This window comes from Catharus ustulatus, chromosome 18, assembly GCF_009819885.2.
Source record: "Catharus ustulatus isolate bCatUst1 chromosome 18, bCatUst1.pri.v2, whole genome shotgun sequence".
Lineage (NCBI taxonomy): Eukaryota > Metazoa > Chordata > Aves > Passeriformes > Turdidae > Catharus > Catharus ustulatus.
In genome coordinates this window covers 12,278,777-12,549,331 of record NC_046238.1, presented here as the reverse complement: position 1 = coordinate 12,549,331, position 270,555 = coordinate 12,278,777, and the positions used below count along the sequence as shown (strand labels likewise).

General features: G+C 56.7%; 14 protein-coding genes, 1 non-coding gene and 1 pseudogene across 39 annotated transcripts in view; 8 read left to right on the top strand and 8 right to left on the bottom strand.

Annotated features, from left to right (window-relative positions):
* CABP7 (calcium binding protein 7) overlaps positions 1–3,127 on the bottom strand; it is a 7,849-nt gene extending 4,722 nt beyond the window's left edge. Inside the window, exon 1 of the mRNA XM_033076030.2 lies at positions 2,859–3,127. Within this exon, the coding sequence (XP_032931921.1) occupies positions 2,859–2,967 (109 nt within the window). The 5' untranslated portion in view covers positions 2,968–3,127. The remainder of the gene's footprint in view (positions 1–2,858) is intronic.
* Positions 3,128–11,004: 7,877 nt separating this feature from the next.
* Positions 11,005–58,333, bottom strand: NF2 (neurofibromin 2). 5 transcript variants are annotated; one of them, XM_033075665.2, is made up of 17 exons: positions 58,157–58,305; positions 46,375–46,500; positions 45,292–45,414; positions 43,091–43,174; positions 38,676–38,744; positions 38,448–38,530; positions 37,765–37,840; positions 37,420–37,554; positions 34,866–34,940; positions 33,273–33,386; positions 30,263–30,385; positions 29,688–29,905; positions 28,958–29,063; positions 23,822–23,952; positions 21,473–21,632; positions 19,767–19,826; positions 11,005–12,351 (listed from the first exon to the last, which is right to left on the bottom strand). In XM_033075665.2, the coding sequence occupies exons 1-16, from the start codon at positions 58,268–58,270 to the stop codon at positions 19,791–19,793; spliced, it is 1,773 nt and encodes a 590-aa protein (XP_032931556.1). In that variant the 5' UTR covers positions 58,271–58,305; the 3' UTR covers positions 11,005–12,351; positions 19,767–19,790. The 5 variants fall into 5 exon arrangements, with proteins under 5 accessions (XP_032931556.1, XP_032931555.1, XP_042635760.1 ...); XM_033075664.2 differs by having other exon boundaries at positions 19,782–19,826; XM_042779826.1 differs by having other exon boundaries at positions 19,782–19,826; positions 23,822–23,949.
* Positions 58,334–59,179: 846 nt separating this feature from the next.
* Positions 59,180–62,915, top strand: LOC117004864 (pleckstrin homology domain-containing family A member 4-like). The gene is made up of 9 exons (XM_033075986.1): positions 59,180–59,259; positions 59,892–59,959; positions 60,288–60,392; positions 60,852–60,924; positions 61,446–61,552; positions 61,642–61,745; positions 61,952–62,108; positions 62,481–62,580; positions 62,653–62,915. The coding sequence occupies exons 2-9, from the start codon at positions 59,900–59,902 to the stop codon at positions 62,913–62,915; spliced, it is 969 nt and encodes a 322-aa protein (XP_032931877.1). The 5' UTR covers positions 59,180–59,259; positions 59,892–59,899.
* Positions 62,916–62,988: 73 nt separating this feature from the next.
* Positions 62,989–66,433, top strand: NIPSNAP1 (nipsnap homolog 1). Of its 2 annotated transcripts, XM_033075598.2 has the most exons (10): positions 62,989–63,071; positions 64,420–64,547; positions 64,665–64,710; positions 64,968–65,062; positions 65,167–65,237; positions 65,329–65,469; positions 65,620–65,651; positions 65,754–65,848; positions 65,933–66,016; positions 66,102–66,425. In XM_033075598.2, the coding sequence occupies exons 1-10, from the start codon at positions 62,989–62,991 to the stop codon at positions 66,164–66,166; spliced, it is 840 nt and encodes a 279-aa protein (XP_032931489.2). In that variant the 3' UTR covers positions 66,167–66,425. The 2 variants fall into 2 exon arrangements, with proteins under 2 accessions (XP_032931489.2, XP_042635758.1); XM_042779824.1 differs by lacking the exons at positions 62,989–63,071; positions 64,665–64,710 and having other exon boundaries at positions 63,796–64,547; positions 66,102–66,433.
* Positions 66,434–66,517: 84 nt separating this feature from the next.
* Positions 66,518–80,468, top strand: THOC5 (THO complex 5). Of its 6 annotated transcripts, none has more exons than XM_033075593.2 (21): positions 66,518–67,507; positions 68,233–68,284; positions 68,650–68,730; positions 69,107–69,250; positions 70,006–70,119; positions 70,648–70,745; positions 71,359–71,505; positions 73,159–73,273; positions 73,705–73,837; positions 74,723–74,800; positions 74,966–75,006; positions 76,221–76,320; positions 76,438–76,546; positions 77,834–77,935; positions 78,032–78,128; positions 78,396–78,510; positions 79,205–79,308; positions 79,398–79,485; positions 79,605–79,720; positions 79,880–80,070; positions 80,241–80,468. In XM_033075593.2, exons 1-21 carry the CDS (start codon positions 67,077–67,079, stop codon positions 80,302–80,304), a joined length of 2,520 nt encoding a protein of 839 aa, XP_032931484.1. In that variant the 5' UTR covers positions 66,518–67,076; the 3' UTR covers positions 80,305–80,468. The 6 variants fall into 6 exon arrangements, with proteins under 6 accessions (XP_032931484.1, XP_032931483.1, XP_032931486.1 ...); XM_033075592.2 differs by having other exon boundaries at positions 68,233–68,344; XM_033075596.2 differs by lacking the exon at positions 66,518–67,507 and adding an exon at positions 67,543–67,610 and having other exon boundaries at positions 68,233–68,344.
* Positions 80,469–81,273: 805 nt separating this feature from the next.
* NEFH (neurofilament heavy chain) lies at positions 81,274–86,769 on the bottom strand. Its single transcript, XM_033075591.2, has 4 exons — positions 85,955–86,769; positions 84,548–84,747; positions 83,692–83,816; positions 81,274–83,376 (listed from the first exon to the last, which is right to left on the bottom strand). Exons 1-4 carry the CDS (start codon positions 86,745–86,747, stop codon positions 81,762–81,764), a joined length of 2,733 nt encoding a protein of 910 aa, XP_032931482.1. The 5' UTR covers positions 86,748–86,769; the 3' UTR covers positions 81,274–81,761.
* Positions 86,770–89,115: 2,346 nt separating this feature from the next.
* On the top strand, positions 89,116–112,668 carry AP1B1 (adaptor related protein complex 1 subunit beta 1). 5 transcript variants are annotated; one of them, XM_033076018.1, is made up of 25 exons: positions 89,116–89,165; positions 93,551–93,660; positions 94,784–94,846; positions 95,628–95,733; positions 98,202–98,337; positions 99,636–99,881; positions 100,603–100,793; positions 101,241–101,462; positions 102,413–102,533; positions 102,705–102,800; positions 103,548–103,663; positions 104,294–104,459; positions 105,273–105,371; positions 106,045–106,304; positions 106,686–106,887; positions 107,722–107,742; positions 108,005–108,034; positions 108,148–108,294; positions 108,410–108,555; positions 109,628–109,757; positions 109,944–110,028; positions 110,281–110,367; positions 110,640–110,794; positions 111,162–111,170; positions 111,772–112,668. In XM_033076018.1, the coding sequence occupies exons 3-25, from the start codon at positions 94,810–94,812 to the stop codon at positions 111,844–111,846; spliced, it is 2,883 nt and encodes a 960-aa protein (XP_032931909.1). In that variant the 5' UTR covers positions 89,116–89,165; positions 93,551–93,660; positions 94,784–94,809; the 3' UTR covers positions 111,847–112,668. The 5 variants fall into 5 exon arrangements, with proteins under 5 accessions (XP_032931909.1, XP_032931910.1, XP_032931911.1 ...); XM_033076019.1 differs by having other exon boundaries at positions 94,718–94,846; XM_033076020.1 differs by lacking the exon at positions 111,162–111,170.
* Positions 108,627–108,731, top strand: LOC117005005. Its single transcript, XR_004419736.1, has one exon. It is a non-coding gene; the product is annotated as a small nucleolar RNA SNORD125 (small nucleolar RNA).
* Positions 112,669–113,549: 881 nt separating the features above from the next.
* GAS2L1 (growth arrest specific 2 like 1) lies at positions 113,550–122,226 on the bottom strand. The gene is made up of 6 exons (XM_033075985.2): positions 122,058–122,226; positions 120,419–121,073; positions 117,873–117,980; positions 117,577–117,673; positions 116,439–116,700; positions 113,550–115,260 (listed from the first exon to the last, which is right to left on the bottom strand). The coding sequence occupies exons 1-6, from the start codon at positions 122,129–122,131 to the stop codon at positions 114,249–114,251; spliced, it is 2,208 nt and encodes a 735-aa protein (XP_032931876.1). The 5' UTR covers positions 122,132–122,226; the 3' UTR covers positions 113,550–114,248.
* An 881-nt stretch (positions 122,227–123,107) lies between these two features.
* Positions 123,108–143,869, bottom strand: EWSR1 (EWS RNA binding protein 1). Of its 5 annotated transcripts, none has more exons than XM_033076024.2 (18): positions 143,804–143,869; positions 140,850–140,886; positions 140,555–140,606; positions 140,013–140,066; positions 138,667–138,790; positions 133,178–133,364; positions 131,284–131,451; positions 130,437–130,651; positions 129,668–129,848; positions 126,944–126,981; positions 126,242–126,274; positions 125,552–125,670; positions 125,117–125,246; positions 124,894–125,016; positions 124,642–124,819; positions 124,264–124,361; positions 123,616–123,889; positions 123,108–123,353 (listed from the first exon to the last, which is right to left on the bottom strand). In XM_033076024.2, exons 1-18 carry the CDS (start codon positions 143,814–143,816, stop codon positions 123,314–123,316), a joined length of 2,064 nt encoding a protein of 687 aa, XP_032931915.1. In that variant the 5' UTR covers positions 143,817–143,869; the 3' UTR covers positions 123,108–123,313. The 5 variants fall into 5 exon arrangements, with proteins under 5 accessions (XP_032931915.1, XP_032931916.1, XP_032931917.1 ...); XM_033076025.2 differs by having other exon boundaries at positions 126,944–126,978; XM_033076026.2 differs by lacking the exon at positions 140,013–140,066.
* An 896-nt stretch (positions 143,870–144,765) lies between these two features.
* On the bottom strand, positions 144,766–155,752 carry EMID1 (EMI domain containing 1). 3 transcript variants are annotated; one of them, XM_033075741.1, is made up of 15 exons: positions 155,619–155,752; positions 153,298–153,411; positions 153,107–153,210; positions 150,506–150,592; positions 150,354–150,415; positions 150,112–150,238; positions 149,750–149,848; positions 149,471–149,608; positions 148,887–148,973; positions 148,748–148,800; positions 148,611–148,664; positions 147,933–147,977; positions 147,809–147,853; positions 147,264–147,348; positions 144,766–145,259 (listed from the first exon to the last, which is right to left on the bottom strand). In XM_033075741.1, exons 1-15 carry the CDS (start codon positions 155,750–155,752, stop codon positions 145,129–145,131), a joined length of 1,365 nt encoding a protein of 454 aa, XP_032931632.1. In that variant the 3' UTR covers positions 144,766–145,128. The 3 variants fall into 3 exon arrangements, 2 of the variants coding, with proteins under 2 accessions (XP_032931632.1, XP_032931631.1); XR_004419671.1 differs by lacking the exon at positions 155,619–155,752 and adding an exon at positions 146,292–146,382 and having other exon boundaries at positions 145,174–145,259; positions 150,506–150,646; positions 153,298–154,755; XM_033075740.2 differs by lacking the exon at positions 155,619–155,752 and having other exon boundaries at positions 153,298–154,757.
* Positions 155,753–158,747: 2,995 nt separating this feature from the next.
* DTX1 (deltex E3 ubiquitin ligase 1) lies at positions 158,748–169,276 on the top strand. The gene is made up of 10 exons (XM_033075739.2): positions 158,748–158,807; positions 160,077–160,839; positions 164,364–165,024; positions 166,764–166,825; positions 166,949–167,110; positions 167,321–167,382; positions 167,486–167,644; positions 167,978–168,139; positions 168,216–168,305; positions 168,731–169,276. Exons 2-10 carry the CDS (start codon positions 160,581–160,583, stop codon positions 168,953–168,955), a joined length of 1,842 nt encoding a protein of 613 aa, XP_032931630.1. The 5' UTR covers positions 158,748–158,807; positions 160,077–160,580; the 3' UTR covers positions 168,956–169,276.
* Positions 169,212–175,172, bottom strand: LOC117004860 (annotated as a pseudogene).
* A 2,576-nt stretch (positions 175,173–177,748) lies between these two features.
* On the top strand, positions 177,749–181,784 carry WSB2 (WD repeat and SOCS box containing 2). Of its 2 annotated transcripts, none has more exons than XM_033076057.1 (9): positions 177,749–177,811; positions 177,908–178,079; positions 178,844–179,076; positions 179,194–179,325; positions 179,605–179,705; positions 179,895–180,067; positions 180,399–180,512; positions 180,841–180,948; positions 181,153–181,784. In XM_033076057.1, the coding sequence occupies exons 1-9, from the start codon at positions 177,796–177,798 to the stop codon at positions 181,313–181,315; spliced, it is 1,212 nt and encodes a 403-aa protein (XP_032931948.1). In that variant the 5' UTR covers positions 177,749–177,795; the 3' UTR covers positions 181,316–181,784. The 2 variants fall into 2 exon arrangements, with proteins under 2 accessions (XP_032931948.1, XP_032931947.1); XM_033076056.1 differs by having other exon boundaries at positions 178,841–179,076.
* Positions 181,785–182,185: 401 nt separating this feature from the next.
* On the bottom strand, positions 182,186–184,685 carry RFC5 (replication factor C subunit 5). 2 transcript variants are annotated; one of them, XM_033076059.1, is made up of 11 exons: positions 184,595–184,684; positions 184,426–184,490; positions 184,161–184,297; positions 183,962–184,041; positions 183,679–183,752; positions 183,383–183,542; positions 183,212–183,293; positions 183,003–183,132; positions 182,742–182,819; positions 182,603–182,657; positions 182,186–182,465 (listed from the first exon to the last, which is right to left on the bottom strand). In XM_033076059.1, exons 1-11 carry the CDS (start codon positions 184,624–184,626, stop codon positions 182,369–182,371), a joined length of 990 nt encoding a protein of 329 aa, XP_032931950.1. In that variant the 5' UTR covers positions 184,627–184,684; the 3' UTR covers positions 182,186–182,368. The 2 variants fall into 2 exon arrangements, with proteins under 2 accessions (XP_032931950.1, XP_032931949.1); XM_033076058.1 differs by having other exon boundaries at positions 182,603–182,819; positions 184,595–184,685.
* A 4,050-nt stretch (positions 184,686–188,735) lies between these two features.
* KSR2 (kinase suppressor of ras 2) lies at positions 188,736–267,621 on the top strand. 3 transcript variants are annotated; one of them, XM_033075747.1, is made up of 21 exons: positions 188,736–188,923; positions 195,147–195,287; positions 195,755–195,905; positions 202,970–203,468; positions 217,520–217,701; positions 225,795–225,864; positions 226,416–226,499; positions 228,864–228,931; positions 229,111–229,209; positions 230,292–230,410; positions 232,448–232,616; positions 235,092–235,133; positions 235,366–235,432; positions 236,874–236,922; positions 237,664–238,031; positions 253,101–253,197; positions 256,714–256,847; positions 260,920–261,051; positions 263,522–263,651; positions 265,003–265,136; positions 266,378–267,621. In XM_033075747.1, the coding sequence occupies exons 1-21, from the start codon at positions 188,747–188,749 to the stop codon at positions 266,382–266,384; spliced, it is 2,919 nt and encodes a 972-aa protein (XP_032931638.1). In that variant the 5' UTR covers positions 188,736–188,746; the 3' UTR covers positions 266,385–267,621. The 3 variants fall into 3 exon arrangements, with proteins under 3 accessions (XP_032931638.1, XP_032931640.1, XP_032931639.1); XM_033075749.1 differs by lacking the exon at positions 229,111–229,209; XM_033075748.1 differs by lacking the exon at positions 266,378–267,621 and having other exon boundaries at positions 265,003–265,140.
* Positions 267,622–270,555: the final 2,934 nt, after the last annotated feature.

Sequence of the window (270,555 nt, the reverse complement as noted above, 5' to 3'; positions counted from 1 at the left end):
GTGTCCTGACAGTGGCCAGAGTGGGGTGCTGGCTCCCCATTGAGCACCCCCTGCCCCAGCTGAGCCCTGAGTCTGCTCAGCCCCAGTGTGGAGCTGTGTCAGGCTGTCACTGGTGTCCCCCAAACCAGGGAGACAGGAGGAGGGAGGAGCCCGTGGCACCTTGTGGGGTCCCCCTGGAGCTCCCAGCACTGCCATCGATCCCTGCTGCTGCAGGTGGGGAAGGAGGGAGCAGGGACACAGCACTGGGAGCCCAGGGACTGGGTGAGCTGGGACAACAGCCAGTGCAGGGACACGGGGAGGGGACAGGGACACCATGGAGGGGTGTGAGCACACACAGTCACACGGACACACACACACAGACACAGAAACACACACAGAATACCGACAGACACACACTTGGACGCACAGACAGATGCAGACACACAGACACACAGACACACAAATAGACGGACACACAGCCGGACACATGGACAGACACACACACATGCAGACAGACAGACACACACCCTTGTGACACCCTGGAAGTGACACTGGAGCTGTGCACACACACACACACACCTTGCAGGGTTGTGCAAACACACACATAAACACACACAGACACACAGACACACACAGACACACAGACAGACACAGACACACACACAGACACACACACAGACACAGGACACACACAGACGGACACAGACACACACAGAGACACCCATAAACACACACACAGACACACAGACATAAACAGACACACACGTACAGACACACACACAGACACAAGACACACACAGACGGACACAGACACACACACACCCCCCTTGCACTGACCCTGCACACACACAGGACACAGCCAGCACCACGGCACAGTGACGCTGCACCTGTGTGGGCACACACAGACCCTGCAGTGATGCTGTGAGTGTGCAAACACACCCCAGCACCTTGGAGCCATGCACACACACACTCAGTCCCCTTGCAGCGATGCATGTGCATGGATGCAGCGCACACCAACACCTTGCAGTGATGCTGTACCTGTGTGCACACTGCACCTTGCACAGATGCACCTGTGCATGTGCACACACACCCCAACACCTTGCACTGGGGTACTGGTGCATGTAGACATGCACTTTCCCCGAGTGACGCTGCACTTGTGCACACGCATAAACACATACAACCACAATGCAGTGGTGCTGCTCCTGTGTGCACACACCAAAATCAGCACAGCTGCATTTCTGTGTGCACACACACAGATGCACACTCAGCCCCGCTGCAGTGACATCCCTGTGCCTGCACACCCACACCCCTGCGCTTGTGTGTGCACACACACGGACACAACCACGTCACAGCAATGCTGCGCTTGTGCTCGCAGACACACGAACACTGCACACAGCTGCACTTGTGCATGCACACAGACACAGCCCCATTGCAGCACAGCTGTGCTTGTATTGCACACACACCCCACCATTGCAGCGGTGCTGCACTTGTGCACAGGCACACAAACCCTCTGCAGCAGGGCTGTGCGTACGAGCCCGTCCTGCTGTGACGTTGTGCATGTGCACACTCACACAAACACCTCCTGCAGCCAGGCTGTGCATGGGCACACACACGTGCTGCAGTGACATAAACACTGGCACAGCACAGGGACTGGCACAGCCACACACACAGTGACACTGGCACTGGCACAGCCATACACACAGTGACACTGGCACAGCCATACAAACAGTGACACTGGCACAGCCATACAAACAGTGACACTGGCACACTCACAGTGACACTGACACTGACACACACAGACACACACAGCCACCCTGCGCCAAGGCCGTGCATGTGCACACAGATGTGTGGCCATACAGATGTGTGGCCATACAGATGTGTAAGCACACCTGCAGCACGGTGTGAAGGGGGTGTGCCATGCCTGTGCACACACACACAGCCCCTGCAGTGAGGCTGTGACAGGCACGTCAGCGCACACCCTGCAGAGCTGCACACACACACTCACAAAACCCTTGCACACTGATGTGAGCGCCTGCTCGGGGCTCCCAAATGGATTTTGGGGTACCCCTCACCCCGTGTCCTGTGGCTCCCTGCCTCAGTTTCCCCAGCGGGATGCCGAGGGCTCCAGGTTTGGTGCTGGGCCAAGGGTGCTGTCCCCAGGCAGAGTGGGGACGTGTGTGGGGTCACCTCGCCGTGGCTCAGTTTCCCCCCCGGTGCCAGGTCTGGTGCCGAGGGTGCTGCACCCCTTTCCCCCAGGGACACCACAAACCCTGGCTCCGCCAGTGCCCGTCCCGCTGCCCCGGCAAACTTTTGGGGTGGAAAAAGCCATTCTGGTGGCAGCGAGCTGAGCTCGGCCCCTCTCATGGCACGGGTGGGCAGAGCCCCGCCGGCCGCTCCTCCCGGCCGGAGTCCGGTGACACCGGGACTGCGTGGAGCTGCCGTGAGCCGGGGGGTGACACGGGTGGTAGCCACCCCTCGGGTCCCCCGCGCCACCAGCCAATGTCATATTATGACAGCGGGGAGGGGATGACCCCGCCGCGCCGCGGAGGGGAAAGCGGCCCCCCGCCACTACCGCCGGTCCCTGCTGTGTCATATCGCCACAGTCGGGGGCCCGGGACCCCCGCACGCCTCCCCGCTTCAGCTTTCCTCCTTCCCCTCCTCCTTCTCCTCCTCCTCCTCCTTCTCCATCCATCCGCATCCCGCTCGCCCTCAGCTTCCCCACGGCGCCGGAGGAACGCGCACCCCGACTCCCCCACAGCCGCATCCCGCGGGATGGACTTCCCAGTGCCCCAAACCTCCTCACCCCACAATCCCATGGGATGCCCCTCTCATCCCCCCTGATCCCCAGCCAGCCCCCGCAGCCCCCCGAACCCGCTCACCCTCCAGCTCATCCTCGGGGATCTCCACGGGGCGCTGCTCGGCGAGGATGTTGGGGACGGTGTAGATCCCCCGGTACATCAACGCCGCCGTCACCGGGTGGAAAGGCATCTTCGGGGCTCCCCAAAACCCAAAGTTTAAACCCAAATCTCGTCGGGTAGAGGGGGGGTTCCCCCCGGTCGCTACCGCCGGACGCTAAACACAAGTTGCCGGTGCCCGCCGCCCCCCGCCCGGTACCCACCGGCCAGGGGGGGCCGGGCCGGGCGGGCGCTCCCCGTCCTCCGGGGCCGGCGGCGGGACGGGGCTGGCGGCCGAGCCCCTCACCGTGCAGTCAGGGCGCAGGGGGGGCTCCGCTGGGGGTGGCCCGCTTCCCCCGCGCACATGCCCTCCCGAAGTAGAAACGGGAGGTGAAAGCATGCAAACCCCGGTTAAATCCCGGTGGAAGCGACGGCGGTGGGGGGGACGGGGCTGGCCATGCCGCTCGGGGCCCCCCCTCCGCCCGGAGCCCCCCCCCAGCTCCGCCCGGGGCCCCCCTTCCGCCGGCCCCGGGCCGCTCACAGCCCCCGGGGAGCCGCTGCCACCGGGCCACGCTCCCAGGTGGGGCCCGGCATGGCGGGGCCGAGGCTGAAAGCGGCCTCTTCGTCTTCCTCCTCCCTCCTCCTCCTCCTCTTCTTCCTCCCCGCCAAGTGTCCCGGGCAGGCCGGGGCTCGCTGCCGCCGCGGTTCAGCCCCCGCCGCGCACCCGCCGCCCCCCCGCCGCCGCCGGCAGCCCGAGCATCCTCGGCCCCGGCCCCGGGAAGCGGCGGCGGAATCCGGGGAGCGGCGGCGCCGGGCGGGTTTTGAACGGTCCCGCCCGGGAAATGGGGCTGGGGGCGGGGGGGAGGTGGGGCCTCCCCCGGGGGGGCCTCGAGGGGGGGCAGTGCGGCAGCGAGGGGGGAGCGTCCCGGGCCGCAGGGAGGGGGAGTGGGAGATGCTGGTGCCGTGGGGGGTGCTCGGGGGGGACTGAGGATCCGCAGGTAGGGCTGGGGGGCCCTGTGACACCCCCTGTCCCGGCAGGTGTCACCCCGGGGTCCTCACACGCAGCACCCCATGCCCAGGGAGTTGTCGCCCCCCAGACTCCTGCACGCAGCATCCCAGGCTGCCACCACCTCCAGGTCCCTGCGCATGGCACCCTGCTCATGGGGCAGTCACCGTCCCAGGTGCCTGCAGGTTTCTGGGACTGTCACCATTGCAAGAGGGCGTCACCGGCATGTGGCACCCCAAACCCAGACAGTCGTCACCCCCAGGTCCCCGCCCATGGCACCCCGGGCTGTCACCGCCCCCAGGTCCCTGCACATGGCATCCCATACCTGGGCAGTTGTCGCCCCTGTGTCCCCACACTTGGCTCCCCAGGTTGCCAGCACCCCAAAGCCCCTGCACGTGCCACCCTGGGCCAGCCATCGCCCCGAGGTCCCCGGGGTGCTGCGGGGTGACAGGGACCCCACGGACAGACCTCCTGCTCCTACACCAGGGGAAAAATGAGCAGTGGAAAAGGCAGGAAGTGGGGCCAGGAGCGAAACCCTCCATCCCTGTCACCTTTTCCAGCCATCTCCTGTTTGCCCCCAACCTTGGGCACAATTTTCATATTTCTCACTTGAGGGTTAATTGAATCACAGCTGGGCTCCTGCGCCAGGGTAGGTCTCCACCGTGTCCCCACAGCACCCTGTGACATCCCTACACTCAGGCAAGGAATGCTCCCGGGACCGGACACATCTTCCCTTCCAAATCCCGCTGTCCACCTTCCCTGGGTTGGGCTGTCCCAGCAGACCCACTGGGACATGGGGGATCACAGTGTCCCCTGTGCCTGGGTGGCATCTCCGGAGGTGGGGACAGTGGCACAGGGAGGCTGCCAAGGCTCCGGCTCCGCACGTCTGGAGGTGCCCTGGCGAGAGGGAAGGGTCTGGGGGCCGGAGGGACGCGGTTCCCAGAGCTGGAAAAGGGTGGAGAGAAAAAAGGGGTACAGTTGGCACCACCTTGATATTCTCACCAAATACCAAGGATGCGTCAGAGCGATGGGGAAACTGAGGCACGGCTGGACAGGATCCAGATGTGCTTGTCATCTTGACACTGTCACAAGAGCCCCAAAAATCTTGGAACAGGATTCCTGCTGCTCCAACCAACTGCTTCACTAAGCCCACCCTCGCCTCCTGCAGTCGCCGCGGACACGTGCTCAGCCTCATCCAATTCACCGCTGCCGGGAATTTTCGGGCTGCTGCAAGCTCCCGTTTGCTGAAGTCTCCATCTCCCCCCGGAGCATCAGCCAGGACCCGGCTCCGGGGCTTGCCAGAGCCCAGAGCTGCTTCCCGAGCGCTGCCGCTGCAGCCGCCGTTGGGTTTAACCAGCTGGGGTCCCCTTTAAGCTATTTTTTAGTTGGGAGAAAATTCCCTCTCCGGCAGCAGAAAACCACCACGGCCGCACTCCGGAGAGGGGATTTCAGGGATGAGCAATTCCCGATGCTGTGGGGTCTCAGCTCCCAGGGCAGGGTGGTTCCTCCCGGGTAATCGTGGCTTGGGGGTGGGTTTTCCCAACTCAGCTGAAATTGCCTCCTCTTCTGGAGCTCGGGATGGGGCTGGGGCACAGGGACACACTCCCTGCCCCACAGGGAGTGTCCAGCGTCTGATACTGCGGTTGAGATCCCAGCACTCGAAGGGGAAAGTGTTGATAATAACAAGTGGCTTTTTGGGAGAAACAATCCCCCCAAAAGCAAAGCCTGATTAAAAATTTCCTCCCTTTATTATTATCTTTTTTTTAACAGATCAATTTGCTCCTCGATGTTAACGAAGTTCCCTCCCAATTAATTCTCCAGAGGTCCTGGGGTGGAAAATCATTAATTTGTCACCACCCAAATCCCAGCAGGAATAACAGGGCCAATTTCTGGGTTTTTCCCCTCCAATCCCCAGCAGAGCTCCCTGTGCAGCCGCAGGGATGTGTTGGAGCCTCCTTCCCCAGGGATGGGGCTGCCGGTGATCCCGGCTCCTGCTCCCGGGGATGGGGGTGGGCAGGCAGCACAGGGCAGGGGGAGGAAAATTAAGTGGCTTAATTTCATTTGAAGCCCTGCCTGGGTTTTTGTGCATCGGGGATCCCCCTGGAGCACTCCCCGTGATTTCCTGGAGCCCAGCTCAGCCGTAGCGCTCTCTGCCTCACGGGATGAAGGCTGGGACGAGCCGTGCCGGCTCCCTCTGCTCTGCCCCACCCTCCCGGTGCTGAATTCCCTGCTGGTTTTGTGGGGACAAGCTCTGGGATTTCCTCGGAGCTCAGCCCTAAAACGCTGAGGAGGAGGCAGCAGCGTCCCAGGGATTTCAGATAAAATCCCAGCCGCAGCTGCTGGGATGTTGGGAATGTTCCTCGCCACAATTCCCCCTTTATCTCACCCGGGGCTCGGGCCAGCCTTGCCAGTAGGTCAGTGCCACCTCTCCCTCCTGTCCCTTTGTCCCTCTGGACATCACTTTCCCAACAGTCCCAGGTGTTTTCCTAGTTAGCTGATCCCACTAATGAGGCTGGAGAAGCCCAATCCAGGCCTGGTGCTCTCTGGTTTATTTGCAGCTTCAGAGCAATCTCCCTGTTAAGGGCCCTCACTCTGGGTTCACATCCCAACATCAACATCCTTATTTCTTCCAAGAATTTGAGGGAATGGAAAGGAAAAGGACTGAAGTGACTCTGGCACAGGGATGGGACTGACTGAGCTTTAATCAATCTGCTCCTTGTTTATCCTCTCCACGGCAGCGCTGAGGGGCCCTTCTGGCTCCTGAGCTCCGAGACTCCTGAGCTCCTTCCTGCCCTGAGGGATGGGGTGGGATGGGGATGGAAGGGAGAGAAATGGGGATGAGAAGGGGTATAAAATGAGGATGAGGATTGGGATGGGGATGACATAGGGACAGGGTTGGAAATGGGACGGGATGAAATGGGGATGAGGATGGGATAGGGATCTCTCACAAGAGTGAGGAGGGATGAGATCGATGTGGGATTGGCGATGGGATGGGGATGGGATGGGGATGTCCCAGAGGCATGGGAAAGCTGACAGAGATGAGGACTCCTTATGGCTGGGGATGGTCCAAACCTGTGCTGGGTGCTCTCAAACCCCTCAGGACAACCGCAGGGACCTCCTGGCAACCCGAGGGGGCTGGGATGGGGATTGGCACCACAGCATCCTCCGGACACTCCCATCACTCCCCCGGCACCGGGAGGGGCCGTGAGCGCCCCGGGGGTGTCGTTGTGACATTTTAAAGTCGCTGGCATGGAGCCCTCCTAGGCGCTGGAGGCATCAATCTCCCGGGGCCGTGCTGTCAGGTGGGTATTTAGTGAAATGTTTCCTAAATGAACGCTTGATGGGAGAAGAGGGATGGCTGCAATGTTCCGAGCCACAAGGTTATCCCGGCTGCCAGCTCCCAGTGCCCGCTGGAAGCCGGGAAGGGCAGCGGAGAGAGCCCCTGGGGAGGGGGCAGGAGCCTCCTCCAGGCGTGGCCGGGACTGTTCCCGCACTTGGGAGCAAATCCCACCCGTAATGGGCAAACACCGGGCACAGCTCCAGGCACTGGTGCGGGAGGAGAGGGAAAGGGGAATGGGAAAAGCTGGGAGAGCTCTGCTCAATCTGGATTCAGAAGTGGGGAAATAGCCCTGCCAGGGAGGAGGCAAGAATTCTGCCTTGGGGGAATTTTTCTTTACGGAAAAATGGCAAAAATGGAGATGAGCTGGTTCTTAGCACCCCTCCAAGCGGATGCAGGCCGGGGTGCTGAGGGCAGCGATGGCTCTGCTTGCTCGTGCCAGGAGATGGAGCAGGACACAACTCCCAGAGATCTCAGTCAGAGCCTCAAGCTCATTAACAACATCAGAACCAAGGTTTGGGACAGCAAAGCCTGCCCAGGGAGGAGTGCTGGAGCACAGGAAGGGATCTGGCATTTTCAAAAGGAAAGGAGGTGGTTCCTGGAGGGAGTTTTGCCTCTGGGACACCGGGCCTGGCTCTGCTCCCATCCTGCTGCTGGTGCACATCAACATCAGCTCTATCTCTCCAGCACACTGCGACCTGTTGCAGTGGGATGCCCTGTGATACCAGATTCTGGTGGTACTCAGTGCCAGGATGCCAAAATCTGGTGGTGTCTGGTGTCAGGATTCCAGGGATGTGCCTGCTACCCTGTGCCAGGCCCCAGTGGTACCCAGTGCCAGGATGCCAGAAAGGGGCAGCAGGCACATCCCTGCAGGGCTGTGACAATCCCCAGTGTCCCTGAGGCCAAGCAGAAGGTGATGGCAGTGGGACTCCAACATTCCTGCTTGGGATCTGACCCCAGGGCAGGGATGGCAGCACCCCCCTACCTGGTCCTGAACCCCACCACGATCCCACACCCATCACACCTCACCCAAAAACCCCACACTCTGCTCCAGAGATTCACCCCCTGCTCCCTGGGAGCTGGAGCTCCACATCCATTTGATTCCACAACATCCATACCCCATCCCTTCCTGGGGCTGAGGGGGCAGCTCTGGTCCCAGCCAGGGCTTCCAGCTCAGCAGCTGTGGCTTTCCTGCACAATAAATCCCTGATTAAACCCAGCAAAACACGTGGGGTTTGCCAGGTCTCTGTAGGGAGCAGAGTGGCCCTGGGTGCCCATCCCCATCGTGGCTGCCTCTCCCCTCCCTTCTCCCTGTCCAATTCATTTCCCTCCCCTTTTTTCTCCCTGGAAGACAAAGGTGGAAGGGTGCAGCCAGCGGCACTGTGCCAGGAATCAGCAGGGATGGATGGGGATGGATGGGGATGGATGGATGGATGGATGGATGGATGGATGGATGGATGGATGGATGGATGGATGGGGATGAATGGGGATGGATGGATGGATGGGGATGGATGGGATGGATGGGAATGGATGGGATGGATGGGGATGGATGGGGATGGATGGGGATGGAGGGGACAGCACCAGGCTGGCAGCTGTCAGTCAAGGGGGAATGAGGTCCCCATGTCCTCAAGGAGCCATCCAAAAGGAGCAGGATCCAGCTGGCTGTGACCCCTGGGAACAGTGTTTTACCTCCTCACCCTACCCGGGCCAGTGGGTGTTCTGAGCACCCTGGGGTGCTTGTGGGTAGGGCTGGGGTGTCCCATGGGCTGCTCCCTCCGTCCTCACCCCAATGTGGGTGGGCAGAGGATGACCCCACAGTGCCACCCATGACCCAGGGGTGCCCTGGTCCTCCCAGCTCCAGCCCGACCTTGTGGTGGTCCCTGGCCAGGTGCCACTGTGCCACGCTGTGCTCGCACCCTTCCCTCATGCACACACCCCCCAACACGTGCAGGAGCCCTCCAGCTCTGCCCCCTGTCCCCAGAGTGACCCCCAGGGCTGGGCAGCACCCCAGGATGAAGGGGGACAGGGGATGGAGCAGCAGCCCCTGGGCTGCACAGCCAGGCCAGAGCCACCCCTGCCTCGGTTTCCCCATCTATCCCCATTCCAAGCTCTTTTCCTGGAGGAGTTGCTGGCCAAGGCTGTGCACATTTTGGGTGGGTTCTGAACCAGCAGCCTGACCCCTCTCCAGGGCTGCTGCCCCCAGACTTGCCACCCACAGGCCACCCCATGTCCCCTCTGTCCCTTTCATCCCCAGCTCTCAACACTTTATTCTATTTTTTAGAGTATATGATGGTTTGGAAGTGAAATAATGTGAGATGAGGAGACCTTGGGAACTCCAAAGTGAAGAACTGCTGCCAAAGCACTCAGCTACTGCCTGGGATTGGTCAAATCCCCAATTTCTTTCCTCAGGAACCTATGGCTGGGGAAGGGGATGGGAGAAGCTTTTTGAAGGTTTTTTTTCCTCGGGCAAAGGCAAATCACACAGACCCACACCCGCAGCTCCTGTAGAGTTCAGTTTGCTAAAAAGGGAAAAAATAAGGGTAAAATTTCCTTTGACAGGAGAGAAAGAGACGGGGATGTGCCAAGAAGGGTGGGCAGGGAGGTGGCACTGGGCTGGGATTGTGAGAGGCAACAATGGGGGTGTGCAAAACCCTGAGAGTGCAAGGCTGGGAGTGTGCAGAGCTTTGTGCAGAGCCCTCGAGCAACAGGGACCCTGTGCCAGAGGTGGATCCATACTGGATCCATTCCTTGCTTTACCTGTTGCATCCTCAGTGCTTCCATCCCTGCACATCCCACCCCTGCACATCCACCCCTGTACATCCCATGCCATCCCATCCCATCCCATCCCATCCCATCCCATCCCATGCCATCCCATCCCATCCCATCCCATCCCATCCCATCCCATCCCATCCCATCCCATCCCATCCCATCCCATCCCATCCCATCCCATCCCATCCCATCCCATCCCTTCACATCCCTGCACATCCATCCCTGAACATCCAATCCCTGCACATCCATCCCCTGTGCATTCCCAGTTTATCCCCCTTCCCTGCTGCTCTGCTCTGTGCTGGAAAAAGCTTTTCTGGATTGTTTTCAGGATACAGGCGGTGCAGGTAACACACCAGTTGAATTCCTGTCACTGGAGGCCATGTGGGAAATCAGGTCACCCTCCACATCCCTCAGCAGCTTCCTTCAGCCTCCCCAGAAATTCCGTGGGTATCCCACTGGCATCCCTCTGCCAAAAGAAACCCCCTTCCACCCCGCTCAGCCCTGCTTAAAACAACCGGAAAAAATTTCTCAGCCCACCCGCGGGGATGAGCTCTGGTGAGAAGCTCTGGTGAATCTCCCGGGATTTTGCTGCCGGAGCGCGGATGAAAAGCACATCCATCGTCGATCCCAGCGGGGCCCGGGGGCCGGGAACAGCCCCGGGGGTCGGGGCTCGCTGGGCTGGACCGGTTTCATCCGTGATTAATTATAAAATTGAGGTCAATGCAGCACACCCTTTGTTTATTCCAGGAAGGATGCGATTAGGAAACACAAGGGATGGCAAACGCCGGGCTCAGCCCCTCTGGGCACCCCAAACCCCTTTTCCCTCAAGGAGGGATGGAAAGAGCCCCGAGGGAGCGGGGCAGCAGGAGCCTGGAGCCCTCCGGATCCCGCAGGAACTGCCGGAGGGATCCCAGCGCTGCAGCTGCGCTTCCCATTAATCCCGGCACCGCTAACTGCGGCAGCCGGGCTCCGAGCAGATTTTCCCAAAGAAAAAAGAAGCAAAGAAGCCTCAGCTCCCCTCCTAGTGCTGTGAATTTTTATTAAAACAGGAGAAAACAGTTATTCCTTCGGAGTACAACAGTCCAGGGAATGGGAAAGCGGCTGTGCCAGGCCACAGCCATCTGAACTGCAGCCACGTGCGGGGAATCGATCCCAGCGTTTAAATAAACAGGATTGGGATGGGATTTACTCCCCGCCAAGCCCCGGGCTGAGCCTCCGGTGGGGCTGTGGGCCAGGAGAGCTTGTGGAAAGGAGGAATTGGGGATCCTGAGGGGATGTGAGGGATCCCCGGGGCAGCACTGGCTCTGCTGGAGGGTAAACGCAGCTGGAAGAGGATTCCACCCGAGAGGGGCACAGGATTTGGGACGGAGACAGGAAGGGAAGGTCAGGACATCCCTGTTCCCCCCCGGGGAGGGGGGGTCAGAGCAAAGGCACCCACGATGGGACAGGCAGGAGCAGGGAGCCCCGGGCCAAGCCCGGGATAGCGCCATTCCCAGGGGGCTCCGAGGGGCTGGGATGCTCTGGGACCCAGGGAAAGCGCAGCCCAGAACCCCTGAATCGCCCCAGCCTGAAGCTGCCCAGGTTTGTCACAGTTTGCAGGAACAATAAGATTTCATTTGGTTGGCACTAGCTGTTCTCCCGCTCCCTGTTCCCAGCAGGGAGGAGGAGGAGGAGCCCTTCCTCCCACCTCTCCCCAGGGAAGCAGCCCAGGATCCCCCCAGCCCAGGTCCCTGTCCTCCCGCTCTCTGCTCCCCTCCCACCCCAGCGGGCGCTGGGAGAGCCAGCGCGACGTTCCTGATTTACAGCACTCCACTGGAACATGCTCGGGATCCTAATGGAGCTCCCGGCACCGCCGCCCGCACGGGGCTCCGGGAGTGGAGCGGCGCTCCAGGCTCGGCACGTGGAATTCCAGACCGGCACAAGGGGCTCCAGAGCCGGCAGGAGAAGGCAACCCAGAGGGTGGGGGAGACCCTCGGGATCACTCCTCTGCTGGCTGCCAGCGTGGCAAGGCACGGCCACAGCCCCGACCCCGGCTCCAGGGAAAAGCCTGGAGGGCCGAGCCTGGAAGCAATACTAGAAAAATAAGGAAAAAAAGCTGGAAAACCCAGGAAAACAAAGTGTCAGGAGGAAGATGACAGGCTGCTAAGCTAGAGAACATCACACAGTCCGTGGGCAGCCGGCCCCGAGCCTGTGGGTGTGCAGAGGCTGGAGCAGCCAGCGGGGTCCGGGTGATCCCTCTGGGAGCCCCCGGCTCCGGGCAGGCTCCGGCTGGGCGGAGCCGTGGGGAAGCAGCAGCGGTGCGGAGCACTTGTTCCCTAGAGCTCCTCGAAGAAGGCCACACGGGACTTGGTGCTCTGTAGGGTGAGCTGGAAGAGAGCAGAGCGGGATCAGGAGGCATCCCAACCTCCCACAGGGCACCCCCAGGAGGGAGCTGCTGCCTGTATCCCTCTGAAAACACCAGGGAATGTCGGAGCCCAGCGGGTGCGGAAGCCGGGGGTCATGCAGCCCTCACCACAGCAAGCACAGCCCGAGGGAAAGTGGGGGCAGAGACTCCATCGAGGTCATTGGTATGGCTCAGGCTTCCAGGATGTGGAATACATGGGAGACTGGATCCAAGGAGCCAGTCCTGGGGCCCCTGACAAGCAGGATGTACAGGGGGTCTTGGGAAGCTGGAGGAGAAAACCCTCAATGAGCTGAGGGGAGAGCCCACAACTCTGACAGCCACTGGACACGGGTCCCCTCTGTCACCTAACGGGGCCCATCCTCTCCATGCTCACATCCAACCCCATCCCACCACGTGTGATCTGTGCAGCCACCCTGGGATCTCATCTCACCCCAGCCCACTCCAGCTGCTCTGCCAGAGGACAGAGCTGGAGAGCCCTCACTCCCAGGCTGTCCTTGCAGGCTCTGCAGGACTCAGAAACCCTCGGAAAGCTTTCCACAACCATCCCAAAAATAATACCCCACGGAGCAGCCATGAGCCCATTTGCTAACGGGCCAAAGAAGATAAAAGAAATCCCAGGATTTACAGACAAGCACCCAGTGGAGTGCAGCAGCAGAAGTGCCACCTTCCAGGCAGCTGCTGGATCACCAGGAGTTTGCCAAAGCAAGCGGCTAATTGCCAGGGCTTGGTTTCAGCTGGATTAAGCACGGTGCCTTCCGCCGGGAATGCCGCTTTTGCTGAAACAGGAATCCTGGGATCACCTTACAGTGAGTTAAGCCCCTCCACGGAGCCGTCAGGCGCTTCCCCCCCTCCCTGCTTCTCCCCCCTGGCTTTTCCTCGGTAATTCCTTCACAGCTCTAATGCCCGTCGGAAAAAAAATCTGTATTGCAGAGGAAATTTCTGCAAGGGTTTAATAATCTTTCTTGGCAGCAGCTCCCAGGCCAGGGCTGGCTCTCCTCCTCCTCAGTATCCCCTGGCTGCTCCAGTATCCCCTCCAGAGCTGGTGAAGGTGGGTGAGGTGGGACAGGGATTCTGTGTGCTACAGACAGCGTTTTTCCTCTGTAAGATTGGTGAGGGAAAAAAGAAAGGAGCAGAGAGCCTCAGGCTGCTGCCAGACCACTGCTGGGGCCATCTGACAGGAAGCCCCATTCCTAGAAGTGTTCCAGTGCCTAAAGGGGTCCAGAACAGCTGCAGAAGAACTTGGGACAAGTCTTTGGGAGCAATAGGATAAGGGAGAAGGGTTTCCCACTGCCAGAGGGCAGGGATGGATGGGATATTGGGAAGGAATTGTTCCCTGGGAGGGTGGGCAGGCCCTGGCACAGGGTGCCCAGAGAAGCTGTGGCTGCCCCTGGATCCCTGGCAGTGTCCAAGGCCAGGTTGGACATTGGGGTTGGAGCACCCTGGGATAGTGGAAGGTGTCCCTGCCCATGGCAGCAGGTGGAATGAGATGAGCTTCAAGGGCCTTCCCAATGCAAACCATTCCATGAGTCCATGATCTACCTGCCATCCATCTCCTTCCCAAGGCTGTGCCTCCAAATCCATCCCTTCTGCAGTGTGGTTGGGGAACCAGAGCTTCCCATCCCTCCCAGCCCACAGGAGCTCACTCCTTCAAGCACAGGGAGGGGAGATGCCCTTTGCAGGATCCCCCTGGCAAAGCCAGCGCTTGCTGGCACGAGGAGCAGAGCTGGCTGCAGCTGCTGACAGAGCACAGGGAAGATGTTTCCCTCAGGCTTTTCAAGGAATCTGCCTGTTTCAAGCCTGGCTCTCTGCCTGTAGCTACATACAGCTCTCCATTAACCCCCGACGTGTTTTGGGGGTCCTGGGGTACCCCGAGGGCAGCCTGAGCCCAAAGTTGTGCCTGCCTCAGCCCACAGATTCGGGAAGCAGGCAGAGGCAGAGCTCCAGACCATCCAGCACAGACACAGGGAGAAAGGAGATGCAGCCCTGCCCCTTTGCTGGATGCCTTCATCCACAACATCCCAAGGCTCCTAGAGAGGCTCAGTGGTACATATTTTACCTATCTAGGAAATCTGAGGCACAGGAAGGGCAGCCATCCAGAGTCAGAACAAAGGCAGGTCTCGAGGAGATGGGATCCCATGAGAGGAGTGATCACAGACTTCCCAAGAGGACCATGCCCTGTGGGTCACTGGCTACCAGCAGTGGCCAGATTTTGCCACCTGAAAGGCCAAGGCCACCGGGATTCCCCTCTGGGAGGGTGGGCAGGCCCTGGCACAGGGGCCCAGAGAAGCTGTGGCTGTCCTTGGATCCCTGAAGTGTCCATGGTTGGACATTGGGGCTTGGAGCAGCCTGGGACAGTGGAAGGTGTCCCTGCCATGGCAGGGGGTGACACTGGACGGGTTTAAGGTGACTTCCAATGGGGACCAGGACCAGGATCAGGGCTGCCCAGCAGCTCCAGGCAGCTGCCTCCTGACACCCAACTGCAGCCAGGCACCTGAGAGGAAATCAGGGCTGCTACTCACTGCACCCTGACTCTCCACTCACTGTCTCTGCCAGGTGGGGAAACTCCCCTCTGCCCTTTTTCCTTCTTTTATTGCTGTTTTCCTCACTGTGGAGTGCAGGCAGGGCTATCATGGCTCCCACTGGGCACACCACACAGACCAGTCCCGAGGGACAGGCTGGGGGAAGATGGGAAGAGCCGGGGGGAGCTCCGGGGCCATCCTGACTCATCCCCATCACTCATCCCAGTCAGTGCCTTGGGGGATGCAGGAGCCGGTGAGCACAGGGAGCTCTGCAGGGAAATCCCATTCCCTCAACTGGTTCTCCTTTCTTTTCTGCAGTGGGGAGGAGAGCACCACCCTGTGCTGGCCTCCCATCATCTCTTGGGGGAAAGCCTCCAACACCTCCAAAAACTCTCCACAGTCTCCACACTCCCTTTTCCTGGCCAGGCGAGGAGAAATAAATATCCCTCGCCATAGCGTAACGCTGTGCAGGGTGATTAAGAGGGAGTTATATCTTCGTCAGTGCAGAGAAAAGGAAAAAAAATTGATTTACAAGCAGTATTATGATAATCTCCTTCCTGCAGGAGGGAGGGTGGGCTCCCGATGCTCTACCAGAGCCATCAAGGAAAATTTAGAGGCAGAGAGAGGCAGTGCAATTAAGGGGCCTGAGCTCAGATGAATCAAGATCTGAGGAAGGAAGAGAGGGAAGAGTCCTGCTCCCTGCATTCCTGCACCGGGGCTCCTCCGAGCCTGCTGCTACCCAGGGCTGCCGGACTGATTTGATTTAGGAAACAAAACAAACCAAAGCAACCCAGTAAGTGCGTGGCAGGCACAGGCAGTTTGGAGCAGGTAACCCAATAACTGCAGGCACAGCACTGCTGGGGCTGGACAAACTCAATCCAGGGAAACCCCCCAAGACTCCTGTGAGCCCCCTGAGCCAGGGCCATCCCCATGCACCAGGGATCACACCAACCTGCCCCCAAGCCTCCCCCAGCAGAAGAGGTTTAAGATCTCTCATTTCCTTGCTGTTTCCTCGTTTATCCTGCAGTATGGCCAGGCTGCAGGAGGGACCTGTGCCACCCTCACCCCATGTGATGCCAAGATGTTTTCCTGCTGCTGGGAAGATCTGCAGTCCTTGCTAATCATCACTGAGTGCTCCACACACTAAATCCTCTTTACTCCCCACTCGCTGCCCTGGTGCTATTCCATATCCCTGCTCACTCCCCAGTCCCACCGGTCAGGTGGACATTTCAATCCCCACTGTTACTTTTGAACCCAAACCCTATTTTCCTGTGATTCCTCCCATTTCCCTCCCTGCTCCTCTCTCACTCCCACGCTGCCGTTTATTCTCTCCAGAGCACAACTGTCCCCCAGCCCCCGACGCTTTGATGAGCCCATTTGAAAGGAGAAGATGACGCTCCATGTGAAGGAAACGCTTTTCAAAGGCTGCCACAGAAATAGCTGATAGGCCTGACGTTTCCTACTTTCCTCTTGTTCCTTGTAAACAAGGAAAAGAAGCTGCTGCGTCCCAGTTTAACTGCCTGGGAGTTTCACTTCCCAGCTCCGAGGAGAACCGGGGAGAAAATGAAGCTGGAAGGGATGTGGTCTCTCCCACGGGGGGGTGTGTGGGTAAGATCCACGTGGGAAGAGCTTCCCTCTACTCCTGCACTTGGAAAATGTGTTCCCAGAGCTGCTCTGCCCACTGGGTATCTCCTGGCTCCCATCTGCACCCCAGCCAGGTGCCAGGCTGAGTGAGAAGCTGGCAGCCTCACTCACCTTTTCCAACCTCACAGCTTCCAAGAAAACAAGAAACTCCAGTGCTGCTGCTGCTGCTGCTGGGAAGTCCCTTGCTAGTGGTGTGCCTGTTCTGCCTTCCCTTTCCAGCTGGGGCTGGGTTGCACAGCCCTGCAGCAGACTGAAGAGCACCTCACCCCTGTCCCAAGATCCACAGGGAAGGATGGCAGCTTAGCCTGCTCTGTCCCAGCCAGGCTCCCTCCTTTTGTCCTTCCCAGAGGATTCCTTTTGCTGCTCCCTTCTCTCTGCAAGGGGCACATCCTCCTTCTCCCAGCAAACCACTAGAGCAAAACAGACCTATTCCAGGGAATCTTCCAGAAGGGGAGATGAGGAAGGGAGTCCCCAGGAGGTGACAGGGACCCCAGAGGAATTGTGAAGTCCTCAAGGGACATTTTTCAGTGATCCCTATCATACTGCTTGCCTGATGCAGGTGGAAAACAGACAAAGTGCTTGCCCCAGTGCCAGCCTCCCAAAATCCTTCCACCTGTCCAGATGATGAAGGAGCTTTGTGACATTTGGGGGTGGCACATCCTGCCTGCATAATGAGACACTCAGGCAGCAGTGCCATCACCAGGCACCAGTGTCCTCACAAGGACAGATCACAGCTTATCCCAAAGGTGGCAGGAGGGAAGACAAGGCTGCAGAAGTCCCCCCTGGGCCTGCCACACTCACCCTTCTGTGCTTCCAGCTGGAACTGTACATTGGCTAAAGCTAAAGGGGAACTTAAAACTCACCCAGACCCACTCCATGTGTGTGAGGGACACCTTCCACTGCCCCAGGCTGCTCCAAGCCCCAATGTCCAACCCGGCCTTGGACACTTCCAGGGATTCAGGGGCAGCCACAGCTTCTCTGGGCACCCTGTACCAGGGCCTGCCCACCCTCCCAGGGAACAATTCCTTCCCAATATCCCATCCATCCCTGCCCTCTGGCTGTGGGAAGCCATTCCCTGTGTCCTGTCCTTCCATCCTTTGTCCCAAGTCCCTCTCCAGCTCTCCTTTATGCACTGTGAGGGGCTCTAAGGTCTCCCCGGGGCCTTCTCTTCTCCAGCCTGAACACCCCAGCTCAAACCTCAAAGCATCTCCACAAGGATCATTATCCAAGCCAAGGGCAAAACTGCACCACGTGCAGGATCAGAGCCAGAAGAGGAGCCAGCAGGATCTGCATGATCTCCATGGGCCCCAAAAGTGATCCCCTGGGATTGAGCTCAAGGCCTGGAGAAGCTGCTCTCAGCCACGTGAGAGCCTGGCAGGAGAGGCCAAGGCTGCCTGTGTAAGGACCAGAGGCTCAACGACAAAGCTGCTTGTCTGGGAACAGGCGTGGAGATTTGCTCCTTGCCTGGATACTTCAAAGGGCTTAAATCCCAGTAAATAAGCATGACTGTGCAAGAAGAAAGCAACTGGAATCAAAGACCTGATTGTGTTTTAGCAGCCTGTCCTGGGAGCTTTCCTGCAGCGGAGGAGATGAGGAAGAAGTGGGTTTTTCACTCTCTACCACAGCCTAAGTGACAAACCCTCCTGAATTGGAGCCAGCTGGAGCCACAGCACCAGCCCACGGCAGGGAGCTACAGAGAAGGGAGTGCAACTTCCAGATGAGGTGTCTGTGCTGTGCCCACAGAGCTCATAAAAAGGGATTAGCATGTTAACCACGTAATTAAACATGAAAAACTTAGCAGGCGCCTTCAAAGGCAGGCACCAAACCCCAGAGGTCACACTGCAGCACTCACTGTGCAGCTGCTTTAATTATGGGGGCTCCTCCTGGGCACTGGAGTGCTCCCAGCTGCTGCAAGAGTCTTCCCACAAACTGCCAGGGCTTCCTTTCACCTCCTTGTGCTGTGGATTTCACCCCAAATTTACCTGACTTGGAGCTCTTCCAGGTGGGATGGGATAATGAGTTTCATCCACAGCCAGTCTAGAGGTATCCAACACCTCCCCCAAGGTGGCCCAAACCTGCAGGGTCACCCCTTTTAGCCTCCTGCCCATGGAAGTGCTTAACAATGAGAGCAGCCTGTTTTGGGGAACACCTGCAGCTCCCCAGAGCTGCCACAAACCCCACACTCAGGGATTTACAGCCCCTGGAATGGCTGGTGCAGTGAAGAACAGCACAGCCTTGTGCTGAGTTCTCCTGAGTAAAACAACCTCCTGCCTCTGCTCCTGAGCTCCAGAGGTGGTGGGGAATTGATCTCTCTTTTCCAAAAGCATTTCCCACTAGCTCTGCCACCTGTGAGTGTGGTATCCCAGCACCTCCCTGAGTGCCACCAACTCCAAGCTCCTGTGGCTGTGCAAGAACCTCACCCCAGGGCAGAGCAGGTAAGTCTCCCCACATCATCCTCCCAAAGGAGGGAGAGTATGCTCAGCACACACAGCCTGTGGACCGAGGGCAAATCCTTGGAGCAAAGCAGCCTCCAGGAATAAGAGATGTGGCATTAATGGAGCAGGACCCCCAGATGGGAGGATGTGAGGGACAGACAGAGGCAGTGCAGGGAGAAGGACAACTCCTGTCCTCAGGTGTGCTGGTGACCTTTCCCTGGCACAGGAGCCACCTGCAGACACCAGTTGTCCTCAATCCTCTGCTTTACCTCCCTGGGATGCTTCTCAAACAGGCAGAGCATCCTTGTGCCGCTCCGCTCCAAGACAGGGATGCGCATTTATAGCCTGTTTTGACAGTGTTGGCAGCAGAGTTGATGGCGTTTGGCTGTTTGTTTGGGATATTTTTTTCTACATCCTGAATTTCTTTCTGCAACAAACAAGGGGGGGAAGGTGCTGGTTTACTTCATTAAAGGAATCTTCAAAGGCTGCCCTGCACCTCTGATAGACTCCCCACCACCGGTGCAAAAAACAGGCTGAATTATTTAAGTGCCTCTACCTGCACTCCCTCTCCGAGGTTGCCAACTCAACTTCTGCCAAGAAAGAAGCTTCCCAGCGTGGAGGATCAGGTGTAGGAACAAATGCAGAGAGGCTGGGAGTGCTCCTGAGGGAGGGAAAGCCAGGCTGGATGGGTGACTGCAGGCATGGATCCCGCTGGAGCGCAGGCAAGCTCATGCACGGGTTAGTGCCACAGGCAGATCCCAGCACCCCACGCAGAGTACCTTGGAATAACCTACTTGGAATTCTCAAATGCAGATAGGTCTTCTGCCCTGGGCTTGAGGCTAAACCAGCAAAATAAAATGAACAACAAACAATAATAATAACCCTCGTGTGTGGTACAAGGGCAGGTGATTTGTGGGATCTTAGGGCTTGCCTGGAGCAATCAGCAGCTTCCAGGTGAGGCAGAGGGTTGGTGCCATTGAAGTGTTGCTGGACTGTTATCCCATTCCCAGTGCCCTGTGTTTCCTTGCCTTCACCACAGCGAAGACAAAAGCCCTGCTGACCTCCCTGAGCAGAGCAGGCTGTAATTTCCCTCTGATGTCTCCTAATAGTCTATTATTTGGGAACCTTTGCTCCTTGCTGAGATGCAGCAAGCCAGGCATCCCCCTCTCTCTCCAGAAGGGAAGGGACAGGACAAGACTCCATCTTCAAAGGGAGGCAAAGTGATGGCACCGTGACAAGCCCTGACAGACAAGGAAATGATGGCCCAGCCGCCCTCTTTAAGGGAGACAAATGGGACCATCAGCTCTCTCTGAACTCCTCTCTGTCAGAAGTGAAAATTTTGCAGTTTCTGTTTAAACCAAGGACTTGGAACACAGAGACAAATCCTACCAAAACCTACTGGGAGCAGAAACGCCTCCAGATTCTACAATGACAAAAGGAGTTGTGAAGATTTTTATTTTCTCTGCTCTAGTGTGACAGGAACCTGAATAGCTGCAGGCCAGCACGGGGAGTGAGCCCCGCTAGATTCATTGTCCTGCCCCAATTCAGTGATCACAAACTCCTAACCATGAAAGTCGGCAAGAACTGATATTTCCAAAGCCTTTCAGACATTACTCTAGGCTGGGAGTAGTAAAGAGAGCAGGATTTGTTTTTCAAGCCTGCAGTTGTTACCACAGCCTGCATCCCGTGCCGCACGGATTTCCCAATCCTTCCCGAGGACAGCTGCTAGCAAAAAGCCAGCCAGGAAAAAGCCTTTGCAGGGAAAAAAGCCTTTGCAGGTGAGTGGGGCTGACCACCACCATCCAAATCCATTGTGGATGTGCCCCCAGCCCCTTGTTACAGAGCCCAGCACCGAGGCAAAGGACAAAGATGGGATGTAGAAATAAAGGAGGGGTTTTGCTGGGAGTTCTCAGGTGACCCTCGGGTCAGCAGACCCAGGCAGACCCAATTTTTGGCTGAAGTTCCTCATGTCAGCCCCATTTTGGGAGGCAGGTGGCTCCAGGGAGCAGAGGTCTCACACCCTCTGCCAGCAAAGGCTTTGCTGTTAGTGACTGAAGCTGCACTACAGGTTTCTCTAGAGAGATTAAAAGAGAGGAAGAGCTTTTGGCTTTTTCCATTGAGAGCTCCTAAGCCAGGAGTATTTCTGCCCTCATTATTCACCAGTCAAGCTCAGTGCTCACAGGGAATGGCTGCAATCGGCAGGGAGGGCTTTGCCTGTTCACTAGGGATGCAGAGCCCTTCCAACATCCTTGTATAGCTTGCAAGGTACAGCAAAACCTTCAGCCCTGGACACCTTCACACCCTTTCCCCCAGCATTGGAGAGACCAGGCTGGGTCAGGACACCAGGACCACCAAAAGCTGGAACTCTCTGATCACAGCTAAGCAGCTGGGGAAGAAAGCCTAGATCCAACAATTTTATTATCAAAAGCAGGGTGATTTTTAAAGGGTTTCATCAGGGGAGATACAAGCTGGGGCCCTCTGATACCTTTTTAATAGTGTTGTGCTTGCTGTTGCCCCGGCTGGAGTTCTCGTTGTGCAAAATATCCAGAGCTGTCTCTCTCTCCTTGAGCTTCAGTGCCTCAATTTCTGTCTTCAGCTCGTTCAGCTGCTCCTGCAGGTGCTTGCTTTTCTCCATGTACTCCACCCTAACACACAGAGAACAGCCCTGGGTTAGCCCTGACCAACTGCATGTGCTGATGTGACACCTGATAATAGAATTATAACAGAAACAGCTTTCCTTCATTATTTTTAGCGTGTGGAACTGATAACACCAGTTTATAGCACACAGTGAGCTACACACAGCAATTATTTGTTCCTTATTAAAGGGGACCCAGACAGCCAAGCCAGCAATAAAAATGTAAGTTACATTATTATACACAATTAAACCCAAGCTGGGTGGTATTTTAAGTCTCCCAATTTGCAAGTGAAGCTGACAGAGGTTTACACCACTTTTAAGCAGCTACTCAGGAGAGCTCTGTACCCCTGCATCCCTTCCCAAACCTGCTCCACAACCCAAATCCAAAAATCTTTCCATGAGGAAGGATCTTGATGTACTGACTTGTTGTGTTTTAGAGGGATTTAGCTTGTAAACTGTGTGGGAGCAAGTGCTGTCCCCAAAATATCAGGTATCTTGTAGACACAGAACATCCCTGGCAGAGAGAATGTCTCTCAAAGGAAAAGAAAGAAAGGGAAAAAACCACCCCCAAAGCCAGCCATTCCCAGAACTCATCCTGAACTGCCTTCCACAATGAAAAATCAACTGGAAAAATCACCCCATGAGTTCTGTACCTGTGATTAATCCCCTGAGCCAGGTCAGAGGGCCAGCAGGGTAATAGGAACCCTTTCCAGTGCCAAAATTTGTAGAGAGTTTTATTCCAGCACCCGAGGAAAGAGAACAGCCCCAGAGAAGACAGAAAAAGCATCCTATTGCTTTCAGCATTTGGCAGAGGCAGCTCTCCCTGCTCAGGAGAGCAGCATGACCTAGATAGCAACCTGGGTACAGAACCAGGAATTATCCTGTTATTTTCAGCTTCTATCTTTTTCCTTCTGGCTTTGGGAAAAGTTTTTAAAAGTTCTTAATCTCCTGTTTCTAGGATGGTGATTTCATACACGGGAGAGGGCCCTGAGCAGAGGCAAACCAAAGCACCCTGTGGGATCCAGGGGTGTGCCATTCCAGCCTCGGGAAGTTTTGGCCGGAGCGGGCTGTCAGAGCCATTGTGGCTTTGATCTCCGACCAAATCGATGAACAAAGCACATCATTACTACAGAGATTAAAATCTGATCTGCTTTGATTTTTGCTCAATTGGTAATTTCGAAGGCTACACTAACACCCTCAGGAAAACACGAGATCAAAGCTCATAATCACATCCAAACTTGCTGGCGAACACTTTTTTATCCAGGAGCTGACACAAATTCCAAGGAAAAGGGGTTAAAGCCCTAGGGCAGGACCTTAACACACCCCAGCTATCACCACATTCCCTGCACACCTCAAGCTCAGCCTCCAGCACTCAGCCTGCTGTTAACCCTTTCCACCACCATGGGCAATTCCAGCCTGGGCAGGAGCCACAATTCCTACACAGAGAGGAACTGCCTGGAGCAGGGCCCTGAGCTCACCTGTGAGCAGGTGGCAGGGACAGGTCTGTGACACCAGGTCCCCACCAGGAAAAGACTCAGCCAGGAAAAGCACAGAATTGTTCAGGTGGGAAAAGCTCTCTGAGGTTACCAAGTCCAATCATTCCCCAGCACTGCCAAGGCCACCACTGTCCCATGTCCCCAATGCCACATTCACATGGCCTTTACATCCCTTCAGGGATGGGGACTCCAGCACTGCCCTGGGCAGCTGTGCCAGGGCTGGACAATCCTTTCCATGAAGAAATGTTCCCTAATATCAACCCCGAGCCTCCCCTGGCCCAGCCTGAGGCGATTCCCTCTCCTCCTGTCCCTGTTCCCTGGGAGCAGAGCCCGACCCCCTAGGCTGTCCCCTCCTGTCAGGGAGTTGTGCAGAGCCACAAGGTCCCCCCTGAGCCTCCTTTTCTCCAGGCTGAGCCCCTTTCCAGCTCCCTCAGCCTCTCCTGGGGCTGCAGCCCCTTCCCCAGCTCTGTTCCCTTCCCTGGACACGCTCCAGCCCCTCCAGGTCTCTCCTGTCATGAGGGTCCCAGAGCTGCCCCAGCACTGGAGGTGCCCCAGCAGGGCCAGCATAGGGGACAGGCACTGCCCTGCTCCTGCTGCCACCTCAAGGTTGGCACAGCCCAGGTGCTCTTGACCTTCCTGGCCACAGCTGGCTCATGTCCAGCACAAATCCCAGCCCATCCCAGACTGGATTCATGCCACGTACTTCTCCTTCTCGATCTCCATGGACAGCCTCTTCATGTCCGTGTCCTTGAAGTCAAAAGAGAGGCTCTCACTGATGAGGTTGAAGCTTGGCAGGTCAGTGGGCAGTGCTGTGGTACTTGAGTTCATGGACTGCTGAAGAGAGAGCACAAGTTAATCACTCTGGGCCACACAAGTGTCACTACAGAGAATGTTCTGAAACACTGACGTGAAATCAGAGCAACACTTGAGCCCAGAGTCCTGAGTACAAGATCAGCCTGGCCATCCCCTTGTTCCATTCCCAATTTGCTCCTCAATTCAAAGCCATTGCTCCTCCAGGACTCTTTGCAGCACTAAAGAGGAGACAAAATACCACCTGCCTTCAAAATCTATTGACAAAACTTGGCAAAATCAAGGCTTTATCACTGCTGTGTCACTTCAAGTTGGACAGAAGCTGCCTCTTGGGAGTCATCTATCTGCTATTTAACATTCAATCAGGTTTATAAAGTTCAAGCTGTGAGCAGGGACAATGTAAGACCAAGTGTGACAGCAGAGTCCTGCACTCCACAGCTCCCCAAAGCCTGAGCAAAGACCAATGTGACCCCAAGGATGCCATTCCAGCAAGGTCCATGGAGATGCACAGACCCATTTTTATCTCCTCAGTAATTTACAGCTCCAAAGGTTTAGAAACCACTTCCAGATTCAGCTGGAAATGGAGATAACACAGTAAATTACTCCTGGAACACCTGAGCAAGGATTTGGGACTTTCTTCCTCCTGCAAAAAGCTTTGCTATCCCCCAGTGACACACACTGCCAGGCCCTCAGATTTTATCTTCTCCTAAAAAATGACCCTTCTTCCTCTCAGTCAAGAATTCTGTCACACCTCTAACAAATGGGCTCATTAGGAGGAGAGGAAAAGTCTGCTGGAGTCATGGCTCTGCTCCTGCAGCACGCTGGATGAGGTGGCAAACAGGGCACACGTCAAGGGTGGCACAGCAGCATCAGATGGGGCTGAGTCACAACTGCTGCCAGCCTGTTCAGCTCTGCACTGGGATTTGAGAAATCCAGCCCAGCATCCCAAAGATCCCCCACCTCCCTCCTGGATGCTCCTTCTTGCTTTAAGGGATTCCTGTAAGGAAAACAACGTGCCCAAACATGAAATGGCACTGCTGGGTACCTGCTCTAACAAACGAGGGTTTGAGCTTCCACTGGCTCTTTCTTCCCCTCATTTCTCCTATTTGGGATACTCCAGGCACTGTTTCCAGTTAGCTCCTCTTCAGCAAGACCTGCAAGCACTGGGGTGACAGATTTACTCTGCACAATAACCTGCCTCTTCCCTCAGCACCAGCCTGGAATGCACAAACAGCCAGGGCTCGTTCCCAGCTCGGACAAATCTGAGAGGGACAACATTTCATCGACCGGCGAAGCCGGAACACAAACACCTCGTACAAGCATAAACAAGGGGGTGCCTCAAACTGCACTTGGCCTGGCTGGAGCCTTCCAGGTGAGTTAAGACCCACATGACAAAGAAACCCAACTCCTTCCTCCCCCTTTGCTGCCAGCACAGAACAAAGCCACATTAATTCTGGAGCAGGCGCTGGAAGGGACAGCTCAGTACCTAAATTCCAGTCTCGAAGGAAAGGGGACAGGTCTGCCAAAGCACTTAACTGATTTAAATACTTGCATCCCATTGACATTCAAGTCCCTTCCCTGTAAGGAACACAGGCGTTCCCAAAGCCCTTCCCACGTGAGGTTCTCCCGTCCCTGCAGCACAGGGAAGTCAGGAGCATCCAAGCCAGCCTGCTGGCCTTCAAACAACCTTTAGCTTGTTTTTTTTTCAGTATGAGCTTTGTTGGGTTTTGTTTTTAAAAACTCCCAACAGCAGCAGTAACAGTTGAGCAGGAATTTCAGTTGCTGCAGCCATTAAGGACTGAGCCAATTTATCAGGGTTGCTACAGCCACTACTTCCTTCTCTTCCCTTGGCACTGCTCTGCCATGGAGCAAGGAAAAAAATGGTGGAGGAGTCAGAGAGCAGCAGGAGTGAGGAAGAATATGGAAAAAGCAAAGAGTGAGTAGGTTCAAGGCTCTCAAAGGCACAGGGTTGATATCTGGAGCAAAGCATTTAACAGAATCATGGAATGGTTTGGGTGTGATGAGACCTTAAAACTCATCCTGTTCCACCCATGCCCTGGGCAGGGACATCTCCCACTGTCCCAGGTTGCTCCAATCCCAATGTCCAGCCTGGCCTTGGACACTGCCAGGGATCCAGGTGCAGCCACAGCTTCTCTGGGCACCCTGTGCCAGGACCTGCCCACCCTCCCAGGGAACAATTCCTTCCCAATATCCCATCCATCCCTGCCCTCTGGCAGTGGGAAGCCATTCCCTGTGTCCTGTCCCTCCATCCCTTGTCCCCAGTATCTCTCCAGCTCTCCTGGAGCCCCTTTAGACCCTGAAAGGGGCTCTGAGGTGTCTCTGGATGCTTCTCCTCTCCAGGTGAACACCCCCAGCTCTCCCAGCCTGGCTCCAGAGCAGAGGGGCTCCAGTCCTTGGAGCAGCTCCATGACCTCCTCTGGACTTTCTCCAGCAGTTCCAGGTCCTTCCTGTGCTGGAACCCCAGATCTGGAGGCAGCTCTGCAGGTGGGGTCTCACCTCAGTGGGACAGAATTCCTGTTGCAGATTCCCTGCCATCTGCAACAATCCTGGGCAGCTCTTGCAGCAGGTGCTGTTATTTCTAATCCGGGGCCATGGGGTGATAGAAGGGACAGGGAACTTTTCCCATATGTGTTTCCTCACCTGGAACAAACTGCAGAGCCCTGTTCCTGCATTACAGCAATTTCCTGCCGCTAACAGAGCAAGCACCATGCTGGCAGCGGTCATGCCTTGGATCCCTCTGGAATACAGAGCGAGGAGGAGGATCCAGAGGGAGCACACAGCGGGTCAGGAGGTTTCCCCTGCAGGGAAAGCTCCTCCTGGTGCTGCCACTGCCTTTATTTTGCTGCTCAGGAATTTGGGCAAGCCCAAACCAGCCACTTACAGCTCCCACAGGATCAGAGAGAAGGTGATTGCCTTTATCTGGCACCTGAAGGGCACCGGGGGAGGCAAAGAGCTGCAGCCAAGTCCATAAGGAATGAGCTGTTCTCCAAGCCCTGACGGCCTGAGACTCAGATGCACATCTCACTTCTCATGCATCACCTACCAGTGACATTATAAAAGCAGCCTGGGCTTCAAGGACTAAAAAGACACTGAAACAAGCTTTAAAGAAGCAGGATTGGAGACTGGAAAGTTGAAAAATATATATATTTAACTGTTTCTTTTGCCTTTACTGCAGCACCGAGTTAGGTCAGGGATTCGACTTGATCTCTTAAGGGTCTTTTCCAACCTAAATGTTTCTACATTCACCCACTCCCTCCTTCCTCTCTTACTCTTGTGAAGTCCTGTGAGCTCTCAGTGTCAGGGGACGACACAGCACAAGTCTGGGACCATGGAAAAGAACAAGCCCAATGTTACACCCTCATCCATGAAGAGAAAAGTTGGAATCCTGAGGAACTCAAGTCTCCCAAAAACAGCTTTCAAACCAGGGTCCCTCCATGTGCTGGCAATCCAGGGAAGTGTAACAGAGGATGTAAGAGCCCAGCAAAGTGTTTTCACCTGGATATGGACATGCTGGTCACACTAGCCTCCTCCTGACCTTGGAAAACAACAGCCATGGAGTCTGCACAGCACAGCCCTCATTCCAGGGCAGGCAGAGGGGCAGGAGAAGCAGCAGCTGCATGAGAGGACTCAGACATTGAAATGGGAAGGAAAAAAGCATTTCCCTTCCCAGCAGGCACTGGCAGCCGTGTCTGGAAGGCCAGGGCTCTTTAGGGAAGGCAGAGGACACAGCCCCATGTGTCTAGAACTGGCAGCTCTGCCTCCAGGCAGATGCAGCTGGAGGGGTGGAGCTGAGCTCCATGCAATCCCACAACATTCCCCTAATGAGACTCTAATTCCAAAGGAACAGAGAGCACAGCCACCCAGCTGCTCCCCTGCACCAGGATTTTGGCACAAGGGCTTCGAGCTGGGGCTCTGCTGGTTTCATCAAGGATGGATATGGCAACATGAGGGAACATGGATGTGGAAGAGCTGCCCAAATTTCACCCTGGCTGGTGTAGTCATGAGGACAAGTGTCTCCCTGTGCACAAGTTAAAGCCAGAATGAATCCCAGAATTCTAGTGACTTGTAGAAGGAGGAGCACTCCAAAGCTGGGCTTTATCCAGCACTCACTTGACTGAGTGTCCCAGAACTGAGAGCACCTGATTATTTTCCATCACTGTTATTTTTAACAGCTTCCAAATATTCTTGCACTGAACTCCAGGGAATTGGGATGAGAAGTTGCTTCATCTCAACCCCTCTCCAATCTGCTCCTATAAAGTTTCCAGTGAAAGGAGGAAGGAGCCTGCAGGTACAAATTCAACCCTCAGTGCTGGCGTGTCCGTGACTCCCATGTCAAGCCTATTCCTGATGCTCTTCCCCTTCCCCCAGGCCAGCAAGGAACAGGTGTGAGCTGCAGGGATGGGGTTTGCAGGCACAATTAGGGAAGCAGAGGAGAACTGCCAGACAAATCAGAGAAATGGCCATCTTGTCTGGCTTTTTGGTGCCCAACAGGAACCGGGACCAGATGCTTCAGAAGAAGGTGTGAAATCCTCTTAATGGACAATTATGGAATAATCTCCCTTCAAGTAAGTTTTTTTTTTCCAGCACATAAAGGTCCAGTTTATGACCAAAAAAAGAATGTACAGGTTCTGAGCCATGTTTATCCCACCTAACAAGAATAAGGACATGTTTAACCCTATTTTAAAGGTTACTGCTAAGCTGGTGCACTCCACACGTGCTGGTAAAATGGCTCTGACACAGCTGCTAAATTGGCTTAAAATTTGCTGCTTTAATTTCACCAGCAGCTCCTTTGCTCTCATAGCAAGAGGTGGGTGGAAAAAAAAAAGAGCATAGTAAAGTTCTGCTGGATGAGATGCAGGGATGAAAAGGGCAAGCAGGATTTCTGCTCAGGATTTCTGAGCAGCAATGAGACAGCTCAGCCCCCTCCATGGCTGGGATGGAGAAGGAGGCTCCTCCAGGACACACAGGAAGGCAGGGAACTGGGAATCACAACACAGATCTCTCTTACTGTGTAGGAAGACTTGCTGGTGATCTCCAAGAGCTTCTGCTTCGCTCTGCGCTCCGACTCACGAGCCTCCTGCAGGTCCTGCTTGAGCTGATCAGCCTCCTTTGCCCTGCAAAGACCAACAGCAAACAGCAAATATCAGCCAGGAGGAACGAGAGGATGGAGGAGCAGGATCACAGTGTGGAATAGGCAAGAAGAGATGGAGAAGGGCTGAGTTCACCAGAGTAGAAGGGCTGACACTCAGCAGGCTCTCACACAGAGAGGAGTAATCAGCTGGAAAGAAACAAGGCTGATCTTTTACTTGCTCACTGCCACATTCACCGTGGGACCTGAGCTCAGCTATCAGGAGGGTGGAAACACCAGCTTCAACAAGAAGCAAAGTCTCTGCTCAAGGCTTTGAACTTATGAACTCAGAACTCATGCTGGAAAGGAGAACTAAACAACTGAGAGGTAAGTAGATGAGTAAGGAGAGAATAGGGAACGTAGATCTACCACTCAGAGGAAAAGCAACCCCCTAATGTTATTATTAACATCGTTAAATACTTTGGGGAATGCAGGGGAGGGCTGCAGAAAGCACCCAAAAGCAGAGCTGGCTTTAGAAGAGGGAAACCAGCTGGGCCAAAGGGCCATTTGCTGTTGGACATGTGAGAAACTGATGGAGGACAACTCAGAGGGGTAACTTGAAGAGGGTGGGAAGCAAAGCAGAATCAGCTGCAAGGTTGTACCCTCTGACCTCCTCTCCGACTCCTCGGCCATTTTCAGTGCCAACATCTCTGCCTCCAGCACCTTCTGCTCCATCAGCCGCTTCTCCTCCTCAGTGCGGATGGCCGTGGCCTTGATGCGCTGCATCTCCTGCTCGGCCTCAGCCGCCTTCTGAGCCAGCAGCTTGGCCTCCTCCTCCGTGATCTGCGCCTTCTCCGCCAGCAAATCTGCCGTCTCCTCCGACCTCATCTGACAATTGCGGGACATGAAGCCATTAAGCACAGCCAATGTCTCCCCAAATGTGCCCACAGCCCCTGGAGCAGGGCCCCGAGCTGCTCGCTCCGACACGCTCCATAGAATCCCTCCCTTCCATGAAAGCCTGAAGCCGTCTGCCGCCAAGGCTGGGATGTGCCCAGGCTCTGTCCCAAATCATCCTCTCTGTGCTCCTCCCAAGCAGCCCAGCAGGATGAAATAGCTCCATCCAGCCACTGGCAGCAGTTGGGGAGCAGTCTTTGGGCAGACATAGAGCACTTCCAAAAACGCTTCTGCAGTGGAAAGAGCGAGGAGCAGCTGCAGTGCTCGGGAAATGGCCTCCCAGGGACCTACCAGAGCCTCGTTGGCCATGGTTGCCTCCTCCTTTAGCTGCATCAGCCTCCTCTCCAGCTCATCCCTGGTCCTCTCAGCCTCTTCTCTCATTTGCTTCTCTCGTGCCAGGCACTGTCGTTCCATCTGGGAAAAAGGGATTGAGGAAAGCAAGGAGAAAAACACACATGAGGAAGGTTTTCCATGGGTGAGAGAGTCACAGGTGAGGTCAGAGCACTGCTGCCTCCTCTCTGCTTAGTGACAACAGGCATGTCCCTGGACTGGGGTGACCTGATCAAAGAACAGAATCAGGTTGGAAAAGAGCTCCAAGGTCATCAAGTCCAACCGTTCCCCCAGCACCGCCAAGGCCACCCCTAACCCATGTCCCAAGGTGCTACATCCACATGTTTTTTAAACCCTTGCAGATATGGTGATTTCACCACTGCCCTGGGCAGCCTGTTTGATGATCCCTTCAAAAGTGCCAGTTCTGAGACAATTCCCATCCTCTGCTCAGGCTGTCACTCACAGCATGGCTACAGCAGCTGCCTGCAGGTGATAATGTCCCCAGACATTGTCCTAGGCTGAGGCACAGGGCAGACCAGGACAAGTGGGTCTCAAGGTCTCCAGCTTAACTCTCTGGAGTTTCTTACAGTAGGACTGGGCTTAAGGACAGTCTGAGGGCATCTCCCAAACAACAGCACGTGGCAGGAGGCTGAAGGACAAGTATAGCTGCTCCTTTTGATCAGATATCCAATCCAGCATCCTGGAACTTTCACTTCCATTCGTTCAGAAGGAGGTCACACAGAGTGCAATCACCTCTGGCAATTCCTGGATACAACAAACCCTCTCTATCTGCAGGGAACATCAATGCTTCTCCAGGAAGGGAAGATCCAAGTCACCAGGATCTGCCAGCTCTTCCCAGAAGATGCTGGGAGGGTTGTTGTGTGCAGGGACTGCCTCTTCACTAGCCAAGAGCCCGAGGGAGCCATTGGGCTAATTAACACACTGAGTTTAATCCTTCCAGCCCCACAGGGATGGGGCATTATAAATTTCCATGCTGCAGCAGGACAGGAGACCTGCTGGGTTTAATAAGGGAAGGAAGTGAGACAAGCCACATTTCTCTGCTCCTTGGACACCAGCTGTGCTCTGAAAGCGGGACGCCCACTGTTCCAACCGTTCTGCTTCCTTCCATTAAAGGTTCCCCTCATTAATTATCATTATGATCTGCATCCCGCTCAGGACTTCCATTAACAAGAACTCCTGATCTAATAGGTCTATTTGAAACCAGTTAACGATTGTGGATGCTGGGAGGGAGCAGGGCAGGCTCCCTCAGGACAGGGCAGTAGCTCACACAGGAACTTGACCTTTCCCATGAAGCCCAAGTGCTCTGGATTTGGGAGCTTAAGTGAAGCCATAAGCTGCTGCTCCCTCCCAGTGCCCTGACCTCTTCCAGCAGCCCAAATAAGCACAGGACCTTGGGTATGGTGTTATCCAAACACCTCAAAAACTCACAGATTGTAAAACTTCAAGATTCTTGGAATTGTTAAAGTTGGAAAAGTCCCCTAAGCCCAAGCTCAATCATTATCCCAGCACCACTGCGTACACCACAAAACCATACCCTTACATGCACATCCACTTTTGAACTCTTCCAGGGATGGTGACTTCACCACTTCCCTGGGCAGCCCATTCCAGTGCCTGAGGCTGTCAGCACTTGGACACTTCACTGCTCCTTCCAAGGACCTTTGGATCCACTAAGGACACAGCTTAGTGAGCATGGTGGTGGAGGGCTGATGGTTGGAGGCCTCAGAATGCTTTTCCAACCTCAATGGTTTTATAGTACCCACTCTACTGACCAGAGGAATCCCTGTGGGAAGCACAAAGTCCCTCTTCCCCAGTAGAGCTTGTAGTGACTCAAGTCCAGACCTCTCCTGCCACTCCATGAGCTACCCGAGGGAAAACTGTCTCAGGAAGTGCCTGAAGGACAAGTCACATCCCACCTCCAGCCCAGCTGAGCACCTCAGTACCACACAAGCACCTTGGGAGGTGAATGAAGGATAAGACACATCCCATTTCCAGGCCAGCTGAGCACCTCAATACCACACAAGCACCTTGGAAGATGCCTGAAGAACAAGCCATGTCCCATTTCCAGGCCAGCTGAGCACCTCAGCACCACACAAAAACCAAGAAGTGCCTGAAGAACAAGTAATATCCTGCCTTCAGCCCAGCTGAGCACCTCAGCACCACACAAGGATTGAGAGAGCATCCTGAAGGACAAGCCATGTCCCATTTCCAGGCCAGCTGAGCACCTGCACCCCACACAAGCACTTCTGTGGCCATGCTCAAACCCAGGAACACCCGGACCTGTGAGCACAAGCCCCTGCTGGGTGCAGCAACTGCTTTGGCTTCTCCTGCTCCTCTCTAGTGGCTCCCCTGCCAAAGGGACCATTTATATTCTGAGCACCAGTGCTCAGATTAGCTGTGTGGGTTTCAGTGAGTAGAAAAGGTCTACAAGCAGAAAACAATGATTCATACAATTCAATTTGCTGATCTGTGCTCGTGGGCTCCACGCCGCTGCCTGCGCCGCGCCGCGCCGGCCGCCCGGGCTGACCCGGGGCACAGAGAGAGGCCAGCATGGAATCAGCTGGAATTAGCATTCCAGGCTGCACAGCCTGGAACAGCAGTGTGCATTCCATCACCCTGCAATTAGAAATGAGGAAAAGAGCCACAGCAGAGCACAGCTCCCCCTCACAGCCTCTGATTTATCAACTGTCCCGACACAGGTCTTGTCATGCACTTGTAGACACCCAGGGCAGCTCTTCCCTCCTGCCCTCTCAGTTTTATTCCCAAATTGGGACTGGACTCAGGCTGCTATCAACCTGCAGAGCCAAGATGAGAGATCTGGGAGCAGGGTACTAAAAAATGTTCAGCTGGACCTTCCCTCAAAGCTGCTTTGATGTCATTCCAGAGACCTGCCCTTCCCAAGCCCACCTGCATTTCTGATTTTGGCTCACTGGTTATGGGACATGTGGCTCACCTGCTTCCTGGCCTTCTCTTCCCTGGCCTGTGCTTTCATCTGCTGCACCTCCAACGAGTCTGCCTTCCTCCTCCTCATGAAGAGGTCGTGGTTCCCAATGCACAGCTGAAGAATCTGTTCCAGTCAGGGGAGAAGAGCAGAGAGAAACAGCTGTACACATGATGGCAATGAGGTGGTTTGTATTCTTGACACACAAAAACACTAGAATTGCTTTGATTTGGTGCTTGTTAGTGCTTCCACCCACTGAGCTCCAACCCTGCAGGCTTTCACAGCTGTAGGAGGGGCAGGGAGCCAGGTCCCACACCAAACACCAACTCCTGGGTATGGCAGCACTTCGCAGAGACCAATTTTCTGTGTGTCCAGCACACCATGGGTGTTGTTTTATACCCACTCTAAAAAGGCAAGAGGCCAAATAATGAAATAAAAATTTCTGCCCAGTTCCTCAGTTCTCACTACCCCCTTATTTTAGGCTCAAGATGAACTTGCACCTTCTCCCCAGTATACATTTAAGGCACTGAGATTAAAAAATAAATTAAAAGAAGAAAAAAAAAAAGAAAGGAAAACCACTTTCCACTTGGAGAAACGGAAGTGTTATCAAAAACTTCCATCTCCATCTTGCATCTTCAGATAATTTTGCTGAAGGGATTTGAGCCCCAGTGTGGTTCTCTCTCTGGTAAGGACCAGGGAGGTGGCAGTGCTAAAGGAGGGTTAGCACAAGGTGGGCACACAGAGGAGTGAAAAAAAATTTTTGGCAATAAAAGCAGGATTCTAAATTTGGATTCTTTTCTAAAGGACTGATTTGCATACTCTCTTTCCATTTCACAAAATCATAGAATCATGGAATGGTTTGAATTGGAAGACACCTGAAGGATCATCCAGTGCCACCTGTTGCCATGGGCAGGGACACCTTCCACTATCCCAGGTTACTCCAAGCCCCATCCAACCTGGCTTGGGACACTTGCAGGGATGGGGCAGCCACAACCCAGGTCACAAATGACTTCTCTGAAGATTTCAGCACTATGAACCTGATGATGCAGGGAATGAGGAAGCCCCATTTCCTCTGGAACACATAGCACGGCCAACAACCAGGAGTGCAAAGGTCCCTGTGTGACCTAACCATGGATCCAAACCCAGAACATCAGCTAAAGCTGGTCTCCAACATGGACAGCTCAATGCAGCCCATCCTTGTCCAAGGAGAGTGTCCTCAGAGGGGGAAAAGCTAGGATTCAAGTAAAGGTGCCTCCCAAAATAGGGAACACTACAACACAGGGCAGAGTGGGAAAGATCCACGTGGGAAGAAAGGAACTGAGGAAAGCTGGGAGTTGGATTTACTAAGTGCTTCCATTATTTAGGTCAGCTGAAAGCCAAGAGCTCCAAAAGGGAGCACAAAAACAGGGGAGGGGAGAGGTTCTGTGGAGCAGCTTGTCTTGAGTCTCCTGCTTCCCTCCTTCTGTGAGCAGTAACTGCTGCTCCCCATCACAAGCACACAGCAGCAGCTCCCTCTCAAAGGAAAAGCCCCAAAAGCTCGTTGTCTCATACTCTCTGCAGAACCCACTGCTGCAGGCAGTAAAAAAAGACTGTCTGTGCACTTACCAGCTTATTCACACGCAGCTTTGATGAATTGAATTTAAAAACATCAATCTTTTTGTCCAATGGCTTAATCGTAAACTGAAAAGGAAAAAATAAAGAGGGAGAGAGTTATCAGAGAGTGGTGCATTTAATAAAAACGCAGCTATAAAATTCCTCCTGAAAGCTCTGGCTCAGAGCAGGTCAGCAGGGTCAGACACACGGCTCAGAGCTGTCCCCATGGCTCTGAGCCAAGCAAGAGGACTGGCATCAAAAGCAGCCAAGGAGACAACTGTTCCTCCAGTCAGGAAAACATGGGGGCCACAGGAGCTGGTGTCCTCTGCAGAGAGCCCTGCAGGGGGTGGTTCAGCTCAGCACCTCCCCAGGCAAGGTGCTGCTCTCCTGGCAGCTGCAGGGAACACAGAAACCACAGCAGGAACTCAGGATGCTTCCAAAGGGAGGAAGAAACAGCTCAGCTGCCTGATGGAACCACAGAATCATTAAGGTTGGAAAAGCCCTCCAAGATCATAAAATTCAAACGTCAACCTGACCATGCTCACCCTCAAACCATGTCCCCAGGTGCCACGTCCACAAGTGTTCTGAACACTTTCCTTGGCAGTGTGGGCCAGGGTTTGACAGCCCTTTAATGAAGAAATTTTCCCTAATATCCAACACAAACCTTCCCTGGCACAACTTGAGGCTGTTTCATCTCATCCTGTCACTTGTTACCCAGGAGAAGAGCCCAGCTCCCACATGGCTGCACTCTCCTGTCAGGGAGTTAAAAGGGCAGGAGAGCTGCATCAGGACCACAGCAAGGAGCTGCAGCCCTTCCCACTGACACCTCCACTCACAAGAGCTCCCCAGGAGAATTTTCCATGTATTTTCTTCTCCAGAATTCAGCCTTGTCCCAAGACTTCCCCTCAATTCAAACTGTTATTCCCTGGCTCTAACTTGTATTTACACTCCATGTGCCAACCAACCAGCTCTACCCATGGCCTGGCTTCACCCTCTCCAAAGCTCTCCCACAGCGGCTCTCCTGACAGGCCAGTGGTGGCACAAATCCCTCAAGGGCTTTGGTAATGCAGCCCTTGGATGGAGAGAAGCCTGTGCACTATCATAAAGGGTACTTGAAGAGATGGAGTGCTCTGCAAGACGGCATTTTTTAGGAGACATGCACATATTCCATCACTCCCCCACACACTACAGAAATAACGGGCTGAGGAGCTGGAGCAGACAGAGTGTGTCCATTAGAGTGGGAGATCTGTCAATACATGGCCCTGCCTGCAAAGGGCCCTGCCCTGGCACTGCCTCGCTCTGGCACTTTAAGAGCCAATCTTAAACTCAGACTTTCACAAAAGCTAATGTGCTGAATGTCCCTGGATCCAGGCTCCAGCAGAGCCCCCAGTAGTCTCTGAGAATAGCAGCAGGAATGTGCTGGGAGAGGAGTTTCAGCTCCCTGTGAACAGTCAATCTTTGTTAGGAGGGATAACCCCCAGTGTGGTGTCAGCAGAGCTGCTGTTCCCAGCTTTTGGCCCTGTTTGTATCAGGTCAGGCCTGCTCGTGGGCACCTGATTACAGACATGATTGAGCTGGTGGAAGGGATCCATCTTTTCCCTGGAGAGAGCTCTGCTACAGTCCTGTGGCAAGGCCTGCTTATGGAGGGGTCAGTCCCTGCTCTCTGGGGAGCTCCCACTGCACTGTCACAGGCAGGGAAGCTTTGGAGTCACTCAGTGCTGGGCTTTTTTGCAGAGTCGTGAAGCTCTTTAAGGAGTAAAGCAAGTGAAGACAATCCCAGCACAGATTTACTGCTTATGAAACTTCACAAGACATGCAATAAACGCAGCTGATGAGAAACCTTTAGCTGCTCCCCCGATCAATATCATGTTTAGATTAGAAAACCATTTTTAATTAAGAAGTTAATTCTCTTCCTTACCATGAAGGCAGCTGGTTTCATTGAGCAGTTCTCTCAGACTTACAAGGGAGTTACTCAGTCCCCCCTCCTCAGCCACTTGCACTTCTGTTCTCAACTATGTTTTGGGGCCAACAATCCCAAAGACCCACATTTAGACTCTGGATTTAATAAATAACTATCCAACAGTGGGTTTAAATTGCTCAACTTCCTAAAAAGATTCCAGCTGCTATGCCAAGCCCAGCAGCCTGAAACCCAAGATGATGTAATGAGATGGCAAGAGCTCTTCTCCCCAGGAATACATCACCCTGTATTCCATAATACAGGATATATCCACAGTAATATACCATAATATATGCAGTAAAGAAGAGATTTTAACTTCTGAACTCTGGTATTTGGGCTAAGCACATCAACAGCAATTTTGGGTTTTTGAAAAGATTATTACATAGAAGGTTTGAAGCCAAAGAGAACCAGCTCCCCAGTGACCCCTTGCACGCCCACTCCTCCTCAGTTTCAGGAAGGCTTGGATTAAAGTTTCAACTGGAGGAGTTGAGCTGCCCTTAGCTAAGCTGGTGAGAGCAAGCACAGCAGACAGAGAAGCCAAGAGAAATCATTTTAAATCCCAGTTGTGTTTTTCACTGCTCTCAGGGAGGAGGTGAGACACATCCATACCTCTTTATCACTGTAGGAGATATTCCGGATCTCGTTCCATGGGAAGGAGATTTTAGGAGTCAACCTGTTGTCTGGGTCATAAATGTGAAGACCCAAGGCATCAACTCCAAGGAGCAGCTCTGTACCCTTTTTATTCTGCAGGAGGAAAGGAAAGAGCAGAAATCACTGGGAGAGTCAGACATGAACCACTGTTCCCAAGCAGTGACCCAGCACTGGGGACCAGGAACTGCTGCCTCCCCTCAGCACAGGGGGAGTCCCCAAATGCCACCTGCCAGCTCTCCTGGCTCTCTAGGACATGCTGCTTACCCTGGCAGGAAAACAGAACCCCCAATCCACCCAACTCACCCTGATGGCGAAGTAATTCACGCCATACATCTCCAGGTCCTGGGCTATCTTCAGATATTCCATTTCAGCTTCATCTCTGTCAGGCAGAACAGTGTTTGGGAGGATCAGAGAGGGGCATGGCTGCTCGTGCTGATCCTAAGCACTCACCAGGCTTTAAAGCCTGGACTGTCTCTATCACACAGGTCAATCCTGTCTTTGCTGGCAGGATCAATAAAGTCCAAGAGCAAATCCCACTCTGCAGCTGCCAGCATCTGAGTGGCTGCTGAGATGCAGCACTCCAGGCTTGGCTTTGTTCTCCTCCCAGTCCCTTCAGCTCAAATAGGAAATCCCTGGTTGGAATGCCACTGTTTCAGATCCATGGTTTATCCCCCAAAAGCAGTGTTTCGCCACCTGAGGCAGCCATATAGTTTGAAGCCCTATTTCTTCTCCCAGATCCCTGATGCAGGTGAGTCCTTCCTTTGCATCATTCCTAAATTCTCCTGAGGGCCCCAACAGTGACCAGGGGACAGCAGGCCACAAGAGCCATCAACAAAAGCTTTGAGCTCTTCCTGAGGCTGCTGCAGAGATGTTCTGGGATTAACCTGTTGGCAGAGCTCATCCAGCACCTGCCCAAGCTCCCCAAAGCCTGGTGAGTCTCCAGAGCAGGGGACTGGCCCTGACCCAGCCCAGCAGCACAGGCTCACCTGGCTCTGCCCCGGTGCTCTGCGTACCAGGCTGTTATCCTCTCCTCCCACATCTCTGGAGTCATCTGGTACAGGTTTATTACCTGGGATAGGTGGGAGACAGAGACCAGGTCACACTGCTGCTCCTGCCTCAGCAGGAGAGCCAGAAGCACCAAGACAGGTCCCAGCAGCACATCCAACCTCAGGACAGCCTGGACACCAACTCCCCAACTGTGCTGAGCTCCTTACCCGCTTGGGAAGCAATTCCTCCTGTGCCAGGAAGCCTCTCTTGTGGACATTGGGATCGTAGTCACCGTACTGGGGAGAAGCACAGACACAGTACCCATCCCCCATTAACAACAAGAGCAAGTCAAACTCTTCACCCCCTCACACTCTGCCCTGTGAGACAGTAAGCATGGCCTGTTCACCCCTTCACCTCACAGCACAGCGCCTGCTGCCCTCTAAGGTGAATAACCTGCATTTCTTTGTCATTTCATTGCTAATAGACACAAAGAGCTTCCTTCTACTCTTGCAGCAGAGCTGGGAGCAGAACAAAACCTCCCACCATCACAGAATCATTAAGGTTGGAAAAGGTCTCCAAGATCAAGTCCAGCCTGTGACTGAACACCCCTAAGGTCCCCAAGAGCCACATCTACTCAGGTTTTGAACACTTCCAGGGATGATGACTCCACCACTTCCCACAACTTCAGTTGACGACCATCACCAGTTGATGTCCTCCATCAGTCCAGCTCGACTAGATGATGGTTGTCTACACTATTCTCATCACCATGCCCTAATTAACATTTCCCCCACTGTAGGGCAAGACTCTATAGCTGAGAAGCCCTTGCTTCTCAGAAGCCCTAGCGGAACAAGGAAATAAGACACGGAGAAAGACTTGTCCCCAAAAATTGATTGATAGCAGTGATCCAGGTTAGGCAGATGGCAGTTCCTCTATTGCTGCTCATCACCCTAAAGAATAAGTATCAAAAAAAATGAGAGGAGTTTGACAAATTCCTCTCAGGCAGGTGGTGGTGGTGGTGGCTTTTCTGTCAGAGGGTCTGTTGCTCAACTGGGTCATGGAATCCAATTCAGATTTGTTAAGCATATCCACTAATTACTAGTATTTGTTTAGATTTACATCTCTTTGAGCAGCATATAAAGTGACTGAGAAAGAAAACTGCTTATTAACAGATTGAAGAGCCGCGTGTCCCTGCGGTGCATGCGAAAATGAATTTACCTCCTGCACAGCCTCAGAGGGCAGGAAAATGCTGAAAATGTCTCCTCCAACAATCCAGCAAGTTCAGGGGGGAGGAACAATGCATGTGAGGCATGTACAAGGAGTACCTGCCTCACCTCCACTCACCTGGCAGCCAGGACTTCTGCAGTGACAGAGGTGACAGTCCCCAGCTGCACGAGACACAGCGCCAGTTGCTCAAGCCACTAATTTTGCAAGCTAGGCAGTCCTTCCCTCCCTGCTTTTCTGAGCAACCTTAGCTCAGGAAGTGCAAAATGGTGACAATTTTTAAACACAAGAGGCACCTGGTGGTCATGCAACAAGTCAGGAGGCTTTTCCCCTCAGCCTCCTTTTCGTGCCAGGACTGTCACACCGTGCACCAAAACCAGAGCTCAGCATCAAAAGTCTACACACATCCCACCTCTGCGCTTGGGAGACAACACGTGGGGATTAAAGACACAAATATTGATTTGGAGCCAATGCAGATGCAAAGGGAGCATGTAACAACAACCAACACTGACTCAGACTGCAATTAATAGAACAAAACCAGCCCGGACTTCATCCAAGAGCGGCGGCAACTCTCTGTCTTCCAAGGTCTTGGAGCTCCTCAGGATGCAGCACTTTGCAGGAACACGGCCCCTGAGCCCCTCTCAAAAGGAAGCAGCACTAAAAATGTGGCACTGGTGAAGGAAGCAACTCCAGTAACTTTGGACAGGCAGCAAGTAAATCATTTTTAGGTGATGAAAATAATAGCAAATAGGATTAACATGATTAGTTTCTGTTGTCCCATCTTCTGTGGAGGTCTGAGACTAAGTATGGATTATGTGACTTTTCATGTGCTAAAAAATACTGTCATGTCCCAGAGGAATATTTGTACTGAGAGGGGAGACTGGATGAGAACATTAATTATTCACAAGCCAAAAATCAACAAATGGCTTAAGTATTGCAGAATCTGTTGGCTCAAATGATTTTGCAAACATACTTTCTAAAGGCCTTTTCAATTAAATCATTACTTTCAAACTGTCATGGAATTTCAGCTCTTGTTAATTGAACTGTATGATTAATATTCATGATTGGACATGGAATTGCCTTTACCACATTCATACGCCTGGCTTAGATTGTTGGATAAACACAGGCACACTCAGCTACAAATTAACACCAAGTATTGCTTGTTTGGGGGAAAAACAATAATAATTAAAGAGCTGTTTGCTGTGCTACAAGATCTGAAGTGCTGAGAGAGCTGCAGCACAACAGTGACCTGCATTTAAGGGGCAAAAAATAGAAAAATCTCCTGGATGTTCCCTTTTTTTTTTTCCCAGTGGATCCCACGTCTTTCCCAGCTATTTAAAACCTGAACCACCTCCAACCTCTGAAAGCCACGTGGGTGGTTTGAACAGGGCTGGAGGGGAAAGCACATAGTAATTCCCCAAATGAACACAATGAGAGAGAAATAAATAAGCTGTTATTTTTATGATCCCCCTGTTTCCTTTGCTGTCTCAGGTTGGTGTGGATGGACCAGCAGCACCTGGCTGTCAGTAAGTGGCTGCTGGATGCACACACACTGCTGTGTCAGGCTATTATGCCCCTAATCATGCAAATCAGCACATTATTAGTGAAATTACTGTGCTCTCTGCCTGCTTTCTTGTCCAGGAAGGACATCATTATCCTATTTAACTGCAAGGAGATGACCTGCAACATCTTTCGTCCCACTTCCCTACCAAAGATGTGCTTTCAGCTTTCACCTGTGCTGGGAGTGAAAGCAGAAGGGGAATCCCAGGCTGGAGGGGTAGCAAGGAAAGGAATATCTGAAGAAAAGCCCCTCAGTGAAGAGCAGAAAAGCCATCCCTGCTCCACCTGCTCTTGATCTAAGCACTGCTCTGACTCCATGTGACCTCCTCCCAACCTCCAGGACTTTCAAGGTGCCAAGGGGACAAAGGGGATGGCACAACCAACCTGCAAGTCACAGCCTGTTCCTGAGCACGTCAGCAGGAGCTGTCCTGGCCACGAGGTAAGAGAGCTCAATATTTACCCAATGTTTATTCATTTTGGCAGCCAGAAAAGTCATTCCCTGGTATCCTCAGCTCAGGTCAACGGAAAGAAAGCCAAGGAAGTGTTTACTCATGCACTCTAATAAGAGTGATGAATGTTTCACACAAACAGAAACATTTCTAAAAGCAACTTTTCTCTGCCCAGCTGATGAGTCCCTTGAACATGGTTTCATCAATACTCTGATGATGAGGAGAAAACACCAATTTCTTGTAAATTCAAACACCATCAAAGAACATGGCACCCAGGGCTCTACTCAGAGTGTGGACTGAAGGGTTATGAAGAAAATAACATGGCCTTAGGGAAAAAAACAACCTGGATCAGGCCCCCTCTTCTGGCAACAGGGCCAAACCCCCTCTCCTGCACTGCCAGCAAAGACAGTCCCACAGAGCTGCTCCTCCTAACCCCCTCCACAGCCACGCTCCTCAAGGACAGCTGGACTTGCCAGAGCCAGGGCACTGCCACCTGCCTGCAGACCCTCCCAAAATCACACCCAGAATCAGAACCAACAGGAGCTGCAGAGACAACGTGGCTGGGCTGGGCTCAGACTGCAGTGGCTCCTCTCCCTCCTAAAGCAGGATCATTGCACACACAAACTGGAGCTGAGCTCCAGGAGTTGGTAATTGAGCAGCAGCACATGTTGTGCATACACAGGGAGAAATTACATCCCTGACTGCAAGAATGTTCCTGCCACTGAACCCTGGGCTGCTCCCTCCATCCCAGTAGTCTCTGCCCTGGGCTATCCAAGGCTGTACACCCCAAACTAGAAAACAGTGTCTTCTGGAATAAATCCTCAGCAAAACACACCCAACTCTGGGCCCAGAGCAGAATGCACCAGAGGAACAAGAGGAACTCAATGAACACTGACTTCTTCCCTCTGTCTGGTGAGGCCAAACACCCAAGATCAAACCCAAGGATAAAGGGAAAAGCCAAAAAGCTCTTTCACAGGGTAATAAAATGGATGTGGCAGTGCTAGCACTGAAAAAAAAAAGTCATTATCAAGACAAGTATTCTGGGGGAGCAGTGGAGCTGGGAGTCCCATGGCTGGCTTGCCTCTGGCTACACTGGCAAAAGCAGGAAGGAGATCCAAAAAAACTCAGGCTCAGGGAATTCACCTGCTCCAGCAGTACTCAAGCAGGCTCTGCAGCTCATGAGCTGAGCATTTGCTAAAGAGTCCTGGAAAGAGAAAGCAAAAACCCATCCAATGCCTGGAGGTAGCCAGGAACCAGCCATGTGGAGAAGGCAGCAGTGCTGGGATACTCCCCTCACTTGCCAAGCTCTCACAGCTTCCCCTGCCTTCCCTTTCCCCAGGAAGTGGCTCCACCACAAAGCAGCTGGATCAGCACTACCCCAGCAGGCCCTTGGAGCATCCTTTGGTGCCTACCTTGGCTTGGACAGCGTAAGAGGCCAGCAGGACAGAGGCTTCAGGAGGACAGAAGATCTTCTCATCCAAAATCTGCTTCTTCACCTGCACACAGAGCAGCAAAGGACAGATAACACACATTTAGTGGAGCACAGCAGAGCATGACTGTCACAGCAGATGGCTGCAGTTTGTTTTAACTTGAGCTGTCAACCTCACAGAGTTAACAATTTTCTTAACACTAATCACAGTCCAGGCCCAGGAAGTCTCTGGCAGCTTGGAATGGCTCAGGCTTTCACAGACCACCTTTCTCAGACAGGTTGGTGAGAAGAGCTAAATTTATATGTGGAAAATGACAGCACCTCTATTCTGTTGCTAAAGGCAAGGGAGGGGAAAACCTTGCATGTAAACACAGCAATAAAACCTCTTAAGGCACGAGCTATGGACTGATAGGACATCCAGCCACGCTGCTAAACAAAAGAGCAGCTTGCAGCCGAGTCTCTGAGCACTGCAGGCTTTGCTCTGGGACATTCAGGCCTCATTGTGAGTCAGTGCTCACCTGTGCTGGAGGCCAATTCCTTGGATCCCAGCAGGGAGAGCTGTGGGTCACCTCTGTGGCACAGCTTTTAGCAGCAGGCAGAGCCCGTGGCGCTCCCGGGAGAGCCAACGTGCAGCTCCCCGAAGGCACAGCTTTACTTCCCTGCTTTCTGTGCATTAAAAAATTAAACCTGTCATGTTCGATATTTTTTGGGTTGGCACACTTAATTTTCCTGATTAAAGATAGGAGGAAAAAAAATTTAAAAGCCTACGATTTCCTGGGAGGCTTAAATGGATTGTCAGAGATGCAGGAACATCAATTTGAATTTATAACGTGCTTTGAGTCCTCAAAGTTGGGTACAACATAATCACAGCAGATATTCTGCTGCATCAAGATAAAAAACAGGAGAGTTTACAAGCTTTCTTCTGTTTCCCAAATGCATTCAGGAGCCCAGGCTCCTCAGCACAGAAATCCCAGCAGCAAAGTCATGGTCTGCATTTAGAAAATGCAGCCTGAATGGTTTTTCCTCTCTGATTTTCCTCCTCAAAGATGCCAACAGCATTTTTCCTCACCGTGGATAAAGCTCCTGGCAAATGAGGCATTCACAAATAGCCCTACAGAGACACCAGTGCACGAGACAGAGCTTGGAAATTAAGAGGAATACTCTGCATTTAGAACACTCTGGCTCTGGAGAAAGAAGATGGACTTGGGGAGAGTGAGGAGCCTCAAGAGGCTGGTGAGCTCACTTGGGAAGGGCAGGACACCCTGCAGGCTACAGAGGCATTCTCAAATCCAGGCTGTGCTGAGTGTGGTTAAGTAATGGAAGAATGAGTGACTTTTAAAAATTTTTGTAATTTATCTTCAAATGAACAGCCAGAGAGCAGCTGAAACATCCCAGTGAGTAGCCAGGGGTCTCACTAGGAGGGCTCTATTCCCTGTAACCACGCTTGACACAACTCTTCCAAGGAAAAAGTGTTAGAAAATGGATTTTGTGGCAGAAAATTGATCATGTCTCTGAAGGAGAGCTCCTGTGATAGCAGCTCCTTGTTACTAGCCACACAACATCATCAGCTGAACTGATTTCCCAGGACACAAAGTTCTGTAGAGTAATTTAAATTAGAAAACCCAACCAAAATGTGTTCACCACAGTTTCCAAATGCTGAACTGAAGGGCAGGAGTTCCTGGGGCAGGTGAGACTCTGAGGTTTCCCCTTCTCCCCTGTTTTTCCATCAGAGAGCTGAGCTGCTGGGAAGTCCCTCTGCTCCAGCTACCTGAAGGGTGTTTGGTGAGGAGGGGAGCTCTGCTGTACAGCCTGGGAGCAGGCTGGCTGCTCTCTGCTCTCCAGGATGAAGCTCCCCTGCTCCACAACGATGCCATCACATCCAAAGGCAGCTGCCACCCCTCAGCACAGCTCATCCCACACCCTGCAGAGGGACATGAGCCCTTGGCTGACAGACCCACCACCCATGGATATTATGGATGACCTCATCATTCTTGACTGCCAGTTCAGAGGTCTGCCAGTCTGGGCAGACTGCTTCCTCCACAAAAACCATCCTTCACCTATTTTAGGAAGTTTTTGTTGCTGAAGACAAGTCCCTTTGGAGACATGTGAACATAAGGATGTGGAGCATCCTCTGCTGACCAGCTCCCTGACCCTCAGGTTAGATAGCAGTGTATTGACTCCTACCTGCAGGAAGAACAAGTGCTGGGTGATTTCCTGGACCAATTCCTCCTCTGCATTCTCAGGATAAAATTTGGCCAGGAAATGAAAGGTTTTGGGCTCCTCTGTGGGGACATCATGATCCAGGACCTGTGGGATACAAAAGCCATTTGGTTTCTTCAAGACAAGACCCAGCTCCCTTCTGTTCAGATCAGCACATCTTCTGTCAGACACTTTAAGACATCTAGAACAGACCTAAATAGTTCAGACACCGCAGTTAAAAAAAGAAAACAAACATTTCTGACACTCCTAATGATGCAAGGGAACAAAAAAAGGCAGAAACAAACAGCATGAGAAATGAGACAGTGATCTGCCACATGCTCCTTGCCTCTCCTGATACTTGAGGAGTGATGTTGGATCCTGTTGCGCCACCATCCGACCTTCTCCTTGTTTCCCTGCACTGAATTTATTTCAGTAGTGTTTCTTACCACCTTGCTCTGGTACTGCCCAGTTAAATGTAGGTTTAAAACCTCAGCCTGAGAGGTGACACCTCCCTCAGTGTCCATGACCATTTGGTTGTAGATGTGAAAAGAGCCACATCTGACACCTCCAAAACCCAACCCTCACAGATTTGGGAAGCATTTCCTCCCTTATCCTCATCTTCTTTTCACTCTGGTTTTCCTCCTCCCAAGCTCTCTGTATTTCTCAACAAAAAAACAAGAGGCCACTCCACTTTTCTGCTGATGGTTTTGTGTCCAGGGGCACAGAAGAGAGAGTTTTAGGTTTCATTTGCTTTGCAGTCACCCTGAAATGCAGCACCCCAGCATGGCTGTGTCCCAAAATGTCTCCAGGAGATTCAGTGTGCACAGATGCTGGGATGGGGCATCTCTGCCAGTTTTTACCAGTCTGACACCCCCAGATGCCACGGAGATGGGATCCAGTTCACCCATCACACAACGTCAGGCTATCAAAGAAAGAAGAAAGGACATTCTCCTTTGCATCCCACTCAAGAGAATTATCCCTGTCCGTGGCAAGGGCTTGGAACAATGGGAGCTTTAGGGTCCCTTCCAACCCAAACCATTCTGGGATTTTGTGAACTTTGGTTCCAACCTTCTTGTCCATTTTGAGCCAAGCCACGGTGTCCTTGATGGTGTACTGCAGCCCGAAGAACCAGGTTTCCCGCAGTCCCAGTGTCCTGCACACCAGATCAAACAGGTCCTTCCCTTTCCACTTCACCTGCCAGACAGCAAACAGGAAGCAGAGTCATAAAGATGGATTTCAGAACTTCTCTCTGTTCAACCAAAAGCACTGTTTTCACCTCCCAAGGTCAACTTTAACCCCCTATGAATGCACCTGGTACAGACATGAAAACACCCAAACGAGGCACACGTTATCTCCTTCCATCTGATCCCATCTGCACATCACCAGCTCCTCCCTCAGCAGGAACTGAAATGTGATTTCCCCCCTTCTCCAAAAAACAGCAATGTAAAGCCCCTGTTTCTTGCCTTGGGAAGCTAAGGGTTCATTGAGGCTCCTGTTGAGCTCATGTTTAGGCTCCTGATGTGTTTAGGTTCCTGCCTGCTGCCAGCAGGGAATAAAAATCCCTTTGAACTGCCCCTTGGGGGCTTTAATGAGTCTCCCTACAGGCCCAGGAAGCCCTGCACAAGCACCACAGCTCAGAGAGAGGAGCCACAAAATCAGCAGTGACACAACCCCTGCAAAAAGTGTGTGCATCCAGAGCCACCGACCCTGCACAGAGAGAAGGGAAAAAGAGCTCCAAAATCCCCATCATTAGCACTGAAGTCAGCGGTTCTCTGGGAGTGCATTTTGATAGAATCAAAAACTGCATTTTCTGCTGAAAATGTTGGCAAAAACAGCCAAGGAGCAGAGAAAATTGCTTGTTCGAGGACTGTGTCCTTCGAGTAATCCTTCAGCTGCATCCATGATTCTACTGAAGTTTGCTCATAAAACCAGGAGGTGTTGGGAGGCAGAGAGGCGAAGAGGGACATAAACCACATGAATCTAACACGCCAAAGCCACTTTGGTCTTCCATCTGCACGCTGAAAACAATTGCTGGACCGAGACATATGGCAATGACTCCAAAGCCCTCTCGCAAACAGATCCCGTGCACTCTCCTGTCACTACAACTCAATCCCGGTGCCACCTGCACACATCGGTACCAGCCGCTCCGCTGTCCCCCACTGCCGCCTTGTGGGCACAGCCAGCCCCAGCTCAGCCAAGCTGTGCCTTTCAGCGATGCCTCCTCACTGCTCTCCCCCTTCGCAGAGAGCACAGACACACCCGCTCAGAGTCCCGGAATAGGACAAAGCCGACACCACCCTCCCCAAAAACACCACCCCCGGCGCGCTCGCCGCGATTCGGATCGGGCGCTGTCAACACCTCGGGGTCAAAACGCCAGGAGCAGCAAGTTTGGCAGTGCTGTAATTATAACCCCCCTAATTTCACACATTTCACTACCCTCCAGCCCCCGGGATGGGCTCCAGCTCGGCACAGGATGGCTCAGACTGCAGAAGATCTTTTCCTGACTATGATTTTAAGTGGGAGGTTAATTCAAGGGCTCAGACAAAACAGAGTGAGGCCCATTAAAAGAGCTATTTGGTACGTTTTTGCAGGCACATAAAAGCAGGCTGCCAGCAAAAGGCCATTTCTTCACTAAACTGCTTTGTATAAAGCATGATGGGCTGTTTTTCCTTCCCTAAAACCAAAGAGGAGGTCTTGTGGTTCAGTCTCGGCACAGCAGTGCCTGCACCAAACCCTCCCAGGACAGGCTCCTGCTTTGGCAGCGCCGGGACACCGCTCCACATCCCATGGGATCAGTGCCTTGAACCTGGAATTTCCACCGGCTCTGACTCCTCACCAAACCACCTCAGGTACCCAAACCGTGCTCAAGAACTGACAGGACCCAAAGGTTTCCTCTCAAAACACAAACCACCAATTTGTTTTGAAGAGCAGCACTGAGGATTAAAGCAGCTTTGTGCAGTTTTCACCCCTGCGTTTTTAACTTGGTAATGGGAATTTGGAACGGCTGGGTAGGAAGGGACCTTAAAGATCCTCTCATCCCACCCCATTCCATGTGCAGGGACACCTTCCACTATCCCAGGCTGCTCCAAGCCCTGTCCAGCCTGGCCTTGGACACTTCCAGGGATCCAGGGACAGCCACAGCTTCTCTGGGCACCCTGTGCCAGGGCCTCACAGCTGGGTTTCTTCCTGACAATAACCTAAATCTCTCCCCTCTTAGTTTAAAACCATTCCCCCTTCCCATATCATTAAAAACCTGCCTGCATTAAAAACCCTCTCTCCTTTTTTACAAGCCCCCCTTTAAGGGACTGTATTTTAATTGAGGCTTCTGCTGCTGCATTTTACACCAGCGCTTTGTCACCACGCGTTTCTGTGGTGGCAGGAATAGACATTTAACATTCCTGCACAATGCTCAAGACTCCAGCCATAACAGAGCATAGATCCTCCCCAACTGCGCTGAATTACCTTCATTAAATTTATCAATGATCAACAGCCACCTTTATTCCAACAGACATGATTTCCCTCCACACCTCGGTACTTAAAATAACGATCTGCATTCAAGTGGCATCTTTTGACAGCTGAACTCCAACCACTTTACAGACATCCAGGACCTCAGCCCTCCTCACCCATACTTTACACTTCACTTGTATCATTAACTGCCACATTCTGTGGTTGTAAACTACTAAAATAAAAGCCCTTCCAGGGCATGAGGGGATGGACAGAGCTGCTGTGCAGAGAGCCTGGAGGACAGCCAGGACAGGCTGGCCATTCCCATCCACCCTGTGTTTGTCACGCCATCCCCTGCACGGCACTCAAGTGACACCTGAAGCACAAAGATGATTTTAAAAGCCATTCTGAGCTCCTGAAAACAACACTAAGAAGCTCAGAGCAGAAAAATACCTTCTGAGCCGTATGCTGGGGTGGGGCATGATGCTGTAACAGAGCTCCATCTCCCAGCAAAAAGCCACATCATGAGAACCTCAATGTGACCGTCAGGACGGAGCAGATGCGTCACTCCAGCACCCTCCCGGTGCTGCAGGCATCACCTCTGACATTTGCAGCTCCTTTCCCATTAGCAGGAGCACAGCACGGGTGGCTGCAGGAATCCAGAAGTCGTGGAAGGGACATGGGAATGAGGTGCTTTATAAACAGGCTGTTACTCCACCGAGCTATTTGTTGTTCTTTACTAAGTACAGAGCAGTTACAATCTATCAGCAAAGCATTTTAAATTAACAGCACTAAACACTTACAACTCTGCAGCCAGTGGCTAGAACAGAGTATTTCCAGTCCAGATTATTGGCATCATCTTTTTCTCTGGCTGAGACGGCACATTTGGCATCTATTAACAGGGTTTGCATTATTTATTAACCTGCACCGGGAGTCATTTCCAACTCACAGTCAAATGCACGATTTATTTCGGAGCATAACCTCTCTGTCAGGTTTCACAACTGCTCCTCAGCTCCCGACTCGATAAAGCAGCTCCAGAAATGAGCAGAAGGGTTGTCTGGTCACCTCATCAGGGGATGACAAGGAGGGGGGGCAAGCCAGGGAATGGAGCTGTCAGGAGCTTTAGGTGGAGCTCAGGGAAAGGTTCTTCCCTCCCCCAGAGGGTGCTGGCACTGCCCAGGCTCAGGCTGGAGCTCAGGGAAAGGTTCTTCCCTCCCCCAGAGGGTGCTGGCACTGCCCAGGCTCAGGCTGGAGCTCAGGGAAAGGTTCTTCCCTCCCCCAGAGGGTGCTGGCACTGCCCAGGCTCCCCAGGGAATGGGCACGGCCCCGAGGCTGCCAGAGCTCCAGGAGCGTTTGGACAGCGCTGCCAGGGATGGGCAGGGTGGGATTGTTGGGGGGTCTGGGCAGGGACAGGGGCTGGATCCAGGATCCCTGGGGTCACTTCCAACTCAGGACATTCCACAGTTCTAAAAAATAGGCAGCAAGGGACAAGGGGGTACCACCATTCTGCACGGAGAGGGTGGAGCAAAGGGTCTGCATAGAAAAGAGATTCCCAAAACATTGTCAGGCTGATGCTTCTCTTCCAACAATGTCAAATGTGGTAAAGGGGAGGAAATAGAGATTGGTGTAATTTAGTATTTTGGTTCCTCGCCTAAGAGGCTCTGCTGGGACAAAAGGGAGGTGCCCAAACTCCAGGGGACAGAACCTGGCTCTGCTCAGGGGCCACAGAAGAAGATCTCACCTTCTCCTCATCACAAACACAAACCCCTGGAGCTTCAGCTCTTCCTGGGATCAGGGCGGGTAATAAGGGCAGAATAAAATTACCAGAGGACACCAAGGCTCAGCTCCTTCCCAGGGAAGCCCACGGCAGGGGTCCCTGCACACCCCACCCACAGCACCAGGTTAACGCACGACCTTGCAGAAATGACTCACATTTACAGAGTATCTTACTGCACCAATTTACCCGTAAATAACACAGAACATGGCTTTTTGCTTTGCAGATAATTTTATTAGGTGTTAGATCTGTGCTAGGATTGCAAAGAGAGGCAAGAGCCCCTGCTGTGACACGTCAGCCAAAGGACTGCTGGGAAAGAGGGACCAAGCACCAGGAAAAAGTGCTCTGAGTAAAGTTATTCCCGTTTAGAATCAAATTTTAACAAGAGAACACAATAGCACTGAAACAGGGGTGGAGAGGGCAGAAGGGAGAGAGCTGGGCCTGAGCAGAGCATCCTTCCACTAACCACCTGGGAATGAGAAACTGGATGTAGCCTGTAGCTATTGCAAACCCCCATCCCACAGGAGATGCCCAAACCACCCAGCCACGACAGCTTACAACTGAAATGGAGATGATTTTGAGACTGCAGACCACACTTATTTCTCCTTCTGGACTTGAATGATAACCACAGTTCCACAGACAACAATTTATTTAGATTTAAAGCCCATTTGGAGCAAACAGGGAATCAAAAATGTAATATTCGTCAATTTGGTTTTAAATAACGTGATGTCAAATATTTCCAATTGCCACTTACTGAGTCACAAGGCAGGGCTGTAAAAGTTATTTTTATTTACTAATGCTACATGACAACTCGATAATGAGCTTTTAATTAAAACCTATTTCTGTTAACCACCGAGGAGGCCAAAGAGGCGCCCAGGCGTGAGGATACAGATGGTGCAGCCAAGCACGTTCCGTGGTGTCTGCCCGAGACAGAGACGGAGCAGGAACGCTCAGAACAGGCGGCTGTGACCAGACAGAGCTTGGGGACAGGCAGGGGACAACAACTGGTGACAATGTGCCCTCTGCCCTGCTCAGGTGACACCCCTGCAGAGCTGCCCCAGCCCTGGGGCACAGCATAGGAAGGACCTGGAGCTGCTGCAGAGAGTCCAGAGGAGCCCATGGAGCTGCTCCCAGGGCTGGAGCCCCTCTGCTCTGGAGCCAGGCTGGGAGAGCTGGGGGGGCTCACCTGGAGAGGAGAAGGATCCAGGAGAGCTGCAGAGGGACTGGGGACAAGGGATGGAGGGACAGGACACAGGGAATGGCTTCTCATTGCCAGAGGGCAGGGATGGATGGGATATTGGGAAGGAATTGTTCCCTGTAAGCACAGATTGAAGCTGTGGCTGCCCCTGGAAGTGTCCAAGGCTGGATGAGGCTTGGAGCAGCCTGGGACAGTGGAAGGTGTCCCTGCCCATGGTAGAAGATGGAACTGGATGAGCTTTAAGGTCCCTTCCAACCCAAACCATTCCATGATTCCATGGCCCAAAGCCTCACCTCACCCTGTAAGTTGGGCTCACACAGAAGAGGAGTTACAGGGTAAAGCATCAGCTCAGTGCAGAGCAAGAAGCTCCAAGAGGATGAGAGGAGGATTTGGATCCTGCAGGGAGTTCTGCCAAGGATTCACAGAACTGAAACATTGGCCAGAGCTGGCTCTGTGCTGCACTTACACATCTGCAGTACAACACTGCTCCCTGCCCTGGGAAGGGACAGCCCCAGGCAGGGACAGCCCCGGGCCTTCCCTGCATGCAGGAGCTGATTGCTGATGGGCACAGGGTGTTTCAGCCCAGCCTGACCTGCTCTGATGAGCCCTGGACACTGCTGAGCCCTGAACACTGCTGAGCCCTGAACAGACAGCTCAGCCAGGCTGCAGAGGGCAGCAAGCAGCTCACCTCGGGGTGATGCCAGGTTAAATGCCTCTCTTCCCATTTCCAGGGCTCTGGGATTCCCTGATAGTGGTTTACTTTTTTTCTTCTGCCTTCACTCAGAGTCAGGATTGAATACTTGAGAGACAGATTTCTTGTTGGGACTTGGCTGTTTATTAAATCTTAGCTAAAGTAGAGAGAGTTCTTCAGGACTTGTAGCTATCAAGCCAAAAGTGAGAAAATGGGGGTGAATCTAGCTAGTTACAAGGTCTTTTAGAAGCCTAACTATTCAATTAAAAGCTAATCTATATTATTTATCCTTTTGACCCAATAACCAAACACCTGTGACCCACAGTGCAGCACTATCCAACCAAAAACTACTGCCTGAAATCACGAAGAAGGAACAAGAAGGAAGAAAGATAGAACGCCCAAGAACATCCATCTTGTCCCATACCTATTACTATATTCTACAATCCCAAATTCAAAACCCTTCACCATGTGAAATTACACACCTCTATTCTAATTGCACACCAGTGATTCTAACTCCATCACTCAAATTTGGAAACCTTCTCCAAGGCCTCAAGTCAAAAGCAGTGTTCTTTTGAGGGTCAGTGTCAGAAAGCACAGAAAGTTTAAAACTCCCAGGCTTCAGGGTTCCAGCAATTCCCTACCAGTGTTGCCTCCCAGCTTCAAGGAGATTATTCCCAGGGCTGCTTCCCTGTTCAAGTACCTTTAATTTCAAAAACCACCTACTTGAAAGACACTGCCTGTGCCTGTACAAAGAAGAAGAAAAAAAAAAGTATTAAAGAGCATCAAAACTGGAGCCTACACACCAAAAGAGAAACATTTACTGTCCCAAATGCCCTCCCTCCTTCCCCTCTGCATCAACAGATCTCTGGATTAATTAACAGAGTCTGGGGATTGACAGCAGTTTTGAATAGTCTTTGGGGAGAAGTAACAGGAGTTTCCAACTGGCTTGGAAGAGGCTGTGATGGGAGCAGGGGATCCAGAGGACTTTTCAGGTGCAGGGTGAGGCACCCAAGCCAAAGAGGATCCATGCCCATAAGTCACAAGCACAACTTAGGGGAATGAACTGCACCAAGCAAGACACCTCTAAGATACCAACTCCCAAATGTCACTGGTGTGAATCAGAAATTCTGAGGTTTTGGGGCATAAACTCCTCCAAGACATGAAAGAGGAAACAGCCCTTACCTGGTGTGTCTCACAAAGAGAGCAGCACATGCTCCTGAGTGCTGGCACAAGAACAAGACACATGGGCACATGGAGGAAGCAAACATCGACTTGACAGCTGCTATCCCAACAATTTATTTGGGATCACTTTGTAGCTGAGGGGGATTATTTCTCTCAGCTTTTTTAAACAGCTCTTCCTGCACACAGACTGATCTTTTCCTGTTAAGCTTGTGTCCACTCACAGCAGCTCTGCAGCATCAAGAGGTCACTGTCCCTACCAGCATCCTGCTGCCTGAAACTGGGAATGTATGGATCTTTATAAACCCTGTTCAAGTATCCTGCAATGCAGAAGGAAGCCAAGCATGTTCCGCTCCCTGATTTCCTCCTCCTGCCTTTTTATTTTGGTGCAGTGACTGGACACAGCTCAAAACTCAGCTCGGATTTACTGCATCAGCCCTTCCTCAAAAACTCATTTCCACCCAGATTTCCACCACCAAATCCTCGGTTGTTCCTGTTCCAGAGGATGAGCTTTGCAGCTCAGCTACACAAGTCCCTCTGTGTGGTGACAAAGGGACAGCACTCAGCCGCATGTGGCCAAAATCAGCACTCTCCTACTTACAAGGGCTTTACAGCCAACCTCATCAAACTGGCTCTGCACTGAGTGGGGCACTGGGCTAAAATAAAGATCCCTTCCAACCAGGATAATCCTCTGGACAGAGAGGAACAGCTTAAGCACTGAAGCAATAACAGAATGCATGTTTAGAGTAGCAAATACACCAGCACGAACCTGCCTCTTCTCGCTGCCTGAACACTTGAGCTGTTTCTCCAGGCTGGCTGTAAAGCTTTCCCACCCCTTTGTAAGATGTCAAAGGACTAAGGATGGGAAGCAGCTGGGCAGTGATCTGCACCTTGATGGAGTGACCATCCCTGCAGGATTCAGGGAAAACATACCCTTGGGAAAGCAAGCTGTGGCTCTGAGATGGAGAGACACTAACAGGGCAGAGCACTGCAAGAGAGAAAAATTGGCAGAGACACCACGAGGCCAAAGGAAAGATGGAGGGGTTCTCCCATCAGCCAGGGAACTTGGGTCTGAAAGGGAAAAATCTACACATGGGAGAGGGTGAGACCAACCTGAACCAGCTGCACCACACCTTTGCCATCCCAGCAGAGATGTGGGATAAACAGTGCTTTGGATGTGCACTCAAAAATACCATGGGGCTTTCATTATTGAATAACTCATGGAATGCTTTGGGTTGGAAGGGACCTTAAAGTCTATCTTGTTCTCCCTCCCTGCCATAGACAGGGATATCTTCCTGTATTCCAGGTGGCTCCAAGCCCCATCCAACCTGGCCTTGGACACTTCAGGGATCCAGGGACAGCCACAGCTTCTCTGGGCACTCTGTGCCAGGGCCTGCCCACCCTCCCAGGGAAGGGGCTCCCACATGGCCACCCAAGGCTCTCAGGAAGGTGAGGCAGCTGGGGTTGCTTTATCACAGGGATTCAAGAGCTATGCAAATGTCTCCCCTTCCTCCAGATGTTATCAATTAATTAAGTACAGCTCAAACCTCCGAGACAGAAGTAACAAAAGGAAGACACTTCATGCCTCCAAGATTTCCCCCCCAAAAAATTAAATCTTTAAATTGAAACCCCAACCATGATTATTAATCTCCATCACTGTGTTAGAAAGATTAAGATTTCATTTCTAGGAATTATTTTAGACTTAGGCTCAATTTAGAGACATCAACTGCAGAATAAACAGATGTAAAGCAGGTTTAATCCCTTAAAATGCACAGCTGGGGATTTCTGGGAGCAGACTGAAAAATTAGCACTGAGAAAGAAGGCAAGTCTCCAGCAGCTACGGCTGGGTCATGGAATATCCTGGGAGGAACCCCTAGGGATCATGGAAGATCAGCTCCAGACATCCAACAGATCAGCAGCTCTCTGTCCCTGTCAGCATGAGGTGTCACTCACAGGCCACAAAACACATCTCAAGAGCCCCCAAACCACAGAATTCCCACTGCACCTCCTTCCACTGATCCTCCCAAGTGTTTGTGAGGCAGATTTCCCTCTCCCAGCCACCTGCTGGGGTCAGCAGCTCTGCTTCCTGGCCAAAGACACCTCAAAGCACACAGAGAGCAGGGTAAACAGTGCTGCTTCCTCTTCTCCTGGCAAACCTTGGGATAGGGGCTGGATTCCTTCAAGAACAAGCAGTCTTTCCAAAAAAATCAACTCTCAGGAGGGCACAAAGTCCACACCTGGCTCCAGGTCTTGCTGTGGGTGTAGAGTAAGCCAAGCCCTTCTCTGGGCCACCTTCCCAACCCCAGCAACTCCAGGCGTGTCTGATCCCTCTGTCCCACAGATGTTCCTGCAGAGTCAGCAAAACAAGGAGCTTTTCCCAGAGACTCCCAAGTGTGACACAAAAACAGGGGCAGAGATCCAGCCAGGGACCTGGACTGCTCAGATGGAGCTGGGATAAAACACACACCTCAAGCTGGGCTGCCCTGGGCTTGGAGCAAGTCCAGGAGGTCACAGAGATGCTCCAAGGGCTGGAGCCCCTCTGCTCTGGAGAAGAGAAGGCTCCAGGGAGAGCTCAGAGCCCCTGCCAGGGCATAAAGGGGTTTCAGGAGAGCTGGAGAGGGACTGGGGACAAAGGATGAAGGGACAGGACACAGGGAATGGCTTCCCACTGCCAGAGGGCAGGGCTGGATGGGACATTGGGAAGGAATTGTTCCCTGGGAGGGTGGGCAGGCCCTGGCACAGGGTGCTCAGAGAAGCTGTGGCTGTCCCTGGATCCCTGGAAGTGTCCAAGGCCAGGCTGGACATCGGAGCTTGGAGCAGCCTGGGATAGTGGAAGGTGTCCCTGCACAGGATGAGGTTTAAGGTCCTTTCCCACACAAACCATTCCACGACTCCATGAAAACTCACTCCACACCTGCAAGGTGTGAAACAGCCCCATCACCCACCTGCATCCATCCATCCATCCATCCATCCATGCATGCATGCATGCCCTCTCCTGCTCCAACAGTCCATGCTGAAGGATGAGGCCTGAATTCCCTCTGCATCCCCCCAGCACCAGCTCCAACACGACCCAGGATCCCTCAGCAGGGCCACACTCACAGCCCCTGAGCTCCTTCCAGCTGCACAAGCCTCTCTGCAGCAACAAGTTCTTTTGGCAGGAACCTCCCAGAAAAGTCAGCTGGAGATGCATCAGTTCCACAGCCAAACCCCACGGGAGCACTGCCTCACCACTGCACAAACACCCCCTCCCCACCCCGATCCCAGAGGGAAATGACACCCGACCACACCACGGAAATGAACAATTATTTACTTTCCATCATCAGTCATTGCTGCAGCCTCGGGAAACCAGGAAAAACAGAGCCAGGACATTCACACTCTGATGGAAGTGGGAAGCTCACACAGCTGCCTAGAGCAAATCCTTAATCCCTAGGAAAAGCAAGAAGTTCTTCAGGGCTGAGAGGAGATTTCCAGAACAAGGAAATCTTGCTGGCAAGCATCACTTGGCTGATGGGCACTGGGGATTCCATCAGGGTTTGGGTCAGGCTAATGAAATAAAAACTATTAAATGAGGAGTTTGGAGTGAGATTTCAATGTTTGTGTGACCAACCCCTCTGGCTCAGCTAAAAAAGCAGAGCAGATCCCAGGGTTTGGCAGCAATGCCCTGGGAGAACGTTTTACAAGTTCCAAGGGCCCCCAAAAGGGAAATTATCATAGAAAAGCCAGACCCAACCCCCTGGAGCACCCCTCATCCTCATGGTGAGCTAAGAGCTCAAGAAAATGCCAAAATTCTGTCCTTGGATGTTTGTGGAGCACTTGGGAGTTGGATTGCTATGGATTCAAGCCTTGACACTGAGACTCCTTGTGACAGCCACAGTGTAGTGGTGGCTTGGGCTGGGATGGCAGGATAGCACTGGATTGGAGCCCAAATGAAGCTGGATTGTAATGAGAATAAAGCTGAATTATAACCAGGATAAAAGTGAATTATACCCAGAATGAAGCTGAATTGTAGCCAAAGTATAGGATGAATTATAACCACAATAATGCCAAATTGTACCCAGAATGAGACCGACTTATACCGGAATGAAGCCAAATTATAACCCAAATAAAGCTAAATCACACCTGGAGTGAAGATGAACTACTGCCAGAATAAAACTGAATTATAACTAAAGTATAAACTGAATTAAAACCAGAGTAATGCCAAATTATACCGAGAATACAACTGAATTAGATACACAATAACACTGAATTACAACCAAAGCAAAGCCAAGTTATGACCAAAGTAAAGCCAAATTACACCGATTCATAACCAAAGTAAAGGTGAATTACAACCAAAGAAAAGCCAAGTTATAATCAGAATAATGTGCTATTATAATAACCAAAATCACACCGAAGCACACCAGATAAGGCTGATTTATAACCAAAACAAGGCTGTGCCGCTGCTGGCCCAGCGCAGGCCCCAGGAACCGGCGGGCCCGGGAGGGGGGTCCGGGCCCCTCAGGGCTGTGGGGGGTTTGGGGGCCCGTCCCCCCTCAGCGGGACCCCCGTGCCCCGCGCCCGCGGTCACCTCGCAGCTGAACTCCATCTCGGCGTCCATGGTGGCGATGCGCACGGTGAAGGTCTTGGGCTGCTTGCGCTTGAGGGAGCTGAAGCTCATACGGGACGCGATGGCCCCGGCCATGGCGGCGCGGCGCGGTCAGCGCGGCGGCGGCGCCATGGCGGCCTGGCCCCGCCCCCCCGCCGCGCCATTGGCCGCGCCGCGCGGTGCGCCCGTCCCCGCCGCGCCTCGCAGCCAATAGAAAGGGCCGTGCTAGAGAGGCGGGAGCAGACGCGGCTGTGATTGGGTACAGAGGACGTCACTCAAAAGGAAGGGGCGGGGTGGGGTGGGGCCATTGTGCGAAGAGTGAGGAAGCGATGGGGCGTGGTGGTGTCGCCCCCTGGCGGCGGGCGGAGCGCGCTGCAGGGGGGAGCGTGGCAGGGGGCGGGCACCGGTGTGGGGGACACGGGCACACGGGGACATGGAGACACGGGAGCGTGTCAGGGGTCACTGGCGTGTCCGGGGTCCGTGAGGTATCCGGGATCCAGGGATGTCCGGCGTCTCTGGGCGGTGCGTGGGGAGTCCGGGCTCTCTGGAGGGTCGGTGGGGTGTTCGGGGTCTGTGGGGAGCCCGAGCTCCCCGGGAGGTCTGGGATCCATAAAGTGTCAGGAGTCCGTGAGGTGTCAGAGATCTGGGGGTGTCCGTGGGGTGTAAGGGTCCTTGGGGTGACAGAGATCCCTGACATGTATGGGGTTTGTGAGTGAGGTGTGCCCGCTGCCGTGGGGTGACCTCGTGTCACGGGTGTCCCCAGTGCCGTGGGTGTCCCCGCAGGACGGGGTTCCCGGTGTGACACGGGACACGGGTGCCACCCCGTCGGTGGCTGCCGGGGCGAGGGGACCCACTCAGTCCCGGGGGGGCCCGGCTGTCCGGGCTCGTGGGTGGGGGCAGAGACTGGGATCAGCGCCCGGGGCGGGCGGGGACACGGGGCAGGACTGGGACTGGGTCTGGGACCGGGACTGGGACTGGGACTGGGACCGAGACCGGGAGTGCGGCTGGGACCAGCGCAGGGCAGCGGAACGGGACTGGCACCGATACCGGGACACCGGACGGGGCTGGGAGCAGAACCAGCAGCGGTAATGGAACTGGGACCGTCACTGGGATAGCGGGACAGTGGCTGGGACGCGTCACCAGGGCAAGGGGACGGGACCGCGACCTCGATCGGGGTGGGATAACGGGCCGGGAACTGGAACGAGCACGGGTGAACGAAACAGAAACTGGGACCCGCTCAGAGTTACTGGGACGGAAACTGTCCGGCACGGGGTAACGGGAGGGACTGGGGTCAGTTCGGGGTTACTGCAACGGGAACTGGGACCAGCACGGGCATTACGGGGTGGGAATTAGGACGGAGGGGTTGAGGCATACTGGGACGGAAACTGGGACGTTCACGGGGGTAACAAGACGAGAAGTGGGATCAGCACGGAGTAACGGGACCAGTTCGGGGTTACTGGGATGGGAACTGAGACCAGTTCAGGGTTACTGGGACAGAAACTGGGACCGGCACAGGGGGACGGGCCGGACCTGAATCCGGCAGGAGCAGGAGGGGGAAGGGACCAGCGGGAGCCGAGAAACCCCCCCGACACCCCCGGGGGGACCCAGGCGTCCGGGAGCGGCCCCCGCCCCCGCAGCGGGAAGAACGGGGCCTCTGTCCTCGCGGGGACAATGGGGACATTGATGGGGTCCCCCCGGCTCCCCGCTGCCCCCGCAGGACCCCCCATGGCAGAAAGCGACGACCCCGCCCGCCGGGACCCCGCCCCCGCTGGCCCCGGTACCCAGGTGGGCGAAGGGGGTGGGGAACGTGGGGGGGGGAACTGGGGAACCACGGCGGGGGGAAGGGGGGTTCTAGTGTTTGGGGGGTGTTTGGGGCCCTCTGTGCACCCGACGGAGCTCGAAGGGGACATGTGGAGCATTGGGGTGTACGGGAGAGCCCAAGACTCCATGGGGCCTTATGGGGCACAAGAAGGGAGCTCTGGGCAGCTGGGAGGGCATTGTGGGGTATGAAGATAAATTGGGGTAGGAGGGCTGGTAGGCACCCTAGAGGGCTGTAAGGGTGCTGAGGGGGCTCTTCCTTGGCCCCTCGCCATGGGTGACACCCCCTGCCCAGCCCTGCCGGCCCGTGCCGAGGGTCCATGCCTTTGGAAAGGGGAAGCAGGCGCTGCGGAGGGACCCCCGCACACCCCCCGCCATGCAGGGCTGGTTGCACAAGCAGGTGAGGGCTGGAGAGGGTGTTCAGGGGCTGTATGGGGTTTGAGGTGCGGGATTCTGGTTGGTTTGTGGGTTTGGGGGGACCTAGGGCAGTGGGGAGGAGGTGGAGGGTGCACAGGATTGGGAGGGTCTGCAGTGTCAGGGGGTCACGGGGATGGATATGGTGCTGGGGGGGGAAATCAGAGGGAGTTGGGGGGTATCAATGAGTGGTGAGGGAGGGTTATGGGGTTTGGGGAGATCAGAGACACTTGGTCGGAGCGGGCAGTATGGGATGGCTATGGGGTCTGGGATGGAAGAGAGTGCAGGGGCGTTATGGGGTTTGGGGGTCTGGCATGGCAGGGAGCCCTTGGGGGTGATGAGGTTGGAGGGATCGGAAGGGATTGAGGGGTCTGGGGCAGCAGAGGGTCCCATATGGGAATGGGCTGCGGGAGCTCAGCCCCCTTCCTCCCCCTCCGCTTCTCAGGACAGCTCGGGACTGCGGCTCTGGAAGCGCCGCTGGTTTGTACTGGTGGATCTCTGCCTCTACTACTACCGGGGTGAGGGGGGCAGGGGGCTGGAGACACCCGGAGGGCGCGGGGACCTGGGGATAAGGGGGCTGGGTGACCTGACATCCCCCGGGGTGTCCCTGGGTCATTGAGGGTTCCCTGGGGACTCAGGGGTCCTGAGGTGAGGGGCAGTCCTTGGAGGACCAAGAATCCTGGCAGATTGGGGGGGTCCCTGGGATGCTGGAGGTCCCTGGGGCGGTCAGGGAACCAAGTGGGATCAAGGATCCCTGAGGCATTTGAGTGCTACTGGGGTAGTCAAGGTTCCCCCAGGGATTGGGAATTCTCTGGATGAATCAGGGATTCTGGCAGGATTGGGGGGCTTTGGGGCACTGAAGGTCCCTGGGGGCTTGAAGAGATCCTTGGTGGGGTTTTGAGATCTGGGAGGGCCCGGGAGGTTTGGGGGCATCGGTAGGACTCAGAGGAGGACTCGCATCCCTCCGATGGTACTGGAGATCTCGGGGTGCAGATGAGAGCTCTGGTGTCCCCCATTGTGACCTTCCTTTGCCCCCCAGACAGCAGCGAGCAGCAAGTGCGGGGCGGCCTCCCCCTGCCCGGCTACGAGATCCGCATCCTGCCCCCCGCCCCCCGCACCTCCGGAGCCCCCCAGTTCCTCTTCACGGTCAGCCCTGGCTCCCCGGGGGTGCTCTGGGTGGGGGGGACGGGACTCGGACACCTGAGCCCCGCCTACCAAGGATCCCCCATTCCCAGGCTGAACATCCCGGGATGCGAACGTACTGTCTGGGGGCTGAGACCCCCGAGGAGCTGCACGCCTGGGTCTGTGCCCTACGCCGGGGGGCATCGCCCCTTCCCGGGTGAGTTGAGTACGTGGGGCACCGGGGGTCCATGGGGGGCACAGAGAAGCGCTGGGTTTCGAGGGGTTTGGGGAATCCGAAGCAGCAGAAGGAGGTTGGAGATTTTGGGGAGGGAGTCACAGAGGGTTTGTGGGGGGTTACAGAGCGTTTGGCGGGGTCTTGGGGGAAGTTAACCCTTTAACTCCTGTTTTCTTCTCCCTTCTCAGCTCCCCCCGTTCCCTCTCCCAGCAGACACTCCAGGAACCCCGGGGTGCGGATCCTCCCTCTCCCCCATTGCCCACGCACTCCCCAGGTGAGGGGCTCGGGGGCCCACCCGTGCCCGCTCCATGCTGCCCCCGAGTCCCTCCAGTGCCCCACAGCGAGGTGAGATCTGGTGGGGGGGCGAGGGGGGAGGAATTGGAACTACTACTAGATAGGGGGAAATATGGAGGGGGCAAGTACTGGGGTGATTGTGGCGCAGATCTGTGCCGTGAGGGGGGTTATGGGGCAGAGCGGGGGGCTGAGAGGTGGGGGCGGGTTATGGGGCAAATGAAGGGGCTATGGGGCAGGAGGAGCTATGGGGCAGAGGAGGGACTATGGCCTAGTGGGAGAGCTCTGGTGCAGAGAGAAGGGGCAATGGGGCAGAGAGGGGCTGTGAGCAGAAGGGGGCTGTGGGCAGAGGGGGGTCTGGGGCAGGAGCGGCTCCGGGAACGCCGCGGGTCCGGCCGGAGCAGCGCTCCTTGTGCCCTCCCTCAGGTTCCCCAAGCCAAGGAGGAGCCCCTGGCGCGGGGATGTTCCCCCAGGGCCGGGGACACGCCGGGGGGACCGCGGGGACCCCCCGAGCCCGCGCCTGCAGGTGAGACCCGGCCACGCCCCGGCCACGCCCCCGGCCCGAGCTGCCCCGCCCACTCTGACCCCGCCTCCCCAGGGCAGAGCCCGAGGAAGCCCCGCCTCCCTGGAGCTGCGCCGCAGCCACCGCCGGAGCGAGACATCGGAACCAATCAGCTACCGGCCTCTCCAACTGCCTCTTCTGATTGGTTGCCGAGCGCCGCCGGGCCCGAGGGCACCGCCTCCGCGCCGACATCCAATGAGGCGTCGCGGCGGCGGGCGGGGGCGGGTGGGCGTGGCTGGGCGCGCGAAGGTGCGGCCGGGCGGCCAATCAGAATCACGCTGCTGCAAGCCAGCTTCTGAGGGGGCGGGGCCGGGCCGAGGGGGCGGGGCCCGGTGGGCACGCGCCGCGCGCGGCCCCGCCCCGGTGCGGAAGATGGCGGCGGGAGCGCGCAGCGGGAGCACGGCGCTGCGGCGGCTGCGGGGCGGGGGCGCGGGCGCGGCCCCGCGGGGCGCGCGGTGAGTGGGGATGCCCGGGCGGGGACCCCTGATTTGGGGGGGTCTCATTCCCTCCTGAGAGCCCCCGCGACATCCCTGCATCCTTCATCCTCCTCCGGGCTCTGCGTCCACCCCGCTCCCCGCATCCTTCCCCCTGGACCCTACAGCTTCCATGGGCCCCGCATCCCTCCTGCTCCCTGCATCCCCCCGGGTGGAGTCCTCACCTCTGAGCCCTTGAGGCCCAGATCTCCCCCTCTCTTGGCATCACCCGCACCCCGCTCCCCTGAGCCTTCCATTTGCCCCTCGAACCCCGCATTAACCCCGGACCGGGACATTCGTATCCCCTCTTCTGAGACCCCTGATCCCCACCCTTGACCCCGCATCCCCCCGCTCCCCGCATCGCCCTGGGAGGGCTCCCCCGCTACCCTGGGCTTACTGATCCTCCCCCCTGGACCTCGCATCCTCCCCTGACTCCGGTCTCTGCATCTTCCCGTTGGGGACACCCACACCCCGCTACCCTGATCCTCCCCTGGACCACGCATCCCCTCCGGACCCCACATCCCCCCCGCTCCCCGTATTCCCTCGGGCGGGTACCCCGCACCCCCCGTCCCCGAGCGTCCCCCCAGACCCCGCACCCCCAGTCCCTGAGCCGCTCGAGCCCACCCCGGACCCCGCAACCCCGCACCCCGCCCCCCGAGCCCCCTGATCCCTCCCCGGACCCGGCGGGCGGCCCCCGCAGTGGCCCCACGGTCGTTGCCTCGCTGGGGACAAAGGTCTGGCCGCAGCTCGGACCCGGGGCCGAGAGGCCCCGTTCCCCACCCCCGCCACTGCCCTGCAGTAGAACCCGACCTTCTCCGGCCACCGGAGCTGGGGCTGATGGGGAACCCCGGCGGACAGGCTCGGGGGCTGCACCCATCGCTCCATGTCCCTTTGCCTGTGGAAGGGTCACCAGCACTGGAGCAGCCCCTGGGTAAAGAGGATCCGGTGGGAGATGCCCCCGTTGCTCCATGTGCCCTTTCCCCTGCCATGGAGGGGTCACTGTCCCTCCAGTGGCCGTCGGGGCTGAGTGGGCTCTCATGGGGTCTGCCCCCCTTGTCCCACACCCCTACACCAGTGTGTTTGCTCTGTTGGGCCAACAGCATGGCCAAAACCCCTCTGGATTCAGAGGGACAGACTGGAACTGGGGACAGAGCCCAGGTCTGGGACAGGGCTCCCAGTATGAACTGAGCAGAAGCCGATGCAGCCCTGGGGCTCTCTGGAAGCCGGCCAACGGAGGCAGCTGCCCGCAGGACTGGCAGTGAGACCTCTGGATCCCGATTCGCCATCCAGCCGGTCATTCCCGGTGTATTCCTGCCCTGCTGTCCTGCAGGGGCTACTCCAGGGATGCCGAGGGCAGCTGGTTCCGCTCCCTCTTCGTGCACAAGGTGGATCCACGCAAGGATGCACATTCCAACCTCCTCTCCAAGAAGGAGACCAGCAACCTCTACAAGATCCAGTGTGAGTGCTCCTGCCGGGAAGAAGGCGGGCACAGATGGGGTGCACCCCTCACTCACTGGGACCCCCATTCCCGGATCCTTCCCCTTCCTTCCCAGCTCCTCTCTCCTGTCCCTGCAGTTCACAATGTGAAGCCAGAATGCCTGGAAGCCTACAACAAGCTGACGTGAGCACACTGAGGAGGCTTCCCAGCATCCCAGCGGGATGTTGGGGTGCTGTTCTGGAGTGAGAGGGGTGGGAGGGCTTGTGCAGAGCTCCTGGGTGGATCTGTGTCCCTGTTCTGTGCCTCAGTTTCCTTCCCTGTGAAATGGATGCCTCTCCCAGGCTGCACCAGATCCTGTTTGGGCAAACCCTGGGAGGGCAGAGAGGGGCACTGGGCGGGTGCTGCCCCCCACCCCACTGCCCCACTCTGTGCCTCCACAGAGAGGAGGTACTGCCCAAGCTCCACTCAGACCCTGACTACCCCTGTGACCTGGTGGGCAACTGGAACACGTGGTACGGCGAGCAGGACCAGGCAGGTGAGGGCAGGTGGTTTCTCCTGGTGCCTCTGCTGCCAAAGGCGGAGATTTTGGTGGGATTTTGGGCTGCTTCTCCTCTTCCCACCCCAAAACTCTCTTTGCAGTGCACCTGTGGCGCTTCTCGGGCGGGTACCCGGCACTCATGGACTGCATGAGCAAGCTCAGGCAGAACAAGGTATCTGCAGGATGGGGGTGAGACCCCTGCACCCCACACCCCCGGCCCACATGGCCCCCACCTCGAACCCCCCGGCTGGGGCTGTCCCCAGGAGTACCTGGACTTCCGCAAGGAGAGGAGCCGGATGCTGCTGTCCCGCAGGAACCAGCTGCTCCTGGAATTCAGCTTCTGGAATGAGCCTCAGCCACGCCAGGGACCTAACATCTACGAGCTGAGGACCTACAAGCTGAAGGTGAGATTCAGCCTGTGCCTTGGGGGGGGTCTTCAGGCTGGTATACCCCAGTTTTGGGAGGCAGCCCCCCAGAATCCTCCTCCCTGGATGAGGAGATCCCAAGCTGAGCGAGCAGGGGTGTTCTGACTGATTTTCTTCTCCTGTTTCCAGCCAGGGACCATGATTGAGTGGGGCAACAACTGGTAAGCCACTGGTTTCCAAGCATGGAGGGATGCAAGGTGGGAAAAGCTCCCTCTGGAGGAGACCCCTGAGGCAGGCCCTCCATGCATCCCCTGCTCCTGCAGGGCTCGGGCTATCAAGTACCGCCAGGAGAACCAGGAGGCAGTCGGGGGGTTCTTCTCCCAGATCGGGGAGCTCTACGTGGTGCATCACCTCTGGGGTAAGGGGTGGCACCTCTGGGGGACCCCTGGCCTAGGGGCTGGGCTGGGGGGCTCAGGGTGCCAGCTGTGTCCTCTCCCCACAGCCTACAGGGATCTGCAGTCCCGGGAGGAGACGAGGAATGCGGCCTGGAGGAAGAGGGGCTGGGATGAGAATGTTTATTACACTGGTGAGGGGACCCCCACCTACTTTGGTGACCCCCTACCCATGCTGGGAGCCCCCTGCCCTGACCTGTCTCTCCTTTCCTTCCCCAGTCCCGCTGATCCGGACCATGGAATCACGGATAATGATTCCCCTGAAGATCTCCCCCCTGCAGTGATTTGGGGGGACCGTGCCAGGGGGGTCTCCCTGCACCCCCAGGGGCTCCCTGCCTGTGCCCTGGCCTTGCTGGGGAAGGGCTGGGGGTTTCTGCTCCTCCCAGCTCCCAGCTCTCTCCCCCACCCCATTTTGGGGTGCCCTGTAGGGGTTGAGAACAGGGAGGGGAAGGTGGGAGCCCCCCATCCTGTGGAGGTCCCCAGGATGGTGCTGCTGGGGTGGCTGAGCAGGCTGTGGAGGTGGGGGGGGGCTTAATTGCTCCTGATGAGCCCAGCGGGTGCCTTTGCTGCCAATTAAATATTTAATATGCTAAAACCTGGGCCCCTCTCAGGGTGGGGAGGGCAGTACTGGGATTGCTTGGTGTGACCCCCTAAGCTGGTGTCATCCAAGAGGCTGGCCTGCCCCACGTCGTGGATGCTTCCTGCACCAAAGGACCTCCACCCATGGGTGCTGTGATACACTGAGGAACCCCCCAAAACTCCAGTGTGCGCCCAGTGCCACTGGGGATCCCTTGCCAAACCCATGGATACCCCCAAGCACCATTGGGGACCCTATCCCATGTTCCCCTCAAGCTCAGGGATACACCCAGTACCACTGGACACCTCAAGCCAAGGCTCAGCCCAGCCCATGGATACCCCCCATGGCCATTGGGAACCTCATCCCAAGCCCCTGAAACCCCCTAATCTAAAGTGGACACCATCCCATGACCCTTCAGCCTATGGATGCTCCCAGTACCACTGGGGACCTCCTCCCATGCCTTTTTGAGCCCATGGATCTCCCCAGTGCCATTGGGGACCCCGTCCCAAGGCCCCAAAGCCCATGGATCCTCCCTCCATCATTAATGACTCCACCCTGTGCCCCTCCCAAGCCCCTGTGTGCCCCCCCCATCCCATTGGAGATCCCATCCCAAGCCCATGGGTACCCCCAGTGCCACCAGGGACCCAATGTCATGCCCCACCCCCCACCCCAGTGCCACTGGGGACCCCATCCCAAGCCCACAGACACTCATCATTGTTTCTGGGACCCCTATCCAAGCTCCCTGTAAGTGCCCTTCTGCACCAAGAATCACCGCAGTGTGGAGGTCTCACCCCCGAGCTCCTCTTTCCTCCACCCCCGGTTTTTTTTGTGAATTGGGCGGTGACCACGCCCCTTGGATAAACCACGCCCCGGTACCTGGAGCCACGCCCACCCGCCGAAGCCACGCCCCCAGCGCGCCTTGCGGGTCCTCCAGGCTGCCAGGTCCTCTAGGGGGCGCCTGTAGCAGTCGCAGCCTCTCGCCGTCGCTCCGCGCCGTCCTCTGCTGTTCCGTGACGTCACTTCCGGGAGGCGCGGAGGCGAGAGTGCAGTGAGTGAGGGGAGCGAAGCGGGACCCCGGCAGGGGGATGGAGGGGGCGGCCCTGGGCCCCTTGGACTGGGGAGGCTCTGGAGGACGGAAAGTCCATGGCCCGGTGTGCTAGGGGCTCTGTGGAAGTGGAGGGTGCTGGAGGGCTAGCGGAGCTCTGAGGCCTCGGGCCCGGTGTGCTTGGGTCTGGGAGGCTCTGAAGGAGCAGAGAGTCTCCAGCGTGAGGGTCTGGGGGGCTCTGAAGGAATGAAAGGTTCTGGGTCCGATGTGCTGGGTTCTGGGGGCTCTGGAGAGGTGGAGGGTCTCGGCTCTAGGGGAGCTCGGAGGAGCGGACACGGGGTGCGGAGCTGCGCGGATCTGGGGTGCTTTGGAGGAGAGAGGGCCCCGGATCTGTGGGTCTGGGGAGCTCTGGTGGGGCAGAAGCCACAATTCGGTGTGCTGGAGTCTGGGGGCTCGGGGGCAGTGGAGCCCCCGAGGGATTGAGCGCTCGGGCCCGGAGTCCCAAGGGAGCTCAGTGGCAGTGGGGGGTCCGGGGGGGCTCTGGTGGGGCAGAGATCCCGGGCCCGCTGTGCTGGTGGGGCTCACAGCCGGGCTGGGGGGCAGGTATGGGATGGAGGGAGGCACAGGGGACACTGCAGATCCCAGGCGAGGCTGGCGGGGATAACCCGGGAGAACTCCAGTCCAGTCAGGTTTGGCCCCCACAGACTCTCCCTGTGCCCCCTCCCCAGCCCTGCTGGCAGCGCCATGTCCTCCGAGTCCAGCAAGAAGAGGAAGCCCAAGGTGATCCGCACGGACGGGGTCCCAGCCGAGGGCAAACGGGGCAAGGGCGACACGGACCAGGTACAGACCTGCCCAGGGACCCTCCCACACCCCTCTGTGCTGGCCTGGCTTTCCCTGCTGGAAAACAATGCCCAGAGAAGCTGTGGCTGCCCCATCCTGACAGTGTCCAAGACCAGGTTGGATGGGGCTTGCAGAAAACTGGGATAGTGGAAGATGTCCCTGCCCATGGTACTGGATGGGCTTCAAAGTCCCTTCCCACCCAAACCATTCTGGAATTCCATGAATTGTGAGACCCAGTTCCCCCAGCTTCCAATGCCTCTTAAAATCCTGCTGTGAATTCCTAAACCTGCTTCCATCTCTTTCAGGAGACACAAACACTCCTCTGGAGAGTGAGCACAAAGCTGGAAGATCCCTCAGGGATTTGCATGGTGCCTTCAAACCCTCCCGTGAGCAGCAGGATAGTGTAGGATCAGCCAGAGTGGGAAGTGGGGTGGAGGAGGAAGAGGAATCACCTTTCTGGTCTATCCTCTGTGGTCATGTAGATCATGGAATATCCTGAGTTGGAAGAGATCCACAAGGATCCTCCAGTCCAACTTCTGGCCCTGCACAGGACACCCCAACGGTGTCTATTCAAATTTATAGCAATAAAAGCCTGAACTTGCCAAGTGTTTTAGTGACTGGTGGGTTTGGGATTGTTGGAACTGAATCCTCTCCCTGTGTAAAGCCATGGGATTCATGGACAGAGCCAGAAACGGCAGCTTGTTCCCCAGAGTCCTTTCCTGAGGGAGGGGTGAGCCATGGGAGGTGTTTTTGCCTTGGCAGGATGTCAGGTACTACAGCGAGGAGAGCGAGGTGGATCTGCGCGACCCCATCAAGGACTACGAGCTCTACAGGGAGACCTGCCAGGAGCTCCAGAGGCTCATGGCAGAGATCCAGGAGCTGAAGAGCCGGGGCATCAAGGAAAATGTGAGGAGGGGCCTTCATGTATGGTGTAACATGTCTGTCATTTGGTGTTTCCCCATTAATCCCAGAGGAAAGACAGAAAGAGCTGTGATGTGTCCTGGGCAGAGTCAGGGAAATGGAGCAGCCTCCTTTTCCCAGGCTGCTGGGGCAGGAATTGAGCCCCTGGAAATGGAACAGCTTCCCTTGTCCAAGGCTTATGAGGCAGGAATTGAGCTCTGGAAATGGAACAGCTTCCCTTGTCCTGGGCTGCTGGGGCAGGGAATTGAGCTCTGGAAGTAGAACAGCTTCCCTTGTCCTGGGCTGCTGGGGCAGGGAATTGAGATCTGGAAATGGAACAGCTTCCCTTGTCCCAGGCTCCTGAGGCAGGAATTGAGCTCTGGAAATGGAACAGCTTCCCTTGTCCCGGGCTGCTGAGGCAGGAATTGAGACCCTGGAATTGGAACAGCTTTCCTTGTCTTTGGCTCCTGAGACAGGGATTTAGCTCTAGAAATAGAATAGCCTCCCTTTGTCCTAGGCTCCTGTCCATCAGGTGCTTCAGGCTGAGCCATCTCTGTTCCTACTGCTGAGGAAAATGACTGGAGTAATTCTTTGAGGAGTCTGGATCCCCTCCCAGTTACTCCCAGCAGTGCCCTCAGAAGCCCCAGTGACATAAATGTAGCTTCATAGCAAAGTGTGGAGCCCCTTTCATGGCATGAATTACCTGCAAAGATGGTGCCAGCCATCCTTCCTGCTTCCAAACCCTCTCTTCCGCTCCTCAGGCCTCAGAGATCGACGAGCGGCGCGTCCAGAGCTGTGTCCACTTCATGACCCTGAAGAAGCTGAACCGCCTGGCTCACATCCGCCTGAAGAAGGGCAGGGACCAGACCCACGAGGTACCAGGAGGGGCTGGGAGTGAGGAATGCAGCTTGGGATTTAGAGGGGTCACAGATGGGGCAGGTCCTGCCTGTTCTGTGTGCGTGGTGTGAGGAGTTAGAGCTCAGCCAGGTTGTGGGGTTAGAGTTGAGGGTTTTTGGGAGGCTCTGATCCTGATGAACTCCTGCTGGGTGTGAAGGAGGAGGAACCATCTCTGCTTTTGTCTCAAGTCTAATGGGAGGTCAGAAACTCTGTTTCAAGGGTCTAGTGTTGTGCAGTTTTGTAAATGGGTGGGCAATTGGCCTGGAAGCTTCATATCCAGAGTTCTCAGAGAGGGGAAAATGAGCCCTGTCCTGTGCCTTGGCTTTGAAATGTGCAGGAAGGAGCAGGATCAGTCTCATGCCACAATCCTTTGCTTTTCCAGTCCTTAAAAATATCATTCTTTCCCCAAGAAATTGTTGCATACCCTAAAATCTGCTGTCCCAGTCTGCTGCAGTGACAGGGTGTTGGTGACTCAGGGTGTCGTTCCTTTTCTGGCCGTGTTTCAGGCAAAGCAGAAGGTCGATGCTTATCACCTGCAACTCCAGAACCTGCTCTATGAGGTGATGCACCTGCAGAAAGAGATCACCAAGTGCCTGGAGTTCAAGTGAGTGTGGCCAGGGAGCAGAGGAATCAGTGGTGTGTCTGGGATGGGTGGATGATTCCTGTGTGGATGTTCCTGTGGGAACTCTTCCCATGTTTCCTGAGTTCACTGGGGGAGTAGAGTGGGTGCTCCAGGTGCTGTGTAATCATGGAATGGTTCAGGTGGGAAAGGACCTTTAAAGCTCATCCACTGCCACCCCCTGCCATGGGCAGGGACACCTCCCACTGTCCCAGGCTGCTCCAAGCCCTGTCCAACCTGACCTTGGACACATTCAGGGATCCAGGGGCAGCCACAGCTTCTTTGGCACTCTATGCCTGGGCCTCCCCACCCTCCCAGGGAACAATTCCTTCCCAATATCCCATATAATCCTGCCATCTGTCCATTGGAAGCCATTCCTCTTGTCCTATCACTCCAAGCTTTTGTCCAAAGTAACTTTCCAGCTCTCCTGGAGCCCCTTTAGACACAGACAGTGGAGGAAAAAACAAGTTGACCTCACTGATTGTGGTGGCTTGGTAGCAGAGGGGAGTTGGGGCAGGGAGCACCAGTGGGGCACTCTCCTGTGGGACACGTTGAGCACTTCACATTTTTCCCTGGTCTGATCCATGTGTCCTGGCAGATCCAAACATGAGGAGATTGAGCTGGTGAGCCTGGAGGAGTTCTACAAAGAGGCCCCCCCTGAAATCAGCCGCCCTGCCATCACCCTGACAGAGCCCCACCAGCAGACCCTGGCCCGCCTGGACTGGGAGCTGGAGCAGCGCAAGAGGTGGGTCCGTGGTGTTCCCATTCCCTGGGCAGACATCTGCAGTTCTGGGTGTCCCCACTCCATCTTCCAGCTCCAGGAATCTGGGCAGACACCCAGAGCTGCTGGAAAGCAGATGTAGGGATGAAGGTTTTCACACCCTCTTGGATCAGTGTGGAACAGGCATTTATTGTGTGGCTGGGAGATTCCCTCTCTGCAGAGTTGGGCTTGCTGGGATCCTTGTTCCATAGGTCAGGGAATTCTCTGTCACTGCCTGATGATCCAAGGAGCAAAGGGAGCCCATCCTGGCAGGAGCTGCTGCCATTCCATGCCATGGTGTGGAGCTGGGACAGCCCCATGTCCTGCTGCTGGCGTCACTGCTGTCCCAGGGGTCAGTTTGCCCCATGGGAAAAGCAAACATGGCACAGCATTCCTGTGTTTGGGTAACAGTCAGGCAGTGTCCAAGAACACCTTCTGGAAAGATCAGTTGGAACATGCTGGTTAGTGCTGCCTGAGGGCAGAGCAGACAGTGAGAGGTACTGGGTGCCTCCAACCCTTCATTCTTCCCTTTTCCCAGATCCTTCCCCTAAAACCTGGCTGCTTTTGCCTGGTGGAAGGCACAGCCAGGATCCTCCAGCTGACTCTGCCTGTGGCGTAAGCAGAGGAGTGTTCAGTCTGCAGATCTCTGAGGGTTGTGCTTAAAAATGATGATTGCAAACCTCATGGAGACCTTCAGCTCACGTTAAATTGCTGAGAAGCCTTGGAGTTCCCAGTCTTCACTCTGTGGTGTCTGGATCCCTGTCCATCTCCCATCACTGCTGAGGTGGGATAGGGCCTTTTCAGCTGCTCAAGAGCAAATGCCAATAGTGCTTTGGGCATTTTCTGATGTTGTTTGGGCTGTTGACAGCCATCCATAATTTGTGTTGGTGTTTTTAGCTGTGCAACCCCATTGGATTGCCTTTGGATTCTTCCCCACCTTGTGTGAGATGCCTCTGGAGTGGTGTGCAGGGATTTCAGTAGCTCTCTTTTGGGAAGGTGTGTGAACAGTGGAGGCCAAAACTTGTGGAGGAACCTGCTGGGATGTGCATTGACCCCCACAAATGCAGTTTTGCTTGGAAACAGAATCCAGGTTCTGCCATGTCAGGCCTGTTGCCTCTTGGAGAACCCTTGTCCTGAGCAGGTCACTTCCATATCCTGCTTCCCTGCTCCTGCTTGGAAAGGGCTTGCAGCAATGAGATTTGGTGTGTTCTCCCTAAACACGAGTGGATCCAGGGCTTGGAGCATTGTGGTGGGCTTGCATTTTCTCTATTAACCCTTGACAGTGATGTGAAGTGACTCTGGGGGTATGAGGTACCAATCCTCTTAGGGAGCTTGGAGGGGTCCTGCTGGCAGCAGAGCCTGGTGTGGGAGCACATCTCCTGAGGGAACATCCAGTTGCTGCCCCTCCAGGGGGCACAGCACAAGGCTGAGCTTGCCCTTTTCCTTGTTTGTTTTCCATCTCCAATCAGTTCCTTCCTGCCTCCCCTTGTCCTTTGTGTTAGGAGTTCTGTGTTTGCCCCATATCTGAGCTCTTCTGGTTCCTTATGTCAGGGCAGGAATTCTGGGGCTCATCTTCCAGGTGGACCCCAGCAGATTTAGAACTGTGGTGCATGGCAGTGACAGAATTCCCACCCCTAGGCTGGCAGAGAAGTACAAAGAGTGTCTGACCAGCAAGGAGAAGATCCTGAAGGAGATTGAGGTGAAGAAGGAATATCTGAGCAGCCTCCAGCCTCGACTCAACAGCATCATGCAGGTACCTGAGCCCTGCAGGGGGTCACAGTCTGAGGGCAGCTCCTGGGCTGGTTTGGCTTTGGAGATGTTTCATTCCCACTCAGGGAGGGCAAGGGGAAGATCTGAGACCGCTCTGGAGTCTCCTTTTTTATTTATGCGGCAATTCCTGCAGAACTGCAGCTGCAGGAGCTGCTAAATGGGCCTTTCCCTGGAGAGCCCCACACAGTTCCAGCCCCCTGTGACTGCCTTGGGAGGGAAGAACAGGAGAAGGAACTGGGTTATTTCCAGATCCAAAACTTTCCCAGCAGAGGCAGCTGCCAGCCCTTCCCTGGGGCTCTCCATGTTTAACCCTGCACCACCACTGCTGTGCCAGCTTCATCTCCCGCTCTCTCGGGGCGAGGAGGACAAGCTGTTCCCTTCCTAGTGATGAAGGATCCCCCTGTCATTCCCCAGGCCTCCCTGCCTGTCCAGGAGTACCTGTTCATGCCCTTTGACCAGGCTCACAAGCAGTACGAGACCGCCCGGCACCTCCCGCCACCTCTCTACGTCCTCTTCGTCCAAGCCAGTGCCTACGGACAGGCCTGTGGTGAGCACTGGGGGATCGATGCCCCCACGGGTCAGATTTCACTCCTGCCTGCAGAAATCACCCCTTTTTGGGGGTCTTTCCCCGCTGTCTGCTCTGCTGTCAGATTCTGCTGAGCACAGAGCAGCGGGGTGGCCCCACGGCACAGTGAGGCAGCAGCATTTGAAACCTTGTTTGCTCAGCTTCCTCACTGGAAGAAGTGCTTGGGAAGCTCCCTTTCCACCCCTTCCCCCCTTCCCAAGGTCAGCAGGAATGTCCTTGCAGTCTGTGAGCTGGCTCAGTGCTGTCACAGCTTCCCCAGAGCTGTCACCCCCTGCCTTGTGCCACCTGTGGGTGGTGCAGACCCCAAGCTTCCCACAGCTCCCCTGGAAACCTTCATCCCCTCAGGCAGCTGTGTATTTTGAGGGGATTTCTGGAGCCTCCCTGAGTTGGGAGGGATTTCCTGGAAGAGATCAGGAATCCCACTGGCCTGTGCACACCTCCTGTGTGGTCAGGGCTGTAGTGTCACCTGTTCCTCTCAGTGCCAGAGGAGCATGGAAGGACACGGTGGCCACACCAGGTCCCTGCTGCATCTGCTGCCACTCCTCAGTCCCTGCTTGTCCCAACCAGACCCCAACCTCTCTTTGCTCTTAATAAAGATTTGGCCCTTATGGTTTCCAGGGAGAGTCCCTCAAAACCCAGTGTTTTCCATCCTCTGACTCCATCCTGCCCAGGAGATCCAGCCCAGTGATGGCCTCCCAGAACCTTCCAGACAGCTGTTCTTCCCACTGGCCTTTTGCTGGATCTTCCTTCACCATGAACCAGGAGCTTTTGGGGCAGGGCTGCTCCGCCTACTGCCTTTGCAGCAGGAGTGGGATTCCTAACTCAGTTTTCCTGTCTCCTCTGCAGATAAAAAGCTGGTGGTGGCCATTGAAGGGAGCGTGGAGGAAGCCAAAGCCCTTTATAAGCCACCTGAGGACTCGCAGGGTGAGTTGTGGTGTTGCCTGGGGACTTGTTCCTGTGTGTCTGCAGCTCCTGGAATCCTGCTTTTGTTGGGAGAGGGGTGTCAGGGGGAGCCACAGGCTTGGAAAAAGCTGGTGAGAGCTGAGCCCTGGGTGGTCCCTGCTGACTGACACCCCTCTCTCTGCACAGATGATGAGAGCGATTCCGATGCAGAGGAGGAGCAAACCACGGTAAGGGACAGCGCTGTCCCCCTCTGAGTCCTCTCCCAGCACTGCATTGGGGGAGGTACTGGGAGAGCTGGGGCTGGGAACTGCCTGTGCATGCTGTGAGTGTGTGTGGAAGTGCAGTGATGTCAAATCCTGACCTTTTTTGGGAGGAGGGAGTTGCCATTTCCAGTTGGTGTCCCAAATGCAGGAGCAAGCAGGGTACAACGCTGCTCCTCTCGTGTCCCATCCCGCCCTGCAGCTCTCCAGCTGGAGCTGCTCCACTTTGTATAAATAGCCTGAGGGCAGGGAACTGATGTCCAACAGGGAGGGATCTGTGTCCATCCTGTGCCAAAAGCATTCTCTGCACCAGGGCTGGTTCAGCACTCCTTGGAGGAAGTGTTTGTCCTACAGATAACTCCTGCTATATGCTGAGGAGAGGCTGGAGGTGCTGGTTGCTCCCAGAGCAAAGCCTAAAGGGACTCTGGGCCTCCACTCCCACCACCCAGCAGCAGAGCCAGGTGTATGGGGCTTTTCTGTGGGGAAGGGTAAAGGGAAGGGCCTCAGATGTCCAGTGAAGGGAACAGAGCTGGGGAAGGGGCTGGAGCCCCAGGAGAGGCTGAGGGAGCTGGAAAGGGACTCAGCCTGGAGAAAAGGAGGCTCAAGGGGAAAATTCTGGCTCTGCACAACTCCCTGACAGGAGGGGGGTCGGGCTCTGCTCCCAGGGAACAGGGACAGGAGGAGAGGAAAGAAGAGTTTGCCAGAGGAGGATATTGGGAAAATCCCTTCACAGAAAGGGCTGTCCAGCCCTGGCACAGCTGCCCAGGGCAGTGGGGGAGTCCCCATCCCTGGAGGGATGTAACAGCTGTGTGGTTGTGGCACTTGGGGACATGGGGCAGTAGTGACCTTGGCAGTACTGCAGGAGTGGTAGGACCTGATGCTCTCAGAGAGCTTTTCCAACCTAAAGGATTCACTGATTCTAGGTTCTGCCTCTTGCAGTGGGAAAGCTTTTGGACCAGCAGGTCCTTGGCTTTGTCTCCCAGGAGTGGAAACATTCCTTGGAGCTGAAGGAATGACAGGAACTGGAGCTGAGTTAGGGTTTCCTGCTCCTCTCCCTCTCCAGGGCAGCTGTGTGTTGGGGAATTGTGGAACTGGACTGGAGGGGAAGAGCTGTGGGCTGGGATGGTGTATGGGCTGCTGAGGAGCAGGAGAAGGCTCTGAGAGCTGTTTTGCCCCCCCAGAAGCGGCGCAGGCCCACCCTGGGCGTGCAGCTGGACGACAAGCGCAAGGAGATGCTGAAGCGACACCCCCTGTCCGTCACCCTCGACCTGAAGTGTAAAGGTGAGGGGCTCTGGGGTGTGACAGCAGCTCAGGGACTGACCTTGGGGGGAACTGGAAGTGTGGAAGCATTTCTCTGAGCTGGAGCAGGCACCAATGTCTCCTCTTCTGTGTGGGCAGATGACAACATGCTTCACCTGACCTTCCACTACCTGATGAACCTCAATGTCATGACAGTGAAAGCCAAGGTGACCACTGCTGTGGAGATGACCACGGCCATCAGTGCTGGGTAAGGAGAGCCTTGTGGGCAGCAAGCCTGTAGGTCATTGGACAGTGGCTCCCTGGGGTTTGGGAACCCTGCAGAGCCTGGAGGTCATTGGGCAGTGGCTCCCTGGGGTTTGGGAACCCTGCAGAGCCTGGAGGTCATTGGACAGTGGCTCCCTGGGGTTTGGGAACCCTGCAAGCCTGGAGATCATTGGGCAGTGACTCCCTGGGGTTTGGGAATCCTGCAGAGCCTGTAGGTCATTGGGCAGTGACTCCCTGGGGTTTGGGAGCTCTGAAGAGCCTGGAGCTCATCACACACTGATCCCATAGGATCCATGCAGCCTGGAGATCGTTGGGCAGTCACCCCTCTGCCCTGTGGGGTTTGGGAACCCTGCAGAGCCTGGAGCTCATCAGGCAGTGACTCCTTTGCCCCCATGGGTCCAGGAGCCCTGCACAGCCCAAGCACCTTCCTCCCCCTCACCTCTGCCATGACAAACCAGAGTCAGGGAGTTTGGGAACCTCTCAGCAGTGCCAGAGCTGTCAGGAACTGGGGGAAAGCCTCTCCTGCTGACACATTCAGCCTCCCTCTCACAGACAGAGCCTGGCAGCTCCCTCACCTGACTGCTCCTGAGGTCACCTTGTTCTGAGCTCCAGAGATGCAGCTGCCTCTCCCTGTGCTCCCCAGAGCCTGCTGGAGCCTGATTGGTGTGAGGAAAAGCTGAAGTGGCAGCTTTGGGAGCCTGCCCAGGGAGCTCCCAGCAGCTGCCAGGTCTCTGGTGGCTCTCCCTTGGGACAAGAGGTGCCTGAGGAAGAGGGAGGTGGGAGAGGCTGGTCTGGGCTTGCCTGGGAGCAAGTGCTGCCTCTCAGCCTGTCTCATCTGCAGCTTCCTCATCCTGTTGGGGTTCTCTTGTGCAGACACCCCAAACCCTCTGTGGCAGCAGCTGGAGATCCTGTGCAGGATGTTCCCTCCCTCCCTTGGCTGTGTTACTCCAAAGCAGGGAGGCTGTGCCTTGAACCAGACCCCAAATCCTACAGTTCATTGTGCTTGGTCAGTCGTGTGAGTACAGTCAGACATGAGGAATTTTCTGGCCCTGGAGGAAATAGCTTCCTGGAAGAGCAGGAGCTGGTGCCCTGTGTTCTCCTGCTTCCAGGCAGGGAGGAGACAGCTCTCCTTTTGGAGTGGAATTGGGGGAAAGTAATTCTGGTCTTGAACTCATGAAGCTCTTACTCCCCTTTCTCTGGGCTTGAAGCCTGTTCATGAATGAATGAAGAGCCCAGACTGCTGCTGACTGACCTCTCCTCTTTCTGCCAGGGACCTGCTCTCCCCAGACTCCCTCCTCAACTGCCTCTATCCAGGGGACCACGGCAGGAAAACGCCCAACCCGGCCAACCAGTTCCAGTTTGATAAAGTGGGGTGAGTGTCACCCACTCCATTACCATTAGTTCCTTGCTCCAAAGGCACAGCAAATCCTCCCTGGCTTGATATGACCCTTCCTCATTGTCCCCACAGCATCCTGACCCTGAGTGACTACGTGACAGAGCTGGGTCACCCCTACGTGTGGGTGCAGAAGCTTGGCGGCCTGCATTTCCCCAAGGATCAGCCTCAGGCATGGCACAAATCCCTCCCCTCTCCCCCACAACATTGTGCTGAGGTTTGAGGTTCTGTCCTGTCCCCCTGCTGGCACCAGCTGCTCCCAAACCATGGCTGGGACAGGCTGAACTGGGCTGGATCTGTGTGTGGGGTCACGCTGATGAATTTCATGTCACACACATGATAGTCTGAGCCCTTTTAGTGACACTGAATGATGAGTGCCTGTCCCTGTGGGCATGTAGCTCCTGGCCTGACATCCCTCCTGCCCCACATCCCTCCACAGCACACGGTGGCTGCTGACAATTCCCTGAGTGCCAGCCACATGGAGCTGACAGTGAAGCTGCTCCGGAGCCGCCTGCAGTCCCGCCTGGCCCTGCACAAGCAGTTTGCATCCCTCGGTGAGTGCTGAGCTCCCCACCCTTCCCTGGGAACAGGGGTGCAGTGGCAGGGTCCTCCCAACCTCCCTTCCCTTCCCTGGGGACAGGGGTGCAGTGGCAGGGTCCTGCCAACCTCCCTGCCCTTCTCTGGGGACAGGGGTGCAGTGGCAGGGTCCTCATGCAGGGAAGCATCTCTTCCCTGCTCAACCAAGCTCTGGGTGGCCATGGTCCTGAATCCCAGTTATTCCAAGCTGCTGCCCGTCTTCAGCCAGTGCCTGAACTGAGAGGGAGAGTGGAGCAGCAGCAATCACAGGAGAGGAGACATCAGCTAGCTGACTCACCTTTGATGGGTGGCAGTGCCACCTTCAGCCTTCTCAGTTGTTCCCTCAGCCCTTGGGAGTTGTAGGAATGAAGGAACTACCCTGTTTTGGGTGGCAGAGGAAGGTTCTGCCCCTTCCAGTGCCCAGCACCTCTTTGGGAATGGCCATGCCAGTGATGGGAAGTGATTTGGGATGTGGTGGGAGGTGAACTATGCACCATGCATGTTGTGTGCCTGTCAAGCAGCTCAGTGGGGCTGCAGGCCAAGGATCCTGTGGGATCACAGCCCAGGCCTCTACTGGGCACCTGATGGAGCTGCTGAAGGGAGCTCATCATCCCCAGTCCCACTTTGGTGTCCCCAGCTCTGCCCTGCTCAGGGCCCTGTCCTTGCTTTCAGAGCACGGTGTTGTGCCCGTGTCCAGCGAGTGCCAGCAACTCTTCCCGACCAAAATCGTCTCCCGCCTGGTGAAGTGGACTGCCATTCCCTATGAGGATTATGCTGTAAGTGCTGAGCACGAGGCTGATCCCTCCCTTCCAGCTCCCTTCTAGCTCCCACATGCTACTGGAGCCATCATTCCTCCTTCTCTCAGGAGCTGCCCTACACTAAGGATGTGATAGAGGCTGGCTTGGCTGAAGACACTCACCTCTACTACATGGCCCTGATAGAGAGGGGAACAGGTAGGCGCCTTTCTTTCCCTTGAGAATTCCCAATCCCCATCCCAGGGCAGCTTCTGGGAGTTTTCATGGATAATCCACCTGGCTGGATGCCCTGTGAGTGACACCTTTTCTCTGCTCAGCCAAGCTCCAGGCAGCAGTGGTGCTGAATCCTGGTTATTCCACACTGCCTCCTGTCTTCAGCCTGTGCCTGAACTGGAAGGGAGAGCGGAACAGCAGCAACGACGACAACATTCGGGTACTGTGGGGTGGGGACAGAGGGGACTGGATTTTTGGGGATGTCCCCAGCAGTTCTGTGTCTGTAACAAGGGAATGTTGGGGTGAGCTGGTGGCTGGACACTCCTGGGAATGCAGAGTAGAGGTCCAAGCCTGTGCCAACCTCATTGCTGTTTTCCAGGCCATGGAGAGTGAGGTCAATGTCTACTACAAGGAGCTGTGGGGACCCAAACCTGGCTACCAGCTCCTCACCAACCAGCTACAGCGCCTGTGCATGGTCCTGGACGTGTACCTGGAGACAGAGCCCCATGATCCCAGCGTGGAGGGGCCCAAGGAGTTCCCCCAGGAGAAGATGTGTCTGCGCCTGGTCAGGTGGGAGCTGGCTGGGACTCTCATGGCATTGCTGTTCCATGGAGCCAGCCTGGAAACCTGTCCTAGAGGGATCTGCCCCCACAGCTGGGCAGTAGCCCAGGAACTGGACAGTTTCTTGGGATGCTCCTGATCCCTCTGGGTCACAGCCTCTCCCTCTTCTCCTCTTCCAGGGGTCCCCTGCGCCTGAAACCCTTCAAGTTCAACTACCCCCAGGGGTTCTTCAGCCATCGCTGAGCAGCCCTGGGCATCATTCTGGGATGGGACTTGTTCACTCTGTGAGAGGAGTGACCCCATCCTGACATTTCTGCTAGTTTTACAATATTATATGTTTTGTTTGAAGGTTTTGTAGTCAAAGGGATTAAACTGAGCTAAAGAAAAAATGTGTGGGTGCTTTGTCTGTGCAGAGGGCTGGCATAGGGAACCTGTGAGGGCTGCAGCAAGCACTGTGTCCCATCCCTGGGCTTTTCCAGGGATGCTCCCTGCCTCCTGACTTCCCTCCCCACTGCAGGGTCTGGGGAGCTGAGATGGCTAAAAACTGAGGTGGTTAAAAATAGCCATTTTGCAGAGCCCGCACTGCAGCCCAGCCTGTCCTTGGTGGCTGGCTGCTATCCCACTTGGCACAATCCCTGCATCCTGGGGGGCTTCTCTGCTCCCTAGGCTTGGAGGGAAGCAGAGCAGGGTCCTGGGAGAAGCAGGATGAAGGTTGGGACATCCCAGCTTGGCATCAGAGAGTTGGGATGTGCCCCCTCCCTGGCAGCACTCTGTGTGGGGGTCCTAGACTGAGAGAGCTGGGGTTCCATGTCCTCTTCCAAGGTCACTGTCCCTCCTTCACCCCAGCCTCTCTGGGATGTGATTCTCCCCCAGGAGAGCTGACAGCCTCTCTCCTGCTCCCCCCAGCCCCTGCCCTCGGTGCAGTGCTGCAGTGTCAGGCTGTGCCGCAGCCCTTGGGTTAAACCAGGCTCTCCTAGTCCCTTGGCAGCCACACTTCAAAAAAAGAAGGAAGGGAAAAAACTGGAAACACTGAAATCCTTTGGAAATCATGGCAGGGCTGGCCCTGTTTTCATCCTGTCTGCCTGCTGTGGAGTGTTTCCCCTCTGGAAAGTCCCATGTCACCCACCCCAGCCCTGGGTGACAAATGCCAGCCCCGTGTTCCCACCTTCCTTCCCTGTCTTCTCCCCAGGACAAGGCAGCAGAGCCAAGGTGTCTCTGTAAGCACTTTTATTTGGTTATTGCACAGAAAGCAAAGATCAGTGGGCTGAGGTTCCTGGTGCACCGTGTGTGTCTGTGAGCATTCCAGCAGCTCCCAGCTTCTCCCACCTCTGCCCAGAGGGACTGTCACCCCCCAGGGCAGGGCAGGACCCCGCCAGCCCCCCCAAGCAGCTACAGCTCTGCATTGCACTCATCCATCCATTGCACATACATTAAATAAATGCACTTAGAGGAGAAGGGCAGTGGGGTTCCCCTGAGGGTCCCCCCTCTTCTCCTGGGTTATTCAAGTGTTTAAATGTGGCGCTCGGTAAATATCACGTTCTGCAAGGGAAGCAATTGCCCACCCGAGGGGCTCTCACGGGCCTATTGCTAAGGGAAAGCCTGGCCTGGGGGTCCCTGGGGTCCCACCCCGGGCCCAGCCGTCGGAGGGAGCGGAGCAGCTCCCGAGCCCGGAGCTGCCTTTGGCGCCCGGGACTCTCCCATCACTTCTTCCCTGGCTCTGGGGCTGTGCCCTCCTTGCTGGAGGGAGCCTCGACTTTGGGGGGTTCCTTACTGGCTTTGGGCTCATCTTTGGGTTTTGCTTTAGCTTTGGGTTCCTCCACTTTCTTGGGCTCCTCTGCCTTCTCCTTCTTGGGTTCCTCCACCTTTTCTTTCTTTGGCTCCTCTGGTTTTTCTTTCTTGGGCTCCTCTGCCTTTTCCTTCTTGGGCTCTTCCACCTTTTCCTTCTTGGGCTCCTCTGCTTTCTCCTTCTTGGGCTCTTCCGCCTTTTCCTTCTTGGGCTCCCCTGCCTTCTCCTCAGCCTTTGGCTTCTCAGCCTCTTTGGTGGCCGCTTTGCTGACCTCCTGAGGTTTTGCTGGAGCTTCCTCAGCTTTTCCTTCTTCAGCAGGTTTGGGGCTTGGCTTGGTCTCTTTGGCCTGTGGAGCTGGAGGCTCTGGCACAGCAACCACCTTCTCTTTGGGCTTCTCCTCTGTCTTGGCTGGGACATCCTTCTTGGGAGCTTCCTCCTTCTTACCCTCCTCAGGCTTGGAGGGAGCCTTCACCTCCTTGGGCTGCTCCTCCTTGGCCTTTGGCTCTTTGGCTGGGGCCACTTCTTTCTGTGGAGACTTGGCCTCCTCCTTCACGGGAGATTTCACTTTCTCTGGGGACTTCACAACTGGGGGCTTGGCCTCCTCCTTTGAGGGGCTTGGGGGCTTCTCTGGGGATTTGACAGATGGGGGTTTGGCTTCCTCCTTTGAGGGAGTTGCAGGTGGCTCTGGGGACTTCACAGCTGGGCTCTTGGCCTCTTTAGAGGGGGCTGGGGGTTTCTCCGGGGACTTGACAGTCGGGGTCTTGGCCTCCTCTTTTGGGGGGGCTGTGGGTTTCTCTGGGGATTTCACTGTTGGGGTCTTGGCCTCATCCTTTGAGGGAGGTGTGGGTTTCTCTGGGGATTTTACTGTCGGGGTCTTGGCCTCCTCTTTTGAGGGTGTTGGTGGCTTTTCAGGGGATTTGACAGCTGGAGTCTTGGCTTCCTCCTTAGAGGGCGTTGGGGCTTTCTCTGGGGACTTCACAGCTGGGCTCTTGGCCTCCTCCTTTGAGGGGGTTGCAGGTTTTTCTGGGGATTTCACAACTGGGGTCTTGGCCCCCTCCTTTGAGGGGGTCGGGGACTTTTCAGGGGACTTGACTGCTGGGCTCTTGGCCTCCTCCTTGGAGGGGGACTCAGGTTTCTCTGGGGACTTGGCCTCCTCCTTGGAGGGGGACTCAGGTTTCTCTGGGGACTTGGCTTCCTCCTTTGCAGGAGACTTGGCCTTTTCTTCACCCTCTTCTTCAGCTTTCTCCTCTTCTTTTTCCTCCCCCTCCTCTTCCTTCTCTTCAACTTTTTCCTCTTCTGTCTCTTTCTCAGCCTCCTCCTCTTCTGTGACCTCCTCGGTCACCTGGATTTCCTCCGTCTGCTCCTCCACAATCACTGTCTCCTTCTCTGATTTTTCCACCACCTTGATCTTCTCCTCACTCTTCACCTTGATGCTGGTGCTGATGCTGGGAGGCTTGGGGACCACCTCGGGGTAGGAGAGCATCCCAATGCCAGTCTCGAGCCGATATTCCTCCCCTTCCAGGAGCTTTCTGCCAGGGAGAGACCAGAGCATTGCTCAGTGATGTCTTCTCATCTCCTCCTGTCACCAGGAGCTTACAGCAATGTTCTGCAGCTCCACCTCCCTCCCTGCCCCATCCTGGATGATCCTCCTGCTCCTGTGGCCTGGCATGAGCAGGTTTCCTTGCCCTTCCCTCCATACACCACTGGGTCACCCAGCTGGACATTGCCCACCATGGCTTTGGAGGATGGATGATTTGCTCACCAAAAAGAGCCCAGGTGTTAGCAAGGGACCTTGAACAGACCTGGCTGAGACCCCCCCACACCTTCCCCTGCTCCCCCTGTACCTGTAGGCAGCAATTTCGATGTCCAAGGCCATTTTGACATTGAGCAGATCCTGGTACTCCCGGAGCTGAGCTGCCATCTCCCATTTGGTGTTCCTCAGCTCACTGTCAAGCTGCTGGATGGTTTCCTGTCGGCAGACAGAGCAATAATAGTGGGGGGACACATGGAACAGTCCCCAGGAGCAGGGGGACACAAAAGTACCCCTAAACTGTCCCTTGTTCTCCAGCACCAGGGTGTCCTCAGAGGAGTCTGCAGCCACCTCCTCCTGCAGACACACAGGGAAGGGGACACAGCCAGGGCTGGTCCCAGGGTGTCCAGTTGCCTTGGGGGCCCTGACAGGAGCCCTGCTTGCCCTGAGCAAGGACCTGTACTCCAGCTGAGCCCCTGGCCAGCTCCCAGCACTCTCTCCAGCAGGGATAAGCTGTGGGAATGCTTCTAGGACTTGGATGAGTCTAATGGCAACTGAACTCCAGCTGGAGGCTGATGGGGCACCATCCTGGGGACAGCACTTCATTCCAAGGCCACCAAGGCAGTCCTCACTTCTCAGATCTGGGGATCAGGATGTGCCCCAAACCCTGGACACATTTCCATGGTGTTTGTGACCATCCTCACAGCCAGCTCAGTGGCAGGCAGAGCCATGGGGCAGCTCCAGGGGTGCTGAGGGACACAACAGCCCGGACACCACCTCAGACTCTGGCTTCCTGATCCTTGTGGGCTCAGGAAGGCCAGTTCTGACTCAGCCCCGAGCATTTGCCACAACTCCTTCACATCCCTGAAGCCAAAATGCCAGTGCTGCTCCTCCCCAGCAGCTGGATGGTCCCTCCCCAGCCTGGGCCGCTGCCCACTGCACCACGGTACCTGGTAGGACAGGACATCTGCATGATGGCGCTCCTCCGAGTCCTGCCTCTGCCTCTCCAGCGACTCCTGGGTCCCTTTGAGGGCTTCCAGCTCGGTGGTCTTGGCCTGGAGCTGCCGGCGGTACTCGGAGATCTCCTCCTGGGCCAAGCGCATGGCATCCGTGTTCACCTTGGCCACCTCCGAGAGCTTGTCCAGCCTCACTGCAAAGGAAAAGGGAAGCTGCAGGGCGGGAGCGAAGGAGGCTGCAGCCTCCCCTCCTTGGGGAAACTCAAACTTGTCCATGCCACACATCCCTGTCCTCTGCAGAGGACATCCCAGGCTCCCTGAGCACTCTGCCTTCCCCACCCTTCGCTCCATCTCTGCCGGGAAGTGAAGGAGGACGGGCAAGAGCTCGGGGATGTTTCTGCCATCCTGGACATCCCAGTGCAGATCCTCGCTGCAGCCCCCGCTTCCCCTTCAGCTACGGCGCTGCCCCACGGCGCTGCCCCTCCCGCCGCATCCCAGACACGCCAACCCTGCCCCAAGGCGGGGGGGTTTTGCCGCAGCGCCCTGCGGACACCCCAGCGGACGAGGGGGGCTCAGAATGAGGGGACAGGAATGGAGAACAGCGATGCTGCGGCTCCCGGGGCAGCCCCCGCCCCGCGGGACGGGCTCTCCTGGGTCGGCGCTGCTGCTGCCCGCGGTGCTGAACCGCCGCTGTCCGCGGTGCTGGACCCGCCCTGGGCGCTCGGGGTGCTCAGTCTGGGGTGCGACCCCACCCCGCGTCCCTCCGGACTGTAATATCCCCCCTCATCCCCAAGAAGGGCCACTCCCTGTCCTCCCCCCCCGCGTCAGGGATGCGGTCCCGCCCCCCTCCCCCCAGTACTGCAAACACCCCTGGCCTCGCCCCGGCTGAGGGGACCAGCACAACGCCCTGGAACATCGACCCCAAAAACTCGCGGGGTGCCGGGACAGCGATCCCGGAACCCTCCTCGAAACTCACTGCGGGGCAGAGGGGGGGTCGGGCAGCTCACCTCCAGGCACTGGAGGTCTGGTGGCAGGGACAGGGTCACCCTGAAGCCTTCCCAGGACACTGGGTATACGAGAGGTCCCTGCACACTCCTAGGGTGGGGTGACACCTATAGATCTATACATATATTTATATACATGTTGGGGGGCTCCCTGCACCCTCCTGGGATGGCGGTATCCCAACACCCTCCACAAGTACAGCAGGGGTGGGTTGGGTCTTTGCATCTCCCGGGCTGGGGTCACCCTAACATGATATAGAGAGTGGGGGGTCCTCGCATCCCTCGGAACTCCCTCGCTCCCTCTGCTCCAGCCCCCTCCCGGAGCGCGGCAGCCCAGGGTGTCCCCGGGGAGATCCGGGGATGCTGCCGGCGCGTTTGGCGGCCACACCCTCACACTCACCGCGGAACCACTCCTCGGCCTGCAGGGTGCTGCGGGCCGCCGTGCCCTCCAGCTGCGCGCGCAGGTCGCGCAGCGCGGCGGTGACGCCGGGGCGCAGGGACGCGGGGGGCTCCACGGGCAGCTCGGGGCGCGCCCCGCGCAGCAGCGCTCCCACCTCGGCGCGGTGCTGCCTCCGCAGCTGCTCCGCCTCCTCCCGCAGCGCCCGGGCTCGCTCCTCCAGCGGCGCCCGCGCCCGCTCCTCCTGCGCCGAGCGCTGCGCCAGCCCGCGGGCCGCCGCCTCCAGCTCCGAGCGCTGCCGAGCCTCGTCCTCCAGCCTTCCCCGCAGCGCTGCCACGTCCTCGGCCAGGCGCGCCCGCTCCAGCCGCAGCTGCCCCTTCTCGGCGCCCAGGCGCAGCACGGTGCCCCGCATGTCCCGCAGCTCCCGCGCGTACAGCTCGCCCATGGCCGAGCGCCCCGCCTGCTGCTGCCGCAGCGCCGCCGCCTCGGCCGCCAGCGCCCGGTTCTGCTGCTCCAGCGCCCGCACCCGCTCGATGTAGCCGGCGAAGCGGTCGTTCAGCACCTGCAGCAGCTCCTTCTCGTTGCGAGCCCGCGGTTCGCCGTTCAGCGAGTCCAGGCTCTCGGTGGAGGACGCGGCAGCGCTGCCGCCGCCGCCCCCCGCGCCCCGTGCCCGTCCGACCACCGGGGCTGGCCACGAGTAGAAGCCGCTGGAGGCGGCGGAGCGCGGGGGAGCGCGGCCCGGTTCCTTGCGGAGCCCCCCCGGGGGGCCCAGCAGCGTCTCCAGCATCAGGCTCATGGTGACCCCCGCCCTCGCTGCGGCACCGGCGCGGCCGCTCGCTTTATAGCGCTCGGGGCGGCCGCTCCGCCCCGCCACCGGCAGCGGGGGTGGGCACCGGCACCGGCACCTGCACCGCCCCGCGCCGCCGCCGCAGCCCCGCGGGTGGGGGGACCCCGGTGCCACGCCCTGAGGAGCGGGAGCCGCACCAGAAAGGAGCGGATTCCCCCTGGCAGGAGAACAGGACTCCGGGGCACCGCGGGACCCCGGGAGGGGAGTGGAGAGCTCCCGAGGGGAGCACGGACAGATAACGGGACCCCCGGGAACAGACACTGGGACCCCCGGGAAGGGAGGACCGTGCTCCTCAAGGGAGAACACATCCCCCGGGCAGGGAGCAGGACCTCTGGGAACACAGAATTGGAGCCCCGGGAAAGGAGCGAGGACGTCCCAGGACAAAGGGAGGACCCCGTGGGAAACGGAGAGCCCCTGAAACGAGTATGGACCCTCCGAGCAGAGAGGGGGGCAAGAGGAATAGAGGGTGGGACCCTCAGAAATGAGGATGGGACCCCCGAGGACAGGGCGAGGAAAGGGTGTGGGGAGCCCCCTGATGTGATCGTGAATCCCCTGGGCAGAGAGAGGAACACCTGGGAAGAGAGTAGGAATCCCCAAGAGTACAGAGGGGGACCCTGGGAAGGGAGCTGGGACCACCCAGTAGAGAGCAGGTCTCCACCCCGGTGTGAAGGAGAAAGGGGAGACCCTCGGGTGGCACAGACTCCCCCTCCAAGGGTGGGATGTCAGGACAGCGACCCTCGGGTGGGGCCCTCACTTCATGTCCTCCCGGAGCCTGGCAGTGAGTGGGGCTGGGGGGTGGGTGCCAAGAGCGTCCCCTGGGGGGTCCCCTGCGGGATGCTGGGGGGCTCCAGGCACGGAGGGGATGGGAGGGCCAGGTCTGCCATCCCAACTGGAGACAGGGATGGAGTGGGGAGATGTGACCCCCCCAAAACCTGCCCTTGGGACCTGGGCATGCACGGACCACCCAGCCAATCAGCACTCGGGAACCATCCGACCAATCAGCCCTGCCAGTCAGCCCATATAGATCAGTGGCCAATCAGCAGTCACAACCACCCAGCCAATCAGCACACACAGAGCGCAACATGTGGGCAGGTCCTGACAGCCTAGCCAATCAACAGTCAGGTCCAGAGAGTCCAGCCAATCAACACACAGGTCCCTAAATCCTAGCCAATCAGCAGGCAGGGGCATAGGCATCCTTCCAGCCAATCAGAAGGCAGGAGCACAGATTCCCAGCCAATCAGCACACAGGTCTGTAGATCCCAGCCAATCAGCACACAGGTCCGTACATTCCCAGGGGCAGCCCTGGTGTCCCTGCTGTCCCCCACAGCTGTCCCGTGTGGGAGCAGGGTCCCACCCCATCCCTCATTCCACAGAAGTCATGGAAGCAGCTCCGGGAGCAGCCAGGATGCACCGGGGGGAGAGGGAGGCTGAGCACGCCCAGCCTCTGCCAGGCCGCTGCTGACACATCCTTGGGAGGGGGTGGGGACATGGGGACAGCAGGCACTGGCCACTCCTGAGCAGCTCTGTGCCCACCCTGCTCCCGCTGGCCACCACCGGTGACCCTCTCCTGGCCATTTGCCACCAGCCGGGGGCCATAGGGGGACCCGTGAGTTGGGGACAGGCCATGCCCCAGAGGGTCCTTCCCGCCCTACAGGAGTGGGAACACCCAGTCGAGAAAGGGGGACACATGGAGGGTGTGACCCTGTCCCCCACACCCTGTGACCCCTGTCCCAAGCCTTGTCCTCTCCTCTGTCTCCAAGCACTTTTCCCTGTTTCCATCCCAATCCCTGGGGTGTCCCCTGTCCCCATATCTCTCTGCTCCATCCCATGGTCCCATCCCACGTCTCCATCCCCGGGCTTTGTCCTGTGTTCTCATCCCTGTTGCTACCCCTGTCGCTATCCTATGTCCTCATCCCATGTCCCCATCTCCTATCCCCATTCCCTGTGCCCATACTAGGCCCTATCCCCTTCCCCATCCCTATCCCAGTCCCCATCCCATGTCCCTATCCCCTGACCTTCTCCCTGTCCCTATCCCCACCCCACTTCCCTGTCCCCACCCTCTATCCCCATTCCCTGTCCCCATACCATCCCCCTATCCCTATCCCTATCCCCATCCCTATCCCTATCCTTATCCCTGTCCCTATCCCTGTCCCATGTCCCTATCCCCTGTTCCCCTCCCCTAACCCTATCCCATTCCCATCCCGTGTCCCCCTTCCCTCTCCCCGTTCCTCTCCCGCCCCGCTCCCGTTCCCAGCCCCGCCCCTCCCACCGTGGCCCCGCCCCTGGCCCCGCCCCTCACGGAGGCCCCGCCCCGCCCCGGAAGCGCTCCCCGCTCCTCAGTTCCGGTGGCGGCGGCGGCGGCGGCAGGTACGGACCGGGCCGGGCAGGGACAGACCGGGCCGGGCCGGGGGCTGAGCCGGGACCCGCAGCTGCTCCTGCCCCAGGCACCTTCCCCGAGCTCCGCCCGTGCGCACCTGGGACAGGCCCCCGCCGGGGTTCGGGCCGCGCCGCGTCCTTCTGGGCCGGGCCCCTCCCGCCCCCCGGCCGGAGCTGTGGCTCCTCTCTGCCCCTCTGGGACCGGCCGTGTCCCCGCCGTGACCCCCGGCCCGGCCTGGCCTCCGCCTCGCCTCGGGCCCGGGCTGTGTCCTCCTGCCCCGGGCTGTGTCCCTGGGCTGTGTCCACGTTCTGATCCCGTGTCCCTGGCTATGTCCCCATCCTCCCCTCCTCAGTCCGGGCTGCATCCCCTTCCCCCGCCCGGCTGGGGCTCACGGGGATCCCCGCACCCCGCAGCCTCCCCCGGGCCAGAGTCGTGTCCCGCCTGTCCCCGCGGCAGTTCCGTGTCCCAGCTCCGTGTCCCGTCCGGGATCCATCCCGCAGGGATCGCCCCGGGATCTGCTTCCCTCCCCAGCACCCCGGGCACTGTGTCCTGGCCACAGCAGAGCCCTGACCGGCACTGCACCGGGGGCAGGACCCTCTGGGGGGGCTGGGGGACGCGGGGTGACTGCTTCACCTGCCTCAGGGCATGGCACATCCCTGGGGAAAGGTCTTGGCTCTGCGTGGAATAACCTGGGAACTGGGGTGATACCCTGTGCTCGCTGCCTCCTTCATGGAGATTTTTTGGGGAAAAGCCCCAAAGTGGATAAAAAGGAGCTGTGAGACAGCTCCACCCTGAAGGAGCCGTGTTGGAGGTGTTGCTGTTGTTCTTGCAGGTGTTTTATGTGGAGTTTCCCAGAGTTGTAACACCTGTCGGGGTCCCATCCCCAGCAGCAGTGGGGGTTCAGGTGGGGGTTTGTGTCTGCTCTCTCCTGGGGTGACAGAACATGGATAAGCCTGGGATGAGCAGTTGGAATGATGTCGTTTGTGGCTCCCACACCCATTTGTGGGGTCAGACTGCCAGGCTGAACAGGCTTTGGGACTCCAAGGGGCTTTCCAGAGGTGTTGGGCCTTGCTTGGATCAAACCAGGCTGGGAATTCCATGGCTGGAGGTGTCCACCTTGTAGAACCTGGCTCTCCCAGGAGGAGAACATCCCTTCTGCCGTGGGAACCTGATGCTGTGTCCAGGCCAAGATCCTTGGTATCCCTGAGGATGCTCAGCTGGAGTTTGGGGGGAGCCCCTGTGGGTGCCATCCCTGTTTCAGGTGATTAAACCTCCCCCAGCTCTCAGAGCTTTGGGCTCTGTGGCAGTGGGATCCTGGCAGTGTGTGCTGCAGGGGGCACCTCAGGATTGTCCCTTTTCCTTGAGTTTATTCCCCAGTTATTGGTTGATGGGATGTATTGGTTGCAGCTCATTTGCTGGTGCTGCTGCTTTGGATGTGCCACGATTTTGGGCACCTTGCTGATAGCACAGTGAGTGTGACTTTTACCCCTGAGTTACCCGAGGGGCCCCTTGTGTGATGGAGATGGAGCCTTTTGGGATGCCCCTGGATTGGTCAGTAACAGATTTATAAGAGGATGTAGATGATCCTGGTTGGGATGCAGTGGAATCACAGCCCCTCAGCGCTGCTGCAGGGCCGAGTTGGAGCAAGGACTGGCTTCCAGTTAGACCAGATAGAGGAAAAACACCTTACTGGGAATGTGTGTGGGGCTGGTGTGAGCCCCTGGGGGTTTGTTTGGCCTGGCAGAGGTGGATGAGCACAAGGATGGGAGCTGTGCCCATGGCTGTAGGATGGGAAACACTGGTGTGAGTAAGGAGGGAAAGAGCTGGGGCCAGCACAAGGCTCTTTGGCTGTTGGGTTGTGTATCCTCAGCCTCTGATTCTCTTCTCCCACCCTGGTGTGCTCCTGTCCCTTTGCTGGTGCTTGTGGCAGCTCCTGGCGTTTGTCCCTAGGGCAGGGATGTGCTCAGAGCTGTGGGAGCCATCCCCACCTTCCCTTGCCTGGCCTCTGCAGTGCCCTGGAGCTGCCTCACACCAGCAGGGAACAGATATGTGATTCCCCATGGCTCCAGTTACCCATTAATTTTTTAGAGTCTTCCCTAATTTCCCTAATTATACCACCTTGGCCCTCAAGTGCTTCATTTCCAGCTGAGGTGTTTGCTTGTGGGAGTTGCCTTTCCCCACTAACCTCCAGCTGCCCCTCTGTTTTCCAGGTGAGCCCTTTCCTAGGTGCCTGCCCTTTGAGTTCCTGCTCCTTTCTCCCTAGCTTTAGGTGCCAGCCTGTCCTCCCTGAACAGCAGGAAGTGTGTTCTGCCTTTGGTCCTTTCCTTTCTTCCTTCCTGAGACCTGGCTCAGGCTGAGCAGATCAGAGCTCTGGCAGAGACCTCCTGGGCTGGGCTGTCAGAAGGTCTGGAAAGACCTGGGAGCTGTGGTGAGCTGGGATAAGCAGGGATTTGGGATGTCTTGGGCACAGGTTAAAGAATACATCCTGGCCCTGGCAGGGGGTGTGTCTTGGTGGAAGCTGAAAGTGAGTCCAGAGGAGGCCATGGAGCTGCTCCCAGGGCTGGAGCCCCTCTGCTCTGGAGCCAGGCTGGGAGAGCTGGGGGGGCTCACCTGGAGAAGAGAAGGCTTCAGGGAGAGCTCAGAGCCCCTTCCAGGGCCTAAAGGGGCTCCAGGAGAGCTGGAGAGGGACTGGGGACAAGGGGTGGAGGGACAGGACACAGGGAATGGCTTCCCACTGCCAGAGGGCAGGGATGGATGGGTTATTGGGAAGGAATTGTTCCCTGGGAGGGTGGGCAGGCCCTGGCACAGGGTGCCCAGAGAAGCTGTGGCTGCCCCTGGATCCCTGGCAGTGTCCAAGGCCAGGTTGGACATTGGGGCTTGGAGCAGCCTGGGACAGTGGAAGGTGTCCCTGCCCATGGCAGGGGTGGCACTGGACGAGCTTTAAGGTCCCTTCTCACCCAAATCATTCCATGGTGAAAGTCTCTGGTCAGCAGCATCTTGGCCTGGATGGAGGAATTATCCTAAAACAGGGTGATAAAAGTAGCAGAAGAAATCAGTTTTCCTCCACTCTCCATAAGAGGCAATGAGAGGGACCAGCAATGGCTCATTTGGCATTGGTGTCATTGCCAGGAACCCATTGGCAGCACCCACCTCCATGGGAAGCCTAGAGATGTTGGATTTAAGAGTCTCTTATTTTCCCAGGATAGCTGAATTTGGGAGGTGCTGGCATGGCAGTGGGAAAAATCAAGTGGCTGGGCTCTGCCATGTCCCTGACCTGGGGGCTTAAGAGGCTCAGGAGAGCAGCATTGCTCTGGTTTGTGTGGAGCTGTGGAATTTAGTCCCCTGGAGTGAATAAAATCAGGGATAAAAGGCTTTGGGTTTGTGCCACTGCCTAAACCTGTCCTGAAACCAGACCTGAGGAGCCCAAACTGGGTGTGGAGGAGCTCTGGGTGCTCCTCTTCAGCCGCTTCCAGTTCCTTAGGGACACTTAACTCCTTGGATCCTGGTTGCCAGGCCAGTTTAAAACAAGTTTGGTGTGAAGATGAGGTAAAATCTGAGCCACCACAAGGTCAGGGGTGCTCGGTTTCCTTTGTTTGGTTGCTTGCATCCTGCTTTTTGTGAGTGAGGAGCTGCTCCACTCAGCCTCTCACCAGGAGATCAGCATGGAAAGGAGCTGGGAGTTGCTGGAGCTGAGGGAGCAAACACCTTCTCTCAGCTCCCAGCTCTGCACCACACAATTGCATCCTTGAAACCAGAGCCAGGCAGCAGCACTGGCCCCTGCCCAAAGGCTGAGCTCTGGGAATTCACCTGTGGCCATTGTGTCCTGGGCTGGCAGCCAGCCCTGCCTTGTCACCCTGGCACAGTCTGGGGAACACACAGGGGGCAGGGTGCTGAGCTCTGGGGTTTGGCAGGTGTTTGAGTCCCCTCATCACCCTGCTCCAGGCCTGGGGGGCTCCTGCTGGGAAGGTTGTGTCGGTGTGAGCAGTGAGGGCTGTGCCTTCGTTCCCAAGCAGGAGGAGCCACTGCCCTTCTTGGAGCTACTGCAGGGCTTAAAGGAGAGGGGGGAATGGGTGGTTGTCTCAGCCTCTGAAATCAGTGGTCAGATGCTTTTGAGTGGCTGAAGCACACGTTGGTGGGGTTGTGGATGGGAAAACTACAGGCTGTGCTTTCCATGGCTCAGGGAAAGCTGGAAGCTGCAGGGAAGTGGCCAGCGTGATTCATGTCTCCGAGCTGCCTGCAGATATTCCCTGCTCAGCCTCAAGTTTGCTTTCCAGGCACTTCTGCTGAGCAGGGCTGAGTGTGAGCCAGGTCCTGGAATCAGAGGGACTGCAGTGAATCTCTTTCTTTCCTTCCTTCCTTCCTCCCTGTCTGGCAGGACGGGATCTGCAGTGAGGTGCAGAGAGCTGCAGCGCAGCCCGGAGCTCCCGCTGTTCCCTGGAGAGCCATCGACTTAGTGGGATAAAAAAGGCTCTGAATCAATCCCAGGTAACTGAGACAGGGAGGAGTGTCCTGTCCTACGAGGGGCAGGGCTGTGGGGGTGTGGTGGAATAGCACCAGGATCATTCTGCCAGCCCCCAGAGCAGCCCCAAACTCATGCAAACTCCTTCCCTCTTCCTCCCTGCCAAGCTGTGTGCTCTGCCCAGTGTGCTCAACCCCCAGATTTCATCCAGATTTTCTTTTTATCCCTGCTGGGGTTCCCTCTCCAGCTTGGACAGGGAACAGAGGACACAGTTCCTCTGTGCTCCTGCTGCGTTTGGCTTTCAAGATGCTCATTTGCATTTTAAACCCATCCGCAAGCTCTTTTTTTTAATCTATTTTTTTTCCACTTGGCTTTGCTTCCCATATTCCTGCTCCTCCAAAATAGCAAGGCCACTGCAGGCTTTCAAGGACAAGCCTCTGGTTCCTTCCTTGTTGAAGGAAAGATGGGAAGACCAGCCCTAAAAGCCAAATCCCTGCTGACCTTTCCGAAGGGCTGCACATCTCCTTCCTCAGCCTGCCAAGCCCTAAATCTGCTCTAAACTGCCTGAATTATATAATGGAGCCTCAAGTGCTGGGCGGAAACCTCACACCCTTGGAATTTAAAGCGACCCTGCTGGAGCAGGGCTGGTTTGTGGAAGAGGCTGCCTTTGATCTGGCAGATCCGTGCCCCTCGGCTGCGCTGTCCCGTTGAGCTGAGCCTCAGGTTTGGCTCAGTTCCTCTCCCCAGCCCAGAGCTGTTCCCTGTGTAGGTGTGAGGGAGGGCTGAGCATGACTTTTTCTTAAGAAAGCATTTTTTGGGTGAGGAGAGGCACGTCCAGTGGGGCTCACTGAGTCCCTGCTGCCCAGCTCTGTGCAGGATGGGATGAGCAAAACCAGGTGGCAGCCCTGGAATCTTCAGTGATTCCCTTCCCCCTCCACATCCTCTTTGGAGAACCAGCTGATTCCCCATCATCACAGAGCTGCAAGGTGCTCACCCTCCCTTAAGGATTTGGCTTCTCCTTGTGACTCTTCCCATGAGATCCCAAACTCTTTCCCTTTCCTGTTTTTTTTTTTCTTCCTGGAGCTCTCCATAACAATCCCTGCAAGGAAATTATCAACCCTGAACCTCTGTGCACTGCCTCTCCTCCAGGGCCGTGCTGCTGGCTGGAGACCACCATGACGGACTCCAAGTACTTCACCACCACCAAGAAAGGTAAGGGAAGGAGCAGGAGTAGCAGCATGCATCCCAAAATCTCCAGCTGCTTCTTACACCTGTATAAACCAGGTGGGCAGGCTTGGGAAGCTCCCATGGGGATGCCCTGAGTCCCTGTGGAATGCTGTCCCAGCCCACCCTGCTCCTTGCAGCTCCTGGGCTGCTGTGGGGTCAGGACACCTTGTCCCCAGCCCCCTGAGACTGGCCAGGGCTGGTGGCAGCTGGTGATCGGCTTTAGCGGCTCAGGAGCTCCCCTGGGCAGCGCTCGGGGCCTTAAGCGCTCTGCAGACCAAGGAATTAATGTGGAGAGAAACCATGTGGCATCTTCCTCTTAAATCTGCCAGCCCAGGAGGGAGTAAGGAGCTCAGTGTGGCTTCAGGAGGGCAGGGGATGGTGCCCTGGCCTGGGGGGTTGCTGCCACAGGCAGGGAGGGATTTGGGAGCCACCCTTCCTCGTGTGGGCTTGTGGAGCAGTGCCCAAAATCCATTCTCTGTCATCTCATGGGACTGAGATAACCATCCCACAGCCAAAAATACCCTCTGGATAACCCCAGCCAGTGCCTGGGGGGTGCTCCTGGCTCCTGCAGTATCTCCCATCCCTGTGGCTTGTCTCCACTCCCATGGGTGAGAGCTGAGTCCCCAGAGCAGCCCCAGCCCTCAGTGAGGTGTTGGGGAAGTTAAATCTCTCTTTTCAGGGGTGGCAAATGAGCCCTGTCACACAGCAGAGGGGTGGGGTACCCCTTCCACTTATCCCTGAGCTCCCACCTTTTCCATTTTTGCAGGGGAGATATTTGAGCTGAAAGCTGAGCTGAACAGTGACAAGAAGGAGAAGAAGAAGGAGGCTGTGAAGAAGGTGATTGCATCCATGACTGTCGGCAAGGACGTCAGGTGTGTGGGGGGCTGCATCATGGAATATCCTGAGTGGGAAGGGACCCACAGGATCATCCAGTTCAACTCCTGGCCCTGCACAGACACCCCAACTATCCCTGTCCCTGCAGCACTGTCCAAAACTCTCCTGGAGCTCTGGCAGCCTCAGTGCTGTGCCCATTCCCTGGGGAGCCTGGGCAGTGCCAGCACCCTCTGGGGGAGGGAAGAACCTTTCCTGAAATTTATCCTAAACCTCTCCTTCATGCTGTTCTCCCATGTGCCCAAGCCAAACCCTTTTGGCTTTTGGGTTCCCTTTTTCCCCTGTTGCTTCCAAAGGAGTTTCCATGCTGCTTTTCCCCTCAGCATTCACCCAGGTATGCTCCTGCCTGCAGCTCTACCTCCTGGAGTGCAGTTGTGCCCACGTGGCCACCTGGCAGGTGGGGGCTCTCCTGGCTTTTGTTGTAATCTGGCTAAAAGAGGATTGGTCTGGCTGCCAGATCAGTTTGTTGGGATTATTCCCACTTCCTTTGTATGTTACTAAAAACAAGCAGGACCCCCTCGGAGCCTCTGTGGCGGTGCCTGGATGCTGATAAACCCTTTGCACCCTCCCCAGTCCAAAAGGTCAGGCAGCTGCTGTTCCTGCTTTCCTTTTTCCATCTGGCTGAGCTGCACGTGGCTCCTTCCATGCCTTTTCCTGCATGGACCTGTCCCAGCACAGGCAGCATCAGCAATTTGGTTTTCACGGTGCATTTGAGAGTAAATGGAGAGAAAACACACTCAGAGCTGGGAGGACTGGAGCAGCGTGGCTCCCAGAGCAGCAGCAGGGAGTGTCCATCTTGGGACCACTGTGGAAATCACATGGAAATGGCAGGAGCTTGAAGGGGCTTAAAAAAAAAAAGAACAGCTTTTTACATGGACAGATAGCGACAGCCAAAGGAGAATGGCTTTAAACAAAAAGAGATTTAGATGGAAGGAATTGTTCCCTGTGAGGGTGGGCAGGCCCTGGCACAGGGTGCCCAGAGAAGCTGTGGCTGCCCCTGGATCCCTGGAAGTGTCCCAGGCCAGGTTGGACAGGGATTGGAGCAGCCTGGGACAGTGGAAGGTGTCCCTGCCCGTGGCAGGGGGTAAAACTTGATAAGCTTAAAGATTCCACGATTCCCCACCTGTTCCACGATCCTGGGGCTGTGTCAGCCCATTTGTTTGGTGTGTGCCTGTTTCAGGCTGCAGGGAAGCAGTTTGCTGAGTTCACTACTCCCCAGGAGGTGCCAGCAAAGCCTGATTTAGCCCAGGGTGAGACCAGCCCAGGTAGGTAGCAGCTTTGCAAAGCCCAGTTCCCTGGATTTAGGAGGGCCCTGGGTTTGATCCTGTCAGGGCTGGCTGGGTTTGAGGGGGTGGAGAAGTTTCCAGGAGCCTTGGGACATATGTCAGGGTGGAGTAATCCCTGTGTTAGCCCTGGGATCTTGATTGCCTCCTCTGAGGTGGTTTGATTGTCTAATTGGTCTGTCTTTGGATGAAACAGCATCTCTGGTATCCCACAGCTCCAGGATGTTTGGGAAGAGAAAGCCCCAGCTCTGTGCAGGCACCTGATCCACTCCATTCCCCTCCATCCCAGCAGAGTATCCTGGTGCTCAGGACTCACCCAGGGGAGTGGGGCTCTTCCTTTTGGCACCATCCTGTGATGATGCATAAAATCCTGGAATATCCTGAGTTGGAAGGGATCCCCAAGAGTCATCCAGTGCAGCTCTTGGCCCTGCACAGGACACCCCAACAACCCCACCCTGAGACAACTGTCCAGCACCTTCTCTAGAGGCAGTGGATGTGCCTTGGAGCAGGAATGCTTCCTCATGTGGAAAAGCTCAGTTTTGGTCCTTCAAGGGCTGATTTTGGTACAGATCCATAAAAAAAAAATCCACTGGGGATGGGCATTTCAGCCATGTCTGCTGCAGGGTGGACTCAGGTCATGGAATCATTAAATCATGGAATAGTTTGGGTGGGAAAGGATCCTTAAAGCCCATCTAATCCAACCTGCCATGGGCAGGGACACTTTCCTCTGTCCCAGGCTGCTCCAAGCCCCAATGTCCAGCCTGGCCTTGGACACTTCCAGGGATCCAGGAGCAGCCACAGCTTCTCTGGGCACCCTGTGCCAGGGCCTGCCCACCCTCACAGGGAACAATTCCTTCCCAATTTCTCCCAATATTCCATCTCTCCCTGCCCTCTGGCAGTGGGAAGCCATCCCCCCTTGTCCTGGAGTGCCAGATCCTTGTCCCAAATTCCACTCCAGCTCTCCTGGAGCCCCTTTATGCCCTGGCAGGGGCTCTGAGCTCTCCCTAGATCCTTCTCTTCTCCAGGTGAACACCCTTGTCTCTCCCAGCCTATTTCTCAGGAGAGAGCTGGGCTCTCCTGCCTTTAGGAGTGGGTTATCCATGGGAAGGGGGGTCCTGTGGGCAGCATGGCCATGTCCTGCCCTCACAGAGCTCTCTGTGTTCCAGTGCTCTCTTCCCAGACGTGGTGAACTGCATGCAGACAGACAACCTGGAGCTGAAGAAGCTGGTCTACCTCTACCTGATGAACTATGCCAAGAGCCAGCCAGACATGGCCATCATGGCAGTGAACACCTTTGTGAAGGTGAGGGGACAGAGCTACGTGTCCCAGGGCTGCAGGGGACACCATGTGCCAGTTTACTGTGCCAAGCTGCAAATCAGGGAGCGTGGGCAGCTTTCCAAAGCCTCTCCCTTCTGGAGGAGGGGCTCTCCAAGCTCTAAAAAACTGATTGAATTTGTCCAGTAATGCAGAAAACCAGTTTTTGGCAGCCATCCTGTGCCACTCACTCTGTCAGGGTGGGGGCAGCTCCTGTGATCGAGAGTCATCATGTGAATTTATGTGCTGAGAAATCCCTCGTGATCTTCCTGCTGGAGTTGGGAACTGAAGAGTGTGTTAGGAACCAGAATATTGCCAAATCATGCAGTTAAAAGGCCTGGTGGGCTTTAGAGGGAGTTCAGGATTTTTAGGGGGGATAAACTCCACATAATAATCCAAATACGTGTTTCCAACATCAGGTTGGGTTAAGGTACCTGGTGTAGGTGATGAGGACATGGGATTCCTGGATGGATTGAGGAGCTCTGGGAGTGAGGATTGGTGGTGTTGGAACTCAGTGTGTGCAGAACAGGAGAGAAACTTCTCTTGGATGACTTATTCTGGAGAGCAGATACATGAAAACCTTGGGATTTGAACCCAAATCCTCCAGTAGGAGGAGCCCACCAGAGATACCTGTGATTGAGAAGCCCAGGGTATCCAGCCTAACAGGGATGTAAGACTCCAGCCTGGCTCTTTAAAATGCTGTTGATTGTATCCAGATGATTCAGCAATTCACAGGTCGTGGGTGACGGAGCTCAGCCCGCAGCCTGTCAGCCTCAGCTGTGGGCTGAAAGCCGCTCTGGTTCTGGTTACAATCCATTAAATACTTTGCTGAACATTCTAATACATGAGGACCAATCAACACCTTTACTATTACCTAGAGCGTATGGTAGCTAATAACATTACCGTGTTCATGTAACCATTTTCCAGTAACAAAAAGTTAGTATGTTACAGTTGAAGTTAGAAGTTGGTTTTCAGTTTTGGGACCTTTCTTTCTCCTTGCAACATTGGCTTTCTTGTTTGTGAAATCTTTTTACTTGGTAAAACATTTTCTGTTGAGGTGAATTTATCCTTTGCTCTGAGCCATGAAAACCCCTTCCAACTTACTTTACCCTTTGGCTTCTTAGTTACCCAGTAAGACTGGCTCAGCAATTCTTTTCTTCCATATCAAAACTCGCTATCATTTGTATTCCTTCTTCATATTCTACATTCAAAAACCTTTCTGTTATACACACACATCTGTGAGACTTTCCTGTCACTCTTTCATCTCCCAACGCTGCTCCCTGCAGGACTGTGAGGACCCCAACCCGCTGATCCGGGCCCTGGCTGTGAGGACCATGGGCTGCATCCGTGTGGACAAGATCACGGAGTATCTGTGCGAGCCCCTGCGGAAATGCCTCAAGGACGAGGACCCCTACGTGCGCAAGACCGCCGCCGTCTGCGTGGCCAAGCTCCACGACATCAACGCCCAGCTGGTGGAGGACCAGGGCTTCCTGGACACCCTCAAGGATCTCATCTCAGACTCCAACCCCATGGTGATGGTTTTTTGCCTTCTCCACCTCCTCTTCATCCCAATGGCAGTCACTGCTCTCCCGTCGTGTTCACATCCAGCGCCCTTCCTCTCAGAGTTTCTTTTTGGTGTCAACAAACCGCTTTTAGGGGATTTTTGCTTCTCAGGACTGCAGGCTGTCTTCCCTGCCCTGTAACCCTGTGTCCTAGATGGGTTTACCCATCCCTTGGCAGTGTGTCTCTGTTCCCAGAGGGAAGGAGGCTGCTCCAGCTGCCTCAAGGCAGAGGGAAGCTGGTGCTTGGTTGGGATACCACAGAGCCAGTGGCTTTTGTTTTTGGTTTTCCTGGCAGCTGGGCTTTGGCTTCCTTCCTTTTCCCCAGGTATGGGGAACTCAAAAGCCATCTTTCCCCAGGGTTTCTCTACAGTGTTTCTTGCTTTTCCAGTCTTGCCCTGAGTGTAGTGTTGAGCCCACAAGCTGTGTGCAGAGCTCTGGGGCTCCTGGGAGCTGCCTGGGGAAGGGAACTGGGCACCAAGCCAAGCCTGACTCCCGTGGAACACGTGGGAGCCATTGGAGATGGGGTGTGGGTGGTGGGAGCATGCTGGTGGGGATGGCACAGATCTGCTGTGGGGAGGGAGAAGCTGGAGCCCAGATGTAGGTAGTATGTGAGGAGTTCACAGAGAGGAGGCAGCTCATCCCCTCACACCACCTTTGGTGTCACCAATCCGTGTCCTGTCCCCTCTGGCAGGTGGTTGCCAATGCGGTGGCGGCGCTGTCGGAAATAGCAGAGTCTCATCCCAGCAGCAACCTCCTGGACCTCAACCCCCAGTCCATCAACAAGCTGCTCACAGCCCTCAACGAGTGCACTGAGTGGGGCCAGATCTTCATCCTGGACTGCCTGGCAAACTACATGCCCAAGGATGACCGGGAAGCGCAGAGGTGAGGGGACACTGGGCTGGAGAGGGGGTGGGACTGGCAGGGCTTGGCACTGCCCCTTCTCCTGTGGGGAGAGTCTTCATCCTCCTGACCCTGCTGCAGGAGGATACAGCAGGCATCTGCTGGACCTGTGCCTTGGGCATGGCCATCTGGAACCTGCCCTGGTCCCGTAGTGAGCCCTGGCATTGAAATTGTGCTCCTTGAGCTGCTTGAAATGTGGCTGCAGAGGACAGTGGGCACCGGGGAGCCCCGAAACGGGGTCACTGCCAGAGGGCTCTGCATGGCCTGGGGAATAACCTTCACTGGGGCATTCAGGAACCACTTCAGCCTCTTTGGGGGGTCCCAAATGCTGCTCAGCTTTCCTGCAAGTCCTTCCTCCACACTGGCAGGAGTTTTTCAGCAGGAGGAAGGACTGGGATCAATTCCTTTCTCTCCTCCTCGCTCCGGCAGCATCTGCGAGCGTGTGACACCACGCCTGTCCCATGCCAACTCTGCCGTGGTGCTGTCAGCTGTCAAGGTGCTGATGAAGTTCATGGAGATGCTGTCCAAGGACCTGGATTACTATGGCACTCTCCTGAAGAAGCTGGCCCCACCACTGGTCACTCTGCTGTCCGCAGAGCCCGAGCTGCAGTACGTGGCCCTCCGCAACATCAACCTCATCGTGCAGAAAAGGTGAGTGTCCAGGTGGCCCCTCTTAGCCACAGGTGCTTCAGTCCCTCTCACAACACATCCTGTAAGGTGTTTTCTTCTCTGTTATTTAAAATTCAAGGGGAGTGATGGAATCATGGAATGGTTTGATTGGGAGGGATCTTAAAGCTCATCTCATCCCAAGCCTCCCCCATGGGACGCCTTCCACTAGAACAGGTTGCTCCAAGCCTTGTCTTGAGTCAGGTGAAGGAATGAGCAGGGAGCTAACCTGGGATCTCCAGTTTACTCTATCCTTTAGTTTAATTAATTCTTTATTTGGGGCAGCAAAACCAAAAGCTGTGAGACTTTAGAGTAGTCACTCCATGTGTAGGGAGGGATTTTTGTGCTGCCAGCTGCTTTCTCCACAGTTGTCCTCTTTGAATAAGTGCTCAGAGTCCTTTTGTCCCTTTGCTGGTCTAAAATCCTGGTGGGCAGGAGGTGGCTGAGGCCCCACACGTGTGCCTGGAGCAGGAGTGGCAGCTGGAGAGCCCCAGCCCAGTCAGATGATTTGTTCTCCTCCCAGCCAGCTCCGTGGTCGTCTCTTAAAAATAGCAGCAATTTCTGGGAGAAGTGGAAAGCAATTAGTGTCCCTGGGAGTGGGAATGTGGAAGGCAGCTTGGAACTGGAGCTGGGCTAGCTCTTTCCCAGCTTAGAGAGAAGGTGAGCTGGTCAGAAAGGTCCAACCTAGCCCTGGGGTCTGGATTTGTGTCCCTGCTCCCACTAAAACATCCCTTCCAGCCTTGGCAGGACAAACCGTTGCCTCGTGTCTGGCCCGTGTTTGTGACAAGGTTGTGCCAGCAAAGGGGAGCCAAGGGTATAATCCTGGGGTATAATCACGGTGACTTGGATTCCTTGGCACTGAGTAGGCCCCCAAAACCTTGGGATTATGGTGGAAGTGAGTGTGTGTCCCCCTAACATTGCCTTGCTACCCCCAGGCCCGAGATCCTGAAGCATGAGATGAAGGTGTTCTTTGTCAAGTACAATGACCCCATCTACGTCAAACTGGAGAAACTGGACATCATGATCCGCCTGGCCTCCCAGGCCAACATAGCTCAGGTCAGGAGCTGGGGCTGGAGCACCCAGGGGTATCCAAATCCCAGCCCCAGCCCTGTGGGACGTGGCCAGGAGCAGCTGTCCCACCCAACCTGTGCATGCTGGGTCACTGCCCCGCTCTCCTGGAGCCTTGGCCTTGCTGCCAGGCTCTCACTGTGCTGTGCCATCCCTCAGGTGCTGGCAGAGCTGAAGGAATATGCCACAGAGGTGGATGTGGATTTTGTCAGGAAGGCGGTGAGAGCCATCGGCCGCTGTGCCATCAAGGTGGAGGTGAGGGCTGGGACACGCTGGGGCCTTGTGGCACCTGTGGTTGGGCACTTCCCAGCACATGGTGGGCATCTCATCCCAGGAATTTGTGAGTTGGAGCCTTCCCAGGCATGGGGATGTTCCACAGGGATCAGTGGGGTACCAGGAGGGTATTCCATCCCCTAATCCTTTGCCAGGAGCTGCTTTAGGATCCCTGCCTAAAACAGGGCCAGGAGTTCTGAATGCAGCGGCTTGTTGGGGACCAGGGTGGGACTGCAAGGGAGCTGATCCCTTCCTGAGAGGGAACTGATCCCTTCCTGAGGGGCTTGGGGCAAGCTGATCCCTTCCCAGGGGCCTGGGAGGGAGCTGATCCTTTCCTGAGGGGCTGGGAAGATCCCAGTTGTTTTGCAGGAGGCTGGCAAGGAGCCAGTCCCTTCCTAAGGGGCTTCGAGGGAATCCATCCCTTCCTGAGGGGCTGCTCAGAGGCTTTGCTTCCCTGTGGGGATAATTTTCCAAAGGGGATTATTGAAAACCTCCCTGGAAAGGTGGCTCTGCATGGCTGGAATGCTTCCCATGGGGAGAGAGGAACCTGTGGGAATGTGCAGAGAGGATGAGGAGGAGCCACACCAGGATGTGATGGGGACAGCACAGTCAGTGTCTCTCATTCTGCTGCGCATTTGGAGGGGGATAAGGGGGAGTGGGAGGTTTGGGATGGGGATGTGAGGGGTCACTGCCCAGGACTGTCCCTGTGTGACCGAGTCCCTCTGGCAGCAATCGGCCGAGCGCTGTGTCAGCACCCTGCTGGACCTCATCCAGACCAAGGTCAACTACGTGGTGCAGGAGGCCATCGTGGTCATCAAGGACATCTTCCGCAAGTACCCCAACAAGTGCGTGGGCTTCCCTGGGCTTCTCGGGGTCCTTCATCAGCTCTTCCCTCCCCTCTGTGCTCGGTGGACCACAAACTCTTGGTGGGATGAAGCCCCTAGAGCCCTAGCACAGGTGGCTTTGGGTTTTTTTGTCCCCAGCCCCAGGATCAGTCCCAGATCCAGGCACTCAAATAGAGAGGAGCTGCCAGGGATGTGCAGGTCCCTTGCATCAGCAGAAACTGTCCCTGGCTCTCAATCCAGCTCCTGATGCTGGAACAAGGGCAGCAGGAGGAGAGGGGAGGGAATGTTCCAGCTGAGCCAGGATGAATAGGCAACTCTAATCAGGAAGTCGGGACTAATAGTGGTAATAAATACTAATGAACTGAATTGGTAACGAGCAGAGCTCTGCAGGAATGGCTCTGGGCTGCTCCAGAGAGGAGCGGATCAGACAAGCAGGGTTAATTCAGGAGTAGGGAATGTTCTCTGGGATCACTGTGGGCACTGCCCATGGGGTGAGGGGCCAGCCCCAGGCAGGGTGCCCTTGGCCACAGTTCTGCTGTGGGCGATGGGATGTGGTTTGGAGTTTGGGTGGATCAGGATTCTCCTGCTCTTTGTGAGCTTTCTCCTGCTTTTTGTCCTGTCCTCGGGCAGGTATGAGAGCGTGATCGCCACGCTCTGCGAGAACCTGGATTCCCTGGATGAGCCCGAGGCCAGGGCTGCCATGATCTGGATCGTGGGGGAATACGCCGAGCGCATCGACAACGCCGATGAGCTGCTGGAGAGCTTCCTGGAGGGCTTCCATGATGAGAGCACCCAGGTGTGCCAGGGGACCTGCTGCCTCAGGGTGACACTGTGACACAGCTCCTGCTAAGTGGGGGACATTTTCTCTGAAGGGATTGTGTGGATGCTTGGAGCAGCTGTGTCCCGTGGCAGGTTTGGGTGTAGGTTGTGGTCCAGGCTTGGAGTAACCAGAGATAGTGGGAGGTGTTCATGCCCATGGCAGGAGGGAGAATGAGATGGGATTTGAGGTCCCTTGCAGCCCAAGCTGTTCCGTGGTTCTGTGAAGTGCCACCATAGCGTTGTCCCAAGTGCTTTCCCTACTCCATGGTTAGAAGTCACTTGGTTATCCTGCTGTGCCAGCACAGGATCCCTTTGGAGCTGGAAAACAAGCAGAGGGAGCAGTGCCTGCCCTGTCTCCCAGGGCAACTGAGGCCAATGGGTTTGCTGTGGAATTTTGGAGGGTTTCCATCTCTGGGAAAATATGCAAAACACCCTGTAACCTAGTGACAGGGAGCAGGGCAGAGTCTACAAATGCTAAGTAGCAAAGCCAGAGATCCAGGCTCCCTGAGAGGTTGGGAGGGACCCTCACAGGGGAATTCCTGCTGCTCATCCATGTGGAAGTGAAAGGATGCTCTGTGGGACCGTGTAACCTGCTCTGGAGATCCTGCCCCATGGCACTGGGGTCAACCTGTGCATGAGGGTGTGGAAATGGGCTGGAAAGGGGCCCTGACATGTCACTGCCACTGACATTGTCACCAAGCCTTTGGTCCCTTGAAAGGCAGGCTGGGGTTAGGTCCATGTTTTCCTGCACAAACCCAGTGTGACTTGTCTGTCTGTCTGTCCCCCACAGGTCCAGCTGCAGCTGCTGACTGCCATTGTGAAGCTGTTCCTGAAGAAGCCCACAGAGACACAGGAGTTGGTGCAGCAGGTGCTGAGCTTGGCCACACAGGTGGGTAACACCTGGGAGAGCTTCCCAGGGCTTCCCAGCCCCTGGGGACTTGGAATGGATTGTGGCAGCAGGCAGGTAATTGGAGTTCAATTCAGAATGGTTTGGCTTGGGAAGGATCCTCTTGTTCCAGCCTGCAGGGACACATTCCAATATCCCAGGTTGCTCCAAGCCCCATCCAGCCTGGCCTTGGACACTTCCAGGGATCCAGGGGCAGCCACAACTGCTCTGGGCACCCTGTGCTGGGTCCTCCCCACCCTCCCAGGGAACAATTCCTTCCCAATATCCCATCCATCCCTGCCCTCTGGCAGTGGAAGTCATTCCCTGTGTCCTTGTCCCAGATCCCTCTGGGAATGCTGACAGTTGAAAACCTGGAGAGTGTGGACACTCTCCTTGTGGCCTCTGATCTCTGTCATCCCTCCCAGCAAGGCTTAGATGGGAACAGCAGCTCTGAGTAGCTCAGTAGGAGCTGCAGTTGCTCTGAGTAGCTCAGTAGGAGCTGCAGTTGCTCCGAGTAGCTCTGTAGGAGCTGCAGTTGCTCTGAGTAGCTCTGTAGGAGCTGCAGTTGCTCCGAGTAGCTCTGTAGGAGCTGCAGTTGCTCTGAGTAGCTCAGTAGGAGCTGCAGTTGCTCTGAGTAGCTCAGTAGGAACTGCAGCTTCCCAATGGCTTCCCAAAGGACTCGGACAACCCCGACCTGCGGGATCGTGGCTACATCTACTGGCGCCTGCTCTCCACGGACCCTGTGGCCGCCAAGGAGGTGGTGCTGGCGGAGAAGCCGCTGATCTCGGAGGAGACAGATCTGATCGAGCCCACACTGCTGGACGAGCTCATCTGCTACATCGGGACCCTGGCCTCGGTGTACCACAAACCGCCCAGCGCCTTCGTGGAGGGCAGCAGGGGCGTCGTGCACAAGGGTCTGCCCCCGCGGACAGGCTCGTGAGTGTTGCTGTGTCCCCACCCCGTGTTGGGACATCCAGGGCTGTGGATGGAGGGGTTGGATCTGGAGCTGAGCAGTTATGGGGTTACTGTGGGGCTCAGAGCTGAGCCCCCATCCCTAAGGGAGGTTCTGTAGGAGCAGGACTGTGTGGTTCAACCCTGTCCTTAAAAAGGTGAAGGAGTGATTCCAGTGGAAGGTGATGTCTGTGAGAATGTGTTGGGAGGCAGGATGGCATAGGGGAGATCTTGTTTGCCACTGAAGTGTTGGGAGCTAGGATGGGGTGGAGGGTCCAGCTGGGCCAGCTCCTGTCTGCAGTGGGACATCCTGTCCTGGCTGGAGCTCCTCACACTCTCCCATCTTTCCTGTGCCGTTCCCTTTAGGATTGAGAGTCCTGAGAGCCCGGACACAGCCCCGGCAGGGGGGCCGGCAGCGGATCAGCCCGCTGTGATCCCCACCCAGGGGGACCTGCTGGGGGACCTGCTCAACCTGGACCTGGGCCCCCCAGTCAGTGGGCCACCCATGGCCACATCCACTGTGCAGATGGGTGCCGTGGACCTCCTTGGGGGTGGCTTGGACACCCTGGTACGTCCCAGCTTCTTGTGCTCCTTCTCTGGTTCCAGGCTATGCCATTGGCATTGTACTGGGCTTGGTGCTGGCTCTGGTCTGGACTGTCCTGGGATAGAGCAGATTGTCAGCCTGGGGACATCTGGGCTGGTCCTTTCCTGCAGTGGGTGAGGACAGAGGCCTCTGCACCCTAATTTATCCATTATCCAATGGAGGGATCCCACCCACCTCTTCCCAGTGCCTTTTGTCTCAGTTGGTGTGGATGTTCCCACTCCATGTGCTGTGCTGCGCTGCAAGAGTGGCTGTTCTTGGGGGCCCCTCTCTGACCCCCAAACTACTGCAGGGCTGGGCCAGGATGTGCTCACTCCCAGTGAGGTGTCCCCTGTGCCAGGAGATCCAGAGGTGACAGCGTGTCCTCCTGGGAATGCAGCCCAAGCAGTGGTTTGGCCTTGGGGTGGGGCAGGATGGAAACCTCTCCCTGTGTGGGAACACCTGCCCTGTGGGTGCTGGAGATGGGCCAGACTCTCTGAAGGAGCAGTTTGGAGTTTCCTCCATGACTCATGAAATCCAGCAGATTTATCCCACGGGGAGGGAGCGTCGCTGCCTTTCCTGTTCTGTAACCCTGCTAGTGCTGCCCTGGCGCCTTGTGGCTCACAGGGATTGATGATGGGCTGGCACTGAGGTCTGGCTCTGTCCTTTGGCTCCAGGACAGCCATGGACATACAGACAGATGTCAGGACTAACCTCTGTCCCCTCTTTCCTTTCTCTTCTCTCTCTTTTTGTCTCTTCTCTCCTGGCTTCTCTCTGCATGTGGCTGGCTCTTCTCTCCACCTTGCCTGCTTCTGCTTGGAGATGGGGGACGAGTCTGAAGGGGTATGGATCACCCTGTGCCCAGCCCTCCTGCCCCGTGCCCAGCCCTGGCTGCCCCTGCTCCCCCCAAGCCCCAGTGACACCTCACTTCCCTCTGGGGACAGCCATGGCCCCTCAGCTTCGTCTCTGGGACCACTGGAGCATCCTGACTCCAGGCCCTTGCTGCCCCACACTGCTACTTCCAGAGAGTGTCCAGAGGGGACACTTTGGGGACCCTTGTGCCCTCAGCCCTGCCCCTGCTGATGCCTCTTTCCTTCTCTTGCAGCTGCGCAGTGATGTGGGAGGCAGCCCTGCTGTGAGTGTGCCCTCACACCCAAATCCTCTCATTCTCTGCATCCTCATCCTCCTCTTCCTCCTCCTGTCCCCATCCCTGTGGTGCCCCCTGTAACCCCTCTCTTGTCCCTACAGATTGGTGGCAGTGGCAGCTTCACAGCAGCTCCCAGCACCACGGCAGCCACAAACGTGGGGGCAGCCCTTGGCAGCGGCCTGGGGGATCTCTTCGACCTCACTGGTGGGGTGGGGACCCTCTCAGGATCCTACGTGGCCCCCAAAACGGTGAGAGGGGCAGCCAAGCTCGGGGTTAATGGGGCACCACAGCAGAGGAGGTGGGGAAGCACCAGAGGGTCTCTTTTGGGTGACACCCCAAGGGTTTCTTGTCTCCCTGCCTCAGGTCTGGCTCCCTGCCATGAAAGCCAAGGGGCTGGAGATCTCTGGCACCTTCAGCCGCCAGGTGGGCTCCATCTCCATGGACCTTGTGCTGACCAACAAAGCCCTGCAGGTCATGTCTGACTTTGCCATCCAGTTCAACCGCAACAGGTGAGTCCCAGCTGGCCTGGGGTCTCCTGGGAGCTGTGGAGAGCTGCCTGCAGCAGTTTGGTGTGGAAAGGGCTGGGAGCAGCCTCTGCTGATGACCCTTCTCTCTCTGATGGCTGTGGTGGTGATGAGCATCCAACCAAAGCCTCTAAGAAGTTGGCTGAAGAGGCTGTTCCTCAGGGCTCTGACCCTTGTCCTCGTTTATCCTGGGGAACTGGTGCTTCCTTTTCCCCCAGAGGCACAGAGGAAATGCTAAAATTGGGTGTAGGAGGAAGATTTTGGGGGTCAGGGCAGGAACCAGCCCTGACCTGAACAGTGCAGGGGCAGCAAGGTGATTGTGGGATGCCAGTGGAGGAAGGCAGGGAGTGCCAGGGTTGGAAAGTTATTTGTTGGTAGCTGGTTGTATGGTGGGTTTTTTTAGTATGCGTTATTTGGTTTTGGTTTTTTGGGTTTTTTTTTGTTAGTGAGATTAAAGTTTTTATTTTGGGTTAATTTGTAATTATTTTTAAAATTTTAGGATGATTTAGTTTTTTAATATAAGAGTGTTGTGTGATGAGGATAATTTGTTTTATGTGGTGGTGGTGTGGTGGGTGGAGGGAATTTTTGTTTTGAATATTTATTTTAGTATTGGTGGTTGGGGTGTTAAGAGGAGTTGTCTTAGTGTTGCTTATTTTTGAGATGGTTTCAATTTTTTATAGGTGGCTAAGTTATTTTTCTTTATGGGAATGTAGTTGGTTTTAGATTTTTTATAATTTCGATTTTTAAATTTTAGTGGTTGATTTTGAGTTTTATTAGGTATTTTTTTAAAGGTTTTGGGATATATTATGGGTTTTGATGGTAGAGTAGAGTATATTTTTTATATTTGGTTTTGTTTTGATTGGGTTAAGGGTTATTGTATGAGTGATTTTTGTTTGATTTGGGTAAAGGTTTGTTATTGTTTGGGTGGAAATTGGTTTTTTTGGTTGGTAATTAGGTAGAGAGTGTTTATGATTTGGTTGTATGTAGGAATGTGTATTGTTATCCTGTCACCTGCTGTCCCCACCGTGACCCCCTGCCCTCCCTGGTGTCCCCCCAGCTTTGGCCTGGCCCCAGCAGCTCCTCTGCAGGTGCATGCACCTCTGGCTCCCAACCAGTCCGTGGAGATCTCCCTGCCCCTGAACACCGTGGGCTCTGTCATGAAGATGGATCCCCTGAACAATCTCCAGGTGGGGAATGTGGGGTGTCCCCTCCTGGGCAGCTGGGCATGGGCAGGAGAAATCCAGAGGGGGAGGTGTGACATCAGGAGCTGCAGTGACACCTGGCTCCAGAGGGATGGGGAGGATGGGGATGGGACATTTTGGGAACGTGCTGTGGGTCAGAGGTGTTGAAATCCCCATGTCCTTCCACCCCAGGTGGCAGTGAAGAACAACATTGATGTCTTCTACTTCAGCACCCTGTACCCCCTGCACATCTTGTTTGTGGAGGATGGCAAGATGGGTGAGTTGGGTGACCAAGGCTCCAGGTGTGCTCTGTCACCTGTCCCTGGATGCCATCCCAGCCCCTGGAACCTTCTTTATCACACTGGGTGAGCCCCCAAAAGCAGATGGCTGGCCTGAGCCTGGCCTTGGGGAGCTGCTGGAGGGGTTGGTGGGGTGACACACCTTTGCTGCCTTGTCACCTGTATTGTGGCACCTTTGGGGGTGGCCAGTCTGGCAGCTCCCTCAGTGCTGGTGTCTTCCCTCCATGCAGAGAGGCAGATGTTCCTGGCCACCTGGAAGGACATTCCCAATGAGAACGAGACCCAGTTCCAGATCAAAGACTGTTCCCTCAGTGCAGGTGGGTGCCACCCCCTCAGACGGACCTGGCTCGACTTATGCTTAACTAACCCTGTCCCTAAATGCCACATCCAGTGTTAAATCCTTCCAGGGATGGGGACTCCAGCACTGCCTGGGCAGTTGTGCCATCCTGAGCACCCTTTCCATGGAGAAATTTCCCCTAATACCCAATCGAAACCTCTCCATGACAAGGAGGGGAGGAGATGGGACAGGAGCAGCTCCAAGGGGAGCAGGGTCTCAGCCCAGCCCCTCGGCCTCTCTCTGCTATCCCAGATGCTGTGAGCAGCAAACTCCAAGGCAGCAACATCTTCACCATTGCCAAGAGGAACGTGGAGGGCCAGGACATGCTCTACCAGTCCCTGAAGCTCACCAACGGCATCTGGGTGCTGGCAGAGCTGCGGATCCAGCCCAGCAATCCCAGCTTCATGGTACATGCCATCCCCTCCCTGCTCCCATCCCCTAGCCTTCCCTGCCCCCAGCTGGGGGCACATCCCTGGTGGTGCTGGTGCCAGCCCTGCTGTTCCTGTCCCATGGGGAGGGACACACTGCTCCTCTGGGGACAGCTGAAGGACACACAGGGGTCCCAAGCAATGCAGCTCCATTAAACCATGTCCTCCAGCGTTCCCTGAGCAGGGATCTATCCACACCTCATCCATGAGCCATCCCAATGTCCTGCTTTCCCTGTGCCCTCCCCACTCCCTGCAGCCTGTTCTCTCTGGGGCTGTGCCACCCTGACTCCTCTCTCTGTGTCTCTGTCCCTGCCGCCCGCCCTCGCCGGCCTGCCCGCTCTTGCAGGATTTGGAGGTTAGACACTGGTGTTTCCCTGGCTTTGGGCTCTCCCTGGCTGCTACCTGGATATTCCTTCCTCCCCCGATGTTTTTCCCTGTCCTTCCAGTCTCCTGGTGCCTCCTGCCTCTCCTGCCCAGCAGGGCTGGCACAAGGAGGATGGGGTGTTTCCGAGGGTTGGCATGTCCCCACCGCCCTCCTGGTTTCACTGGGGATGAGGATAACTGCAAATCCTTATCCCAGAGGATTCTCCATTAATTTTCCCTGCTTGAGGAGCTCTGATTTTTGAATGATTTAATATTTAAGCAAACATCTGAAGGGGCTCATTTCTCTTTGGAGAGGAGGATGTTTTTGGGGAACTCTTCACCCTGGAGTGCCAGGCACTGAATCCAATCCCAAAAGCTGGAGTGTTGCCCTTGCCTGTTCCTGCCTGTGCTGCATGTGGATGGCTCTGCCCTGGGAGGGCTTGCAGGGGTTTAATAACCTTTTTCCAGCTGAAATGAGGAGCTGGACTGCCCCGTGGGAAGGTGCTGCAGCATGGAGGGTTCTGCTTTGGGGCTGGTGGCTCTCCAGTGTGGGATGGGATTCCATGACTCTGCTCTTCCCTCTGTCCCCACAGTTATCCCTGAAATGCCGAGCACCAGAGGTGTCCCAGTACATCTACCAAGCCTATGAGACCATCCTGAAGAACTGAGGTGCTGCTGCAGCCCCTCCTCCTCCTCCTCCTCTCCTCCCTTTCCCGCCCGAGGAAGCAGGGCCGGATCCATGTGCATGTCCCCTTTCCTTCCTGCCCAGGAACCAGCCCCTGGGATTCTCCCTCTCCTGGCAGGGCTGGGGGGAGTGGAGGGGGTGGGGGGCTGTCCCCAGTCCCTGCATCCCTGGAGCCATCCCTGTGTGAGTGGTGCTGTGTCCTCCTCGCTGGTGTCGCTCCCTGAGCTGTGGGGGGCTGCTCTCCCACCTCCCAAAAACCCCAGCTCCTGGTCCTGGCTCTCCTGGAGTGGTGTCTGGTGGTGGGTTCAGCATTCCAAACCCTGGGAATAGCAGCTGTGGGGCCCAAAGTGCTGTGGGATTAGGTGGCCTTGGCTGCAGATCCCCCTGGAGCCCTGGGATTTGGGGCTGGAGAAGGTGGGAAACAGCTTTGGCTTCCTCCCCCTCTCTCTGCCTCTCCCTGATTTTGTGCCCTGGTTCAGCAGAGCCGTGGGTGAGCCCTTCACAGGGGGGGTCTCCTTCACAGGGAGCCCTTCCCAAAGCTCCCAGAAGGGCTCAAGGATCCCAAATTTGAGGCTGTACTGAACCTGCAGGTTAAAAAGGGCTTGTCCAGCCCCTGCCCCAGGGCTGGGCGGGCTCTGAGTGTCCCCTGTCCCCCTGCCCAGCCCCACAGCTCCCTCTGCTCCTCCCCCAGCACCCCTGGGTGCTCCCCACTGCTCCTTTCCCCTCCAAATCAAGCCATGGGTCCCCCCCTCCCTCGAAGCAGGAAATCTCTAATATATGAAAGATAAATATATTGTAATGTTCACTGGTTTAAAGGGAATGTTGAATAAAGGTGACACCAGCTCATGGGGACACTGCCAGGGTGACCATGGCCTGGTGACCCTGAAGGAAGCAGGATCCTGGGAGCTTCCTGCCGCACTGCAGGGGCAGATAAGCCTTCATTGGGGCCAGTGGCCCCATGGCCTCTGGCACAGCAAGGCCTGACACAGCAGATGGTCAGGGCTGGGCCTGTGGGCCAGGGACACTGGGCAGGTCACCTCTTGGGGACAGGATGGGCCTGGAGAGCTCCTGGCTCTGCTCCTGGAGCCTCTCAGGAATCCACCAAGGCTAAGGTAGCCATGCACCCCTACATGGTGTCCAGTCTGTGTGCCATGAGCCCCTCCTGGGGCAGGGGACAAGCATGGGATCCCCAGGATGTGCTCCTGTCCCTGTGGGGTGAGTGACAATCCCTGGCAAGGATGGACAGCACCACCAAGTCCTGCTCTGGGATACCCCACAGGGCACTGGTGCTGCTCTGGGATAACCCACAAATCTCTGGTGCTGCTCTGGGACACCCCGTGGGCCACCAGCCCCACCCCCAGAGGAGAGGCAGGACAGGTATCCTGGGACCACAGAGAACCCCCAGAGTCACAGCAGGGTGGTCACCACCAGCAGGTCTGGATGCTCCCAGTGCCCCAGAACCTGCCCAGCCCTCAGACTGTGGCCATGGCCCCCTGGTCCAGCAGCCCTGAGGTGAAGGGCCCTGGCCATGGGGCACTTTGGGTCCCAGTGGCTGTAATGGGGTACAGGACACTGGGACTCAGCCTCACCCCAGCTCTCTGCTCCCACCCCTCCTGGGACCCCTGGAACCTTCCTTTGGGCCTGGGATTCTGAATCCCCCTGGACAGATGAGCAGACATGGTGGGCTCAGCTCCGTTGGTCTTTACTGGCTGGAGAGGACATGCAGGGCTGCAGGGGTGGGGGCCACGGTGGCCTGGGCTGGGGGCACAGCCCTGTCCCACCCCAGGGACATCAACACGAGCTGGGGGCAGTGCTGTGGCTGGCTGAGGGCTGGAGAGGGAGGAGTGACCCCTGCCCTCTGCCCTGAAATGGGGGCTGTGGTGACAACTGAATGGAGAGGAGAGGGAGGGGAGAGGAGAGGTCAAGAAGTGAAGATGATGAGGGAAAAGGACATGAAGGCCAAGAGAAGACAAGGAGAAGGCAGACCAAAAGGAGAGAGGAGGTGAGGAGGAGGATGACAAGAATAACAAGAAGAGAAGACAAAAAGAGGAGGAGAAGATGAGAAGGTCAAGATGAGGAGAAGAATGAGGAGAGATGAAGAGACCAAGAACTGGGTGCTCTCCAGCCCCATTCCCAGGTGCCAGCTCTGCTCTACCACTGCCCTGACCTCTGCCCCGTGGAGCCGCTCCCCATGGCATGGGGACACCCCGGCACCTCTGGGCCTGGCTGGGGGCCCACCCCAATGCCAGCTGTCACCAAGTGAAGAGTCCTGGCCACACCAGCTCTGTGGCCATCTCCTGGCCGCGCGTCTCCACTCAGGAGCCACCTCCACACTCCCGCCGCAGCTCGGGGATGTCCCCAGGGGCTGCCATGGCCACGGAGCTCTCACGGCCACGCGTTCTCCTCCAGCCCCTGGCGCTCCCGCGGGGCCCAGGCGGGCTCCAGGAGAGAGGAGGGGATGCTCTGCAGAGCCCCCCAGGCCTTGGGGCTGCCGTTCGGGGCCCGCTGGGCGCCTGCCCCGTAGCCCCGGGGCGTGGGGATCCGGGAGGGCGCCTTGTGGGGCTGCGTGTCCAGCCGGGGCTTGGCCCAGGGCCGCGGGGGGGGCGCGGGGACCCGCGGCCCGGGGCTCTCCTCCATCTCCATCAGCTCGTCCTCGCCGGTCGCCCAGTCGGTGTCGGAGCCGGGGTTCCCCGGTGTCTCCCGGTTGTCCCAGGAGGCCGGGAAGCAGCAGCTCTCGTCGGAGGAGCTGGAGAAGGTGGAGCGGCGCCGGGTATCTGCCAAGGTGGGGTTGGAGGGCAGCGGGGCGCAGCCGCCGTTGTTCCCGTTACTGTTCCCGTTGTTGTTCCCGTCGCTGTTCCCGCCCCGCCGCCCGTCCTCGGCGGGCAGTCCGTGCTTGGCGAACACGTTCAGCGAGGAAGACGAGGAGGACGAGGAGCAATAGGCCGAGTCAGCGGTGGCGGGGGTCGCGGGGGGAGCGCTCTCCGTGTCCCCCAGCTGCTCCAGCAGCCGCGTGTTGGCCAGGAATTCCTCCTCCAGCCGCTGGAACAGCCGCTGCTCCTGCCCCGGCTCCAGCCAGCGAGGGGCCCGCAGCCTCCGCGCCAGCTCCTCGGGATCCCCGGGGCTGGGCCGGGGGTCGCGCCGTGCCCCGGGGGTCCCCGCGGGGCCGGGCCCGGCCGTGGAGGGCTCCGCCCGTGCCCACGAGTGCTGCCCGTCGGGCCGGCGGCGGATGAGCAGCAGCGGCCCGGGGCTGCGGGAGGCGCGGGGGGAGCCCGGCGCGGGCGGCTCCGCGGGGTCCCGCCGGGGTGCCGGGGGGCGGCGGGGGCCGCTCTGCGCCGAGGGGAGCGAGGAGGAGTCGCTGTCGCCCGAGCAGCGCCGGGAGCGCGCGGGGGCGCGCGGCCTGGGGGCACAGGGGGCACAGGGGGTGATGAGTACCCCGGGGCACCCCCCAATGCACAGCCCCCATGAACCCCCCCGCTGGTACCCCCACTGCACCCCTCCTCATGGACCCCCAACTGGGGTTGCACCCCTCCCCATTCTCCCCGATGTCCCCCCCACATTCCCTCCATTGCACCCCACTTCTCTCCCCATTGCTTCCATTCATTCTTCCCCCTTTACCCCCGTTTCTCCTCATTCCTCCCCCACTGCACCCCACATTCCACCCCTTTAAACCCCATTTCCATCCTCATTGCTCCCACACTGAACCCCACATTCCCACTGTTGAACCCCATTTCCCTTCCCCTTGCCCCATCAACCCCCCAGTGAACGCCCCCATTCTCCCCCTTCACTGCCCGTTCCTCCTCACTGCACCCCCAAAACCCCATTTCCCCCATCCATTCCACCCCCATTCTCCCTCCTTCTCCCCCTCAGCCCCCACCCACTGCACCCCACATTCCCTCCATTGCACCCCATTTCCCCACACTGCACACACAGTCTCCCTCCTCTGAACTCCCCCACAGCACCCCACACTGCCCCCACTGCCAATCCCATTTCCCTCCATTTCACACCCCCCTGTATCCCCATTTCCTCTATTGCCTCCTCATTTCCCCCCATTCCCTCTTGTTCCCCAACTGCACCCCACAAAATCCCACATCCTCCCATTGCACACCCCATTTCCCTCCACTGTAGCCCCCCTTCCCTCCCCGTTTCCCCCCTATTCCCTGCACCCCCATCCTTTCCCACTGCACCATTTCACCCCAATTTGCCCCCACTTCCCCCTCACTGCATCCCTCCATTGACCCCTCAGTACTGCTCATTGTCCCCCCATCTTCCCCCAATGATTTCCCCACTGCAGCCCCCACTGAGCCCCTTTACCTGCACTGCACCCCCCAGTGCACCCCCATTTCACCCTCTAGTACATCCCACCGCCCCCCACGATTTCCCCAGTGTTCCCCAATTCATCCCAGTGACCCTCATTCCACCCCCATTCCACCCCAGAGCCTCCCCTTGCCTCCCACTGCCCCCCAGTGCTTTCCCCATTGACGCCCCCATTCCCCCATCCCCTCCGAGGGCTGAGCCCTTGCCGTGGGGTCTCGGCGCAGTTTTGGGGTGCCCCCAGCCCCCGGGGGGGGGCCGTACCTGAGCGCTCCCCGCGGCTCCGCGGGGCTCCTGGAGGGGCTGCCGGAGCAGGAGCGGGGGGCTGCACCCCCTCGGGGGGGCAAACCCTCCTGCTTGAGGGGTTTCGAGGGGTCCCCCCGGGGCTGGGGACCCCGATCCGCTCCCCCCGGGGGGGGCCGGGGGCGCCGAGGGGTGCTGGGGCTGGAAGCGCGGGACGAGGAGGTGCCGGGAGCTGCTTTTTGGGGGGACATGCCCGGGGTGCGGGGCTGGGGCAGGCGGTGAGCTGGAAGGAAAGGGAGGGGGAGGTCAGCGGGAGCAGCGCTCATCACCCCCCCTCCCTCACAGCATCCCGATTTTCTGGCTGGGGTATTCCCGGACCTCGGGAATTTAGGGAAAAAAATCGACTTTTCTCACTCCCCTTTTCCCTTTCAGCCAGATGGGGGCCTGAGGAGCCCAGCCCCAAGGAGGGGAAATCAGGGAATGGAACCCTATAGAGAGGATGGAGCCCCATGGGGAACCAGGGAATGGAACCCACGGGGAAACAGGGAACAGAATCACACAGAAAATCAGGGAATGGAACCCACAGGGAACAGAGCCCCACAGAAAATCAGGGAATGGAACCAACAGGGAACAGAGCCTCACAGAAAATCAGGGAATGGAACCCACAGGGAAACAGGGAACAGAAACCCACAGAAAATCAAGGAATGGAACCTATGGGGAAACAGGGAACAGAACCCCACAGAAAATCAGGGAATGGAACCCATAGGGAAAGAGGGAACAGAACCTCACAGAAAATCAGGGAATGGAACCCACAGGGAAACAGGGACTAGAACCCCACAGAAAATCAGGGAATGGAACCCACAGGGAACAGAACCCCAGAGAAAATCAGGGAATGGAACCCTACAGAACAGAGCCCTGTGGAGAACCAGGGAATGGAGCCCCATCGAAAACCAGCAACAGAGTCCCAAGGAGAGGCACGGAATGGAACCCCACAGAAGATCAGGGAACAAAACCCCACAGAGAACCAGAGAAAGGGGCCTCACAGAGAACCAGAGAATGGAGCCCTAAGGAACGGAACCTATGGAGATGCAGGGAATGGAACCCCACAGAAATCCGGGAGCCAGGGCCGTGCCGAGGTGGGTGTCCCGCAGACACTCACAGAGAGCAGCACAGCGACACGGGTCGTGCTTGTCCAGGTAATGTTCCAGTGTGTCCCAGCCGCCGCCCACGCGCACCATGACGTGGCTCCTGAGCACCTGCGGGCAGCGCGGTCACCCGGCCTGGCCCCAAACACCCACCCAGAGCCCCCCAGCACCCCGGCGTGGGCACCAAGTCCAGCTCTGGACCCACCCACCCTGCCCGGGAGCGGGGGAAGGAGGAGGATGGAGGGTCCCGGGGGACAGTGGGGTGGGAAGGGGACAATGAATGGGGTAAGGGGGCGGAGGCGGCTCTTACTCGGACGAAGATGAGCGTGTTGGAATCGCCCACTTTGTACTTCCCTTCCGACACCTTGACCATGGGGAATTGCGAGGGGCAGGAGCAGCAGCCCAGGATCTCCCGCACCTGCAGGCACGGAGGGGAGGGGTCAGTGGGGCATGCACGCCCTGCTGTAGGGTCGGTGGGGTCCAGAACCCCAATACAGGGCCGGTGGGGCAGAGACCCCCCCGTTACAGAGCTGGTGGGCCCCATTATGGGGCCAGCAGGGCACAGACTCCCCACTGTAGGGACGCTGGGCACAGACCCCCTGCTATAGGATCGGTGGGGCACAGAGCCCCTGTTATAGGATCCATAGGTACAGACCCCCTGCTGTAGGGCCGGTGGGGTGCAGACCCCACAGTTAAAGGGCACAGAACCCCCCTCTATGGTCAATGGGGCACAGACCTGCCATTATAGGGCAAGTGGGCACAGAAAGCCCTGCTATAGGGCTGGTGGGTCATGGACCCTCCACTATAGGATTGGTGGGGCACAAACCCCCCTGTAGGGTCAGTGTGGATCCCCATGACAGGGGCAGCCCCTCAGACTGGCACACACGGAGGGGCTCTGTGTGCCCGATGCTGACACTCCCTTCCTCCCTGGGAAGCAGGTGGGTGGGCTCGGGTGCTGCAGGGCTGGGGTCTCTTCCCATGGCTGAGAATGGGCACAGCTCTTTCATTTGGGGTCCACCCACTCCGGGACCCCCGGGTGTGGGCAAAAAAACATCCCCGACCCCACTAATCCTGAACCACGGGGGATCCGCCCCTAAATCCCCACCATGGGGCAGGACCTACATACATCAACAGAACTGGGGTAAACTCCGGGGGGTTTTGCCTCCCTCTAAGCTTGAAGGTCTGGCACAGGGAGAAGAGGAGCGGGAGGATTTGGGGGGCCGGGCAGGGGACCCGCAGGGCTGTGGGGTGGCCGGGCAGTGCCGTGGTGCCGCTGGCTGCCAGCTGCCGGCTCTGTCTGCCGGGCTGACGTCAGGGATTAAACCAGGAGCCACGGGAGGGGACGCGGGGACGCGGCTGCATCCTGCCCCGGCCCGGGGCTGGGGGGGACACAGCGCCGCCTCACCCCGAGATTTGGGGTTTCTTTAGTCATTCTGAGATTTTGGGGGGAATTCCTGCAGCACAGGGCTGAGAGGAAGGAAGGATGTGGCCGCTGCGGTTCCCATCCGGGTGACACGGACAACCCAGCTGGGGAAACTGAGTCACGGAGGGAGGGTGGGGGCTGCAGTGAGGGGGGGTCGTGACCCTGCTGCCACCCCGGGGGGGCACCTGGGGACGACGGGGGCCGGATCCTGCTCCGCCAGGCTCCTCCCCGCCTCCGGTGCTGCCCATAAAAGCCGATGGCAAAGAATTACGCAGCCCGGAAAAATGCAGCCGGGGCTGGCAGCGCCCGGCCAGGGGGGCTTGGGGGTGCAGCAGCCACGGGGGGGCCCCCCTGAAGCGGCACTGGGCGGAGGGGGAGGGCAGGATGCTCTTTAATGAGGGACTTAATGAGGAATTTGGGTTTCAATTAAAAAAAGGCTTAGGGAGTCAGGGGAGGGCAGAGCCCCCCTGTCCCCCCCGTGTCCCCCCCGTCCCAGATTAATCCGCTGCCTCGCCTGCGGGACGGATCCCGCACCCGGCTTTAATCCGTCCTGAGCTCCCCGCCTGGGGGGGTTCGTCCCTGCTCCCCCCCCCTTCTGACACCCCAAATTGTGACTGTGAGCAGCCCGGATGTCCCCATGTCCGTCCCTGGGGACAGCAGCCCCGAGACGGTGGGAGGAGGAGAAATCCTGGGGTGGGGACCACTGCGAGTCACCCCCTCACGGGGAGCAGGTGGCAGGGCACAGGTGACACGTGTGTGCCCACTGCCACCAAAATAACCCCTCCTGGAGTCAGGAGGGAGTCTGGGTGGAGAGGAGCTCCCGTAGCCATGGAGAGCTGGGATGGGTGGGTGGAGCACATGCTACGGACCACAGGGGTGGGCAGAAGGGCCTCCCGGGGGTCACAGGGACACGAGGGACCTCCCCTGGGCCACAGAGTGCCCTGGGTGGGCAGAAAGGACTTCCCGGGGGGTCACAGGGACAGTGGGACCTGCCAGGCACCAGAGAATGCCCTGCTGGGGGAACAGGTGAGAGCTCCCAGGGATCAGGGAGCACCTCAGGGGCACAGTACAGCACCTCCCAGGGGCCACGGAGACAGAGAGGGGCCATAGAAATGGGTGGGACCCCCACGGACATCGGGGGGTGGACAGAGAGTTTCTCCCACAGGCCACAAACAGGGGGGACCTCCTAGTGACCACAGAGTGACCACTGGGTGCACAGAGAGGACCTCCCAGGAGACAGAGGGCACCCTGTTGGGTACACAGAGAGGACCTCCCATAACCACAGAGCTCCCCGGTGGGTGGATGGACAGGACCTCCCACAGGCCACCGAGCGCCCGCTGCGCGGCCAGCGAGGCTCTCATGGTGCCCAGGGTGCTGGTGGCCGGCCAGGCCCTCACCCAGGCACAGGGCTCCCAGGGGAGCGCGTGTCTCACCAGCTCGTCCAGGTTCTTGAGGTCGCAGAGCGTGATGGGCCGGGCCCGGCTGGGGTAGGCGCCCGCCTGGGGGTCCCGGCTCTCCCGGCCCGTGCCCAGCGTGCCGTCGGCCATTTGGTCCCTCATCTCCTCCTCAATCTCCTCCTCCATTTGGATCAGCATGGGGGCCAGCATCCCAAACTTGGAGCCCCTCCTGGCCACCTCCAGCAGGCACAGGACAAAGTTCTTCTCATTCTTCTTCAGCACCAAGTCATTGGTCTCGAACATGAGCACGTCCTGGATGCCCAGGTCCTGGCGGCACCACTGGATGAAGTTGGAGACGTTGTCCCGGGCGATGAAGGAGCCGGGCACCACGTTCTTGGCCTGGAACACCACCTCGTTCTGGGGCACGCGCATGCGGGCGGCCGCCTCGGGGTGCCGCTCCTGGAAGTCCAGGGCGGTGCGGTTGACGTTGTTGGCGTGGCGGCAGAGGTGACATCCTGTCTCCAGGCTCTCCAGGAAGGTGTCCACTTGGATGTCCAGGTCGTAGAGGGTGTTGAACCACTCGGCCAGGTCCTCCTTCATGGCCTCCAGGTACTCCTCGCTGGAGCGGAAGGGGCGGATGCTCTTGGAGGCGGCTGACTGGATGTGGCTGGGGTCGGCCATGGCAAACCTCCTGCGGGGGGACAACAGGGGATGTTATGGGCAGGAACCCCCCAGAGCCCCCAAACCACCCACCAACCTCGGTGACCCCTCTGTGCCTCAGTTTCCCCCACACATTACCTACAGGCAGAAGAGTCACCACTGCCACCACCCCCCTGCCAGGACCTGCAGCACCCCCACTCCACATCCCTCCATCCCATGTGTCCCCCCACAGCTTTGTCCCCCATGTCCCCCTCACTCATGTCCCTCCACCATGTGTGACCCCATTCTCCATGTCCCCTCGTCCTGTGCCCCCTCTGCCCCCCAGGTTAAAGAGTCCCTTGCCACCCGTGCCACCCCCCGGTGGGGCTGTGGCAGAGCAGGGACATCCCTACCCAACCCCGCCCTAAAAGCTGCCCAGTCATGGTGGGTGTCCTCAGCCCGGTGTCCCCACGCTGGCAGCAGGTGACACCCCGAGGGATGGCAGTGCCAGGGGCCCTGCCCCTTCACCCTGGAGCTTCAACCCCGAGGGGCTGCACCGGGTGGGAGGGTTGGGGGATTGTTCCCCAACACTCAGCCATGGGGGGGCTGCACCGCGGGGAGGAGGGGAGGGGGCTGCACCTGGGGGAGGCCCCCTGGCTGCCCCTGACCTGAGGTGGGGACACAGCGATGTCTCAGCACAGGGGTCACTCCCTCCGGGGGGCCCAGTGACCTCCAGTGCCACCCCCCAGCCCAGCCCATAACCTGTGAGGGGGGTCCTTCCCCGGGGGTGTCCCCACCCTCGGAGGGGGTGTCCCCGTTGGGGAGGGTCCCCTCACCTCGGGGGAAGCTGGGGAGGGGGGATTCTGAAGAGGATGGTCCCCATCCCTCGAGAGTGGAGGGATTCTGTAGGGGAGTGTCCTTCCCTCGGGGAGGGGGTGTCCCTGTCGGGGGGTGTCCTTCCCTCGGGGAGGGGGGGGCCACTGTTTGGAGGATCCCTTTCCCTCGGGGGGTTGTCTCTGCTGGGGGGGGGCCCTACCCTCGGAGGGGGTGTCTGTACTGAGGGGTGTCCGTGTCGGGGGTGCCCCTTTCCCTTGGGGGGTGGGTGTCCATCTCTGGGGGTGTCTCTCTCTCGGGGCGGGGGGGTCCCTTTCGGCGGTGGGCTCCCGATTCCGGGGCGATCCACCGGGGGCGGCGGGAGGGGATCCGCACCTGCGGGGACACGGGAGGGGACACAGGGCCCAGGGCCACCCCCGCCCTCCCCGGCCGCACTCACCGCCGCCGCTCCGCGCTCCGCTATGGCCGGGCCGGGCCCGCTCCCCGCTCCGGGCCGGGCCGCGGCTCCCAGCGCCGGGAGGGCCCCGCCGCGGCCCCCGCCGCCATCGGCCAGGGCAGCGGCCTGGGGGGCGGCCGGGGGGGCCCGGGGGGCTCCCAGCGAGGCTCGGCCGCCACAGCCCCGCGGAGCCGCCGCCGCCGCCGCCGCGCCCCGGCCGGGAAGTTGGAGGCGGCCCAGAAAGGGCCGGGACGGGGGCGGCGGCGGCGGCGGGCGGGGACAGGCACGGGGGGGACACGGGCACGGGAGGGGACAGCGGCATGGCGCGGATTGGGGGGGGACACAGACACGATCGGGGCGGGAAAAGGGGGAGGAGCACGGACAGGGCCGGGGGGCACGGACACGGGGGCACGGACGTGGTGGGGCGGGGGGGCACACGGACACGGGGGTGACACACAGCCACACTGGGTAACACCCCCCACCCCCGCCCGGGTATGGCTCCCCGCTTCCATTGATCTCCTCCTCCCCCCACCCTCCCTTTCCCGGAACTCTCACCCACCCGCTGGGGAAACTGAGGCACAGCGGATGCACCGGGCAGCTCCGTTCCCCCTCCCCGTCCCATCCTACCCCGGCCCGGGCCCGGGGTCGCTCCCCCCGGCTCCCAGGGATGCTTTCAAGAAAGGCCAGCAATGGTGCGGTTACAAACAGCGGGAATTTTATTTAAAAAAACAACCGTCACAACCGTTCACAGCGTTACAGGCAGGGAGGGGGGGGCGGGGGCGCGTTAAACAACCGGTTTTATTTTGGGGGGGGGGGGGGGGGGGGGAAGAAAGAATTCAGCACGCTACCGTTGAACTTGGTTTTAATGTTTCTCCACAAACGGTGAAAAATACTAAAGTACAGACAAGGAGGACTCATAATGTTGTGGCCAACATTATAAATATGGAATTATAAATTTAAAACATTTTTTTTCTGGTTTAAAAAATAAATCTGGTAGTAAATGCGGCTCTGGGGGGGCGGCGTTAGTAGGGCCGGTCTCGGCGATCCTGGCGGTGTTCGCCCCTGTGGGCCGGGGGGGGACAGGGGTCAGTCGTGGGGTCCAGGAGCCCCCCCAGCCCGGGGAGGGTCCTTAACCCCCCACCCAGACACCCTGCACCCCTTCACCCACCGCCCCCTCACCCTGCCAACCCCCCCATTCACCGCCTTGCTCCTCTACCCATTTGTCCCACCCCACTCACCCCCACCCTTTCCCCATCAGGGTCTCCTCCTCCCCAGTGTCCCCTTGTCCCCTCCCATCACTCTCTGCCCCGCCCTCCATCCATACTTGTCCATCTTTCCCGGCCCTCCGCGCCGTCCTCTGCCTCCTCCTCCCATCTGCTCCATGAGGGGTCCCGGGGGTCCCCCGGGGCCGCCTCCTCCTCCTCCTCTCCGGCCGCCTCCTCCGTAGCCACCTCGGTCCATGCCCCGGCCACCTCGGAATCCCCCTCGGTCTCCGCCGCGGCCGCCTCGGAACATCCCGCCGGGCCCCCCTCGGTCCATGAGGCCCCCGCCGCGCCCGCCTCGCATCCCCCCGGGGCCGCCCCGGCCGCGGTCACCGCCTGGGGAGGAGGAGGAGAGACCCTGGGAGTGACCCAAGAGAGCGCGTCCCGCTCCGGTGGCCCCCACCCCGCCATCCCAGCACATCCAGCTCTGGCAGGAGCAGCAGCACAAGGGCTGGGAGCTGCTGGGTACCCGAGGGGATTCAGGACTCATTAAGGTTGAAGCACTGCCCTGGGTAGTCGGGGGTGCTGCTGACAGTCCCCCCAAATCCAGGAAGCACAGCAGAAATGGTGATCCCACTCTCCACGTTGTGGCTCATGGAGGGATAAAGGCCTGGCAGCTCCTGGAGCTGGCCCAGCCATTCCCCAAGGAGACAGAGGCCAGGCTGAGGCGTCCCGTTGGGAAGTGGGGGCTGTGACCCCCCCAGACGTACCTGGAGGAGGGAAGGGGGGCGGGAGGAACCCCTCCGGTTTGGGTGCCTTGCACTGGTTGCACTCCGTTCTCCAGGCAAAGTTCTGGTTTCCACAGCCCCTGGGTACAAATTCCAGTTAGGCCAGAGTGGGACAGCATTCCAGCCAGGTGACATTGGGAAGCACAAGCACGAGCGGAGGGGACAAAAGGGCAGGAGCAAGGGCACAGCTCCCACAGGGGGTGGGTGTCTGGCTGCCCGCTCACCCACAGCCCCCAGCAGAGACCCCATCCCTCCCTCGGTGCCAGGTGGAAGCTGCCTCCTGGGAAGTGACTTTGGGGAAGGCCTGGTTACCCTGGCCAGCTGCTGGGATGCTGCCCCTTGGCACAGAGGGGTACTCACGGGTTGGGGCACTGCCAGTCCCCGGCGCGGTGCTGGACGCTCCCTCCGGACGGGTTTCCCCGGGATCCCCGCGGTCCCCTCGAGGAGAAGCCGCCCCTGTCTCCACCTCTTCCCCCCATCCGGCCCATGGGGCCGCTGGGCCCGCTGGGGCCCCCTGGGCCACCGGGTCCCCCTGGACCTGTGGGAAGGAGCCAGTTAGTGCTGGGAGCCACGGGAAGGGTGGGAAGCAGCTCAGGAGGGGCTGCACGGTACCTCCACGGAGGGGTGGGGGCATTCCCCGCTGCTCCCGGGGGGCAAGCCCGCCCCTCAGGCTGTTCATCGGGCCCTTCTTCCTTGCCAGGGTCACCTTCAGCTTGCTCCCCTGGAAATCCTTCCCTGGGAGGGACACAATGCCAGGAGCATCAGTGAATCAAGGTCCTGCTTCCCACACCTGGAATTTTAGGAATTCCACCCCCAAAGGTCCCCCAGCACTCACCATCAAACCATTCCACGGCTGTTTTGGCAGTGGACGGGTCATCGTAGGACACAGTAGCATCGCCCTTGGGCTTGCCCGTTTCCTTGTCGATGTAGAGGTTTATCATGGGCTGCCCCGTCCTCTTGTTCATCTAAGGGACAGTGGAATGTCACCCCAGTCCCGTGTCCCCACAGCCCAGCAGGGATTTACTCTGTTCTGCATTCCAGGAACTCCAGGACAGAAGAAAGGGGCCACAGGCCTACCATGGACAACAGCAACAGCCCAGACACCCCAAAAATGAAGGGACAGGCCCAAAACAGCACTGCCAGGACTCTCCCAGAGCCTGGACATGATGGGCCAGAAGGATGTGAGCAATGGGCAGGGAGGAGGAGGAGGAACAGGAGGAGGAAGAGGTGGGTGACCCTTTTCAGTGAGGTGTCACTGGTGTCCCCTCACCTTGACAACACCGCACTGTTTGAAGAAATCTGCCAGATCCTCCAGGGTCACATTATCATTGAGTCCCTGCACATAGACTGCAGTGCTGTCCGAGTCCTCCTCTGGGTCCATAGGGGGGCCTAGGAGACAATTCCCAGAGTCAGAGCAGGCAGAGGAAGGGCAGGGACACCCCAGGGCCGAGTTCTTTCCATCCTGTCATCCCCTCCACAGCTGCAGCTTCGCTCTGGCAGTGACAGGAAACCCCAGGCCCCCCTCCTCTCCCATCCCAGTGCCATGGCCAGACAGAGCCCACACCCACCCACGTGGGAAGAATCCCCAGGTTATTTCAGGACACATCCCAGAGGAAGGATGAGAAAGACCTTGGTGCCCCCTGGGCTCCCACACAAGGACATCCACCCCCCTTTTCCGATGCTGGAAGGCTGATGGAGAACTTCCAGACAAGCCTCTGTGACAGGAAGGGACAAGGCTCTGGGGGTGCTGCAGGCTCCCTGGAAGAGCTCCAGAGCAGCTCCCAATCCCCCTAATTCCTGCAGAGAAGGAACCACGTGTGGTTTTCCAGCTGTTTGGGAATGAAGAAATGATGGGAACAGGCGGAACAGCTGGAAGTGGCGCTGGGGTGACACTGCAGCCCTTGGAACAAGGACACAAACGTCTGCTCCACAACCCTGGGAGGGAATTTGGTGGAATTACCTAAATCCAGGTCGGGTCCTTCCTCCATGTGTCCTGCCAGGCGGGAGAGAAGCATAGGGAAGGCTGTTAGTGGGGGCCCTGCGGGCTGGAGAACCGACACACACAACACTAGCTACAACCTGCGCCGCACAAGCAGCGCCACTGCACCTTACTGGGCCATCAGGTGGCTCTTTTAGCACTTCTTCCAACCAAAAACCACTATTACACTGGTTTTAAGCATTTTTTTCCAACCAATAACCACTATTACACTGATTTTTTTTTTAGTAGCTTTCAAACCATTAACCACTATTACACTGATTTTTTTTCTTAGCAGGTTTCAAACCACTATTAACACTGATTTTTTAAAAGGTTTTACCAAGCCAATCAGTTTTTAAGTTCATTAATCAAAGTTACTTAATATATCTATATATATATTAAAAAAAAAAAGATTTATTACATCCAAAGCATTTCTTTTCCCCAAAATTACAGGAGTAGTTGCTCAACTCTTCCACTGTGTCCACACACCCCTGGGCATCGCCGGCAGTACCCATTACAGTCTGGTTGCACATTGTCATTTTTTTACAGTCTGGTTGCACATTGTCATTTTTTTAAACCACTTAAACGAATAAAAAAATTACACTTCGTGCTAAAAAAAAAAAACTGACTGCAATTTTTTTTTTTTTTTTTTTTTAACACTATCCATTGTAATGCTCAAAAACTTACCACCAGGCTTATTGAAGCCACCTCGCTCTCCAGCGCTGCTGGGGGGATAAACGAAGAAATGAAGGCCTTTCCCTTTACAAAGCCAGCACCGCTCTGAGCCTCTGCGGCTCACAGGGGAGAAGGGCACTGGCTAAACATCTCCAAACATCTCTCTGTCTCTGTCTCATCTCAGCACTAGGCCTTTCTTCAGGGCAGCTCGCTCAAATTTTCTTTACATATAAAGCAACCTTGGTGTGGTTTGAGGCACCGCTTTGCTGTCGGTGCCCTGGCATTACTCGGGTATCATCAGTGCAATACTTGGCTGAGAAATGGGGATGCTTGTAATCAAAGTGGGGTTTTTTTGTTGCTGTTGAAGAGCAATTTGGGGGTGTTTCGGTGGTCAACTCCCTCCCCTCGGTGTGTCCACCAAGGTGCACCCTCAGCCTGTGGCAGAGCGGGCCCGCGGGTCCCTGACATTTAACAGCGTAAAAGGAGACAAACCACACGCGAGACCTACAACACAAAGTTCAGCTGACATCACCCCTGAAACCCTCAGAATAAAGCCATACATTCAGGTCACTACTGAATTTAACAACTCTCTGGAGGGAGAACTTACAGAGTACAGCGGGGGCTCCAAGGCCAGGGGTGCAGCTTTGTGGACACACACACTTTTGGGCAGGTGCCAATGCAAACAGGGCCGCAGCTTTCACCAAAAGCTTTGGCTGAAGCATTCACAGCTAAAACTGCTTTGGAGCGTGGTGGTGAAGTAGGAAAATACCACCTTGAGAAAGGATTTGGGCTGCTTCTTGCTCTTTTTTTGGGTGAGCCAGCAAGCTGTTTGGAAGGAGCCGAGCGGAGGAGGGAGAGCACCGTGAATTTTTCTAGCAAGTATTGCACCTCTAATACTGGGAAAAAAAAAGTCAATACAGAATTTCGAGCTGTTGCATGCAGCTTTGCCTCCTCTCGTTAAAGTACACACCATTTACGTAATGTCTCTCTTTTTAAACATAAGATTTTTACACTTTTTTTTTTTCTTTAACGTTACACAATTCTAAAGTAGTAGTATACCCTCCTCTGGTTTTATTACCAAACAACAAGTATGCAGTTACCAAAGTTACAGAAGGATTCCGTTTATACAATCAATACATTGGGTTAAAAATATTCTATGTATTTTTTTCCTCTCCATATGGACACCGTGTCTAGTCCCACTTTTCATTATGCTGCCGGCTGAGTACTGAGTACGGGTACTTTTTAAGTATTGAGGTGTTTACAAGGCTCTCACTTTGTAACCTGTAGCATATAAATGCGACAAAGCATGTTAAAAAGTTTTCCATTTTCATAAAAATATCAAATCATCGAGGCAATGAAAAAGGGCACGTTAATAACATCGAGCTCCTTACCTGCTGGAGACACTGAAATCCATCACCACAGCATGCTAAGGTGGGCCGAGTTCCCCTACCTGCCCTGGGTGTCCCCTGAAGCCACCTGTTCTATGGACATCACAAACTCTACGTCCATAAGGCGGGGGGGGACCCTTTGTAAGGGTCTGGCCAGGTGGGAAATCGCTTGGGAGGCAAATTTGAGCTGGGATTAAGGTGTGAGATCAGAGACAGGTGACAAATCTTTGGCAATGAGAAGCTCGGAAGGGACTAGAAATTTGAAGATGTGATGATAGACATTTCAGGTGTCTACATCTACTTTCATCGTTAAGAGATCAATACAGCACGGCTGAAATCTTTATGCAGATCCCTGGAACTCTGTTCCACCCGAGCCAATTCCAAGCTGGATGTGTTCCCACACAAAACCAGCCTCTTCCATTCTTTCCTGGATTTCTCTGATAAAGATTTCATGCCACGTCAATGGGCTGCAACAGAGCTATGCAGAATGGGGCCATCCACTGCCAAACTGGGAGTGTCACCAGGCTGTGCCACGCGGGAGGAAGTGGCCTCTGGAGGACAGCTGCCATCACAGCCACCCTGCCAGCACCAGGGCAGGCACAGCATGTCCTGTGCCACACCTGGGGACACTCTGCATAGCTCTGAGCAACGGGCTGAGGGGATGGAACACACACAAAGCTGTGAATTCCCTCTCGGAGGAGCCTTTGGGATTAGTTCTCCTCCCCTGCCTCTATCAGAACCATCTCCACGGATGGGGACACACCTGAAGGCACAGGTGGCACCAAACCAGGCTGTGCCACCAGATGAAATGGCCAAACTGATTCAGAGCACCTGAATGCTCCAAGGGGGAGCAGGCCTGGGAGCCAAAGCACTTCCTGCTCTCTGTTCTCGGGCTCCTTCGTGCGCTCCAAGTGTTCCAGGCACTCTGAGCTCGCAGGCTCTGCGGGAGGAGGCTGACACAGGGCTCCTGCCCTGCCAAAATCCCTGCTCCTGAGGCCCAGGGAGCATCCCCTGGAGCTGGTGGAAGGTTTGTGTGTGTTCCACCCAGAGTTAAACCCCACAGAGGATTCCACCTCTGGGCGACCATGAAGGGAGCTGAAAGTGCCAGGGCCAGCATTACCCCAAATCTCCCCCTCCCTGGGGGCCCAACCAGCTGCAGGACAAAGCAACCATCCTGCTCCTATTTCCCTTAGGATAATGTTTCCATGGATGACAAGCAATGCTGCTACACAGAGATGTCCTCCATGGAAACACAGCTGGGAACGTCAACCTTTCAGTCCCTTCTTTTGAGTTTCAAATCCTATGGGTAAACCAGAATTAGAGAAAAGGAGAAAAGCTTTGCTCTTACCCCATTCCACCGCGTCCTCCTCCCCGCCCACCTCTGCTCATGCCTCCACGCTCATATCCCCCTCGTCCCCTGCCCCGGCTATCGGGGCCGCTCAGATTCCGGCTCTCTCCGGGGCCGGAGAAGCCTCCGGATTCCTGCCCGTACATGTTCATGCTGCTGGGATGGTCCTGGCGGAACGAGCCTGGGGAAGGGTGGAAACAGCTTAGGGAGAGGCAGCCCCTTCACCTGCCCTCAGCTCCAGCCACAACAGCAGCACTGGGGTGGTTTAGTTTGGGGAAATTGCTCTGGGAGCATTGATGGTAGCTGTTCCCCCAGCCATGTCCCCAAGTACCACATCCACATGTCCTTTACATCCCTTCAGGGATGGGGACTCCACCACTGCCCAGGGCCTGACCAACATGAAGAAATGTTCCCAATATCCAGCCTGACCCTCCCCTGGCACAGCCTGAGGCCATTTCCTCTTGTCCCATCTACTCCTGGGAGCAGAGCCAAACCCCTGTGGCTGACCCCTCCTGTCAAGGAGTTGTGCAGAGCCAGAAATTCCCCCTTTCCCCCTTTTCTCCAGGCTCAACTCCTCCCCACAAATATTTTGTGCCTCTGTGTTCCTATCCTTTGCCTGAGGAGATAATCCCAACCTACCACTGCCTCCAGAAATGACATTTTTCATCAAGGAAGGCCAAATCCCAGCTCTAACCCTCTCTCCTTTCAACCCAGCTTCGAGTTTAGATCCAAACTAAAGCCAGGGCTCCTTCCCAGGGGTCCCACTCACTCTGCTGGCCGTAGCTGCTGCTCTGCTGGCTGTACTGGCTGGGGGCCTGGCTGTAGGATCCAGTGGGAGGTGGGTAACTGGTGGGAGGCGGCTGCTGCCCGTAGCTGCTTTGCTGGCCATAACTGGTCTGCTGGCCATAGGAGCTCTGCTGCCCATAGCTGCTCTGCTGGGAGTAAGTGCTCTGATCGTAGCTGCTTGGCTGTGTGGAGGAATAGCTGGAAGAGAAAAGCGTTGGGAAAGGTGGGATGATGAGGCAATTCGCTGGCAGTGTGCATGGAGTGGCTCATGTTGGAAGGCAATGCAATTAGAGGCTGTATTTAGTGCTGTAAATCACTTTAAAAGCTGAAGTCATCCTATGGAGGCCAGTCTGAAGGGCTGTGAAAACAAAAACCATGTGGCTAATTCCCAGTTTATTCACACCTCTAGGAAAAGGCACAAGTGCCAGGGCAAAACTCAGTGGTAATGGAGATAACAGGCCCTGGATAAAAGAAGCTCCCATCATGCAGCTGAGGCTTTGAGAATTTCAAAGTGTGCATTTTAGAAGCCACATTAGACACCTGAGGGGAGAAGAGAGCTCCTGGCCAAGCTGAATGTGGAAGGAGGCAGTAAAAGGTCACCCAAGGAAAAGTCTTAAAATTAAAAAAAAAAAAAAAAAAGGCTTAACCCCACTTGTCATCATTTTCCTTCTCAGGTGTGCACATGCAGAAACACATCTACACTCTGAAACAGCCTCCCCATCCCCACCACAACAACTACAACAAGCACAGCTCCTCCTCCCAGGTCCCAAAGCTCCTTTTCAGTAACCACCCCCCAGGACAGGCCCTAACTGAGCAGTGCCAAGCATTACCTGGTGGGAGGGTAGGAGGGCGGAGCGGTGACAGGCTGCATGGGGTAGCTGGCAGGCACCTGGGGGTAGCTGTAGTTGCTCTGCCCGTAGCCCAGGCTGGGCTGGCTGTAGCCTGTCGTGCTGGACTGGGGCTGGCTGGTCTCTGCTGGTTTGCTGCCATCCTGGGGTCTGGGGAGAAATGTGGAACAACATTGGTGCCCAGCAGCAAGGGACTCAGATCCCCCCAGGATTGATGGTTGTGATCTCTTTTTTGGGGTAGCATTAAAGCTGGCCTTGATTGGTGACAGTAACTCTGGCAGTAGCCAATAAATACGTAATAAACACTTTCAGCACTCACTGCCTGGGTATTTGCACACTCCAAGAAAGGCCCAGGCAGTGCCCTGAACAGAGAGCACAGAACACCACAGCTCCTGTTCATCCTACAGCCATGGGGCTCAGACTTTGGAGCCAGCAAGGCTGCTCCTGCAGAGCCCTGGGAAAGCAGGAGCTGAAGCAGCCAGCAAGGCAGGCAGTGAAATCTCCTACTGTTTGGTTCAGAATCCAGCAGAGGATTGCCTCATGTACATTATCCCAATTACCCCATGGAAGAGAAAGGATGCTGGGACTGGGTGACCTTTAAAGGTCCCCTCCAACACAAACCACTCTGTGATTTTGTGTTTAGAATTAACTCTCAAGGCCTGAAAATTGAGAACCCCTTGCACATGATTCACACACCCCCTTCTGTTTGTCCCAAATTTTAAAAGCTGTGTGGATGTGGCACTTGGGGACAGGGCTAGTGGTAGCCCCAATGATCTCAGAGGGCTTTTCCAACTCAAAGGATTCTATGAGTCTTTAATTTCTATGTGTTTCTCAGAGTGAAGCAAAAAGAATGAAGTTGCTTTTGCTGTGGAAGCTGGGAAAAATGATTCACATCAGGATTCATCCTGCAAATTTACATTCCTTTAAAGTGTAACCTGTCAGAGCTGTGCCAGGCTCTGCCTTTCCTTCCCACAGTGCTTGCTACAGACACCAGGTATAGGAATAAATCAGCTTTCACTCACTTCCAAACAAGTTTCCATTATGTATTCTAAATTTTTCATATCCTCTGAGCAAACAATTCGACTCAATAGATGACAGGCAGCGCCCAGAGGGGTGAGATTTAGAGGAAATGTTTTGCAGCCTGTGCATCCACCCCAGCATCCTGCCTGACCCCGTGACTGGGGAGCAGACAGGACTCAGTTCTGTGCTGTACCCTAAGAGCTGAGAGCCTGATTTGGCTCCCTGGTCCCGCAGGAACCGCGCTGACTCACCGTGCTGGAGCACAGCCCTCCCACAGCCGCGGCAGGGCAGCGGGGGCACGGCAACAGGAGGGGAGGAGGGGCTGCCACAGCCCTGGGAAACGGGGGCGCTGGGGGAGAAAGGGGAGGAGGAGGAGGAACTAGAGATGAAGGAGAAGGAGGAACAAGAGGGGGAGGAGAATGAGAGAAGGAGGAGGAAGAGGAGGAGAAGGAGGAAAAAGAGGAGTAATGGGAGATGGAGAAGGAAGAGAGGGATGAGGAGGAGTAGGAGGAACAAGAGGGGGAGGAAAAGGAGAACAAGCAGGAGGAAGAGAAGGAGAAAGAGGAGGAGGATGAGGAGGGGTGGAGGAGAAGGATGAGGAGGAGGAAGAACAGACAGAGGAGAAGGAGGAAGAGACAGGGGAAAAGAAGGCAAGGAAGGAGAAGGAGGAAGGAGGAGAAGGAAGAAGAGGAGAGGGAGGAGGAGGATAATGATGGTGATGAGGAGGAGGAGGATGGTGATGGTGATGAGGAGGATGATGGTGATGAGGAGGAGGATGGTGATGAGGAGGAGGAGGATGGTGATGAGGAGGATGATGGTGATGATGAGGATGATGGTGATGAGGAGGAGGCAGTACCTGGCGGGAGCGGACGGGGCCGGCTGCTGCCCGTAGGCCGGGTACGCGGGCTGGGTGCCGTACGCGGACGGGGCTGCGTACGAGGTCTGGCTGCTGGTCACCGTGGCCGTGCTGCTGTCGTAGGCGGCCGTGCCATAGCCCTGCACGGGCTGGCTGTAGGCAGGGGGGGCAGTCGGGGCACTGTAACCTGCAACACAGCACAGCTCAGCCTCACAGCTCCACCCTACAGCCCAGCCCCACAGCACCACCCCACAGCTCAAGCCCACAACAGCTCCACAGCCCAGTCCCACAACTCCACTGGAACCACAGAATTCCAGGATGGGTTGGGCTGGAAGAGAGCTTAAGGCTCATGTCTCTCCACTCCCCTGCCATGGGACACCTTCCAGTGTCACAGGTTGCTCCAAGCCCTGTTCAACCTGGCCTTGGACACTTCCAGGCATGCAGGGGCAGCCACAGGTTCTCTGTGTCACCTCCCTCACCTCAGTTTCCCAGTATCCCATCTAACCCTGCTCTCTGTCCATATGAAGCCATTCCCCCTCACTCATCCTGTCCCTCCAGACCCTTGTCCCAAGTCCCTCTCCAGCTTTCCCAAGCTCTGGTCCTTGTGGTGTTCCTGGGACTCAACACAAAGACACACAAAGTTTTAATCATCAATTACCTCACCCTGCCCCTTTGCATTTTCACAGAACCCTCTCACCTTGGGAAGCCTCAGCCTCCAGTCCCTCAGCATCCCAAAATCCCATTCCCAGGAGCTTTCTGGAAGCCACCCTTGGACCAGCACCCAGGATTGTTTACAGCAACCAGAGCTCAGGCAGGGCAAGCTGAGACATGGAGCATCTCCTCAACAAAGGCAGGGTAACAAACCCCCCTGAGCTCCAAAGTAAAAGAAATCCAACTGATTTAGCAAGTACAGTCCCACCCTTTTAGCTTTTCTGAAAAATAAAAGCAAGAAACCTGGCCTGGGAAGTCTTTCAGAGGCATTTCTGAAGGCTTATTTTAAATCAGTAAAGCTGGAAACAAAAGAAAAGCACTTTCCATTTGCTTTCACATGAGAAAAAGGTCAAAAGAGACACATCAGGCAGCTCCTGATGTTTTATGTACCTTCCCTTTTTCTCAGAATTTCAGCATGGTTTAGGGGAAAAGCTGAAAGCTCAGAGAGTTCCTTTTCAACAGTTTTACAATATCCAAGACCCCAGAACAGGTCCTGTATAATTTAGTGGCATTTGCCTAGTCACAAAAGTGAACTGGTATTAACACACTGGGTTTTTGCTCCTAACAACCTTTCTAGCAAGTTTTCAAATTGAGAATATGAGACCTAGATGGAAAAACAGCAATAAAAATGTTGCTAAGCAAATCTGATTTAAAAAAATAAAAAATAAAAAAGGGCAAATAGAGCAGCCAGATGCTCTCACGGCTGGGATCAGTGAAGGCAACAGCTTCTCCATCATTTCTGATTCTTAATAAACATGGGAGGCTTGTGACACACTTTTCCTTTAGGCAAATTGAGCTGCAGCATTTTATTCCAATTCCCTCATTTGCAAAGCAAACAGCACTTCCAGCAGAACACTGTGTGCCTCCACAGGCACTGCCACAGCTCCTGCTGCTGCCACCACACCAGGGCCCTTCCCAGTGGGCAGGAAAAGGGAATGGGAGCAGGGCAGGAGGTCTGCACACCAAATTCTCTAAAAACACCCCCAATGTTCAGCTTTCTAGTGACCCTCAGGATCCTGATGAACACACAAGGCCAGCCTGGACTCACTGCCCACTCCTCCCTCTTCCTCCCTGCCCCCCAGCCCATCCCCATCCCAGGGCTGCCAACCTGGGAATGGAAATTGGAAACACTTGTAGGAATCACTAGAAAATCACTTTTCATGGTCAATATTCCTGTCTGCTGTTCTCTGAAAAGTGTGGCTGAGAAGGGTGAAGGAGATGATGCCCAATGGGAGGATTTTTGGACAAATTTGAGCAGCCCAAACATTTAAATGTGAGGCTAGACAGCAATTCCACAGGGAGCACCAATCCCAGGAGTTAAATAAACCCTTATTTTAACTGGCCCAAGCCTGACCACACACTAAAAAAGGCTAAGTACAGGCTGCAGCCCCTGTGCTGCAGCCACAGCCCTGCCCTGGGCTGTTCCCCTTGGATTTGGAGCCCCAGGGTGCTCCTCCCACAGCTGAGCCCCCTTCCCCAGTGCTGTTACTGGGAGCAAAAAGCTTTGCTGGCTCTGCACAGGCAGCAGGATAAAAGGGAGGAGAGGAAAAAAAAATAGAAAAAAGATGCTGAATTTTAAAGCTTCAGCTCTAGATGGAGCATTTCCCTCGTGAAAGAGTGTGCACAGCAGGAAGGGTTTGTCCCAAAGGAAAGGCAGTGATTTCCCATCCCACTGGTCTAAATCACAAATCAAGCCCAGATCAGACACTCTGGGAACCCTCAAGAGCTGTTTTGAGGGTGGCATTCGTGTTACATCACTTCTCTCTCCTCCCCTCCCAGCTAGGAAAAGTTGACAGCAGAAAAGCTGGTGAAAGAAAAAGATAACAGAAGGAATAAGAACCTGCCTAAAGTGCCTAAATTACCCCAGAAGGCTCCAAACAAACCCCTCACTGAAGCCCAGGTATCCTCCAGGTGCTGGAGAAGCTTGCAGGATTTGATCATCAGAGGATATCAACTGGAGAAGGCTGGATTCAGAGAGATTTCTTCTTTCCAGAGAGATTTATTCAGGAAGAGAGCTGATTGCTGCTTGGCTTGTGTATATCCCACCAGTGAGGGGCTGCAGAAGGGGTGCAGAACTGCCCCTCTGTTTGGGGATATTTTGGGGTTGTTATGGCAGCTGTGAGTGTGTTCATTAATTCCAAACCATGAGAAATATCAATATCCACACCCCAAATTTCCCAGGTAAAGGGAAGCAGGGGCTGGCTGGTTTTAGAGAGCAATTCCCACTTCCAAGAGAGCCACACCTGGACACAGAAATGCTCTTTATTTACTCCAGTAATTCCTGCTAACACCCTGCAGTGATTAACGAGCCACAGGTCTGAGGGTGCCCAGTGAACCTGAAACTGAGGCAGCTGCTCCCAAATCCTTTTTTTCTCTGGAACAAAGTGACTGGGTGGCTCCAAGACACCTTTTCCTACAGCCCCAGGGAGGGAAGTGGGGTGGGAACTCTTTCCTGGGGTGTCCTGGAGCCAGGGTAAGGTGGGAAAACAGAGTGCTAGGAATGAAAAATCCATCCCTGCCATTCCCACCCATCCTGAGAGGCTGCATCCACACAGACCTTGGATTTCCTTGACCTCAACAACACCTTACCCAAACCCCAGGCTGCTGAGGCAAAAAAAAAAAAAAATCATTTTGCTTTAAGGAACTGCAGTACAAAAAGGTGATTCTTAGGAAAACAGGATTCAACTGTAAGAACTGCACGTCTCTCAGGGCATGACAGTGTCTGGCCCAGGGGTTTATTGAGCATGAAAGGCAGGGAGGAGGAGGAGGAGGAGGAGGAGGAGAGAAAGGGGCTGCAGTCTCCTTTCCGCAGCTCTGCCTCCTCAAGGAGAGGCAGGTGGAGGAAGGATAAATCCAAGCTGGCTCCATGCCCAGAGCTGCCACAGCCCTGCTCTGTGGGCTGATAGGATCTTTTGCTTGACCACTTTTTAAGTTGGTGGCTTGTTCATGGATGAAAAGAAAATGAAGCCTACAAAAAAAAATAAAAGTGCAGCTGTGCAGAAAAAAACCCTGATATTATTATTATTATTATTCCTTCAGCAAATCTCCTCTTAAGGGAGAAGGAAACACATAAACAGAGCAGTTTCCTGTGACCCCTGCAGGACTGGAGTCCACAGGAGTCACAGGGACATAAATATTTCTCAGAAAGGAATTTTGGAAGTTCACAAATCCTTTTTTGCTGCCAACTTTTGTCTAGGTAGTCTTAAAAGAAAGGAAAAGCCTTTTAGATAACCCCCACTGACACTGGCAAATGGAAATGGATCTCATGAGCAGGAATTTTCCTGATCCACAGTAAATATTTTAGTTTTGGTTAATATTTTCTCTCCAACTCCTCCCCTGAAAAATTCCTCCACAGGCAGATATCCCAGTGCCCTGGTATTCCCTTGCTTTGGGAAGTGTTTAACTCCAACTACAAAATGTTTATAATGTCTCTCCCAGGAATCTGCAGGACACGGCACCCAAGGAATCACAGGGAGGAAAATCTGATTTCTAAACTTCCTGAATATTCAGCCCAAACACACATTAAATAAACATGAATACACATGAATTAAACATTGTCTCAACAGTTTCAAACATTAAGACACTCGTCTGGAGGAAATTCCAGCTCCAAGAACACGCTGGGAGAGTTTATGGAGCATTAATGACAAAGTATCTGCTCTGGAAATCCAAAACCACCACGGGGCATGCAAAGGTGGAGGGCAGGATGTTGCTTATCCTTTAGGAAATGGGGGCACAACGGGGTTGGAGTCACCTAGAAGGTCTTTTAGGATGGTCAGGATTTTTTTATCCATGCAGATGGCACTTAGGAGAGTTTGGCAAAGAGCACTGCAGCCTTGCAAATCCCTGCTCACTGCCTGTGTGAGCTCTGCCACTTGAGAGTTTTGGCACTAAAACCAAGTGACACCTCAAGGGTTCCTACCTAAAGGGGACCTCAAGTTCTGACAGGTTGAGACAGAATTTTCCATGCAAGAATGAGCAGGATAGTCCAACCTGGACTGGCTCCTTCCACTGTGGGAAGCACAAGATGAGGAGAAGGCACAGGATCAGAACAGGCACATGTCACTGCCAGTGACAGGACTGGCAGGGAAGGAAAGGGCTCAGGAGCAGCTTGGTTCCTTTTCTCTGAGCACAGAACGTCCTCCTTGGTCCCACAGCACCCAAAGCCTGCCCTGAAAACTCAACAGTGCATTTATTCCTGGTTATGCATGGCTGTCACAGCCCTGGAGGTGTCCAAGGCCAGGCTGGATGAGGCTTGGAGCAATAGTGGATAGGGACAGTGGAAGGTGTCCCTGCCCACGGCAGGGGGGAATGGGATGAGCTTCAAGGTCTCTCCCAGCCAAAACCATTCCATGAAGGACCTGGAGCTGCTGGAGCCAGACCAGAGGAGGCCATGGAGGGCTGGGCCCCTCTGCTCTGGAGCCAGGCTGGGAGAGCTGGGGGTGCTCACCTGGAGAAGAGAAGGCTCCAGGGAGAGCTCAGAGCTCCTTTCAGGACCTAAAGGGGCTCCAGGAGAGCTGGAGAGGGACTGGGGACAAGGGATGGAGGGACAGGACACAGGGAATGGCTTCACTGCCAGAGGGCAGGGCTGGATGGGATATTGGGAAGGAATTGTTCCCTGGGAGCGAGGTCACACGTGTCACCCAGAGCTGCGGCTGCCCCATCCCTGCAAGTGTCCGAGTTTGCCCAGGGTTTGCAGCAACCTGCAAGGTGTCCCTGCCCATGCCAGGGGCTGGCCTAGGTGATGTGAAGGCCTTTCCCCAGCCCAGCAGGGCCCTCACCTGTGGGGGGCTGCCCGTAGGATGTGGCGTAGGCCGTCTGCCCGTACGTGGCCGTGGTCTGCGGCTGTGTGTAGCTGACGTCAGTGGGCTGCCCGTAGGTCCCGTAGCTCTGCTGCCCGTAGGTCTGCTCCAAAAGGACACAGATTCAATCCATGAGCACAAGTGACCCCCAGGAATTGCAGCTGCTGAGCACTCTCAAAGCCAAGGCTGCTGTGAAAGTTTAGGTGCCGCGGGAAATTCCGGGTCAGCTCTGCAAGGAGGTTATGGAGTGGTTTTTCCCTGCCAAGACTGAAGGAACAGGCTCTTGACATTGTCACCACACACCTCTGCTCTGTGGAAAGCAAACAGGAAAGCTCCCAGCTCCTCACAGCTACCAGCAGCACTCACAGGCACCATCCCAGGGTTAACCTGGAATATGGGAATGGGAGTGCTCCCAGGGCAGAACTGCATGAAGGAAAAGTCACTTCAGTGTCAAACTGCTTTGGTGTTGGCTAAAAGAAACGTGTGGAAGATTTCAATTCAATTATTTGGAGTATTTGTCATGCCCATCAGCCATTAATTTGAAAAATGGGAGTTGGTGCAGGCATGAAAGATGGGATCCATGGGGACACCCAAAGTATCCCAGCGGTGCTGCTCCCATTCCGGTGCCTATGTGTTCAGTGAGGGATCAGCTCTCACCTCACCCATTCCCTGATTTTGTTTCCAAATCCAGCTGGAAAATCACTGAGGAAAGGAGAGGAGCAGCTGTGCCCAGCAGTGTCACCAGCTGCCCAAGCCATGCCCTACCAGCTCATGCTCCAGGCACCAGCAAGCTTCCAACAGCTCCTGGCTCAGGATAAAACTCTGGATACAGCTCAAGGAGTGACATGGAGACAGCTTTGACATCCAGATTCTGAAAGAATTCAGATTTCTGGAGAGCCTGGACTTTTTTGGATATTCAGCCTTCCTGAACCAGGAGCAGGAAAGCTTTGACCATGTGAACACATCCCTGTCCCTGGAAGTTCCCTCCACAAGAGGCAGGGAATGCTGCAAACTTACCATGGGCACATGCCTACAGCTGAGTTTAGCTGGTTAGGGGTTTAATTAGCTGGTTAGGTATTTAATTAGCTGGTTAGGTGTTTAATTAGCTGGTTTTAGTTGCTGAGGCCTCCTGTTCCTACCCTTGTCATCCTGCTCCCACCTTTCACCTCACCTACAACTGGGAGCAGCTCTCCCAGTCGTTGTCTCCAAAGACTTTTATTTTAAATAAGTCACCATCACCTTCCTTTCAGCCCACACTGAGCCTGTCTTCCTCCTCTTGGGAAGGAAAATTAAGCCTACAGCACTTTTTGAGGACAAGAATTTACCTTTGGAAACATACTTGGAGTTTGCAGACAAATGTGGTTGTAGTAACTTGGATTCTAAAGGTTAAAAATAAGCATTAAGTTAATCTCTTATTCTCATCATTATTTTGCAGTCCAGCCAACTGAGAGTATGAACAGTTATAGCAATAAAAACTGATTCCCTCCTCCTCCTCTGTCCAATTCTGCCATGTCCCAAAGGCAGATTTGGGAATTCTGGCATCTCCCCAAAATCCCCCCCATTTTCCCCCAGTTTTTTTCTCTCCTACACCTCTGATTACAACACCCGCCAACACAGCAGTGTCAACATACACACAGAATTTGGTTTTTATGGGATCAGCATTGAATAAATTAACAAAAAAAGGGGGATTCTTGAGGTTATTTCCACTTTTAAAAAGCACTTTGGGCTGGGGGAGGAAGCTCCAAGACAACTTTTAACCGCGGATTTTGCCGCTGCCGCTCGGAGTTTGTCCCGGCTGCGTGTTTTCCTGGAAACTGAGCAATTCCTGGTGATTGAGCAGGAATTCCACCCCCTCCCCACGTTTTACCTGGGTGGTCTGTGCATATCCTTGGGCTGGCTGAGGTGCATAGGCGCTGTAGCTGTGGAATGAATGTAAAGACATTTATAATCTTGCCCCAAATCTGCATCACCAGACAAATTTTCAAGCAGCCCACTGGTGCAATTCTATGAGAATTCTGAAATGAAATGAGTTGAAATTCTATGGGAATACAAAGCTGCAGGAAAACCCTCAGGATTTCCAAACATACCTGAGTTAAGCCCAAACCATAATTATGATTTACTTTCATTACATCTTTTTAAAACAGGGAGGATAAGCTACTTACCCCTGCTGAGCTGCAGCTTGGCTATAGGTACTGTAGTCTAAAAGAAAAGGAGAAAAAGAACAAAAACATTGATAAAGACTTAACAAAATTAAAGAATCCAAGAGCACAGCAGCTGGAATTTCCTCCTGCAGCTCACTATAAACCACTGGAATTCCAGTTTCCCAAGGGTGGAAGGTAAATGCACATTTTCAGTCCTTTTTTTTGAGGGGAACAAAACCTCTCTTCCCCTCATTGTTCCTGCTGTTTGCAGCAGCCACTTTGATCTCAAATGACCCCGCTTCAATTTAACTGCCACCTTGGATGGATCCCAGGGGGCTGGCAGGGGGGGATTTGGGTTGGAACAAAGGAAAAACAAGGATTTGAGCCTTACAAACCCCCCAGCCTGCTTTGAAGGGGCTGGGCTGGAAGGTTTCACCACCTTCACTCTTTCCCTTCCAAGGGCACAAATGGATGGCTGGAAAGCCACTTGTCCCCCTGAAGGGCTGGAGCTGGGAAGCTGGAAGTGATTCCCTCCCCAAATCCTCAATCCATGGCAGCACACTGACTGGGAGGAGAACCAAAATCTTGAAAATCCAAGCAGCAAAGCCTGTGCTGAACTGATTTGCTGGCAGAGATGGAAAATGAATCCACATGGCAATTAGGAGGCTAAATTTGAAACTACTGCAGCTCCCAGTTCCCTCACAGCTCTAGCTGCCATCCCAGGGTCTGGAGCAGGGATGAATTCATCATTCCCAGCAGACCTGGCCAGAGATCCCAGCTCTCCCAGAACCACAGAAGTCCTGAGATCAGCAATGAGCCCAGAACTTCCTGGTTGAGACCACAGCACTGGAGCCAGAGGCAGGAGATGGATCAGTGGAGCTGTTCCCAGACATCCCTGTGTGGGAAGAGCTTCCAGTGCTCCCATCACCATCACACCTCGGTAGAAATTCATGTTTATCCCAGAATCATGGAATACCATGAGGTAGGAGAGACCCACATGGATCAAGTTCAACTCCTGCACTGGAGAATTTGAGGAAGAAATTGCCCAGCTTTAATGTCATCATCCCACCATTCCCAAGGTGATGGAGCCCCAGGAACTACTTGGAAAACATCCACTACAACCTCATGCTCCTCAGCCTGTGCATCCATCCCTGCCAAGCCTTTCCTCCTCACCCTCCAGGTGCACTCCCAGCTCCCTGAGCAGGAGCAGAGCCCCTGGATCCGTGCTGAAGGCAGGAATTCCTGGGAGTTATTAATTCCTTTGACCTTGCCCAGAGCACATCACACTGAGAAAGAAGAGCTCTTCAAACACTTCCCCACTCCTGGGACACAAGGCACATGTTGTTAAAACTCCTCTGGCATCATTCCCACTTCCCTCTCAGGTTGGCACATGAAATATTGGAACATTTTCCTTGTCCAGTTCAGGGTTCTGTTTTGGTTTTTTTTTTTAAATTCACTTTACACGTGGTTCTGCTAAATCCTGAGTGTTAATTAATGCCTTGTCCCCCTCATCCAGCTTCCCTTTCCTATCACCTCCTCATCCCACTGCACTCTTTTCCCTGCTCACCCTCCAGCCACCAAAAGCTCATTTAATTTTCCATTTTCAGCCTCCTTTTGGCCTCGAGCTCCACACAGGGGCACCAATTAACCCCTCTCCTCACAGCCCTCCCCCAGTCCCACCTAAACCCAACATTTCTCCCTTTGTAGGACTGAATTCCAGGTGTGGAATTTGCAGTTTGCCTGTGGTGATGCCTCTCTTTTAATTTGCTGGGATTTAGAGGCATATAGAACATTAATAAAAAATAATATTATGGTTCATTTAGTTAAACCCATCTCCTGGCTTTTATTTCCAGGGGGAAATTAATCTTCATCCTTTTATTTCACGAGGCTCAGGAGCACACCAGAGGCTGAAAATAGCAGCTCCCAGGAGGAACAATTCCATGAATTAAGGGAAAACACAGCTGTGGTTTTAACCCCCATTTTGACAATTCCGTTGGCAGATGTGCCTTTACTGACTTTTCTTTTTCAAGCTCTCCAAGGTGCTCTTGGTGATATTCCCTCACACTCCACTGCCTGGGACATTTTCCTTTCTGGAAAAAAAGGAAAATCCTCCTTCTTCAAGGAGAGTCAGATCTTGGGCTGCTGGGCTTTGAAGTACTTTGAAGGTGATGTTGCCACAGTTGGGAACTCTGAGTTTCCAATTATTTGTATCAAGCTGGCGCCCACGTGGAAAAACATTTCATTCAAATAAATCTGGAGCCACGGGGATGATGGAACAGCTTACTTCCCTGCGGGGAAAAGCTGGGAGAGAAGGCTCCAAGGAGACCCCTTCCAGGGCCCAAAGGGGCTCAGGAGAGCTGGAGAGGGACTGGGGACAAGGGCTGGAGGGACAGGACACAGGGAATGGCTTCCCACTGCCAGAGGGCAGGGCTGGATGGGATATGGGGAAGGAATTCTGGCTGTGAGGCGCTAAAGAATATCCCAGAGGATGCTCCATCCCTGGAAGCGTCCAGGGCCAGGCTGGAGGGGCTTGGAGCACCCGGGAAAGGGGCAGGTGTCCCTGGCTAAGGGATGAGCTTTACGGTCCCTTCCCACCGAAAGCATTCCACGATCCCGAATCTGCACCAAAACCCGCCCTTAGGAGCTCCGGGAGGGCCGAAAGCGCGGAGAGAGCCCAGGCTCGGTGCTTCGCTCCTGGGAGAGCGAAGTTCCGAGAATCCCGCGGGGCCGCAGCCCCGAGGGCCGCAGTTGAAGCGCAGACACTGAGGGGAAACACCCGCGGCCGCAGCGGGCGGCGCGGGGGCACACGGGCGAGACGGGCCCTGCACGGCCCGACCCCAGCGGCCCCCGGGCGCGGCGCTACGGGCCGGCGCCTCCGTCCCGCCGCCTCTCCGGCCATCCCGTGGCGGGGACGGTGGCGCTGCCGGGGGTCCGGTCCCGTCCCGTCTCGCACCCCGCCCCGCGGCCCCGCTCACCCGTCGACGCCATTTTCTCGCCTTCCTCCTCCGCGCTGCCCGCCCGGCCCCGCCCCGCGCCGCGCATGCGCCGCCGGGCCGCGCCGCGCGCACCACCCCAAGGCCGGGGGGGACCGGCGGGAAAACGCGCTCCGGGAGCTCGGCCTGTCCCGCTCCTCCGCTCGCCTGCCGGTTTCACCGTCCGCGGAGAACCGGGACGGCCCCGCGGGCAGCGGCCGCCTCTCCGGAGCGCGTTTCTGCGGCCTCGCTGGGCGCTTTGCCCCCCCGCCGGGTGGTGGAATGGTACGGCCCGCGGCCGTTAGGGACCGTCGCGCAAGAGGCGCTGGGGCCGCGAGGCGGAGCGGTGGGCGCGGCGGGGGCGTGACGTCATGACCGGCGTAGTGATGTCATTGCGGCGTAACGGACGGTGCGGGGCCGATGTGACGTCACACACCGTGCCCGGCGGCACGCGGCGTGCCCTGGGTGTCACGCGGTCGCCCGATGGCGCCTCCTGGCACATGAGGTCACTAGCTAGCAAGTGACCATGGGCTGTATGTGACGTCAGCAGGTGTCACAGGTCACGTGCCAAGAAGTGTCGCCGCCGGTGCTGGCTGGGTTCCCGTGCTGTGCCTGGCACTACACGCTGTCCCCGTGGTGAGCACGGCGGCGTGACCGTGCCGTGTCGCTGTGACGTCAACCACCACGCTGCCGGCGGCGCGTGCCGTGAGGGCACGGGAGGGGGGGTAGGGACAGCGTGTCCTGCCTGTCCCAGGGGTGACACTGCATGGAATGGTGTCACATCCTGGGTGGGTGTCCCATGGCACAGCCATGTGTCCCCTGGGTGTCCCTGAATGTCATCCCATCCCATCCCCATCTCATCCCATCCCATCCCCATCTCATCCCATCCCATCCCATCCCCCTGCCCCCATAGGTGCCCGCGTCCCCTGGGAGGTCCCTGGTACACCAAGCGACACCACAGGACACGGATTTGGGGACATTTAATGACCTCGCGGGTCCCAAAGCAGCGAAGCGTGTGGCGCAGCGGGGTCCCCACCCGGGGGGGGTCCCCTCCTCCAGCCCCCCCAATCCCCCACCCCCAGCCTGGGGTGCCCGATGGGGATGGGACGAGCCAAAATCCATCCCCTCGGAGCTGCACCTTGGAGAGGGAGGGGACAGCAATGGGGTTGGGGACACCCCTCGCCCTGCCGGGGGCTCAAGCAGCGGCGATGGGGGCGAAGCGGGGGGGGCGGTGCCACCAGTAGCACCAAGAGGGGGACGGGGGGTGACCCCATCCTGCTCCCCAGGGTGGCACGGCGGGGGTGACCCGGGTGACGCCCCCGGTTCTGTCACGGCTCTGGGCGGGCCCGGCGGGGCGCGGTGACGATGCGGTAGGGGGGCTGGCCACTGCCACGCTTGCCACGGGGCACCCCGGGGGTCGCCGTGCTGGTGGCACCGCTGCCCGAGCCGGGCTCTGGCTCTGCGGGAAGAGAGGAAAAGCGATGTCAGGATATCATCCTCCCCCTCCAAAATCCCCGAATCAGCGTTGGGGGCTGTGGGTGTTCTGCCCCACAGAATGGGGGTCGTTGCCCCCCTGTGGCTCTGGGTGTCCCCAAGGGTTGGAGGAGCCGAGGACCCCCCAGCTGGCACCCCTGCCTGGCACCCCCGGTTGGAACCCTGTGGAAAAGCACAGCTGGAATGGGGAGGGGGAGGGGGAATGAGGGTTGGGGCACCCCCTATGCCCCGTTGGGCATCCTGGCACAGGGGGATTGGCACTGCAGAATCCCTTGGGACAACGAGAGCTCTGGGAGCTGCTTCAGTCTGAGAGGGTCCCCATGGTCTCCCTTGGCTTGAGGGGTTTCCATGGTCTCCCTTCTCCAAGGATTTCCCTGAGCCCTGGGGAGCTCCAGGGCTCCCCTTGGCCCAAGAGAGGCTCTGTGGTTGCCTCTTGCAATCCAAAAGGGGCTCCATGGTCTACCCTGGTTCCAGAGGGGCTTTGGAATTTCCCTTGGCCTTGGGGGGCCTCCACGGGTCCCCTTGATCCAAGAGGGGTCTCCATGGGCTCCTTTGGAGTGAGGGTCTCTCCATGGTCTCCCTTAAACCTTGGGGAACCCCAGAGCTTCCCTTGGCCCACAACGATCTCCATGGTCGCTTCTCAATCCTGGAGGATTTCCATGGTTGCCCCTTTCAATTCAAGAGGTTCTCCATGGTTGTGTGGCCAAATCCACGAGGATTTCCATGGTTGCCCCTCTCAACTCAAGAGGTTCTCCATGGTTGTGTGGCCAAATCCACGAGGATTTCCATGGTTGCTCCTCTCAATCCAAGAGGTTCTCCATGGTTGTGTGGCTAAATCATGGTTGCCCCTCTCAATCCAAACAGGTCTCCAGGCTGTGTCATGGCCCCGGAGCTCTGCAGTGCCCGTTCCCGGGGCTCTGTTCCCCGTGCTCCAGGCCCGCTCCCGGGGGTGCCGCGGCGCTCCAGGCTCATGCGGGGCGGGATGGAGGGCGGTTACCTGGCCAGATGATGGCTTCCAGCAAGGTGACCCTTCTAGCCAGGACCTCCAGCCGGGCCTGCTGCCGCAGGAGGGTTTGGAAGCTACTGGCCTGGGGGAGAGGGAGAGAGCAGAGCAGAGCAGAGCGCGTTGGCCCTGCGGCGGGCACGGCACGGGGACACGGGGTGGGGACATGAGGTGGGGACACAGCATGGCAGGGGTGGCACAGCATGGCAGGGGTGCAGCCCCAGCGGGATGGGGGTGCCGGGGCACGAGGAGGGGGTGCCAGGTCTCCTAGGAGGGTCTCAGAGGGGTGCCAGGGGCTCCCCCATCCCTGCGGGTCCATGGGGACAGGGGGGTCCCTTGTGCTGGCCCTGTGGCTTGATGTCCCTGACCTGGGGGTGCTCCCTCTGCCACCCCCCAGCACGCTGAGCCCCCTGACATTTGGGGGGACATGCCCACAATCTGTCTGGGGAACACTGGTGTCCCCAGCTGGGAGTGCTCCTTCTGCCACCCCCAGCACACTGAGCTCTCCAAAACGTGGGGCGACATGTCCCCAACCTTCTCAGAGGGCCACTAGCTTGTCCTCAACACCGAGATTGTCACAGGTGTTCCTGCCCGAGGTGGGCAGTGCCTCAGGGGGCTCTGGGATGCTCAGCTGGGGGTGAGGATGGGGGGACCCTGGTGGCCCTTCCTTTTAGTGGCCCCCAGTGCTGGCCACGATGCCACCATGTGGGTGATGACATCGTGCACGGCTGATGTCATGATGGCCGAGAGCCACCGTGATGTCATGGGGGCCTGGTGACCTCCCAGCATGTCACCTGGAGGGGGTCACCCTGCTGTCCCTGTCCCCCCATGGCATGAGGAGGGGCTGCCAAGGGTCCCCTCCCTGCAGCTCCATGACATCAGTGACCCAAGAGCCACCGTGACATCATGGGGACCTGGTGACCTGCTGCTGGGGGTCACCCCGGGGGTCCCCGTCCCCCTACTCACCGTAGAGCCCAATCATTGTTTCCAAGATTAAAACCCTCTCCGCTAAAATCTTCAGCGCCTCGCGGAGCTGGTGCAAACCCTCCCCCTGGGGAAGAGAGGGACGGGGTCAGGGGGAGCTGCACCCCAAATGGCCCCAGGCCACCCCCGTGGGGGGGACACGGAGGGGACAGGAGGACCCCCCGACTCACCAGGACGGCAGGGGAAGGAGTGGGGGTACCCCGGGGGGTCTGAGCCCACTCTGTGCCCCACCACCCTGTTCAGGTGACATTGGCACTGGGCACAGCCAGGGACTCCCAGTGCCACTGCTGGGGCGCTGGGCAGAGCTGGGGACACCCAGGACATCACTGGGGGGACATGGATGAGGTGTGGGGCACATTGGGCATTACTGGGCACCCTCTGCCATCATCGGGGTCCCAGGGACGAGATGCACAGGACAGCAGGGAGGGTGTCGGGGTCCTCCGGTGCCCATCACCCCCAGCCAGCCCCTGTTAGTTCTGTGTTCCCCTCCCGTCCCCGGTGTCCCCGGTGTCCCCGGTGCCACTTACCCACGTGCCCCTCTCGCCCGGCTCACCCCGGGGGCCCGGCTCGCCCTGAAACACAGAGAGGAGAGGGCCTGGCAGCGGGGGGCACGGGGGGCTGTGCCCGGGGGGGGCCGCCCCACCCACGTACCTGAGCCCCGTCCTGCCCGCGGCTGCCCGGGTGGCCCTGGGGACCCTGCGGGGGGACAGAGGCCATCAGCACCCTGGGGGCACGGCCAGAGCCCCGCCAAGGGAGGTGCTGGCACACCCCATGGCTGAGACCCCACAGACCCCCCAAACCCCCCCATCACTGCACACCACACCCCCCAACCCCTCCATGACCACACTCCCCATTCCCCAACCCAAAACCTCCAAACCCACCCATGGTTTTGAACCAGACCCCCCATGGCCACACGTGCCCACACACCAGATCCCTCAAACTCAGCCTCAGCTCCCCCACATCTCCCTCCAGCCCTGAACCCCATCCCCTAAACATCCCCGTGGTCCCCAGCCCCATTCTGGGGGTGGCTTTGGAGCGGGGTACGATCCTGGGGACACTGCCCACATCCACACCCCATGGTGGGGTCCCAGTCCCTGTCCCTACAGGGAGACCCTGAGGACACGGCTTGGGGTCACCCAGGAGAGCAGAGCTGGCCACCAAACCACTTCCCTGCGTTGTCACCCCACCCTGACACGGCCACCACAGGGGACACCAGCAGCTGCCCGGGTGGCCCTGGGGACCCTACGAGAGACAGAGTCTGTCAGAACCCCCGGGGGGCACGACTGACACCCCCAGCTCCTGTCACCGTGCAGAGCTGGGGGGACTCACCCTGTCCCCCTTCTCCCCGGGGGGCCCGGCAGCTCCGGGTGCTCCTGCTCTGCCCTGTGCGGGGACAAGGTGGGGACATCAGCCCTGGGGGGACACGGGGGCTCAGCCCTCCCCGTGTCCCTCACCCCAGCACTTACATCGGGTCCTGGGGGGCCGGGGGGACCAGTGGGACCTGGGGGGCCAGGGGGACCTGCAAGGAGAGGGGACACAGCTCAGCCCCGTGTTGGGGCACCCAGAAGCATTGAAGGGTGACAAAGGAAAGGGGGACACCCTCACCCATTGGCCCCACGGGTCCGGGGGGTCCCATGGGACCCACGATGCTCCTGGTGGCTTCGGTGAAGGTGTTGGAGAGGACAGAGTCCCCTGGGGGGAGAATGGAGGGGGATGTTTGGGGCCAGGCCCCCCATGGCATCACCTGGGGATACAGGGGGAGCACATTCCCCTCCCCTGCTCTCCCCCGTGTCTTGTCCCTGTCACCCCAATGACGGCGGGAGGTCCCCAGCTCTTCCCAGTGCCCCACACCTCATTGCTGGGACCCCAATGTTGGTAGAGGGTCCCCTGCAGTGCTCACTGCCCCCCAACTCATGCCTGGAATGCTGGTGATGTCAGGGGTGCCCGGCTGTGCCCAGTGCCCCACATCTCATCCCTGGGATCCCAGTGATGGCCCGGGGGTCCCCAGTGCTGCCCAGTGCCCCACATCTCACCCCTGGGACCCCAGTGACGGCCTGGGGGTTCTCACATCACTCCCAGCCCAGGTGATGCTCAGAACCCCCACCCTAGCTCCGCCCCCGCCCAGCCCCCACCCAGTGCCGTTCTTGGGGTCACACTGGGAGGGGACCCCCCAGCCCAGCCCCCCTTACTGGGCTCAGCCAGTCGGGGAATCGCCGGCCCCACAGGGGCAGGGGGGCCCGGGGGGCCGGGGGGCCCGGGTAACCCCTTCTCTCCGGGGAGCCCCCTGGCTCCATCCCGGCCGGGTGGTCCTGGGGGGCCGGGGGGACCTGCAGGGAGGAAGAGGAGGGTGAAGACTGGGAATTGCCCAAAGCTGTGCAGCGCTGGAGCCCTTCTGAGCCCACCAGGAAAGGGGGGGCTCGGCTGGGCCAGGCACCAGGCTGGGGTCCCCCCACACTGTCCCCTCTTACCTGGTGGCCCTACTGGACCCTTCACTCCAGGAATTCCCGAGGGTCCCCGTCCTCCCACGTCGCCCTTGGGGCCGGGGGGGCCCCTCCAGCCGGATCTCCCTGCGGCAGAGCAGCACCCTGAGGGGGGACCCCGGGGACAGCCCCACCCACACCCGGTCCCCAGCACAAGCCACCCCCTCAGTGCTGGCCTGTCCCCGCGGGTGGCTCAGTGTCACAGCTGGGGACAGCTGGGGTGGGACAGCCCTGTTTTCCCCCAAAATGAGGGGTCCTGCACCCCCAAATATTGACAACACCCAGGTACGTTCCCAGCCCTGTGGGTACTGCCAGGTGGCACTGTCACTGTCACTGTCACCTTGCCTTACCGTCATCCCCAGGGCTCCCGCGGGCGGCCGGGGACCCCCAGAGCTGCCCGGCCTCGGGACCCCTGCCCGGGGTGCTGCCTTTGGCTGCTGCTGGGGTGGGGGGCTCGGCCGCTGCCAGCCGGGCCACCTGGCAAAGACACAGCAGGGGTGGGTGACAGCAGTGGGCACGAGGTGACCCCCAGGGCTCTAGTGCCCCTCGGGGGGTGCAGGGGGAGGTGGCCAGACCCCAAACTGGGACTTGCCTGCGCCTCGAGGGTGGCGAGCCGGGCTGTCAGCTCCCCGACACGGCTGCAGTTCAGGCACCCTGCGGGGGGAAATCGGGGGTACAGGCGGTGGGGCGAGGGGCACCCAGCCCTGTGTGCCCACCCCAGCGGGTTTTTGGGGAGGGACCCACCTGAGAAGGCCGTGGGGTGCAGGGGGGGCCGGCGCAGGGCGGTGCTGGGGCGCCCGGGGCCCCGCAGGGTGAGCAAGGTGTGAGCCTCTGCCGAGGAAAGGGGGTTCAGCACGGGGGGACCCCCCTGTGGGGCATCGCCTCCTGTGGGAGACCTTCCTGTTGTACTTCCCTCCAACATTTTTGGGGGGTGCAGGGCTCCATCCCTGCTCTGGGTGAGCCTTAGACCCCCAACCCCACAACCCTGAGTGAGGATCCCCCAAACCCACCCACGGGTTGAACCAGACCCCCCAAAACTCTCCATGAGCAGGAACCAGATCCCCCAAACCACAACCCTCCAAACCCACCCACGGTCCTTAACCAGACCCCCCAAATCTCCCCATGATCACCCCCACAATCTCAGCCCCAAACTCAGCCCCAGCACCCCCAATTCCCCCCCCTCCCCCAGCCCTGAACCCCATCTCCCCAAACACCCCCTGGCCCAAAGCCCCATTCTGGGGGTGGCTTTGGAGCGGGGGACACAATCCTGGGGACACTGCCCACATCCACACCCCAGGGTGGGGTCCCAGTCCCTGTTCCCACAGAGGGACCCTGAGGACACGGCTTGGGGCCACCCAGCGCGGCAGGAAAGGGGTGTCTGGAGCAGAGGTGGCCCCCGAGCCCCCCCACGCTGTCACCCCACCCCGGCACGGCCACCGCCGTGCTGCAGGGGACAGCCCTAAGTGGGGCCAGATGTGGGGCAGGCGGCCAAGCACGCAGGGGGGAGGAGGAGGAGGAGGAGGAGGAGGAGAAAGAGGAGGAGGAAGAACCCCCCGCCGCCCCCAGCGCTGCTCCCACCCAGCTGCCTGCGGATCCCCCGGGTCACCCGCTGCCCTGCAGACCCTCGGTGCCACCCCAGGGTGTCCCCACCCCTGGGTGTCCCTACTCCGGGTGCCACCCGCTGCCCTCACAGCCCCGGATCCCACGGAACTGGAGCCAGGCTGGGACCCGCAGTGAGGTCCTGGGGGAGAGGGAGGAGGAAGAGGAGGATGTGGTGACAATGGGGACAAAGACCCCCTGTCAGGAGCTGGCAGCACTCGTCCCCCCACGCATGGCACAGCCTCACACTCATTCATCCACTGCCCACCCCAACACAGCCACGTGTGGGTGGGGGGCTGCACCCCCCATGGGCACTGCCATGCCAAGGAATGTCTGTCTGTCCATCCACCCACACCCAATCCCTCGGCTGTTTCCATTCCCCATGCCAGGCACAGCCATTGCCCCCCCACTTCCATCCATATGGCTGTCCATCCACTGCCCCACCCACCCGGACCTCTCTCCATCCCTCTGGACACAGGGGCAGTCCCTCACCCACCCAGGGAGTTCTGTCCAGCCACCTGTCCAATCATCTGTCCATCCATGGGCACAGACAGACATTTATACACAGCAACATCCACACACTTGCTCACCCATGGGAGAATCCTTCCATCTGTCCATCCATCCTTTCATCCATCATCCATCATCCATCCATCCATCCATCATCCATCCATCCATCATCCATCCATCCGTCCATCCATCATCCATCCATCCATCCATCATCCATCCATCCATCATCCATCCATCCGTCCATCCATCATCCATCCATCCATCCATCATCCATCCATCATCCATCCATCATCCATCCATCCATCCATCCATCCATCATCCATCCATCATCCATCCATCATCCATCCGTCCATCCATCCATCCATCCATCCACCCATCCATCCATCATCCATCCATCCGTCCATCCATCATCCATCCATCCATCCATCATCCATCCATCATCCATCCATCATCCATCCATCCATCCATCCATCCATCATCCATCCATCATCCATCCATCATCCATCCGTCCATCCATCCATCCATCCATCCACCCATCCATCCATCATCCATCCATCCATCCATCATCCATCATCCACCCATCATCCATCCATCATCCATCATCCACCCATCATCCATCCATCCATCCACCCATCCATCATCCATCCATCCACCCATCCATCCATCCATCCATCCATCCATCCATCATCCATCCATCCACCCATCCATCATCCATCCATCCATCCATCCACCCATCATCCATCCATCATCCATCCATCCATCATCCATCCATCCACCCATCCATCCATCCATCCATCCATCCATCATCCATCCATCCATCCATCCATCCATCATCCATCCATCCATCCATCCATCCATCCATCATCCATCCATCCATCATCCATCCATCATCCATCCATCCATCCATCCATCCATCATCCATCCATCCATCCATCCACCCATCCATCCATCCATCCATCCATCCCTCATCCATCATCCACCCATCATCCATCCATTCATCCATCATCCATCCATCCATCATCCATCATCCATCCATCCATCATCCATCCATCCATCATCCATCCATCCATCATCCATTCATCCATCATCCATCCATCCATCATCCATCATCCACCCATCCATCATCCATCCATAGGTCCTTCTCTTCACCCATATCCAGTGACACTGCCATCCATGTCCCACAGCCCCTGGTGCCACCTCCCCACCCTGCACAGAACCCCCACCCACACCAGCTTCCACCTTCCTCGCAGTTGGCTCCGGTGTGTCCGGGGCAGCAGCGCCATTCCAGCGCCGTCAGTGTCCTATAGGTCACTCTGTAGAGGGGCCGGATCACGGCGCGGTAGCTGTGGCACAGAGGGGCAGCGCTCAGACCCGTCCTGGGACCATCCCGGGTGTCCCTGCTCCCTGGTGGCCCTGGTGGCCCTGCTCACCTGCCCCCGCTGCAGGCCAGGGGCCAGCGGCAGCCCTGGAACACCCTCTGCAGGAAGGTCCCGTTCTGGACGTGGCATGACACCGTCCGTGTCACCGTGTAGGAGCACCAGTTGCTGGAAGGGAAACCACCGATGTCACCAGCTCTTCTGCAGGGACACCATGGGGGTACTGCCACCCAAATTGTCACCCTTGGAGATGCCCATGCCAGTTTTTGGGGTGCCTGTGGGGAGCCTTGCTCTGACACGTGGGGGGAGCTGGGGCCCCACATTCCTGCTGCATTCCCGGCATGGCGCTGGCGCCCGGCTGGCCTGGAGCGGGGCCCGGAGCCCCCCCGCACCCCCAGCCCACCCCACACAAAGGCTCCTTTCTTCTGCCCCACATGCCAGGCTCTGCCCACCCCCTCCCCGGGCACCCCAGCCTCAGTTTCCCCGGGCAGGGGAGGACACACCAGCGCCGTGTCCCCGTCCCCGCGGCGAGAAGGACTCGCCGTGCCCTCGGCAGTCCAAACTCAAAGGCTGCACAATTTGTGTCAAAAAATGAGCTTTTCGGGATCGCTGCAGCGCTGCGAGGAGGGAGGCGGTGGCAGCAGGGACAAGCGGGCGCCGCGGGGGGACAATTGTCTGGGAGGTGCCGGAGGCGGGGGGGGACAGCCGGGTGGCACAGGGCTTTCCGGCTGGGCAGAGTCCCAGGCGGGCACCGTGCCAGGGCTATGGAAGCACGGAGCCCGCCGGGGCTGTCGCCACGCTCCCGCTGCCACCCTGCCATACCAAGGGGGTCCCGGGTGGCATCGTTCCCCGCGGAGGGGCATCCAGCTCCTGGGCGGTGCCAGCTCCAGCTGTGGAAATGTCTGTTGGGATGGGATGGGATGGGGATGCGTCCCGGCTCATTTCCCAAGGGGAATGCCCTCCCAGGAGCGGGGCAGGAGCTGGCAGGCTTTGGCATGTGAGTGCCCGCGTGGCCTGGCGTGACCCTGGCCCACCCGGCACCGCACTGGCACCGAGGGGGTCCGGGCTCTCCTGCTAGGGCTTGTGCCCACCTGGGGCAAAGCCCACGCCTGGTTTGGCTCCGGATCCCACTCCCATTCCCAAAATCAGCCGCTTGGCTTTGTGCCCTCGACTTGGGCACGTGGGATCCCAGCGATGCATCAGGGAAGGATGGGATAGGATGGCGGGGGATGGGGTGGGGGCTCGTGGGTGCTGGCCTGGGGGGTCCCGGGGGGACACGGCAGGGTTGTGCCAAGGCGCCGGGGGCTTCCTGGGCTTGGCCGGGAAGGGAAGGGGAAATGAGGCGGCTTCTGCCCGTCGCCTCACCGAGCCGAGCGGAACCGGGAGGTCCCGGCAATCCGGTGCCGGAGACACGGCCAGAGCCAAAGGGTTTCCTGTAAACAACCCCCCCCCTCGCCGGCACCCCCCTGCCACTGCGGCGGGACAGGGACCACAGCCCCCCACAGCACCCCCAGACCCCCGGGCTGGGCCACCTCCGAGGGACGGGCAGGACCCTGGGGCTGGGGATGTTCACTCTTCGCCAACCCCAGCACTCCCAGTATGCCCAGCACTCCCAGTATGCCCAGCACTCCCAGTAGTCCCAGCATGCCAAGGCAGCCCCAGTATCCCAATATGCCCAGGCAGCCCCAGTAGCCTCAGCATGTCCCTGTATGCCCAGGCAGTCCCAGGAGTCTCAGCAGCCCCAGTAGTGCCAGTATGCCCAGCAGCCCCAACAGTCCATCCCAGTAGCCTCGGTAGCCCCAGTAAGCACAGAACCCCAACAGCCCCAGCCGCAGTAGCCCGAGCTACTCCCAGCACCCTGCTAAGCCTGCTAGCTCTGATACCCCCAGGAAGTCCAGCTTGGCTCAGTAACCCCCCAGGAAGTCCTGCTGGCCCCAGAAACACCCAGCCCCAGCAAGTCCAGCTAGCTCCAGTATCTCCCACTACCCCCAGCCTTCCCCACCCCAGCAGCCCCTCCCTCCCTGGAGTACCCACCAGCCGGAGACCCCCGGTCCATGGTGCCCCCACGCCTGGTACAGAGCCCCCCAGCACCTACAGAACCCCGCGCCTGATGCTCCCTACACCCGATGTCCCCATGCCTGTTACCTTGGACCCCTGGCAAAGATCCCCGGTGTCTCCCAGGTGCCCACATCCCTGCGTCCCTGGTGTCACCCGTGCCCGGATCTCCCGGGTCCCTGATGCCTCTGTTGCCAAGTACTCGGTACTCGCAGCTGCCCGTGCCTGCCTGGTGCCCCCGGTACCCAGAGTCCCCGGTAGCCCCAGCAGGCGATGCCCGGTACCCGGTGCCCGCATCCCCGCGTTCCCGGTGCCGGTACCTGCGGGCGGAGGGCGGCAGCAGGGCCGGGCTCCAGGCAGCGGCGGGCAGCGGCAGCAGCAGGCAGAGGGACAGGCAGAGCCCCAGGGCTGCGGGCAGGGCCGGGCGGCGGCAGCACCCCCAGCCCCCGGCCATGCCGCTCCGCGGGGCTCGGCGCTGCCCGGCCACCGGCACCGGCACCGAGCGGGCGGCGGGGGAGGAGGAAGGAGGAGGAAGGAGGAGGGATGATGGAGGAGGAGGGATGGAGGAGGGACCCCCCGCCTCCCCCCGCGCCTGCTCCCCCTCCTTCCGCCCCGCCGGCACAGGGGTCCGGCTGGCGGGGCGGACACGGGGTGCGGGGGCAATTTGAGGGGGCTGGGGGGACAAACCAGCCCGGAGAGGGGGAAAGGAGGGCTGGAACGGGGGGCTGGGGCGTGGTGGGGAGCCGGGGAAAGCTCAGCGCGGGGAGTGGGCGCAATGTGGGGCTGGGCCCGACTGCGGGACACCGGTCCCCGTGAGAGCGATTGGGTAGCGGTGTGAGCGTGTGCGGGACCCTGCGTGTCCATCCCTGTGCGTGCGCGTGGATTTACACCTCCGTGTGCACACAAAATTCGCATCTACCCATTGCTTGGCACACTTTTACACACACAGAATCCACATGTGTGTGCCCGTGGATCCACACACGCGTGTGCACACCCAGGTGTGTTCCTGCCTGCGTGTGTGTGCACGGCCCGGGCGTGTGCTCCCCCACCCACGCACCCTCCTGTCTGCCTGCCTGCCTCTGTCTGTCCGTCTGTCTGTCTGTCTGTCTCCTGCTGTTCTTCCAGCTGCCTCTGCCATGTGTGTGTGCGTGTGTGTGGTCCCCTTGTCGGGGCGTGCAAGGCGACCGTGTGTGTGCGCGTGTGTGTGTGTGTGCGCGCATGGGTGTGCGCGGGTGGTCCCGCCCGGGGGCCCTACAGACAGCCTGTGTGTCTGTCTGTCTGTCTGGGGACACATCCCTGCAGTGGCAGCACCCCCGGGACCCCCCACGGTGTCCTCTGTGGGGTGTGGGTGGGGTCTCCCCAGCACATCCGCCCAGCCTGCCCCAGTGGTGGCGACACAGCAGGACCCCGCGCTGGAGTGCTCCCCCCAGGGACCCCCACCCATGGGTGTCCCTTGACGTCCCCTCACCCCTCCGGCCCCCCCGGGTGTCCTTGAGGCGGGGCCCACGTGCTGTTTACCCTGGTGGGTGCAGCAGGAGCCGAAGGTCACCCACGCTCCTGCTCAGACTAAACACGGCTGTGGCGGCGCCCTGGGTGGGGGGGGCCGTGGGTGGGGACAGGGGTTTTGCACCGGGTGATTCACACGTGTCCCCACACAGATGTAGGGCTCAGCCTCAGCTGCGCAGGATCTGGTCCCCAAGGCCCTAAATGACAGCCACCCGGCCCTAGGGTCCCCTGCTGTGTTCACTGCCTGTCTGATGGCTTGAGCCCCTTTGGGGCTCCTTGTGGGGGTCTTCAGGTCCCTGTGCCATGGCCCTGTCCCATCCCCGTGTTCCCATCACAGCTTCATGTCCCCTTATGAGATCTCAGCTCCATGTCCCTGCTCTAGCTCCAGGTCCCCATGCCATGTCCCTGCCCCGGGTTTATGTCCCCATGGCATGACCCAGCCCTGTCCCCATGCTGTGTCCCCACCCCAACTCCAGGTCCTTATGCCATGGCCCATTTGCAGATCGCTGCCCAGTCTCCATGTCCCCATCCCATCCCCATGTCCCCGTGCCATGTCCCTGCCCGGTGCCCTGCCCGTGGGGTGCCAGTCCCGCCTGAGACCCGAGCACAGCTCATTGCACCGATTGTCCGTGCGGGCTGGCAGGGAGCGAGTCCCCCAACGTGGGGACAGCAAGGGGGACGGGTGGATGTCCCCATGCCCGACCCCGCTGTCCCCGGGCTGCCATGTCACGTGCCCGAAGCCACCAGGTGGCACTGCGAGGCCACCACGGCCCTCGCTGCCCGGCCCCCAACCCAACCCTAACCCAACCTTAACCCTTGTCCCCAAATCTGTCCCTCTATGAGCACAGCCATAGTGACAACTCCCCCATCCCCTGCTCTGTCCCCAAAACTGCCCCTCCATAGGCACAACCAGAGTGACAACTCTCCTGTCCCTAGATCTGTCCCCAAATGCCTCTCCATGGGTATGATCCCAGTCAATTTCCCCGTCCTCAAATCTGTCCTGCCATGGGCACAGCCATGACAACTCCCGTCCCCAGATCTGTCCCTTTGCAGGCAGAGCCACGAGCCCTTGGGCTGAAGGTGACAGATACTCGTGTGCCTTTGTGGCTCAGGGCCTCCTGGCACCTCCTGTGCCTCAGTTTCCCCACAAGGCTGTGGGAAATACCTGTCCTAAGAGGGGACAAAGCGTTCCCCCAAGCAGGGTGGTACGGGCGGGGGACAATCCCCCATGGTGTGTGTGTCCCCAGTAGGGGTGCCTGGCCCCAGTGCAGGTACCCAGTCCCCAGTGTGTGTCCAGTCATGCTGGGTGTCCCTGGTCCTGGTGTGTGTCCCCAGTGTGGCTGCCCATACCCAGCACAGGTCCCGGGTGCAGATCCCCAGTCCCCTACATGTTCCAAGACTGTCCCCTACATGTTCCAAGAGTGTCCCCACAGTGCCCAGTGAATGTCCCCGGTGTGTCCCCAGTGTGTGTGCCCGATCCCAGTACGGGTTCCCGGTGCAGATACCCGGTCCCAGTCCAAGTCGCTGTTGCAGACACCCCAACCCCCGTGCATGTTCCCCGGTCCCCGTGGGTGTCCCCGGTGCGTGTCCCTGCTTTCCAGACCATGACCCCGCTCCCGATGCGCGCCTCCGGTGCCGATGCCCGGCTCTCCGTGCGTATCGGTGATCCCGGTGCCGATGCCCGGTTGCCCGTGCGTTCTCCCGATCCCGGTGCCGATGCCCGGCTCTCCGTGCACAGTCCCGATCCCGCTGCCGATGCCCGGTTGCCCGTGCGTACTCCCGATCCCGGTGCAGATGCCCGCTCCCCCGTGCGTGCCCCCGCTCCCCGGCGCGCGTTCCCGGCGCGCGTTCCCGGCTTGGGTGCCCGCGCCGTGCGCGCCGCCGGTGCCGGTGTCGGTGGCTGCCTGGCGCTGGCTGAGCGCTGCCGCCGCCCGGCCCCGCGCCCGCCGCCACCGCTGCTCCCGGTGCGGCTGCGGGTCCCGGTGCAGCTGCGGCCGCCGGAGGTAACGGCGCGGGGGCCGCGGCTCGGGGCGGCGGCGGCCATGGCGGGCAGGGGGGAGGCTCGGGGGGCGGCGGGACCGGGCACCGGCGGGCTGGGGGATGCCGTACATCGCGGGGGACCGGGCACCGGGGTGGGGAGACGAGGCACCGGGGGGGGGCTGGGGCTGCCGTGCCTCGGGGGAACCGTGAGCCTGAGGGATGGGGGCTGCTGTGCATCGGGGGGGACCGTGCGCCGGGGGGGCACACAACAGGCACCGAGCGGGGAGAGCCTGCCGTGCTCGGGGATACCGAGAGCCGGGGGGGCCGTGCGCCGGCGGCCTGGGGGCTGCCGGGCATCGTGGGGGACCGGCCACCGGCGGGGGACCCTGCACCGGGGGGCTGCCGTGGGGGGAGGGACGACACCGTGCACGGGGGCCAGGCCTGGTCTTTCAACCCCCCCTTCACCGAGAGCAGCCGGGCCCCGGTTTGGGGGGGCTGTTGGCCCCGGGGATCGCGCGGTCGTGGGGGGGCTCGGGGCTGTGGGCTGGGGTGAGGCCCCCCCTCCGCGGTGCTCGGGGTCACGGCGGGCGCGGGGCTGGGCGCTCACGCGTGTTTTGGGGTGCGCGGTGCGTGTGTGCCGAGCCGAGCCGAGCCGGAGCGTGTGGCCGTGCGTGTGTCCAGGGGGGTTGCTGTGCTGCCGTGGCTCCCCGTGTCTGTCCCGCTGTCTGTCCGTGTCACCGGCTGTGCGTGTGCCAACGCGTGTGCCCGTGTCTCTCCGTGTCAGTGTGTCTGTGTGTGCCCAGCCCTGGCTGTCCTTCTGTCTGCCGCCTGTTTGTGCAGCGAACATCCCCTTGCCCGGGCCCCCCGCCCGCCGCCGTGGGGCTGGAGGCTGCCGTGGGTGGGATCGGGGCCGGCCGGGAGCGGGGGGCCGGGATCACCCCCAGCCCGATGCCTGCAGTGCAGATCATAAATCAGCGGCGGCTGGAGCGGGATCCAGGGCCCGCCAGCTCCCCGGCACCCAAAGCACCGGCGCGGGGAGCGATGAGGCTTCCCGGGCTCGTGGGACCCCCAGCAGCCCCCCAGGGCCGTCAGCAGGGTGGCCTGTCCCCCCCTGTCCCCGTTGTCATGCTGGAGGCCAGCAGCCGGCCGGGGCTGGCAAGCAGCCCGCGCTGCCAGGGCTGCGGGCACCGCGGCGTCGCTGCCCGCCGGCTCAGGGGCGATGAGGACGGTCCCCCCGCTGCCACCCGCCCGGCGGCACCCGGAGTGACCCGCGCTGTGGCCCTGTTTTGCAGGTGACACCCCCCTCACTTGCCGCCAGTGACGTGCTGGGCGGCGGGGACAGCCGTGGAGCCAGCGAGGACGTAGGCTGAGCAGCAGGACACGAGGAGGAAGAGGAGGAGTGGGTGTCAGGGGGACAGCACCGTGGCTGCGTGTCCCCATCACCGTTCACAAACACCGCCATCCCTGAGCCGACGCAGCCTGCGAGGTCCTGGTTGCTTTTTGGAGCCTGAGCCCTGCCAGCACCGCGGGGAGGAGGAAGAGCCGGGGAAGACGTGCCGGGTGATGGATGGCCCCAGCCCCGCGCGGCGGCCTCGGGGGAGCGGGACCGGGTGTCTCGGGGACCTCGGGGACCTGGCTGGCAGCACCCGCCTCTGCAGAGCCCCAGAGCGCCTGCTCCGCTGAGCTCCGGAGCCCGCAGCCGGCGGCAGCCGCCGGGAGGATTTGGAGGGGCCCCGGGTGACCCCCGCGCCCCCGTGCCGGGGGATGGTGCGGGGCTGAGCCGTCGTCCCCCGGGCATGGCACGGCAGGGCTCGGGGGCCATGCTGGCCTCGGGGGGCCTGGGGTTCCCCCCCCAAAACCTGGCCCGCGTGGTGGTGTGGGAGTGGCTGAACGAGCACGGGCGCTGGCGGCCCTACTCGGCCGCCGTGTGCCACCACATCGAGAACGTGCTGAAGGAGGATGCCCGTGGCAGCGTGGTGCTGGGACAGGTCGATGTCCAGCTGGCACCCTACGTCATCGACCTCCAGTCCATGCATCAGTTCCGGCAGGACACGGGTAAGGGGTTGGCATCGAGCCAGGAACATCCAGCCACCCTTCCATCCTTCCATCTGTCCGTCCATCCGTCCATGCAGCCAGTCATCCACACAGCCATCACTCCCCCTCTCTGTCCTTCCATCCATCCATCCATCCATCCATCCATCCATCCATCCATCCATCCATCCATCATTCCACCCACTGGTACATCCCTCCCTCCCTCCCTTTCACTGTCCTTCCATCTTGCCATATTTCCACCCATCCTTCCATCTTTCCCTCCTTCCTTCCATCTTCCCATCCATCCCTTCATCCCTCCCCTGTCCCTGTGTGTATTTGTCTGTCTGTCTGTTGTTCCATTCATCCACGAATCGGTGACTGCATGTCTGTTTGTCTGTCAGTCCATCCATCCATCCATCCATCCATCCATCCATCCATCCATCCATCTTTCCCTTTTCCCTCGCTCCTTCCCTGACAGTGTATCTCTACTTATTCATCCATCATTTAATTCCTTCCTTCCTTCCCTTAGACAGACTCACTCGTCTGTCCCTTCATTCCTGTATCCCTCCATCCCTCCCTCCATCCCTCCATCTGTCCATCCATCTGTTCCCTCTCTCCTCCCCTCACTCTCCAGGGCTCGAGTCCTCCCATGGGCCCCTCCAGGCTCCTCCAGCCCTTTCCTTTCCCATCCACCACGGACCCCCATCCCAGAGGGACATGTCCCCACGTCCCTCCATGCCCTCTCCCCTCCGTGGGGTGTTGTGGTGTGTCCCATTATCCCACTGTCCCCTCATCTTCCCCTCCAAGCTGCTCCATCCCCAAGGAAGTGGGGAGGCCCCAGCTTGGACACTGGGAGCAGTGCTGGGCACTGGGATGGTTGCAGCTGTGCTGGTTGGTGCTGCAGCAGCACATCCAGGCCACGTATCCTGTGGGAAGTCAGAGCTGGTCCCACACTGGGACCAAGCCCAGACCCCATTAGAGGCGTCCCCGTCACGGTGTGACCCATTAAAGCAGCACGTGCCGCTGTGCTGTGGGGGGATGCGCTGTCCTGGCAGCATTCCTGCCCATCCCTGCATCCCTACCCAGGGCAGGATCAGCTCCAGGCCAGGCAGAGCAGGCAGGGGACCTGCCACATGTCAGGTGACACCCTCTGGACTTGCCTGGGGACACCCCACAGCAGGACCCCCATGGTTGTGCCACCTCAACCCGGCCCCAGTCCTAATTCCCAGTGATGCCAAATGATCACGAGTGTGGATGTGGCTCCTGCCATGGGCTGGGGACTGAGATGGGGACCAAAGCAGGGACCTGCCACCTGCCTCTGCCATCCAGCCTGGCTCTGAATCCATCTCCAGGCAATCACGGACTTGGCAAAGGGCAGCTTGGCACCTGCAGCCCTGAGTCAGCGAGGACGCCGGCACGACCCGGAGGGTCTGCGCTGACTCAGAGCTGCGGGAGCCACCGGGACACCCTGGCTGTCCCCATGCCACCTCCTGCCAGCTTTGGCCAAGACCCATCCTCTGACAGCAGCTGGCATCACATCCCATGGCCACAGTGCTGGGTGTTCCTCGGGATGTATCCGTGGTGGGGCCATGAATGGATTTGGGGTGACAAAACAAACTCTTCCTGGGAGGTCCCCAGGTACCACAGTCCCTGTCCCAGCAGGACATGGGGACAAGGACGTGAGAGAGGACCTCAGTGTGCCCAGGCGTGTCATGGCAGGGGGCTTAGCCATTGTCCTCAGCACTGTGGCCTCGGTGTGCCCCATCCCTGTATCCATCTCTATCCATCATCTCTTCCCACGGTGAAGCTCAGGGTTTGGAAGCTCATGGTGCTTGGGGACAAGAGGGTCCCCTGAGCTGAGGGTGCTCCTGGTGCCTGCTGTGACATGAGGACACAGGGAAGGTTGGCACGAGGTTGGGGGCTCAGGGGGCTTGGCCCATGCAGTGCCTGGGGACAGAGAAACCCAGTGACAGAGCGAAATGAGGTGACCCTGTTCCAGAGTGGGATGTGTGTCCCCTCCCGGTGGCCCTGGGGACAATGGCTTGGCCCTGTGGCTCTGGCATGGCTGGCAGAGAGGGCAGGGCGGGGGACAGCTGGTGGCCCTTGGGGACTGGGAGCTGTGTGTGACAAGCGGAATGGGCTGATCCTCCAGTGCCCTCTGGGGGATGTGGGATGTGAGGGGCAGAGGGATGTGGGATTTGGGATGGGGATGTGGGATTTGGGGTGGGAATGTGGGATTTGGGGTGGGAATGTGGGATGGGGATGTGAGGGGCAGCAGGATGTGGGATTTGGGATGGGGATGTGAGGGGCAGCAGGATTTGGGATTTGGGATGGGGATGTGAGATTTGGGGTGGGGATGTGGGATTTGGGATGGGGATGTGAGGGGCAGCAGGATATGGGATTTGGGATGGGGATGTGAGATTTGGTGGGGATGTGGGATTTGGGATGGGGATATGAGGGGCAGCAGGATTTGGGATTTGGGATGGGGATGTGAGGGGCAGCAGGATTTGGGATTTGGGATGGGGATGTGAGGGGCAGCAGGATTTGGGATTTGGGATGGGGATGTGAGGGGCAGCCGGATGTGGGGTGCAGTTGCAAGGACCAGTGGGTCAGGGATGTGTTTATGGGCAGGCTGTGGGATTTGGGCAAGAGTGAACAGCAGGAAGGGGGATGTGGATGCAGGAAGGCAGGGCTGGGAGCTGAGGTGGGATACAGGACATGGATGTGAGCGGGGTGTGGATGCAGTGGGCAGTGGGCTGGAGGGGAGTGGGCAGCAGGGTGTGGGTGTGAGTGCCTGGAGGCAGCAGTGGGATTTGGGATGTGGGCAGGAGCGGGCAGCAGGGCCCCCCCGCTGCCTCCCGCGGGCCTGGCAGAGCTGCCTCAGCACAAGGCGGCAGCTGGGGCCTGGCTCTGCTGCCTGATGCGGCCGATGATTAATGACCCTTAATTAGTGCCGTTAATCGAGCTGGGCAAACGGTGCCGGCGAGGGGATAGACAGGCCCCGTGCCGGGGGGGCACCCGAGGCGAGGGCAGCGATGCCTCCCCCACCGCCGAGCTCCGGAGGGGCTGCAGGATCCAGCTCCATCCCAAACAAGCGGCGAGTGACCGGGATTTGGCCGTGTGGGACAATCCCTGGCTGGCTGTGTCACTGCCAGAGCCAGCAGCTGTCAGGAAACCTCTCCTGACCGGGAAATGCTTCCCCTGCCCTGGATGGCCACGGGGGAGGGGAGGGTGGGGAAGGGCTTGGACCAGAGGGATGGAAAAAAGCTGGGAAAAGCACAAGGGCTGAGCAGCATCGCCCTTCCCAAGGCATCCTGGACGATGATCAGGGGGTGGCAGTCCAAGCCACTGTCACCAATGGCGGGATGAGGCTGGATTCATCCGTAGGGAAGAACTGTTGGGGTGCAATGGGGACTTTTGTGAAGGGGGACAGTGGCTGTTGCACCTTGAAGTGCCTCTGTATCCCAGTCCCTGCGGGATGCTGGACACAGGGATGTCTGTGAAGGTGTGGGTTCCTGAACCGGTGTCGCCACCCCCTGTCTCCCCAGGGACCATGCGACCCGTCCGGAGGAACTTTTACGACCCCTCCTCAGCGCCGGGGAAGGGAATCGTGTGGGAATGGGAGAACGACAACAACTCCTGGACTCCGTACGACATGGACATCTGCATCACCATCCAGAACGCCTACGAGAAGCAGCACCCCTGGCTGGACCTCTCCTCCCTGGGCTTCTGCTACCTCATCTACTTCAGCAGCATGTCCCAAATGAACCGGCAGACGCAGCGCAAGCGGCGGCTGCGGCGCCGCATGGACCTGGCCTATCCCCTCACCATGGGCTCCATCCCCAAATCGCAGTCGTGGCCGGTGGGCTCCAGCACGGGCACCCCCTGCTCGTGCCCCCAGTGCCTGCTGGTCAACAGCACCCGCGCCGCCTCCAACGCCATCCTGGCGTCCCAGCGCCGCAAACTCTACCCCGGCGGCGTCCGCCAGAGCAGCACCTTCGCCGGGGGAGCGCTGTGGCCGGCGGGGACGGGCACGCCCGCGGTGGTGGCGGGGGGAGCGGCCAAGGGTGAAGGGCTGCGGGTGGCAGGTGCGGGGTTTGCCCCCGGGCAGGGCGTGCCCAGCGCGGCGCTGCCCGGTCTCAACAACCTCAACCGGCCCGGGACGCAGCGCGGAGCTGGGCTGGGCGCCAGGGCCACTGTCCCCCCCGGGTAAGCTGGGTGGGTGGGGAGGGGACAACCGGTGGGCACACAAAGGGGTGATGGGGGTGGCTCGTCCCCTGCTGTTGCCTTGCTAGCAGCCCCAGCTCTTGTGGCGCTGTGTCACCTCCAGCCCCGGGGTGCCCACCCTGGGGATGTGGGGATGAGAGGGACACCTGGCTCCTCCTGGTTGTCCTCAGATCCCTGCAGAGGGGATGTGGTGATCCGTGCTGTGCCAAGCTGTGCTGTGCCAGGCTGTGCTATGCTATCCATGGCAGCTGGAGCACATGGACTGCCTGGTCCCCGGGGAATGGTGTCCCCAAGGCCATCATGGGCTGTGTCACCCAGCTCCTGGCCTGATGCCACCAGGCAGATCACTGGGGAGGGCGGAGCTGTGGGGAGGGACCACAGCCTCAATGTCCCTTCTGTGGTGGGAATGATTCACCAGGGGGGTCCAGGCAGGCAAGCAGACCCCTGGAATTGTGTCCTGGTGGGTGTCCCTGTCCTGGCACCCACATCTGCTCAGCTGTAGCCGGTAGCCTGGTGTCCCCTCAGGGCTGTCAGCACCAGGCTAGGGGGACAGTTGAGTTCTCTGAGCCCCCAGCAGCTCCTGGCACATTTCCTTCCCCTGTTGACATTCTGCTTTTGGTTCTGTGTGCTGGACTGAGCAGTCCTTGTCTCTGTCCCCATCGCTGTCCCTGTCCTGGCACATACCTATGGAGGTACCCCTAGGAGGGGACCAGGATGAACCTGGGATGGGGCTGGGCCCCCATTGCTGCCCTGGCCTTGATGTGGGTAGAGGAGCTTTGGGAATGAAGGAAAATGCCCTCAGCCCCAGCTCGTGTGGGGCTGAGCACTGCTGAACTGCGGCAGCTGGAGTGGGAGGGGATTTTGGGATCAGTGAGAGGATGATGGCACTGGGGGGCCTTCCTTCCTTCCTTCCTTCCTTCCTTCCTTCCTTCCTTCCTTCCTTCCTTCCTTCCTTCCTTCCTTCCTTCCTTCCTTCCTTCCTTCCTTCCTTCCTTCCTTCCTTCCTTCCTTCCTTCCTTCCTTCCTTCCTTCCTTCCTTCCTTCCTTCCTTCCTTCCTTCCTTCCTTCCTTCCTTCCTTCCTTCCTTCCTTCCTTCCTTCCTTCCTTCCTTCCTTCCTTCCTCCCTCCCTCCCTCCCTCCCTCCCTCCCTTCCTCCCTTCCTCCCTTCCTCCCTTCCTTCCTTCCTCCCTTCCTTCTCCTCTGTCCATCCCACCAGTCCCCAGCTCCCCATGCCCTGCCCTGGGCACGGTGCCACGTACTGCTGGCAGCCCAGGAGGGCCCTGGGGAGCACACAGTGGTTGCACGTGTCCGTGGGGGTGTGGGACACGGGTGTCACCGTCAGGACACCCTGACAAGGCCCCACCCTGGGTCGAGGAGGACGTGCCATTGGGTGTTCAGAGATGATCAGGTGGCACTGAGGGGCAGCCCCGTGGGTTGGGATAGCAACCCTCCAAGCTGCTGAGGGAACACCTTGCCCTGTGTCCTGTAGGGAGGACACTGCCTGGGGACAGTGCCAGCAGTCCCCCAGGAGACACCTTACCCTGTATCCCATGGGGAGGACGCTGCCTGGGGACAGTGCCCTGTGTCCCATGGGGAGGACACTGCCTGGGGACAGTGCCCTGTGTCCCGCGGGGGTGCTGCTGTTCTGGGGTCATGCCGTGCCATGCCAGTGCCAGCCCTGGCAGCCCGGCTGAGCCCCTTCCTCTCCCATCTCCGTGCAGGGTCCCAGCGCTCCCGGTGAAGAATCTGAACGGCACCGGCCCCGTCCATCCCGCCCTCGCAGGTGAGCGGGGTCCGGCCAGCGGCTGGGGGTCAATGCGGGGTGACACTGTGGGCGGGGAGCGGGGGACACTGCCAGGGGTGGGAAGGACGGACAGACGGACAGACAGGCGCTCTCCCGGCGCAGGGATGACGGGGATCCTCATGTGCGCCGCCGGGCTGCCCGTGTGCCTGACCCGTGCCCCCAAACCCATCCTGCACCCCCCGCCCGTCAGCAAGAGCGACATCAAACCTGTCCCCGGCGTCAACGGCATCTGCAGGAAAACCAAAAAGAAGCAGCTCAAGAAGAGTAAGGAGCCACCGGGAGCGGGATCAGGGACACGGGGACACGCGGAGGGGAAAGTGAGAGACCCCCAAGGGGTTGGCGTGGGGCGATGCCCATCGCTGCTTCGTGCCACGTGGTGTCCCTATCGTGGTGGCAGGGGGTGGCAGCGCTGTCCCCGTCCTGTGGCAGGGGGGTTGTGGCACCGCGGGCAGGCTCTGATGTGATTCCCCTCAGGTAAGACCCCCGAGGACGTGGTACGCCGCTACATCCAGAAGGTGAAGAACCCCCCGGATGAGGTGAGCGGGGGTTTGGGGGGCTCGGGGACGCTCAGGCAGGGGACGGGCAGAGAGCCGGGGGTGACCCCTCGTCCCCCCTGGATGCTGATCCCGTTCCCGGCAGGATTGCACCATCTGCATGGAGCGGCTGGTCACCTCCTCCGGCTACGAGGGCGTGCTCAGCCCCAGGGGCATCAAGCCGGAGCTGGTGGGCAAGCTGGGCAAGTGCGGGCACATGTACCACCTGCTGTGCCTGCTCGCCATGTACAACAACGGCAACAAGGTCAGCTGCAGCCCGGGGCTGCGTGCGGGGCGGGCTGGGTGCTTGGGGGTGCTGGGTGGGTGCTGGATGGGGTGTCAGGGGTGTTGGGTGGGTGCAGAGGGGTTCCAGGTGGGCGCTGGGTGGGTGTGAGAGCTTCTGGGTGGATGCTGGGTTGTGCTGGAGTGTTCCAGGTAGGTGCTGGGTGGATGCTGAGTTGGTGGAAGAGGGGTCCGGGTGGGGTCTGGGAGGATCAGGGGGGTCCTGGGTGAGTGTTGGAGAGTGGTGGGGGGTCCAGGTGGGTGCTGAGTGGGTGCTGGGTGGGTGCCACCCCTGAGGCCCACGCGGTGTCCCCAGGACGGGAGCCTGCAGTGCCCCACTTGTAAGGCCATCTACGGGGAGAAGACGGGCACGCAGCCCCCCGGGAAGATGGAATTCCACCTCATCCCCCACTCCCTCCCGGGATACACCGACTCCAAAACCATCCGGATCGTCTACGACATCCCCACCGGCATCCAGGTGAGGGGGGAGCCCCAGGTGGGCTGGTGACCCCCGCCCGTGTCCCCCGCTCAGCCCCCTGTCCCCACCCACCCAGGGCCCGGAGCATCCCAATCCCGGGAAGAAATTCACGGCTCGAGGCTTCCCACGGCACTGCTACCTGCCTGACAACGAGAAGGGCAGGAAGGTGAGACCCCGATGGGATGGGATGGGATGGGATGGGATGGGATGGGATGGGATGGGATGGGATGGGATGGGATGGGACGGGACGCGACGGGACGGGACGGGATGGGATGGGATGGGATGGGATGGGATGGGATGGGATTGGGATGGGATGGGATGGGATGGGATGGGATGGGATGGGATGGGATGGGGAGGCTGCAGCTGTACTGGGATGGGGAGTACCACAAGGAAGGGTGTTATCTTGTGGGCACTGTGCTGGGGATGAATCCCACCCTGGGAGGGACTGAGGTTGTGCTGTGCCGAGGGGAGGAGGTGCCGGGGGTGCTGGGTGGCTGTGCCAGTCCGTGCCAGTCCGTACCAGTCCGTGCCAGACCGTGCCAGACCGTGCCAGGGGTGCGGATGGGCGAGCCATGGCCGTGCCCGCCGCAGGTGCTGAAGCTGCTGATCGTGGCCTGGGACCGGCGGCTCATCTTCACCATCGGCACCTCCAACACCACGGGCGAGTCGGACACAGTGGTGTGGAACGAGATCCACCACAAGACCGAGTTCGGCTCCAACCTGACGGGGCACGGCTACCCCGACCCCAACTACCTGGACAACGTCCTGGCCGAGCTGCTGGCCCAGGGCGTGTCCGAGGCCACCCTGAAGGACTGAGGCCGGGCTCAGGGGCTCCCCGAGCCCCCGTGGCTCTGCCCGTGCCACCGCCGCCTGCTCCGCTTCCCCGCAGGGTCCCCCCGTCCCGGGCCACCCGGTGCCACTCACCACGTGTCCCCGTGTCCGTCTGTCTGTCGCCTCGTCCCGTCCCGGCTCGCCCCGCTCTAGTGGCGATAGCGTCGTGGTCTTTTTCTACCCGTGGCCTCTTTGCGCGTCTGTGCCACCCGTGCCACCCGTGTCACCCGTGTCACCCGTGTCACCCGCCGCTGCCCCGCGGAGCCGTGTACATCTCTGTGTTACAGAATACACCCCGTGCCGGGCCGCTGTCCCCGCGTCCCCTCTGTGGCTCCCCCGGCGTCCCTGCCCCTCCCGGCGTGGGCTGAGGGGGAGAGGCCGGGGAGTGCCGGGGGTCTCGGGGCAGGGAGGGGACTGGGGGTGGCTCTGGGGTCTCGTCGCGGGGGGTGAAGGCGTTGTGGGCGATGTCCGGGTTCCTCAGCACCTCCTGCAGCCTGTCCCCAAGTGCCCCCCCCTGCACCCCAGGGTGGGGCCAGTGGCCGGGACCCACCTGTGGCATCCCCCAGCCCCGACCCGCGCCCCCCAACCCCTGGCAGTCCCCCTGGCACCCCCCACAACCCCCCCAACCCCGACACCCACCCATGGTGTCCCCCCAGGCTCACACCCGTCCCCTACCCCTAACACACCCCATCCCATCACATCCCACCCCGCGCCCCCACCACCCGCCAGCCCCCCGCAGTTCGCGTGTCCCCGTGTCCCCGTGTCCCCGTGTCCCCGTGTCCCCTATCCGCGTGTATCTGCTGTCCCCTCGTGGAGGGAGCCAGCGCAGTGCTCTGTGTGCCCGCAGGGGTCTGCGGCCGCTGCTGTGTGCCAGCCCCCACCCCACGGGTCCCCACGGCCCCCCAGCGCCCCGCGGGGTCCCCCGTACCTGCCCGGCCACCGCGCTGCAGGACAGGGACCCTCAGGACACCCCCCACTGTCCTCCAGCACCCAAAGGACACCCAACTCCCACCATGCTGGGGCACAGGGACCTCAGGACACTCCCACCCTGCCCATCAGCACCTAAATGGCACCCCAGTGACCCCAGTACAGCCAGGGTAGAACACCTCAACTTCCCCAGTATCCCCAGTTAGCCCCTTGAGCTCAGTACTCCCAGTGCTACCAGTACAGCAGGTGTGGGGTAAAGCTGGATTTGGGACCATTCCCACTGTCCCATGGGGGTGCCTGTGCCTGGGTGCTGCAGAGGGGGGCCCCAGTGTGCTGTGGTTGGGGGTTACTGGGGTTTGTGGGGTGCTGGGGCACGGTGGGGTCACACCACTGGAGGTAGGTGTGTGGAGCTGCCTGGTGTCACCCTGTGCCACCACCTGCAGGACGTGGGGGTGCTGGAAGGTGCCCTCATCCACCTGCTCCACTGCCTGGATCCCCTCCACTGGGATGGAGCTGAGCACCTGGGGACCCCCAAAACCCCAAAATATGTGCACCCACATCCCTACCACCCACCTGTTCCACTGGGATGGACCAGTGCACCTGGGGACCCCCAAACACCCTAAAAGATGTGCCCACATTCTTCCTCCCACCCCTGGGCACCTGGCACAGGGTGGGGGTCTAGGGCAGCACCCACCTGCCCCTGTGGGACCTTGGCATAGGCCAGGGCCTGGTCTGAGCTTGAAGTGTCTCCTCTTGAAGGTGAAGAGGGGCAGCAGTGCCACTCCCTGCTCTGAGCAGGTGTGCAGGGGACCCTCCTCGATGGTGGCCGAGGGCTGGGAATGTCCCTGTGGCTGTGGCAGGGAGGGAGCAGTGTCACCCCAAATGCCACCACCTCCCACAGCCTGAGGATGCTCCTGGCAGCTCCACTGTCTCAGCATCAGCAATGTCCCCTCCCTGACCTCTGTCCCTCCTCATCCTCAGAGCTCTCCATGGTGCCCAGGGCATCCAGGTCACCATGGGTGTGTGACATGGCCCGGACATGGGTGACACTGTGCAGGAGGACTGGGTTCAGCAGGGCCATCCATGGCTCTTTGCCCTGCCCCAGCTGCAGCCCCAGTGCCTGTCCCATGCAGGTCATGCTGCTGTGTCCCTTCTGGTGTGACCCCTGGACCCCTCTGGCTGCTCGCCTGGACCCCGAGGGCTCAGGGGTTGGGGTGGGAAAAAGAAAAGTGGAGCAGCTGGAAGGGTGATGGAACCCAAATTCTGCCCCCTGTGCTGTGCCCAGCTTGTAGTGGCACACCCTGGGGACAGGCAGGACAGGCCTCAAGTGGCACAGGAAGGAGCCAGCCCTGTGTGGCACAGGGGCAGGAATGGCTCTGCCCTCCTTGGGGTCCCCATCATTCCCTGGGGTTTCTGTCCCTCCCCAGGGTCTCCTGCCTTTCTGGCCTCCCCATTCCTCGTGGGTTCCCATCTCCCCACAGGGTCCACATCCCTCACAGAAATCTCTGTCCTTTCTGGGGTTTCTCTCTGAAGTCCCAAACCTTCCCTGGGTTCCCCATCCCTCCCCACAATCCTTGTCTCTCCCAGTGCTCCCCATCCCTCCCCAGGCTACCCAACCCTCTCTTTGGGTGGTTCCCATCCCTCCCCAGCATCTCCATCCCTCTCCAGGTCCCCCACCCTCCCTAAGGGTCCCCATCCCCTCCCCAATGTCCCCATCCCTACCCAAGGTCCCCATCCCTCCCCAAGGGTCTTCACCCTTCCCTGGTGTCACCATCCCCTCCCGAAGGTCCCCACCCCTCTCTGGTGTCCCCTCTCTGGTTTCCCACACCTTGGTGAGCAGCAGGAGTGTGTGGCTGCTGCAGGGCTCTGTGTGCTGCTTCTAGAGCCTGAAGAGCTTTGGGATGAGGACAGTGGGAGTGAAGAAGCAAAGGAAGAGGAACTCACTGAAGGAGAAGCAGTGGACCTCCTGGATGGGGATAGGGACAGGGATGGGGACAGGGACAGCTCAGAGCTTGGAGTGGTGGTCCTGGGATTGTGCTGACCCCCAGCCCCACTGTGCTGTGCCAAGGGGAATCGCTCCTCCACTCGCCTGCAGAGCTGCTTGAAGAGCACCCTCATGGGGAGGGGACACTTGTCCACCGAGCCCATGATGGCATTGACAATGCCCCCAGGTGTCCCTTCAGCACTCCAGGCTGCTCTCCACACCTGTGCCTCCAGCAGGGATCCCTTGAAGGAGATCCTCCTGTGGGGACACCGCCGGGTCAGGGACACCAGGAAAGTGACCCATGGGCTCAGCAGCAGTAGGTGGCTCCTTCCTGCAGGGGACACAGGGACATGCCAGGTGCCCTGTGCCCCTCCCAGACATCCATCTGTGCCCACCTGCCCCAGCTCAGCTCCATCTTGCCAGGGACCAGCTCCACATATTTCTTCTCAAAGATGCAGTTCACCATCAGCTTCAGGACCTCTTGCAGGCAGGGCAGCGCCACCACCTGCAAGGGGGTGACAAGGCACTGTCTTTGTCCCCACATGCCCTGCTGCACATCATGGGTATGTCCATGCTCACCTTCATGAACTGCTCCATGGATTTGGAGGGCAGTGAATTGGAGTGGAAGAGGGTGTTGGGATCAGCTGGGAGAGCACAGAGGCTGTGGCAAGGCAAGCACAGGGTGATGTCTCAGCTGTCCCTGGTGCACCCAACCCCAGGGACATGTGACACCTTTGCTGCCTCCCCCTTGCTGGCCTCTTTCTCCATGGGGATCTGCAGGGATCCTGGCTTGGGGTTTTTTGGGTGGCCCTGGGCACTTACTGGTCCTGGCCAGCTCATGGGTGGTGAGGTAGTCCAGGAGGGCCACAGCCAGCCCTGGCCCAAGAAGATCTTCCCCTATTTGGTGGCTACATCCTGCTGGCTCTCCCCTGAGGTCACCTCTTTCAGGACAACCAAGGCTGTGCCCTCAGGGAACTGTGGGGAGGGCAGGGCGAGCACAGCATCACCCCAAAGTTCCCCACAGTCCCAGCACACACCTGGGCTGGGCAGAGGATGGGCTGGGTGAGGAGCAGGGTGAGGTGGGGGGCAGGACTGTGTCCTCCAGCAGCCTCACTGCCAGCCTCAGGGTACCCAGCTGTCCCCTGCAATGACACAGGGGACTCACATGGGTCCTGTGCCCTCCATGGGGGCCACCTCGTGCTACCCTGGTCACAATCCCCTGTCCCCTCTGTCTGCACTCACCCATGGTCCTTGGTGGTGCTGGGGAAGGGCAGGAGCTGGAAGCAGCCCCTGGTGGGGCTTGGGCAGAGGGTGTCCAAGAAGAACTCGACCTGGGGGGCAGAGTCTGGATGGGGGGACACGTGCCAGTCCCCTGTGCTGCACCTCCCTTGGGGGACAGCCCAGGACATGCAGGGTGGTCTGCACGTGGCACTGCCCCACTGACCCCGGTAGGTCCTAGCCTGTGGTCACCCAGACCCCACACAGGGAGTGCAGAGGTGTTCCCAGGACCCTGCCCCATTCCGGTGTGCCCTGAGCTCCTCACCTACCCCAGGAAGTCATTCTTGCCCACGATGTTCCAGTTTCAAACCTCCACCTGAGCACAGCCTCTCCCAGCTCCCCTTCCAGCAGCATGACCTCCAGCGCTGCATCCCAGTGTGGGAACCGGGTTTTCTTAATCACCTGCTGGACACAGGGACTGGTGGCCGAGGGGACAGAGGTGTCTGAGGGTGCCTGAGGGTGCCTGAGAGTGCCCGAGCCTCCGGGGGACGAGGTACCACACCCAGCACACAGCACTGGCTCACGGCTGTTGCGTCCACCCAGCACGACACCAGCCACAGGGCTCCGCGGTGCCCGAGGTGTCCCGGGGGCCAGGTCCCTGTGAGGACATGGAGGTCAGCGGGGGCACAGTGGGGCACAGTTTGTCCCCACCGTCACGGTCCCTGTAGCCCCACGTGCCCCCCTTGTCCCTGGGCATATGGGGCAGCCAGCGGGTACCAGGAGACGCTGAGGAGATCGTGCCCCCATTTCCAGGGGAGCCCTTCCTCCTCCAGTCCCTAGTGGGGATGCTGCCGTCCCTCCTGGCTGTCCCCATGGCCACCCTGTCCCCATGGCCGTCCTGTTGCCTTGGTAGCCGCTTTGGTTGCCATGGTAGCGGGATGCTGCCTCTGCTGGCTGCTCCATCTGTCAGCTGTGTGTGTGTCTGTGTGTGTGTCACCGTGTGTGTCACCGTGCGTGTGTCCCTGTGCACGCTCACACGTGTGCACACCCTTGTACGCACATCTACACCCCCAAACCCAGACGGGCAGCTTGGGCTGTGTCTCAGTTACCCCAAATTCTGAAACCAAAGGGCAAAAACATGATATGAGAGCCAACCACCGTGCTGGGGACCAACCCTGGGTACTCCATGGTGTTCCTGTGCCCCTGTCCCCGGGCAGGGATGGCAGCACATTTCCCACTGAGCCCCCATGGCATTGTTACACGTGGGTTGGCACCACTGATGTCCCCAGTCTGGTCCAGCGAGGATCCTTCTGAGTGTCAGCAGTGTTCCTCTCCTCTCCTCTCCTCTCCTCTCCTCTCCTCTCCTCTCCTCTCCTCTCCTCTCCTCTCCTCTCCTCTCCTCTCCTCTCCTCTCCTCTCCTCTCCTCTCCTCTCCTCTCCTCTCCTCTCCTCTCCTCTCCTCTCCTCTCCTCTCCTCTCCTCTCCTCTCCTCTCCTCTCCTCTCCTCTCCTCTCCTCTCCTCTCCTCTCCTCTCCTCTCCTCTCCTCTCCTCTCCTCTCCTCTCCTCTCCTCTCCTCTCCTCTCCTCTCCTCTCCTCTCCCCCCCCGCACTTCACCGAGTGTCTGAGCGAGGGGCGACATCATCCTGCCTGTAAGGGAACAGACACAGCAGGACACTGCCGGGGACCTACCACCCCTCGGGGGATCCCTAGTGCCCATCCTGCCCGTGTTGTCCCCCTAACTAACGGTGTCTTTATCCAGCACATAGATGGTGAGGCTATGGAATCCACGGGGCAGAAGCAGCGTGATTTCCTCACCGCAAAAAGGGTTCAGGCTCTTCCACACTGTGGCAGTCCTGCTGGGATGGCAGAGGCAGTTGCCACTCCAGGGAAGATCCCCCAGTCCTGTGTGTCCCCTCCCAACGTGGGACAGTGTCCCGGTACCAGGCCACCACCTCGCGGTGCACCTTGACCTCGCAGTAGGGGTCACTGCAGCCGGACCTGGGCAGGGGATGGGGGTGCCCAGGGTCCGCCCACACTCGGGAATCCCCCCCATCCTGGGGCACCTCAAACATCGACAGTGAAGCACCAGCCCCGGGGATGGGATGAGCTGCCCGGTCTCAGCCCGGCCCTGCAGCTGACACCAGGATGGGGACATCCCCTTTTCCCGGCCCTCCTCGACCGGAGGGACCTGCTGTGCTTCACCCGAACCATCTCCGTGTGTCCCTGTGTGACCCAGCTGCGGTATCGCCGTCTGTCCAGCGGCACAGCCCAGCCCGAGTGTCTGTGACAGGCCATGGTGCCAGGGTGACACCGGGAGCACAGGATGGAGGGATGAGGCACGGGATTATCCACCTGGTCCCTGCAAATCCCTTTCTGCTGGTTTATGGCAGCTGGAGCAGCACCGAGGGGTGCCGGCCCTGGGGTGCTGCTGGAGCCCCAAATCCCCAGGAGCTGTTTCCACAAGGATTAGGACCCCGAGATGGGGGAGGGAGGTGACCCCAGTCTCTGTCCCTACCACGGGACGAGAAATGGAAGAGGCTCACCCCGACCCCCTCTGCAGCCCCATGATAGCCCCGAGCTGGATTTGGGGGACGCTGGGAGCGGCACTGGGCCCCCCATCATTGTGCAGATCGCCCGGCAGTGGGACACCCAGCAGTGACACCCCGGGGAAACTGAGGCAGGGACACGGTGCCGTTCCCTGGGAGCGCCCGGCGGTGCCCAGTCGGTACGTGCGGAGGTACCGGGACTGCAGCTCCGCTGAGCCGCGTCCCCGGGGCAGGAGCAGGCGGGGGTCTCCCTGCACCACCCCACCCCCCTAAGGGGGCAGATGCCCTGTAGGGGTGTGGCTGCAGGGGCTGTACCCTCCCGGTGTCACCCCCAGGTTTGGGGAGATCCTCTGTGCCCACCCTGCTGGGGGACATGAAGGGGATGCTAAAGGGGCTGTGGGGCTCATAACTCCTGCGGGATGGGGGGGCTGGCAGTCCCTGCACACCCCAGACCCCCACTTTGGGGTAATGGGTGCAAGCAAAGACCCCAAAATCGGGGGTCACCCAGGGAGGGCAGAGCGCCCAGCACCCCCTCCCCGGCACATCTCCGGGGGTGGACTGGGGGAAATACGGGGGCCCTGAGCCCCCCGAGCCACTCACACAAGGTGTGGCACCGCGCCCACCCTGGGGGTCCCATCACGGGCCAGACAAAGAGAGAGAGGCCATCCTCCGTCCTAGGGACGGGGAAACTGAGGCACGGGGGCATGGCAGGGCGGTGGCACCTGTGGTGGGGGGCATCTGTCATGTCAGAGCTCCCCAGGGTGGGGGGCTCGGTCTGAATCCCAAAGTAGGGGGGGAACACTGGAGTTGAGGATGAGGGGAGGAAGGAGAGTGACCCCAGCCCTCGGAGGGGACACACTGAGCACAACTGGGGGGACTCCAGCAGGTCTTGGGGTGTCTGTGGGTGAAGCACCCCAATCGCACTGCTCCCTGCACCCCGGCCTCGCCGCACCAGGGACCCCGAGCCAGAGAGACGGAGGGCACTGAGGGGACAGGGGGGACATCCCTGCCCTGGTGAGGGGCTCGGGGCGCTGGAGGGTGCAGAATTCAGGGGACAGGGATGCCATGACTCATGGCAGGGTTGGTGTCACCCAGTGTGTGCTGGAGGGGCTCAAAGAGGGGGAGCTGGTTCTTGGGGGGCTGATGATGGGCTGTTAGCTCTTGGGGGGACAATGTGGGGGCACGGGGTCATCGGGGGGCTGCTAAAGGGGGGCTCAATGAGATCCTCGGAGGCTGCTAGAGGGAGCTGAATATGGGAGCGCTGATCCTTGGGGGGCTGCTGAATGGGGGCGTGCAATCCAGTGGGTGCTGGGTTCGGAGGGTGTCACTGCCGCGGGGTGTCACCCTGTGGGTCCTGGGGGTGTCACTGCCCCGGGGTGTCACCCTGTGGGTCCTGGGGGTGTCACTGCCCCCGGGTGTCACCCTGTGGGTCCTGGTGGTGTCACTGCCCCGGGGTGTCTCCCTGTGGGTCCTGGGGGTGTCACTGCCGGGAGGTGCCTCCGTGGGTGTGCTGGGGAGTGTCATTGCCTGGGAGTGTCACCCTGTGGGTCCTGGGGGTGTCACTGCCAGGTGGTGTCACCCTGTGGGTCCTGGGGGTGTCACTGCCGGGGGGTGTCACCCTGTGGGTCCTGCGGGTGTCACTGCCCCGGGGTGTTACCCTGTGGGTCTTGGGGGTGTCACCGCCGGGAGGTGTCCCCGTGAGGCTGCTGGGGAGTGTCACTGCCAGGGGGTGTCACCCTGTGGGTCCTGGTGGTATCACTGCCGGGAGGTGCCTCCGTGGGGGTGCTGGGGAGTGTCACAATCGAGGGGTGTCCCGGTGTGGGGTCCCTGAGGGGGTCAGTGCCGGGTGGGGGCAGGCCCGGTGCCCGCCATTTCCCCCTCAGGGAGGCTGTTCCCGTCCCTCTCCCGCGCCATCCCGGCGCTGCCCCCTCCCTCTCCCGCCCCATCCCGTCCCTCTCCCGCCCCATCCCGGTGCTCCCCTGTCCCTCTCCCGCCCATCCCCGCCCTCCCCGGTCGGGGGCGGTGCCGGTGGTGGCGGGGCCGGAGGAGGTGGCTCCGGGTCCCCTCCCCTCCCCGCGCCGCCGCTTCCGCCGCCGCCGCCGCCCTGGGCCGGGCGGGCCCGGCGGGGCCGAGAGGCGGCGGGGCCACCATGAAGCCGAGCGGAGGTGAGCGGGAGCCGGGCAGGGACCCGGAGGGGCTGGGGATGTGAGGGGTGACCGGGGTTTGGGGGCTCTGTGGGTAACGGAGCCGTCCTGCCGCAGAGGAGCCGGTGCTGCTGGCGGAGCTGAAGCCGGGCCGGCCCCAGCGCTACGATTGGAAATCCAGCTGCGAGACCTGGAGCGTCGCCTTTTCCCCCGACGGGGCCTGGTTCGCCTGGTCCCAGGGACACTGCGTGGTCAAGCTGATCCCCTGGCCGCTGGGGGAGGCCGAGCTGTGAGTGCAGAGTCACGGAATGGTTTGGGTGGGAAGGGACCTTAAAGCTCATCCAGTGCCACCCCTGCCATGGCAAGGACACCTTCCACTGTCCCAGGCTGCTCCAACCCAAATCTCCAACCTGGCCTTGGACACTCCCAGGGATTCAGGGGTAGCCACAGCTGCTCTGGGCACCCTGTGCCAGGCCCTCTTCACTCTCCCAGGGAACAATTCCTTTCCAATATCCCATCCATCCCTGCCCTCTGGCAGTGGGAAGCCATTCCCTGTGTCCTGGCACTCCATTCCTTGTCCCAAGTCCCTCTTCAGCTCTCTTGGAGCCTCTTGAGGCTCTGGAAGGGGCTCTGAGCTGTCCTTGGATCCTTCTCTTCTCCAGGTGAGCACCCCCAGCTCCCGGAGCATGGGGGCTCCAGCCCTGGGAGCATCTCCTCTGGACTCACTCCAGCAGCTCCATGTCCCGATTTTGGGGACCCCAGGGCCAGGGACAGCTCTGCAGTGAGCTGTCACCTGGGCAGGGCAGAGGGGCAGAATTCTCTCTCCCCTGCTTCTCATGTTCAGGATCAGCTCAGGGTGTTTCTGAGCTGGGGCATGGCCAGCCTTCACCCACCAGCACCAAAGTCCCCCAGTGCTGCTCTCCATCCATTCATTCCTGGCTTGGACTGATGCCAGGGGCTACCCAGTGTGGGGTGAAGACGGAGATGGTGCATGGAGCTGGGGCAGGTGGTAACGGGGTGAACACTCCACCCATCCCTGTCTCCCTCCAGCAGCTGCAAAACCTCAGAGCGCAAGAGCCGGGGCGGCAAAGCAGAGACCTGGAGCCGTGGGGCAGCCAAGGAGAAGACTCTGGAGTGTGGGCAGATCGTCTGGGGCCTGGCCTTCAGTGCCTGGCCAGCAGCTGAGGATGGGAACACAGATCCTGCCTGTGCTATGGGGCTTCCCTGCCTGGTCCTGGCCACTGGGCTCAATGATGGGCAGATCAAGGTGTGGGAGGTGCAGACAGGTGAGCAGGAGGTCCCATCTCCCTCCTTCCCCAATACCTGTCCCAAGCGAGGCTGCACGAAGGGCTCTGCCTCATTCCCCGTGGATGGATGGCACTGAGCAGGGCTCCTCTCCACAGGGCACCTCCTCTTCAGCCTCTTGGGACACCAGGATGTCGTCAGGGACCTGAGCTTTGCTCCCAATGGAAGCCCCATCCTCGTGTCAGCCTCGCGGGACAAGACCTTGCGCGTGTGGGACCTGAGCAGGGATGGTAGGAACATGCAGGGATATCCCTGTGCTGGGTCAGGGAAAGGGGAGAAACCTCGGGAGGGAAGATGGTGGGAGAGGACCTTTGGGGACAGTATTTGAGGCAGAAGGGGACAGTCCTGTGAGAGGGAACAGAGTGTAAGCTGGGAGATGTGGGAGGGCATTGCCTTGGGATTTACCCAGGGAATCCCCAGCCCAGTGTGAATTCCCACTGGGGAAATGAAAGGGGGGCAGAGCCAGGAGGTCCTTTTCCCCTCTGGTGACACATTTCTGCTGTCCCCAGGGCGGCAGGTCCAGGTGCTGTCAGGCCACGTGCAGTGGGTCTATTGCTGCTCCATCTCCCCAGACTGCAGCATGCTCTGCTCTGCTGCTGGTGAGAAGTCGGTGAGTCCTGCAGGATGGGAGCCATCCCTGTGCCTGCTGAATCCAGCCCTCTGTATGCCCAGAAATCCCCCTGGGAGAAGGGCCAGGCCATCCTGCCCTGGCTCCTCAGGAGCTGGAATTTGGGAGCAGAGCCCACATGGTTTAAACCTTGGGATGCTCCCAGCCTGATCCCCTGCCCAAATCCCACAGGCCCTGCTGTGGAGCATGAGATCCTACACACTCATCCGGAAGCTGGAGGGCCACCAGAGCAGCGTGGTGTCCTGTGACTTCTCCCCGGACTCTGCGCTCCTTGTCACCGCTTCCTACGACGCCTGTGTCATCATGTGGGACCCCTACACCGGGGAGCAGCTCAGGACACTGCGGTACAGATCTCAGAGGGGACAGAGCAATGCCAGGGAGGTTGTTAGGGCTGGATGTGGCTTTCCCAGCTGGATGGGCACAGCCACCATCTCTCTACACTGTGGTATGAGCCATGGGGACACTGTGGGACAGACAGGACAGAGCAATGCCAGGGAGGTTTCTAGGGCTGGATGTGGCTTTCCTTTCTCGCTGGGCTCAATCATCACCACTCCTCTGCTTCCAGAGGTGGTATAAGGGTCTGGCTTGCCAAGTTTGGCAGCTCTGCCAGCCTCAGCTGGGGAAGGGGCTGGTGGCAGCTCAGAGCTGACACTGAGATGTTGTTCCCACCCACAGCCACGTCCCGTTGTACTCTGTGCTAGATTCCAGCAGTGAAATCCACACCAGCTCCCTGCGCTCCGTCTGCTTCTCCCCCGAGGGGCTCTACCTGGCCACTGTGGCAGATGACAGGTGAGTGAACCCCTGTGGGGACCCACAGAGAGGCCCAGGAGAAGACCAGAATAAACCAAGAGCTCAGGAGGTGGGGAATGAATGTGCCAGGTCCCCACCAATTCCTGGAATAAGTGGAAAGGTCAGGCCTGTGGGAGCACCATGGTCAGGGCCCTGTCACCGTGAGCTGAGGTCCACATCCTGCTGTGCCACCCTCAGTACCCTCAGGGACAGTCCTCCCTGAGACACTCCCATGGGAAGCAAATCCTTCTTTGTGTGTCTTCAGGTGATGGCAGAGGCTTTATTTTGGCAATAGGCACTGAATTGTGTCCTCTCCCTTTCTCCACAGGCTCCTGAGGATCTGGGCCTTGGAGCTGCGGTCCCCTGTGGCCTTTGCCCCCATGACCAACGGTCTGTGCTGCATGTACTTCCCACATGGAGGATTTATTGCCACAGGGTGAGTAAACAGGAGAAGAGGGTGGAGAAACACAGAGCTGCTTCTTTCTCCTACAGCTCAGCAAATTCTGGGCTTCCCTTGGGATACTTTTCCTAGGCTGGGGAGGGAACACATGCTGCTGGCAGGCTTGGGAATGTTTGGGGGCAGTTGGAATTCGTTGTGTCCCTGTGCCCTGTGCTCAGGGTTGTTTGGATCCCATTGCAGGACCAGAGATGGCCACGTCCAGTTCTGGACAGCCCCGAGGGTCCTCTCGTCACTCAAGCACTTGTGCCGCAAAGCCCTGCGCACCTTCCTCACAACCTACCAGGTGCTGGCGCTGCCCATTCCCAGGAAGCTGAAGGAATTCCTCACTTACCGGACTTTTTAAGGCAGCAGGGAGAGCAGAGGCACAGAGGTGAGCCCTGGGGCTCGGCCCGGGCAGGCAGCACCGCAGGGACGCCGAGCTGTGAGCCAGGAGCGTTGCTGCTCCCGCGGTTTTGGGGCTGTGGAGGGCTTCTTTTAGTGTCATAATACAAAAACCCAGCAAAATCCCGTGCAGAGGGCAAGGGGCAGAGCTGTGGTGGCCCTGCAGGGGACACAGGTTCCCCCTGTCCCCTGCTGGGGTTGGGTCAGGTGCTTCTGCTTCCAAGTGCAATGGTGTGGGATGACGGTGGAACAGCTGCTGTGGGAGCAGAGCTGTTGTCACCTGCACAAATATGGGGCTAACCCCCCCCAAAACACCCACCTGGGAATGTCCCTCCATCCCAGTGGAGTGTGGGCTCTGCTGCTGTCCCAGTGTGGGCAGGAGCAGGACAAGCCCAAGCAGGTCTCAACAAATAAAAATTGATTCCTCATGATTTCCCTCCTGGCTTGTTCAGGTGACCTGGGAGTGCCTGGCACCGCCCTGGCTGCCAGGGAGGATGGCAGAGGTGTCCACCTGTGGGAAGAGGTGGCTTTACTCCACCCCCTGCTCTCATTCTTCTGTTGTTTTCTCTCCATGCTAGAGTGTGGCACTCTATCAGCCAAATTGCCAGACATGCTGAGCATGCAGCAGTGTTTTGTTTGTCCCCATCCTCCAGCTTAGCTGGTGGCTGGAGCAACAGCACATTCCCTGTGTGCTGGCAGGCTTTGTGGAGGGAATTCTCCAAATGTCCCCAGGATGTTTTTTTTCCCCTGGGAACAGCTAAACACAAAGCTGATGCTTCCCTAACCCCCCACCTCCCTTCAGGAGGGAAAAGCAAGGACCAGTGCGACCTGCTGGGCTTTGGAGGCACCTGTATTTTCCCATGGAGCTTGGGAATAATGCTACCTTTTAATAACCTTTTTAGCCTGCCTGTGCACCCAAGGCTTCCAAAAAGCAACTGGGAAGCTGCATGGAACAGCTCCAGGCATGGGGCTGATGGTCCTTCCCAAATCCAGCAGCAGATCCACCTGGCAGGACTCAGGCTTCAGCCACCACCAGGTCCCTGGTGACCTGGAAGGCGGCGATGAGGGAGCTCAGCTGGATCTTCTCGCTGGTGCCAGCAGCCAGGCGATACCTGGAGAGGGGCCAAGGGCAGCTTTGGAGGTTTCTACCACTGTGGGTGCCCCCCAAAGACATGGGCTGTGTGCCAACAGTGCTCAGCAACCACCAGGAGCCACCCCAGGGTCCCCACAGTGGGGGAGTGACACTTACTCGATGTCTGCCAGCTTGATCAGCAGCTGCATGCGGATGGAGGGGGGGAAGTCCACTGCGGAGAGAAGGAAACACTCGGTGAGGGCCAGGGGCAAGTGTGACCTCTCCAGGATCATCCAGAGCCAGACCCTGTCCCCACCTCTGTGCACAAAGAGATGGATCTCAGTGAGGATGTCCTGCAGGGCCAGACCTTTCAGCGCCTTCAGCTCTGTGATTTCTGGGATGAGAGTGAGTCAAGGCCTTGCTTCCAGGTGTTTTCCTGCCAGATCCTGCTCCTCATTTCTGCAGCAACCCCAAGAGCCTCCCCAGCAAGCAGCACCTGCCCCAGACAGAGATCAGAGATCCCTGGGAAAGAGCAGGATTTATCCCAGCTGTGAATAACCCCCAGGGCAAAGGATACTGCGGTAGGCAGTGGAAAAATCCTGGTTCAGCATCCAGTCGAGGATGTTGGCGATGTCAGACTTGAGGGGATGTCCCGTACAGGTGTACACATTCTCCTCTGTCACCTTCCCAAAGGCCATGGAGGTGCTCTGAGGAAGGGGAGGGAACAGGAAGGATGAAGAGGCCCCTCCAGCTCAGCTGGCCAGGGGCTGATGGCCACAGTCCCACCTGCAAGATATTGAGGGCCCTGCGCATGTCCCCGCTCGAGAGCGTCACCAGAGCCTTCATCCCGTCCTCGGTCACATCCACCCTGCAAAGTGGAACCGTGGGAATCCAACCTGCTGCTGCTCCCTGGCAGGGAATGGGGACAGAGGGGGCGTGGAGGGATCCCCCACTCACCCCTCCTCCTGGATGACGTGCTGCAGCCGCGGCACCATCAGCTCTGGGGTCAGGGGGCCAAAGCGGAAGCGGGTGCAGCGGGACTGCAGGGCGGGAATGATCTTGGAGAGGTAGTTGCAGATGAGGCAAAACCGAGTGTTTTCTGTGAACTTCTCAATCACTGCAAAAAGTGGGGAGGGGGGGAGGGTCCTTGGCTGCTGCCTCGTCCTGATTCCCACGCTGTGCTGGGCTGGATGAGGCTGATGGCCACCCCCAGTGTGGGATTCCCATGGTCTGGGATTCCCAGTGCCCCTCACCTCTCCTCAGGGCGTTCTGAGCATCCTGCGTCATGGCATCAGCTTCATCCAGGATGACAAGCTTGAAGCCTTTCCTAGGAAAAGGGTGGGCTTGGTGCTGGAGAAGGAGGAGCTGGGATGTTTGCTCCCAGTCTGACTCCTGGGAAGCCCTTCTTGCATCCTCAACCTTCCTGCTTGCTGGGCACGTTCCCACCCTCCCTGGGACCTCCCAAATCCCATTCCCAATCTAAGTGCCAGGGCAGGAGGGTGCCAAAGAGATGGGAAGCACAGACTCATCACATACTTAAAGATGGTCCTGGTGCTGGCAAAGCTCAGGATGGGCCCTCGGACAATGTCGATGCCCCGGTCATCGGAGGCGTTGAGCTGGAAGGGAATGGTGTGGATCAGTACCCCTGCATCCCATCCCAACCTTTCTCCTTCTCATGTTGTCCCATCCCATCCGCATCCCCATCCCCACCCCACCCCGCCGTGTTCCCGCTCACCTCCAGCACCATGGAGCCGAACTCCCGCTCCCGGTACAGCTGCCTGGCACAGGCCAGGATGGTGGATGTCTTCCCGGTGCCGGGCGGCCCATAGAGGAGCAGATGAGGGAGCCGGTCCTCGCTGATGAAGCGCTGCACTGCGGGATAACGGGATGATAACGGGCTAACAGCGGGATAACGGGATGATAACGGGATAACAGCGGGATAACGGGGCTGGGGGACACCCGTGACCGGCGGGCAGGTCAGCGCGGGTGGGGTTAATTACCGGTGCTGAGGATGTCCCGGTGAGACACCAGCTCGGACAGCGCCTGCGGACGGTACTTCTCCACCCTGCAGCGGGGAAGGAGAAGAGCGAGGAGTCAGCCCCGGGGCAGCTCCCGCCGCGTTATCCCGGTATCCCGGTATCCCTCCATCCCCCCCGCTCCCGGCCGTACCACGGCAGGTTCGCGCTGCCCGCCGGCGCCATGTTGGGAAGTCTCGCGAGAGCTCCGCCGAGCGCGCGAGAGCGGCGGGGCGGGGCTGAGGGGCCCGGGCGGCTCCTGTGGAGCGGGACAATCCCGGCCCCTCCCAGCGCATCCCGGGGTGGCCGCTGCTCCTCGGGTACCTGTGCCAGGGCCTGCCCACCCTCCCAGGGAACAATTCCTTCCCAATGTCCCATCCAGCCCTGCCCTCTGGCAGTGGGAAGCCATTCCCTGTGTCCTGTCCCTCCATCCCTTGTCCCCAGTCCCTCTCCAGCTCTCCTGGAGTCCCCTCAGGCTCTGCAAGGGGCTCTGAGCTCTCCCTGGAGCCTTCTCTTCTCCAGGTGAGCCCCCCCAGCTCTCCCAGCCTTGTTCCAACCCCGGGAGCATCTCTGGATCCTCTGGACACTGAGGAGCACTCCCTGCTTTTGGTTTTCATCCCATTATTGCCAAGGGATCCCCAGTTCCCACTGGGATCTCACCTTTGTGGACAGGGACAATCCCCCTCCCTGCTGCTGTCCCTACCCATGCAGAATGAGCTGACCTTTAAGGTCCGTTCCCACCCATCCCATTCCGTGATTTTGCGGCTGTGGGAAGAGCACGGCGCTGATGTTCACCACAGCAGGATGGTGCTGGTGATCCTGGGGAAATCAGGGCAGCAGGAATTGCTGGGTCAAGGCTGTGAGCAAGGTTTTGGGAAAGCACAGTGCCCCTGCCCTTGGAAAGCCCTTGGGATGAGAGGGGCACCTTTGGGTGCAGGGATACTCAAGGAAAGGAGATCTGGGATCCTCCCAGTGCGAGAGGAGCAGCAAACTCCAGAGGTGATGCCAGAGCAAAGCACCTTTATCCCTGTCCCTGCTGCTGCCCAGTGTTTCCAGAAAACCCCTGGAGCCTCCTTTAGAGAAGGAGCTTAGAGGGGAGAATTAGCCCAGGCTGCTGGGATGATGCTCTGGTGCTGCTCTGATCCCAGAAAGGAAAGCAGGTGGGAGTGAGAGGTGCTGGCTTGGAAAACACAGGTGGAGTGAGGATGGGAAGCAATCCATTGGGAAGTAGAGGTGCAGGGCAGGCAAAAAAATCCCTTTGCTGACAAGGGAAGTGAAAAAACATCATGAGCTTTAGTCTGGATCCTATAAAAACCCAACAATCTGCTCGAGGGCAGCTGCTCTCCTGGTTTTTTTCGCCCCATTTTCCCCCTGCAGCCCCATAAAGGAGAGCAGGAGCTGGAAGCTGAGGTCAGCAGGCTCAGCCGTCCCTCTGGGCGCGTGACAGCCATGACAGATGGCCCTTCCCTTCGGAGCCTCCAGGTCCTTCCCGGGCACCTGGGAACAGCCGCGAGCTGGGATTTTCCTGCACATCCTGCATCCAGAGCTGCTGCTCTCCCTGCCTTTGCCTGGGGCAGGCTCTTGTCCTCCTAAACGGATTTATCCAGGCGTTTTCTCTATCATTAATAAATCCTGAGCTCCGGAGCAGGGAAAATCTTTGGGATGTTATTTAATAGGGTTAAACTTATGGGTACATCCCCTGGGATGGCTCTGATTTCCCTCTTGAGGGGGCAGAGGTGATGGTAACAGAGGTGATGATGACAGTGTTGATGGAACAGGAATGATGGGACAGATGTGACGGTGACAGTGCTGATGGAACAGGAATGGTGGTGATGGAGATCAGGAGACAGATGATGGGGCAGGCATGATGGTGACAGAGGGGGTGACAGGAGTGACAGGACAGGGATGATAGGACAGAGGTGGTGGTGACAGGTGATGACAGGTGATGGGATGGAGGTGATGGTGACAGGGTTGAAGGGACAGGGGTGATGGTGGCAGGGATGATAGAACAGAGGTGATGGGATGGAGGCTAACTAAGTGCTCCCTGAGAGCTGAAATCCAAGGGATCCTCCCGCCCCATGTGGAGCTGAAGAAGTTCTTTGCCATAAAAATAACCAAGAAGTCCCAGTGCTGATATCCAAAGGCTCCTGTGGAGGAGTTCACCCTGAGCTGGAGCAATGAACCCTCTTGGGGTGATTTTGGGGGAATTTGGTGGGAAAACCCTGGTGTGGTTTCCCAGGGTGCGCAATGCCAGAGCATTCCCCATCCCCTCCCAGCAGGATGTTGTACCTGGAAGAACACCTTTGGAACTGAGGGAACATTAACCCAGTTTAGAGAGGCTGAGTTGCTCCAAACTGTTTTCTCATGGGGAAAACCAACAGAAGTAAATTAAAACATTACCAGATATTTTTATATGGACTGGTTGTGCCATTCCCACTGTCTGAAATGTTCATCCACTTCTCAGACCATGGCCAGCTCCAAGCATGGGAGCTATCCCACACACTGCTGTAGGGTTTTTGGGAAGCATGAGGTTTGGTGAACACCCAAAATCCCTGCAGCTCTGCTGCTGTAGGCTTTTGAGATGGGTGTTTTTATCCCAGTGGAGTCTCCCTGCTTGCAATTTATTTTATATTTCCCTTCCCTTCCCATTCCTGATGTCATTTCCCACCCTGGGGGTCCCTCTGAGCTCCCCTCACAGCCAGCCTTGGGGACAGGGCAGAAAAGGGACATCCCATCTCGGGGATGAGCCTGGAGATTAAAAGTCCTGATTTGAAAAAAAAGCAAAATCAGCCATATCCCAAGTCGGAGGGAGGCAACTGCTGCGAGCACAGATAAAGCTGTTGGGAATTTGGCTGAGAGGGACTGAGATGGGGATGCCAGCTGGGAATAAAGTCACATATCCAGAGACAGGGAGGTCATAGTGAGGACACTGTGCCTGGAGCAGGTGAAAGGTCTGGGAGCATCATCCTGGCTCCATCTCTCCGGGATAATTCCTGAGTGTTGGCCAGACTTGGCCCCCATTGTCCCAAGACCAGGAATCCCCATTGCCCCAGACCCTCCAATGCCCTCCCCAATGCCCCAGATCCCCCCCATTGTTTCAGACCTTCCCATTTCCCCAGAGCCCCCCATTTCCATTCCCCATCAGGCCCTGTGCTGCCCTATTCCCCCCATTATCTCAGGTCCCCACATTCCCCAGCCCCCCATTATCCCCCCAGTGCTCAAGCCCCTCTACCCCCCATTTCCAACCCCCTTAATTTCCCCAGGTTCCCAATGTCCAAGCCCCCCCTTCCTCATTGATGCCCCATTTCCCCAGCCCCCCATTTCATGCAGCCTCCCCCACTTCACTCCTGGTGCTCCCCTCCTGTCCCATTCCCGGGGGTCAGAGGGATTGGGATGAGCAGGGAAAGGACTTCAGGGGTGGGAGGGATGGTTGGGAATGGATGGGGATGGAGAATTCTTATGAGGATGGGGAGGTGTGGGGATAGGGGGATGGGGGCTAAGGGGGCGGTGATGAGGACAGAGAGATGTGGGGGGTTGTGGGGTGGATGGGGATTGGGATGGGTGGTGATGAGAATGGGGGGGTGTGTGTGAGTGGGGAGGATGGGGATGGCAGGATGGGGATGGGGTAATGGGATTGAGGTGATGAGGATGGAGGTGTCGATAAAATAGGGGGGATATTGATGGTTATGTGGGGGGGGAGATGAAGATGGGGGTGTTGATAAGGTTGAGGGGAGTGTTGAAGATGATGTGGGGGAGATGAGGATGGGGGTGTTGATAAGGTTGAGGGGGATGTTGAAGATGATGTAGGGGTGATGATGAGGATGGGATGATGAGGATGGAGGTGTTGATAAGGTTGAGAGGGGTGTTGAAGATGATGTGGGGGTGATGATAAGGATGGGGGTGTTGATGATGATGTGGGGGTGATGATGAGGATGGCGATGTGCGGCTGTGGGGGTGATGATGAGGATGGCGATGTGCGGCTGTGGGGGCGATGCGGACGCCGCGGAGCTGCCTTGGCCGGGGGTGCCGGGCCGGGGGTGTGCGGGGGTTCCCGCGCGGAGCGGCGCGCAGCGAGCGCGGCCCCGCGGAGCCGGAGCGCGCCGCCCCCGCCCCCGCCCCGCCGCGCCCGGGGGGGGGTAGCGGCGGCGGCGCCGCGCTGACGGCTCGGTGGGCACCGCGATGCTGCGGGCCGCGGCCGAGCGGGGCTGAGCGGCGGCGGGGGCCGGCGAGCGGAGCCCAGGGAAGGGGGGGCCGCGGCGGCGGGCGGAGGGGAGGGCGGGCGGGCGGGGGGGGGGGGCGGCGAGCGATGGATGAGGACAACATGACGAGGAGCGAGGAGCAGGAGCTGAGTCTGCAGAAGGCGCTGCAGCAGTGCGAGCTGGTCCAGAACATGATCGACATCAGCATCTCCAACCTGGAGGGGCTCCGCACCAAGTGCGCCGCCTCCAACGACCTCACGCAGAAGGAGATCCGCACCCTGGAGGTACGGGCCCGCCGACCCCCCCAACATCAACACCCCCCATCAGTCTCCCCCCCAACCCCCCCGGGCCGCGGCGGGTTCCCCCGCGGCGCTGCGGTGCGCCCGAGTGAGGCTGCGCGCTCTGCAGGTGGCCCCGAGGTGGGTCCGGGACCACCGAACCCTCCTGCCGGGAGACCCTCTGGGGGGGCCCGGCCCCGGCCGCAGCCCCCGGTATCCTCCCGGTATCCCCCGGTATCCCCCGGCATCCCCCGGCCCGGCCGCGTCCCTCTCCCGGCTTCCACTGCCCGGCAGGCGGCATCCCCCGGCCCACCTGCATCCCCCGGCCCACCTGCATCCCTTCCCCCTTCCTGCATCCCCAGGCCCGGCCGCATCCCTTCCTCCAGGCTCCTGCTCCAGCCGGACTGCATCCCTTCTCCCAGGCTGCATCCCATGGGCCCACCTGCACCCCTGGTGCCTGCCTCCATCCCCCCAGCCTGGCTGCATCCCTCTCCCTGGACTCCAGCCCCTCGGCCCACCTGCATTCCTTGTGGCAGGCTGCATCCCACGGGCCTGCCTGCATCCCTTCCACCAGGCAGCATCCCCTCAGCCCACCTGCATCCCTTCCACAGGGCTGCATCCCCTGGGCCTGGCTGATTCCCCTTTCCGGAGCTGCATCCCCTCAGCCCACCTGAATCCCTTCCAGCAGGCTCCAGCTGTCCCAGCTGTCTGCATACCCCAGCCCACCTGCATCCCTTCTCCCCAGCCTGCATCCCCCTGTCCCACCTGCATCCCCCTGTCCCACCTGCATCCCCCCCGCCAGGAGCAGCCCCCCAGCCCGGCTGCCTCCTCCGCACTCCTGCCTCCATGGGGATGAGGCTCCCCTTGGAACACTCTGAGCCCCCACTGGGGTGAATTTACGGTTCAGTGGGAGGTCGGTGGGCTGGGATGGGCAGGGAACAGCCAGGGATTCCCAGGGCTGAGTGGGATCCCTGCAGCTGGCACAGAGTGAGGAGAAGCGAGGCCATGACCCTGGGGAGATGCCAGCGGGGCCGTGCTGGTGCTGTGGGGGCGGCTGACGCGGAGCTGGGGCTGAGGGTGGGGGGATTTCAGAGCCTGATCCCACTCAGGCCTTCCAGCTGGTCCTGCAGCCCCTCTGTGGGGCAGCTGCTGGTTCTGGACCATGACTGGAACACCCTGTCCTGCTTCTTTTTGCTCCAAAGTCCCTGAGTGCTGTGGGAACAACTGGGGCATCACCATGTCACTGCTGTGCCACTCGTGGGGAGAGCCCAGTTTTGGGCTCCCTGCTCTGCATCCCAACTTGTGCTCATCCTGCTGTCGCCTCCCCTTGATCCAAGCCCTGTCTCATCCCAACTTTCTGTGTGAGGGGCTGGGAGCTGTTGGTCCTGGGCCAGGAGAGTGGTAACAGTGGTTTTGGGGTGTGCTGTAGACTTTTTGGGATGCAGGCAGGCTCCAAATCCCCAGGAGAACCTGCCAGGAGGCGCAGGGCTCCGGGAGCTCATCCCACCTGGAGTGATGGCCTTGCTGAGGTCAGCACTGAGGATTCCCTGTCTATGCCCCACGGACATGGAGGGGAGCATGGGAACGTGGTGGAGCCATCCTGGTGGGATGCTCCTTCCCAGCATCCTGGTGCCACTGGAGCAGCCCAGCTGGGGCAGGATGAAGGGTTTGGAGGTTTTTTGGGGGGATGCCATCCTGGTGGGATGCTCCTTCCCAGCATCCTGGTGCCACTGGAGCAGCCCAGCTGGGGCAGGATGAAGGGTTTGGAGGTGGTCAGGGGGATGTTACCCTACAAATGCTCACAGGGAAGCACCTCTCCAGCCCCTATGGATCACTCAGTGCCAGCCACAGGGAGCCCTGGCACTGCCATCCCTAAAACACCCACAAACCAGGAGCTTGGCTGTTCCAGCCAAGGACATGTCTGCTGACACTCTGGTTGTTTTTCACCTCAAACCCAGGGTGATTCCCACAAGGGGAGTGAATCCAGGGCCAGATTCCCGATGCCAGCCCTGGACTGGCTCCTGCTGTTGTCCTGGGTTGCCACCGGCGTCAGCAGGAGTAGAGCTTGGCCCTGAGTCCCCAAGTCCCCGAGTCTCTGTGTCCCTGAGTCCCTGCTGCCACCACCATGTCCCAAGGACGTGACACAGATTCCGAGGCCTCGCTCGGCACCTCTTCCCTTCCCGCCTGGTGGCAGCAGAGCCGGGCTGGGCAGTGCCGTGCCACAGGGAGTGGTGACCTGGGATGGGGCACTGGGACGGCACTGTCAGCACGAGCCTGGAGCAAAACAGGACAATCCATGCATTTTTGGTTAATCTTCATAGGCTAAATCTTGATCTTGCTGGATTAATAGAAATTTTTCCTTTTTTTTTTTTTTTTTTCCTGTTGTTGTTGTTGTTTTGAGCCACCTTAAGGTAGATGTGAGCTCCCATCCTCCTGCATCCTGCCATGCAGTGTTTTTGGGATGGGTGCCACAGTTCCAGTGGCAATCCTTGGAGCTGGGAGGATTTTTGGGTCTTGCTTATGCCTTGGGACAGGTTCCAGTGGGAGCCAAGGCAGCAGGTGGGGTAAAACACCTGGAGTGGGAATCGAGACTGTTTTGCTTCTTATGGGGCAGCATCCAGAAGGAGCTGAGTGTTCATCCCTCAGCCCTGTCTGGGCTGTGGGGTTTTATCCCTGCCCCAAGTGTGGCAGTTGGGCTTTATGGCTCTAAATTTGGGATTGGGGTGTAAATATAGATAGGGGGTGCTGCATTCAGTGGAATTTGGAAACAGCAGAAGGAAAATCTGCTCGGGGCTGGGTGATATTCCCGACTGTCCCACAGCATCGTTCTGTCTGTGGGGTTAAACCCCATCCCAATGTCAAAATGTGGGTCAGGGCTCCCAGGAACCAGTGGATGGCTCCAAGGATAACCCCAAGATCAACACTTGCCTCTCCCTGAGCTGCCATGCTCCTGCCAGGAATGGGGAACTCTCCCAGGATACTTTTAGCTGGTGTGTGATGAGGATGGGAAGAGGCTCCAAGGAAAGAGCTGTGGCCATTCCCAAACATCCATGGGCTGTGGAGATGCTGTTCCAGCACTGGGATTTGCCCAGGGAAGCTATGGCTGGCCCTGGATCCCTGGAAGTGTCCAGAGCCAGGTTGGACAGGGCTTGGAGCACCCTGGGACAGTGGGAGGTGTCCCTGCCCATGGGGTAGAGCTGGATGAGCTTTAAGCTCCTTCCAACCCAAACCATTCCATGATTTTATGATTTTCACTGTCTGAACGTGTGGATTCTGTGGTGTCTCATACCACGGGTGAGCACAGTGCCCTTCTCCCTGAGCTGGATTCTCCCAGGAGGTTCGATGGAGACTTTTCAGCTCCTGTATTCCCAGCAAAATCCCCAGGGACCATTAACACGTCCCGAAATAAAGGATGCACAGAGCCAGAGACATCTCACAAGCCCAACAAGACCCTGGGAGACCTCTGAGAGAAAAACCAGAGCCGTGTCAGGGAATTCCCCAGCCCCAGGCAGCTCCAGGTGCCTGTGGAATAATGAGCCCCTTGGTGGGACCGCAGGCAGAGCCACTCTGGTCACGTTTCTTGTCATGGAAAAGGATAATTAGGGGTGCAGGAGAGAGAACCTCTCACCTCATGGCATGCAGGCATCCCACATGGATGTGCTGATCCAGCCGGGATGGGATGGGATGGGATGGGATGGGATGGGATGGGATGGGATGGGCATTCCCAGCTGCTCACCGGGTGCCAGATGAATGAACTTCCCCCTCCTGGATTTTCCGCCGCCTGTCCCGGTCTCCAGGCAGGGCCGGTGCCGTCGCCAGCTCGGCTGACGTCAAGGATCCCATTCCAGGGGGGAACAGCCGCCCTCTCGCTCCTTGGAGACCGGCTCGGAGCCTGCCGGGGCTGAGGGGAGCAGCCGTGCTGGGTTTGGGATGAGCCGAGGGAAATTCCTGCTCGGGCTGATGGGAAGGGTTGGGATTGGGAAATCCGGCTCCAGCCCCGGGTGATCCCAGCCCCTCGCCTTGCTGGGGTCACCCAAGGTCCTGTGGAGTGACGTGGAGTGGAACATCGCTCCTGTGCCAGCAGCCGCCCCCGGGGCAGCAGGGACGTTGTTTTCCGAGGAGCTGGGGGGTTCCAGGAGCTGCTGGATCCTCCAAAGGGAAGGGAATCCTCTCGCTTTCACTCCTTCACACCAGAGCATCGCTCCTGCCTTTCCCCCGGGCAGAGAAAGTACGGAAAGGCGCTGGAAAGGTGGCTAAACAACCCCAGCTCCACAGGAAAAGCTTTGGATCCCCTCCAGCAGCATCCCCAGCTGGACCAGCAGCAAATTCCAGCAGCAGGAAGAGGGGGGATCCGCGGGATTCCCACCCGTCTCCTTGTGCCCCCTGCCCGCTTCCAGGTGGGAAACTGAGGCACGGAGGAGCAGGGGGAGGTTGTGCCACAGCAGGAGCGCAGCATTTCCCACATTTTCTCCATCCCGGGGTGAGCGGGAGGCAGAGCGGCTCCGGAGCCGCGGGATGCGGGATGGGGCCGCCTGCGAGCCTCCCTTTCCAGCCCCACAAAACAATGAGGGCTGGTGGGGTTTAGAGGGGTTTGGCGGCTTCTTTTTACCTGGCTGGAGCAAATCCATGGACCAGAGCACCTGGGGGTCCCAGTGGGTTAAAAGTGACCCCTCCTGTCACTCAAGGGCTCTGTCGGGGTGAGTTTCCCTCACCTGGAAATGGAATTTCCTCCATTTACCCTCTCGTTCCCCATTCCCAGCTCCCCTCTGCATGATGGTGGTGGGAGCTGCTTTGTCCCCAGCTCCAGGACTCTGAATTTGGCACTGGTGATGCCGTGGTGGCTCGGAAATCACCTTTATTCCTTTTGGGAGAGGCAGAATGGAGAACAGGCTGGGGACAGCATGTGGGTTTTTAGGAATTTCTTTTCCTGGTGTTTTTCTGCAGTCGTGTACATGCAAGGGCAGCTTTTGGGAGACAGGAGCTGCCTCTGGGCTGATCCTTAAACCTTAGATTGTCTGTTTTGAGAGTGTTTTTCCGGGAAAATCTAGCCCTGGAAGTGGGGCAGGGCTCTGCAGAGCTGAGAGCTCCCTGCAGCCCCCAGGTCCGGCTTTGTTATTCCTGCCTCATTTTCGGGGGCTAATTTTCAGGAATTAATCTCTGACAGCCAGAGTCAGGATGGGGAGAAGTTGCCAGGGGGAACAACCCTGTCCCCATCTCCTGGCAGGGCCATCGCTCAGCTGGGGGGTGATTTTGGGGGTGGTGCCGACCCCTGTGGGCTTCACCAGCGGGCATCACGAGGGAAGGGAGCGGGAGAGACGGGAAAACTCCCAAATCCCACAGTGGGGTTCTCCCTTCATGTGTGTATCCCAAACCATCCCGTATTTTACCCGTCTATTTTTGGGGTGTGCAGGAGCACAGCACCATCTAGTGCTGCCGGCGCCGGGGAATCACCCAGCTGGAAAAGCAGGAGCAGGAAATCCCAGCAGCTCCCCAGCCCTGCTCTATATTCCCGGGAAAGGAGGGCAGGCGCTCAGCAGCTTTATTTTGGGAGCTGCTGGGCTGTGGCTGGGAACGGCTTCAGCCTCGGGGTAGGAGGATTTGGGGGATGATCCCAGCAGGGATGGGGCTACAAGGGAGCAGAGAGGGGAGATGGCTCTGGAGAGAGGGAGGGAGGAGGAAGATTTGGGTTGGTGAGGGAATAATGAAGAGAAAATGCCGCATTCCAGCCCTTGGGATGTGATGCTGTAGCTGTTCTCCTTGTAGGGGTTTTGTGGTGGGGAAAAAGGGGGAGTGTGGCTTTTGAGGGATGTTTGGGGGGTCTTTGGCATCAAAGAGAGGGGACTGTGTCCTTTAGGGGTCCCTTGGCTGGAAGTAAAAGTGGGAAAAGTGTCCTGTGGGATGGGGCAGTGTTTGTGGGAGAAGTGGTGCCTGTCCCCCTGTGAACCCTGTCCCCCCTGTTCCCCCTGTCCCCACTGTCCCTCCTGTCCCCCCAGGGACCTGCCAAGGGCTGTCCACCCCCTGAATGAGACCCCAGCACTGGGGTTGGGATGAAGGAGCTGCTAAAGGGATTTTTTTTGAGCAAAATTCCCTCTTGGACACCAAACCTCGATGCTCTTGACTGCAGGGGGATTTTGGGGCAGAGTTTTGAGCCTTGGGATGGGGCAGAGTGAGAGCTGAGCCCCAGCTGCCCATGGGGGATCCCATGAGGGTTTTCCCTTTTTTTTTCCAGAGCAAACTGGTGAAGTACTTCAGCAGGCAGCTGTCCTGCAAGAGGAAGGTGGCCCTGCAGGAGCGCAATGCCAAGCTGGAGGGCTTCCCCCAGCTCCTGCACTGGTTCCGCATCGTCGACATCCGCAAGGAGGTGATGGAGGTAAGGGCTGCCCATTCCCTCCTGGAAAGGGAAGGGGCTTTCCCCAGGGATCTGTGGCTTCTTGACCTCACCCCCCAGCCAGGACACCCCACTGCTGTCCCTCTGCAGTGGGGACATCCCCCATGTCCCCAGCAGTGTCCTCCTGCCACCTCTTGGGCTCCCAAAGGCAATCCCCGCTCCAGGGAAAAGGGAATTCTGTAATGCAGCTCATGGCCCTGCATGTTCCCAGTCAGGGATGGGTTTTCCTGGTGCTCCCAGATGTTGAACTGAAACTGTAGAAAAACTGGAAATAAAACTTGAATTCCTCCGGGTTTTCTTGGAGATTCATGTGGGAAATGGATGGTTTGGGTCCATGACCTAAAGAAAATGGATTCTCACTGGCATTCCCCGAGGTTTAGAGGATGCTCCAGGGTGGTTTATTCTTCCTTTCTCATTCCTGAGCCATTCCTGACGCATTCCTCCCTCAGGAAATCGCCCCTGGGCAGCTCAGCCTGGAGGATCTGCTGGACATGACCGATGACCAGGTCTGTGCCACCGTGGAGAAGTTTGGGGCCAACAGCGAGGAGTGTGCCCGGCTGAACGCGTCCCTGTCCTGCCTCCGCAGCGTCCACAAGTCTGGTGAGTGACCTCTGTCCCTCTGTCCCTCTGTCCCTCTGTCCCCCCAGGCTGGGTGGCACCACCCTGTTGCAGTGGCACTGGGGCTGTGGCTTTAATGCAGATGTTGGCAGAGCTCCTGCACCCCTGGGGCTGCCTGGGATCTCCTTCCCTGCAGGGAACATCTTGGAGCTGCACTGGGAGCAGCCCTGGGAAAAGGATTTGGGGGTGCTGGTGGGTGAGAGCTGGGACCCCAAAACCCTCCTACCCTGGGATGATCCCCTAGTGTGGGTCAGGAAAGGAGTGGGGGATGCTGCCCCTCTGCCCTGCCCAGCTGAGACCCCACCTGGGGAGCTGCCCCCAGCTCTGGGATCCCCAAAATGGAAGGACCTGGAGCTGCTGGAGTGAGACCAGACTGGAGCCCCTCTGCTCTGGAGCCAGGCTGGGAGAGCTGGGGGTGCTCACCTGGAGAAGGATCCACAGAGAGCTCAGAGCCCCTGACAGGGCCTAAAGGGGCTCCAGGAGAGCTGGAGAGGGACTGGGGACAAGGGATGGAGGGACAGGACACAGGGAATGGCTTCCCACTGCCAGAGGGCAGGGATGGATGGGTTATTGGGAAGGAATTGTTCCCTGGGAGGGTGGGCAGGCCCTGGCACAGGGTGCCCAGAGAAGCTGTGGCTGCCCCTGGATCCCTGGAAGGGCCCAAGGCCAGGTTGGAGATTTGGGTTGGAGCAGCCTGGGACAGTGGAAGGTGTCCTTGCCATGGCAGGGGTGGCACTAGATGAGGGCCCCTCCAAACCCAGGTCATTCCATGGCTCTTATAGTGTCCCCTGACCCCCCGTGCCTGCAGCAGCTCAGTCGGGAAGCTCAGAGCAAAGCTCTGACACCCGGCAGCTCCAGCATCGCTCCCTGGCTGGCTCAGAGCGGAGCCCCCCACTCCCAGTCCCCTTTCCGGGGAATGTCCCAGCCCCGGCGCTGCGTGTGCGGGTCCCGGTGCTGTGCGGTGCGGGCTGCGCGGCTCCCCGGCGGGTGGCAGCAGAGCTCCGCTGTTCCATCGCTGCACGGAGCCGCTCCGGCTGCAGCTCCGCCGGCACCGGGGCCGGAGCGGGGCCGGGGCAGCCTCTGCCCGGCGGGGGCTGCGCAGGGTCCGGCTATGCTGGTACCGTGTTTCAGCCGAGCCCTGATAGGTCCCAACAGCACCGCTTGGAAAAGATCCTTCTAGAGCGAGTCCACCCATTCCCCGGCACTGCCAGGGCCGCCACTGCCCCATGTCCCCCAGTGCCACATCCACACGGCTGTTACATCCCCCCTGCAGGGATGGGGACTCCAGCATTGCCCTGGACAGCTCTGCCAGTGCCTCAACACCTTTCCATGAAGGAATTTTCCCCAAATCCACCCTGAGCCTCCCCTGGCCCAGCCTGAGGCCGTTCCCTCTCCTCCTGTCCCTGTTCCCTGGGAGCAGAGCCCGACCCCCCCGGCTGTCCCCTCCTGTCAGGGAGTTGTGCAGAGCCACAAGGTCCCCGCTGAGGCTCCTTTTCTCCAGGCTGAGCCCCTTTCCAGCTCCCTCAGCCTCTCCTGGGGCTGCAGCCCCTTCCCCAGCTCTGTTCCCTTCCCTGGACATGCTCCAGCCCCTCTGACACACCCATCCCCATGGATGGCACCACAGAACAGGACACTGCCAGCACAGCGGGTGACTCTGGGGCAGCAGCAAACCCGGGATTAGGGGATCTCACACCCCTCTGCCTGGCTCCTGTCCCCTCTAGAGTGGCTCCTTCAGCACAGCTGCATCCCAGGGTTTGGGAGGCTGGGAATGAGCCCTGCTGGGTTTTCATCAGAGCTTTGCAGGTGTGCGACAGCCCTTGGGGACAGCAGGGGACAGTGCTGCTGATGTGACATGGTTTCAAAGAGGGGCAGCTTTGGGGGAACCAGCAGTGTCTCCAGAGCATGGAGTGTCCCAGAGAGGGATCCCAGCTCCTGCCTGAAGAGACCTTGACCACATCCACCAGTTCTGGCTGTTGGATCCTCTCCAGGCTTCCCACATGGGACAGAGTGGCAGTGCCACCCCGTGCTGGGGACAGTGACAGTGGGGCGAGGTGGGGCTGATGTTCCCTAGGGAGCATCCCCTCACTGCAGCCCCCTAAATCCAGCTCCCGCCCCTTCCCTTCGGCATTTCCAGTCCCTGCTGTTTGAGGCAGGGCGGCGGTGCTCCCTGGGAGCCCCGGCAAGGCTCTCAGCTGCTCTTTGTGTAAACACCTCTGACTTTTAAAGGCTGCTCCAGACAAATCCCACCCTGCCCGCTCGGCCCAGGGAATTCCCTGCTTTGGAAAATCCTCCTTGGCCTTTGGCTCGGCAGCTGCAGGGAGGTTTCTCTGGTTCCTCTGGAGTTTTCCGGATGGAGGAGATGGAAGCACCGGAGGTCTGTGGGATGCTGCTGCTCCATTTGCTCCCTAATGGGGCGGCTGATGGGGCTGCCAGCATTCCTGGTGCTCCATTGGATCCCGGCAGGAGAGAGCCAGCTGGGCGTGGAGTGTTTGTCTTTCCCGGTGCTCCATTTAACTCCATCCATCATCCCGGGCTGCTCTGTCCCTGCGGCAGTGCCGGGATTCTGCCGTGGCCATTCCTGCTCCGCCAGAGCTGCAGGATGGGGATCTCGGGAATGCCAGCTGCTGTGGGTCTGTGCCGTGCTGGACATGCATTGTCCCATGGATGACACAGCCTTGGGGACAGCGGGTGACAGGCAGAGCCCTGAGGCGTGCAGGAACTCCCAGGCAGTGGAGGAGACCAAATCCCTCTGAATTTCTGATGTCAGATGGGCTCCCTGTTCCCTGCCTCTGCCAAGCAAATGGCTGCATCCCAGGAATTCCCTCTCTTTTTATCCCCTGGGATGGCAGGAGCAGAGTCCCTGCTCCTCTCCTGGGAGCTGGGAACAGAGGGATTTCTGGCCAGGGAAGGGCGGGATGCTCCCTGGATCTCAGCCTTGGGCTGAGGGTGAGCTGATCATCCCACCCAGCAGGCCAGCTCCAGATCCCTACTGTCCAGGCAGCATCTTTTCATGGGCTGTGGGATTGGGATGAGCAGAGCAGCACTGCTGGAACCTTGGGAATGTCCCCCAGGCTGTTGGGGACCGAGCAGTGATGGGATTGTGGCTTTGGGGGTGCTGTGCTGCTTTTATCCATCCATCCATCCATCCATCCACTGCATTGCAAGGATTTTGAGCACTGGCTGGCTCCATGGCTCCATGACAGTGAGGCTGCCTGGAGTTTCTGGGATGGGGATAGAAGAGCATCCCAGGACAGCAGCACTGCTCTCTTTGGATGCAGAGTTGGGATTTTAAATCCATTGGGATGTGACAGGCTACCCCCAGATGCACCAACAGCCTCAGAAATGCCTTTAAATCTGTGTTTTACCTGCATTCTATCTCCTTATGAAGCAAGAGATTGTCCTCATCCTAAAAATGTAATTAATGAACAAGTTGCATCCTCCTTAAAAGCTGGAATTCCTTGGCAGGAGCCGCAGCGGCCAATTCCGAGACGCCAGGATTTGTATTCATAAAGCAGGAATGAGCTTCAGGTTTAACCTTCCCCATCCATCTTTATTTATTGAGTCATTAATTAGAAGCCTCTAATTTCCCAGGCTGCCCCTGTCTGGGCAAGGCTGTTCCATGGAGATGGATTTTGCCAGGATGGGCTTGGACAAGGAGGCACTTCCCAAGCTGAGCATCCTGGGGGCAGCAGGGAAAACCCTGGAGCATCCCATAAATCAGAGTGGCAAACCCACATGAACCCCTCTGCTTTGTGGTGTCAACAAGCCTGGACTGGCTTTTCCTTGGATGTGGATCCTTGGGAGTGGGGTTTTGTTATCAGAGCTGGATTAATTTGATATTAAATCTGAGTGGAGCAGCTCGAGGAGCTGATGGGGTGTGACTGCTGGGGATGTGTGGAGGTTATTAAGTGTCCTCCCGGGAAAAAGGAGCTGGAATGGAATCTTGATGAGCCCTGGGAAGGCTCAGGGTGGCTTGGGGACAGCGCAGGGTCAGGCAGGGTCGGGAGCAATGAGGGAAAAGCAGGAAAAATCCCAGTTTGGAGGGAATTTCAGAGCTTTGGTGGTGGTGTGGAGAGGAGGGAAGAGTTGACCCTTCCCAATATCCCCATGCTGGGTGATTCCACAGTCTGTCCTGGGACCGTGGGGCTTCCCAAAAACCCCCGGGCATTCCAAAATCTCCTGTTGGGTCACCTGTTGGGAAGGGAAGGAGCGCTCGGAGCATCCCGAGGAGCAGCTGGGATTCAGGGCTGCCTCGCCAGCTCCCATGGGAATATCCAATCATTCCCAGCTTTTATCTGAAAGGAAAACAAAGCAAACCTTGCTCGTTGTTGTTTGGAACAGGTGGGATTTTTCCATCTCTGGATCCACGAGCTGCACCCCAGTGCTGCTCCTCTTCCCAGGAGTTTGTTTTCCTGTTGGTTTTCGATGGAGCAGTTTGGGAAGAGTTTCCCTGATGAAATAGGGCAGAGGGAGGGGATTTATGAAATTAAATTCATCCAAAGGGAGCATCCAGAGGGACAGGAGAGGCGGCCCGTGGGACTGGGGGGCAGCTGTGACTGATACCCAAAACAATTCATATTTGGGATCGAAACAAAACAAGCAAGCTGTGAGGAGCAATCAGAGCACAAACGATACAGAGCGGATTTTCCCTCCGTGCCAGCTCTTCCCGAGGTTTTCCAGCTGGGAATTGGAGCTGGGAATCCGGAGGGAATGGGACGAGCAGACTTTGGAGCGAGAGGAGCTCTGGGATATTTTTGTTGGTGTTTTTTTTTTTCTCTTCATTCCCAGTTTAAAGTGATCCCATCAATGCCCGATCCCTGCCGCCTTCCTTCTGCAATTTAATTTTTCCGGCTGTTTTCAGCCCGGACCGGGGGTTGGTTTTATTTTAAATATTATTTAATTTCTGTTTTTACTCAGCTGGGACGCGGGGGGCGCAGGGAGATCATCACCCCATCTTCATTAACGCCGCTAATTAGCGCCGGCCGGCTCGGCCTTCTGCAAATCAGCGGCCAATGGGAAGAGCAGGATTTGCACTGGGGGGCGCTGATTTGTATACGCGGAGATTTTTCAGATGTTTTAAATTATTTTGATACATATTTTTATTATTCTGATTTTTACTTTCAATTATTTTTATTTATTCAGCGTTCTAATGAATTATTTTATTTTCACACATTTATAAGTTTTCTTTTATTTTAATTTCTTGTTTATTCTAATTCATTTTAAGTCATAACATTTTAACTTCTTCAATTTATTTTTACTTCTTATTCTTTCTAATTCATTTTAATTTATAACATTTTACTTTATACTTCTTATTCCTTTTTAAAATTATTATTCATTCTAATTAATTTTAATTTATATCATTTTACTTTATTTATACTTCTTAGTCCTTCTAATTATTTTGTTTTCTTTTCTAGAGATTTTAATTATTATTTTTACTTTATTTGTTCTGCTTTCTTTTTAATTTCAGTTAAATCATTTTAATTTAAAAACATTTTATAAATTCTAACTTATGATAATTAATGAAGTTTAATTCCTAAAAAAATATTTTATTTACTTTAATTTGTTATTCATTTTAATTTTTAAGATTTTTATAATATTTTCTCTTTTCATTCTTTTACTGATACATATTTTTTAACATTTTACAATTATTTGAGAATTGTTTATTGTTATTTTAAAAATATTTTACAATTATTTGGGAATTTTTGCTGTTAATTTTTCATATTTTACAATTATTTTGGCTTTTTTATATCCTTTATGTTGATGTTCTCCTCCAAAAAAAATGATTCCACCAAACAGCTCATGCCCCATCCTCCACCCCTTGACTCAAAGCTTGCTTTCAACCCAAACCTTTCATTTCCCAAACCTTTCCTTTTCCTCTGGAGCTGGAACTGAAACATTCCCGTGAAAAAGGAGAGGCTCCAATTCCAGCCCAAGCAGGGAGTGGGAAGGAGGCGCTGGGAAATGAAATTTGGGTTTTCTTTGATGGGAGCGATCAAGGGGCCCTGAACTGGGATCGAGGACCAGACTCCACCTGGATGATCCCTGGGATGCTCCAAAGGTGCTGCTGGGGCTCTCTGCTCCTGGGGGGATGGGTAATTAGGAGTTAATTACACTCATTACAGCCCCCTCGTTATGCAAACGGCACAAATGGGGGGTGAGATGGGGCAGCAGCCTGGCCAGGGAGGGGTGGCACTGTCCCAGGGGGATGTCACCATCCTAAAATGGTAGCGCTGGGGATGGTGGGGACATCTCCAGCCCTGGAAATTCCCGTGCTTGGATCGGTGAGGGCTCCACAGAGCTTCTCCAGTGAAGATGTGGGGGTCCCATCCCTGGAAGTGTCCCAGGCCAGGCTGGAGGGGCTGGGAGCAGCGTGGGACAGTGAAAGGTGTCCCTGCCATGGCAGGGGTGGCACTGGATGATCCAGGGGGAATCTCTGTGGTCTTCAGGCCACTCATCCCTCTGCTCTGGAGCCAGGCTGGGAGAGCTGGGGGTGCTCACCTGGAGAAGAGAAGGCTCCAGGGAGAGCTCAGAGCTCCTGCCAGGGCCTAAAGGGGCTCCAGGAGAGCTGGAGAGGGACTGGGGACAAGGGATGGAGGGACAGGACACAGGGAATGGCTTCCCACTGCCAGAGGGCAGGGATGGATGGGATATTGGGAAGGAATTGTTCCCTGGGAGGGTGGGCAGGCCCTGGCACAGGGTGCCCAGAGAAGCTGGGAGCAGTCTGGGACAGTGGAAGGCGTCTCTGCCCATGGAATGAGATGATCCCTAAGGTCCCTTCCCACCCAAACCATTCCAAGATTCTGTAACACAGAGAAGTTCCTTGCTGGGATGCAGTGCCAGGATAGAATCAATCATGGAACAGTTTGGGTGGGAAGGGACCTTTAGGGTCCTCTCCCTCCATGGACAAGGACACCTCCACTAAACCCAACGAGCCTCACCCAACCCTTAAACCCTTCCAGGGATGGGATCTTCAACACCTGCAGGGCTGAGCAGGGAGCTCCCCGCTTCTGCCCCGCCGCATGGCCGTGTCTCTGTGCTCTCTCCAGGCGGGAGCCTCTCCAAGCAGGACTGGACCATCCAGTGGCCGAGCACGGAGCCGGGCAAGGAGAACAGCCCTGGCTGCGCCCCGGAGCCGGGGCCCTGGGGCAGGACGCACCCGAGCCCCAAGGTACAGCCCAAGTGCGGGCAGCACCACTGCCACGCCGGCTCGTCCCACGGCCCCGCGTACACCCACGTGGACCGGCTGACCGTGGAGGGCCACCCGGGGCTGTGCCCGCCGCTGGAGTCCGGGCACCGCTCGCTGCCGCCGTCCCCCCGGCAGCGCCACGCCGCGCACACCCCCCCGCGCACCCCCAACATCGTCACCACCATGACCCCGCCGGGGACCCCGCCCGTGCGCCGCAGGAACAAACTGAAGCCCCCCGGGACCCCCCCGCCCTCCTCGCGGAAGCTGATCCACCTCATCCCGGGCTTCACGGCGCTGCACCGGAGCAAATCCCACGAGTTCCAGCTGGGGCACCGCGTGGATGAGGCGCACACCCCCAAGTAAGTGGTGCCCCCGGTGCTGGTGCGTGTTGGGGGCATGGACTCATCCCAGCGCCTTGGGAAAAGCGCATTTATCCCTAAATGTCCTGTCTTGTCTAGAGGTTTTGTGTGAAAATTCCTTTTTGCAGATCCTTGGGGATTTTGCGGGATGGTGTCGGTTCTGCTTCCCCCCCAACCTCATTTCGGGGTGCATGGCGAGCACCCAGCGGCTCCAGGATTGTTGGCTGGAAAAACTCCGACATGCGGGAATGTGGGATGGGAGGGCTGATTTTGGGATTTTCCAGCTGCTGCACGGGAATGGCCGCGAGAGCTGAGCGGGGGAGTGAGTGCACTCTGGAGAGAGATGGGAATAATCACCCTCCAGCTGAGAAGGGAACAGGGAATTGTGAATCCTTATGGAGAGGACGGTTTGTTTTCTGGAGACCCCTCGGGATCTTTCCTATCCCTGGCGGTGCTCGGAGCGCGCTCTCCGGGCTCTGCCCACATCCCCGCTCCTGCTCTGCGGCTCCGGTGCCGGCAGAGGCTGCTGCTGCGCAGGGAAAGGATTCTCCGGCACCGCTACATTCCCTCTCCATCCCTTTCCACCCCTTCTGGTGGCCCTGCTCGGAAAACCTTTCTCCTGCCGTGGCATGGGGTGGCAGAGGGGAGTGGTGGCCACTTTGGGACATCACCTCCTCTCCCTGGGGGAGTTTTGGCATGGAGCCGATCCGTGCTGGCTCCTAAAACAGGATCCCAGGACAAACTGCTCTTTTTGTCCCAAAATTTGGGGCTCTTGAGGGTAAAAGGGCCGTGCCAGAGTCCTGGGAAGAGTTGCCTGAGGACTGGAGGGAGCATGGATGCCCTGGCACAGCACAGACCCTCTGGCCTGTCCGTGATGTTTGGGCAAATCCAGCTGGGACATGACAGGGGTTAAATCACAGAGGTGCTCCCAGTGCCTGACCTGGAGCTCCCCTTGTTGGGGCAGAGGGAACCAGAGTGGGTTTGGGGGTGGCAGATGTGTCTGGTGGCCTCAGCCTGGCAGTGTCACTTGTCCCCTGGGCTGTGGCAGCCACCGTTGCACGAGCTGAGGGTGATCATCCACCCTCCTTTTCCTCTGAGCTGGCAGCTTTTGGTCTCCAAAGGCTTTTAGCTTTTGGAAACAAAGCCATTTCAGCTGGAAAATGCCTCCTGGAAGGCCACCCTCCCCCTCGTGCTTAGGGCCTGGAAAAAAGTGTTTGCTTTGTTTGATTTCCAGGGAGCACCCCCACATTCCCAGGGAGCTGCCACTCCCTTCTGCTTTTGTCACCATTCCAGCCCCCAATCCATCCTCTGCCCTCAGCTGGAGAAGCTCTCACTGAGGGCAGAGCTTCCCCAGGTTGGTCATTGGATATTCCCTGATGATCCTGAATTGAAATTCCTGGCACCACTGGGAAGGGAGCACTGGAGATGCTGGGAAAACTGGCTGCAGTCAGGCAAAGATTGAAGGAATCCAGGTTTGGGCTGGAAGGAACCTTAAAGCTCATCTCATTCCAAGGGCAGGGACACCTTCAAGCCCTCATGGTGACCCTGACACGGAGCTGGGGCCAGCTTTGGACACCATCAGATCTTCTGGGCACTGATTCCCCGGTGTGGAGATGGGGTGGAAATGTCACACAGGGTGACACAAACAGTGATGTCCCCTCTGCCTCCATCGCTCTCCACCTTCCTGGCACAGGGTGCCCAGAGAACCTGTGGCTGCCCTGGATCCCTGGCAGTGTCCAAGGCCAGGCTGGACGGGACTTGGAGCAGCCTGGGACAGTGGAAGGTGTCCCTGCCATGGCAAGGGTGGAACAGGATGAGCTTCAAGGTCCTTTCCAACCCAATCCATTCCATGATGCCTCTGCCTGACTGCAGCCAGTTTTCCCAGCGCCTCCAGTGCTCTCTTCCCAGTGCTGCTGGGCAATTTCAACTCCTGATTAGGGAATTAATCAGGGGAAGAGCCAATATTGACAGGGCCCCGTTGTGCTCCAGGGGCTGCTGTGCCGGGTTGGATCCGGATTCCTGCAAACCTCTTGGAGAAGCAGGGAAGTTCATTTTCTCTAATGGCACTTAATGATTTTGCAGCAGACAACCACTAAATCCTGCCTGCTAATCCCATTAGTGGTTCGGGATTGTAATTAGTGCATTAAAGAGGCAGCTTCTTCTTTTTTCCCTCTTTTTTTTCCAGCACAGCCCTGCTGGAGTGGGAGCTGTTTATTAGCCTGGATGAGGTGGAAAATGCCTGGCACAGATAAAAAGTGGATTAAAATTGAAATATTTTCAGGCCCTTCTCAGCTAATGGTTATTTTATGACTGTGGCCATGGAATTTGAGGATGGGTTTTTTTCAATGTCACAGTTCCATGGTGTCCCTGAAATGTGAGCCCTCTGAGCTTCCTGCAGGAGAGAGCTCATCCCTGGCAGAGAATTTGGAGCCTTCTCTGGCCAACCCCTTCTGGTTTTAGTTGTGCTCCTGGACTCTTGGGCTGCTTTGGGTTCCCCATGGAAGGAAACATGTTCTGTTCCAGCTGGACATGGGGAATCCAGAGTCTGAGGGCAGTCCTGGGGATCCCACATGCTGGGTGTGCTGATGGCGGTGGAAAAGAAGGGATGAGGTCTAAATGATTTGCAAGGAGCCATGAAGCCATTTATTGATCCACAAAGCAAAGTTTCTATACTTTTTCTATTGTTGCTAAAAATAGTGCACCAATAACATTCCTGTAACTACGATATATTGCTTAATTGTAACTAGATAACATTGCTCAATCTAGGCCTCATTTAAGCTAGCCAGGTAGATACAATATTTCCCACAAATCCCCACAGAAACTGCATGCTAAGCGCTCTGTACCAAGCACCTTATCTTTTGCATTCCTTCTCCAAAATCCCGCTCGCTCTGGCCAAGGCTTGTGGCCTGCTCGCTCCCGCCAAGGCTTGCGGCCTACTATGGCTGACAGATCCACATCAGCAGTGACAAGCTGAGCAGTGCTGGCAGTTCTGCTCTCCAGTTGTATTCCCACAGGGTGGGATCCCCTGGAGTGATTTGGGGTGGAGATTTACCCCCATCCTGCCTGTTCTCTGCAAGGACCCTTCAGAGACCCTCCCAGGACAGAGGCTGGCGTCCCTCAGGGTGATTTATGGAATGGTTTGGGTGGGAAGGGACATTAAGGACCATCTTGTCCCACCCTTGACCTGTGGCCAGGGACATCTTCCACTGTCCCAGGGTGCTCCAAGCCCCAGTGTCCAACCTGGCCTTGGACACTGCCAGGGATCCAGGGGCAGCCACAGCTTCTCTGGGCACCCTGTGCCAGGGCCTCCCACCCTCCCAGGGAACAATTCCTGCCCAATATCCCATCCATCCTTGCCCTCTGGCAGTGGAAGTCATTCCCTGTCCCTTGTCCCAAGTCCCTTCCTCTCTTCCCCAGCTCAGGATAGGGTGAAATGGGCTCTGGGGAGCCAGGGGTGACTTTGGCAGACGAAGAAATCTCTCTCCCCATGAGCTGTGGGTCAGGATTGATAGAGTGGAGCCCTCAGGGTTCTCTAAGGCTGCTCCCCTGGATTTTTCCGCTTTGGCACAGACAGAAAATAAACCAGCACCATTTATTTGTGACAGCAGCAGCAGCGACCGGGTCCCCTCCAGAGCAAGGCCACCGTGTACTGCTTGATTCCCCATGACAGCTCATAAACTCCTTTGAATATTGTGCTTCAGATCTTATTCCCAGTGTTTAATCCATCATTTCTGTGTGCCAAGTCCTTCTGAGGCAGGGGTTAAGTTTGTTGTTTTTTTTTTCTTTTTGGAGCTCCAGGCCTCCAATTTTCCTGCCTGGAGTCTCCAGCTGTTGACCGTGACTCCGAGGTACGGAACATTACTCCTGAAAAGATCCCCTGGCTTCCATAAATCCACAGCCCATAAACATCTCAGGAACGCTCCTGAAACGGAAACCAAACATTGAGAGTGGCTGATAATATAATGCCCATTTAATTCCTCCTGAATTCCACGGGCCATTGGAATCTCTCATGGGTAGTTAATGATTATCCATCAGCCAGGGAAGGAACAAACTCGGAATGGGAGGTCTTAAAAACTCATTAGTTGGGGAATAAAAGTCCAGCTCATTAAAGGCGTGTTTAACCCTTAGGAGGGGTGTCCAGTGGATCTCTGGAGGCAGGAGCTGCCCTGGGGTAGGTGGTCTTTACCCTTAGAGGCACCCTGTGACCTCTGCCTGGACCCACCCATCATCCTTGAACCCATCCTTAGAGCTGTCCTTCATCTTTAGACCTGCTCTTGAACCCAGCCTTCATCTTTAGACCTGCTCTTGGACCCATCCTTTACCTCTGGACCCCTCATTAGACCTGGCCTTTGTCCTTTGGTCCATCCTTTATCCTTTGACCTGTACTTAGACATCTCCATCATCCTTGGACCCATCCTTAGGCCCATCCCTCATCCTTAGACCTGTCCTTTGACTTATCCTGGGATCCCTCAATAAACCCATCCTTTATCCTTTGGCCTGTACTTAGACTTTTCCTTTGTACTTAGAACCATTCTTCATTTTTACACCCCTCCTTAGACCTGTCCTTGAACACACCTTTCATCCCTGGACCCATTGTTAGACCCATCTTTTGTTCCTTGGCCCATCCTTTGACAGATCCTTCATCCTTTCACCCGTATTTGGACCCCTCCTTCATCTTTAGGTCTGTCCTTGGACCTGTCCTTCATCCCTGGACCCCTTGTTAGACCCATCCTTCCTTCTTTGACCCACCCTTTGTCCTCTGACTCATCCTTAGACCCATCTTTCACCCTTGGACCCCTCATTGGACCCACCTTTCCTTTTTTAGCCCGTCCTTCTTCTTCTGGCCCATCCTTGTCTTTCAGGCCTGTCCTTTGGCCCACCCTGCATCTTTGGAGCCCTCCTTAGACCCATGCCCTGACCCACCCTTCGTCCCCTGAGCCTTTGAAGGGGAGCTGAGCCCAAACCCTCCTTGATTCCAGCTGTGTATCCTTTTGCCACGCTGCTGGCTGGACATTTCCATGAACTCCATGGCCCCCAAGGAACATCCTCTGGAAAGCAGCTGGACAGGGCAGATGGGAGCCTGGCCCAGCTGGGCTGAGCCCTGAGGATGTGCTGAGTTCCAGCCTGGAGCAGCTGCTGGACAGGACAGGACAATTTTGTGGTGCACCTTGGTCAGGTTTGGGCTGGCACGAGGCTGCTCCTGCTTAGGGCAGCTGGATTTGGGCTAAATTTTCCATGAATTCTCCTTATCCTGTGTTGTTGCAGTGACATTCCAGCTGTGGATGTTTTCCTGGTGGAAAAACCTGTTGGTTCAAAGCCTTCTGAGGGTTCATTTCCTTCCCTTTTGCCCATTGGTGCTAAGGTGGTTTTTTGGTGGGATTTTTCCAGCCTGGGGTGAGGATTTCCAGGCTGGGTGAAGTCAGAGGTGAAGTTCAGATGTGAACTGGTGATAGAGCACATCCCCATTTTCTTCTTTTCCTTTTTCCTTGTATTATTTCCAACTTTCACTTCAGACACACTCTGTCCTGGGGGGTATTTTTCTCCATCCACATTACAAATTCCTGAGAACTTGATATTTCCTGTGGCACCTGGCCAAGTCTAGCTCCCAACTGGGCCACCAAGGCAGACAGGTGAAAATCTGAATCCCAAAACGTGGGAGCAGAGGTCTTCTCCATCATCCCCACCCCACTGAGCAGCCCATGCTTAGATTGTGCCTCAAATTTCATCATTTAAGCTGGTCCTAAATAGGCCCTGATAGGTCATTAATTCTGCAGCTCTGCAACCTTGATGATAACGACGTTTCCCCTTGTAGCGATTCCTGTCCAGCTGGTGGGTCGATGATTCGATGTTCCACACGAGTGGGATTTGGGAGAGCGGTGTCCAGGCAGCTCCTCTGACATTCCCCAGCTTTGGAAGGGCAGGTGGGCTCCTGGCACTGGGGATGAGCAGGAAATGGATGTTTGCAGAGCAGGTGGATGCAGCAGGACGTTGCCAACATGTGGAAATATTCCATATGGAGCCTCTTGCCAAGGTGGGCACTGGCACCTGGGCTGTGCCAGCCTGTGACCTCAAATCTTGGGCTCAGTTTTGGGTTCCTCCTGACAGGAGAGACCTGGAGGGGCTGGAGCGTGTCCAGGGAAGGGAACAGAGCTGGGGAAGGGGCTGGAGCCCCAGGAGAGGCTGAGGGAGCTGGAAAGGGGCTCAGCCTGGAGAAAAGGAGGCTCAGGGGGGACCTTGTGGCTCTGCACAACTCCCTGCCAGGAGGGGACAGTCGGGGGGGTCGGGCTCTGCTCCCAGGGAACAGGGACAGGAGGAGAGGGAACGGCCTCAGGCTGGGCCAGGGGAGGCTCAGGGTGGATTTTGGGAAAATTCCTTCCTGGAAAGGGTGGTCAGGCACTGGAAAAGGCTGCCCAGAGCAGTGCTGGAGTCCCCATCCCTGCAGGGATGTAACAGCCATGTCGAGGGGACATAGGTGGGCTCTGTGATTTCAAAGATCTTTTCCAACCTAAAGGATCCTGTGTTATTTATCCTGAAAACAGAGCCCCAACCTGGAACTTCTGCCAGGGGGAGAGTGTGGAAGGGAGGGAATTTGGAGAGCAAAACGAGCAGCATCTCTCCCTGTGCTTCCAAATCATCCCCCTGATTAATCTCGCTGCCAGTGCCGGTGAGCCAGGGCTGAGGAGCTGAGCACAGCCCCTGGAATGTGCCCAGCTCCCTCACAGGATGGTTTGCACACCGTGAGGTGACAGTGATGAGTGGCCCCCGTACCAGCCTGGCTCGGTGCTGGAATTATCCCACTGCTCCGGGCTGTGACGCTCCTTAGGAGTGTCATTAATGTTAATTACGGCCCTGCTATTCCATCCAGAGGCGCTGGAGCTTCACGGTGCTCAGAGGAGAAACTTCTCACCGTGTCCTTTAATGAGGAGTTGAGGGTCCTTTCAAAGCCAGACGGGCGTGAGGATGAATTTAGATAAGGATTAACATCCTGGGAGAGGTGGCACCGCGTTCCTGGTGTGCTGCCCCCGGGCTGCCCAGCTGGGAGAGGGCACGGGCTGGGGCAGGGGCTGGGGTGGTGGCCACTGTTGGTCTTGAGCCTGAGCTTTTCCCAGCTCTGTCTTCCAGCTGGAGCTGTGCAGGAAGGTCAGGAAGCAGCTCCCCTGTTCAGGTCTCTGTGGTTCAAGAGGTTGGTGGGAGCCTCTCCTCTCTCTCCTGCCATCCCACCCCTGACCTGCTGTGGTGGCCCAAGCACTCCAGGGGATCCCTTGGCAATAATGGGGTGAAAACCAAAAGCAGGGAGTGCTCTCAGAGTCCAGAGGAGCCCATGGAGCTGCTCCCAGGGCTGGAGCCCCTCTGCTCTGGAGCCAGGCTGGGAGAGCTGGGGGGGCTCACCTGGAGAAGAGAAGGATCCACGGAGAGCTCAGAGCCCCTTGCAGTGCCTAAAGGGGCTCCAGGAGAGCTGGAGAGGGACTGGGGACAAGGGATGGAGGGACAGGACACAGGGAATGACTTCCCACTGCCAGAGGGCAGGGCTGGATGGGATATTGGGAAGGAATTGTTCCCTGGGAGGGTGGGCAGGGCCTGGCACAGGGTGCCCAGAGAAACTGTGACTGTCCCTGGATCCCTGGCAGTGTCCAAGGCCAGGCTGGACAGGGATTGGAGCAGCCTGGGCCAGTGGAAGGTGTCCCTGCCCATGGCAGGGGTGGCACTGGATGAGTTTTAAGGTCCCTTCCCACCCAAACCATTCCATGATTGCCCAGTTTGGTGGTGGATCTGCCCTTCCTGGTGCCCCTGTGTTGTCTGAGGATGTTTTAGGGTACCCCAGGGGCTGAATCCCTCTAGAAGCTTCTCATCTAAAGGAGACTCAATCCCACCAGCCCTGGCTGGCCCCAGCTCGCCCTCCCTGCCCTTGTGTGGCCCTCAAAGAAGCGTAACGGTGGCAACCAAGAAAACAGAAGGGGCTTAATGAGAAACAGCTCCAGCTCCAGGATCCTGCAATTACCTCCTGCAGCTCCTTCCCTCCTGTGTCTGCTCCCAGTGCTGCTCCTGCAGCCCCCTCTCCAATCCCAGGGGATGGGGGGGAACCTGTTTGCCTCAAACTCCCTTCAAAGAACTTCCCAGCTTTATAATTTGCAGCTGTAATAAAAAAGTTCCACTTTGTGCTTGGAAAAGTGAATAATAGATCAGTCAGACTCGAGCCTGGAAATTCAGGCATCCAGGGAAGTGGGGACAGGCACTTGGATAAATATTTAACTGCTGAGGCTTTGATATGAAGGAGCTGCTTTTCCTCTGGCCAGGGAAGGGAGGGTTTGTTGCCTCTTTATGGGGATGAGGAGGATAAATGGAACATCTGGAGGATATTCTGTGGTAATTTCTTTTTCTCAATCCCAGCATTGTGTGGAGCTTGTTCAGGTTTGGGTGGAGAATGAAGAAATTTCAGCTCTTCAGGCAGGTTCAAAAAATCCACTGCCTTGAATCCTGGACATCTTAAAGAAGCTGGTGCCATCCTCTCTGCATAAGGATTTGGGATGGGGAATGGCATTGGGCACAGGAGCTGTGTGTTTATTCTGGTGTCAAAGGTGACCTGGTGCCTCCTTTCCTGGCTGAGATGGCTCCAGCTGTGCTGGTTTAGATCCCAAATCCTCAAGGCTGTTTGGGAATGCTCAAGCTCCTTAGCCAGGTTTTTTTGTTTGTTTGTTTGTTTTTTGGTTTTTTTGGGAATCCTTGAAGAAAAAGGTCGGATTTTGCCATTTATGTGCCAATATGGGAACTGGAAGGGAGAAGTGGCAGAAATTCTGGAGAGGGGCTTTGCTAAAGGCAAGGAGGGACAGGACACAGGGAATGGCTTCCACTGCCAGAGGGATATTGGGATGGATGGGATATTGGGAAGGAATTGTTCCCTGGCACAGGGTGCCCAGAGAAGCTGTGGCTGTCCCTGGATCCCTGGAAGTGTCCAAGGCCAGGCTGGAGCAGCCTGTGACAGTGGGAGGTGTCCCTGCCCATAGCAGGGTTGGATAAAATGATCCTCGAGCTCCCTTCCCACCAAATCATTCTTACATGAAAAAATGCCAGAGTGGATCCGAGGGTTTTCTTCCCTTTTTTTGCCATTCCAATGGATGCTGCTGGAGCTGCCTGCCCGCGGTGGAGGGGGCAGCACTTCACCTGCTCCTTGCTCTGATCTAATCGGGGATATTGTGCAATTAAACCACTCCAAAAGCCACAAATCTGCGGGGCTGAATCCCGGCCGGGGCCACGCGCTCCCGGCCAGGCAGCAGCGATCTTTAATCCTTCGCAGCTGAAATACCGATGAGAGGATTTTTTTCTTTTTTCTCCCACTCTATTTCCCTTCCTTTTAGAGCAACGCTTGTGTGGAAATTGGTGTGTGCTGGCGAGGAGCAAAGTGGTGAATAAAACATCACCTGGCTCTGGCGGCTGCAGGGGCAGCTCCTGCCTTGTGGTTAAATTTTAAATTAAACCCGTTTTATTTTATTTTTTTTAATGGCAATAAGATAAGAAGTGTCAACAAATGCCTGCAGAGCAGGTTGCTACTTACTCAATTTCCAGTTTTTTTAAGAGTTGGGAATGGAGGATGAGCACTGCCCGAGGCTGGGAAATGTTTGGGGTGTCCCCTTTGGAAAGCTTTTTGGGATGAGCCCTATTCCAGGAGCATCACAGCCCTGTGAACATGGGATTTATGCTCCCTGTGACATACAGATCCCACTGTGCCATCCTCATCTCCCAGCTTCTCCCGGCACATCCTGCTCTTCACCAAATCACCCGAGGACATCCCAGTGTGGCAAAACCGCGTCCTCACCGCCGCCTTTCTGTGGAAATCCTATAAAATCCACACCCTGCCCGCTGTCACTGCGCTCCCGCCGGCTCCTGAAAGGAGTGACGGGCCCTTTGTCCCGGTGTCTGCTCCTGTTTTTCACCGCCTGTTGAAACCCTCTATTTTTTTTTTTTCCCCAAAGCCGGTGATAAGCGTTTGACTGATCCCACCGAGCAGGCGGGGATGAGCCATTCAGGCGGGATTGACACCTCAAGGGATTTGCATTAAACGCTTCAAACTCGCTCGGCTTTTTATTATTCTCACCCCCCTCCTTTTTTTTTTTTTTTTTTTTTTAATCCATCATTGTATATTTAGCGATTCCTGCATGAAATCACGGCCCTAATCGTTGGCATTCACTTCTCTGAGGAGGAATCTGTCCCGGTGAGCGGCACTGATTTTGCCGAGCATCCCAAGGCAGGAATTAACCCCGGTGCTCCACAAACTTTGCCTTGGGGCGTTGGTTTGGGCTCTGCCGAGGGAGATGAGGAGGAAAATGAGGAATTCAGTGTCTGCAGAGGGTTAGCGGATGGGGAGAGGTGAAGGAGAGGGGGATGCCGGGGGTGCTGCGCCATGGGCTGAGATGCGGGATTTTGGGAAGGGTTTGGGAAGTTAAGGGCTGTGTGGAACAGGGGCTGATCCCGATGTGCTGCTGGGGAGCTTGGGATCTGCAGTGAGGGGTAAATCCTGGGAACATCCGGCTTCGGAGCCTCCTGGAGCAGGGATGAGGGTGGGACAGCTGTGAAGAGTGGCAAAAAAAAAAAAAAAAAAAATAGTGGGGATGTCCAGATTTCGCGATCTGCTCCAAATCTGGCAGGAAAGGAGCCTTTGTCCCCGTGCTGGCATTTTCCTGCCATCCCTGGAGGGTGCTCTGGGCGTCTCCCAGATTTTGGGGATTTCCAAGCCTCGAGATGGACCAGGTGTGGTTCTCTGCTCCCTCAAAACCCTAAAATAAAACATATTTTCTCCATAACCAACTCCTCACTTCTCCCTCACCTGGAGACTCATTTTGAGAATTGTTCAGCTGTGACTGGAGAGAAATTGTCCTTCCCGAGGGTGGGGAGGGATCAGCACCATCCAAATCCACCTAAACGGCCCCTTGGGCCCTCCCTGTGCTTCCCTGGCTTCTCCTTAATCCCAGAGTTTGTTTACTGGGAGTTCCCACCTTTTCCAGCCCTGAGAGTTCCTGGGAAAGGCTGGAATGTCACTTCATGGAGGGATTAGTGTGGCCAACCCTGCCCCAGCTTCATCCTCTGCTGCACTTTGCTGGTTCCTCCCGATCCAGCTGGGATTTATCTGGCTTAGATTCCCAGCAGTGAGGGAATCCTGCCTCCCTTTCCCAAAGCAGGCCTGTGTGGGGCCTTATTCCTATGGAAAATTGAAATTAGGTTGATGTTTTTCCTTGGTTTTCTGAATTTTCTTTTTTAATTGCCCTTTTTTTTTTTTTTTTGCCTCCACTGTCCTTGCAGGATTGGGAGCTGGCACAGGGAATGGGGTTCTTCTTGCCCAGCTGGGATGGGGAATTTAGGCTGGGAGGACCAGGATGCATTTCCAGCATGTTTTTCCCTGTGTGTAAACGAGAGGACAATGGAAATGTTCTCCTTGGGCACTGCCAGGGATCCAGGGGCAACCACAGCTTCTCTGGGCACCCTGTGCCAGGGCTTCCCCACCCTGCCAAGGAACAATTCCTTCCCAATATCCCATCTAAATCTCCCCTCTTTTAGTTTGAAACCATTTTCCTTTGTCCTGTCACTATCTATGGAATCATGGAGTGGTTTGGGCTGGGAAGGACCTTGAAGATCATCTCATTCCTACCCATGTAGGAGGATGGATGGATGGATGATGGATAGTGGATAATGGATGGATGGTGGATGGATGGATGGTGGATGGATGGATGGATGGATGAGGGATGGATGACGGATGGATGGATGGATGATGGATGATGGATGATGGATGGATGGACAACCCCTCATGGCAACAAGTCCTTTATGAGGTGCCCATGACTGGCCTCATCTTCCACCCCTGCCCCAAGGTTGGTTTTTGATCCTTTTTTGCCCACGAAGCCCCAAACAAGGCTTGGTTTGCTCCATGTCCCTCAGGTACTCCTTGTCCCCAGCCCAGGGGACAGGATCCCTGTCCCTGTGAGCCCCCTGTGCCAGGGGTTTTTCCAAGGGTGATGATGCTCCTGTTCCTCTCCAGGCTTCAGTTCCTGCTCCCCTTTCCTCAGGATAGGGCTCAAGACCATGGGGAGGCAGGCAGCCAGCCCAGTCACCCACTTGGATCCTGCTGTTTATTATTCTTTATTATTTTTTCTCCTCCTGAAGAAACAGAGAGAGGAAAAAAAATCTCTCTCTGTCCAAAATCACTCATCCTTCCTAATAATGAGAGCTGTCAGCAGCCCTGCTTGGCGAGGAAATGATGCTCACAGTAAATATTTGGTCTGGAACTGATTTATGGGTGGAAAAAAACGAGATCAGTGCTTAATCACTGCCTTTCAGGAAGGGCTTTGGGCCGGGGTTGAGCTCAGGGGAGCTGGGGCCATGCCAGGAGAGCAGCACCAGGCTTTTGGTGGCAACCCCATGCTTGGGTTGGGATTGAACAGCAGCACTGGAGCGGATGGACTGAATTTGAGCCCACCAGGCAGGGTTAGATGGGATTTTGGGAAGGAATTGTTCCCTGGGAGGGTGGGGATGCCCTGGCACAGGTGCCCAGAGCAGCTGTGCCTACCCTGGATCCCTGGAAGTGTCCAAGGCCAGAGCCTGGGTAGTGGGAGGTGTCCCTGCCCATGTCCTTTACTGAGCTCTGCTGTCCCTTCCCACCCAACCCATTCCATGACTGTGACCATCAGCTGTGGGGCCGACCCCAGGGAGTGCCATGCCAGGGGATCCGTTCAGCTGGACCAGCCTGGAATCATCCACCCCATCCAGTGCACCCAGGGGTCCTTGCAGCCACCCTAAACACAGCAGTAGCTTTCCTGTGTGAGGAAATAATTAACTTATTAGAGGATGGTTTAATTTTCTTCATTAAAGAGGCCATTTCCTATTGCCTGGCAGAGCCAGATGCCCCTGGCACTGCTGGGAGTGGTGGGAGCTCTGCAGCCTCCCCACCCTCCCAGGGAACAATTCCTTCCCAATATCCCATCATCCCTGCCCTCTGGCAGTGGAAGCCATTCCCTGTGTCCTGTCCCTCCATCCCTTGTCCCCAGTCCCTCTCCAGCTCTCCTGGAGCCCCTTTAGGCCCTGGCAGGGGCTCTGAGCTCTCCCTGGATCCTTCTCCTCTCCAGGTGAGCACTCCAAGCTCTCCCAGCCTGGCTCCAGTGCAGAGAGGCTCCAGCCCTTGGAGCATCTTTGTGGCCTCCTCTGGATTTGCTCCAGCAGCTCCAGGTCCTTCCTGTGCTTGGACAGAGTTGGATGCAGTGCTCCAGCTGGGATGCATGGATTATGGATGGAGCATTCCTTGATCACCACGAGCTGTTGCACTGCCAGGATGTTCTTGAAGGATCCCAAATGCTCCAGATCTCCAAGGGGCTGAGCTGCCTTTCCCAGGGCTGTCTCTGCTCACTCCATGGCAGCTGGAGTGGGAGCAGAGGAGCCAGAGCAGCTCCTCAGTGCCAGGATCCTGCAGCCCAGCCCATCTGAGCTGCCAGTGTCACTCTGCATCCCAAATCCTTCCCGTCTGCTGCAGCTTTGGGATCATCTGAGCCAGCTGAACAATGGCTGGGCCTTGTCCCAGTGTGAAAAAATGGGCTGAGGTTGGAGAGGTGGGCGACTCCTTCCCCCTGCTCTGCAGAATTCCATTTCTGAGGAGCTTCTCCCAGTGTTTTGGGTTGTCCACACCACAGTCCTGTGCTGTGACAAGCTGATTCCTGGGAATCTCCTGGGCTCCCTCACATTCCCCACCCTTGCTTGGGCCCTATACTGGATGCAGTGACATTAAATGTGATCATTTAGGGCATTTAACAAGGTCAGCAAGGCTGGGGCTGACAAGCTTGTGGACCAAATTATTTTTTGCACCCAGGTTCTCAAGAGGAAAAGCTTTGGAATGTTCCTTAATGAAAATCACCTTTGTTTGATGGCGGGGAGGGATTGGGAATTCTCATAGGAAGTGGAATTAATTATCACATGGGAGATGATGCAGCAACACCCCCTCCCATCCCATGGGTGCCACCAGCCCATCCCCAACTCCTTTCCCTTCACTTTTCCCTCCTTTCTCCTCTTTTCCCTCCCAGAGTCAAGAAGAAGAACAAGCCCCTGAACCTCAAGATCCACAACAGCGTGGGGAGCTGTGAGAACATCCCAGCACAGCGCTCCCCTCTCCTCTCCGAGCGCTCCCTGCGCTCCTTCTTCGTGGGGTACCCGCCCTTCCTGCCCTCCACCCCGCCCGTCCACACCGAAGCCACCTTCTCAGCAAGTAAGTCCCCATGGCCCCCTCAGACCCCTCCTCCAAGGGGTGGGAGATGCCAAGGAGAGGGAGGGACTGGGGAGGTTTGGATCAGTGGTTTGGAGGATGTTGAGCGTTGTGGAATGAGCCCAGCCCTTGTGGATGTGCCTCATGTTGGTGTTTAGAGATCTGTGGGTGCTTCTGGGCAAAGGTAACACCACAAACTGGATTATTTCTGGTGTTTGGGAAAGCCATGAAGTTTCTGTGCTGTCTGGGTTGGTGGCACTGCCTGGATGTCACCCCAAAGTGACTTTTCTGAGGGTTGCTGTTTTACCTCTGTGTTTAAACCTCTCCTGCTTCCTGGATTTGGAGCTGATGTGGAGTTTTGGGAAGCCAGTCCTAGTGCAAACCCAACAGCCAGCCTTGATCCCACCAGACAGGGGCTGTCCTCTGCCAGGAGATGCTGGTGGTGGCACTCACTGAGCTCCAAGAGCTCACCCAGGTCTGGGAGGAGCAGCCTGACTCTCATTTCCTGGTCCCAGGCCAGTGCTGGGATTAATTCCAAAGGGATTGAAACTTTTCCAAGCCAGGCGTGGCTCTTGGCCCAAGAAGAACTTCCCTGGAAACATGTGGCAGCTGCTGGCTGTGATTCCCAGCCAAGCTGAGCTCCCCTCACCTCTTGTTCCTCAGCTAAAGCTTCCTCCAGCTCCACATCCAGCCTGGGTTTCTGCCACCCTCCCTTCCCTGCATTTTTCCCTTGTTTCCTTTCTGGAAATGTCTTCCTGGTTTGTTTTGGGGTCTTCCACTCATTCCTCCTGCTCAGCTCTTGGCTGAAGAAGGGTTTGCAGCCAACTCCCTTTCCCTTTCCCTTTCCATTTCCCCTTTCCCCTTTCCCATTTCCCTTTCCCCATTTCCCTTTCCCTTTCCCATTCCCATTCCCATTCCCATTTCCCTTCCCCTTCCCTATTCTGCCCTGCAGTTTGGGATCACTGAGGACTCATCCAGCCCATCCTGCTGTCCTTTTCCTCCTGTCCCTTTGGCTTTGGGCAGTGTCCCTGGCAGGAGCTCTGCAGGATGAGGATTCTATTCCCAGAGATATCCAATTCCCAACTCGGGATTTCCCAGAGCGGGGGTCATTTCTGCCTTGCTGTTTCCCCCATGGAATTGTCTGTGCTCAGCTCCCAGCCTGGACCAACAGAGCAGAAACCACAGCCCAAGCCCCATTCCCAGCCACCCCCACGGGTGTCTCCTTGGATTAGCTTTCCTCACGCCTCAGTGTTGGGTTACATCCCGTGCTGTGACATCCTGATGGAACGTGGCACCGCCGGAGCACGATGCGATGGGAAGTGATGGGCTGCCAAGTGACTAATGCTGCTGGAGAGGTGTCTCCTCTCATTTCCCTCCCACTTCCCTGGCTGCTGGGAATGTTTTCCAGGCTGGATGGGAGCTGTGATTCCCCAGCTGGTTGATCCCTGCCGGGAGGTTTCAGTATCAGCAGAGCTGTTTGGTCCTTGCAGGATCAGAATCCAGTGATGCCAAGCAGGGCAGACATTTGTTTGTAGGGAGCAGAATCATGGAGTGATTTGGGCTGGAAGGGAGCTCAGAGCTCATCGACTTCCATGGGCAGGGACACCTCCCACTAGAGCAGGTTACTCCAAGCCTTCCCTGCATCACAAGGATTCCCTGTCCCCACCCTTGTGGTGTTCAGCACCTGAGCTCTCCCCAGTATCCCATCTCTGTGGGCTTTTCTAAAATCCCTTTTGCCTTTTCCTCCTGTGCCAGCACCCAGATGCTCTGGATTGATTTGGAATTACTTCCCTAAGCACAGAAACACAAAAATTGTTGTTGTCAGCTGGAGATGGGTGAAGGGAGCCCAGCAAGCCCTCTCCCTTCCTGGCTCTCTCCATGATTCTTTTCCACAGCCTTGCTGCTCCTGGCAGGAGCACGTTCCCATCTGAGTCATCCCTGGCCCAGGTCAGGAGCAGGTTTGGATGCTTCCCTCTGATTTTTAACATCCCTTTGTCCTGATGGGAATGGATTTTCACAGAGGGTGGAGGGAGCTGCAGAAGGAACATCTTTCTGTGGCAGCACAAACCAGGCTGGGGCAATCCCAGGATCATGGAATATCTTGAGTTAATCCACAGGGATCCTGGATCCAGCCCCTGTCCCTGCCCAGACCCCCCAACAATCCCACCCTGCCCATCCCTGGCAGCGCTGTCCAAACGCTCCTGGAGCTCTGGCAGCCTCGGGGCTGTGCCCATTCCCTGGGGAGCCTGGGCAGTGCCAGCACCCTCTGGGGGAGGGAAGAACCTTTCCCTGAGCTCCAGCCTGAGCCTGGGCAGTGCCAGCACCCTCTGGGGGAGGGAAGAACCTTTCCCTGAGCTCCAGCCTGAGCCTGGGCAGTGCCAGCACCCTCTGGGGGAGGGAAGAACCTTTCCCTGAGCTCCAGCCTGAGCCTGCCCTGGCACAGCTCCAGCTGTTCCCTGTCCCAGGAGCAGAGACCCGAGCTGCCCCCCACAAGGAATCTGTAGAATTTGTAGGATTAATGTGGTCTCCAGGGATGTCCCAGCCCTGTGTGACAACTCCATCACATCCACTGTGCTGCTGCTCTGGCTGTGCCCCTGGGGGGATTCTCCTGAATCCCAGCCCTGCCTCTTCCTCTTGGCTTTGTGAGTGAGGAATTTGCAGTTCATGGTGTTGAGCACAAGCGGGATCCCAGCCAGGGATGGCCAAGGGACAAGTGCTGAGATGCCACCAGAGCTCCTTGAGCCCCCCAGCTCCTGAACTGCCTGTGAAAGAGCCCCTGAAGGGCTGAGCTCAGATGGGATTGGTGGGCAGGGATCCAGGACAATGTCCACGGGGTCAGGGTGGAAATTCTGCAGCCCTAAATCCAATGTTTCTGCTGGAAAGCACCAGGCTGGACCCAAGGACATGACACTGGTGTTGGAGGTTGTCAGATTTTGCCCTTTTCTGACCCAGAGATAGGGCAACTGAGATGCATTTTGAAAAACTTTTATTCCATTTTCAGTCTCATATAAGGGTGAGACAATACAGATGTTGTAATTCACGCCATCACAATCAGAAACCAATTATTTCCTAATTACAATTTGTTAGAAGCATTTCTTGGCCTATCAGCTTTTGTCACATCCTGCTGTCAAATGCCTTAAAGCCAATCATCTAAAATCACCCCTCATGGGTTCCATGACAATGCATCTTTCATAGTTCTGTTTCTCCAAACTATCCAGTCTGATTTGTGAGGCCATCCTTTGAAACTTTTTTCTAGCTCCTTTTCTCTCTCAACAATATCTGTCCTATCCCATGGCCTTTCTAAGTCAGCATTTCTCATCTCCAAGTTTGCACACAGAAGGTGACAAGGGGAGGCAGCCAGTGCCACCCAGACCGTGGCCCCTCTCTGTGGTCACCCCACTGCCAGTGCTGGGGTGGCTTTGTGGGGGGACACTTCTCCCTAATGCTGTCCCTCCAGGAGGGGCCTTCCCAAAGGGAACCTCCTTTCTCAGGGACCACCAGTGGTTCTCCCTGGACCTGCTGTGCATGGAGCACTCCCCAGCTGTGTTGGCAGCACAGCTGGCAGCTCCCTGCAGCCACATCTGGCCACAGCTGGCAGCAAGGCTCCCACCCCAGGAGTTGGAGGGCATAGCTTTGTCTGGATGAGCCTAATTGAGCCTGCAAGGCTGGGAACTGGGGGGGAAATCCCAATGTGAGACTTTAAGCCAGCTGAACGTGATATTTGAGCTGGATAAATGGGATTGTCATGCTGGAAAAGGGAACTGCCCAGATTAGAAAGGGACTCTTTCCTTACTGGGGAGATGCTCCAGGAGCAGCTCCTGCTTTGGATGATCCCCTCTGCTCCAGCTCAGGTTTGGTTTCATTCTGCTGGATCCATCCTGGATCATCCTTCCACCCACTGGCCCTGGACCTTAAAGACCATCCCATCCCAACCCCCTGTCCCCATGGACAGGGACACTTCCCACCAGGTCAAATTCCATGTGGAATATTGGCCACATGCACTAATGGAGGGAGCAGTGACTGCCTTTGTAGCTTGAATCTTGCATGGATTTATATCCTGGGGAGGGAAAGCTGCTGGAGCAGCTGCTCTGGGATCTCTCCCATCCTATTTCAGCCCTAAAAGCAGCACAAGCAAGGCCTGAGATGTCTCATGAAGGGAACTTTGCTGCAGAGCACCTCCCAGCTGGGATCACATGGGGAGCAAACTCAGGATGGTGGAGAGACACTGGGACAGTGTCCCTGGTACTGCCACAGGCTGAGACATTGGAACTCTGGCGCTGGAGCTGGCACAGGGTGCCCAGAGAAGCTGTGGCTGCCCCAGGATCCCTGGCAGTGTCCAAGGCCAGGTTGGACAGGGATTGGAGCAGCCTGGGACAGTGGAAGGTGTCCCTGCCCATGGCAGGAGTGGAACAAGTTAATCTTTAAGATTCTTTCCCACTCAGACCATTCTATGGATGTTATGGTTTGTCTCTGGACTGGGATTTTTGCCTGGTGGTGGAGATACTCCTGATCCTGGGCATCTTTTGCTGCTGAACTCTTTTGGGAAGGAGCTCCTCTCCAGTGTCTCCCCTTAACCTCTCCATGGGAATCACTCACCTTGGGAGCATTTTGGTGACAGCCTGGGATGTTTGGGATAAGTGCAGAGTGTCCTGGCCATTTCTTGGCTTTGCAGTGACTCATCCCAAGTTCACTTCCATCGATTTTTTCGGTCCCATTCATAAATGAACATCTGTTTGTTGTAGTAGAGAAGGGGGGTTTGCTAATTGGGCTGTCCCCATGATGGATAGCGCACTCCCACCAACTCCTGGGGCCAGGAGATGAGGAAGGGGCACTTGGCACCAAACACAGTCCCCATCCGTGTGGTTCAGCCCTGCTGCCACCCCTGGAAGCTGCTCCAGGTGTCCTTGGTGAGGGTTTGGGGCTCTCTGAGGGCCTCATCACCCACCCCAAGGAGGGTGGAACCCCAAAATAACGAAACAGGGAAGCTCCAGGCGCTTTTCTCCATGCAGGACATGCCCAGGCATCCCAGCTGGCAGCTGGGGAGCAGCCGGAATTCACCGCGATGGCAGCAGGGGCAGCGAGGGCGTCACGGCCAAGGCAGCAGCGCTGTCCCCGTCACCTCCGAGGCGCGCGGGTGCCACTCAGGAGCGGCGCTGGCTGTCACAGCTGCCTGTCACCGCCGGGGAGCTGGGTGCCAGCGCTCTGCTGCCGTGTCACCTGTCACGGACACGCCGGAGGTGGCTGTCACCCTTCGCCCGGCTGGTTTCCCCCTTGCCGGCTGTCCTGGCACAGCTGATCCCGTCAAGCGCGGCTGTTGATTTTGGGATGAGCTGTGCCCGCAGAGCAGGAGCCCTGACCTTTGCTGGAGCGGCGAAGGAAAACACGGAGGTGTTGGGAGGAGGGTGGCATGCCCTGGCATCGCAGCTGTGCTGCCACTGGGCAGTGCCACGGCATCGGGAAGCGGGGTTTGGTTTTGGGAACCCCTCGGGAGGCAGGAATGGGGTGGGTGGCCGGGGGAAGTGTCCATGGGGCTGCTCAGTGCCACCACCCTTTGAAATTCCACTTGTGCCCAGTGAAATGTCAGCTCGGAGCGGGGGAATTGCGCCAGGGGAATGAAGGCCGTGAGAGTTTGGGTTTTCGAGGCGGGCAGGAGGTTGCTGGTGATAAAGGTTTAAATAATGACTGGCACGGGGGCAGGGCGGTCGGGAGACATCCAGGGGCAGAGGGAGGGAACAGCGAGAGAGAGAGAGAGATGGAGGGAAAGGAGGAGGATGAGGGAGAGGCAGCCGCTGTCACACTTCAAACCTTGCGAGGATCAGCCGATCCCGCGGCCACTTCTCCACCACGGGGTCCCCACGGCAAAGCCTGACCGTCCCACCCCGAAACAAGATGTGCTTGTGGGGGTTTATTTCGCATTGTAATTAACGCTAGTTGTGGCGATCTGGGGGGTTTTCAATCCGAATATTCCACTCGTGCTGGGCTGAGGCTGCTGCATCTCCACCTTCTCCCCGAGTTCACACTGCGAGCAGCAGCTTTTCCTCCGGGTGGGGATCCGGGGCAAGGGGAGAATCCCCATTCAACCGCAGAGCCCCCCGGCCCTCGGGGCTGATCCCCGGTGCCTTCCCCTGCCCCGCTCCGCTGCTTTTCCCTCCTGCCAACAGCGGCTCTATTGTTGAACGCCGCGATCCTACGTGGCTCGCTGCCGCTAATGAAGGTAATTAGCAGTGAGTCACGTCGGGCTCATTTATGTTACGAGGTCAAAATCCCCGCTACACTTCAATACATTTTTGCAGCGAGCACATTTAGAAAGTAATTAAAAGGCTCAGCAGCCGCCGTTGCCTCCATCCCCTCTCCCCCTCGCCAGGCTGGCAGGATTTAATTGAGGCCAGCCGAAAGTTAGTGGGAATAAATTGTGGCTGATAACGCGGAGGTTGTAATTTAATTCCGGCAGAGGAGCTGTTCTGGCCCGGGTGTTTGGTTCTTCAGGGAGCGGCGTTGGAGGGGGGATGATGATGATGATGACAACTCAGTTCCGTAAGGCGATTTAGGGAGGGGGGAATGGCGCACGGGGAGGCATGGGGCTGTGCAGGGCGGGAGGGGTCACCCGTTAGAGCCTCACCTCTGCGGTTTGTGGATCCAATTACCTCCCCTGCGGAGGTTGTGGGTGGGGAGGGATGCTGGTCCAGCAGTCCTGGGTGAGCTAAGACTGGTGAGAAAATAGCAAAAATATTGGCAATGTGGTGCTGGGGACATGAATTCTCCTCCTCGGCTTTGAAGGGAGCTTCTAAAAATTAGGGAGAGTGACTTTTTACACGAGTGGATAAAACCACGACACAGGGAATGGCTTCCTACTGCCAGAGGGCAGGAATGGATGGGATATTGGGAAGGAATTGTTCCCTGAGAGGGTGGGGAGGGCTGGGATGGAATTCCCAGAGAAGCTGTGGCTGCCCCTGGATCCCTGGGGGTGTCCAAGGCCAGGCTGGACAGGGCTTGGAGCAGCCTGGGACAGTGGCAGGTGTCCCTCCCCACGGGAATGAGATGGTTTTAATGTCCCTTCCATCCCAACCCATTCCATGATTCTGACATCTCATTTGCTGCCTCTGCCTGTGGAATAACCAGAAGAGAAGGATCCAGAGCTGCTGCTGGTTGGAAATGCTGGAGCAGGATGAGCTTGGGATGCTCGCAGGATTTCTAACCCAGGGGTGGGATGTAAATGTAACCTTCAGCTGGCGAGTGCAATTAGAGCCGCGTGCCTGCCGCTATATTAAAATGGGATATGAGAGCAAACAGCGGCTCTCCCCGCTCCCAGGGATAATATCCAGCGCCTGTTTAGCCAGGGATTTACCAGCACTCTGAGCAAACAGCCGGGAGCCACCTCTGGTGCCTGGGAAACCTCTCAAATCCCTGAGTGAAAACCCAGCCTCTGGATCCCGGCATGGATCCGCTCCCGGGGCTGAGCATCCTGTGGGGCAGGACCTTTCCCGTGGCCAGGAGGAGGAGGAGCAGCTTTCCACCCTTGCTGAGGCTGAAGGAAGATGTGCAATCCAAGCATGGCCATGTTCCTGATTATCCTCCTGCTCCAGCAGTGCCAGAACCTCCCTCTCTTTCCTTATTCCTCTTTCCCTTGGAAGGAGGGCACTGGGACTGCTTTTAACTCTGTTCTTCCCCTGGAATAGGAATGGAATCACCTTTGGAGTGGCTCAGCTTTTCCTCAGCTGCCACCCCAAGCCGTGATGTCTTACTAAAAACCGACAATGAGGCTGTTCCAGCTTTATTTTCCCTTTCTTGTTTGGACACCATGATGTGATTCCTAAAGTTTTTCAATCCCGCCCTGCCTGCCCATGGATGCACCCTCTCCTCTCCCCTCCTGGTCCAAAGTGGGTGATGGGATCTAGGACAGGAGACCCCGATTCCCACAGACCCACAAAGCCCAAAGATCTCCTGGTTTTCAATCAGGGAGTTCAATGAGGCATTCAATGGGGAAATAGCAGGAAAATCCCGTTTTTTGTGCACGTCCTTTGCTCCCCTTCCCAAAGAACCTGAATGCCAGCTCTCAGTGTTGTCACCAGTGCTGGTTTTCCTGTCTCTCCCTGCAGATACGCTGTCAGTGCCTCGCTGGTCCCCGCAGATCCCCCGTCGGGATTTAGGAAACTCCATAAAACACAGGTACACCCACCCTGCTGCCATGGGGGGTCAGGGATGGGCATCTCCCTTCCCATCTCTGCTCCAGGGCACCGAGACTGGGGACATTCCCCCTCTCTCCCATGCTGGGCTGTGCTGCCCTCCGAGCCCATTTCAATTCCATTTCAGTTCAGATCTGGTTTAGATAAGGCTCGAGTTGCTATCAATAAAAGCTGGGTATTATCTGTGACCTTGCCAGTCCTCAGCAAATTCCCCATCTCTGGATTATAACCCTTCCACACCTCCCTGAAGAGGGAAAAGCCCTGGGAAGAGCGCTGGAAATGTCGGTCCCCAGGGCAGGGAGGGGTTTGGGGAGTCCCTGGGGTGGGGAATCACAGGGAGCTGGGGTTGGATTCCCTTCAGAACAAGCTTCCAGAATCAAAGGAAGGCTCGGGGTTGTGTTTTGGCATCCCTAGAAAAATTCCTAAACACCTGCAGTGGAGTTTGAGGGCAGCAGAGAGAGGATAAAGCGGAGCTTGAGAGATAAGTGAGGTTTCAGCTCTCCCTGGCCACTCTCTCCGTGTTTCTCTCCACAGGTTTTCCACCAAGTACTGGATGTCTCAGACCTGCACCGTCTGCGGGAAGGGAATGTTGTTCGGCTTAAAGTGCAAAAACTGCAAGTATGGCCCCAGGCTGGAGCTGTTCGTGTCCCTCCTTAAAATCGTGAGGGGATAATCGGGGCTTGGCTGGGGGAGCCGAGCAGGGATTTGGGCATGGAGAGACCAACCAGGCTCTCACCAGCTCATCCTCACAGGAAGCTTTAATGAGATGTGGAATTGGGTGAATAACACCCCAAAGCAGGGCTGGGATTGTGTCTAGGATGGGATCAGGCTCCTCAGGGAGGATGTGCCTGCCAGACCTCGGCTCTGCTCGCTCCAGAGCTCTGAGTCAGATCCTGACAGCCCCCTTTTCCTAAGCCTGGCTTTAGGTCCCCACGTTAGGGAGATTCCCTGTGGAATTATCTGCAGGACATGGGGCATGGATGTGCTGGACCAGGCAGGGATAGCTCTGGGCAGCAGGTGGGTTTTGCTCACAGGTTTGGCCTTTAGGCTTTATTTCTGCCGAGTTTTGGGAACCTCTGCATCCTGGCAGGGTCGTGGCCCTGAGGAGCCAAATCAGTTAATCCATGATGCAAAGGAGAGGGGATAAAATGGGACAGGACCGGGAAAACAGCGAGGCAGAGGCTGGGGCTGCTTCAGCTGCTCTCAGTCCGGCACAGCCCAGCCTTGGACAGAGCCGTGCAGCCTTCAGCACTCGGGGATTGCCTTTGCTAGGGCTGGGAGTGGAACTGTGCGATTGTCTGCGGGTAACGGAGCGATGCCGATCGCTGCTGCCGCTGATTAAGCGCTGATGAGTTGGTAAATTGGGATTTAAACCTGCCGAGAAGCGCTCGGTTACTCCACGGCTGGTGGGGCTTTTCTGGAAGGGATGTTATCAAATACAGGGATTTTGGAGGGGTGATTCCCGTTGTATCCTTGCTTTCCCTGCCAGTTCTCTGTGCTGGAGGGGGGATGTTGTGCCTGTTCCCTGACCAGGATCAGGGATGTTGTGGCTCTGGCTGTTGCAAATCCTGCTCCCTGTAATCCTACAGAAAAGAACAAATCCATTTCCTGCCACTCAAAAGTTGGGAGCGAACACAAGGCATTTAGGTTTTTTCCAGCCTTGCCCTGGAGCTGCTTTCCCCGGAAAGCAGAGGGGAACCAACAGGTAAAACAAACAACCGGACCCCAAACCCCCCGAATTAATTCCTGCCTTTCCCTCAAGGAACAGCTTTGTAATAAAAGCTAACACGGGCAGCTCCTGAATTTTCATTACCCAGCTCATTGGCTTGAAGCTGCCGTTCTTTTTTTTTCCCATCATTTCCCCTTGTTTTGATAAATCCTTTCCTCCTTCTTCCCTTTTCCCCCATGGCTTTCTGCCGACCTGGCGGAGCGTGAGCTGGGGATCCATTTCCATCCTTAATTAAGGACGAGTGGGAAGGATTTGGGAGTCTGCCTATGCCTATATGCATGACCCGGGGGTGAAGCCCTCCAGACTCCTGCCCTGTCTCCACAAACCGGGAAAAGCTCTGCAGAATATCCAGAGGCTGTAAATCATCTCTTTATTTTGGGTAAATGTCCTTAATAAAGCCAAGAGGGGAGGACACAACGACAGGGACACATCAGGGACCAGGGCAGCCACTTCCTCCTCCTTTGCTGCTCCTGAATTTAATAAACATCCAGCAGCAGGATGGTGGGAACGGGGATTTCATGGAATCATGGAATGGTTTGGGCTGGAGGGGACCTTAAAGCTCATCCTGTCCCATCCCTTCCAGTAAACCCCTCCCCCCAGTACAGGACTCTGCTCCTTTTATTGCAGCCCCCTCTGGCAGAGGTGACAATTTGGGGTGTCCTCAAGCCTGGCTGTTGTTCCCCAGCTGGCAGAGGAAGGCGTAGCTGGGCAGAGCCCCCAGGTTTGGGAATTCCTGTGCTGCTGCATTGGGATGGATGTGTTCTCCAAGGCTGTGCAGCCCCTGTGTCCTGCCAGTCAGCCCCTCCTGATTTTCCAGGATGTGCATCCCACACTGCTCCTTATCCCTGAGCCTGCTGCTTGGGAATTACGGGAAGCAGGGAGCCAGGAGGGCTCACTCAGAGTGAACAGCCAAACCCTGCATCCAGTCCCTTTCCCAAGGGGAAAAGGAGGAAAAAGCCCTGAGCTCCATCATAGAATCCCAGAACCTGGATGGGAAGGGATCTTAAAGCCGATCCACCCCTGCCATGGCAGGGACACCTCCCCCTGTCCCAGGCTGCTCCAAGCCTTGTGCACTTCCAGGGATCCAGGGGCAGCCACAGCTTCAATTTCCCTCACAAGGAACAATTCCTTCCCAAATCCCATCTAACCCTGCCCTCTGGCAGTGGGAAGAAGTTCTCCCTTACCCTGTCACTCCACCAAGTCTCTCCATCCATCAGTGTTCCCTTCTCACTCCTTCCTCTGTCCCCTGCCAGGCTCAAGTGCCACAACAAATGCACCAAAGAGGCCCCTCCGTGTCACCTGCTGATCATCCACCGCGGAGGTAAGGCCCTCTCTCCTCCCAGCTCCGTGCCTCCGGGGATGTTGCCAGCGGGTAAATCTTTCAAAAGCCCCCCGGGCGATTCGGGAGCCGGACCCAGGCGGGGTCCCCGGCGGGACGGAGGCTCCCGAACCGCTTGGGCGCTCCGGGGAGATGTTACCCACCGTTTTTTCCGCTTGTAGGGAGACGAGCCGGTCGGGGCGAGGCAGATTTGCATTGCAAACCACTTCCACCCACCCTCCCCCTGCCTCCTTTTCTTTTCAGATTCCCCACCGCACGGGGTAAGTCCAACCAGGTTTTCGCCTTTTGCTTCTGTCGAGAGCTCAGGGCGGCCGTGGGACCCCGAACCTCCCGGTGCATGCGGGGTCCCCGCGCCGTGGCCCTGCGGATGCTCGTGGTGCTTTCGGAGCTGCCTGATCCCGCTCTCCTGCGGGAGAGCCCGGCCTAAAATCCACCCAGAGACAGGCAGAACTTTGCAGCAGGACGGAGGGGCGGCGCTTCCCACCTCTTTTCTTCCAGATTTTGGCTCCCTTGCTGGCCAGAGGACCGCGGCTGCCTGAGGGAAACGCTTCCAATCGCTCTTGCCTTGAATTTTGAGCCCTTAAAGCTGTTCCTTTGTGTTAAATATCCCCCCAGACCCGCTCCTTGCTTTAGTCCCCGGGAGAAGGATTGTGCTGGTGGCCCCTCAGAGGGGGCAATTTTACAGCCTCCACACCCTCGCTTGCAGCAAATTTGGGGGGGAAGCGGTTGAAGACCCCCCCGTCAGGCTCGGAGCTGCTGCAAACCCTGCCCGGGAAGCAGGGAAGGGCTCCTGGGATGGGCAGGAATTGGGATTTGGAGCTGTGATGCTGCAAGAGCCGGAGCTGCCTGCTGTGTGTTTTAGGAGCAGCATGGCTTTGGGGTGGCCTCATCCCCACCCCCTAAAAAAAACCCCCAAACCCAGCTCTTAAATCCATTATCTCGGAGTCAAACCATTCCTGAGCCCCTCAACCTTCAGGCTGGATTTTTTCCCCAGAAAAATTCCCTGCTGAGTGTTCTGAGCCAGCTCCTTCCCTTCACCCCAACAAGCTCCGGCAAGGAACAAGACTGTGCTGGCTGAGCCCCGGCTCTCAGAGGGGCTGTGGCAGCTGCTGGATACCCCCAAATCGCTGCCTCACACCCTTGGGGGGGTTGCCTGTGGCCGGGGTGCAGGAGGATCCCGAAGTCCAGCTGCCATCCCAGGCTGGAAGTGCCGCGGGAGTCGCTTTGGAGAGTGGTTTGCAAGCACGGGGTGACCCTGAGCGCTCCCCCTGAGCTCTGATGTCCTTCCCTCTCTCTTCCCCTCCTCTCCATCCCCTTTTCCCTCTTTCCCTTCTGAATCCAGCAAGGTTAGTCCGGACAGAGTCGGTGCCCTGTGACATCAACAACCCCCTGAGGAAGCCCCCCCGGTACTCGGACCTGCACGTCAGCCAAACGCTCCCCAAAACCAACAAACTCAACAAGGTGAGCCCTGAGCCCCCCGTGTCCACACCCTGGCACAGGGACAGGACCCCTGCATCCAAATATCCACAGCTTTGCAGAGAATGAATTCTTCAGGCTGGAGAAGATCTTGTAAGAAAATTGAGTTTGATTGTTCCCCCAGCACTGCCCCATGTCCCCAAGTGCCACATCACTGCTGAATGATTCCACCCCTGCCCTGGGCAGCTGTGCCAGGGCTGGACAGCTCTTTCCATGAATAAATTTTCTCAATATCCACCCTGAGCCTCCCCTGGCCCAGCCTGAGGCCGTTCCCTCTCCTCCTGTCCCTGTTCCCTGGGAGCAGAGCCCGACCCCCCCGGCTGTCCCCTCCTGGCAGGGAGTTGTGCAGAGCCACAAGGACCCCCCTGAGCCTCCTTTTCTCCAGGCTGAGCCCCTTTCCAGCTCCCTCAGCCTCTCCTGGGGCTCCAGCCCCTTCCCCAGCTTCATTCCCTTCCCTGGACATGTATCCAATGAAGTTTTTTCTTTTCAAAATAAAATGGGATCAGCACTTCCAGAACAGCCTGGACCCTGCTGCCCCAGTCCTGCTCCATTGTGGTCTCTGAGTCTCCAGGTCCAAGCTGAATTTGGGGTGATTTGAGGTCTCTGCTCCCAGTGGAGACTTCAATAAATAACAAATTTATTGTTGCAAATAAAACAAGCCTGGGATTTGATTGTTCCTGGCAAAGCTGCTCAAGCCAGACCTGAGAGAGCACCTGGCTCACTCCTGCTCTGCGTTGATACAATAAACCCATCACAGGGCTGCTTCTGATGGAATTTAAATCCTGTTGGCCTCCAGTGGAAAATTCCTTGGAGGAAGGGCAAGGTGAGGGGTTGGCAGGCTGGAAGTGCTCAGAAAGAGGGATATCACTGGTGAGATGGGGAATGGATCAACAAAACCCTGAATTCCCAAAGCCTGGCTCAGCTCCTCCAGCCCTCAGCATCTTTTGGCTCTGGGAAGAGTCTGGGTAACAAGATGCTCCTGGGGATGCTGATTTTAAACATAAATCTTGTTAAATCTGTTTGTTTGGGGTTTTTTTTGGTGGTGGTTTTTTTGTTTGTTTGTTTGGTGGGGTTTTTTTTTGTTGTTGTTGTTGTTTTTTGGGGGGTGGTGCTTTTGTTCTAAGCATTCCCATTCAAGTTGAAATTTCCCTTATAAATATTCTTATTTCAGCAGGGTCCCCTTCTTACTTTGGTATTTCTAAAAGCATTTCTTTAAAGGTATCCTGAATGAAATAATGGAATGGCCTGGGTTGGAAGAGACCTTAAATTCCTCTAATTCCAACCCCCCATGAAATCTTATTTTTGTGACCTTCACTGGTTGCTTAAAAAAGAATTTACCTGACCAAGATGATTGAGCATGGAATGATGACCAATACAGGTTTCCTGGAAAGCCCAGCTCATTTAAGAATTAATTAATTAGGAAAAAATTACCTGCTGGGGAAGAATCATGCAGATTTTTTAACCTTGGAGGGAAATTCTGTGGGGATGGGAATGCCCTGCTCAGTGGCTCCAAGTTGGGCAGGAAGGGGGGGAAATTCTGGCCTTGATTTTCCTTTTTGGATCCAAGATATCCATACAGGTTTTCCTGCCTGCTGACTCTCAGTGGTCCCTTCCCACCCATCCCAAAATCGCTGACCTTGACTGGGAAATGTTGAGGAATGTCTTGGACTGCTCCTTCCAGATCCCCCTGCTCCCTGCAAGGCTCTGGGCTCCAAGGAGCTCAGCAGAACTTCCAGGACTTTGTTGTCCCCAAGGTGATGGCCCCAATTCCAGCCTTGGTGGCCGTGGCTGTGCACAGCCAGAAGATTTCTGGAACCGTCAGCTGGGGGTGAGGGTGGGAAAGGAGCCAATTTTTGGTGGGAAATGGCTTTGGGGAGTACAAACAGCTTCGGAAGAAGCTCTGGGTGTTTTCTGGTTGTTTCTGGAAGACAGGGGTGGGATGATGCAGCTGTCACTTGTCACCTTCACACCTCTGGTGGCACCAACAGCGCTGCTCTCACTGTGCCCTCTCTTGTCCCTCAGGACCACATCCCGGTGCCCTACCAGCCCGATTCCAGCAGCAACCCCTCGTCCACCACATCGTCCACGCCGTCCTCGCCGGCCCCACCGCTGCCCCCCAGCGCCACCCCCCCGTCCCCGCTGCACCCGTCCCCGCAGTGCCCGCGCCAGCAGAAGCAGTTCAACCTGCCAGGTACTGCCACCCCCTCCCTGTGTCCCCACCAGTTCAACCTGCCAGGTACTGCCACCCCCTGCCCGTGTCCCCACCTGCCCCCAGACAGGGACTCTGGGGTGGCCTTGGCATGTGGAGCGGTTCCACCTCATTCTCTGCCTGGATTTACATTGGGGTGGGGAGAAGGTGGAAGTAGAAATCAGGGAAAAAGATGAGTTTGGGATAATTCAGGTTGGGAATCTCAGGATGAATGTCCTGCTTGAAGAAGAGCCCAAGGCTTGATCCAGTCTTGGAAACCTCCAGGGTTGGAGCCAGCACAACTTCTGCAGCTCTTGAAACTGTAAAACTTTTCTGGGCATGGATTTTCCAGGGCATTTCACCTCAGGTGCAAACAGGATCCAGGAGCTGACCCCTCCATGAGGGCAAACTGGGGTGACCCTGACATGATTTTGGGGTGATGGGTCCCCAGCAGGTTTGCTCCAGCACATGTGGGGTGACAGATGATTCTGGGAGTGTCTGATGTGGCTTGTCCCATGGAACCTGGACCTGGGATCCATCTGCTTTGGGAGGTTTGTCTCTTCAGGGACGATGGGAGAGGCAGGGAGGTCCCAGTGGCTGCAGGACACAGAAGTTATGGAAGATGGCCCAAAAATCTCCTCCTGGGCTGAGGGTGTGTCAAAGCCTGTCCCAGCATTCTGCCCTCCTTTGGGATGTCCTGCTGCTCCAGGAAAGGTCTCTTTGAGGGGGAATGGCTCAGCACCACTCCTGGAAATGTGTCCACGTGCTCCCAGAGCAGGGCTGGCAGGGGGAGAGGAGATCTCAGGGATGCTGAAGCACTCCTGGCTGTCCTGGTGGCCCTGCTCCATTCCTTTGCTGGAGCAGCTGGAAGGTTGAGGGCCAGCACCCCCAAAATCCCAGGATTAATGAACTGGTGGGATTGGAAGGAAGGTCAGGATGGCTTCTCCAGAGGAACCAGACAGAATCTTTCTGCTCCACTGTGGTGCTGCCATCCTGACAAGCCTTCAAACAGAGAGGAGGAGGGAGATGAGGAGGAGGTTGCCTGCCAGAATCCATCACCACAACAACAAACACTTCCAGAAGCTGGGAAATCCCCCCAGCAATCAGGCACCCATGGTGTCCTTGTGTGCCTGGAGAGCTGGCAGTCCTTGGGAGTGCCTGGAATTCCAGCAGAGGAGCTGGGAGGGAGCCCTGAGCACTGCCAGGAATGGTGTGACCCATCCAGAGGGTCAGGATTTCACCAGGGACAGCCCTGGAGCCTCCAAGGTCTGGGAGGACATGGCGTGAGTTCCGTGCTGGTGTGACCCAGTCCAAGGAGTTCTTCCAAAGCCAAAGCACCCTGGTCCTGGCATCCCAATCCACCTGGGGGATCCAGCCTTTGGTGACCCCCCCCAGGTCACTTCTGGAGCAGACACCTCCCTCTGGGGTTTTTTGGGACATCATTTCATGTGGTTTGAAGCAGAAACCACAGATTTCACCCCCACTTTGGGGGCCTGGAGCACATTCCCATCTGGCAGAGATAGAGCAGGGCAGGATCAGACCCTGCACCCCTGGGGGTTGTTTGCTTCCTGCTTTATTCCCCTGAGGAGCTGAATGGGATCTAAAGCAGGACTTGCCCTGCTTTCATCTTCCCAGCCAGGAAGTTTTCCATGGTTTATCCCATCAAAGTGGTCATCTCAGGGATTAGGATTTGAGCTTGGAAACTGTGACATCATGACCTTCTCCTGCTGGAATTACCGTCCAGGCTCCTTTGATGTTGGCTCAGGTCCTGCTGCAGGGCTGAGGTCGGGCTTTGGGGTCTCCAGGCTGGAGAGGGGAAGCTGAGGGATGGCCCCTGGGGTCCTGGAGATAAGAACGTGACTTCTGAGCTGGTGCCAACCTCTGGTGGCCTCAGCAGCTCTGAGTTCTCCACACCCATGACCTGCCTGCCCATGGAATGGATCAGTCCTTGGCTGGAGATGGGAGCCAGTGGAGGTTCCAACACCCAGAGCCTCTCTGAGCTCTGCCTTGGGACAGTGGCTCCTGGGACTGCTTCCAGGCAGGACACAGCTCCAGAGCAAGGAAAAAAGGGTGGAATGTGGCACAAATGGGCAGCAGTTCCAAACCCATCACTTGGCATCTCCATGATGCCAAGAGGTTCCCAAATTCCACTCAAAGCCTGCTGGCAATCTGGTGTCCAAACTCCAGCAGTGACTTCATGGATGGCATCAACGCTCTCCAAATGGTGCAGAAGAGTAGAGGTGGGGAGAAAAATCAAATTATAATCCAGCAAAGGTCTTAATGTTTTGGCCTGGGCATCCCATGTGCCATTTTGGAATATGGAATATTCCATCTGGGGATGTGGCAGTGGGAGAGGTTGGATCACACAGGAGGGGTTCACATAACTGGCCTTGAGGTTTCCTGGTGAAGAACTGGGCACAGGTTGGAGCTTTTCCAGCTCCACAGGTCACTGTTGAACCCTTTTTTCCTCTTTTCCAGCCTCCCATTACTACAAGTACAAGCAGCAGTTCATTTTCCCAGGTAAGGCTCTCTTTTCCTTGGATGCTGGGGTTTCTCCTGGTGGGGGTGGGGGCATGGCTGGCTCTTCAAACCCCTGGATTTGTGCCAGTGCTGGGGTGGGATTTCTCCTCAAAGCCTGTTGATGCTGCAGGATCAGTGCTGCCCTACTCAGGGTGTCACTGAGTGGGACCTGGGGGTGAAGGGTGGGGAATTCAACCCCCAGAGGTCTCTGACTCCTCTCTCTTGTTCCCAGATGTGGTGCCTGAGACGCCGACCCGAGCCCCACAGGTTGTCCTGCACCCTGTCACCTCCAACCCCATGTGAGTGACTCCCCCTTCCCACCCCAAATCCTCCAGGCCCCCAGGGGAGCTCCTCTGGTGCTGGGGGCTCAGGTGGTCATGGTGAGACCCCCAAGCTCTGGAAGATTGAGAAGGAGAGCAGGGAATTCATTTATAACCCACATCTCCTCACTAGGGAAAAAAAAAGAAGGATTTCAGTCCAAAAAGCCCAAGGGATTAATTAAATTGTAATTAAATTATAATTAAATTAAAAGCAGATAACCAGGATGCCTTTACCACTTGCAGTATTTCAAGCCCAATAAACTTTGGGCTGAAAATTGGGAAAAGCAGCATCTAATCAGTATTAGAACCACCCCTCCCCAGCAGGTCGAGCCTGAATCCATCATTCCTTGATGTCCTGGTGCCTGTGCTCCTCCAGCAGCAGGTTCCACTTCCTGATCCTTGCTCTGAAGGCCATTTTTGAAGGATTTCACAAGCAGGGGTTTAAGGGATCAGGTCTGGCTCCAGTTTGTGCCTGGCCAATCCACACTCTCCAAATTCCACTGGGGATCTAGTGAAGCAAAGGATGGAAAATTGGGATTTCATGGAAAAATGGGGAAATCAAAGCCTTTTTCCCCCCCTGCTTAAAGGAAGGTGTCAAGACATAGGATATTTTGGAGGGAACAGCTTCCAATGTCCAAAATCTCTGATTCCCTCTGGCTTCCCCCACTGAAAACATCCCATGGGGGCCATCCTGGGCTTGGCTGGTTAAACACCTCTGGATCCTTGAGGGACAGGAGTTTGTGCCTGGGATAGTGATGAGGAGCTGGCTGCTCCTGCAACCCACCTATCCAGGGAGATGCTTTGCGGCCACCTGGGCTTCCCAAGCTGCTCAAAACACCAGGATTGACTCCTTTTGTGTAGGATCCTGGGATTTGTAGTCACAGGACTCACAGGAACACCATGTCCGAGTGACCTGGGGAGCAGAACTCCCCTGGGAAGGGATATTGTTATTTATGTGATCAATAATAATTTATAAATAATATATTTATAGGGTGATTGAAACCACCAGCTGATCCCTCACTCAGAATTTCCCTAATTCCCTGTTAATTGTCAGGAGCAGTGAGACCCCGGTCACGGAGCTGGGGTGGGAGGTGCTGAGGAAACAGAGAAGGAAAAGAACTGGCAAACCAGTCAGAGTTGGGTGCTTGGCTGCAGGGAGAGGATCTTTGAACCCTCCACTTCTCTGAAATGATTGAAAAACTAATTTTCCTTCCTTCTGCACCTCTGCTTTGACTGGTGTTGGTTGTGAAGAAATCTTAGAAATCCCTGAAATCTGTGGGGGGGTAAATCTGTAAATCCCTTTGCCTGGGTTAGTGACACCTTCTCCTCTCTGATCCCTTCATCCCTGGGGCAGGAAGAGGGGCTGCTCCCCAGATCCCGGTGTTTTTCCATGGTGTTAATTCCGTAATTCTTTTCACAGCCTGGAAGGAAACCCATTGCTTCAAATTGAAGTGGAGCCCACCTCGGAGGTGAGACAGCTCCTGTGCTTAATGGGCCTTGCTTTTAAGGATATCTTGGGGCACATTTCCTAGGAAATGGAGACATTTCCCATCTGTGCAGTGGAACTGCTGATAATTGAATTAAAGACCAGGCATCCGTGTCCCCACCCCATGGAGAGGGACCCTCCTGGGCTTCAAGTTTGGAATTCAATGAGGTTTTTTAGGATGCACTAAAAATGCAGTGAAAGGGAAGGAGGGGAGAGGGAAGATGAGGATGGAGCTTTTAAAGGGTGTTGTAAATTCTGTAGGAAGTCTAAATGGACCATCAAGGGGTCTGGGAATAATGGGAATTAGCAGAGCACAGCTCAGCCAGGGGAGGATGAAACTGTTTTAAGACAAATTAATTAAATCTCTGGTGAGTCACAATCTTAGATTTAGTCCCAGGGTAAATAAATGGCTCCACAGGGAAGCAGTGGAGTCCCCAGCTCTGCAGGGATTTAAAGCCTTGTGTGGCACTTGGGGACATGGGTTTGTGGTGGCCTTGGCCATGGTGGATAAGGCTTGGGGTCAGTCTCAGAGAGCTTTTCCAACCCAAAAGAGTCCATGATTCAGTGAAAATCTGGGATTCTGCTGACTCTGCGTAGGATGGGGCCGCTCCGTTGGCGTTGGGAGGCGCCTCCTCTGGGTCTGAGCGAGCAGGGCTTGGATCAGGGGGTTTCCCCAGAGTTTTCTCCCTGTTTTATTGTTCCCCATGCCCTTTGCCCACGACAGAACGAGGAAGGCGCCGAGGAGGTGCAGGAGTCCGAGGACGACTTTGAGGAGATGAACCTCTCGCTGCTCTCCGCGCGCAACTTCCCGCGCAAGGCCAGCCAGACCAGCATCTTCCTGCAGGAGTGGGACATCCCCTTCGAGCAGCTGGAGATCGGCGAGCTCATCGGCAAGGGCCGCTTCGGGCAGGTGTTCCACGGGCGCTGGCACGGCGAGGTGGCCATTCGCCTCATCGACATCGAGCGCGACAACGAGGACCAGCTCAAGGCCTTCAAGAGGGAGGTCATGGCCTACCGGCAGACCCGGCACGAGAACGTGGTGCTCTTCATGGGGGCCTGCATGAGCCCTCCCCACCTCGCCATCATCACCAGGTTGGAATCCTTTCTTCTGTCCAAACATTTGGTTTCCCTGTCCAAAATTTTGTTTTTTTTTTTCCCCACCAGTCCAACATGGTGCTGTTGGGCTGAGTTTCCTGCCCTAAGGAAGGGATGTTCTCCACGTGCTATGGCCGTGTTCTCCACGTGCTGTGGTTTGTGGTGTGGAGGACACAGCAAATACCAAAGTGTGTCCAGACAGGTCATTGTTCTGTGGGAGCTCTGGACAGGAATGATTTGTTTTATCCAGGCACAGGAAGCATTATGGAATCATGGAATGGTTTGGCTTGGGTTGGGATGGAAGGGACCTTTAAGCTCATCCCATTCCGTCTCTGCCATGGGCAGGGACACCTTCCACTGTCCCAGGCTGCTCCAAGCCCCAATCTCCAACCTGGCCTTGGACACCCCCAGGGATCCAGGGGCAGCCACAGCTTCTCTGGGCACCCTGTGCCAGGGCCTGCCCACCCTCCCAGGGAACAATTCCTTCCCAATATCCCATCCAGCCCTGCCCTCTGGCAGTCGGAAGCCATTCCCTGTGTCCTGTCCCTCCATCCCTTGTCCCCAGTCCCTCTCCAGCTCTCCTGGAGCCCCTTTAGGAACTAGAAGATTGGGAGGCTTCTTGCAGCTTTCAGGGGAGCAATCTGGGATTTGGGCGCTCCCAGACCACCCAACACCTCCACAGATTTCTTGGTCCCAAAGCATTCCCGAGTACCTTCCCTCACATTCCCAATGGGAATGCAGCACATGAGTCTCCCAGTGCAATCCATGCTTGGTTGGGAAAAAAAAATCCCACCTGGCCTGGGGGCAAAGAAGCTGCAACTGCTCCCAGAGCAGCTGTTGTCATGGGAAATACATTTATTCCAGGGAATTCCATGATTTCCTGCACCTCCAGACCATGATTTAAGCCATGGGACTGGACATGGTCCTACTTTTCATCCCACCCCAGGTTATTTCCTCCTGGAGAAGTTTCCCCAAGGTGAGGTTGAATTTTCCTCCTGGCAGCATTTCAAAAAGCAATGGAATGGCACCGCTTCCAGCAGCCATCAGTGATGAAATATTGCATCATCTTCTCCTAATGTTCCTAATTTTCCCTTGAAAGTGGCACCTCCCAGTCCCTGATCCCAGATGGGCTCTGCAGGTGCTCTGCTCCCTCGTTGTCCAAAGCAAAAGTATTTCACCCCAAATTTGTGTCACCTCATCCTTTCCTCCCTGCTCTGCTGGGTTCATGGATTGTGTTTGCCTTGGGAGTTTCACCCTCTGGGGTCAGGGTGACTCCAAAGCGGGGCCGGCTCTCCCCAGCTGGCGGCTGGAAAAACGATGCCTTCTATTCAGGACCAAAAATGAGCCATCTGGGGAAAATTCTGCAGCATTTCCATCTATTGGGTAGCTCCAGGCCAAAAGCTTTTGGAGAAGTGTGCAAACACATGTATTGATGGATGAGTCAGAGCCCCCATCCATGTGTCACGCTGTGTTCCCAAAGGAAAAGGTGGCGTCTCCATCCCGCTCCGCCGTCCCTTTGCAGCCCCCATTTGCTCAGCTTTTCAGTGCTATTCAATAGCAAAACCTGGGAAATGTATTCCTGGATTTTTAATTTTTTTTTCCATAACCATGGAATGTTTTCTCTTCCATTTTCTGTTCTAATGGGTCTTTCTATAAAAGCAGAAAGGTGCCATTTTTGACAGCTGGACAAAATCAGTCTGTGTGCTGCTGCATCCTGGTGAATTAATGTGAGGAACGTGGAGCTCTGCTCGTCCTGTTCCTCTTCCAGCTGCACTTGGTCCTATTTTTTAAGGTCAAAATGTAAATTTATTAAATTGCCCAAAATGTAACCCAAGCTCACAACATTTCCAGGCATCATTTGTTTGTTCCTACAACCCACTTTCATCTGCATCCTTCAAAAGTTGAACCAATATCAGCTTTAAACCAAAGGACAGTAGGGATAGATGGGAATTGGGAGGGAATTGTTCCCTGGAATGGTGGGTAGGTCCTGGCACAGGGTGTCCAGAGAAGCTGTGGCTGCTCCTGGATCCCTGGAAGTGTCCAAGGAAGGTTGGACAGGGCTTGGAGCACTGAGGAAAACTTTTCTTTATGTCCAGTCTAATCCCTATACCCAAGGATGCTTCCAGGCTCTTGTGCTGGCACTCCTTGTCTGCTCAGTCCTTGGCTGAACATTTTTGGGAAGTCTCTGGCCAAGAATTTGGCTTTCTTCTGTGGGGAAAAGCCTTCTCAGCATGTGGAGATTTCCCTCCCACTCACATTTCAGGTTTTTCCTAAGGGATAGGACAGTCCTGGGGACTTTTCTGCCATGAGAACTGCTGCTTGGCTGCTGTAGGGAATGAGGCTGGGAAGAGGCCTGGGTGGGAATGGTCCTGGATACTGGGAATGGTCTGGGATACTGGGAATGGTCCAGGAGGTGGCACGGGGGGAGCATCGCTCTTCCAACAAGACTTTCCCAAAGGGACCCAAGTTTTCCGCGCAGGTTTATGGGGATAACTTTGAACCAAGCTTTTCTTGGAGTGGGGGAAAATCATTCCCAGCTGTTTGAGGAAGGGATTATGGCTCCAAACCCAGGAAATCAGGATTTCCTCACCTTCCCTGTGCCCATTTTCACTTCCTGCCTGTGGAAAAGGCCACTTTTCTTCTGGGAGCCCACAAGTGGCCACTCGAGGCCGTTTTTTCCACAAAATCCCAGCGATTCCTTGTAGTTGTTAGAGAAATCTCTGTTTCCCTGCACGTCTGGGAGCAGCTGTGTGTCCCTGGGAAGGGGCTTCACCACGTCGTGCCACCGGCGCTGCCGGAAGGGCGTTATTTATAGCCGGGTTTATTTTTACTTTTCCCCATCCCGACGTTTTCCTTCCTGATTGCCTGTGATATTCAGGGATCGTCTCATTAGCAGAAAGAAATTTCCCCATCCAAATGGCACGGCCCACAGGGGAAAAAATGGAAGGGGAAACTGAGGCAGCAGCTGGCTGAGGGTGCGATAGTTTGGGTTAAAAATCTGATTAACCATTTTTGTGGCTAAATGGGACCAGCATTTCATTGATGATGAAAACAATGAGATTGAGACTGGAAAAGAGAAGGATCCAAGGAGAGCTCAGAGCCCCTTCCAGTGCCTGAAGGGGCTCCAGGAGAGCTGCAGAGGGACTGGGGACAAGGGATGGAGGGACAGGACACAGGGAATGGCTTCCACTGCCAGAGGGCAGGGCTGGATGGGATATTGGGAAGGAATTGTTCCCTGGGAGGTGAGGAGGGGCTGGGATGGAATTCCCAGAGTAGCTGTAGCCACTCCATCCCTGGCAGTGTCCAAGGCCAGGTTGGATGGGCTTGGAGCAGCCTGGGACAATGGAAGGTGTCCCTGCCATGGCAGGGGTGGCACTGGGTGAGCTTTAAGGTCCCTTCCCACCCAAACCATTCCATGATTCCTGAGTTATCTCCCAATGCGACAGAAAATCAGAAACCCAGCATTTTTCAGCAGTGGGAGGTGGTGAGTGCAAGTTCCATCAGAGCCACTAATGGGTTTTCTCTTGGGTAATGAGCACTGGGCACAATTAACATCCATCTTAATTGGAGCAGGAGCAGGTTTGAGCCTTGGTGCTTTGAGCGCTGCTTAATGGAGGGTGGGAAACTGCAGCGAAGTCCCTGGGAATGAAAGGGCTGGAAAAACTCCCTGGTTGTTGGAATAACAAGTTGTTTTTGCTGGTGGGGGATGTGACAAAGCCAGGCCTGGGTAAGCTCAGCTCCTTGGAGCTCCTGGTCCTGGTCCCCAGAGCAGGAACAGAAGTAAAGCCTCAGGCACCCAGGGGCCCTTCCAAGGATAAAATCCTTTCCTAATCCTGCTAAAATGGCTCCAGCCACCCATGAAAGCAGAAACTCTCACATTTTAGGATTCTGGGTGTTCCTCCTGGGGAAATTAAAGGGGGATTTGAATGCTTATTGATGCTCCCCGAGGCTGCAGGTGCTCACTGAGCCTGGAATGGAAGCAGGGGACCAGCACACTGCAGGCAGCTTCTCGGGCTCCTGCTGGCTGGGAATGTTGTCTGGGAGAGGGCAGTGAGGTTATCCTGTCTGGGAGAAGGTTTGAGCTGCAGTTTGCCTGGGCTTTGAGCTCACACTGGTTTGTGAGGGGGATTTGGTGCAGCTTTTCCAAGATTCCTTGGGTTTTAGTTAAAAACCAACGTGGCTCTCAGAGCCTGTGCAGGGAGTCTGGGATTTGCTCCTTGGGATGCTCTGGGCTGGGATTTGTCCCCTCTCCTGTCATGCCAGGGTGACTTCAATTTTCCAGGGTGCCACTGGTGATGCCACCAGGCCTGTGTGGCCATGATTTATGTCCCTGCTGGGAAGACCAAGGAGAACATTGAGGAACATTAGGAATTAACCTGACCTTGGCAGAACTGTGTAAAGAGAATTAATTTGTGGAAGGTGCCTTTGGAGCAGAGGAGCCTGGATTGTTTCTGTTGGAGAGGGAGCATCTCCTACACCCTTCCCTGGATCTGCTGGTGGTGGGGGGGTGGAGATAAACCCAGTCCCTGTCCTTACCTGAAATACTGAAGATTAAATGAGAGTTTGCTCTTTTTACTCTGTGGAAAACAGGTTTTAATGACAGGAACATATTCCCTGGCACTAATTAATAGGGAAGGCATGAGAGTGAGGGATGGGAAAAAACATCCAAGGCACCTCAGCTCTTTGTTCACGGATAACTTTAGTGCATGGACTAAATATTGGGGTTTACTTTGATTTTATAATAGATTTCCATGCTGGGTTTTGCCAATATTTAATGTTTGGCTCTGCTGCTGGGAGGAACAAGCCCTTCACAAGGGACACTCTCCCATCCCTGGACCTTGTTCCTGATGGGGATGGAAGAGCTGTGGACAAAGCTTGGCTTTAAACTCTCCCAGTGCCAGATCTCCTGACATTTACAGGCACAGCCCAGCTGGGAAGGATTTGAGGCTTGTAAATCTTAATGCTCGGGAAGCTGGGGATATTTAACCTGGTTTGAAGGAAGGGAGGAAAGGGGAAAGGTGGAAACCATGGCACTTAAGATGGAACAGTTTGGGGGAGGTCTGTTTTCCCTGTTACTGTGATTTGAAAGACAGGTGTCTGCTGGGGAAGGCAGGGCCCTCCTTTGGATTGGAGAATGAAACCCCCTCCCTCTGAATTATTAGAACTAAAATTAGAATTAGGTTTGAAAGACAGGTGTCTGCTGGAGAAGGCAGGGCGCTCCCTTGGATCAGAGAATGTAAACCCCCTCCCCCTGAATGATTATGATTTTGCAATTAAGGGACTGTCAGGCGAAGATATGGGGGTAGGAATAACAGTTCTTTGCTAGTATGTACAACAAGGCAAACAAACATCTGTGGAATTGCTAACAAACAGAACCATGAGGGTCCTTCTGGCTGTGGGCACTTTCCCTTGGGTGCAGTTGCTGTCACAGCTGGCAGCAATGAGCAAACAATCCCAGGGTGGTGGATGAGATGTGTAAATGGGTGGTGTCTGCACCACTTAATTAGGGGCTTGTCTTAACTTTCTTCTGTCTTCACTCAGAGCCAGGATTAAAAACACAAAGGAGACGAATCTTCTGGTGTTCAGGCTTGGTTGTTTATTAAATCTTATCTAAGGTACTGAGAGTTCTGTAACACCCCTAGCTACCAGCTAAAAGTGAGCAAAATGGAGATGAATCTAGCTAGTTACAAAGTCTTTTAAAGCTAAACAGTCCAATAGAGAATTAACGCCGATATTATTGACACTTCAGACCCAAAAACCAAACTCCTGTGACCCTCAGTGCAGCACTGGCTGTCCAACCAGAAACTACCAACTGAAATTATGAAGAAAAAGGAGGAAGGACATCGAAAGAGACACCACCCAAAATCCTCCATCTTGCCTACCACTGTATTATAAAAACCTCAAATTTAAAACCCTTCCCCATGTGAAATCACACACTTCTATTTAACTATCTCCTGTGATTTTAACTCCATCACTCAAATTTGGAGCCTTCTCCAAGGTCTCAAGTCTAAAGCAGTGTTCTGCAGGGGCCAGTGCCAGAAAGCACAGAAAGCTCAGAACTCCCAGGTTTCTGGGATCCAACAGGGTGTGTCAGGAGTGCCGTGGTGGGAGCTGCAGAACATCCCAGGATGGCAGGAGGGTGTGGGTACCCTGGAGAAACCCAGAGCAGTGGAGAATAAAGAGCAATGTGGGGCCAGCAGGGCAGGGAGAGGTGAGCTCAGGATTCCTGGGGCTCAGAGCAGAGGGTGACAGGTCCCTCCAGTGCCTGTGAATTCCCCCTGCACTAAGGGACAGCCTGAATGTCCTCATCCTGTGCCAAAGATCCAGAGCAAAAAGATCCAGCCCCTGTCCAGTGTCCCTCTGAGAGAAACTCCCAAAACCCAGAAGAATTCCCCCTCCCCACTCAGAAACTCCCCAAAACCAGAGGAGTTCCCACTCCCCGATGTCTCAGCCATCAGTGCCTCTTAGCAACTCAGTGGGAAAAAATTCCACAAGTAACAAGGAAAGAAAAGGAAAGAAAACCCAACCCCCAACACCTCTGGATGCTCCATGGTGTTTGTAGCCAGCTCCCTGGTTCCTCCAAGGCATCCAAATTGTGCTTTGAGCTTTAATAACCACAAATTGAAGGAACAAGGTCAGGTGGGATGGGGCATTGGGCAACCTGAGGGCATCACTGCCCATGGCAAGGGCTGGAATTGAGAGGATCTTTAAGGTCTCTTCCAACCCAAACCATTGCAGGATTCCATAAAATTGGATTTTTCTCTTTAATCCTCAAAACCTTCCTTCCTTCCTGTGCTGGGAATTGAAGGAGAAGCTCTAAATCCTGTTCAGTGGGAGGGAAACTGAGGCACAGAGTTGCCGCCTTGTTTTCCTCCATGCCAGGCTGGAGCCATGCACTGAGAGGACACAGGGAATGGCTGGACACAGGCAGAGGACACAGGGAATGGCTTCCCACAGACAGAGGGCAGGATTAGATGGGATTTTGGGAAGAGATTCTTCCCTGTGAGGCCTTGGGACAGGCTGCCCCATCCCTGCAAGTGTTCCAGGCCAGGTTGGACGGGCTTGGAACAGCCTGGGACAGTGGAAGGTGTCCCTGCCCATGGCAGGGGTGGGATGAAATCATCTTTAAAGTCCCTTCCCACTCAAACCATTCCTCAATTCTCTGATCCTGGAGCATTTCTGAAGCGCCTTTCAGGTCCTGCCCTTTTCTCCCCACTCCTGGCTCTATTTTGGGAAGGGAAGCCATGGATTCCTGCCTCCCCTAACCCCAGCCATGTTCAAACACCTACTTTGGGAGCCAGACCCTTCTTCTCTGCCTCTGTTGTTTTCCCTTTTCCTACTTTTCTGCCACATTCCCTTCCCTGGCAGTTAAATAATGGAACTCGTAGATCATATAATAAATAGGGATCGACTTCATGCCAGGCTGTGGATCAGAATGGATTGACCCGTGGGAATTCACTCCCTCCCGATCGATGCCAGGCCATCAGGCCGGATAAATCTTGATAACGACTGACAACAGGAAAGTCAATACGTGGATAAATACATACATTAAACCTGGATATATCTTCCACCAGCAGACAGCAGCTTGGGGAGGAATATCCTGAGTCAAGAGGATGGTTGGGAATGGGGAACAGCAGCAGTGTGATCCTCTGTGTTGGATGTGGGAACACCGGGGCTGGCTGAGCTTTTCTTACCCATTGGAGCATCAAATCCTTGCCAGTGGCTGGTCCTTAGTGAGGAGAATGCTCCAAGGGGAAAGTTTTCCTTTGTGTTTTAAGGGTGCTTCCAAATGCTATGGAAATATTGCTGGTTTGGCCCTGATTTCTCTGGCAAAGTGCTTAACACAGTGGGATTCGCTTTGCTGGAGAGGAAGCGATTTAAGGAAATGCCTTTGATTAAGTGCCCTGCTGAGATGGTCCCAAAAATCCTTCTGCTTGTGCCAGCTCTTCCCATCCCTGTTGAGTGACATCCCTGCATCATTCCTGATTTTTTCCGAGCACCCTCAATGCCTGGGATCCTCTCTGGGACAGAGCAGGGCTGCCTGTGGGGAATCCATGTGCTGGCACCCTGCCTAGCCAAAGAAACAGATCCTTCCTGTGACAGCAGCATTAACTTCTCATTAATAATAATCATTATTGCTATTCCAAAGTGGAGCCAGGTTCTAGGTTAACAGCCAGCTCAATCCAAAGTTTCTTTCCTTTAAAGAAAAAATCTTCTGAATTTCGAAGCAGCCAGAGGAGCAGGGTGCAGGGAATATATCAGACAAGGAGGTTGAGGCACCTCCATTTGTCCCTGTGCACCCAACTTCCCTCTCAGAGCGTGTCCTTTCCCAAGGCAGCAAGTGGCACCTGGAGCAGGGAGTTTTTTCGGATGACTTGTTTGTATCCTGGCTTTAGCTAAGCCCCAGGGGCTGCTTTGCATTCACCTGGCTCCGAGCTCTTCTCCCCGCAGCTGGAGAAGAGCTCGTCTCCTCTATTTCCTCCAAATAAAAATGCATGGTGTTGGCTTTTTCCAAAGAACTTGTTTTTTTCCGAGGCGACTATGGAGTTGGAACTACTTTTCAGGGAGGCTGATCCCCCTCCTCCTCCTTTTCCTCCTCCTCCTCCTCCTGCAGCCCTTGTGGGTTGGCTGTAGTTATCTTGCGTGCCAGCTGCTGGCAGGAAAATTTTGCTGCCTAAGTAATATCCATCAAAAGCCGGCACTTCCATCGGCAGGAGATAGTGGGATGAGGGGAGCGTTGGCTCTCCAGGGCTTTTCTGTTTCCTCCTGCTGGTTTGGCTCTGCAGAGGCTCCTCCATGAGGAGCAGGATCTCCCATCTCCAGGTTGGGGATATGGGCTCTGCTTGAAATGGCAGGAATTGAATTCCCTGGCTGCCCGTTGGGGCTGCTCTGGGCTCAGTTGGAATGGGGTTGGATGGGATGAGTATTTCCAGCCTGGAGGGGCCGGCATCTGCTGGATGCTGGTGCTCAGGTCACGCCTTTTTTGGCTCTGAGTTTTGGCTGCTGCTTCCACAGAACCACAGAATTGTTTAGGTTGGAAAAAATCCTTAAGATCATCAATTCCAACCATTCTCCCAGCTCTGCCAAGGCCACCACTGATCTGTGTCCCCAAGTGCCACATCCACAGAGCTGTTAAATCCTCCAGGGATGGGGACTCCAGGGATGTGCCAGGGCTTGGCAACCCTTTCAGTGAAGAAATTTTCCCTCGTATCCTAATTTTTCCTTCCTGGTCATGGTCATGGCGTTTGGATGTAGAAGGCTGAGGAATTTCAGGCTGGATGCTGCCAGGGCTCGCTCTGGCATTGGCAGGGAATCAAGGGGGTGAAATTCCATATCTATTTTAGAGAAAACCAAAACCTCAGGATGAAAATGAACCCAAAGCTCTCCCTTTACTACTCTTCCAGCTTTTTTCAATCTTCCTTTTTGTGAAACACCTCAGGAGCTGTTGAGTTCTAAAAGCATCATTGCCAAACGCTGGGAAAAAGAGAAAAACAAACCAATATATAAGAACAGCTGGAAAACTTCCCAAATAAGTCAGGAATGTGCACAGCTCCTTCTTTCCCTCTCTGGTCCTGCTCAAATGAAATCAAATAAGTCCCGGCTCAGTGGTTCCTGTTGCTGTTTCTTTCTTAACATTCCCCAAAGGGTCCTTTTTCCATGAAAATCTCAAAGTGGGTGAACTGCTGGGGAATGTGGGAGCATCCAAGCATCCTTTGCTGTGTCTTTCTTCCAGCACAGATGTAAGCTGGGAGCAGAGGTATTTTTATATTAAAGCATTTTTTATTAATTCCCCACCTCGCTCTCTTCTCCAGTGTCTCCCCTGGGTCTGTGGTGCTGACTGTCTCCATGGCATCCAAGCTGCTTCCTTATAAATCCATATCCCGGCAGGGAATGAACTTCCCAGGCTCTGGCATTTATCACCTCTTTAATTGAATGGGCGTTTATGTGGATGGGAAGAGGGAAGGGAAGCACAAAGCTCCTGGAGTGATGGAATGTGCCCTATAACTGCCAGGCCTTTGGCTCGGGATGATCCCTGCTCCTGAGCTGCAGCCAGGATGGAGTCTCCATCAATGTAGAGGTGTTGGCCACGAAGGTAGCGCTATGGCCATCAGTATAGGGGTGGTGGCATCAATATGAAGGTCATGGTCATCAGTGTGGATGCAATGGCCGTCAATGGAGAGATAATGACCATCAGTGTAATGTCCACCAATATGGAGGTGTTGGCCACCTATGTAGGGGTGATGACCATTGACGTAGAGGTGATGGCCATGAATGTTGAGGTGATGACCATCAGTGTAAATTCAATGACCATCAATGTAGAGATAGTCACCATCGGTGCAGACGTAATGTCCACCAGTGTACAGGTGTTGGCCACCAATATAGAGGTGATGACCATCCCTGTAGAGGTGACAGTCACCAGGATAGAGGTGGTGGCCATCAAGGTAGAGGTGATGGCCACAGTGTAGAGGTGATGGCCACCAGTGAAGAGACAATGACCATCGGTGTGGAGATGGTGGCTGTCAATGTGGAGGTGATGGTGTAGTGGTTTTGATTCACCAGTTTGAGTTTCCTGGCCAGTGGACTAATTTATGTGGTGGGTTTAGTGTAGGCTAAATTGCTGATGCACCTACTAGAATTATTTACACCTTTCCTGCTTCGAGATAGGATTAGGAAAAAGGCAAAAGTAGGCTCAACCTTTGAAGGGTATAAAGAAAACTTTATTAACAGAAACTAAAAAGAAAAATAATAAGAATCAGAATAAAACCTTCAGACACTTTCTCCTCCCCCCACACTATTTTTCTTTCACACCTACAACATATAGAAACAAATCAGTCTGTTTACCATCTCTAAAATAGTCTCTCTCCAACTTATTTAGGGAGAGGAGTTTCTCTCTTCAGTCTGTGGAGGCTTCTCCACAAGAAACTGTTCTCTTGTGGTTTCAGTGTCACAGTGAATCAGCCACCCGGGAGAATGGAAATCTGATCACTGTGTAAAAATCCCTTCCTCTACAATCAGTCTTCCCACAACCGCTATCAAGAACCATGTCAACTTATGGGGTACCTTTTTTTTAAGGATGAAAACTGTTCAAAAGCACATGTTGTCTTCATCTAACTCTGAGATCGTTTTCAGCTTTAGAAATAGAGCTCTTCTTCTTCTTCCCTGGGGGCAAAGGGTCTCCACCACTCTTCTCTCTCTCTGTTCAAACTTCTCATGGGATCACATTTCCTTCAACATCTGCTTACTTCAGCCCTGTGGGCACCAGTCTGCTCATGACGGTGGTTAAAACACTTTCATGTCTTGGGTTGATCCTTTTTCCAGCCATCAACTTCATCCCCCACAAAAGGCATTTCATGAGTTACAGGGAAACAAGAGTCTGACTTATCAGTCATATCTTCTCCATAGCTTACAAGAGAATTTCAGTCCAAGACATCTCCTCATACCCTCCCATCAGGGACCTGACTCTTCCTTCTTGTCTGAGCTCGATGTCTCCATGCTGTTTCTGTGTGTTCATATCGGTCCTTTTCTTTCACTCAAGAGAGAGAGGATGGAAGGTCTGTAAGTCTCATCTGTGCAGTGAAAGAGTTAATATCTTGCCCACAGAGGGGCTGGAGCAGGCTGTTACCTGGATTGAGGCCGGAAGGGAAAGAGAACTTCCCGGCTTTGTTCATTTTTAAAATGCATGTTCACAGAGGTGTGTTCATCTTTCTCAATGGCTTAACAGGTTGTCAATTCTAAAAACTAATCCCTGGTTGGTTTTGTCAGACATAGAGGAAGCTCTAAAAAAGTCACTTCCATGGGTGTCTTCTGCCTTCCTCACTAAATGTCATCTGTGCAAAACCAGCACAGATGGCCACCAGGGTAGAGGTGGTGGCCACCAGGGTAGAGGTGATGGCCATCAATGTAGAGACACTGACCATCAATGTAGAGGTGTTGGCCACCATTGCAGAGCTGACGACCATCAATATTGCAGAGAGGGGTAAAAAGCCCCAAAGAATGGAAAACAGATGAGGCTGTTTTCCCATGGAACAGCAAAAACACCGAGAGGCAGCACTCCAGCTCTTCCTCCCTCATCCCAAATTGTTCCTCTGCGAGCCGCCTTGGCTTTGCTCCCGCTGCTGATGTCTCCAGCCCATGTTGGGAATGCAGAGTGTTTATAAAGCAATTTGGGATTTGGCTTGCTTGGCTGAACACTTCAAAAACTCATTTTGAATTAAGAGTGGCATCTGCAGCAGGATGGGGCTGGGCCTGTCCTAATGCTGGGAAAGGCACCGGAATGTGGATGTGGATGTGCCATGGGATGAGCTGCACTCCTGAGGACTCCCAGAAGGATCTCTGCATCTCTGTTCCTCAGCTCTGGATGGTGTTTGGTCACCTCATGGCACCAGGGCATGTGTCATCAACCTGCTCTGCTGCCAGGTGGGATGGAGAAGTTTGGGAGAAGAAGACAAGAATTCCTTATGATTTTTCACTTCAGCACTGAATAACCCAGGATCCATCTGAAGATGCAAATTACCTGTCTTGTTTTTGGCATTGAGCAGAGGCATTTTGTGGCCTTGTCATCCCCAGCAGCACCCCTCAAAGCCACGCTCAGCAGGGACCTCTCCAAGGGGGAAGGCAGAAGACTCCGAGCGTGCCCCGGCTGCCGCTCTTTGTCCTGCCCGAATGGGGAGCGATTGAGGAATGAGGAGAAGCGGAGTTGTTGTGCTCTGCCATGAAAAGGTTCTGCAGGTGGTGGCTGAATGGGCTCAGGTGCTGAATAAAAGGTATCAACCAGGCTTTATCTCCAGGTTGGCAGCTCCTTATCCAGCAAGAAAAGTCGGATGTGCTGGTGCGGCGGGCGCTCGGTGGATTCGTTCGGAGCCGTTATTCATGGAGCGGAGGGGAGAAGCACCTGGGCTGCTTTGATGGCTCTGCCAGGGTCTGGGGAGCAGAGGTGACAGTGACATGTCCTGGTGCCACCACCCCGAGCCTGGCTGCTCTCCTGCAGCGGTTCCATCCGCTGAGAAGGATTTGGAAATTCTGTAAATGAAGTGGAAAGATGGGAATCTCGCCAGCCAAGGGCTGCGAGCTCCGCTCTCGGGGTTATCTCAGCACTTCAGATAGGCAGAAATGTGAGGATTTTCCTCTAAGCAACCCTTTCCCAGGAAAACAGCTGATCTTAACTCGCTTTAGGGCTGGAATCCAGCCCTGTTCCAGGGCTAATCCACTCATTGCATTACCAGTGTCAATTTGTGACCAATTCAGATCACAGGCAACTGACTCTAAAATGGTTTTCTCTGGTTTTCTGTGTATTGGGAAAGGCTGGGAGGAACTCCTGTGTATTCAGGCAGGTCATGGAGGTGGCAAAAGGCTGTTGTGTGACAGAGCTTAAAGCTTGGTAGGTTTATGTAGCAAATTAGTGCAGAAAAGTAAAGGTGGTGGAAGGAGAATTTGTGCCCACTGTTATTGTGCACACTTTGATTCATTCCAGCTACAGAAACCCAGGGATTTTATCACAGATTTCAGAGTGCTCGGATCCTAATCTCCAGTAAATTCTGATTTGGCTGCAGTGGAAGTGTTGCAGGAGATGGGAAGATGGTTCAGAACGAGCGTGTTTGTATCGCAGCTGCCTCGGGGCTAAATCCAGCTGGGATGCTCAGGGGCATGCTGGGACAACTGAGCAAGGAAAATCATCCCTGAGGAGGCACTTGCTGCCCTAAATCCCCACTGCAGCTCACTTGTGTCCTGCAGGACAATTCCTAACACTCCCTCTGAGGAAATATTTGGAAGAGTGCTGTTGTCTTTCCAAAACCTGTGAGATGTGGGATTGTTCCTGTTCCTGTTTCACTGCTTGTCCTGAAAATTCTGTTCTCTGCCCATGGAGTGGTGTGGAGCTTCTGGCTTAAGAGCAGGAGGATCCTTTGTGTTCATAAGCTTCTGGAGTTTGGGGTTCTCCTGGGTTTCTTGGACTCATGGAATGGTTTGTGTAGGAAGGGACCTTAAAGCTCATCCCATTCCACCCTCTGCCATGGGCAGGGACACCTTCCATTATCCCAGGGTGCTCCAGGCCCCGCTCAAGGTGTCCCTGCCCATGGCAGAGGGCTGGAATTGTATGGTCCTTGAAGTCCTTTCCATCCCAAACCATTCTGTGATTCTCCTTTGTGATTCTGTGATGATTTTCACCCAAAAAGGACAAAACGTCTCCCAGGGGTTGATTCCAAACCAGCACATGCTGGAATTCCCAGGGCAGGAGGAACTGGGCAAGGAGAAAGTGGTGGAGCCAAGTTGGGGGAGAGCAGCGGAATGAAACCCCAGAACTTTTAATTTGTTAACCAGAACAGAATCAAATCAACATCTGCAGTCACCAGACCTCTTTAACAAGCTGTGTGTTGGGTGTTTTATTTCCCAGGCACAGGTATCCAGTCTCATCTTTCCAAAGTTGCCTGGAATGAGCGTGGGTGGATAGAGAAAAGCAAAAAAAAAGCTTTTTTTTGTGGGCGGGAGTCGAGGCAGCAGCCACCCACGTCCTCCATTATGATATTCAAATGTCAATATATTTTTAATTGGTTTATATCCAATCCCCCTCCCCCCCCTCCCCATCCAGCTGCCTTTGGTAATTAAGGCTCTGTAAATAGATTTTACTGTAATTGGTACGAGAAGGAAAATTGGAGGACATTGTACATGGGATTGGGCTGGGGGACTTTTTCCCTCCCTGTCTTTCCTCTTTTGACTTATTTTACATTTGTGAGCTTTGCATCCCAAGGGAGGAGGAGAAGGGAGCCACGGCCAGTTCTGCACAAGAGCTTGGAAGCAGGAGGACCAGGTGGATTGCTCTGGGTTGGGATACAGGGAAAAGCCACCAGGACACATCAGGGGCAGTCAGAGCTCCCTCCCAGTGCCAAACTGGGAGAGCCCCAGGTCCCTGCGGAATCTTCAATCTGCCTCAAGCCAAGAGGCCAAAATCTGGCCAAAATCCTGTGATGATTTACAGTTCCTTGCTTTACAATTTGGGGTTTTGCTGGGATTTTTTGGGGGGTTTCTCCAGGAGGGTTTGTAACTTCTCTTTCCCTTTCCCTGTTGTTCCAGCCTGTGTAAAGGACGGACTCTCTACTCCGTGGTGAGGGATGCCAAAATTGTCCTGGATGTCAACAAGACGAGGCAGATAGCACAAGAAATTGTGAAGGTATGGTCTGGTGGGGTCTGGATCCAGCAAAAAACCCGGCCAAGACCCCAGCCCAGTCATTCTGGGGAGCAGGAGAGGAGCAGCCAAGGATTCTGAGCAGGATAGGAGTCCTTGGCTTTAAAATCCAAGGATTCCAGGCAGGATAGAACTCCTTGGTTTTAAAATCCAGGTCTCTTTGACCTCTCTGGCTGAATTGGGGTGGCACCAAAGCTTCCATGGACTCCCAGTGCTTGGGCATCTTCCTGGCCACTGCTCCTCTTCCCTGCTGGAATTTCAGGTGTTTAAAAGCAGCATTGCTGCTGTGAAGGTGTTCCTGGTGGGATATCCCTCTCCTCTTGGAAAAAACTGTAATAGTCATGGAATACAAGAATGGTTTGAGTTGGAAGGGACCTGAAAGCTCATCCCATTCCTCCCTTTGCCCTTCTTCTATCCCTAGGTTGGTCTAATCCCTTCTATCCCTAGCCCTGTCCAATCTGGCCTTGGACACTTCCAGCATTCCCAGGATTCCCATAAAACACTCTCAAGCCCGAGAAATCTGTGCCATGGTGCCACAAGGCTGAGCTCACGTACATTTTCCAGAGCTAGAAATGCTTTTGATTTCCCAGGGATGACTCCAAGTGCATCTTCCACACGTCAGATATGATCCTTCAGACAATCCCGGGGAAGATCCTCCTGTGGCAGGGGGGAGTGGCTGCTCCTGAGCCCTCACAGCTTCCCATGGGATGTCAGCAGCAGCACTGAGATGTTGAGCTGTCTGCCAGAACGGGGTTGTGCTGTGATTCCAAACATATTTATCACCTAAAGTATTTGGCCCATGCTGTGCCACAGGAGCTGTGACATTGCCCCCATGCCCTGCTCAAGGTCAGCCAACACTTCCACCCCAGAGCCCCAACCTGGAGCTGATCCCACATTGAACTGTGGGAAAACAACAGAAATTCAGGTTTTCTGGCAGATCTCAGCCCCCCTTAAACATTCAAACTCAGCAGAATATTAAAAGCAGAATATGTTCTGCAATATTTCTTGTATGGTGCTTAGGCTGTGTCTTACTAAATTCCCTATTTTGTGTTTATTTGGATCCAGTTTTAACTTTTAAGTTTAAATTCCTTCAATTGTCCTGAACTCTCCAGGCAGGAGCTGACAGGTGAGCACAGCCTGAACCTTTTGCCACCTTGGAGCCACGGCCTGAGCTGGGAGTGCCTGAGGCAACTCAGAGCCTCTCCCTTCTTAATTCCTGCTTCTGATCCATGTTTTCCACCTTTTAGACATGGATTTTTCCTGCTGAGCAAACACTTGAAGCATCACAGTTTAGCCTTGTGTTTTTCCCCCTTTTTGTGCTCAGGGCTTTTGCCTTCCAGATGTTCCCAGCAGGAAGAACGGCTCTGTTCAGCCCCTTTCCCTGCGTGGGTTCATTGCTCCGTGAGGGTTTCCAGGATGAGGCTGAGAGATTTTTCTGCAGCTGGTGCCTGTTAGGAACAGGTTGGAAACCTCCAACTCAGTGGTGTTGAGATGCAGAGGGAGTTTGTATCCGCCCCAGATCCCTGAATTTGCAGAGCTCCGGAGGCTTTCCCTGTGCACCAAAGGGAATTCCTGGAGAAGCCCAGCCCTGCCACGATGCCATGGTCCAACCATGTGGCCCATTCCTGCTGAGGAGCAGCTTCCCAGCCTTCCCATCTTTCCCCACCAAGCTCCAGCAGATGTTTTGGTGGACGTGGAAGTGGCAGTTGTTGGGAAGCGAAGGAAAATCCCAACACCTTGGTTTGGGTGGGCTGGGAGCTGCATTGCCTGGAGAGTTTGGATTTGCTGTGGGGTCACAGCAGTTGTTTGATTTTATCCTTTGAGTCCTGGAATGTGCTGGGAGAGCTGCTGAGCTGCTTGGAGCAGTGGGTGCAAGGTCACCCCTAGATCCTCAGGAGGGGAAGGGTGATTTATCCTGGGAGCAAATGAAGGCGTTGTTTGGCCCAGAGTGTTTCCTCACAGATCATCCCAGGGCCTGGGGGGGCAGGGCTGGAATTTGCAGCAAGGAGCAAGGTGAGGGATTTGGGTTTGCCCAGAGAAATTCCTTCAGCAGAGGCTGGGCTGTGTGTGATGATTCCATGGAGATGAGCTCCCTGCTGGATGTGGGAGCAGGCAGGAGCAAGGTCCTGATGTCATCCAGGGATTCTGCCACCCTCAAACCATGGGAAGGGGCTGCAGAGCATTCCTGTGGCACTGGGGCTCATCCATGGATGCCCTGCACTGCACCTGGCCAGAGGAACATTAGAATGCTGTTCCTTGCTTCACCCTGGCACTTTCTGGAGGTGACAGTGACATTTGAAAGCCAATTTTTAAACCTCATCATTATTTCATGTGCTGGGAACTGGAGACCCCTAATTAATCCTGGTGCCTGGAATGGTCCTGGCATCCAGCCCCAAATCCTTGCCTTCCTCCAGCATCCTTTGGCAGAAGCTCTTTAGGATTTGCTCCCTGCAGGATCAGTGAAACCCCCATATCTTGCTGGTTTGGGGCATTTTTCCGTTTGTTTTCCCACTTTTTCCAGATGGTGGAATTTGGATTAGGTCTTCTGGCTCCACATCAGCCGCCAGCTTACAAATAAATTCTTCTCGCACAGCCTGCGTGGTTAATGATGATAGATGAGAAGATGAGACGATGATCAGGATGGATGGATCCCTACGGAATTCCAGTTAATAAATCCCCCTTTTCCAGTGACAGACAACCAATATTCCCTCTTAAGCAACAGTTTGCCGGCCTGTTGGGCATTGATCCTTCAGCAGCATCCTGCAGATCAAGTTTTCCCTGAGTCTGCTTAGGAGAGTGAAAAGTGGGGCAGCATCAAAATCCCTGCTGAAGTTGGGATAAATGTGTTTTATCCCCCTCCCCATTCCCAGAATTATCCCACGGAGCTGAACATCCGCCACACGGAGCTGCCGGCAGTCTGCTTGATTTGCCGACGCTAAACAGGAGAGTTTGGATTTCCCACCCATGGCCTTTTTGTGCCTCATTAGCGCTAATTTTAATTAACTGCCGAGCAGTTTTTCCTGGGGGAAGGAATTAAGGCAGGACTCCTGCGAGGCGCCTGTTTCCAGGCGGATGGGGCCGTCGGAAGCGCCGATGGCTCCGCCAGGGCTGTGGGGAGCAGTGACTTATTACCCTCCTCTCCCAGCCCCCAAAAACACGGAGGCGAAAACATCATCACCATCCATTTCCCAGCGGAGGATTCCCGGGAAGCGGCTGCCGGGCGGGTTTGGCGCTCATTTTCCCTGCAGAATCAATTAATCAGGAAGATGAGTGGGGCTGTGGCAGCTGGGACACCCACACCGCGATCCCGTCTCCCTCCACGAGCCCTTCCCAAACCAGGGGACCCCTCCAACGCTTTCCCTTCCTGCAGGGACTTTGGGGACGTGGTGCAGCTTGGATGTGCAGTGGTGGCTATGGATGCTCCCAGCATCCCGTGGCAATGCCACCACGTTATCCCTTGTTGTAACCTGGGGCTGTTTTCCTCTCTCTGTTCCATCCCAGGGAATGGGGTACCTGCATGCCAAGGGCATTCTCCACAAGGACCTCAAGTCCAAGAATGTCTTCTATGACAATGGGAAGGTGGTGATCACCGACTTTGGGCTCTTCAGCATCTCTGGAGTTCTCCAAGCAGGCAGGTAGGAGGACATGGGCATACTGGAGTTCTTCCCTGTGCTCTAAAGCTGCAAACATGGGGGGAAAATCCCAAAAAATCCCTCTCCAAGGGCCTTTTTGTGTCCCCAGGCTCAGCAGACAGGAGTTCAAGAGGTCTTTGAGTATCGTGGGGCTGCTGTGGTTGAAGGGAGTTGGTTTTGATCCGTAGGGAGGAACACGATGCCGTGTGCGAGCCTCTGGAATTTTGGTTCAGAGAGGCAAACTGTGCCTCTTGGACCAACCTCTTCCCATGGGATGCATCATTCCCATGGCAAACTCCCTGCAGCCACCCAGGACATGCTCCTGTGGCAGCAGGGCTGGTTTGTTCCTTGGCTTTTCTCTTTCCATCGTTATAATTCCCTGTCATCTGCTTCATCTCCTGCCTGGACTGAGTGATGCCATCCTTCCACTGACATTTTGGGAATTACAGACATCTGGCCATGGTGTCTGTGCTGGGCATGGAGCAAGACATGGAAAATGAGAGCCAAGCTTGAGACTCTCACAACACTGTGACATTTTGGGGGTCTCTGAGGGTTTAAATCTGAAGGTTTTGGTAAATGTTCATTGTTAAATTTCTTCTCCCGATGCTTTGGGAGGTTTTCCAGCTGTAGGAATGGCAAGGCAAAGAGTTCCAGCAGCTGTGGGAAGGTGGAAAAGCAAAGCTGAAGAGGAAAGGAAACAGAAGTGGGGAAGGAAGAACAGAGATAATATTTTCCTTTTTTTTTTAAAGTGAGAAATAAGAATGTTGCTGTCTTTTCCCACCTTTCCCACTAAATCCTTTGTGTTAGATTTCCCACTAAACCTTTTGTGTTGGCAGCAGCACAGCCCAAGCTGGGGCAGTTTTCTCCTGGTCCTTCCATCTCCATGGCAAAGATGCTCAGGAGATAAAAACCCCTTTGGAAAGAATGGATTTCCCCCCAATTTCCCAGTGATGAGTTCACAGCATTAGAGAAAACGGCAGCGGCTGCCTCTCTGCATCCCTCACTGTGCACTCCCAGATTTTCCACTCTGCCTGGATAAATATCAATGGATTTTAGCACAAACTTGGCCAAAAAAACTCTGGAAGGCCAGGAAATCAGGATCTCCCACTGTGGCAAAGTGGGGTTTGGGATTCAGGGCCTGCCAGGAGGAAGGGACAGCTCGTTTCAGCAGGGAATGAGGATTTGGGCAAAACTGGCCAAGTTTTGCCAGGAATTTTTGCTGGGCAGGTCAGGGATGCTCTGGAGATGGAATTAGGAATGGGGGGAATGGGTTTTTGATGAGGTGGCCAATGTGTGGCCACCTCTGCCCACGTTTGGGATGTGTCCTGTGGGGTTAGAATCCAGAGATGACTCAGGAGAGGAAGGATGGCCAGGAAAGCAAGGCTGGATAAAAACGAGCAGGGTTTTGCTGGAAAAGTGGAGAAAACGAGAACATTTGTGCCCTGGACTGTTGGTAGCACATGTTTCTGCTGGAGGAGAGCTGAGAGAAGAGCAGGGATCCATGGGCACCATGAATTTTGGAACAGGAAGTGTCTGCAGGTCTGATGTCCCCTTTTCAGGATGGATTTTTGCTGGTTTTGGTGTCTCAGATGAAGATGGGAGATAAACCCCAATTTTGGGTCCTTAGAGGCTTGGAAAAAAAAATTGGGAAGGAATTGAGATTTTGGAGGTCAGTTTAAGGATGGTGACATCTCTTTAGCTGGTTTCTCTGGGGTTAAAATGCTTCTTCAGAGATTTGGTGACTTGGGGTCTCATCCTGCTGAAATCAGATTGATTCCTCCTTTATTTAAATGTTCTTGGGCTGGGTGGGGCTGCTCTGGAATTAGGGGGAGCATGAGGTGGGTCATGAGGAGTCTGAGGAGCTCTTCTGCTCCTCTTTTTGCCCTGTGGGTGGTTTGGAAGATGCTCAGCTTGGTGTGGCTGTGAAATCAGGTAAACTTTGGTCATAAACCCTCCAATTTCTGTGAGTGACCCACCCTGGGATCCCATTAAAGCCCAGCCCTCGTGCTGGGAGCTCCTAACCCATAGAGCTTTGCCAGGGATGAGCTGTGCGTCCCAATCCAGTCCCTGGAGCATCCCGAGGCTGCCTGTGGAATGTCACAGCCCTGAGCCACCTCAAGGAGCAGAAACAAAAGCCCCAGGAGCAAACCCAGCCTTGCTGAGGCTGCTGGAGCAGATCCAAGTGCTGCCCACTGCATCCCGCTGCTTCCCGGGAGGGAGAGGGCAGGACCAGCGAGCCCGAGCGTTTTTAATTGCCCAGGTGCTTAATGCTGGTTTGTAATTAAGAGCTGGAGGGCGGAGGGAGGTGGCTGGGCAGCTGAAAGCCTCCCCTCTGTGTCCAAGTGCTTTTCCTGTGGCTCTGGAGCCGCTGATTGCGGTGGAGACTCCAACACCGGAGTGGAGAGGAGCCATCGACACCCAGAGGGGACAAGGAGGCTTCATCAGTGGCACCTGGGAGTGGCAGTGCCCTTCCCTCGGGAGGGATCCCCTGGTCACTGCCAGACTGTGACTGGGAGTGGGGATGGCTCCAGAGGGAGGATCTGCATTGTGCCATTTGGGGATTAGGAGTCAGCTTTGAGGTGGGAGCCCATCCCTGGATGGTGTCCCATGGGATTTTGGCCCCAGGCTGCCATTCAGGAGGACAGATGACCCCCCAGCCTCCCTTAGCCCTGTTCATCCCCATCTCTGGGAGGGTTCCAAGCACAATCAGGGAGAAATTCCTGGCAGGAGCCAGCAGGCTCTTCCTTCTCCAGCCCAGTGTGATGTGGGATGGTTTTGTTCCCTCCTGCTGCTGACCTTGGGCTCAGACACACGGTGCAGCTGCTTCAGGTGTCACCACCCTTGATAATCCAGGGATTTTGAAGCCAGCAGTGTATCCCAGGTGCCTGCTGGAGGATGTAGAGGATGGAGAAACCACCAATGTCATCCTCAGCCACTGGCCAAAGGATTCCAACATGTTTATCCTGAGCAGGGGGAGCCTGGAGAGGTGGAGGAAGGACAGATGAGGTGAAATGAGGGTTGATATAAAGCCAGGCTGCTCCCATGGGAGGTTTGGGCTTGAAGGATTTGTTTTGGGGACAAACACCTGAAAACAGCAATTCCCAGGCAGTTCCTTTGGGAAGGTTTGGTGGGAAGAGGCACTTTGTGGTCTCCAGTCCAAATTCCTGCTGCAGCCACAGTGGGGCTGCTGGGGGAATTTATCCCCACTTTACTCCTGGAACTTTCAAGGGGTTTTGGTGCAAAGGGCAGAGCAGGAGCTCCAGCAGATCCCAAATCCCATCACCAGCCTGGATGAGCTGAAGTTCCCCTAAAGCACCACTCTGTGCCCCAGTTTTGTCCTGCTGTCTGGCAGGGTTGAATCCTGACTTTGCAAGGATGACGTGGGAGAAACCAGGCTTAGAAACCTTGGGAAGAGGGTGGGAATCTGGGGATGTGGCACCCACAGCTCCAGCTCTGTGTCCCGGCAGGAATCCCCATCCTGTGCCCAACTCTGTCCTGCTGCCTGGCAGGGACAACTGTGCTAACATTTCTAGAGCAGGGCTAAAACCTGACTTTGCAATGATGACATGGAGACCCAGGCTTTAAAACCTTGGGAAGAGGGTGGGAAGCTGGGGGCTGCTCCCTGGGGATGTGGGGGTGCTGTCCCAGGGGTACCCACAGCTCCAGCTCCATGTCCTTTCAGGAACCACCATCCTGTGCCCCAACTTCTGCCTGGCAGGAACAATCTTTCTAGAGCAGTGCTAAAACCTGACTTTGCAAGGATGATGTGGGGAAAACTAAGCTTAAATCCCTGGGAAGAGGGTGGGAAGCTGAGGGCTTCTCACTGGGGATATGGCACCCACAGCTCCAGCTCTGTGTCCCGGCAGGAATCCCCATCCTGTGCCCCAACTTTGTCCTGCTGCCTGGCAGGGACAACTGTGCTAACATTTCTAGAGCAGGGCTAAAACCTGACTTTGCAATGATGACATGGAGACCCAGGCTTAAAAACCTTGGGAAGAGGGTGGGAAGCTGGGGGCTGCTCCCTGGGGATGTGGGGGTGCTGTCCCAGGGGTACCCACGGCTCTGTGTGTGGCAGGAGGGAGAACAAGCTGCGGATCCAGAACGGCTGGCTGTGCCACCTGGCTCCCGAGATCATCCGGCAGCTGTCCCCGGACACTGAGGAGGACAAGCTGCCCTTCTCCAAGCACTCGGATGTCTTTGCACTGGGGTGAGTCCCGGGGCACTGGGAGGCGTGGTTGGGTCAGGTGGGAGCTGCTCTGGGCACAGGATGAAGATGAGGATGCTGTTGGCTCACCCCAAATCCAAGGGGATGCTGCCGGATGGAATTCCCATCGCTGCGCTGGGAGAACCCTCCTGCTTTGAGAAATTTTGAGTGAAACCATCCCTAAATCACCAAATCCTCCTGGTTTAGACCAGGCTGGCTCTGGGGAATGGGATCAGAGGATCCTGAGGATGCCAGCCTGGAGATGAGGGGGTTGGAGTGGGAACACAGGTGTGGGAGCCCCTGGACAGCCCAGTTCTCCCCAAATTACCAAATCCTCCTGTTCTGGACCAGAGTGGTGCTGGACAATGGGAGCTGGAGTATCCTGGGAATGCCAGCCTGGCATCATCTCTCCCCTGCACCCTCCTGGGGTGGGGACTGATGAGAAGGTGCTTGGATGATGGATGGAGATGTCAGAGGATGGGGACACAGCTCTGGGAGCCCCTGGACACCCCAATTCTCTTTAAATTATCCAATATTCCTATTTCAGCCATGGATCAGGGTGGCTCCAGGCAGTGGGATCCAGAATATCCTGGGAATGCCAGCCTGGCATCATCTCTCCCCTGCACCCTCCTGGGGTGGGACTGATGAGAAGGGGCTTGGATGATGGATGGGGATGTCAGAGGATGGGGACACAGCTCTGGGAGCCCCTGGACACCCCAATTCCTCCCTCCAGCCCCATGCAGGGGGCTGATGGTGGTGCCAGCTCTACGAGGAGTTGCCAAAAACCAAGAAAATGTGAATTCCTCAGTTTTGCTCAGCAAACCAGTCCATTCCTCCTGCCCTTTTTGTGCCCACAAAGCTCCCTGAGGGCATGAGCCCAATTCCACCTCACTGAACCTTCCCGAGGCGGATGCAGATTTTACCCAGAGGATTAATTTTCTCATGGATACCTCGAAGGCTGTGGGATTAGGGAGCGTGGGCCCGTTATCCAAGGGCAATATTCCCATCAAACCCACAGTAATTACAGCTGGAAGGGTCTGGCTCTTTTTTCTCTTTTTTTTTTTTTTTTTTTTTTTTTTCCCACCCAGAGGGCACAGAAATAAAGAGGTAATTAAAGGATCGTATCCAACTAAGTGAGAGTGGGTGGGGAGATGTAATTTTCCCCTTTTTTTCCTCAAGTGTGAGCTCTGCCCTTATAGAAAGCGTGAGTTTCCTGAAAAGATGAAAAGCTTTCCCCACATTTTCCCTCTTTCTTGTTTCTGCTGCCCTCCATCAAGCCTGGAAGGCTCAGGGAGGATCTGGAGGGGTCAATTCCCTCCAGGGATTTGGGGGTCAGGGACAGAAAGAAGAAAAGATCTTTTAAAGGTGACAAAAACTCCCAGTGAGAAACTGGAATGAACGCCTTGGATGTGTTAAATCCAATCTGAGGGTGTCTGGATGCTCCTCCTGAGGATTTTGTCCTGTGCCCACAGGCTCTGCCCCTCTCCAAGCCCCCCATTCCTCTGCACCCACATCATTATCCCATTATCCAATTTTTAAATTGAGATTTCCAGCCAAACTACAAAATCAGAAGAATTCCAATTCCCAAAATCAGCGGGCTTCCCTAACTGGGAAGAATCTTTTGTTTATCAGACAGGTTTTTCCACCCTGTCATTTTAACGCTGGGTTTTGCTACTTTAAGTGGTCACGAGGGCATCCCTGGGAGGGAAGAGCAGGTCCAGGGAATTTGCCTTGGACAGTGGGGCTGGCATTGTGGGAATCCAGGCTCATCCAAGCTCCAGGTGCCAGAAAATGATGATGCAAAACTTGCAGGCAGTAGCGGGGGCGGAAAACCACAGGGGTGCCCACCAGTTCCATCAGTGATGCCCTTGTTCTGGGATATTCCCTTGGATCTGGGATTCCTCACAGAAAGGAGGGCTTGGCTTAGTGGTGAGAGCAGGAGCAGATGGCCGGGGCTTCACGTGGCCATCACCTGGTGAGGACACCTGGGATGGTTCATGGCATGGCTTGGATGGATTTTTGGAGCTTGGAGAGCTTTGTGGAGGAGAAAAATGGAAAAGCTGGAGCGAAAGTGAATTCTTGGGCTCCCCCCTTCCCGGAGTTCTGCTGGAGTGGTGGCAGCTGGATCCCCACCACCCTCTCCTCAGCTGCTCTGTGGGCAGTGCTGTCACATCCAGGTGGGACATTCCCACTTGATGGCTCTGCCTGGGCCTCCATCAGCCTCTGTCCTCCTTCCCACGGGCTGGGGTCACCCCTGATGGGAATCAGGGCTCGCTCCAGGTCACATTCCTCCCTCTGGAACATGGTGACACCTCTGCCATGAGGGCTGAGCACCTCTGGTGTCACCTGGGATGATGTATCTCCTGAATGAGGTGGTTCTGGAGCAGGGAGAGATGCTGGATGTGGGTACAGAGACCTCCCCATCCTGAATCCCTTGTGGCTGCTCCATGATTAATTCCCAGTGTCCCCCCAGCACCATCTGGTATGAGCTGCACGCCCGGGAATGGCCCTTCAAGACTCAGCCAGCAGAGGCAATAATCTGGCAGGTGGGAAGAGGGATGAAGCCCAACCTCAGCCAGATCGGGATGGGCAAGGAGATCTCGGTACGTGCTCTGGGGCCCTGGGTGGGTGTGCATGGACTGGGACAGGGCTGGGGGAGCCTTGGAAAAACCCTCTGGATATGCTGATCTCATCCAGCCAGGCTTGGTCCTGCTGCTGTGCTCAGCTCCAACGTTCCCTTTGCTTCAGCTCTTCCCAAGGATGTGGGGATGGAGATGGGGATGGGTTCTCATGGGATGGACACCTCCCCTTCATCCCAGCCCTTCCCAAGGATGTGGGGATGGAGATGGGCTTTTGGGATGGACATCTCCCTCTTCATCCCACCCTTCCCAAGGACGTGGGGATGGAGATGGGCTCTTGGGATGGACACCTCCCCTTCATCCCAGCCTTCCCAAGGATGTGGGGATGGAGATGGGTTCTCATGGGATGGACATCTCCCCTTCATCCCAGCCTTCCCAAGGATGTGGGGATGGAGATGGGCTTTTGGGATGGACACCTCCCTCTTCATCCCAGCCTTTCCCAAGGATGTGGGGATGGAGATGGGCTCTTGGGATGGACATCTCCCTCTTCATCCCACCCTTCCCAAGGATGTGGGGATGGGGATGGGTTCTCATGGGATGGACACCTCCCCTTCATCCCAGCCTTCTCAAGGATGTGGGGATGGAGATGGGCTCTTGGGATGGACACCCCCCCTTCATCCCTTCCCCCCAGCCTTTCCCAAGGATATCTGGATGGAGATAGGTGCTCATGGGATGGACACCCTCTCTCCATCCCAGCCTTTTGTGAGGATATGGGGATGCAAATGGGACCCTCATGGCTTGGGCACATTCCCTCCATCCCAGCCCTTCCCAAAGATGCAGTGATGGAGATGTGTCCTCATGGGATAGATATGTCTCTTCCATCCCAGCTCTTCCCAAAAATGTGGGGATGGAGATCATGGATGTGATGCTCATGGGATGGACACCCCCCTTTCATCCTTTGTGAGGATATGGGGATGCAAATGGGATCCTCATGGGATGGATACATTCCCTCCATCCCAGCCCTTCCCAAGAATCTGGTGATGGAAATGACTCCTTATGGGATGGACACATCCCACCCCATCCCAACCCTTCCCAAGGAGCCAGTGATGGAGATGGATCCTCATGGGATGGACACATCTCCTCCATCCCAGCCCTTCATGAGAACCCAGTGATGGAAATGACTCCACATGGGATGGATAGATCCCTTTCATCCCAGCCCTTCTCAAGAATGTGGTGATGGAGACTGGGAATTAGACACGGGGTCCTTGAGGCGCGGCCGTTGGGGGTGAGGGCTGTGGTGGGAGAGGGACTGGCTCAATTCCTGCTGGGAGAGGGCTTGGCTGGGTTTCCTCACGTGCTCTCCCTGTGGCTCCAGGACATCCTCCTGTTCTGCTGGGCCTACGAGCAGGAGGAGAGACCCACCTTCACCAAGCTCATGGACATGCTGGAGAAACTGCCAAAGCGCAACCGCCGCCTTTCCCACCCGGGGCACTTCTGGAAGTCAGCAGAGTGAGTCTGATCCCTGCCCATCCTCCCCTGCTCCCAGATTTAATGGGGGAATGTCCTGCCCAGGGACCCTTCCCTCAGCCATTGCAGCCTCCAGCCTGATCCCTTCTTCTCCTATGGCCAAATCCTGCTCTGTTCCATTGCTTTGGCTTAGTCACATCCCTCTGCTCCAGTAAACGGCGTCACTGGGTCCCCAGTTGGGATTTCAGGATCTGCCCTGTTGGGAACAGCAGGCAAAATGCAGAGCAATCACTTAGAAACTCATTTTCCTCCCTGGAATTTGTCATATTGTGACAAATAGAACCAAAATCTCGCCTGTGTGGGGGTGGCAATCACGGGGGGGAATTTTCCTCCTCCCAGCGTGCATCCCCGGAGGCTGGAAATGGCAATGGGTGGAGGGAAGGAGCTGTGAGCTCAGGGAGAGAAGTGAGGACATTTGGGGGGCTTCAGGAGCCGCTCCTTACAGAGTGTTGGAGATGCCGATTTCTCCAGCTGCTGATAACAGACTGCCTTTCCTCTTCTCTGGGCGGCCCCAGGCGTGACTGGAATGTCCCCTGTGCCACTCCCTGTCCCCGGGGAGCCGCCGGGAGCAGCGCAAAGCCCGCGGTCAGGGGGTCCCCAAAACTCCCGGCAGGCGAGATGCGAATCAGGAGCGGAGTTAATTCCCCAGCCACGCTCCAAGGAGGCACCAGGGCGGCTCCGGCAGCCAGGCAGGGAAGGCTGAAGGATGCTGGGCCCCAAGGCAGCTGCGGGATTGCTCCGCTGGCTTTGGGAATGGTTTTCCAATCACTGAGCCATGCTCTGCTCGCCCCGGGCTGGGGCTGCCCCGCAGCTCCCTGTTAATTACGGGCCCAATCTTTTGCTAATCAGGATGTTCCAGCTCAGCTTTCCATGGAGCTGGTTCCTTGCACAGGCACTCAGCTCTGGCTGTTGTTCCTGTTAGGTCCTGGCTTCCCCGCGCAGGAATCCTGGCTGGGGTCCCTCAGGCTCTGCCATCCCTGGATCCAAGGGCACAAAACCCCCTCGGGATCCTGGATGCACAGGGGTGGGAGTGGTACCCAAGGAGCCCTTTTCCCTCTGGATGATGCTCCGGGAGCCGGGCAGGGAGGTGCAGGAGCTTCCCGCTGTTTTTGGGAGCGGCTCCGTGGCAAAGCTGTTCAGGAGGTTTTTGTCCAAAGATCTCCCCGCACGTTTGCACGGGAGGAGGCGCCCGATGATGACTCTGCTCCTTGTGTCCCTTCCAGGCTGTGACGGGAGGAGTTGAGGGACGGTGCCTTCCTCCCCCAGCGGGTCTCCTCTTCCTCTCCGCTTCCCACCCTGCACTAAGGAGGAGCAGCGGGGCCGACAGCGGGCCGGGAACGAGACTCTTCCCCCGCAGCGTTTCATCATCCCGGGAATCCTCTCTGCGCGGGCGGGAGGAGCCGGAGCAGCCCCGGGGACGCCCGGCTGCGCTGGGATGGGGACAGCGGGCAAATCTCCGTGCTCAGGCCCTGGGGACAGTCCCCAGCCCCCCCCCCCAGCAGGGCTGACCCACAGGACAATGACTTCAGTTCATCACCAGGGCTCCTCTGATCCCCATCCAGCGCTCACGATGATGCTCGGTTGGGGAGGGCTTGTTCTCGGTTCTCTGTGGGTTTATTTAATTCCCTTTATTTATTTCTTTGCGGTTTTGTCATGAAAAAAGGGAGAACGTCGCTGACGTTCCTGCGGGGCCAGGGAGCGCCACTGCCATTAGCTGTCCCCCGCGGGGAAATGCATCTGTCCCGCTGCCCCCGCAGCCCCTTCGTGGGCAGCGCTGACCTTTCACAAGTGGCTTCTCTCCCTCCCAGCCGCGGCCACTTGTGTGTCCCCCCGCGGGTCTCCCTCCCAGCGGGGCCCATTCCACATTCCCGTTAATTTATCCTCTTCTCCCGTGGTGTGTCTCATCAGCCAGCCCTGCCCTCTCACTGCCCTGCTCCTGCCTCTGCTCCTCGCTGCCAAAACCCCGAGTTTGGGGATGCTCTGGGGCTGGGAACAGCAGGGCAGCTGGAATTGGGATCCATCCTCTCTCCTACAGCCTTCCCGGGCTCATTCCTACAGGCTCTGGTTGTACAGAGCATTCCCAGCCCCACCTTAGCACATCTCAGCCATGCCCAGCACCATTCCCCCCCACATACTCATCTCCCATCAGCCAAATCCCAGAGTTTTCCAAAAAATCCTCTTTGGGAGCTGCTGTTGCCACCTGAATTCCATGTGCTGGTATTTCCCCCTGCCCCCAGCTCAGATGGGCCCTGCAGCCCCTCAGACGAGCTGTCAGACGAGAGTAAATAGCATTCCCAGGCTCTCATGGAGCATAATTGCTTGACAGGAACCATCCCGGATAATTCAATTGTAGTCTCAGTTCGCTTTAATTTGGAGCCTGACGAGGCTTTGCAAACTGAACCAGCTCTGGTTTGTCTGGCTGCTCCTCCAACTCCTCCTTGCTGCTGTGGGAAGTGCTTTAGCATAAGTAAATGAAGATTAGAAACTTAATTGCAGCTGGGATGAGATGGGATTTTAATTGTGAGGGGTATTAAAATCCTCACACGTGCATGTGTGAGAACTCCAAGGTGGGCACAGCAGGGAGGGGCAGATCCAGCCCCCAGCAGGATCTGGGGGAGTCTCCTGCTGATGTTTTTGGGGTGTGCAGGCACATGTGAGGCAGGATGGTGTTTGGGGCTGAGGCTGAGTACAGGAGAAACTGCTCCCTGCTCCAGCAGCACAATTTGGGGTTAGGGCTCATCCCACATTTCCCTGCCTTTTATCCCAGCCCAGCCTTCAGCACCACGGCCTGTGCTGGCCCTGCTCCCCTCCCAGCTCTCCCTGCTGCTCACACGTGCCATAAACATTGCACTAAAACCTCAGAGTCTCTCTGAGCTTTCACCAATGCCTTCACCTGTGCTGCTCCTGGGCTTGGGGGAGGCAGAAAAATCCCTTTGCCAGAGGTTTGGGGTGCTGGAGGTGTCCCCAATCCCCAAACCCCATCAGAGGGAGTGATGGTGTCCTGGCTGTGTGGGTTTGGGTTCTGAACTTGCCAGGTGAGCAGGACAGAGGGGAAGGTGTTGGAAGGTGTTAAGGTGACACCAGGGTGACACCAGGGGCAGTGCTCATCACCAGGGTGGCGCAGGCCTGGTGGATGCTGTGTGGATTTATGGTGGAAGGGACGTGTCTGTCCTGGGGTCATTGTGGATTTGCTCCCTGTGTCCCAAGTGTCCTTGCCTGGCCTGGAAAGTCTCACCCTGAAGTGTCCCCCATGGGGTGTCCCTGCTGCTGGCAGAGCCCTGATGGATTCTGTCAGCCTGGAGCTGAGGGAACAACACCTGCTGGGTGCTGGGTTGGTTCCCTCTCGGTGCCAGGGCCTCACTGGGCTGCAGCCTCAGCTACAGAATCATGGAGTGGGTTTGGGGGAAGGGACCTTAAATCCCATCCAGTGCCACCCCTGCCATGGCAGGGACACCTCCCACTGTCCCAGAGCCCTGTCAGCCTGGCCTTGGACACTGCCAGGATCCAGGGGCAGCCATAGCTTCTCTGGGAATTCCATCCCAGTCCCTCCCCACCCTCCCAGGGAACAATTCCTTCCCAATATCCCATTTAACTCTGCATTGTTCAGTTTAAAGCCTTTCCCCTTGTCCCATCCCATTCCCCCTTGGCCACACTTCGCTCTACTGAATTTTGGGCATCTGGAAGAAACTAAACATTCCTACAGCCAATCTCTCCCTCCTCCCCACCCTCCTGCTCCCCTCTCCCCTCGCTGTGGTGTCTCAGCTACAGGCACAGCACAATGGCATCGATGGAAAAAGCTGTCCTGAATTTATCCCAAAGGAGGAGCAGCTCCTTCCCTTCCATTCCACTTGCTCAGGCAGCCACGTTATTTCCATCATTCCTTCTTTAAAAAAAAATAACAAAAACAAACCCACCAAACCAACAAATCTTATTTTTGTTGTTGTTGTTTGGGGTTTTTTGACTCTGCCTTTGTGAAGGATTTTTTTTTTTCTTTTTTTTGGCCCAGTTTAAAAATATCCAGCGCCTCAGTGGGGAGGGAATGCAGGAGAAGCTCTCCACAATAGTCTCTAATGGGAGCTCCGAAGGAGGGAGAGGGTCCATCCGGAGGCTCGGTTTAGCAGAGCCAGGGCTATTTCCAGCCGTGCTGGGCTTAGCTGGGCTTAGCTCAGCGCTGCTTTTGAGATGCAGGAGCCAGCCCAGCCCCAGGGCACTCCCGGCTCCCCCAGCCCCAGTGATGCTCTCCTGGCCCAGCCCTGCAGCTCTCACGCTCCCATCACCCTCCCAGGCCCTTCCACAGCTCCCACATTTGCTGCTGCCAGAGGTTTTTTTCCAGTTTTTTTCCAGCATTTTGATGCTGATTGGGACACCCCTTTTGGGGCTGGGGTGGAAGAGGTGGCCCCAAAGCTCCATGTCCCCCTTTGGCTGCTAAAGGACATTCCCTGCTCTGGCTTTTTCTTCTATTTCCCTTTCCCCACAACTTCCCAAATTCTTGCTGAGCCCTGACCGGGCAATTTCTGGGAATGACGAGCTCAGAGTTTGCCTCCCATGACTTTTATCCAGTCCTTGAGTGTGGCAGGAGCTGGGATGATGCAGATTTTGAAGGCAGAGGAGCTGCTCAACCTTTCCTAGAGCGTGGAATTGTGGAATGGCTTGGAGGGGACCTTAAACCCCATGGCAGGGACACCTCCCACTGTCCCAGGCTGCTCCAAGCCCAGTCCTTGGGCACTGCCAGGGATCCAGGGGCAGCCACAGCTGCTCTGGGAATCTGTGCCAGGACCTCCCCAGGAAAAATTCCCTCCCAACACCCAGCCCAACCCCTGCCTGTGCCAATTTAGGATTCTGTGGAAGAGTTGGTGCCTGGAACTCGGCCTCTTCGGCTGTGTGAGGAGAAGGGCTCTGTGCTAGTGGTGCCACGAGCCTCTCTCTGCCCCCCAAGTGCCCTGGGTCAAACCCTTCCTCTGTTCTTCACCCTTTATTTATTTTAAATTATTTTATTTTAATGGCATTTCTATGAATTTATTTGAATCTATTTGAATTTATTTGAATTTTGTTGCCAACAGCGACTCTTTTGGGGGAAGCTTGGTCAGCTGTGAGCGCTGCCTTTATTTTCAGGTCCCTGTAAATTCCCACCTTCCATTGCCTTGTACATAAGGTATATATGGATATATATACATATCTCTATATGTATGTATATAGATATATACAGACCTCACTCCTGTACAGTTTCCAACTGAACTCGCTGGCCTGCTTTGTTTTCTCCGTGGTAGTTCTGCAGAATGAGCTGATTTTCAGTTCCCTTTTCCTGCCCTCACCCCCTTTTTTCTTTTTATAAATATATATATAAATATATATATATATATATATTTTGTTGTCGTCGTTGCAAAAAAAAAAAAACTCTGGA

What these genes read in the sequence shown, in the direction of transcription:
- NF2 (XM_033075662.1), bottom strand. Translation starts at nt 58,270, where the DNA reads ATGGCCGGGGCCATCGCGTCCCGTATGAGCTTCAGCTCCCTCAAGCGC. An exon ending in AGCACTTGTTCTTCCTGCAG is followed by an intron (nt 43,175 to 45,291) that starts GTAGGAGTCAAT and finishes CTCTGTGTGCAG; the next exon opens with GTGAAGAAGCAGATTTTGGA. An exon ending in GCCGAGGAGTCGGAGAGGAG is followed by an intron (nt 29,064 to 29,687) that starts GTCAGAGGGTAC and finishes TGGTCTTTGCAG; the next exon opens with GGCAAAGGAGGCTGATCAGC.
- LOC117004864 (XM_033075986.1), top strand. Translation starts at nt 59,900, where the DNA reads ATGGCAGAAAGCGACGACCCCGCCCGCCGGGACCCCGCCCCCGCTGGC. An exon ending in CCGCTGGCCCCGGTACCCAG is followed by an intron (nt 59,960 to 60,287) that starts GTGGGCGAAGGG and finishes CCCCCTGCCCAG; the next exon opens with CCCTGCCGGCCCGTGCCGAG. An exon ending in CTGCCTCTACTACTACCGGG is followed by an intron (nt 60,925 to 61,445) that starts GTGAGGGGGGCA and finishes TTTGCCCCCCAG; the next exon opens with ACAGCAGCGAGCAGCAAGTG.
- NIPSNAP1 (XM_042779824.1), top strand. Translation starts at nt 64,288, where the DNA reads ATGCAGCCCTGGGGCTCTCTGGAAGCCGGCCAACGGAGGCAGCTGCCC. An exon ending in CGTGGTGCATCACCTCTGGG is followed by an intron (nt 65,849 to 65,932) that starts GTAAGGGGTGGC and finishes CTCTCCCCACAG; the next exon opens with CCTACAGGGATCTGCAGTCC. An exon ending in TGAGAATGTTTATTACACTG is followed by an intron (nt 66,017 to 66,101) that starts GTGAGGGGACCC and finishes TTCCTTCCCCAG; the next exon opens with TCCCGCTGATCCGGACCATG.
- THOC5 (XM_033075592.2), top strand. Translation starts at nt 67,077, where the DNA reads ATGGGTACCCCCAGTGCCACCAGGGACCCAATGTCATGCCCCACCCCC. An exon ending in GCCACCTGAGGACTCGCAGG is followed by an intron (nt 74,801 to 74,965) that starts GTGAGTTGTGGT and finishes CTCTCTGCACAG; the next exon opens with ATGATGAGAGCGATTCCGAT. An exon ending in TCCCCAAGGATCAGCCTCAG is followed by an intron (nt 78,129 to 78,395) that starts GCATGGCACAAA and finishes ATCCCTCCACAG; the next exon opens with CACACGGTGGCTGCTGACAA.
- NEFH (XM_033075591.2), bottom strand. Translation starts at nt 86,747, where the DNA reads ATGAGCCTGATGCTGGAGACGCTGCTGGGCCCCCCGGGGGGGCTCCGC. An exon ending in GGCCGAGGAGTGGTTCCGCG is followed by an intron (nt 84,748 to 85,954) that starts GTGAGTGTGAGG and finishes TTTCCTTTGCAG; the next exon opens with TGAGGCTGGACAAGCTCTCG. An exon ending in ATCGAAATTGCTGCCTACAG is followed by an intron (nt 83,377 to 83,691) that starts GTACAGGGGGAG and finishes TCTCCCTGGCAG; the next exon opens with AAAGCTCCTGGAAGGGGAGG.
- AP1B1 (XM_033076018.1), top strand. Translation starts at nt 94,810, where the DNA reads ATGACGGACTCCAAGTACTTCACCACCACCAAGAAAG. An exon ending in CCTACGTGGCCCCCAAAACG is followed by an intron (nt 108,295 to 108,409) that starts GTGAGAGGGGCA and finishes TCCCTGCCTCAG; the next exon opens with GTCTGGCTCCCTGCCATGAA. An exon ending in AGACTGTTCCCTCAGTGCAG is followed by an intron (nt 110,368 to 110,639) that starts GTGGGTGCCACC and finishes CTGCTATCCCAG; the next exon opens with ATGCTGTGAGCAGCAAACTC.
- GAS2L1 (XM_033075985.2), bottom strand. Translation starts at nt 122,131, where the DNA reads ATGGACACCCACCCCCCAAGGGAAAGGGGCACCCCCGACACGGACACC. An exon ending in TACAGACACCCCCTCCGAGG is followed by an intron (nt 121,074 to 122,057) that starts GTAGGGCCCCCC and finishes GTCCCCCCGCAG; the next exon opens with GAGGTTTGCCATGGCCGACC. An exon ending in GTGTCGCTGTGCTGCTCTCT is followed by an intron (nt 116,701 to 117,576) that starts GTGAGTGTCTGC and finishes CTTTCCTTCCAG; the next exon opens with CTCACCGCCTGCCCCAGCCC.
- EWSR1 (XM_033076024.2), bottom strand. An exon ending in GCCCCGTCCGCTCCCGCCAG is followed by an intron (nt 131,452 to 133,177) that starts GTACTGCCTCCT and finishes ATTTCTCCCCAG; the next exon opens with ACCCCAGGATGGCAGCAAAC. An exon ending in TGGCTTCAATAAGCCTGGTG is followed by an intron (nt 126,275 to 126,943) that starts GTAAGTTTTTGA and finishes CCCGCCTGGCAG; the next exon opens with GACACATGGAGGAAGGACCC.
- EMID1 (XM_033075740.2), bottom strand. Translation starts at nt 153,566, where the DNA reads ATGTGGGGCCCCAGCTCCCCCCACGTGTCAGAGCAAGGCTCCCCACAG. An exon ending in GCACCCCACGGCCTTCTCAG is followed by an intron (nt 150,416 to 150,505) that starts GTGGGTCCCTCC and finishes TTCCCCCCGCAG; the next exon opens with GGTGCCTGAACTGCAGCCGT. An exon ending in CCGGCCCCCCAGGACCCGAT is followed by an intron (nt 148,665 to 148,747) that starts GTAAGTGCTGGG and finishes GTCCCCGCACAG; the next exon opens with GGCAGAGCAGGAGCACCCGG.
- DTX1 (XM_033075739.2), top strand. Translation starts at nt 160,581, where the DNA reads ATGGCACGGCAGGGCTCGGGGGCCATGCTGGCCTCGGGGGGCCTGGGG. An exon ending in TCAGTTCCGGCAGGACACGG is followed by an intron (nt 160,840 to 164,363) that starts GTAAGGGGTTGG and finishes CTGTCTCCCCAG; the next exon opens with GGACCATGCGACCCGTCCGG. An exon ending in TGAAGAACCCCCCGGATGAG is followed by an intron (nt 167,383 to 167,485) that starts GTGAGCGGGGGT and finishes CGTTCCCGGCAG; the next exon opens with GATTGCACCATCTGCATGGA.
- WSB2 (XM_033076056.1), top strand. An exon ending in CCGCTGGGGGAGGCCGAGCT is followed by an intron (nt 178,080 to 178,840) that starts GTGAGTGCAGAG and finishes GTCTCCCTCCAG; the next exon opens with CAGCTGCAAAACCTCAGAGC. An exon ending in GTGGGACCTGAGCAGGGATG is followed by an intron (nt 179,326 to 179,604) that starts GTAGGAACATGC and finishes TGCTGTCCCCAG; the next exon opens with GGCGGCAGGTCCAGGTGCTG.
- RFC5 (XM_033076058.1), bottom strand. Translation starts at nt 184,626, where the DNA reads ATGGCGCCGGCGGGCAGCGCGAACCTGCCGTG. An exon ending in TTTTTCCACTGCCTACCGCA is followed by an intron (nt 182,820 to 183,002) that starts GTATCCTTTGCC and finishes CTCTCATCCCAG; the next exon opens with AAATCACAGAGCTGAAGGCG. An exon ending in ATCAAGCTGGCAGACATCGA is followed by an intron (nt 182,466 to 182,602) that starts GTAAGTGTCACT and finishes GCCCCTCTCCAG; the next exon opens with GTATCGCCTGGCTGCTGGCA.
- KSR2 (XM_033075747.1), top strand. Translation starts at nt 188,747, where the DNA reads ATGGATGAGGACAACATGACGAGGAGCGAGGAGCAGGAGCTGAGTCTG. An exon ending in TCCGCAAGGAGGTGATGGAG is followed by an intron (nt 195,288 to 195,754) that starts GTAAGGGCTGCC and finishes TTCCTCCCTCAG; the next exon opens with GAAATCGCCCCTGGGCAGCT. An exon ending in CAGATTCCCCACCGCACGGG is followed by an intron (nt 229,210 to 230,291) that starts GTAAGTCCAACC and finishes TTCTGAATCCAG; the next exon opens with CAAGGTTAGTCCGGACAGAG.